This window comes from Eurosta solidaginis, chromosome 1 (genome assembly GCF_040869045.1).
Source record: "Eurosta solidaginis isolate ZX-2024a chromosome 1, ASM4086904v1, whole genome shotgun sequence".
Classification (NCBI taxonomy): Eukaryota; Metazoa; Arthropoda; class Insecta; order Diptera; family Tephritidae; genus Eurosta; species Eurosta solidaginis.
Genome location: NC_090319.1, coordinates 62,277,085 through 62,565,442, shown reverse-complemented (window position 1 = coordinate 62,565,442; position 288,358 = coordinate 62,277,085). Strand labels below are relative to the sequence as shown.

The 288,358-nt window shown below is 38.0% G+C and overlaps 2 protein-coding genes across 9 annotated transcripts; one reads left to right on the top strand and one right to left on the bottom strand.

Annotated features, from left to right (window-relative positions):
• The first annotated feature begins 63,295 nt into the window (after window positions 1-63,295).
• On the top strand, window positions 63,296-129,550 carry MICU3 (Mitochondrial calcium uptake 3). Of its 7 annotated transcripts, XM_067756564.1 has the most exons (13): window positions 63,296-63,449; window positions 63,532-63,975; window positions 64,042-64,313; window positions 82,121-82,259; window positions 82,315-82,425; window positions 86,985-87,032; window positions 87,120-87,202; window positions 87,792-87,854; window positions 88,144-88,245; window positions 90,167-90,268; window positions 97,463-97,868; window positions 97,944-98,101; window positions 128,930-129,550. In XM_067756564.1, exons 3-13 carry the CDS (start codon window positions 64,077-64,079, stop codon window positions 129,005-129,007), a joined length of 1,527 nt encoding a protein of 508 aa, XP_067612665.1. In that variant the 5' UTR covers window positions 63,296-63,449; window positions 63,532-63,975; window positions 64,042-64,076; the 3' UTR covers window positions 129,008-129,550. The 7 variants fall into 7 exon arrangements, with proteins under 7 accessions (XP_067612665.1, XP_067612686.1, XP_067612694.1 ...); XM_067756585.1 differs by lacking the exon at window positions 88,144-88,245; XM_067756576.1 differs by lacking the exon at window positions 90,167-90,268 and having other exon boundaries at window positions 63,297-63,449.
• A 10,616-nt stretch (window positions 129,551-140,166) lies between these two features.
• Ire1 (serine/threonine-protein kinase/endoribonuclease Ire1) lies at window positions 140,167-205,976 on the bottom strand. 2 transcript variants are annotated; one of them, XM_067756549.1, is made up of 10 exons: window positions 205,536-205,976; window positions 205,258-205,372; window positions 158,466-158,927; window positions 158,163-158,385; window positions 153,386-154,449; window positions 153,129-153,319; window positions 152,875-153,057; window positions 152,486-152,800; window positions 151,244-151,912; window positions 140,167-140,344 (listed from the first exon to the last, which is right to left on the bottom strand). In XM_067756549.1, the coding sequence occupies exons 1-9, from the start codon at window positions 205,803-205,805 to the stop codon at window positions 151,283-151,285; spliced, it is 3,453 nt and encodes a 1,150-aa protein (XP_067612650.1). In that variant the 5' UTR covers window positions 205,806-205,976; the 3' UTR covers window positions 140,167-140,344; window positions 151,244-151,282. The 2 variants fall into 2 exon arrangements, with proteins under 2 accessions (XP_067612650.1, XP_067612639.1); XM_067756538.1 differs by lacking the exon at window positions 140,167-140,344 and having other exon boundaries at window positions 141,537-151,912.
• Window positions 205,977-288,358: the final 82,382 nt, after the last annotated feature.

The following is a 288,358-nucleotide window of genomic DNA, read 5'->3' as shown; positions in this document are numbered from 1 at the left end:
CCGCATCGCCTCTAAAATTACTTTGAAAGTGGCATATTTCATTTTATTTTCTTAGTTTAAAAATAACATTTTTTATTGAATTGAACACCAAATTTTTACCGCTTTACAACTACACATAAAGTTACTATTGAGAATTGAACACCCTGAATACACGGAACAAACGCCCTGTGAGTTCTGCAGTAAGAAAGGACAAGAGGAAGTACATGCTGTCATCCAAAAAAGAATCGGCGCATACGCGCCTTGGCGGCTACATCATTATTGACGCTTATAGATTCGAGACTGTGAAGGATTTAACAGCAAAAACAATGTCAGCTTAGAAATCAAACGGAGAATAACTCTTAACAGCAAGTGTTACTTTGAACTGAGTAGGTAATTGAAAAGTAAAGTCCTCTCTCAACGAACAAAAATCACGCTCTACAAGTTGCTCAAGATACCTGTCCTAATATATGGCTCGGAATCATTTAGGGTGTCGAGAGAAGATAAGGCAGGTAAGTGGGAAAAGTTCTCAGTTATGGCCCTCTTCCGTGATGCCAACGGCGAGTATGATGTAATGATTAACTATATGATACGCAGATAAGACAAAAGTGCAGCGAATAAAAGCCCAATCGCTTCGCTGGCTAGGTGAAGTTATGCGAATGGACGAAGACGCTCCTGTCAAGAAAGTATTTCAGTAGACACCGCAGTTTAGAAGCAGAGGAATAATGAGACCTCCACTGAGTTGGGAGAGGCAGGTGAAGGAATACCCCCTTGCTGCTCCCAATCGGCGTCAGTTATCGTGAAACAGGGATAGCTATCGTGACTTGTTGCGAAGCTGCCAAAACTGCTTAAGTGGTTAAGCGCCAATTAATGATGATGATGAACACTCGGACATTTATTCTTTATACTCCAGGAGGTCGCAAAAAGATTTCAAAAAAGCTCTCCCCAAGCTGCAACACCGAAGACCTGGATTCATGTCCCGAAAAAATTAAAAAGTAGCGCCACGCTAATAGGAAGGAAAAATTGGCCTCAATAACCTCCGAGGTACATTATTTGTTCGGAAAAATAACATGCTTGAATACGTTTTCTTCCTACAAAAATGCAAAAAATTTCAAATAATTGAAAATGTGTGTATTGAATTTCAAGTACCAATAGAATGTACTTAAACTTGGTAATTGGTGTTTGCAATTACTTAGTATTTGTAATGGTAATGGTAATTGTACTTGGTAATTGGTGTTTTCAATTAGAGAGTATTTGTAATGGTAGTTGTACTTGGTAATTGGTATTTTTAATTCCTGAGTATTTGTAATGGTAATGGTAATTGTAACTGATTCTACCAGCTCTGCAATCAGCTATAGTTCAATAAAGTACAAGCTATAGATCGCTCAAAATATCTATTGATTTTTTGTATATTGTTTCCCGGAAGGTGTTGTAGGTCTTCCCCCATAAAAAGTGTGAGAAAATATGTAACACCATTCCGAAGAAAATTGGAAAAAAAAATCACAAAAATCATTACGAATTTCGGGAGACCTATAATTTGTACTATGTTAGACGAAAATTGATTGGGCTACAAAATTGCATACTCAAAAAACCCCAAATAAAAAGTTCGTAATTTTCGAACATTTTTTTTTTGTGCTTAATTTTAGTTACAAAACTCATACAAGTTATTTCGTAAAACATCGAAAATAAAGACGGCAGAGTTTACTAGACGAGATTTGAAAAAATTGTCGCTGCTATTTTTCTGTTCGCTACTGTTTACAGCGATTTACACATGTAAATGTGTAACTGTATACTGTAACTGTTGACAAAAGTACATACATGACAACATATTTTGTAATCCAATACCAACGAAACAATTCAATTCAACTTTTAGCTCAACTCTGCCCAACTCAGATCAACTCAATCAATGTTGTTACATATTTTGTGTTGTAGTTGTCGAAATGTTTGAACATTTAACATAAAAGTACAGATCGTTGTTGTTACACGCATAAATAATTCTTTTACGTTATAACAATTTTATTGTTGAAATAAAAACTAATCGAAACTGTCCACAAACTTGCCACTGGGCAGCTGTCAGCCACTTTGTAGAGAAACGCCATACAAGTCCAGAAAGCCAATAAGAAGTCAAATAATTGACAAAACAACGCCGACACAAAAGTTAAATTATTGCCAATGTCAATGCAAAAATGTTTTGCCACTGATGCTAATGTTGTTGATGTGGTTATTGGTGTTGCTGCTTTTATATTTAGATATATTTGCTTACCAAGTGATTCTTGACTGGCACTTTGTTATTGTTGTAATTTTTCACTTGCACTTATTTGCTTGCAAATTTACACAAATTGAACTTTGAAATATCTATTCCATTGTTGTTGTTTGTGTTGTTGTAACCGCTATGGCGATTTTTATACCCAGCGGTACTTGTCACATAACTTTGATTGGATAACGGTTGGTTGTACAGGTATAAAGGAACCGATATAGATATAGACTTCCATATATCAATATCAAATAAAGAAAAAAAATTTGATTAAGCAATGTCTGTCCGTACGTCTGTCCATCCGTTAAGACGATAACTTGAAAAAATGTTCAGATTTCTTCACCAAATTCGGTATACGGGTTTATCTGGACCCAGGCTAGATTGGTATTGAAAATTAGCGAAATCGGACCATAACCACGCCCGCGAATACCGCTAATGAAATTTGGTAGGTGGAGTGGTTTTATGACGCAAAACATAAACTCCTAAAAATGTCCACCCACATTTATAAGAGAAAATTTGTAAGTTTAACAAGCCGTAAATCATAAGCCCTTAAAGATATTACTGTAACGAAGTTTGGGAAATTCCTGATTATTTTGCAGCTTCTGTTAACGTTCGAATCTCTGAACTGTCGAACAAATAACTCAAATATCCAGTATAACAAAACGTTCTTTATTTAGATTACTTTGGGAATAGTACTAGTAGTACTAATGCAATTATCGCATACTTCACTAAAACGTGTTAAAATCAAACTGATTCCCGATTTCTCAGCTTACGCTGTTTTTATACTCTCGATTACATCGTTCGCACATTTCTCCTAAGGTCTAGATGTTTCACGAACATGCCTTCTACAACTGTTGTATCTCATGCTTGGTTATTTAGCTATATACATGTATATCTGTAGTTAATGTAAGGCCATATGCTTTATTGCCGTCTATGTATGTGAAATATTCTATGCGCTTCAAGCTGCTGATTATGTGTGTCCTTCGTTGCCTTCTATGTATGTATGTATATGGCTTACTGTTGTTGTATAGCATTTATTTACTAACCGCACAGTGACGTATCGAAATTGCTAACATTCGCCACATTACTTTGAAATTTGGCAGAGACACTATCCTTGCCAAATTATATAGACTGATTGAAGATAATCAAATTCGGCTAAAGGCCACGCCTATATCAGCGTTTCAAGTGCGCAGCTGTGTATGTAATGTTCAGTTTCACCCGAACTTAGACTTTCTTACTTGCTTCTTGCTTCTTTTAGGCGCCAGAAAAAATTCAAAACGGACAAATGGATCGAATGATATACTTACTCACATACATCTTTTACAGCACACTGTGTGGCATCTCGTGTGTAAGACAGTCCCCACTGACATGGTTTACAAATGTCCATTAACAAGCCTACATATCTATGTCAATTTACATATCTTTGTTGTAGTACCTTTGTTCATATGTGGGCAGCAAATGTAAAGGTGTTCCGCTTTGAACTGTTTTGAAAAATGAGGTGTAAAATAGGATAACAATAGTTTACAGTGCGATAAAAAAGTATTATCCATCACTTTTAATTCGAGGTTAAGGAGCTTAGAATATTACCGCAGTAGGTATGGCTGTCGTAAGAGAGAGCTTAATTCTACAGACTCGAACGTTCAAGTATTCAAAAAAGATAGTTCCCTGGCATTCGGGCGAATACCGAAACGTAACGGATGTAAACAATGGGCTGTCCATATTCTTAACTCTCACTTAATCGTCGGTAAGTATTTAACACTTACAACAACAACTTGCAAAATTTGATCAATGACCTTGTGTATTAGCCTTTGGCACAGTCTGCCAGACATAGAGGAGTCACGCCTTCCCCTTTTTCTCAAGAGCTGGGCCGTCAACTCTCCGAACGGGAACAAAAACCATGACGAATTAAACGGGGAGTAACCCAGGATGGTGGATCTTATGCCCCTGCTGTTTAATTTTTACATATCCCAACTCCCTTTTTCAGTAGAACGAGTTTCTCCGCAGGGCCCTTCGGCAAGTCACCTGCGCTCACGCTTTCACCCATCAAATCTACGGTCACATTGTCAACGATATGCAGATGACACAACAATGTGTTTCTAAAGCATAGTGTCCCAACCAAAATATTCATGCCACTTGCCATCAGCACTTCTTTATTAGTCATAGAAACACTGCTGAAGCTATTAAAAAAAAATATGTACCCAACTTCCACTGGAGAAAGTTGCAGGCCTGCCCTAACTCTACACTTTTAACTGCCGCGGGATGTTCTTATGATGCGATTGAGCCATTTATAAATCAACCGACACTATTTCAAGAATCAGGAACAAGCGCACTAATTGCTGAGAAATCAACCTGCTTATCATACTTGTTATGATTTATGGCTCGGAATCATGGGTGGTATGGAGAGAAGAGAGTTACTTCTGGCCTTTTCGATATAAAAGTTTTCAAGAAAATGTAAGGTTCTTCGCGTGATGCTAAAGTCGTGTAGCGAATAAAGTATAGTGATGTGCTTTATGCGAAAAAATCACAAAGGCGACTTTATCTAGATCATAGGATACCAGTGCATGGTAGTAAGGAATGTTGTAGACCTATACAGAGTTCGGATGGACAGATGGCAATCAATTGGCATCGTGAGGTAGGTATGACTGCAGTTACTTGCTACGCAACAATCAAATAATCATAAGCGGCTAAGAGAAAATTATTGCTAATGAGTTACACATAAAGCACTATTTGGCTATAAAAACTTCCCTGGGCAGGTCATGTTATTCTAATGCATGAAGACGCTTAGGATCAAAAGTACAGGAGAAGCAGAGTTTTTTTTATTGCTGTAGCAGCGATAAAGACAATTCAAAAAGACTTTTTGACTTGTTAACGATGTTGATAGTCCTTTCACGTATATATATCCTGTGCGCCCAAAATGGAGAACCTAAAGTCCAAGCCCGACCATCTCCCGAAAGACTTGCAGTCGCTAGAGCTTGGTCTTGATGTTGATAAAATCTATGTATAAAGCTTCAGTTACTGCTAAGAAATAAAGATTGCGATGTTTTGCCGCTAGAGCGTAAGCGCTTAAGAATTAGTTAATGATGATGATTACGACTCTTGAATTGCGATACATACCAACATAAGTATTGCCTGAAGTAAACTCTTACATCCAAGTTTTTTATCCTACTACGGTACTTGTGGTGGTTTGGTAGAATGCACTAGAGACGGTGTCTTAAACAAAATATACATACATCTGAGGGATGTTGCGACTTGCCGGATGTGTCTGAAAAGAAAGGGCCAATTGGTGGTGCACTCAGAGAAAAAATCGTTTTAAAACGAAAGAAACAAGTTCCAAATTAAGAACATTCGTTGACAAAAGTTTGTTAAGTACGTTTTTTCTTAACTCGTGACCGATGGGCTTGTTTTAAGAACAGTTTTTCCGAGCACACCGTTCGTATGTTGTGACCACTTTGGTATTGATGTGTGAACCTTTTGTGTTCATTTCAAGCACTACTTGGGCTTGATTTAAGATTTTCCGTTCTCACGCTTCGAGAACGATTTGGGGTCGATTTAACAGCTTTCGGTCACAATTCAAAAACGGTTTGTGCTTGATCTTCGTGGGAGTGGGAAGGTTCTATTTATTTATTTTTTTATTAATAAATATTGTTTGTCGTTAATAAAAAAACATTAATAACAAAAAAATTATTATTAAATTCCAAAACATTAGAAAAAACGCATAATATGCATTTTTTTATATATTTCTCTTATTGAGAAATTCTTCTTGTTTAATGATGCAATCTGTTCTCATTAATAGAACATTTGTTCATATTGTAAGACCAGCCTTTCTATTATCAAGAAAATGGTTGTCAGTTCAAGAACAAGGTTGTTGTTTTGAGGACAGGTCGTTCGTTTTTCAAGAACAAAAAAATAAGAACATGAAAAGCTTTAATTGAGTCCGGTGGTGCTGGATTTTAGAACGGCGCTTTTCTCTGAGTGTAGGGGTATTTCGAGCAATAGTTGGAGTATTATTCACTTCACTTGAGATTATATAGAACTGATTTCAAAGTATGATCATTAGTGTTCCGGGCAACTGACACGTGGATCTCTTAGTGCACATTGTTACAACTGAGGGCTGTAGAGAACTCGAAACTCTCATGGTCGCTTGTTGTTGTATGCTTGCAAGGTGGAGTTATAATTCTGTTCAAATGTTGACGACAGACGGTCTGCTGCGATTATTTTGTTTGCCAGGACTCATCTATCAAGGTATCATGCGGTATGTCTTAGCATCTATTCTGCTGAGACTGTATGAAACATGGTGAAGTGAAACCATCAGGCACTGCTTGACGCAAAGATTCACTAAGAACATAGGGCTTCTGGCATCACAAATAACCTTCATGTATATTTGTTTGTTTATTTAATCAACAAACGGGATGCTTATAGACTTTTTAATATCAATATATGTACATATTTACCTTATAAATATAAAAAGTATGGTTAAACTCGGCGGGCGGCAGCCTCCGTTGTGTGGTGGTAGCGTGCTCCGCCCACCTCACCGAAGATCCTGGGCTCACGCCACGGGGTTGCCACTCGGCAGTGATTTGGCAAGCACTCCGAATGTGTTTCTGCCATGAAAAGGTTCTCAGTGAAAACTCATTTGCCTTGCAGACGCCGTTCGGAGTTGGCATAGAACATGTAGGTCCCGCCCCGCCAATTTGTAGGAAAAATTAAAAATGAGCACGACGCAAATTGGAAGAGAAGCTCGGCCAGAAATCTCTTCGGGGGTTATTCACGCCAAGACAGAAGAATAAGCATTAAATTGGGACAATGTCCTCCTTAGGGGACCATTCATTTCGTAAAGAGTTCTAACAACACCAACAAAAAACAGCTCGTTACTGCGAAGAACACGAGAAGGTACATTAAAGCGAATTTTCAAGTGAGGGTACAAACAATTAATTAAATAAATAAAATAAATGTAAGGCGCCATAACCTCCGAAGAGATCTAAGGCTGAGCTTCTCTTCCAATTTGCGTCGTGCTCCTCCTGATTTTCCCTACAAATTGGCCGGACGGGACCTACATGTTTTATGCCGACTCTGCAAGGCAGATAAGTTTTCACTGAGAGCTTTTCATGGCAGAAATACACCCGGAGCGCTCGCCAAACACTGCCGAGGGGCGACCCCGTTTAGAAAAATTTTCTTCTAATTGAAAAACCTTATTTCTAAAATTTTGATGTTGTTTTACCCGGGATGTGAACCCAGGGCATACGGTGTGGTAGGCGGAGCACGCTACCATCACACCACGGTGACCGCCAATCAATTGGAGCCAGTAATTATATATATCAAAGACCCAGTGCACAGACTTTACCACTTTATAGATCTACCAACTTTTTTTCCCATTTTCTACCACCAAAGCCAAAAAATCTACCAACATTTCAATATATTCGCATTGATATCAAATACTGCGATTATTATTTAATAGCCGAGCACACCCAAATAAAATGAAGAGGTGACACTAATCCAACTAACCAATTTGGAAAAATTTGTGCACAAATTCAAACAAGAAATTTTGTTTATGAAATAAATATCCCAGCCAGCATTTTTTTGAAAATTTAGATCAAAAAATATTCAAACATAATACCCCAAGATGGTTGAAAACGTTCAAATTTAAAAGTATATTCTATTCGAATATTAGTGTATCGTCGGGAGAAAACTGTGCAATAAATGTGATTATTCTTGAATAATCATTAAGATTGATATTTCGTGACGCTTTTTATTCATAATTGATATCATTGTAAAATTGAATTTTAATTGTTTTAGAGTAATATTTGACTGCTTTTCACAGTCAATTTCTGATCATATTCGTGAACATATTTCAATCGTTTTGGTTGAGATTTTTGAATGATTTTCGGATACGATTATCATGCATTCATTCTTCATATCTCATACAAAATACGATGATACTACATGATAATCTTATTTCATCAGGGGAAGAAAGTATGCGGAAGGGAGCTATTTGAACCAAAGGTAATTCGCAAACAAACTTGACCGATATACACCTTCGAATACAACATCCAACATCCAACATCAGCTATGATCGTCAACATCTTAAAATACTATATGGTACGGGATGTTGAAGCCATATCCAGGTACATAAGTCAAGAGAGTTTCACTTATCTGGGGTGCAAATAGTTCACAACTTTTGTATTGTCTAATGGTTGGATTTGTATTTTCTGGAAAGCCGAAAGGGGAGAAATGGTTGGGGACATCTTCGGTTACGAACAGTATTTACATTATTTCTTGTCTTGAAGAATGTTAATATATTTTTTCTGAACTTCATTACTGAAAAAGTGTGTGTATGTGAAAAAAATATGATCTTCAATGAAAAGTAAAATTTTAACAAGTATAAAATTCATTATTTAGCTTACAAAGATAGTTAGAAAAGATTCAGAAATCTGAATGACAAATGATTAAAAATATTTGATCACCTAAAGTAAACACATTTGATTCAAATATGATTCCAAAATGTGATTAAAAACTATGTTCAGTTTTTGATCATCAAAAGTATTCATATTTGATTATTTCTTTTGTTCAATTGTATGATAACTCATTATTTAGTCAGAAAAAGTAATCAAATTGTATTGATATGTAGGGAAATTCAAAATTTAATCACCTAAATGCTGAGTGGGATGTAGTAAATGAGCATGATTTTCCTGAGCTATTTTCATCAGTTTTTTGTGAAGAATTTTGAACGAAAATAAAAAAGTTTCAAGTAAACGATAACATGCCGAAGTCGGTTATTTTGTGGCAGCATTTTTGTACATTGGAAAATTGTTGTTGTAATTAGGCGTTTCGGTAAATTTTCGTCAATATTTCAAGCTCCAAATACAGGAAAAAGCAAGTATCATATAGGCATAAACAATGTATATATGTACACTTTTACATGTATTTTCTTGTTTTGTTAACATGTTTTTTTTAAGTGTTATTTCCGTGAAATGTGCTTTATTTATTTTACATTAAATTATGAAATGTTTTGCACAAATATAAACACTAGCTATTGTTTTCTTGGAAAAAAATCGACCAACTTCTACCACTATTTTAATTTTTCATCTACCAATTTTAAAAGTCGGTGCACTGCAAAGACCCCACACACATTGAGAACAGAGTTCGCCTCGAGTCCAATGGCATGAGATGTATTAGCAAACAACGAGATCTATAAGACGGTATAGGCTCCTCAAATTTCAACGATCGCAAGGCCAACTGTACAAAGGCTCTCTGAACAGACACCAGCCACTTAACATGAACTGCATGGAAAGGCCTCCAAATAAACACCTCATACTCCAACCTAGACCAAACTAGAGACAAGTACAATAGAGTGAGAGTTTAGTGATCACCAAATGACGAACAGTTAAATAAAAGCTAACATCGCTTTGGAAACAACAAAGTTTACGTGAGTTATGAAATTTAGCTTGGTATCAAAATAAACACCCAAGTCCTTAATTAAATTTATCTAACTTTTTCAATTCAATTTTTACAAGACAAAAGCGGTGTACAGGTACGTAATTCCCATTGAGCTCAGTGTACACCACCCAAATGTCAGCATACCAACACAAATCAATTAATATTTTCCAACCCTGCCAATAAGAAAATAAAAACCCCTTAAATAAAGCAGCAAAAAATGTTGATCAGGTGTATGGGGACTCATTTATTTAAACGTTTTCAAAACACCTCAATAATGTGCACCTATTTTTTTTTTTTTTTTAATATTAACCCATTTAAGTGACCACTTAATGAGAGACTTTTGTTTTTAATTAAACAATTTCCTTAGCATTTTAATTTGCATAATTGTAACATTTATTATTGAAATGCCACAAAGTTTTTTAGATTTATAAAAAAAATTTACTCTTTCTTGTTTCTTGTTATTCATTACTTTTGCAGCTGTAAAATGAGGCAGTATTTCTGTCCTACTTTGAAATATTTAAATCTTACTAATTAAGTCATTTACTCTAAATGTCCTGCTGTTCGCTTCATTAATCATTTTGTCAGACTAAAGTCTGTAGCGCGCAAACAGCGACGTCACAAAAGGATCCATTGGCTGAGAGATCGGGGTTGCTTGATATTTTTTTTGTTTTGCCTTTTTCCCGAGAAATAAACTGCCAACGCATGACACCGTGGAGCTGCGGTATGCCAATGGAATGCGACTTTGAGGAGGTCAAGCCGGTAGGGAAACAATATAAAGTTAAAAAAAGAACGAAATTAAAATAATTGTTTAAGTGTTTATATTACCAATGCAGATGTCTGGAAATATTCCTTGACGCTTCCATGTTTCCATATAAATCGAGAACATTATTAATTGATTACCGCTCCTTGGTGCAGCATTTTTGACATGAAGAATTTGCTCATCTGTCAACATATTTGAATTGATTTTAAGAATGAAAGAATTGTACAAATATGAAGCTGCCGACACGGCGGATGACGTTGTATAGAGGGTGGTGTGCATGGCTAGCATGCCAAAGATCCAAGGTTCAAACAATGGTGGCTGTATCAACAAATCACTGATTCGTTACATCAAAACGGATTCGCCTTTCGCCTGAGGTTGCAAACCCTCCCATTTCCAGAAGCCGTTCAGAATCGGTAGGGCACGCCAGTTTAAAGTAGAAAAAACAAGGACTAAAACTTCTGGCGATTTAAAAGGCGTCAAAGCACTACTATTACTTAGTTGCGGATAAGGAAAATTTCGAACCTGGAAGATTGCTCTGGGGCCTCGATCCATCCACATCGAGGTATTTTGAAGTAATTTTCCTTCCTTACAGTATATTTATATTCCAATCATTATATAGAGTCGAACCTTAATGAACCCAAGTAGCTCGGTCGATAGTCAATGACTGAATGGCAACAGTCAAGAATTGGTTAGAAGGATTTGGATAAGAAATGGTATTAGTCCGACGGTTCCTTAGCTGATCATGGAACCAATTGCTACGGAACAGACTGCAAATGGCCAGCCAGAGTTCCCTAATGACAGCGTCGTCCCTTTTACATATGGGAAGATACCAAAAAATTCGCGTAATAGTTAATAGAACAAACCGGGTTTATATCCAGCAAACTTAAATTAAACCAACATATTGGAGTATGTTCTACAGGATAGTCAAATGCTTTGAGAAAAAAGACGCACATTTGATCTACAGACAACTTAAACGACTAAGTGAGATATCAAAAATATGTATTTCCACGGTGGCATAAAAACCTTACCGACTTAAGGTCAAATGTCAGGAAGTTTCTCAGCGACTGAAATTTGAAGAGTATTTTTCAGAAGTTTGGGATCTTCCGGACGAAACATACAAAAATGCCGTAAATATAGCGTCAGCAAAATCTAGGAAAGAACATTGCAAAACGATTGAGGTCGCGAAGAACTCAGTAGGGCTTGGCAAGATTCTTACCAAAAATAATTTTAATAAAACCTTTAAGAAGCGCCACGATGTAACATTGGAAGAATTGGAAGCAGAGATCCTGAACATCTTTGCAGATGTTCATTTTCCGCCCGACCCCGCAGTTGCAACGAAAGTAACTGAATCAACACATCAGGTGGTTTCTCACGTATTAGTGAACAAAATAGTAGCCGAAGAGAAAATAGACTCGACAATAAATAGCTTGCTACCGTATAAATCACCCGAAGTACATAGTGTAGCATAATCGCGAAAATGTAGCAGAAGATCCAGAAATCTTCCAACCACACGGAGGAAAGCAAGAGTGTCTCCAATTACAGCACCAACTTACCCTGGATATAATTTCGAGGCAGTGAAGGGCTTCGTATAACTGGGAACCAGCATTAATAACGAAAACAATGTCAGCTTAGGAATCGAGCGGAGAGTAACTCTTGCCCGCTAGTACTATTTTGAACTAAGGAAGAAATTGGACAGTAAAGTTCGCTCTTGTCTCACTCATCATACTTGTCCTGTTACATGGTTCAGAATCATGGACAGAATTTCTCGGATGGTTATGATCCTGTCCGTAATGCCTACGGCGAGTATCGAAGCAGTTTTAAAGATAAGCAGCCGAACTTTATGCAGGCAAAAGCTGCTTATGTTATGCGATTGGAAGAATACGCTCCGGCCAAAGCAGGATTTAAATCGACACCTGCTTTCGAGAGCATACAGATAGCCTAGGGGCCAATAAATGATGATGGTGATTAGTCTCCTCCCCCAAAACATGTTTCATCATACTGTGGGAAATGTTAGCAATTTCGATGCGTCACTGTGCTGCTAGTAAATAAATGATACACAACAACAGTAAGCCATATTCACACACATACATATAATGCAACTAAGAATATTTCACACACATAACCAGCAGCTAGAAGCGAGGAGAATATTCCACACACGCATTACCAGCAGCTAACAGCGAATAGAATGTAGAGAATGTAGACGGCAATAAAGTGCCCATATGGACTTCCATAAACTACAAATATACGTGTGGGTAGCCAAATCCAATAAAAGGTACATAGACGAGAGTCAAATAAGCATTTATTCGAGACGGCTGTTCTCGAAAAGTCTATACCCTGGGAGAAATAGCTGACTGAGGCGAGCAGATAGTATAAAAGCAACGCAGCCGTAGCGATGGTGAATCATTTTTTAACACGATATCAGTGAAGTACGCGAGTATTGTAATAGTGAGGTACCACTACCAAAGAGATCCGAACAACAGGTGCAGAGTAATCGAGAACTCTCAAAATTCGTAACAATACGTAAGCCATAGCTCCGTTTACTTAACAATTATTACTTTCACTCTAATGATACTTAAAATAACAGATTTCGTCAGCATTACAATAACTGTGAATCATGTTGATATGACACAAATTTTTATTACACCATGGTCATAAAAACAAAGTAGTGAGCGCCGTAAACGTAATTTTCCCTTTCAAATAGTCCCTTTTCGATTACCAATGAAATCAGTTAGTTTGATTGAGAGTCTGGCATTTTCACAGAAAGATGTTCCTTGAGGCCAACAGTTTCTCTACTGTTGAAATGACTAATCAAATTTGTTCTCTTTACACAAAACTCGGTTAAATTAACCATAATTCGATCAATTGAACCCACTGTATAGTTATTCAGGAGCAACAAACCAGATTCGTTGATTTTAGAACTGTTTTTTCTTTTGGTGTACAATATCGCTTGCTCAGTGAAGGATTACGCTATCTTGTATTCTGAGATAGGGCGATTTTCAAACAAACTCTGGGATAGAGCGTTTTCGACCTAGCACCAGTTATATTGGGATCTTACACTCAGACATTGATAGCTACATGTACATATCTTACTTTCGTTACAAAATTGGAGATACTGGTCAAAATTATGGTGATGTCATCACAATAAACCGGAGTATTTACATTAAAATTGCCTACAGTTCTACTTCATTCAAAAGGCGTATTACCCCATAATATCAACTCACTTCCATCCTAATGAAATGCTCCACAAACCCATTTACATATATGATTTTCTTAGTCAACTCAAATTTCATTGTCCAGTCATTTCCCCCCTTACACTTTTCCCCCATCTCAGCGAAGCGGCGCTTATGTAAATTAAGACAACGGTAAATTGGAATTAATACATCGAGTCCGTCAAGATTTCGACTTTTAATACAACAAATTGAATGCACCGACCTCGCAGGAGTCTGAAATGAAATTAGGGTTGTCCCAATTTGTTGGAAGGTGTTATCTTTGTAGTTGAAGAAGATGGGATTATTGGCTTTTTTGGCTGCCGCAAACCGGCAGGTTGAAACCAATCACGTACCTTAAGTTATACTTCAACCTCCCTGATTCTGGTGCCAAGAAGGCCTCAAGCAAGACTTGAGGCCATTTCTTGTCCTCTATGATTCTATTACCAAGGAGAGCTCAGTTGGTATGAGCAGCTGCTTTTCTTATTAAACTATCATCTCTCCATCCCTCTGTGGCCCGGAACTCAAACCAACAGGATGTGAATAACCAGTTCAGTGTCTCCACGCACTCAACAATCATTTAGGATTTAGGAAGACATAATTTTCAGTGAAGACTTGGGGTGGATACTTCTGCTCGAAAGATGCTCGCCAGTTATCCCAATGGCATCGAGTTATTGATTCTGGGACCAAATAATCCCCTCAGCTCGTAGTGCTTTGGAGCCGATTGTTTACCATACCAGAGTGTGGTCTCGATGAAAACTGTGCGTGATATGTGTACATTGCGAAACTGTTTTCGGGAGTTCGGAATTATTTTGGAACCATTTTGTGATCATTTCGGAAGTTTTTCCGGGACTACTTCGCTGGCGGAGCATTTCGTAAAGATGTCGGAATTGTCTTTGAGACCTTTTATAGATAGTTTTGCGTTCGGTTTGAGACTATTTCAGATTGAATTTGCGACTCTTTCAGAGTCTTAGAGGATCTTTTTCGGTAACATATCGGAAAATTAAAAATTGTCTTCGGGACTATTTCACGGGTTTTTGGTATCAGTTTGGGACCATTTCAGGGTTTTTTTCGGGATCATTTTCGGGATTTTTTTTAAACCATTTCCAGATGAGACTCCATGATATTTAGAACCCTTTCTTAATTGTTCATGGGATTGTTTGCTCAACATTTCGTGTTTTATTTGCAACGATCGTCATGCTCTTTGGGATTGTTTTGAGATGATTTCGGGGTGGCTTTCGTGATAATCTCTGGACTACTTTGGGATATGTGTATAGCTTCCATGAAAATGAAATAGTATATTCAGTTCGGTGCGATTCTTGAAAACTGTTAGTTCTTAAAGGAGAAGAGATTATAATTATAATAATTATGTGGAAATGATCAAAATTATAAACTGAGCTTATTTAGCAATGTCTGCCTGTCTGTCCGCTCGACTGTTTGAACGCAAACTAGATCCTTAGTTGTTGAGATATCTCGGTGAAATATGGTGAGCGGGTAGATTTGGGTGTGCGGTAATCATTTGTCGAAACCGATCAAATCAGACCGCTATGGCATTGATCTCCCATACAACCGCGGGGTTACCTCATTTTAACAACGAAAAGCTTAAAATTTCACCAGATGCGTACATAGATGGCTTCTTTGTTGTCTAGAAAATCGTCAAGATTGGTCTTATATATAATAGCTGTGTTTTTTTACATGTATACACATATGCACTTAAACTTTATATGTACTGCTAAGTGTGCAACTTTATCTAAACTTATGAAATTGTTGAGCAGAAAACTAGTACTGCTAAATTTCAGTGAGAATTATACTCAGTTTCAACTGTACTATGTCTCTACATTTTATCTCTACACTATTCCCCAATTCTGGCGGCCGCCGTGGTGTGGTCAGAGAGGATAGATAGAATAAGAGACGTCATTTCAATTTTTATTTGAAATGTACCTGATTGGCAGGTATTAGAAAATTGCCGTCTATACATTTTTAAGAAGTTTATATTAATACATATTGTGATTGCTGGAAAGAGGATGCATTGCTTAATTAATACGATCCTTTAAAACAATCTAAAATACCTCATGAAAATGTGTAGAAGCAATTTAAAATTGCTCAAATGGGACATTACAAATAAATTTCGCAAAAAGTATGAAATTACGTCTCTTATTCTATCTATCCTCTCTGGTGTGGTGGTAGCGTGCTCCGCCTACCACACCGAAGATCCTGGATTCAGGTCACGGAAAAAGCAACATAAAAATTTGAAAAACAAGTTTTATCAATTAGAAGAAAGTTTTTCTAAGCGTGGTCGCCCCTCGGCAGTGATTTGGCAAGCACTCCGAGTGTATTTCACCTTACATTTATTTATTTTATTTTATTCTCCAGTTCTACGACCGAAAACTGTGTGAGTCCACTATTCAGTGGAAACGATTCAGCTATAGGTTATACACTATGGCCAACAGAGGTGCATGTCTCCGCTATTCAGAACAACCCGTTTTGTAGCGAGTTATTTACCACTGCCACGTGTCTTCAGAAATTGCCGCCGGATGTGCATCCTCTTCATTGTTCAGATTTTCCGAATTTTTTAAATTGTATCGGGTTTTTGTTCAGCTCCATTCATGAACGGTATGAAGTCTTTGGCACATCCGAAGTCAGTCCTGACCTTACTTGGTCTGTATCGGATGATTCCGGCACTGGACCAGAAATGTTTCGAAGATGTGATATTATCAGTTCATGAAATTTCTTAATTTTATTTCATACAAAATAGAGCATCCCTAGGATATAGGCCGTAAATGCATACATGGCTTTGAAAATGTCATCATCGATTGTCGATGAATTCTGATGAAATCAACATGCCACATAATCGCACAGAACAGCTAAAGACCGATCTATCGAATTTGATGCACTCTTACGAATGAAAAAGAGCCAAACAAAGAAATGATGGAAAATGCATTGCGCATGCCAAATAAGACCAAATTGTTGAAGCTTAAAGCGACGAACGTGGACAAAATTCAATGTCAAATATGTAAGTAAATAAGTTCATATGTACATAGGTATATAACGAACGTTCTGTTAAACTTTATTACTTCATAAAGAGAAATATTGTGTCAAGTGCTGTTACATGCTATGTTATGTGATCCATTGTGACATAAGAATTTGACTTTCGAACTCGATTCTTCTGAAGATGTTGATGATGAGCGCATACATTTTTATCAAACAAGAATTAAAATAAGTACCTACATACATTTTCATATGTATGTATGTAGTATGTTCCATGGTACCAAAGGTATCAGCATGAGTAAGGCTCATGGCACTTGATTGGTGAAATGGCGTGCAATTTGGATTATGTGTCTGGTAGTTGGGACCACCTGTAGTTTGGGACATATAAAACATTGGATATAAAATGCATGAATATGTACTTGTTTGTATGTAAACATAATACTTGTCTCATGAGGTGGTATTGATGTGATGCGTTTCGAAAGTAAAGTGTTGCAACATGTGTAGCTCATGTAATGCAAACGTAAATTTTTGTGAACGTTCTTACATAAAAAATATTTGGGCTAATATGCCCTTAAACTTTTAATAATTTCTGATTTTTTCAATCAAAATGTAATCACGGTAAATTGCAATGACAATGAAAGATCTGAATGTCGAGTAAATGAAGAATGACTTTTGCATAACGCAAGTTTATAAAACTGTTTCGCGTTATTAAGATGTGGCACGTTCCTATTCAAGAGAACGGTAAAGTTGCATAAACAGTAGGGTGTTTTCTTTTCAGGCAATATTTTTGATGCGATGTGAATGATCGGTTCGGTAAGGAAATTTCTCTGTGAGTGCACATAAGCCAAATCACAACAACAAGAAATGATCATTAATTCTTTCATCATCTTCAGTTAGTCTAACATCTATAAGTTATCGAAACTATCGTTTTCCCCATGCTAACGGAATCATCGACTGTCAGTAAGTTGTTGCGTTCCAATGAAGCGTGATCCAGATACGGATAGGAATTTGACAAATAAATGCAACAACAATATGATCCATATGGGTAAATTTGTTGTTGCATTTGCATGTTAAATTTGTATCGGTATCTGGATAACTAACTGTTCATTGGAACGCGAGGAGTGTAATGCACAAGTGTAAACAAAAGTCAGCTGTTTTGTGGGATTCGTTTATTTACAATGGGTTTACCCGATTTGTTCAACAAAATAATCACAAATATCGATTTAACTGGAAGCTGGTCACCCTGTGTTGGTGAAAACGAAAACATAGTGTACCTATACAAGTGTGTTCACTAAGCGATAAACGTCAAAACTACAAACAGCCTCGCTCACCTGATGGAAATCTCAGGTCTAGAGTCGCATTTTTGGTCTCAACGACAACATTTTTGACTACCAATCGTATCGACTTTTTCAATTTTTCAATCATTCGGCGCATTCGGTAATGGTATCCATTTTGAATTCGCTGTCATTCCGAATCCAGCGAGTGCCTGTCAGAATGCTTGACAGATAAGTCAACACACTTGTACTTGTACACTATGAACGAAAATGTCAAATGAAGCTATCTGAAGGATTGCTGCTCTCCAGTTAGTTTTTAACATAACTAGAGGTAGCGACCACCGTGGTGTGATGGTAGCGTGCTCCGCCTACCACGCTTATGATTATGGTGAAAGGGAAGGAAAGAATAAAGAACTGAAGGGGAAAACAGGAAATAATAATATAACATTTTTCCGAAGATAACTTCCGAAAAGATTCAAGCCGAGAGAGAAGAGAATTCCCAACTTATTGAAAATTGACGCACCTACATATTTTATGTCGATTTTTCTAAGGTTGAAAACGTACACCCAAAGAGCCTTCCAAACCACACTGAAGGGCAATCCCATAAAATAAAATAAATATTCTAAATGATCGTTCTCGCCGAGATTTGCAACATAGCGAGGAATATTTCAGACCCAAGCTTGTGGGGCCAAGCGCGGGAGTGTAAAGCAGTGTTTACTATATAGTTTGGCAGCTTAAATTGAGGTTATGTTGCGACTATAGTTGAAAGCAGTAAAAGAAGGCAGTCGAATGGAGTGGAATGAAGAACAGTAGGAAGAGCAGAGTTGCATTGGATCAATATACCTTCAATCATTTGTCAATATTAATGATAAATGTAGCAAATATAATTAAGTACTTGAATATAAGCAAATATCTTCTCCCAATTACTGCTCAACTCAAAATGCTATATATTCCAAGATTATCACATTTTATGTTTGTTTAAAAATTTAACTTGCATTTTCTTAAAGATTTTCGTAATATGGACGTAAGTAATGTTTGTGTGTGTATGCTAGCGTTGAGCGATCAGCTGTTAGTTGCGCTACTTAGTAAAGTTTTCAATGCTGTAAAGTGTCGAAGATTATGTGTAGGTCTTACAACCTTAGACTAACGAAGTTACTTCTGTCATTCAAAAGAGAGGACTGTACACTCATGATGGGTATTCTGACTGGACACTGCCTTCTAGCATCACATGCCTTTAAATTAGGCTTGGTCAGTGACAACAGATGTAGGAAGTGCAGGGTGGAGAAGGAAACGATCGAGCCCGTTTTGTACTCGTGCCCTGCACTTGCCTTGCTAAGACTCCAGCAAGTTGGAGTGATACAGCTGTCAGATCTAGAAGCGGCATAAGTCCTAGAAAGCTTCTAGTATTTGCCAAGAGGACGGAATTATTTTATAACATAGGTCCTAGTTTTTGATAGGGTTTTTCAGTTTGGTCGTTAAATAAACTTCTGGTAATACTACGGACTCATTCAGTCTATGTGAGGCCTCATGGACCGGCCAGTTCAACCTAACCTAAGATTCAAACCTGCCAAGCGTTTTTCCCTCACGTCGCCAGTGCTGAAGCTAGAGAGTACACATGACTGTAAGTGTTGACTTACCATGACTGCAGCTCTCACTTTCATTCCGATGGGAGTCTTGGCTCATGACTCATGGGTCAGCGACACCTCAAACGATCTCCGCTCAAGGAAGAGTTCTCTCGACACTGCTTTACCGTTTTTAAGGCTTATTGGAGTGCCCACATCATCATTTAACTACGTGCCCCTCTAGCCTTCCTGGCCTTTCGTTTAAGAATTTTGAAATTCATTTATACTCTACCGCTTTTTGCATGTTATGATTGCGATCCGTCAGACTTTACCTGAGGCACACAGAAACTCAGCTTGTTCCCCAGGTCATGATTTTTGTACAGCCTGGCCTCCACCTGTTGTTGTTTTCAAAGGTTTTAGTGCTGCCCTCCTCCAAAGACGAACGTACGCGGAGTATTTTCTAATTCTGTGTCACATTTTCACGCAGCAGAAAGAGCAGTGCATCTTCCGATTTCACCACGCCTTCGATCCATACTTTGGTCTTTGGTATCGTCGGGATCTGCGTCCAACGTTGCGTACATACGCCCGTACCTGGTCTGTAGTGTTTAAAAACAATTACCTCCAACCACCTGAAGGTCGCGATATTTTTGCACATCATCAACTTCACCCCGTTGCAACAACCCCCCAAATAGAGGGATGACAGTGGTTTACTTATCTGAACCTTACTGCAGACTTATGTTCGATGAGATTATTACGTTGAATGAGCGGCACAGTCAGAGACTACGTTGTCACTCATCCTCTCGCGTATAGCCAGAGTCTCAGCGTTATTTCCCTTCAGCCTCTCTAAGATAGCCGAAGTATTTTTGATACCTACTCTCTCTACCTCTTTCTATTCCCCACTCTTCTTCTCTTTTGGAAGCCCGCCGACCCCTCACTGACATATCGCTTGTGCCTCTAACCTTCCCAAATGAAAAATAGCTCTGAAGATGGCACAACGCCGAAACAGGTTTGTCTTCAAACCAAGTGATGACGGAAATCCTTCCAAAATACATAACTTCAAGTACAACTTCCGCCCATCGGTGAACCTGCTAACCATTACACTGCCACAGATTAGTCCCTTTCCCAGCTACTCTCTTGAGGGAATGACTGCGATGAAGTTTGCGCAGGGCATAGTTAGTAGTGGCACACAATAATCTGGCTTGTCTGGGAAGGTGCATCTAACTTTTCAAAAATAAAAATGACACTGAAGATGGCACAACATCGAAACTGGTTTGCCCCCAAACCAACAGATGAGGGAAATCGTTCAAATGCACATCTCTTCAAGTCAAACTTCCACTCATCCTTCAACCAGCTAACCAGTTCACAGCTACACTTTTAAAGGAATTACTGCGATGACGCTTGCACTGGGCGAAGTTGTCGGCACACAATAGTCTCGGTAAAGTCAGCTTTTGCCAGAAAATATGCCCTCTAATCTTCCAGTCCAACTTCCACCCATCGGTACGTCTCTTCCTCCACTCCTCTCTCGAGGAAATGACTGAGATGAAGCTCGCACAGAGGGTTTAGCTGTCGGCAAACAATATTCTGTCTTGTCTGGGATAAAGCCGATGCTGGTAAGAATGCTGCAACGGAAAACATCCAAAGCCCATGTCACAGAGCCTCACCAGGGACCACGTCGAAGCCGCTTTACTGAGATGTTTTTTCAGCAAGACATACAATGCCAAGGTAGGTGGTCTGCCCCGCCTTCGCTAGCATCGGGGTATAAAGCTTTTGAAATAGAGGGGAGAAAACAGTATATACTTTGAGAATAGCGCAAGGTCCTGCTCGATAAAAACATATCAAACAAATTTAGGTCATTCAATTAGAACTGCGGCAACGAAGAGAACAACAACAATAAGTAATTTCTTTTAAATGCTAATTATGATGTATTTATTATCTTTATATATTTTTGTTTCATACTTTCAAGGAACCATTTCAGGTTCTATACGCCTCTTGTACTACACTTTTTTGTGTGTGCAATCAGTTGGTTTATTGTTTTGATTCTTTATTCAATGATTTCAATGAAAATTGTGTTAAATAACGTAACCACAAAACACATCACACCCTGACCCAACGCCAAGAAGATTGCTTGTGGTAGGAATTGTATGCACCCCTTCTTCACCTTCATAATAAACTCTACACACACACCCAACCATTGCGCAACTGTCGCTCAGGTACAACCACATCCACCGGATCGCACCAACTTGAACTCATTGGTGGCTGCACCGCGCTGCGTATGGAATAACCGATTTGAACGCACCAACGCTTTGAACCTCTGAGCGTACTCCCTCTTATGTGCTCGCACATACATATATGTTTATATCGGGGACCGTTTGTCCACCGTTGAATAGCAACGGCAATGTGAGTTTCCTGACTATCGAGACCGTTGGCTGGACCTCATGCGGTGTTAAGATGTCACACATAAATCTTTTCCGCATAGTTGCTGCCATTGCGATTGCATTCTGGTCATTCTTACCTGATTACCTTTTCGAATGGACTACAGACCGCACTCCACCAAAAACGCCGACGCTGCTGCCGTTGCCACACAACTGGTTGAGTGGACTACTAGTGGACTATGAGCTTCAACGCGCGTTGTGTATCAGCACCAAGTACGAAGATGTCTCTGCTTTTGTGTGATTGCTTGGTAGGCTTTGTAGGTTTTGATTGGCAATGGATGGGCTAGGGAGGCTCAGGCATATGAAAGGTTCAGTGTGTAGTCATTTGCTAAGGTTTCTGTTTTTGTTACTGTTTTGTAGTTCGAAGTTGTTGGTTATGATTGTTTTTATTATGGTTTTGGATTTTTTTTTTCATTTTCTTCAACCAACCTTCCTACAATTGCCGCAAGAGACACCGCTATCATGTTACATAATCCAAGTGCGCATCCTGCATTCAATATTAAGTGTTTAAGTGAGTGCTAGAGTATGATGTAACAATGGGAGCTGAGAAAGAGTGTAGGCGATTCAATCCATAAAGCACACACAAATATTGTTTCTAGATATTCTTTACTATTTAATAGCAATATGAACTCTTTGGCCTCAAGTCAATTGCAGTCATATGCTTTGGCTTTCGATCTCAGCTGGGCCGGTCATTCACTCGGGGCAGGCGTGTGAGCTTCCTACTGAATTGTAAAGCATTTTGTATTTGCATTTATTGTATTGCCGCTACTCAATATTGAATCTACATAGTTATGTCCCTGATTAATAGCTTATCGTCTTGATTGTGTTGGTGTAATGCCAATTTGCACCTCATTCAATCAACGAATAGCGCATGCTGCCACTGCTATTGGATTTGAAATGAACCGGATATGCTGTCATGTAGAAGTTGAGCAGAAGAACTTAAGTGCTGTACAGAAAATCGGTGAAAATACCGGTTCGCGCTCTATCGTGGTTCATGGGTCCTGCAGAATAAAAAATACTTTAAGATCCTTGTAATTTGAAGCGCAACTTCTTGTCAGTCAATGCCGAAGGGTTTGGGTAGACTTTAATCTCTCGTGACAACATGGATTGGCTTAAATATTCGGAATGTCGCTTTAAGCAATTGCGGTAGCAGCAAATGCAACATAAGAGGGAAGTATGCCTTGCCCAGAAGTCAGAAACTAATCCGCTCAGCTCTTTCAATTTCACGTTGTAGTGATTAATCTTAAGCAGGAGAGTCCTGGGTAAAGACTCACTTTCATCCCAAAAGTACATGATATCTCAATTCGGTGAAATGTAAAGTGCTTCAAATTTCGCGCGCAGCGCCACCTAAAGTACAATTCTCCCACCCCTTTGATGTACTCCAGTACCGAGGTGGAACAATGAGTACGATCTATTGGACGATCTATTCAGAGGAGCTTTTCTAAAAGAATCCGTTAAGACGCAAGAGAACGCAGATAAGGTCCAGGATGAATAAAAACAGAACAATTTATATCTAACAGTTAGATCGGCTGTCTAGCATAATACTTGGACTACACACACATGGACCGGCCAGTTCAACCTAATAATGTGACATGTGACAAATTATTTCTGAAGCAGTTGCAGGAAGATGAAAGCTATTTCTTTGCCACTTACCTGCTAGGGAGAAAACGAGAAATCGATTTTTGAAACCAATGCATCTACGATTCCCCAGCATACCTACTTGGATCTGCGAAAATGGGGTACATACTAGGGTATGGTAGTTGAAATTCATTGGCCACTGAGGAAAATTAAAAAACCACATATCTTTAGAGTGCTATCACAATTGGCCAACGGACCTAAGTGTGCATCTGTACCATCAGTGGAAGGCAGCAACCCTATCCTAAGCAACCTACTGAAACTTGAGCTCGTGCAAATACAATACAGTAGTGAAATGAATAAAATCTTAAGGTCTGGCTTGCTACTTAGGTCAAATTACACAAATGGTTTAAGACACAGCGGAGTACGGGGGAGACGTTCACGGAGTTGGGAAAGATGGGTTTGAGGAAGACGTGATCTTAATTGGTGCTCCCAATTGGCGTTTTTTGTTTCGAAGCGGAAATGAATGCAGTATTTTGATACACAACGGCCAAAATCGCGTAGATGGTTGAGTGCCAATTAAAAACTCGGATCAGCGGATCCGGTTCCTAAAAAACTACTCATCACTAATGGCTATTTAATTTTTTGCTGCATTTTAAGATATGCTATGTGAACTCCAGGATGGACTTTTGTATTTATTGCTTTTCTTGTTTGTATATGAACCTTAAAGGAATTTCTCACCTTTGGGAGATATTCTAAGTTCAAGCGCACACTCCATATTTTTCTCCTTACCGCTTATCTAATAAATGGCTCATATTTTCTTGTCAAATTTTAAGCCGTTGGATATCGTAAATTTTTGCGAATTTACTTGTAGTTTTATTGGATTTGTTGAAAAACGAAATAAGTTATTGAAAATGTGTTTATTAACCAAAATATTTATGTGGACTATCAAATTCTGGTTCCAGGAGAATGTGATTAAGATAAAGTCCTCCTATCCGCCAAAGGGAAAGAAAATTAGCTTACCTCTAAGTCCTTCACTATGGCAATTTTTCTCAATATAGAGAGGGTACGTTCTTCGTTATCAAGTCTCTCTGACTGGAACCGCCAGAAGTGAACTAAGGTTGGTTTGGTTGAGCTGGTCGGACAATAAGGACCTCACGTAGACTGAATGAACCCATAATGTTATCAGAATTTATTTGACAGTGAAACGGAATAAACCAATTAGGTACCGGGGTTATAAAATAGCTCCGTCCTCTTGAAAGTTTTCTGGGAACTAGCTTAATTGTTCCCTTAGATTTAGCAACTCTACAGCAGCTGGACCCTTGACACGAACACACAACGTGCTCAATCGTTTCTTCCTGCAACTCGCACTTCCTACATCTGTTGCTACAGACGAGGTCTAATTTTTATGCATGTGACGCTAGAAGGCAGTGTGCGCAAGGCACCCCCAACACGAGCCTTAAGTCGTCTCTCTTCAGAGCTATGAGCATCTTTGTGAGTGTTATGTCGTAAGATTTGCTTATTATATTGGAAACTTTGCTTCCCCGGTCCGGCCTGAACGAAGCCTTTCTAATGCTTGATTGCATCCCAGGGCGTTTCTTGATGAAGTTCTATATGATATTATTGCCTTAATGGCCGCCTTATTATCAATATATTTTGACGCGACTGCAGCTTAAAGACACTGCCTCCAGAATAGCAACCTTAGTGTAACAACCTTTGACGTGAGGAACTATGCTATCAAGCCAAGGAGAGGTATTCATAAGAAGTTACGCTTTCACAAGGAGCTTCCAGCTCTCTACGAGATATTCAATGAGGAATAGACCACAGGCAGCTAATGGATAATCTCCTACTGAATTTGAAGCTGGGAATTTGAATATATTCGAAAGATCACCGCTTTCCCTAAGAGTATATTTTCACTACTTAGCCGAGCTAGCAGGCATAAGCGTGGCTGCTCGATGGGTACTTTTCAAAACTCCACATATGTGTGGATTTAGACTGAAATTGAAGCATCGACGAATACCCCTAGCAACGAAAGCCACTCACAAGTCCGAGGTGAACTAATTATAAAATTCAGAAATATTTTTCCTGACTGTTTAATGAGATTTGGCGCATAGTGAAAATTCGGTTGATGGTTCATTTACCAGATCTAAAGTAGCACACCTAATTTCAAATCGTCATATCGAGGGCAAGCTTCAATCATTTCCACAAAATGCTTAACAGAAAGTTATGGCGTGCGTTTATCGTAACCTCCTCAATGTAGTTGAGTCGTTTTTGACCGATGGACAGCCATGCAGCTTTATTTGTATCTTTTAAATTTTCTAAATTGAGGAATCAGACCTCGTAGAAATGCACATTTTTCTACTTCGGCGCATGGGAGCTTTCAATTAAATAAGGGATCTTGGCTTTATACGTATCATAGCGAGGCGTTTATTCACAGGAAAAAACAACAGTAGTTAGCACACAAGTCTCTCTTCCACTAAAAGTCCGATATCAAATCTTTCCTGTCCATCACATCCTTTACATGGCGATGAAATCAAATCTTGCCTTGATCAGAATATTAACCAGGCGTGTCCTTAAATGTAGAGCTCACAATTCCTCGAATTTGTTTGAGAATAAACTTCTCATGAGTATCGGCTTCCCACAAAATCCTCGAATCTCGAAATACTCGCAGGGCTCGCGAGGTTCTCGACACTCTATTTAATCGCTGCATTGGCAGTATTACATAGAGCTTACAATTTCTTCTGAAACTCAAGCTTATATTTCTGCAAAAACAAAAGTTAAAAATAGCGAACTGCATAAATACTGCCAATACAGTGACTAAATTGAATGTCGAGAAGTTCAGAAGATTTACAAGTATTTTGAGGTATGAGAATCTCACGAGTAGCCGAGTTCTCGAGTCTCGAAATTCTCACATATGTCCGATAGGAAATCTTAAGCTCTACTTTAAACATGGGCATCAAAAAAAAGTTGTCTCATTGTCCGAGTGTGGTTTTATGTGATACGTCCCAATCTGAACTCACGAAAGTCCGATGGCCGCTTGTGCCCATGAATCACCCGTCAAGGTTTTAAACCTGGTGCATTGGCTACAGATAGGATACTTGGGCGCAAGCGTTCGAAAGTGACAAGCCGCAAATAAAAGAATTGCCAGTGTTATTTTTTGCTTAGAATATTTCCGCGGTAGGTATGCCTGTCGTAAAAGGAGACTAAAATACCAAATTTATTCAAGGGGTTGCGTAGCGCAACCCATCTCAAGGGGTTGCCAGCGCGATGTATAGCTTCTCCAACCCAATTGTCAACCTCACCTACCCGTGGCGAATCCTGTTTCATCAACAGCCGAGGCTCTGGCGACCCCAAACTCCTGATGGATTTAGAGAGTGAGAGGGCGGTATGGCCTAGAAGGTTTCATGTGGTCATACCAAATCGTTCCCGAGATGGTCGGGCCTTTTTAGTACTTTTATGGCGCTTATTACCGGTACGAACCGGATCTGCATCCGGCAAAGGCCCTCAACATCGGTAACACTCCCCAAGGCCCTCGGGGAGTGTCCTTATCACTACAACAACATCAATAACTCTACACTTCTCATGCCATTTTATAATCGATCTTAACCTAGTTTTTTATCCAAATTTAGCCACCGAATGGTAATTTTCCTTTCAGCTTCTGATATAATAAAAGTTTTCATCAGCCATTGGATATTCTAATTGATGAAATAATCACAAACCTTTCACAACAAGTTTTAATATCTGGCGCCAAACTTATTTTATTAACTTATTAAATTATTATCAAATTATTAAATTAATTATAACATCAAAGAGCAATGTGAGGCATGCTAAATGGGCTTATCTCAATCTTTATGGAAATGGACCGCCCATGTGCAAGCTTACAAAGTCTTTAAGTACGATAAGTAAATTATGTTAAATATATTATTAGAAATAGAGATAAATATAAAATTAAAAACTACCGAACATTTACTTTTACCAAAATATATATATCTGAAAAAGCTTAAAAGCATAAAATTCGAAGAAAGTAAACAATACTTGTAACTGATGCCATAAAAAGGGGCTAAAGAAAATCTAGTAACTCAGAGTGGTAATTTTTTCAGTATAAAATAATGAGAGCTGGTAAGGTAGGCTAAGATCGTGCCCACAAAGGCTGGTGATAATTTTTAATGACACTAATTTAAAATAAAGAGAAACAAAATATCAACAACACCAAAAACAACTCAGAGAATAACCAAGAAAATATCAAATATCAATTCAAATAAACTGATCCGGAGACAAAGTTGTGCATATTAGGGTGATTTAATAAAAATTTTATTTGCTGAAAGGTTAGTTTGGCTGTAAGAATACTAAAGGATTTACTTCCCCGAAAGCGGTGACGCGTTCTATAAAAAACCTATACAAATGAAAGGCGAAATCAGACCCAATTCGCCGTAAAACAGAATATAAAATTAAAAGAAAATTTGGGTTGTTTTGTTTTACGGACTCCTTTAGTACATGATTTTTCAAGAACATCGCAAGAACAAGCAATCAGCTGATGCCATGCCATCACCTTCTACTGACAGGACAGTATAAATGCGTTCGTCAAATTTTTTTTATTCTCATATTCCAAGCCAAATATTATTTTAAAACAAGTAAGGAAGGCTAAGTTCGGGTGTAACCGAATATTACATACTCAGCTGAGAGCTTTGGAGACAAAATAAGGGAAAATCACCATTTAGCAAAATGAACCTAGGGTAACCCTGGAATGTATTTGTATGACATGTGTATCAAATGCAAGGTGGACGCCTTTTCGAGATATCGCAATAAGGGTGGACCAGGGGTGACTCTAGAATGTGTTTGTACGATATGGGTACCAAATTAAAAGTATTAATGAGGGTTTTAAAAGGGCGTGGGGCTTAGTTCTATAGGTGAAGGTGTTTTCGAGATATCGACCAAAATGTGGACCAGGGTGACCCAGAACATCTTCTGTCGGGTACCGCTAATTTATTTATATATGTCATACCACGAACAGTATTCCGGCCAATATTCCAAGGGCTTTTGATTTCGCCCTGCAGAACTTTTTCATTTTCTTCTACTTAATATGGTAGGTGTCACACCCATTTCACAAAGTTTTTTCTAAAGTTATATTTTGCGTCAATAAACTAATCAAATTACCATGTTTTATCTCTTTTTTCATATTTGGTACAGAATTATGGCATTTTTTTAATTTTTCTTAATTTTCGATATCGGAAAAGTGGGCGTGGTCATAGTCGGATTTCGGCCATATTTCATACCAAGATAAAGTGACTTCAGATAAGTACGTGAACTGAGTTTAGTAAAGATATATCGATTTTTGCTCAAGTTATCGTGTTAACGGCCGAGCGGAAGGACAGACGGCCGACTGTGTATAAAAACTGTGCGTGGCTTCAACCGATTTCGCCCATTTTCACACAAAACAGTTATCGTCATAGAATCTATTTCCCTACCAAATTTCACAAGGATTGGTAAATGTTTGTTTATGGCATTAAAAGTATTCTAGTCGAATTCAATGAAAAGGGCAGAGTTACGCCCATTTTGAAATTTTCTTTTATCTTTGTATTTGGTTGCACCATATCATTACTGGAGTCGAACGTTGACATAATTTACTTTTATACTGTAAAGATATTAAATTTTTTGTTAAAATTTGACTTTTTTTAAAAAGTGGGCGTGTTCGTCATCCGATTTCGCTAATTTTTACTTAGCACACATATAGTAATAGGGGTAACGTGCCTACCAAATTTCATCATGATATCTTCAACTGCCAAATTACAGCTTGCACAACTTTTAAATTACCTTCTTTTAAAAGTGGGCGGTGCCACGCCCATTGTCCAACATTTTTCTAATTTTCTATTTTGCGTCATAAGGTCAACGCTCCTACCAAGTTTCATCGCTTTGTCCGTCTTTGGTAATGAATTATCGCACTTTTTCGGTTTTTCGAAATTTTCGATATCGAAAAAGTGGGCGTGATTGTAGTCCGATTTCGTTCATTTTAAATAGCGATCTGAGATGAGCGCCCAGGAACACAAGATACCTCAAAATTTACTCAAGTTATCGTGTTTACAGACGGACGGATATGGCTAAATGAATTTCTTTTTTCACCCAGATCATTTTGATATATAGAAGTCTATATCTATCTCGATTAGTTTATGCCGTTACGGATTACTGATATGCGAACAAAGTTAATATACTCTGTGAGCTCTGCTCAGCTGAGTATAAAAAGTCTTAAATTTTAGAAAGAGGTAATCTCGGATACTACTGGAGGCATTGAGGATCAATTTCTTTGAACAAATTCGTAAATTCAACTCTAAATGGATAGGTACCCTGCAAAATTACGTACGATTAATCCCTGGCGGCCACCGTGGTGTGATGGTAGCGTGCTCCGCCTACCACACCGTATGCCCTGGGTTTGCACCCGGGCAAAGCAACATCAAAATTTTAGAAATAAGGTTTTTCAATTAGAGCAAAATTTTTCTAAGCGGGGTCGCCCCTTGGCAGTGTTTGGCAAGCGCTCCGGGTGTATTTCTGCCATGAAAAGCTCCCAGTGAAAACTCATCTGCCTTGCAGATGCCGTTCGAAGTCGGCATAAAACATGTAGGTCCCGTCCGGCCAATTTGTAGGGAAAATCAAGAGGAGCACGACGCAAATTGGAAGAGAAGCTCGGCCTTAGATCTCTTCGGAGGTTATCTCGCCTTACATTTATTTATTTTTTTTTTTATTAATCCCTAAAAGAGTGATGTGCGATTGATCTCTTTTGTCTACATTGATCCCCACTATTGCATTTTTGGTGCAGTTGAGACTGGTCAGTTTAAAATTTATTTAGTTAATTTTAAGAAACAATAAAAAACGGCAGTGAAATGAGTAAAATAAAAAAATTTATGGAATTGAAACTAATTATTTAAAATAAAATCCTGAGCCTCATACCGAGCTTAAAATACTAGCAATCTATTTGCCATTATATTGGACCATAGATAAACAACGTAGAATTTTTTATTTTTCTGAAATGCCAACACAAAAAAATTTGAATTATTGTTTATGAGTTTAAAAAATTATAAAGTCGGTAATAATTCCCGTACGGATGGAAAGAGGCATTGTCCCACAATACCCGTAGGGGTACAAAGTGGACTTGTCCGGCACTATAAAACAATACCTCTAAGGGTTGAAATTAGAAAGACGACCTGTCGAACAATACCCGCGAGTGTATGAAGGATACTAAAAAAATTAGCTATCCGACAGTACCCGTAGGGGTATAAAGAGGAGCAGTTCTGCACTACCCGTTCAGGCATAAACAGGTACGTTTGGTATGTCCATAGCATATGCTCAAACAAAAGGTATCACTCCAACCCATACATAGAGATAAAAACTAGCCATAATATCATTTTTCTTTTCGATTAATCCCGGATTCATCCCAGACAAATCGCGTTTTTTGCATAATTATTTTATGCTGAACTGGCCGGTCATAAAGGACAGGACATAGACTGAATGTGTCCATAGTGTTACCAGAATTGGTTGGACGACCAAACGAAAGAACCCCAATCAGTTGCCAGGACTTATGTTATAGAATAACTCCGTCCTCTTGGCATATACTTGAAGTTTTCTAGGACCTAGCTTAATTTCTCGAGACATGGGAACTCTGCCGCCCCTAATAGCTGTTTTTACCTGGCGAGCCCAGTATACGAACACAGAACAAGTTCAAACGTTTCTTCCTGCAACTCGCACTTCCTACACCTGCTGTTACTGACGAGGCCTAAATTATAAGCATGTGACTCCACAATGCAGTGTCCAGTTAGTATGCCCATTGAAAGTATTCACTCTTCAGAGATATGAGCCACTTTTAGAGTCCAATATCGTAGGTTTGGCACATGATCTAAGAAATTTTGCAGCCCCGCGATAGCAGTGTATTAAATATAAAATTAGGCCATCCATTTAAGATTCAGGTTTAACAGTTTTTTACACTACGCACAGCACTGCTATCAACGAAAGCCAATTCAGTGCTGTATCGGAAAGACGTGTAATGGTGTGAGTAGGAAATCAACAGCCTTTCCTTTATTGGGCTAACGAATTGGTCTGTCGTGTGTGTATTCTCAATCAGCCATCGATTGGGACTGTTTATTTTTCGATCTTTAAATGCATCTTTGCCAAAATATAAAATTAATTGACGTATTCGGTAAAAATATACATTTTTTTTGTGAGAGAGCTTAAGCGTTTAAGTTTTTCATAAAACTATTCCTATTCTTTCACTTATACTTAAAACTCTGAGAGAGCACATTTGGAATTTCGAATGGCCTCATAACATTATTATTCGGTACAAATATATGCATTTTTTTCGTGACAGAGCTCAAGCGTTTAAGTTTTTCATAAAACTATTCCTATTCTTTCACTTATACTTAAAACTCTGAGAGAGCACATTTGGAATTTCGAATGGCCTCATAATATGCAAAAATTTTTCAAGATCTTACTATATCTGTATGAGTGTTTATACTGTGCCAAGTGTGGATCATTTGGAACTGTTGTAGCAAAAACAATTTTTGAATAAGCAAGACCCTACATATCTTCGAATTGTGCCTAGAACCGAAATTTGTTTTCGTGTAAATGTTAAGTCAACTTCTCACAAATTGTTGATTCTGAATTGATCGTTTCCATATGAAAATGAACAAAAAAATCTATCATCATATGTAAGCCACAACTCTTTTAACTTAACAATTTTGACTATCGCCCTAAAAATACAAATGAAAACTGTAAAATAACAGACTTCCATCAACATTGGAACACCAGTTAAGTCAACAGTTGTTTGCTGTTGAAATGACCAATGAAATAAGTTTCATTAGTAGAAATCAATTTAATTGGTTATAAGTCTGTCATTTTTACAGAATATTGGTAACTTGATTCCTACACTTTCTCTTCTGTTAAATAACTAATCAAATCTGTTCTCTTGGCAAAAAGCTCGATAATTTCTCGCTAATGTTTTCTACGAGGTACATGAATAAAGATGGCTTCTACATATTTTCCTGGCATATTTGTGCTTATTTCGAGGATTGTATTAGTTTGTACTTATTCAAAAAATCACAATGACACGAGGCGACAGCGCACCATAGATAGCTGAGAGGCAACTAGAAAATATACCTCAAAGAAAACATGCAGCACGCAATATGTAGTTCCTACCTAGTACTTTACTGCTCTTAACAAAATGGTGACTCTTATTTAAATCTATCCCCCCTTTCTAAGGCTTCTAGAACTTCCAGATGTCTTCAGGGCCAAACTGGGATTCTTTGGCACCACAAACAGCATAACGGAGTTATAATCCATTAAATTGTATTTCTTTTACCTACAGAATTGTCGCTTAGGACCTGAGCCCTACGTTGGGCGCCACTTTTGCTTCTTTTAACAATGTTCGAAAGTACAAAAGTTAGCCATTTTGGTAAGCCTATTAACAATCAACAAAGATAGAGGTCGCTGATGCTGTCCATACTATACTGTAAAGATCATATTACAGGGATGCACCTTAACGTTAAGCTAATCGTTTATCAAAAAATTTCCACCGTTTCCGTTGAAACACTTCGAAATATTATCGATAAAGAAATTATCAAGATAAATTGTATCTCGTTTTTAACCGAAACGAAAAGCTTTCGTTAACGTTAAAAACGTTAACAAAAACGTGATACTTTATGTTTGATTTGTGCTGGCAATGCTATAGCCATGGTGAAGCCGTAAGGTGGTAACAACGAGCGCACATACACACACAAACTCCATATAATTTGTTTGTGTAATTCGTTGGTGGTAATGTCAAAAACACTCTGAGAAATGTTCGTACTGTCAAAATTCATGAGAAAAGTTGCAATCAGCTTGGCTATTGCTTTCACCTTTAATGACTCCGCCATCAATCAGCTTTGCCAGCATAGTTTGAAATTAATAATGAACATAAACGATTTGATTCCGTTTTGATATGGCAGAAAACGAAACGAAATCATTTCGTTAATTTGACGTTTTTAACGTTAATAAACGAAACGAAATGACTTTGTTTCGTTTATTAACGTTAATTATCGTAACGAAATGATATCGGTTCGTTGGTTAAGCATGCCTGTCATATTACGTCGAAGTACCACGAGTCACTCTATGGTTTAGAATATTAAGATGTATGAAGTACCCTGTTAGTAAAAGAAACAACTCTGATGTATTGTATTAATTAGACAAGTCACCCTGTGAAAAGCAACCCTGCAGCCGGATTTGGACAGCGACTTTCTTTTCCGGTTTGATCAAGAAGAGGAGAAGACGAAAATAATTGAGCCAGAAAATAAAATCAACGTTTTACTACTCAATCCTTTTTTGCTTAAATGTGTTAAACTAGGGGAGATATTTTAGAACGTTTGGAAAAGGATGAGCAAATTTAATTTTTATAAATATTTCTCTGATCAAAAACTAATAAGTGAAAATTTGTAGTTATAAAGCAGATTTCTTTGTTGGCTAAACCTTTAATAAAATATTTTTGTCTGAAAATTAAGATTTTTAAAATAGTTCCTCTGAATGTGTTGTGATTTGCCCTTCAGTGTAAACATTTTTAAAAACATTGGTCATGAGTCGTATTTTCTTTGGCCAGTCTAATGTACAAAGATAATGCGCTTATTTTAAAATATTGTTATCTATTTGTAGAATTTATTGATATTAACAACAATAACAATTAATAATAATAAAAACAACAAATTCGTATACAAAAGCACAAAATCAATTAGTATATATAGACACACAGACACACACTTCTACATTTCCACTTGCATACTTCTAATATCATCCCAATTCTATTTTTGTTTTAACCAAAGAATGCCAAAGCCTACCAATGTTTGTCCAACAATTGGGATGCTCTAAGCTGGTTTATGTCAAGCATATGTCCATATATATTTTTATATGCCGCCCAGTTGTGCACTTCTCATATTACAACTCGAGAACATTAGTTAGACAGTTGGCTGCCAGAATACGTGCAAGATAAGCAACTTAACAACAAACAACTAAAAATGCGTTTTGTGGTCTGAGAATGGTAATCTTTTGTTGTTTGTGTTGTTTTTGTTTGAAAGCATTATAAAAGTCAAAATACATTTGAGGTGATTAAGTTGAAGACGATACAATTTTATACGAACACGATACTCGAGTCATACATTTTGAAATCAGGATATATTTCTACAACTAACAAAGAAATAAAATTAAACAGCAAAATAAATAACAACAACAATAAAAGTCATGTCTTCTTGTTTCTCACATAATTTTTGGTTGATTTCGATTTTAATTCGAAAGCGCCAGACTTAATCATTTGTATGAGGAGTAGATTGTATACGAGGGTGGGGGAAAATCCGTCCTTTCTTTCTTTATATGCGTTTATTAACTCAAATCAATCATAAGGGCTTACTCTAATATTATTGGAGCTAAGAACGAATTTCACTAGTTGCTTATAGCGCACATTCGTTATTTTGTTTCCCTATTGCGTGACTGACAGAGCAACGTCGCAATAGATACATGGCGTCCGAGCTGTCACCTGGTATCGCTGGTAATTTCACAAACACACTATGATGAAAATCTTAAGCACACGCTAATGAGATTAACATTACTCTTAATACGAATTCCGTCGCCTAGATTTGCCTAGTCAAGAAGGAGGGCTGATTGCGTGTAGGCAATGCAAAATTTACATTGATGCTAACATCATTGCTGTTATGCAATTTGATGTGTAAAGGGCCAAGGAAGAACTCAGCTATTGCGGAATGGGTAAAGGACAGCAGCTTTCCGCAACAAGACAGTGGGGAAGCACAAGAATGAAGTGGTACGTGCTTGATCAGGCTCAAAAGTCAGCTTAAGACGATTAAGTTCGGTTTTTCTGGTGTTATAACTATCGGAGATAAGCGCGACGAGACAGAATTGATGATTTTGCGAACTCATATTCCCCTTATCAGACATCAGATGGAATGGAGAGAGCTGCCAGTAAATTCTGAGTAAACTTCCAAAGTAAAACGACAGGTGATGTGAAGCAGGTGTCAATGTAGTTTCTTTGTCCTGCGCTGACGTTTAAGATATCAACTTTGTTATCATCGAGTTTGCATTAACTCTGTCGTACTATCTACTTTTTCTGTTTAGTTCTGCTTCGTACCAATGAGATAACAGATGTTAGTGCCATACATCGTGGTGTCAGGGTTAAGTGGATTATACCGCACGGTGTGGTATGCAATGAATGTGAAGCTGCCTAAATTTCCTCTCCAACGATCTTTAAGGTGGGCATTATACTCAGCGAAAATTTGCGAATTGGTTTCCTCGCTGCGTTTGTTTTTCAAGGATATCAATGATATCGATCTTCTTCCGCTAAATACAGTTATAGTTTAACGACCTTTTGTTCGAATATAACCTCAACCATTCCATTACGTAGACGGCCGTGCCAAACTTGTCGGGTTTTATCTTTACAGCCTAATAAATAGAGCTGCTAAGTACAAAACCGAAAAGATTGTGTTCAAATTTGCGTGATCCCTTGCCTAAATATGTTTGGTGGTTAATCACGTTCTATCAACAACCGAAGCCTGTAGGTGCCATGCTAACTCTTCGGGCATGTCGTTACCGTATATCTTTAGCCGCTATTTCGCCTTACCAGATTCTTGGCGCACTTCGTATAACGACGAAATACATTTAATGTTACACTTCTTCTTCGTCTTCTTGTACCGATAAGGAAACTCCCCGACCGTTCTGGGGAGTTTTAACGATGTTCATGGTACTTTGCCGGATATTTTTTTGATACGTTCCGATTTGATATGACCATGTTCAACCTCCTTGGTCGTCCAACCTACTCCTTCTGTCAGGAATTTGAACTTGCCAGAGCCTCGCCTGCTAAATGGACAGGATTTCCAACAGGTAGATGAGGTTGAATATTGGGTTGGAGCTTATAAGTTGCGCTGTTAACTCCCTGAAAGGGTAGCGCTATACAAACCCTTGACTCCGTAATGGTAAATGCTGCACCCGCTGAGTTCCGGAGGCTCCCATATTACCAGCCATTTTAGATTCGTCTGTGGTGGAAACCGATTTGTCGAATATTATAGTGAGCGTTCCATGTTTCATGGTCTTCTTTGAAGGAAAGAGCATAAAATACTTTGTATCGAAGACTATTATTGGACATATGTAGTCCGTTTTTATGTTAATATAGGAAACATTTACATTGAACAGGTTACGGACATACATACGCTCTTTCGAGAAACCCAACTATTGAGACCAAAGGGCACGCGGCAATGTCGTTTCGTTGATAAAGAGATCGATCGGCAGTTCATTGTATATCATGTTCCTATTATCTCATGGACATCATCTAAACGCCCATGTGACCGAACGACATGCAGATCGTAAAATTTTCCCTAGCATGTTATTTGTGTGGTTCCCACCGACTTCTACTGTTTGCCCAGAACTATTTTGCAAGCACAAATTGTAAACATACACTAAAATTCTAACTATAAAGGCGTAAGGACAACATATAACTTCTCAATCATTCTTTCTCCCCTGCCCCATCCACGACACATTCTAACGAGTGAGTTTTCATGGATTTGAAAGTGCATTGCTCATAAACGAAAGTAGGGTGAATTGTGTCTACAGAATGGATTTCCAACTACTTTGTGTAGCGGGGTCTCTGCGGATTCCTACTTCAGGTAAGCATTCTGCGCCTTGGAAAAAGTGCGAGACTTATTGTGCGTTCAGCGGTCCCTCGTACATCAGACGCAAGAACGTGTGGAATAACCAAATCAAAACAGCCAAATAAATCCGTTTAGTGTTAAATAAGAGTGCAAGAATCGAAACATGTCGCCAACTTGAGTCGTAATTGTATTATATACATTGGAACGTAAGCGCATTGGGCGGTCATCAAATTAACACAAAACTCATATGAACAGGCGCTTTCAAATTTGGACGCCGCTGCTGATGATCGCAGCGATAAAGCGCCCAATTTCTTTTTTGGAAATTCATTCAATTCAACCAAACACAAAAGACAAACAATGTTTTGCTGCATGTCATGTGTGTGTGCCTCGTCTGAGTTGTGGCATTATTGGGATCATTATCGCGCCTTTTCTTTTTTTTTTTTTGTTGAGTGTGGCTTAATCCTTCAAGATTATTGATGGTAGATAAAATAGGAGATGCGTTTGCGTGCACATGCGCATTCCAAATAATCAGAATGAGAATTGTGTTTGGTGTTCGTTTGGTGTTTTGTTGGTCACAGTTGCCACACCACGTTTTCAATTGGGACCAAAATTCATCGAATAAAAGGACCTATTCTCAAAGAAATGTATCAAATTTTTGTTTTCTTTAAGCTTTAATTTCAGGCTGTGGTAAATGTCACACCATGTCACACACACTTTTATTTTAACAAAAACCTTATATAAATATATGTTTTAACGAAAAACCTTGGAGGAAAACCCGTGTCACAAGCCAAACTAGTTATGAGACGGAGATAACATTTGTGCGAAAGAATATGTTGGCACAACGAAAAATAAGTTAAAAACAAGAATAGCAGGGCACCGATCTGACATCAAATGTTTACAATCAAGCAATACACATAAAACAGCACTTGCGGCCCACTGTGCGGAGAGCGGACATAAACCAGACTTTGACGCTGTGAGCATACTACGGCAAGAACAGCATTACAACAAACGCTTTACTTTGGAGATGCTCCACATAATAGACACGGACGAGAACAAAAGATTGAACTACAAGAAAGACTCTGAAATGTGTGCACACATCTACCGCCACTTACTTGACTCGCGAAAATCAGTTCAACAACAGCATCTCGAACAGACGCTGCCCACCTAACATCTGAACTCATGTATGTATGTTTGCAGTAATGCTAATATGTTTATACATACATATATATAAATTTGTCTGTGATAAATTGTGTAAAATAAAGTGTTTATTTATTTATTATTGTAGTCCCCGATGACGATCTCCGTTGGAGATCGAAATATATTGGAACAAAAACAACAACAACTTGTTTAATTTATTGACCTAGAGCCAGCTTGAAGTTATGTTTTATTTACATAAAAGTCTTATTATATCCAGCTGTACTTGTACACAGGGTATTATAACTTTTATTGGATAACGGTTTATACTTGAATCGAGATAGATATAGACTTCCATATATCAAAATCATCAGTACCGAAAAAAATTTGATTTGAACAGTCCGTCCGTCCGTTAAAACGATAACTTGAGTAAATATTGAGATATCTTCACCAAATTTGGTACACGAGCTTATCTGGACCCAGAATAGATTGGTATTGAAAATGGGCGAAATCGGATGATAACCACGCCCACTTTTTATATTGAGACTCTTGATAAAAATTTGAAAAAAAATTTTAAAATGGACGTGGCACCGCCCCTTTTTGACTAAGCTATTTTCTATGTTTCGGGAACCATAACTCGAAGAAAAATTAACGGATCATAACAAAATTTGGTAAACAAATTTTCCCTATAGCAGGAAATATTTCGAGAAGAAATGGACTAGATCGGTTAAGACCACGCCCAGTTTTATATAAAAGATTTTTAAAAGGGTCGTAGATGAAAAGAATAAGCTATATCTTAACGAAAAAGAGCTTTGTATCAATAGAATTTTACTTTCCAAATTGAATTATAACATTAAATTGTAAAACACTAAAATTTTTTAAAATGGGTGTGGCACCGCCCTTTTTTGCCTAAAGCTTCAGTTATCCACGATCGTACGAACAAAAAACGTGTCAACTGGCACGACCTATCTTATGAATGTGCAATGTAAAAGAAAAGTCAATTTTGATTTTTTCCGTAAGAAAGTGTCAGCTGATCGCTCTCTCACTAGACAGAGTTGCCTAGTAAAATTTTGTGCGCTAATTTTTGACGGTTTGCAGTTTTATGCAAAAATTGTGAAAATAATTCGAGATAATTATGTAAAAATACAGATTATAAATATGTTATCTATTTATACTTATTTAATATTAATTCCAGCCTTTTACAACATCAAAAATTAAAATAGAAAAAGTATATGTTTCCATAAGCATGCATTCAAACAGGTCATTGGCAACATTTTTTTCGTTGCCACTACGGGTATAAATTTCGCTCAAATGTGTGTACGTACAGCATACGTATACGTACGTTACACACGTCGGTGGGTAACTGCTGCTTAAGCAATTTTCAATGTTTCGGGAGCCAAAACTAGAAGAAAAATTTACATATCGTAACAAAATTGGGTACACATATTGTGAATAATATTACCATCACTAAGCTGATACTAAATAAAAAATCACGCAACAATAAAAAAAGAAGCACCCACTCGTATATACATGAACACATCAATCATCATTTACACACATACATAAAAGGCAACGAAGAGATATTTCACGCACACGCTTGTGGTCATCAGCCGGAGTAGTTGGTCACGCATATACACGCATATGACTGAGAAACGCATGAACTACAAATATACATTTGTAACAGGAACGCACGCAAACAACCGGCGTTTTTTGCCCTTACCGAAATAAGCATGCGTTGCGACAATGTAAAGCATGTGTGCAAACGTCACACCGAAATGTCACGCAGAACAAAAATTGGACATCGAGTTAGGTTTTCACGCAGCAAATTCAATTTCGGTTGCTCTCATATAAGTTGTGCATGAGACATTTTTGACAGAAAATGACTTGCGTGCGTTTATATTAGGTTGGACTGTAACTCTGGTAACCAAGCGGGAGATTAGAGAAGGTGAAACGTCTAGACCTTTGGAGAAATATGCTAACGAGGCAACAGAGAGTATAAAAGCAGCGCCAGCTGAGGAATGAAGAATTAGTTGTGATTTAAACACGCTATTAGTTGCGAAGTGCAGTATAATTGTGAAGTACTACTCCCAAAAATCATCTATATAAAGACCAGTTTGCAATACTGAATATTGGAGTGATTTATTCAACAGTTTAGCGATTCGCATGTTAGCAGAAGGTTTCAAATAATCGGTATTTCTCTAAATTCGTTACAATATTTTCGTTATAGCAGGAAATATTTCTAGTAAAACTGCATAAAATTGGGTAAGGACCACGCCCACTTTTATATAAATGACTTTAAAAAGCGTCGTAGGCAAAAATAATAAGTTAAATCTTAGCGAAAAATAGTTTTGTACCAATCGTATTTTGTGCCATTATGACAAGGATTTTAAAAATGTTCAAATCTTGAAAATGGGCACGATTTAGTTAATAACGCTGTCCTTTTTTTGTAATAACGATTTTTAGTACAATGGCACTTGTGTGTTTATGTTTATTCTTCTGTTGTATCTTTATTTTAAAATAAACAGTAGAGAAATCCCCATATCTGAAGGAAAACGTCGTTATTACCCGCTCAAGGTCGTTGGTGTTAGCCCCTTATGCACACAAAACAAGCAACAACAGCATTTCAAGTGTACAGCTGGGTATGTAATGTTCAGTTTCACCCGAACTTCGACTTCCCTACTTGTTTTTAAACAAAATTTTTGAAAAACTCGGTTGTATCCATTTTATCATAAAATCAGTCCCAAAACTTAAAAAAAAATTTTTCTAATAGCTGGATGTTCCAATTTTTTTTTTAATTTAATTTCTTACTCTTCCGTTTACCAATGCACCCTCACGCTTCAGTTTTCCCATCTATGATCTAGATTCAGTAAATGTGAGTTTTGAAATGTACACTTTTTACCATATAATTTGTGTTAAAGAAAAATAACATTTCAAAGTCACATTTCTTGAATCTAGCCACAGTCCTCTGGTTAACATTGAGAAGCCTTAAAGTGTCAAGTGTATTGGAATTTTGATCACATTTGACTAGGTACCAGAAATGAGTTAAAAATGTTATTATTAAAGTTTCTGGGGTTCTGCTCTCCAACGGGAATAATTTGGCACAAAGCGTTTATATCAGATCTACATTGGGCATTTGTAAAGTTATTTTTATTAAATTATGTACTCTGAAATTTTTTAAATATCCAATATTTGGATTTAATCATTGTAATTAAAATTACTCAAAATGTGCTTCATATTTTGAGCCACACTTAAGATTTCATTAGAGGCAATTTGATGGTGATAAAATATCGACAGAAAAACTTTTTCTGATTGAAGTTTTTAGTGCAGGACGGTAATATATATAAACTTTTTTTAAAAGGTTACTCTTTCAAAATTTATATATAGGATTTCTTTTCATGTCGATATATTGTTTCAAAAACTCTCAATACCTATCGGTATGCTTGCACTATATAACTTAAATTAGTTTCATGCTTTGATTTAGTTTTCCATTCAAGAATGGCTTCATCAGTGGAAAAGTCCGTCAAATTTCTTTTAGGTGCACGTGCGTTTTCTACACTATCAACAACATCAGCTCTGAAATCCAGCGCAGAATAACTCTTGCCAATAAATGCTACCTTGGACCAGGTAGACAATAGAAAAGTAAAGTCCTATCTCGGCAAACGAAAATAATACGCTACAAGTCACTTATCGTACCCGTCCGGGTATAGAGTGCAGAAGCATGAACCATGACAATATCAGATGAAGCGGCTCTGGGAGTGTTCGAGAGAAAAGTTCTTCGAAAGATTTATGGACCTCTACGCTTTGGCGATGGCGCGTACCGAAGATGATTTAACGATGAGCTGCGCGAGCTCTACGCAGACATCAACATAGTGCAGGGAATTAAAACGCAGCCGCTGTGCTGGCTAGGCCATGTTATGCGAATAAAAGGTGACGCTCTGCTCAAGAAAGTGTTTCTATCGTAACCCGCCTATGGAAGCCGAGGTAGAGTTCGGCCCCAAATCCGTTGGAAGGACCAAATGTAAAACGATTTAAACTACCTTGGTGTGACCAATTGACGCCGGTTGGCAGAGAGAAGAAGCGACTGGCGCGCTTTGTTAGAAGTAAGCACGTGCATTTGCTACAACTTTTTATAACTTTCATGAAAATGAAATGGTATATTAACTTTGGCACGAATCTCAAAATTGTAAGTCCTTAAAGGAAAATAGATAGACCCACCATTAAGTATACCGAAATAATCAGGATGAAGAGCTGTCCGTCTGTCCGTCTATCTGTTTGTATGCAAACTAGTCCCTCAATTTTTGAGATATCATGATAAAATTTTGTGAGCGGGTGTATTTAGGTGACATTTGTCGGAACCGGCCGGATCGGACACTATAGCGTATATCCTCCATACAACCGAATTTTCAGAAAAAGAGGATTTTTGTCATATCTTCCTCAATTTATCAGATTGAAGCTTCAAACTTCACTTTCGTATATTGCACATATTGTTGTCTGAAAAAATGGATGAGATCGATCGTATATATAGTATATATCCCTACAACCGATTGTTCAAATAAGAAACTTTTCGTAATTACTGCCCTATTTTAAGAGCTAGAGGCTTCAAATTTCAACTAATGCTTACGTATATAGCATATATTGTTTTCTGAAAAAATCATAAAGATTTTTACAATTTCAGCCCCATTTTAACAGCTAGAAGCTTAAAATTTCACCAATTGCTTACGCATATAGCATATGTTGTTGTCTGAAAAAATCATAGAGATCGGTGGTATATATATTATATATCCCATATAAACTCTCATTTTTGCCCCTTTTTTACGGCTAGAAGCTTCAAATTCAGGGGCTTTATAACATAAGTCCTTGCAAAACTATTAATTTTGTGCTTTAAATATATTTGGATCAAGATAAAATTTATTTTCGGATTTTTATTTTTTGAGTCCGATAGAACTATTTAAACTCGGACTTCTAAAAATAAAAGTCCGGAAATAAAAGTTAAATCCGGAATTTTATTTTTTAATGCCAAAATAAAAGTCCCGCTTGATAACTAAGAAACGGCTTATTCGAATTAAAAAAAAAAATTTTATTTAAAAGTCTAGATTTAACTTTTATTTCCGGACTTTTATTTTTAAAACTCTGAGTTTAACTAGTTCTATCGGTCTCAAAAAATAAAAATACAGATTTTACTTTTAATGAAGGTGTGGAAAATTTTGTGTGGAGTGCTGAACATTTTTACCTCACTGAAAAATAAAAAAAAACAAAAGTATTAAAATCGTTATTACAGCCTAAAGGGACCAAAATTGAAAAAAGGGACCAGCGGATCAAATAGGGTTGGAAAGGACCATTTTTGTCCAAATGGACCAAAGTGGCAACCGTGTCTTTGGTATGTATAAACGCTTTCCAGTGAAGATTCTAAACAAACGATTAAGAGGGAGGGAGCAACCTCATTGTGTTACGCTGGAAAAAGAAAAAGAAGCGTTTTCACCTTTTTGATGAGGTTTGTTTTTGTTTTCTGTTTGTTGTGTTTTTTTTTTTTTTTGTTGGTTGCTACTACACACTCTTGTGGTTCTTGAGCATAGGCTTGAGGATCCATTTTTTTTTTGTGAGTTTTCGTATGCATTTGATTGAGTAGGGTTTTGGGCAATTTTTGATATCATGAGCTCAATTATGTCACAAGACATTAACGTGCATACAATGGTATTGTTTCTGCTATTGTTGTTGTAGGAACTTTCAAATTTTTGAGGGTGTTAAGTGAATTTTGCCTGAAAAAATGGCACGTTCCATTTTAATGATCATTTAGTTTTATGACTTTTAATTGTCTAAAAATTTGGGTTAACGAACTTTTTTGGCTAAATTGAAATTGAGTTCATAATAAAATATTTATGGCTGGCGTGAGTAACTGCATAGAGGCCAGTTATAAATTTATTAATTATTTAACGAAAAAAGCAGTTAATATTTTGAGCGAGTAGTTGAGTAGAGGTCAAATAAGATGACTCAGAGTGTAGTTATACGAGAGACTGCTTGTGGAGGACTACGTACACAGTGTGTAGAGCGCTCTGACTTTCCTGTCAGAAGTCCCAACCAGAGAACATTTTGTGCTAGGGAGATATTATTTTGTTCGCATAACGTGACCACGATGGCATAGAACCGACACTGCCTATCATAAAATTATTATCTTCTCTGGTATCTAGGAATCATCCTAGATAGTAAGCTGTCGTGGAATCTCGACGTGGAGAAGAGGGTGAAGACGGCCTCGACGGTTATACATATAAAATAAAGCTGAGGTGTGCGTGGAGTTTATCACCCTCCCTTTTTCATAGGGTATTTATAGCGATTGTAAACCTTAATCTATACTACGGAGTTCTTGTTTGGTGGAAAGCCACACAAAAAAGAACCTATCTCAAAAAATTTGAGGGGGTTGCAGGCTATTAATGCTTAGAATTACGGGAGCCCTGAGAACAACCCCGACGGCTGCACTTGAGCGCAGACCATACGGCCACAGTAGTATAGCGTCATCAATTACAGAACGAACAAACTACCTGATTCCCTATGTGCGCTTCGAGAGGGCTCTTAAAGCCATAATAGAGGTGGATTATTAGCGAATGGGTGCTCAAATGGCGGACGAGGCAATACATGTATACACAGATGGTTAAAAGTAGTGGAAGGAGTAGGGTCTGCCGTATACTGTGATCCTACAAGCTGCCAGATGATTGTAGTGTTTTCCAAGCGGAAGTATTAGCCGTATCCAAAGCAGTAGAAACAGTGGAAGAGAATAGCTTAAACTGCAGCCGTGTTAACTTTTTTATTGACAACCAAGCAGAAATGAAAGCAATAATCACATCATCTAAAAGTGTGTAAGCAATCCCTGGAAGAATCGGGACAGGGGGAATGGTACATCTATATTGGGAACCAGGGTATATGGGAATGAAAAAGCGGTTGAACTTGCTGAAAAGGATGCATCCCTTGAAGCTTGCTCCGCAGACTTGACATTTGATTGGGCGGGACTAAGAAGTGGCAAGAGGTGCACATCATGCAACAAGCGGGAAAGGTGTGGGTCCAAACGCGGGGCTGTAAAGTGTCGAAGATTATGTGGTACAACCTTAGACTAACAAAGTTGCTTCTATCATTAAAAAGAGAGGACTTTAGACTCATGACGAGTTGTCTGACTGGACACTGCCTTCTAGCGTAACATGCCTTTAAATTAGGCTTGATCAGTGTTAGCAGATGTAGAAAGTGCAGGTTGGAGGAGGAAACAATCGAGCACGTTTTGTGCTCGTGCCCTGAGATTGCCTGATTAATATTCCAGCTAGTAGGAGTGACACAGTTGTCAGATCTAGAAGCAGTAAGTGGCATAGGTCGTAGAAAGGGTCTAGTATATGCCAATAGGACGGAGTCATTTTATAATATAGGTCCTGGTTTTTGATAGGGGTTTTCAGTTTGGTCGTTAAACAAACATCTGGTAAAACTACGGACTCATTAAGTTTATTTATGTAAGGTCCTATTGGACCGGTCAATTCAACCTAACCTAAGCTACTCCCAGAGCCTCCTCAAAATATGTTATCAACCATTTCAACATATAGCAGGATGTGTACGAGGAGCGTCTTGTAGAGCTTAATTCCTCTTTTTCGAGATAGGACTTTATTTTTCGAGAAATAAGCCGCTAGAGTCCTAAGCTGACATTGTTAAATTTGATTCCCATTGGTGTAATTAGGAGTTTCTATTCTTTCTCGCTGTGTAATCACGTTTGGTTTGTGACGGTATAGAACTTCTCGCCGTATTTGCATAGCTCTGCAGCCAATATATTGATCCCATCGGCTTCGATTTGTGGGCTTGGGTTCAGCATCTGCTTTACCCCTATATACTGTTAAGAAGGTAAAGACGTGTTCCCTCCTTAGTCACCGCAGGAGCTCTACTTCTTCCTGTACCAGTGATTCACCCTAACCATTAGGTGCGAACACTCACAAATTATCAGCGATATCTTCTAACGGAAATCCAAGGAAACTTGCAGTTTCAATAGGCTAGGACCAACGGGGCATGGGTGTTAGAGGCACATTGCAATTTAAAAGATGGCTCATATGGAGATACATTAAAAACAGAACAAACATTGCGTATGCCGGGATTGTTTCTGAATAAGTAAGAGTTTAACCTATTGCAGTGTCCGGATTAAAGTTGTGTCAGAGTGACGCGCGTATCCCTGCGAAGTATGCCTCTCTCAACTACGTTTTTCGGCTATTGCACTTTGAGGACGGTATTTATCGGCAATGCCGACGCTTTTGTGGATGACTCTGATTGCTCCCTCAGGCTCAAATAGCTGAGTTCTTATATGCCAAATTTATTCTTCGTTTCTTTCCTTTATTGAGAGTATTCCCGCCTCTGTATATACGACTTTCTGGCGACATAAGAAGACATCCCGTGGCAGTTCTGATCGCGGTGTTTTGACAGGCCTGCAGCTTCCTAAAATGTGTTTTTTAAGCTCGTCGACCATACGGAGACGGGTGGCACACAAGCGGTTGGCCAATTGCTTTATTGGTAGTTATGAGCGTATGTTTCCCTGTGCTGCCCGCAAGGACTTGAGGTTTTTGTTACGACTCTGAAGTTTAGTAATAATTGCGGCTGCATAATCGTCGAATAGTAAATAATTATCGAATGTCACACCTTAAATTTTTGGGTGTCGAATAGTCAGTGGCGTAGTGTCATCGATGTGGATGTCCAATATTTACGACACGTCGTGAATAAGGTAGCAGAAGATTTGGTCGGTGATAGTTCCAAATTTTGCTTTGTAGAAAAAACTGGAACCTGTTCCCATTATCATGCAGTCAATATAACTTTATTACCTAAATATTTTGCTTGCAGTTTGTGCAGAGATGCACAACCCCGGACCGAATCAAGAGATTTGGTATAATCAAATCAAGAAAGCCGGGTTATTTAAAGAACCGCCGGTTCAGTGTCTTACAAGAGCTATACAACAGATGTAAAGGTGGTCGTCTTGGTGTGATGGTATCGAGTTCTGCTTACAGCACCGTATATCCTGGATTCTAAGTCCAAAGCAACAGCAGGGTCGCACCCTCAGCAGTGGTTTCACAAGTACTCCGAGTGTATTTCTGCCTTGAAAATCTTCTCATTCATCTGCCTTGCAGCTCCTGTGTGGAGTCGAATGTAAATATTGTAACAAATTTAGGGAAACTCCGCTTGTTTTACACCTTCTGCAAACGTTCGAATCGCTAAATTGTCGAATAAATAACTCCAATATTCAGTAATGCAAAATGCTCTTTATTAGATTACTTTGGGAGTAGTACAATTATACTTCACAATTATACTTCACTTCGCAACTGATAGCGTGTTTAATCAAATTGCTTAGTGATGCCTCACCTTGCGCTGCTTTTATACTCTCGGTTTCCTCGTTCACCCATTTCTCCTAAGGTCTAGTAATTTCGTTAACTTCATGCTTGGTTACCAACCATATACATGTATACTTGTAGTTTGTAGCTATATGCGTGTATATATGTGAGTACTACGTCGGCTGATGGTGACATGCGTTTGTGAGTATCTCTCCGCTGCCTGGTGTGCATGTGTGTAAATGATGATTGATTTGTTTACGTACATACGAGTGGCTTCTTAGCATCGGCTTAGTGATGATAGTATCGCTTAATTATGATAATATTCGACACAATATGAAGGTTCCGTACCACCAAATTGTAAGTAAAATTAAAATGGACCACGACACAAATGGCGAGAGAAGCTCGGCCTAAATAACCTCGAAGGTAAATCGGGCCAAGCATGTTTTTTTTTTAAGGAAGCACAAAACAAGTTCAATATGACCGAAATTCGGATGCCTCTGTTCCAAAACAATCAAAAAAAAAATTTGAAGAACGTATTCCAAGGAGCAGACACACGGAAACAATAATCTGTAGAAACTAATCATCCGAGACTAGCCCAAAAAAGTTCAAAATCGAACGCAAAATGGGTCAAGAGGACCTGGAAATCAATTTAAAACCATCCGAACTATAAATCCAAAGATAAAAAGAACATCTTGAATATAACTTTATAAATTGGTCGTCACACTAGGTCGTCAGTATAGGCATCGACATATTCGCTTCCTGAAACCACATCAATAGTGCAGATGCATCGAACACATGGAATTTCAAATGTGCCAAACTCATTCTATGGCATATTTCTAATGTGCTAAGTTTGGTTTATATTTGGCCGATGGCGCTCGCCGGCACATACCTCAGGCAAGCCCGTGTGTCAGCAGAAACGCATTAAATTTAAATACATGCCTACTAGTACATAAATAGTTATCAAAGCGTCCGCCCCGTCTCAAGGCTACCATGGTGCATATGTGAAAATATAATGAAACCAGTCTATGATACACCCCGAAGAACAAAACTCAAAACAGTTGACAAGACATTTGTGGTCGTTATCTCTGCAGTGACTAAGATTGTGTTCAAGACTACGGCAGCGACGACTGCTGCTGTGATAATCGCAATCAGCTGAATATTCTCTCAATGTAGTTAGAATGTTACATTGACACTTCATAACTTTCCGATGAAATTATTATTATTATGTGTGTGAGCTGTATTATAAGTTCCCGGCAAGAGATAAACATCTACGCATATCTAATCTTGATAATAAAAATTTTCGATATTTGTGTTTTTTTTTTTTTGTATTTTTGTATTTTCTGCGTCTCAATAGAATTTTTCTTCCTGCTGTGCGTATGCGCATGCGTCCAATCTAAATTTCCCAAAAAGACATAGCTCTGGCGGACAACATATGTACAATCGTTTCTAGAATTGCTTATTATTGTTATTGGGTTTGTAACCACATACATATGTATATATGTACTAACATACAAGCACAGTTTTGAACGACTTATGAAGTGCATTTTCCTGTTCTCTGTTAGTAGTTCAAGTTCTGTAAAACTCCCCAGTCTTCCCTATTGTGGCGAATATTAGCATCACTATGCTGTTAGTACATAATCACAACAACAAAAACAGCAAGCAGCCACACTTATGTACATGTACACATTAAAGCAAACAGCCACACTTACCTAAAAGGCGACGAGGAATATTCCACGCACAAAACCAGCAGCTCAAAGCAAAGAAATTATCTCACATATACATATGTAGTCATCATCTAAGAGCAGAAGTTGTTACTCACACATTAACACGCATATAGCTAAATAACCATGTATGCGATACAACTGTGCCATGTTAGTGAAAAGTCTCGACCTTAGGAGAAATATGCGGACGAGGCAGCAGAGAGTATAAAAGCAGCACAAGCTTAGGAATAACTAATCAGTTTGATATAAACACGCCATCAGTGAAGTATAATTGTTGTTGTGAAGTACTATACCCAAAGTGGTCTAAATAACGACCAGTTTGCAATACTGACTATTGGCGTTATTTATTCGAAAGTTCAGCGAACGTTAGCAGATGGTGCAAAATAATCGGAATCCTCCAAAATGCGTTACACAATATTAGGATGACTGTCGTCAGTTGGAAACTCCAAGGGAGAAAAAAGTCCCTTCCACATTTGCTCTTATATGCGCTAATGTAGCCCTCGATAAGTGCAAGCCCTTTGTGTGTTTGCTGCTAAAACTATTTTCGTCGTCTCTTTATTTAGTTCCTTAAGCTCCGTTTAGTCTCGAAAGGCTCGGAGAATCCCCGCTAATTTTATTCTTAAAGTCATTCAGCATAGTCGTATAAGTGTCGCGCTATCGAAACCAGCCATTCTTTCTGCTGCGCGAATATGCCCAAGCTTTGAAATATTCTGTCATCCATTGTGTTTTGTGGTAAGATTTTGGAATATTGCTACTTTCAACCTCTGTTAGGAGTTTCTCCCAATTTCAAGCATAATTTTTCTTCCATTTCTTTTAACTCTGGAGTGCCTTGCGCTCGAATGCATGCTCGGTTGGCTACGTCTTTTTCCAAGGTGAAAAGACATTTCGGTTTTTTCGAGTTTGCAAGAATTCGGTCGCAGATTGCTTTCAGTCAGTGAGCAGGTCATATAGCCCAGTGTACTTTTCTCGCTGCATAGAAGCGTGAGCGTATCTTGGCAGCCATTCGGTAATGGTTCGAGTCTAAATTTCTATCTGGTAGAGTGCGTATATTCGATCAGAAGATAGCCTGGTGTATTTTCATGCTGAAATCAACTGCTCAGGCGTTTTGGAGGATGCTTTGGAATATACAAACCTTGGCATCCAATGTTGGGTTTAGCGCCAACGCGGAAAATATTGATTTAGTTTTATTAACTAAAAAGTATAATGCTCCGCATCGGACTAGGCCTAAGCTAGGAGGGCTGACCCTGCAGGAGAAGTTCAACGTGGAGAAGAGAGTGAAGAAACCCTCTCTCTTACTCGGTTATGATGCCCACCCTATACTTTGGAGTCACTGTTAATGTTAAGACCCGCAGAGCTGCACTTGATCGACCAAGCAGGAAAGGCGTGAAACCGAGCGCGGGGCTGCATAGTGTCGAAAATCATATGCAGGTCTTACAACCGATGTCAATTTTACCGAAGTAATGCTGTCTCGATGATAGTAGTTCCCTACATCCTGGCCCAATAATAGTACCTGTTGTTTTTTCCATGTGTCGGAAAATAATCACCGCAGTTCCGGTGAAGTTTTCTAGCCAACAGACGTCATGCCCACTTACTTACGACAACATTCTTTACTTTGTTAATTTGTTTCAGAAAATCGTCTGACCGTCATTATATTTATTTGTCCACAACTGTATGCAAGTCAAGTCGTAAAGAATGAGCTCATAAAAATTAGTTTATTACCAATAGCCGGCATACATTTCTCCTTAGTCGATTGCTTTGTGTGGCTTTTGTGGTTTTCTTTTTACTTGTTCTCCTGAGTTCCTTTGGCTCCTTTTAATTATTATCTTCTGAAAGTGAAAAATACAGAGTTTTTATAAACAGTTACAATAACAATGATTACAGTAACAGCAATAAACGATTTAATTTAACAAGTTTTAAGATTCGATTACTTAAATAAAGACCGAGCTACCACACATGTTAGCCATAACTGCAGTCTTAAATACAAATATGCCTACCCGTTGCAATATGTTCCCTTCCTTCCAGCAGCAGAAGTCAAGTCCGTACAGCGCATCCATGCATCCGTGCAATTTGTAAAGTCATAAAGTTGGCCTCTTTTTGGGGTAATAAAATACTTGTTCACGCCTTTCAAAATTGCAGCCATTTTACATTTGGATCGGCTCACGTTCAATTGATTTTTGGAAGGTTGAATATTGCTGCGGTCTTTCAGCATCTTCAATAGTTTGCGCAACTGACACTCAAATATCCTGCGGCAAAGTGTAAACGAAATAATTACGAATTGAGAACAGTGACTGCCAATAATTCAATATTTATGTATGACAATGCCATGTTATTATTATGGGTTTTATGTCAGTTACAATTCGTTGGTAATAAAGATGTTTCAATTAGTAGGAATCGGGAGCAGGAAATAAAAAGCAAGTACCAAAACTAACGGAATTGTGAAGAGTTACATAAGTACACTCAAAATATATGATGATCCCATTTGTGTGAAATGAGGTAGTCAACATTTGTGGAAGTACAAAAGGTTCGAGGAAAGGGCTTATTAAACTGAGCACCATGGCGATCAGCAACATTCCAACCCCACTTCCGGGGAAAGACGTAAATAGAGCTCAATCACCATCTATTTGAGAAGAAGAACGAGACCTATGGAACGACACTGCCCAGGGTGGGCGATAGCGTATCGATCAAAAGTGGTAATTTTCTGAGCAGCCCTTTGCAGCGGCAAAGCCCATTACTCTCTTACTTCGTGATTGTGTTGAACATTACCAGGGTCTAGAGACTGGTACTGCTGCGTCTGTGTGGAAACTATATATTTAAGATGATCACTCTTCGTCGCCAGATTAGATCTCCGATCACACCATACTGTTGTCCAAGAGTTTCCCAAAGCATCGACTCAACTTCGGCTCCCAGGCAGGCAGAATTCTGGAAGCCCGGCCAAACTTCCCAGGCGAAGCTACGCAATTAGCATGAAAATTGAATTTTATGCGACAACTAGACCGGAAAGATTCCCAAATAAGGAAGCTTAATCTAGGGACTAAACAGCTTGTCTACAAACAAAAAGTACGAACTGCAACCCCTCTGCTGGTGCAAGAACCAGTAATTTGCTGGTGTAAGAACCAGTAATTTTTGACCCATCCTTCCTTTGTGATCCATCTTTCTGACAAGGTCAAACGACAAGTTATAAAATGCTAGAGAACTAAACCTATAATACCTACAACCGTGAAGGCTGAAAAAATGGGCGAGCGCTTTCTGCCAGTGATTTTTCGTACAGCCCTCAGTTGACAAGTTCAGACGACGAGCCGTTAAATGCGTCCATTAAAAACAATATTGCGCCCATTACGATAACAATCACATAGGTGGATTGACATTTTTAGTAAGCCTGTATTACTGCGAGCCGCTAATGACGTCAAAGGCAGTCAGTTAGAACGATTTCTTAACAGCTGTTGCTGTGATTTACTGAAACCTTTCAGTCACTGTCGGATGAATATCGCTGCCTAGCACAGGGCTTCTACGACATGGTGTTTGGTATTAAGGTTCAAAGCTTACATAATTTTTTAATTTTCCAAAAACAATTCCAAAAACAATAAATCTATGATACACATAAGTACTTGCAGAACTTTTCTTAGTCGCCACTTATACATATAAGTAATCTCCAATATCTTGCCTAAGTATGTTCAATACAATCTGGTCAACACTCTCCTGCTGCTTATGCGCCGGCTTGCGACTCGGCGTGATATCGATATGCATTTAACTGCTACCCGGCACTTCGCAAGCGTTGCGTCTGTTGGTCTCTTCCCTAATATAAGACTGTGATATTTGTTTGTCGCGGTCCGATCGACATTTCTATTACTTTCTTCAACACTTAAACGTTTCAATTATTATTACTCAATTTTCCTATTAATTATTGAAATTTTAAGCTCGTTAATACACTTTCCACCCAAAGTCTTAGCGACTGTGTCCCCACTGAAATTTATGTTGTCATTCGTTAAAAATGTTTTATTGAGGTCAGCAGGATAGCCAAAGGATGAAATCAACAATTGATCGCTGAGTGTGGGCGGTTTCTTGGTAGTCGTTAGTATGTCTAAATATTGAATTTATTCGTTTCAATATTATTTCCACTTAAGACTAAGTGTTATTCGTTACAGCATTATTTTATGGTTCATTAAATTTTACGAACCTGTACATCTTTTAAAAATATTAGTCTGATGCAACCCAATTGGCTCCATTTCTCAAAAGAAATTTGGTTATAAATGTTTTGGTTTTAGGTAACAACTGATATTTTATTTAATAGCTCGTTAAAGAGACAAAACATATTGTCGGAATGCGCAAAGTATACGGCATGTTGTCCGCAAGAAATCTGTGTAGTTTCCCCGGCGAGGTCACTAATATGATTTGATCTGATATAATTACATTGAAGCGATGTCATGTCACAGATTTTTCTATTAGTGTTGGGAAGTATAAAGTATTTTAGAATATCGAGTACTGCGTCATATCCAAAAAAATAAAAAACATGAAATTCAATTAGAGCTTACTGCCTCATAACTCATAACTACCTCATAAGTCTTTAGCCACTTTTCTATTTTCTAATATAAGAGTTTTCCAACAAGCACCACGATTTCACGTCGAATAGGAGACGACTTACTTTCTCTCATAATATTATGGCGGTGACAATTCGCGAAGTCCGAACTCTATTAGGAAAAGGTACCGATACCCGGTGACTTCGGTTGGTTGATATCCTCGCTAAGGAAAGGCAGATATCTCTGCCATACAGGAAGTTTTATGGACGCGGCATCTACTGCGACGTCTACTATAGTGGCCATATGAATAAACTAGCAATTAGGAGCCAAGATGTGGATTTTATGGCCTGAAAGAAACTACGCCGCAAAGTACTGTCGTTCACAGCTGTGAACGAGCGACTCGCCGCTATCCGCATAAAGGCTTATGCACCTATAAGAAAATAAAAAAAGCATACGCTGACTGCCCCCGGCATGGTAGTAAAATCATGCGTAGCGAGTTTAACACCAGATTGCGCAAGGAAGGTCTATTTGGGCCTACAGTCGGAAAATTTAGCCTTCACACTGTAACATCTCCCAACTAGTTGAGGCTGATTGAATTCGCCCCGATTCGAAATATGGTCGTTTGGAAAACCAGGCTCGAGCATAAAAAGATTTACCAAGCTACTTGGCTGTCGAAGAACCCGAAACCAAATCGATCACGTCGTGGTCAACTTTAGGCATAGTTCCAGTGTCCTTTAACTACGCACTCGACGCGGTGCAATTATCGACTCGGATTATTACATTGTGGAGGCCAAGATACGCACACGTCTCTGTGCAGCAAAACAGTAGGCGTAATGACACAAGGAAAGTTCGCCGTCGAAAAGCTGCTCACGAATCAGACAGCTCCACTCAGCTCTCAAACTTGTTAACTGAGAGCAATGTTCGACCTTTCACATTTCTCTCTCATTACCAGCCGCTGCTGCTAGCATCATAGGTTTACAGCGAGCCCACACAAAAAATAGGTACAATGAGGAATGTTGCGCTGCCTCGGAAAATAGAGTGCTGCCTATAGGGCCACGCTGCGTACCGACGCGACAACACATGCTATATTGGAGATTTATCATAGGTGTCTCTACTATTTTGAAAGAAAACTCGTGAAGCAGAACGGCGTGATAGAAATAATGCGAAGAATTGTTAACAGCATGCATCAACTCCGGTGCATCAACTCTGGATCACAGAAAACCGATCCCGCAAAGCGCGTAAACTACAGCAAATATTTTAAAAAAGCTTCACTTCAAAGTTGTATCTAGCGTACTGTGCAAAAAATCAATCAGCCCTAGTAAATCTACTATCAACAGAATCTTCACGATGTGCCAGATCCTGGAGAAGACTGGCGATAAATAATCATCCACCTGCCAAATGAGATAATTATTCTTAAATTTTAGGGAAAAGGACTTCTTAAATAATTTTTTGCACTTCAATATAATATTGGGAGGAAAAATTATATTCGTAACCAAAACTTTAAAATGTCAAAGAATTGTCACATAGCCGAATAAACACGTTGAGTGGATCAAAAATACTCAACGTGCGTTCAGAAAATTACCACTCCACTATTGATCAACACTTGTGTTCGCTAAAAAAAAATGCACAGATCCGCCAAAATGCATATCACGTGATCTTAATCTATGTGACTTGCTCAAACGATTTATCTAGATATCATAAAAAAATGCACAGAAGCGCCAAAATGCATATCACGTGATCTTAATCTATGTGACTTGCTCAAACGATTTATCCAGATATCATGTGATATAATATTATTCAGTATGAAGACAAAATTTTTTGTAAGACTTATATTAATAAAAAATTTTAAAACTTGTTTAAATTTTATTTAAGATTTTACAATATTATTAGTGTGTTACTTTTTTTGCCTCAAACTCACTGGACAGTTATCAGGCACACTCCTGTGATGTGATGTTGTTTTGCTGCATACAAATGACCTTTGAATATTGTATGGCTATTTCTACATTCCTTATTATAGTACAATTAAAGTGAGTTATGAATTTTCTATTACGCATACATCTTTAATTATTTAATCAATAATTTTCTGAAATCTAAAAATATTAACAACATATGATGTCATTCAACGTGACTTCTTAAATCGACATTTATCATGTGATATAATTTTATGATGATAAGATTATTATTTTTTTTAATTTTATTGTTTTTATTGTATTAATAATTTTGTATCTTTCATCTTATACAGTTATAAGGCATACTCCACGTGATGTGATTTGATATATCACTATGAAATGATGTTCAAATGTGATTGTATTTAAATATGGCAGAGAATGAAATAATTTCTATCTTAACGCAAACTTTGCACATATTTACTATATATTCACTCATGTACATACTTTAACAATCCAATGATCATGTTAACAACATAAATACAAACTTGAGCCAGGCGCCAGTGTCCCCAATTGTAAAATCCAAATTCACTGCCATTAATTAATAAAAAAAATGCATACATTTCAATTAAAATAAGTAAATACAATTTCACTAGCTACAACAACTTGGCGTAAAGCCCAAAATTTATTGAAAGCAATTTAAGAAGTTCATCTCTACACATGTATGTCCATATATATGAAGAATGGTGTGTAGCGACATCGGCAGCGCATACTGATGATTACTTCAAAGAGTGCGAATTGATTGGATTGAGGAGCCTTACTTCCTACTTTACAAAGTAACTATCAACTCTATCCAACTATCAACTCTATCCATTGGTCATGTTCAGTGATCAGCATCTTTAAAGATCATACATATAAGCCTTTTGTATTTCCATCACCCTTTATGACTTGTATGTAAGGCCCGGTTTTTCAGTAGTTGGTTAAGCTAAGCTTACTTAAACTCTAGTCAAATTTAAACTCCAGTTAAACTACTGAGCAGTTTTTTAGTCTCAGTTTAAGGCCGCCCTTGGGTTATGCTTTTTTGTGCGGCAACATTGGATTTTGTTTACCCAACAAACATGGAAAAAAAATTCTCCAGCGAAATAATATCTAGTTCCGGATGTGATATCCAACATCATTATTTAATTATTTTTAAACCAGGTAGTTCTCGAGTTGATATCCAACTTCATTCTCCAATCACTATTCAACCTTTGAGAAATTTAGTAAAATTAAAAGTTTTCGATTTGATCTCTAACGTCATTAATATTTTTCAATTATGTATTATCCTAATTTCGAAAGATTTTGAGAAATTTACAATTCTCAAATGAATATGCAACACATTTCTCCACTTGATATCCTACATTGTATATCGAGTTGAGATGGAGTTGAAAAAATTCTCCAAAGTGGTACCACCAAAACCAACAGCTGTTTATTGTGAGAAATAAACACGACGTTGATATCAGTAATGAAGCGTAATTTATGAAAAATAAATTATATATGTAGGCACGCTCTGCCTACCACATCGAAAATCCTGGGTTCACGCAGGTTTTTCAATTAGTAGAAAATTTGTCTAAGCAAGATCGCCCCTCGGCAGTGTTTGGTAAGCACTCCGAGTGTATTTCTGCCATGAGAAGCTATCAGTGAAAACTCACCTGCCTTGCAATTCCCGTTCGGAGTCAGAATGAAACAAGCAGGTCCCGTCCCGCCAATTTATAGGAAAAATTAAAAGGAGCACGGCGCAAATTGGAAGAGAAGCTCGGCCTAAAATCTCTTCGGAGGTTATCGCGCCTCATATTTATTTATTTTTTAAATTATATAATTTCATTTTATTTTCGTGAAAATACTGTAGTATGGAATCTTCCATTTGAGTCCAGTTAGAGAACAACAAGTTGTTAATTAAATTTTTTCAACTTTAGTAATAGCACATTTTACTTTATAAAAATTCCCTCTTTTGCTGAGTACTCTATGTTTCTCTAGTTGAGCCACTGGTTAGAAACAACTCTTGAGATTTTAGAAGTATGCTTAGTTATTAACAACAGCTCTAATGTTACTCAAGCCCAAATGCTTGTTGCGTATATTGGACGCCATTTCGAACGAACGCAAATAAAAGATAGGTTAACTAGAGTTTAACCCTAATAGATTGGCCGCTTAAGCTCAGCTTAAACTTCAGTTAAAGTAGACTGAAAAACTGCAGAATAAATTTAAGCGTAGTTTAACTGACAAACTGAGTTGAACTTGTACTGAAAACCGGGCTTAACATCTACATACGTATGCTACATGTGTCCACTCACCAATAATAAATATTTTTGCAAATATTTATGCATTTCAACCCAATGCCATCTTCAGCAGCATATTTCGTTGTTTTGTTTCTTTTACTCTTTGGAAATTGAATATTTGTATAAATATTGGTATTGCAATAGTTTGGCATCGCATGCTAACAGCTAGGGATCAGACAACTTTCAGACTCGTTTGCTACCTACCACATAAATTCTATTTTATCTTCAAATATTTTCACTTTTATTTGGTTTATAGAGCTGTAGAAATTCTGATTGCATTTCGCGCCTTGGGTGCCTATATTGGGCCAATCGTGTATCTGACACGCTATGACTGTAGTAAACCAAACAAATACATACATACATTTCCATATTAAATATGCAAGGTTATAATCAAGCATTGGTGTGATTAAAGATCTATGATTTCATATAATTTTAACTAAGAACGTAGGGTATATGTAATTGTGATCGGACACAGAAATAGAAACAGAAAGACTCGATACCAATTTTGCCTGAAGAAATATTGTAAACCTACTGTAGGCTTAGGCGATAGGCGGATGCACAGTTGTATCATGCTCTAAACGGTAGCAAAGAATGAGTGATTTTAAGACAAGATGTCTTTAGCTTAATTCATAAAGGGCCTAACCAAAAGATGTTTCAAGACTGCGTTTTTCGCAGATTCTAGCATAGCATATTAAAATACACCCTCCGTAAAGATTTTAATCTATTAGAGCTAATAACAACGGAGATATATTTTAAAAAACCATATCGGCATATATGTACATACATAGCGAATGTAAAAATTAAAATTTTCTTGCTACTCCTCTAAAATTTTAAACTTGTTTCTTAGAGCTTTTGTGAATTGAGCAAACGATATGCATGTTCTTCCACAACGAGAGCTGACTAGTCAGTCATAGTATAGCAATAACCCAAATATGTCTTTTTATTTTTACATTACCCATTTATCTCGTTGACATTTATAAATTTAACTTAATTCTTAAAAATATAGGTATAAAGCAATCAAGTAAAAGATATCGGTATGAAGTGCCAAACTGTTTCGAAATTTGTGCCACTTCTCTGATTTTTGCAGTGTTCACCAGGTGGTGCGACTGCAAGTGTACGTCTGTCTGGAGGCATGCATCATCGTCATCATCATTAATTAGGGCTTAACCACCTAATTAGACCGCTCTAATAACTGTGCGATTTCTTCAGTAAGCATTCGCACCAGATTTCTTCCTCCGCACATTGTAACCGAGCAGTGCAGTCACTGCTCTCAATGTATTCAATTTTATTTTTTTGTTTAATTTTATAATACTCTGTTTAACTTTGTTTCCTTTTATTTATTTTTTATTTATTTATTTTATTTTTTTTAACAAGTGGTTGTTTGGCAACCTTTTTACTTTGTAATTATATTCTTTTATTTAATTTGATTTTATTTTATCGTGTTTTATATTATTTTGTCTTATTTTATTTAATTTCATTTTATTTTATTTCTATGTTTGTATGTTTAATGGTGTGTTCAATTGTACTTAAGAATTATTATTTACCGGTATTAAGCTCATTAATTGTTAATTAAAAATCGTCAATTATTTAATTTCATTTAATTTTATTTAAATTTATTTTATATTATTATTTTTATTTTTATTTGTTTTTTAACTTATTTCTTTTTATTTTATTTAACTTTACTTTATTTTATTTCATTTCATTTCATTTTATTTTATTTTGTTTATTTTACTTTATTTTATTTTATATTATTTTATTTTATTCTATTTAATAAAATTTAATTTTTTTAATAATTTGGGAAAAATTTAAACAACGTGACATCAGGACGGACAAGGCGACAGCTGTTTCGATTATACCTTGTAAATCTCTTCAAAGCCTTTTCTCCCGGGAGTGGGAGTCGAACCCGCACTCCTACGATGGTTGAAATGGTTACAAACGCATTCAGCTACGTCATGCCTTAGTTGTTGTAAAGTTTTTCCCAATTGCCTATATATGCCAATATATGCGAAAGAAGACAATTGGGAAAAACTTTACAACAACTAAGGCATGACGTAGCTAAATGCGTTTGTAACCATTTCAACTATCGTAGGAGTGCGGGTTCGACTCCCACTCCCGGGTGAAAAAGCTTTGAAGAGATTTACAAGGTATAATCGAAACAGCTGTCGCCTTGTCCGTCCTGATGTCACGTTGTATAAATTTTTCCAAAATTATTAAATAAATTATAAAATTAAAAATTGCTTGAAAAAAATATTTTCATACATTTAAAACGATACGGGCAATCCCCAGTTAACTCTTATTAGTAGACAACATTTGGTTAATTCGTTGTAGTTCTATAAATAGAACAAAAACAGCAACAATGCCAAGTTTCTCTGAAAAAACCGCCTTACAAACACGCATAACTTCAACACATAACTACATACGAAGTATGTGATGTGTAGAAGATAATATATGCGAAAGAAGGCAATTGGGAAAAACTTTACAACAACTAAAGCCCCCATTACTGATACTTAGCATAGACTTGACTTGACTTGGCGTAAACTTGGCAACTTAGCCACGATTATACTCCACTTGGTGCATAAAATCTGGCATCATAATCAGCGTTGAAATTTATTTTTAAATAAATGTCAATTTGTATGACAAAATGTCAAAATGAAATGGAAACAAACAAATGGCATCTCAAAATGTAAACGTCACTTAGAACTTACATAGAAAATCAAAATTCAACAGACTTTAAGTCAAGTTAAGTTTTGAGTAATCAGTAACATGCAATGTTCATTTAACAGAACTGTAAGTGACAGTTCGCAAGCCAAGTCAAGTCTATGCTAAGTACAGTAATGGAGGCTTAAGGCATGACGTAGCTGAATGCGTTTGTAACCGGGTTCGACTCCCACTCCCGGGAGAAAAGGTTTTGAAGAGATTTACAAGGTGTAATCGAAACAGCTGTCGCCTTGTCCGTCCTGATGTCACGTTGTTTAAATTTTTCCAAAATTATTAAATAAATTATAAAATTAAAAATTGCTGAAATAAATGTTTTCATACATTTAAAGCGATAGGGGCAATCCCCGGTTAACTCGTATAATTTAATTTTTGTTTGTTTAATTTAATTTTTTTATTTTAATTTTGTTTATTTAATTTTATGTTATTTTCATGAGCATAATTGCGGATAGTCATAGCCGAAATAAAATAGGTTTTATATTTAGTTGCGGCTTTTTTACAGATATTTCAAAGAATTATGTCATAAAGCTGCAACTAAATTTAAAACCTATTTTATTTCGACTATGAATATGCGCCATTTTATTTTGACTATGACTATGCGGCTATATATTTATGGCGATCCTACAATCGAAGCAAAGGAATTGTATAAAAACTATTTTTCGTGTTATTTATTAACAAATTTTCCTTAAAACCAAAGAGAATAGATATACTATAGATATATCTATTCTCTTTGTTTAAATTCAGAAAATAACAAAACAAAACAGCTCTTTCCTCATGCGGAAACACATTTAAAAATGAATCACCACTAACCACTATTATTTTCCGCGTATCAATTTTTTGAGTGCGCCCCACACATTCCGACAGCTTTTGGTATTTTTTAATATTATTTTCGATTTTTTTTCTTTTAGCATGGAGCTTTGAAATGCTCTCTTTTTAATTTTTTAAACTTATTTTTTATATGGTTTTCGTCGGTTGAAAATCGCGGAATTTAAAAAATAACAAAACAAGCGTGATAATAATTTGATTGTCATATGTCAGTCAGTAGTGACAATTTGATTAAATCGGATTAACTGTTCCCGCATACATAAAATTCCGTTGAGAATTATGTATCTGTCTCACATGCATAATGGTATCTGCTGTATGTTCTTTTGTTCTGTACCAGGTGTCCGAAGCTTTCCCAGTTTGAGTCCTTTTTCATGATTATAGGCTATCGTTGGGTACATGCGGACATGCGTGAGCGAACAAAGGAACATGCATAAATTTGAGTATCAATTTTTACGTCATCGCAGGATCAGCATTGTCAATTACAAGTGTGAGTGTATTAGTAAAACTACCACCTATCAGCGTTTCTTGTAGGGCAGTTAGTGATTAAGCACGCGATCTGGCGGCCAAAGTAGAGTTTCATTTGAGTTATGAATCAGTTTGGTTATTAAGCCAGCGAGTAGCAAAGTATAAGTGTTATTGTGAAGTACTTTAATAAAGGCCTTTTTTCCATTATTCAATATTGGAGTTATTTATTCAACAGTTTAGCGATACGAAGCTAGCAAAAGGGCAAATAAGAGGATTTGCAGCAAATTCGTTACAATATTCTTTCTTTCTCCTTCGCGTCACGATAACGTTCCTATACACTGAATGGTTTTGCGCTTGTAGGCAGTGTTCTTTTTCCTAAGCAGCTTGATATTTATCACTGTTCTAGGTTTTTTTTCCAGATCTATTCTCTGAGATATGTGCCCGCGTTGTTGGCTACATGCTACGTGACAAGTCGAAGACTGTTCTCTGTTGTTATTGTTGTTGTTGTTGTTGTAGCGATAAGGTTACTCCTCGAAGGCTTTGGGGAGTATTTTCGATGCGATGGTCCTTTGCCGGATAAAGATCCGGTACGCTCCGGTAACACAGCACCATTAAGCTGCTAGCCCGACCATCTCGGGTACGATTTATATGGCCACATTAAACATTCAGGCCATCCCTCCCTCCCCAGCCCCAGGTTCCATGAGTAGCTTGGGGTCGCCAGAGCCTCGTCTGTTAGTGAAGCGTGATTCGCTGCTCGAAGGTGAGGTTTACAATTAGGCTGGAGAAGCTATATATTGCGCTACACAACCCCTTGAATCCCACTGCTCTCTGCTCTGCGAACGCAAAAATTGTTTAAGTCCATTATAGCAGACTTGAAATGATACTTAATTTAGAACCCTGTTTAAACCAATAAAACTCTATTTTATTTGAACTATGACTAGGCACCTGTATATTTCCGCAGTTGCTTTAAATTTATATTTGGTTATTTGGTTAAGTATTCCAGTATTCGGTGCGGCTCTAGGCTTTTGGGTGACCATTGCACAGCAGCGTAACATATTTATTTACATAGGCAATAATGTTACTTCAACAGAGCTCTTGTACTTACATAGGCAATAATGTTACTGCAACAGAGCTCTTGTATTTACATAGGCAATAATGTTAAAATTTCTCGCCGTGTGGCAGCACTGCGTGGCGCGGTTCAGTGGCTGCACACATTTTCCAATCAGCTGTAGCTTTGTTTGTATCCTGGCATCGCATAATATTTTGTAATTTTGTGAAAAAACATAAATAATGCGATTAAAATAGTCTATTTAATTCAAAAACAGATAAAACAGTAAAAATGGATGTAATATTACCATACAACACAAAAAACAGAGAACATTTCTGTGATTGTGCATTGAAATGTGGATTCCATGAATTCGTTGTGGTAAGGGTGGGCAAGGCACAGCCGGCATTTACATCTCCATCTCTATAAACAATTTGATAATCCTTTTTTATATAATTACTAGCTGAAGTTATTGTACACAATGAAGGATTCCGACTTGGATGTTTTCCCAATGATGGCGCGTGAACGCTTAGATCTAATATTATACGGTTGGGAATCGTGCCAAGTGCATTGGGATGAATTGAAAACTAAGCAGACTACGTCAACAATACCACCGCACTTATGCACCGTGCTAAAACAAATAACACAATATTCGCTAGATCTTTGGTTTAGTAACGAATGGGGAGACTGTAAACCAAAATACAAAGCAATGCTTATGATTTGTTAAAACGTGCAATTGAGTTGTTGATGACATTAGCTGATGACACGGTATTCGATTGGGGTTATACATTACATTTGGGTACTAAGCCTTGGGATATACCATATTTGCAAAAATTTGTTAAATGAAATAGTAATTTAGCGAAAAAATTTAAGCAATCAAGTGAACAATTAGAAGCAACAGCTGAAGGTAAGTGGTTGTCGGTACCAGTCAGTTATAATCTATTTTTGTTTGTTATTCTCTTCCCTCACTTAGATATAGAGCATTTAAAAAAAGAGGGCTTACTTTTGATGTTATTGCGTCTTATAAAACTTTTCGATGCTGGCTACATTGAAGGTGTGCGTAGGTTATCAATGCTTGTTATTGCTGCGTGGAATCATGAATATGAGCAATGTAAGCTTCTGACAAACGTGTCTTATCCGGAGATCAATAGACAACATCAACAGTGTTTAATACTCATTTGTTATATTTATTTGATGGCCATTTATGAAATGGATGATATACGTGGTTTTGTTATTGATAATATGGTAAGTGTGATCTATTTTATGCTGGGCTAGTTTTATCTATTTGGTGGTATGGCCTACAAGGCTTATTGTGTGTTACCGGGGCCAGTTTCCGCTACACAGTTTACTGCTTAACGTAGCAGCTGGCAACACCAAACAGCTGACAAATAATTTTCATTCCTCTTTGTGTGTATTTCGCTGCTTATTTGTTAAGTTTTCCAAAAATGGCTGGCGTTGGTAGAATTGCGAGTCGTGCTTTGATTTTAACAAAAAATTTACAACCATTACAACGAAATGTTCATAAATTGTCAAGTGCAAAAAATGTGCCAAAAAGTTATACAAAATATTTAGTGCTTATGGGGGGCGGAGCGACTGCATTTATGTTAGCCAATTATCTCAAATCAGAACGTCTGCAAGCTGGAATTCGTATGCGAAAGGTAAACCAAATATACAAATGTAATAAAAACTACTTGTATTCAAGTAAACTTAACACTTTCATCGTATTGGCATTATAAATTGATAAGCTGGAAAAGTCGATTCTCAACTTGGGTGCATATTTTGAAAAGGGGAGCCCCTGCGCAAATGTAACTTATCATATCTATTAATAATTGCAAATCGTGTGTATGTACACTTTTACGAATTGATTTCTTTCTAATTTTCTTGCTGCCTTCTTCCAAAGCGCTCAGCTGTTTTTTGTTTTGGTATTTATATTTTCAAACAAAATCATACAAATGTGCAGCAACAAGCAAGGTCGTTGAACTTTATTGTATATAATGCCCACCATGGACATTCCAAAAGCTTACTTAGGTGAATACTTGAGTTTGAGGTTTCACAATGGATTCCTATAGAGGCTAGCTTGAAAACAAATAAATGTCCGATGCATTTCAAACTAAAATTATATCTTGGAGCTTGCCGGCTTTCATATTTGACAAGGGTTCACACCTCGGCAATATGCCAAAACCAGCAGGAAATAGCAACTACCATTTAGATAAGGATAACTACTTACGAATGGCAATAGGTTTACATGCGCAGAGGAGATAATGTTTAATATATTGTAAAGAATTTTGGGAAATTCCTCTTATTTCGAATCACTAAACTGTTGAATAAATATGTAACTCCACTATTCAATAATGCAAAATGGCCTTTATTAAAGTACTTCACAATAGTGGTTTACGCCAATCACTATATCGGCGGCGGCGGCGTAGGCACTCTTATATACCGGCGTGGGCGGCGCCGGTGTTCTTGCTTGAAAACGCTTTTTTCTATTTAAAAAAATAATATTTAGGAAAGGTCTTGTGTGTATGTATTTAAGCGAATCAACGTATTGGCGATTTCGGAAAGATCCGGGGTTTTGCCTCAAAGACTCGCGGATCGTTCAAAAAATTTCAAGAGCAGCTCCTTGCGGAGGCACTGATCTTCATTCACTTACTCCAGGGAGGCTTCGAACCTAGCCCCGGTCTAAGGGACTGGTAATGCTGCGTCTGCCGAAAAAAATTCAGGTACTTAAAATGGTCACACTTTTGTCTGTATATCACGTACAAAGCGTAGTTTCACCGAAGGAGATGTTCTGGTTTAACTTCTAATACTCGTTATCGACACGATTTCTTTAAATGATTTGTGACCCCTTGATGGTCGCGCACAAAGGCGACTTACGGTTGCTATTAATGATATTTTAATACTCATGGCACAGTTTTAACGATGAGCACCAATGCTGGCCTATTGTTAATCGCGACAAAAGGGGGCATCTAGTTTTTTCGGCTCTTTAAAGAGCTATAATTCCCGAAGTGCGAACAGTAGCAATCCTGTCCACCACCAGTCGCTACCACGCATCCTGGCAATCATACACCATGCCAGCACAGAAGCTATAGGACTGCGACTTCGAACTCATACCTTCGTGAATGTCACTAGAAGCTCTATGTATAGCTCCGAAGACTTTCTAACGGATTTTTCTTTTTTGTCGCGTTATACTGCCGAGCACTACCAGGGAAACACACCCCAGCGGGTTAGGGGATCAGAATATACCCGCGGTAGGTATGCCTGTCGTAAGAGGCGACTAAAATACCAGATTCAAGGGGCTGTGTAGCGCAACCTGTCAGGTTGCCAGCACAATATAAAGCTTCTCCAAACCCAATTGTCAACCTCGCCTGTCCGCGGCGAATCCTGTTTCAATAACAGACGAGGCTCTGGCGACCCCAAGCTCCTCATGGAACTTGGGGGTAGGGAGGGAGGGAATGGCCTGAAGGTTTAATGTGGCCACATAAATCGTTCACGAGATGGTCGGGTTAGCACCTTAATGGTGCAATGGTACCGGAGCGTACCGGATTTGTATCCGGCAAAGGACCATCACATCGATAACACTTCCCAAAGCCTTCGGGGAGCAACCTTATCGCTACAACAACAACAGGGAAACACCTTCAAATGTTGAGAAGTGACTATTCGGCCAAGGATGCCGCCCTTGAAATCATAAGCAGTCCAAGTGGATATTATTGCATAACTCCTGGGTGAAAATAGTATAATCCCACATAATTTAAATTTTACAAGGACCCTGGATACTTTTTTTAAATGTAGACCAAAATTTGCAGACGTTTGTGTTCGAAACATCGATTTCAATAGTCTTCGCTAAACCAAAATGATATTTTATAATGAAAGTCGACCGATTTCAAGTTGAAAGATGTTAAGGTTATACGCTCAGTTCTAACTGTTGTTTTCCCGACTTTTGATACAAGAATTCATTATGAATAACCGCGTAGCTTCAGTTTTCAAACTAGTTCGACTGTCCACTATGTTAGAGTAGTAGTACACCCGGTCATTTGTTCGACTGTATGGGGAAAACTTTTGCTTCACCACTTTGAGTGTTCTTGCGAAGGACAAAGCATCACCTTGTAAATATATGTGCCTACGTATTCACATATGTAACAGGAGCCGAAACGTGTAGGTGATATTTAAACTTGGTTGACAACCTAGAATCACTGTGATTCCCTCCAAGGGACTAGTTGGGATAGGACCGCCAACTTTAGGAAATGTCAACGGGAGACTTGGGTGTTAAATGATGAAGTGTGCAAACCAAAATTAACACGTCGGACGCTATTTTAAAGTTTCGCAAATAAACAACAGATGTTTGAATATAAGGCCAAGTGATTTTTCAAACCCTTCTATCTTCAACTTAAGTATTAGGTGAGAATCATTTCAAAGGGGAGTTTAAACCCCTGGGACCTACTAAAGGAGTTTGCATAACTGATTTCGCTTATTATTCCCAATCGGAATATAGAATTTTGGAAAAAATCAGCATTTTTTCGGGTAACTTGCTTTTTTAACAACAGAAGGACAATTTGAAAACATGTTCGACTTGGGTCATTTTATTTGAATTCATTGTTCTTTCTTAATTTTTTTTTAAGAATTATGCAGTGTGCATTTAAATTTTTTATATAATTTTTCTTTTAGTGTTTTGTTTTAATAAATTTGTGAATTGGGTAATGCAAAATCCGTGTTAAGCTGGCATTGAAAGCGCCTGTTTTTATACCTTTCATGAACATGAAATGGTATATTAACTTTGGTCCGATTTTTGTAACGTTGAGAAATATAAAAGATAGACTCACCATTAAGTATACCGAATTGATCAGGGCGACGAACTGGGTTGATATAGCCATGTCCGTCTGTCCGTCCGTCTGCCTGTTTGAACGCAAACTAGTCCCTCAAATGTTGAGATATCTCAATGAAATTTGGCACAAGGATGTATTTTTGTATTATATTAGACATTTATTTATTTTATTTAATTGATATTAGAGAAAAATTGTAAGTTTACAAACGGCGATGGTTACTAGGACATGTTTCTGAATTTCACTTCTTCATCAGCTAGCTTTTCGGGTCTCTAAGAGTTGCCTTTTTGTTTATATTCCTTTTGATCACCATGTAGGCACATACACTCTGTATGTAGTTTATTCCTAATGGTGTGGATATGATTTTTAGGCGCGCTTTTGAAAGCTTAGTAACATTTGTTCGGATTTTTACAGTATTTGTTTTTAATACTTCCGCTGTTACTATTATATCAACATGATCATGTGTATTTAATTAGCGAGCTTTGCTCATATTGCTTTATACAATGGTTTTTGTAATTGATATTAGAGAAAAATTGCAAGTTTACAAACGGCGATGGTTACTGGGACATGTTTCTGAATTTCACTTCTTCATCAGCTAGCTTTTCGGGAGCTGAGCGTTGAACTCGAATCTCCAACATTCATATCAGTGCAAGCCTTTTTTAGCTGCTATGCCATATGAATGTTCCGTTGTTCGCTGTACAATTGGTCTCTAAGAGTTGCCCTTTTGTTTATATTCCTTTTGAACAACGGAACATTCATATGGCGTAGCAGCTAAAAAGGCTTGCACTGATATGAATGTTGGAGATTCGAGTTCAACGCTCAGCTCCCGAAAAGCTAGCTGATGAAGAAGTGAAAGTCAGAAACATGTCCTAGTAACCATCGCCGTTTGTAAACTTACAATTTTTCTCTAATATCAATTACAAAAACCATTGTATAAAGCAATATGAGCAAAGCTCGCTAATTAAATACACTTTATTTTATTTATTTATTTATTTATCCGGATCCGGTAGGATCGGACCACTATAACATATATCTCCCATACAACCGATCGTTCAGATAAGACGATTTTGGTCATTCCTGCCGCAATTTAGAAAGTATAAACGTGAAACTCGGTGATATATATTCTAATATATCATAGAAGATATGCTGCAAAAATCACTTTTATCGGAGCTATATGTAGTATATATCCCATACAACCGATCATTCAGATAGAAAGATTTTTGGCAATTTCTCCCTTAATTTCCAATATAAAAACGTCAAACTTGGTGATATTTATTCTAATATATCATAGAAGATTTCCTGAAAAAATCAATTTGATCGGAGCTATATGTATATAGTATATACCTATCCCATAAAACCGATCGTTCAGATAGAAAGATTTTTGGCCATTTCTCCCTTAGTTTCCAATATAAAAACGTGAAACTTGGTGATATATATTCTAACATATCATAGAAGATTTCCTGTAAAAATCATTTCGTCCGGAGCTATATATAGTATATATCCCATACAACCAGTCGTTCAGATAAGGGGGTTTTTTGCCATTTTTTTTGTATTTATCTTAAAATCGTTTAGATATGTACATCTGTTCACTATATATTTCTTATCTTATACAGCGCATTATTTGGAGATTACGAATGGGATAAGATTATTATTCAGCCCCATTCATGAAAAGTATGAAGTCTTCGGCACAGTCCCGTCCCGAAGACAGTCCCGTCCTTACTTGTTTTAAATTACTTTTGAACGGGTAGAAAGAGTTACATAACGCAATTGGAGTCTTATAACTGGCAGGGATGCGCATCCGTTGATACCCCTTTCGGCCATATCCGTCCAATTTTCGACATTAAACAATAAATGGCCTATACAGTCTTAAATGAGTAGAAAATATAGTACCGCGCGGACGTGTAAAAAAGGACGAAATCGGCGGCGGCGGCGTATATCTCTACTTCACAACAACACTTATACTTCGCAACTGATAGCTTGCTTAAATCAAACTGATTTTCGTGCCTCAACTGTTGCTGCCTTTATACTGTTTGCTTTCCTCATTGGCGTATTTCTAGGCGCTTCCATTTCTAGAATTTACTAGTTAGTTACCAGCTATAAAATTACCAGCTATAACTACGGTTACAGCTTCTCATATGCGCGTGTATATGTGAGTGATACCTGCACAAATAATGCAAAATATGATTGCCTACTTTTTGGAACATCTCAGATAAGATATATGCATGTGTGTGTGCGTCTCTCTCCGCTGCGTGTACGTACATATGTGTAGACTTACTTACTTAGCATCAGACTAGTGAGGTGAGTATCACTTAGCGTCACTAATATTCGTCACAATATGCTAGTATTCAGAGTGAGTATCTACGGACTATTGTCAAAAATAGGGTACCTTGTAATCTTAGTGCCCTTAAAATCTTACGACATCGTTACATGGCTTCGATGCTGATCTATGAATGGATGAGACAGCTGATTGAAGGATATAAAGAATTCTTACGGCATCCAGTTGTACAGGCTATACACTTTACTGCTTTGTACACAATTTTATTTTACGACGTCAAACTTTCTAGGTCGTATCTTGTTGCTTACTATCTTTAAAAGCTTTTCCCAGATACATTCGTATATTTATTGACTATGAGCACACAAGAATAGTTGATGTCTTGCAGAGGCACATCCATGCAGGACCTGCTTCTCGTTTGCCGAGGGTGCTTATAAGTACGACTTTCACCTGATTTTGTATCCAGATCGCGGGGCTCATAAAGCGGAACTCGACAAAAGAATTAACCGACTACGGGTGGATGAGATTGGGGACCTCAAACTCTTCACTTTTTACACTGATAGGTAGAGATCATTCTTCTATACCATAAGGTGCATTGGTTGAATATGACAGATATTTTTAATAGATCGAGCATCACGATCACTGTCCACTGTTGGGTTTTTTCTTGATTTGGACTCAGAAGGCTGGAATGACATGAGTACAGAACAAATTGGCAAGTTATGCTGGGTAGTTAAATCCCTCACCGCCGAGGCTGTCGATTACCACTTGTAATATTTGTGTTTATTTGCGCATATGTTGGGTCGCCGTCTAGCCCTCTTAACTGAAGAGTGTGTTTATAACCAAATGGTATAGGCATTTTTTGTTTTGTTGTTGTTGTTGTACTTCACAGTGGCTTCATTGATGAACACAGCGAAAGAACAGTATGAACAGGGTCCTTTCTGAAGGGTCTACGTGTTACTTTGTGTCATTGCATAAGCTTAGATTTTGCTCACAGTGTACTCTTGCCGCCATTGGCCTTGAAATCAATTCATAACAAAAACGACAATGTCAAGCTTGCAACTGTCTGCGTGTATAAACACCTTTCTACTTAGCGTACATTGCCACCTAAGTCTCCGTAGCAATCGTTACCACCTGCAACCATGTTAAAAACATTGAATCAAATTTGAAAACATATTTAAGCCACCCAGTGTGTAAATAATGACGGCGCTTAATCCATGGAATTCCAATGTTCGAAAGCTTCACACCAGAAACAATGGCACTCCCGCCAAGATCAGTCATAACATAACGTTAACAAATAAGTTACAAATACTCATAGTAACACTTACAGAGGATAACACCCACACTTCATCGACAATAGAGTTTTTCGCTTAGGGTGAACCGAAATTGACAATTTACAACTTTGCATACAAGTACTTTATTTACAAAATATATATGTACATAAAAATTTATTTATTATCAGACATGCTACTCAAATTTGAATGCAATTAAATTTTTGAATGATTTACAATTGAAGACAAAAAGGTGGAGCTTAAATTGTTTAGCTGTCCTTCGCACAATGCCATTATGCGCCATAACAAATTTTATTGTGGCTAAGACACGTTGAGCCTTTATGTTGATTTTTTTATTCTTCTGCTGCTATTGGCATAGACAGACGTTGATAATTCTTTGTAAGATGATTGTCGCTGCAGCTACAGTCGATTGCCACCTACAATACAAAAACAAAAAATTATAGCATAAATTTAATTTTTTTTTAATTATGAATGGACGTAGAAAGACAAGCATGCGTCCATACAGGGTGCGGCTGATATTTAAGTTAATAAAGATAACTGTTATTCACGTATCCCTTGTTGTAATGATTTAAAAATTTACTCAAGGTATAGGGGAATCCATATTAGAAGGGAATGGAAAGTTATCGACTACCTATAGCCGAAACGAAGTGCTTTCCTTTTCTTATTGATAACAAATGTTGTCGACTTCTTATCGAAAAGATATTGTAACGAATTTAGGTAAACTCCGCTTATTTTACAACTTCTACTAACGTTCGTATCGCTAATTGTTGAATAAATAGCTCCAATATTCAATAACGCAACATGGTCTTTATTAGACTACTTTGAAAGTACTTCACAATAACACTTATACTTCGCAACCAATAGCGTGTTTAAATCAAACTGATTACTGACTACTCAGCTTGCTCTGCTTTTATACTCTCTGTTGCCTGGTCAAATGTCTAGACGTTTCCTCTTCTAGAATCCTCTACCTGGTCACCAGCCATATGCGCGTGTATTTGTAGTGTGAAACCATATGCGTGTGTATATGTGAGTACTACTTCGGCTGATGATGACATGCGTTTGGGAGTATCTCTCTGCTGCTTCTATGTATTTGTGTACATGATGATTAATGTGCTTATGTAGCTTGCTTTAAGGTTTTTGTTGTTGTGCATTTATTTAGTGATATGAATATTCGTCACAATATGGATTATATGATTTCGAAAATTTATCTGTGTGGTATAAAAAAGTTCTCAATTTGGTATCGGAGTCTAAGCAATTAGTTATCTAAAGGTTATCGATTTGTTATCGGACACTTATTGATTTGCTATCGAAAAAATATCGATTTGTTATCGTAAAGCCATCGATTTTTTATTGAAATTATTGATCGCAAAGTTATCGAAATGTTACCAAAAAGTTATCGATTTGTGTTCGCAGTGTTACTAATTTGTTATTGGCGTGTAATGGATTTTTTATGGAAAGATTGTTGAGATGTGAAATGATTGTCGACTTGTTAACGATTTCTTATTGTAGCCGTAGCAATATGATATCGGTGTGCTATCAATATGTTAACGACGACTCATCTGATAGTTATGCAGCAGATACCAATAAAACTTCAATATGAAATCTATGACACATATGTAACCCTTCCATATGTAACCCATCCAATACAAAGCCGTGACTCGGCGATAACAAATCGATAACAAATCTATAATAAAACAACTAAAGGTGTCTAAGTTCGGGTGTAACCGAACATTATATACTCAGCGTGAGATTCAATTGTACATTTCATTTCAGATAAATTTCTTTTCTACATAACACGTGGCACCGCCCGTTAAAAAAGAACTGTCTCCCCATTTCCTCTTACAATAAAACTTGATAAGTGAAATATCATTGATTCAAAACTATTTCTTGCTAAGTTATAGCTTATTATTTTCGTCTACGACCCTTTTAAAAATCTTTTATATAAAAGTGGGCGTGGTCTTTAACCGATCTCGCCCCTTTTTACTGGAAATATTTTCTACTATAGGAAAAATTTGTGTTCCCAATTTTATTACGATCCGTTAATTTTTCTTCGAGTTATGGCTCCCGAAACATAGAAAATTGCTTAGTCATAAAAGGGGCGGTGCCACGCCCATTTTTTTTAATTTGAAGTTTTCCTATTTATTGTTATAAATCCACTTGGGAAACGAAATACCATTGATATAAAGCTCTTTTTTGCAAAGATATAGCTTATTTTATTCATCCGCAACCCTTTTAAAAATCTTTTATATAAAAGTGGCCGTGGTCCTTAACCGATTTCGTAAAATTTTCTTCAAATCATTCTTCATAGTAAAGGCAACATCTCTGCCGAATTTTGTTACGATAGGCTTAACGATTTCTGATTTATGATTAATAATATTTGTAAAATTGATTTTACAACAAGTAGGCGGTGCCACGCCCATTTTAAAAAAATGTTTGTCAAGAGTCTCAATATCAGTCCACACGTCAAATTTCAACATTCTATGTGTATTATTTACTAAATAATCAGGTTTTTTGTGTTTTCCAAAATGTTATATGTATAAAAAGTGGGCGTGGTTATCATCCGATTTCGCTCATTTTCAATACCAATCTATTCTGGGTCCAGATAAGCTCGAGTTACTCAAGTTATCGTGTTAACGGACAGACGGACGGACGGACTGACATGGCTTAATACATTTTTTTTTCGATACTGATGGTTTTGATATATGTGTGCAAAGCACGCTGAGTATAAAAAAGAATCGTCGGTGTCGAAATTATTTTTTTATGGTGAAATTACCTTCGTTGCTGTTTAACTTCAACCCCTGGGCGAGCTCTAGCTAATTTAAAAACTTTAGTTTTGCAGACGTACACCTGTAAGTTTACACATCGAACATCACGCGTACTTATTACTCAAATTTTTTTTTCACAGCAAAAATCCAATTCTCCATTGTTGTTGTTGTAGGGGTAAAGACACTTCCCGAAGGTTTTGCGGAGTGTTATCGATGTAGATGGTCCTTTGCCGGATATAGATCCGGTATATTCCGGTAACAAACACCATTAGGGTACCAGACCGACCATCTCGAGAACGACAAAATATGACCAAATTGAACCTTGCCAAGAAATTCGAGATGTTTTGTTTAGTTTTATTTCCTGATTGTGCTGGATTAAAACCTTCTCGGAAAAATTGTATACTTTTTTTTTTGTTTTTGTAAATGTATTGCTACAGCTACTCATTAACCACAATGGTCAGCAGTGAAAAACTGACGATCGATTATTACACCGTTTGCTTTAAGTGTGTGTCCTGGCGAAGCAGGCGCATTTCAAAGCATTATGTAATAACTTTTGTGTTATTCTACCAAATATAGTTTGAATGATCTTGTTGGGAGCCAAATTGATTGTTGTTGCTCATAACGAAACATAAGAATTATTGCGTGTGCATACTTGTGCAATAGCGACGAGCCATTAACTTTACATTGGTAGCGGATCCATGGGCTTAGTGTGTGACAAATTCATGTTTCGACAAGCGAATAAATGGGAAAGATTAGATGGATACACTTTTTTGACGCCATAATGGAAGGAACCCTTGACGGGAAATTAGACTGTTGGAGGTTTTGAAAGAGTTCGGTGCGTTCAAATGCATCGGAAATTTGGTGTGATTATGTGTGCATCAATCGATGTGATTGTCTAGACTACTGTTATTTCGGAGAAAGCCACCTGTAGTTTTGTATTTTTTATACGAGGCCGTAGTTTCCTAAACTACGCAAGTCAGTCTTTTGGAATTTTTTATACTCCCTTATAAGCTGTGGTACTTCCTAAAAATTGGCTTCGCATCTTCTTCCTGAATGAGCACCCTTCCTTTGTTATTGAAATGATCTTCCGCCATTTCTTGTTAAATCGGTTCGAAGACTAACCGGTTTCGGCTGTGTGCCATCTTCAGCGCCACTTTTCAAAAAACTTAAAACGAATAGAGAGCTATAGAGAATCTTACTTTAGGAATGCAATAACTGCTTTTGAACTCAACAACATTCAATCAATCAATATTCATATGAAGTACAATTTTAACGATTCCCTTGTGAAATTTATTATGTAGACAATCCAGTTTCGGCGTTGTGCCATCTTCAGTGCCATTTTCAATTCATACATATAATTGTTATACAATTATGTCTTGCTGAAATATCCTCACATGCCCGCCACACCCTGTACAAAAGCATACATAATTGCCAGCTACACATCAACCAAAAGATGATGTCAGACAATTATAAAGAATTATCACCAACAACTTTAAGTAGGAGGGCTCCAGAATAATTAGAATCACAATTGAGCTTGAAAAATATTGAATTGATGAACTTCTTTGCTACGCTCATCCATTAACACAATAAAAAAATATTTATAACAATGAGCAGCTTGAATTTGAAAAGACATTCCTTTTGACTCCCACGAGATTGTTGTGGCCCAGCAGGTAAGTACATCCTCAGATGCACATATCTATAGTCTGTGTATGTTTCGATGAATGCAAGAGTGCTGTACTTAAGGCCCGGTTTTTCAGTAGTTGGTTAAGCTAAGCTTAAACTAAGTTTGCTTAAACTCTAGTCAAATTTAAACTCCAGTTAAACTACTGAGCAGTTTTTCAGTCACAGTTTAAGGCCGCCTTTGCGGTTGGCTTTTTGTGCGGCAACAGTGGTTTTTTATTATCTAGATAATTTGTAGATACGGCAACAGCTGGATTTTTTTTACCCAACAAACATGGACAAACATTTTCTAGCGAAATATATCTAGTTCCGGAGGTGATATCCAACATCGTTATTTAATTATTCTTATATCAGATAGTTCTCTAGTTGATATCCAACTTCATTCTCCAATCACTATCCAACCTTTGAGAAATTTTGTAAAATGTACAGTTCTCGAATCTCCATCGTCGAAAACTTCCTTAGGACGTCATTCTTAAATTATTTGAGAGATTTTGAGAAATATACAGTTCTCAAATAAATATTCAACACATTTCTGGATTTGATATACTACATTGGATATCGAGTTGTGGTGGAGTTAAAAATAAAATCCCCAATCAGGTACCACCAAAACCAACAGCTGTTTATTGTGAGAAATAAACACCTGGTTATAAATATATTATAAATAAATTATATATGTTACCCGACCTATGAAAAGGTGGCTTATGACTCAAAAAAGAAATTGCGAGAAACAGCTGTTAAAGATAAACAATGCATTTCTTCAGTTTATTAGTAGTTTTTCTTTTGCATTATGAACAGTCATGCCCAAAGGGCAAACAAAAAAGGCAAAACATATTTCTGTGAAAACGAAGAGAATGATGATGATTCCTTCGATGATGTTGGTATCAATTACGAGGACGAACTACAAGCATTGTTTCAAGCTGAAGGTCAAATGGAAGTGGATGAAAATGTCATCTCCAGAACACTTAGGACTTTCTAGTTTTCACCACGTGAAAGAGCGTCTCAAAAACTATTGAAACCAGAAAAAATTGGAAAAAAATTTTCTGAGTCATAAGCCACCTTTTCTTAGGCCGGGTCACATATATTTTATTTTGTTTTCGTGAAAATACTGTGGTGCGGAATCTTACATTCGAGTCCAGTTAGAGAACAAGTTGGGAATTAAATTTTTTCAACTTCAATAATAGCATTTTTTATGATTTTAATAATCGGGGATTGCCCATATTGCTTTTTTAAATGTATGAAAACATTTATTTGAAGCAATTTTTTTATTTTATAATTTATTTAATAATTTGGGAAAAATTTAAACAACGTGACATCAGGACGGACAAGGCGAAATCAATCGAAACAGCTGTCGCCTTGTCCGTCCTGATGTCACGTTGTTTAAATTTTTCCCAAATTATTAAATAAGATAGCATTTTTTGTTTTATAAAAAATTCCATCTTTTGCTGAGTACGATATGGTTCTCGAGTTGAGCCACTGTTTCGAAACAACTCTTGAGATTTTAGAAGTATGCCTAGTTATCAACATGAGATCTAATGGTACTCAAGCCGAAATGTTTGTTGGGTATATTTGACGCCATTTCGAATGAACACAAATAACTGATGGGTTAACTAGAGTTTAACCCAGCCAGATCGGCCGCTTAAGCTAAGCTTAAACTTCAGTTAAAGTAGACTAAAAACTGCAGAATAAGGTTAAGCGTAGTTTAACTGGCAAACTGAATTGAACTTGTACTGAAAACCCGGGCCTAAGACGTATGACAAGCAAGTCTTAAATGTAAGTGATCTCTCACACATTTACATGTCATGATCGCATAAGTAATTGTGTATGAGGCGCATGCGCGACGTCTTCAAAATAGGTTGTCAAATTCAGAATGAGTAGCAAAAAAATTTTGCAGTTTCTTTGCTGCTTAATCGCCTTAAAATTAATATATAATAAAACAATTTTTTATTATTTGCAAATTTACATTTTTGAATTGTTCGTCTGTCTCTTAATCCAAAACAAACGTGAAATTTGCTTTGCTTAAATTTTTGGGAGCGTTATTGCTTTTTAAAAGTAAATAAATCATAGTGTGATTTGAATGCCAGGCATTTCACTGCTATTAATGTCAAATTTATTAACACTATAAAAATTTATTAAAGTTATATTGTCTGTTTAATTATATATAATAACAATAACAATAATGATCATGGAAATATCTAAAAACGAATTTATTATATTGTTTTTTGTTTATGTATACACAGTTTCACCACTTCGTCATATCTAACAACTGAAATTTGAAAACAAATTTTTAGATGGTTCTTTCTTTCCCTTTTCCTCCCTCTAACTTACCATTTCCTACAAAATTAAGATTTGTTTATGGAGACTCAATAAAGTTAAAAAAAAATTTATTAAATAAGGCACACCCTAATGTGCATAATATATAACCATCTTAGTAATAATACCACATCTTAATTTCATGGAACTTTCCTCTCATGTTCGCGAGCCAAAGTTACATCTACTAGGGGGCGGCGGAGTTTCTAGATCTCGAGGTAGCAAAAATTTATGCCCTAGGCATAAAAAACTTCTAGGATTTTGCCAAGAGGACGACATCCGTGTACCAAATTGGGATTTTTCGTCAAATAAATTTTGTTAATGCTCCGTATACATTCAGTCTATGCGAACTCTTCATTAATTGACCAATTCAAACTAACCTTATCTTCCTTTCATGCACAAAAAATTTTAGTGGTAGCTGAATTGGCAGTTTCACCCATATTTATGTAAAGATTTCACATATTTACTATGTTAAAGCGAAGCTATAACAAACAATTCCATATGAACAAATTACAGTTACCCGGCTTCACTTATTCTCCGACATTGAGAGCGGGCCAAGATATCGAAAAAAGAGTCCCACATATTCAAACCCTCGGTGCCATCATTTCCTTTGTTTAAGGTTAGTGTAAAAGGACTGGGCCGAGAAATGCGCTCACAGCCACCAGACACTTAGGCCACAAAAGGGCGCATCGTGATGCGCTAAACGGTGTGCAACCCTTACTGTACCAGCTACCGCAGATCGAAGGACTTCGTGGAGACAGTAAATTTAACTTTTTTAGCGGTTATGGCCGTCCAACAAGGCGCGCAGTCGCTTCATCGATGTGCTAACTGGCGCCAAATCGTTTTTGACCTTCCAACGGAATGGTGCTTCCGTAGCCTTCTTAGCATTTCATAAAATTTTCATAAAATAGTCTATACAGCGTAGTCGGGTGTTTCAATTCGCTTGACTATGTTGCTGTCTGCGTAGATCTCATAAAGCTAAATCTTCTTTGGTATTCGGTATCTTTCGAAGAACTTTTCTCTCTCAGAATCGCCTCATCAGATGTTGTCAGTCAGTGTATCTGCAGCATAGATATATAAGGATGGGTACGATAGTTGATTGACTATCAAACATTTTAAAACAAGTCGCCTCTCGGCGACACTCCGAGTGCATTTCTTCCATGAAAAGCTTCTCAGTGAAAAGCCTTGCAGATGCCATTCGGAGTCGGCATAAAACATGTAGGTCCCTTCTCGCCTATTTGTAGGAAAAATTTAGCGGGGTACGACGCAAATTTGAAGGGAAGCTCGGCCTAAAATCTCTTTGAAGGTAATCGCGCTTTATATTTTTTTTACTCAGTCCAAAGTAGCATTTATTGGCAAGAGCTATTCTTCGCTGCCATTTGGCAAAGCAGATGTTGCATGCTATGCTCCTTCTCAAATGTAGGATTCGATACCAGATGTCAAACAGTGTCCAAGGGGAACCTTTACTAGGAACGATAGCTCAGACTTATTTGGGTTCAAAATAGTGATGATGCGTCCATTATCGTATTGTTAATATGCAGTTCCTATTTATATTGCTATCCCCTGAGACAGATCGAACAAAGGAAAATTTAAAGTGGTCCAACCATTCTTATGTCAGGAGCTCGTGTTTCGCAAGTTAAACTACCCGATCGCTGTTGCATTTTCCAAGCGGCAATCTACGTGATAAAATACCAGGCGAATAAGATGTTATCAAGTGCTACTGCCGTTAGAAAATTTACTCACTCTCACTGACCTCTCATGCGACTAAATCAAGCTGGTTTAAGATTAGAAATATGTGGGTCCCGGACCATAGCAGTATCCTGGCCAAATGTAACGCGGTTCGCTTAGCGCTTAGCTCGTATCGGCAAAACTGTACTGGTAGTAAAGAGCTAAAGAAAATTCGGGATTCCACTTATTACTTGTGGTATTCCATTATACAGATAGGCCTTGCTTCAGCTTAGCAAACGCTGAACTGCCACTATCTCTTGCAGGGTAGCGAAGTTTTTATACCATGACGTGGTTGGCAGGCAGTGAAATGATTAGTTCACCAAGAGTCATCCATTCGTAGTGATTGCGAGTCCCTATCCAATGGGAATCCATGTGGTGCATGTCAACATCGAGTCGATTCATGTTTCACTGTCTAGTTTTTATCAGAACTCGACGAAAGTATTTTGCACTGGGTTTATTTGCACCTCTGGATGATTTATCGAGTGTCGCGATCTGTCTTATTCTCTGAGCTAGATATAGACTCATTTTATGTGTTTTTGAGCTTTATGCAGTCTAAGCGAGCTTCCCCTATCAGGTTAGCTACTACTAAACCTAACTTAACCTTAGACTGATCCACAGCAAATGTGTTTCTTTATAATATATATTATGGATACTACCTCTCTATTGGATTTATCACAAGGATGGCGCATCCATATTTTATTCCTCCGATAACAATACTTTGGATTAGGTAGGCAATTGAAAAGTAAACTCTCTCGGCAAAAAATCATACTCTACAAGTCACTTATCGTACCCGTTGTTGCTGTTGTTGTAGTAGCGATAAGGTTGCTCCCCGAAGGCTTTGGGGAGTGTTGTCAATGTGATGGTCCTTAGCCGGATACAGACCCGGTACGCTCCGGTACCACAGCACCATTAAGGTGCTAGCCCGACCATCTCGGGAACGATTTATGTGGCCACATTAAACCTTCAGGCCATCAACTCCCTCCCGTCGCCAGAGCCTCGTCTGTTAGTGAAACAGGATTCGCCGCGGATAGGTGAGGTTGACAATTGGGTTTGGAGAAGCTATATATTGCGCTGGCAACCTGAAGGGTTGCGCTACACAGCCCCTTGAATCTGGTATTTTAGTCGCCTCTTACGACAGGCATACCTACCGCGGGTATATTCTGACCTCCTAACCCACTGGGGCCGGGTACCCGTCCTGCTATATTGTGCAGAAGCAGAGAGAAAAGTTCTTCGAAAGGTTAATGGGCCTCTACGCGTTGGCGATGGCGAGTACCGAAGAAAATTTAACGATGAGGTGTACGAGCTCTACGCAGACATCAACATAGTCCAGCGAATTAAAACGCAGCGGCTGCGCTAGCTAGGCCATGTTATGCGAATGAAAGATGACGCTCCGGTCAAGAAAGTGTTTCTATCGGAACCCGCCTATTGAAGCAGAGGTGGAGGGCAGCCCCATACTCCGCTTGAAGAACCAGGTGGAAAACGATTTAAACTCCCTTGGTGTGACCAATTGGCGCCGGTTGGCAGAGAGAAGAAGCGACTGGCGCGCCTTGTTGAGCGCCCATAACAGTTTAAACGGTTAAGCGCCAATTAAGTAAGTAAGATAACAATAATTACTGTTAAGTTACACTTCTACAACAACAACAACAACTGTTAAGTTATTGAATGAATCTTAATAAAATTGTATTTACCGACCATTTCGCGGTTGAAGTTTGCAAAACAGTAAAGAAAATGGATACGTTCCGCTATATTATTTTACTCTTTCTTTACAAGGAATGTAAATTATTTTTTAACTTTCTTAATTTTTTTCTTATGCAAATCAGTCGGACTTGGCTACATAATCAGCAACTCTGATATAAATCTCTGCCATTCGTTTCGTTTATTACAACATCTTCATGCACTTTCTTTAGAATTTACAGAATACACATTTGAGTATACAAAATTTATGGTACAGTTCCTTAAACATTAATCAATTCAACACCGTTTTGCATATGTTTTCATTATAACCGTTTACAAAATTGATTTAATACTTTAATGTGTAAATTGCAAAAGTATAGAATTACACACATTCATCAACCGAAAAACTGGTTATATGATAAACAAATTTATAACTTAAGGTTTCCTTAGTGATACCGTCACATATACATAAACATATTTATCTTTACCATGTATTATCTTCTGCTTTCTTTCTGCATAGTCTGATGAAGAAAATATGCTCAAGAAGCTTACCTCACGTGAGCGACGTTTCATCAAATTTGCATCGACTGAATATGATGGACAATTGTATATGACACCGCAAGATTTTCTAGATTCGGTAGTGGAACAGGAGCCAAGACGTAAGTTATTCTATAAATTTTTTGAAATACTTTAAATATCTGTTTCTTCTTCTAGCACGTTTAAAACGTCGCGTCTTAAGTGGTCAGGATCTGCAAGTTATCAAAGACAACACACCACCTTTAAAGAAGGGTTCGAAAATGTTATTTCGAACATTACGTGACAGAGGTAATTTCGAAGTTCCTATATTTAACAAAAACGAATAAAAATAATTTAAAGGGTTGTAAGTGGCAAGCCCTTAGGAACGGAAAAATATCTTTTTAACTCAGAGTTAACCTGCCACGAGGGGTAAACTTATAAATATTTCAAATTAACTCTGTGTTAGAAAGATAACTTGCCGTTCTGCAAGTGGGACTTAGAGAAAATAACTACCGAAACTCTACAAAACGTTTGTAGTTCCTGTGCTCGTGCCTTGCGCTCGCTATGCTAAGACTCTAGCTATTAAAAGTGGCACAGCTACCAGATCTAGATGCAGCAATGGTTATAGGTTCTAGAAAGCTTCCAGTATAAGCCAAGAGGATGGAGTTGTTTTATAACAAAGTTCCTGATTTTTAATGGGGGGTTTCAGTTTACTAGTTGAGTAAACTTCTGGTGGAACTCATTGGTAACACACATTGACTCAGTCAGTCCCCACGGACCAGCCAGTTCAACCTAACCTTTACCCATCCCAGGCAGGCAAAGAAGCTAAATATGAGCTAACTACAAACTGGTTGCCAAAAAACCAACGTTTTGTAATTGATATTAGAGAAAAATTGTAAGTTTACAAATGGCGATGGTTACTAGGACATTTTTCTGAATTTTACTTCTTCCTCAGCTAGCTTTTCGGGAGCTGAGCGTTGAACTCGAATCTCCAACATTCATATCAGTGCAAAGGCTGATGCCTTTAGCTGCTGAGCCATATGAATGTCCCGTTGTTCGCTGTACAATTGGTCTTTAAGAGTTGCCTTTTTGTTTATATTCCTTTTGATCACCATGTACGCACATACACTCTGTATGTAGTTTATTCCTAATGGTTTGGATATGATTTTTAGGCGCGCTTTTTGAAAGCTTAGTTTTGTTTATACTTAAAAAAAAACAATGGCAATGATCGAAAAATACTCAGCGATGGTTATTTCTGCACTACTTTTCAACTAATGCGAACACCGTGGTGTGGTGGTAACATGCTCCGCCTACCACACCGACGGTCCTGGGTACGACTCCCGGGCAAGGTAACATGAAAATTTAGAAACAAGTTTTCTAATCGGGGTCGCTCCTCGGTATTGATTTGGTAAACACTCCGAGTATATGTATTGCTGCCATGAAAAGCTTCTCAGTGAAAGTTCATCTGCCTTGCAGATGCTGTTCAGAGACGGCATAAAACATGTAGGTCTCGTCCCGCCAATTTATAAGGAAAATTAGAGAGAGCACGACTCAAATTGGAAAAGAAGAATCTCCTCGGAGGTTAATCGCGCCAAGTGTTTATTGGTTTTTCACTTAACTTTTGTTGAAATATAAGTTTGGCAAGTCTGAAGTGTTATACTTAAAAACATTTTCGATGCACCACTATGAACAACAGATGACTTGAATTCGGGTTGCATAAAATCATTAGAAGAAACGTTTCTTTTTTTCATATTTTAAAGAAAATTCCATAGTTCATAAAATAATATGCGAAACGGTGTGGGAAGACGTCATTTTCTTATATTTTACAATTTTCTTTGACAAATAATTTTCTGTCTTTGAAATTTTTCAAACCTTCGTGGAGTGGTGGTAGCGTGCTCCGCCTACCACACCAAAGGATCTGGGTTCAATTCCCGCGCAAAGCAACATCGAAAATTTAGAAACAAGTTCTTTCAATTAAACACAATTTTCTAAGCGCGGTCGCCTCTCGGCAGTGTGTGGCAAAAACTCCGAGCGTATTTCTGCCAAGCCAAGCTTCTCAGTGAAAATTTATCTGGCTCGCATATGACGTTCATCCAATTTGTAGGAAAAATTGAAAGAGGCACGATGCGTTTCTATTTATTAATATTTCCTTTTCTATGATTTATTTTATGTTACCAGTACTGCTTATAATTCGTACCCGCATATATTCGAATATTTCGAGGGTCAAGAATTGGCGTTGTCGATGCATTTTCTTAACAATTCTACAAACACTTTCTCGTGGCCCTATTACCATGCTCATTATCAAGCCTCTTCGGTGGATATTTCTAAGGTATTTAGCTTACAATATGGGTATGTTAAAAAAAAGTCTACACTGAAAGAAATGGGGCTAGTAAAATCAACAAATCGGTTCTGTTGTTCTTGACTTAACGGAGATTCGGTGAGTTCGAGTTCTTTGTCAACCGATAAATTAGTTTAGTCATTTCAACAGAAGAGAAATTGTCGCTCTTAAGTTAACAAAATTCTGTAAAATTGACAGATTCCTGGTCAATCTAACTGATTTTTCTGTTAACACAACTGATCTCATTGGTCATTTCAACAGCGATCAAGAGTCAATACATGAGCAAATTTTAAAGAGAATTTTACGCTCACTGCGCTCTCTACTTTGTACTTATGACGATGGCGTGCTCCCCCTATCGCACCGAAGGCCCTGGGTCCACACCCCGGGCAAAGCAACATCAAAATTTTAGAAACAAGCTTTTTCAATTAGAAGAAATTTTTTTAAGCGCTGTCGCCCCTCGGCAGTGTTCGGCAAGCTCTCCGAGTGTATTTCTGCCATGAAATGCTTTCAGTGAAAACTCATATGCCTTGTAGATGTTGTTCGGAGTCGGCATAAAACAAGTAGGTCCCGTCCCGCCAATTTGTAAGAAAAATTAAAAAGGAGCACGACGCAAATTGTAAGAGAATTTCGGCCTAAAATCTCTTCGGAGTTTATCGCGCCTTACATTTATTTACATATTTATATGGCAACATAGGTACTTTCATACAAAGCTGTCGCAACAATTTTTTTGTTCATTTGACTACTAAAACGGTCAATTACGAATCAACGATTTGTGTGCAGTTGATTCAACATCTTGTTGCGATGGATAAAAATTGACAGAAATTTTTGCTGAATTTACCCGTATTTCGGTTGATTTTACCAGTCTTTTTCCTTCAGTGTACCCTAAAGTATGCAATGTTTGACAGAAAGCCCTTGCTGTAAGGGCATGGGTGTGATATTTCTCAAGGTATTTAGTTTGCTATGTGCGTTAGAATACCACTTCCAATGCCATGCCAATTATCAAATGTGCATGGTGTGTGAATATCTACATTTATCTGCATACAGGGTTATGTCAAAATATGTATTTTTATTCAACCTAATCTTCATGCACGTTGCTCCGAAACTATCTGCCATTTATAGTACACTTAATGTACAGCAGCGAACAGAAAAGTAGCAGTGGCAATTTTTATCAAATCTCGTCAATTATTTTTTTTTTCATTTTCGAAACTTGTCTATGAGTTTTGTGACTGAAACTATGCAAATCAATCATAAAAACGTGTTGGAAAAAAATTTTAATTCGAGAAAATTTTACGAAAGTTTCGATATTTTTTTTTTCTTCAGTTCTCTGATAGGAAGAAAATATTGTCAAGAAGCAAAAACAATTTGAGAGACCTTTGACTAATACTTTGTTAGATTAATTGGGCAGCAAAACGGCATACTCTCAGAAAAATTTAAAGAACTCCGAATAAAAAGTTCAAAATTTTCGTAAAATTTTCTCATATTTTATCGAAATATTTTCGACATTAATTTGCATACTTTTAGCTATAAAATTCATAAAATTGCTTCTTAAAATATTAAAAATAAGAAAAGAATCCCATATCTCTAGTGCCGTTTTCTTTCTGAAATGAAAAATCATTAGAAGAAAGCACAACACCGTAAGCGATTTGTGTCCAAAAAAGTTTTAAAAACTTTGACGGAAAATCGTTCCTATATACATCAGTTATCCATCTTGTCGGGAAATCAATAAAACAAAATAATCTATGGATACCAATTTTCCCGAGAGTGCATTAGAAACAGATCTCTATAGTTGTATAGGGAAAGACTGGGAGCAGTAATAGAGAGGTGCAAAAGAGAGAGAGATCGAGTAACGGAGAAACTGGAGAAGGGGGAGAGCAATAGAAAGGTATAAGGATATGATGAAAGAAAACTACAGAAATGGTGGAGCCGCAGTAAAGAGGGGAGAAGAGGAGAGGAGAGAAAGAGAACGATATCAAGACAACGGTATCTGCTTAGTTTGGTTTCAGGCTGTAGAAAAATGTTGCTTTGTTTAAAATAAATTTGGGTATCAAAACGCTGCGGATTTAAGTGAATATATTCAGAACCAAGAAGCCGGATCTAATACAAGCAATTCGCACCGGAAATTTCGTTCTATAGAGTCTCGACAAATCGAAAGCCCTTGTAACCAAAAGGTCAATGGAATAATAAATAGAAGATTTCCAAATATATTGATCACCCGCTACCAAACCGTTGTAATTTTCAAATATCGTATTCATCGACTGCAAACTCGATGGCAAGATTTCCCCATATGTTGTAGGAATTTTCCTAGAAATTGCTGGATCCTTACGCCACCCAAACGAAATTGGTTCCAATGTTGCATTGTAATCGGGTTCTCCACTATATTAAAGTTTCGTTAAAAAAAGATGCTTTTGTGCTGGAACCTTATACAGCAGTTTACAAAATTTCAATTAAGACCAATCAAATTAAAACTAAAATTTAACTATAAAACTATTGGTAGAAATAAATTTTTATAAAATTTTTTTTTTAATTTCAGGTATCGTCTCTTACACAGAATATCTCTTTCTCTTATCGGTTTTGACAAGTGAGTGGAATATAAATTGTTGGTGTTTTTGTTTGATTATTTATCTTCTTTATGATTATTACTTCTTCTTACTTATACGTTTTGCAGAGCCAATTTCCGGGTTTCGTATTGCATTCAACATGTTTGATACAGATGGCAATCATCGCGTCGAAAAGGATGAATTTCTAGTGGTAAGTGAACTAAAATAGTTGGTCAAATATTTGCGTTGCCTTTGGGTGATCAACCGATCTACTTTTGGAGGAGAGCGTTCACAAAATATGTAAGCATTAGTTATCTAACTTTTTATAGCAAATTTTGCTAATTTTAACTTACAATGTGAAGAGTTCATAGGAGCTCGTAAAATATACTTACATAATTGTCAGCTATCTCTCGTGGAACACTTAAATAATAATGCCAATATTTTTGTATGTTTTCTGAGGTTATGCCGTGAATCACAATACATGAGTCTTGATCATGGATCGAAACCCATTTTCGCTCAAATGAAAAATTTTTATTTTCAAACCATTTGTAAAGGTTATCTACTTTTTTAAATATTGCGATTGAAATCATGGGTTTTAATCAGCGATCGCAAAACGCGATACGTACCTCAAAACTTCTATTTATTTAAATGTTATTTAATACAATTTAGTAACTTTCTTTACACATTTTTGTTTAGTACTTTCACTCAATAATTATTTTTTTTTACATTTTTTTATTCTTTTTACTTCATTTTTATTTAATTAATTAATTTTTTTCCTTTGCGTTACTTATTTACTTCAGATCTTAAGAATTTTGGGTGGAACATTCAAACGGTCCAAATTCGACGATGAGACAAGCAGACTTGTAAGCATTTATTTTTAATTTAAACAACTTAATTGGGTGCTAGAGAAGTTACTAATTTCTGTATCACGTGAATAGTGGTAAAATGTGTGTAATTTGCATATATACATTTTTTTTTTATTTCCTTAATTTCTACTAGCCAGCAGGAACAGTTTCGCGCAATATAATAATAGGTTGTTTAGTTAATCAAATTCGCAGTTCAGCTTTAATGTTTTCAATATTAAAACTATTCATTTGTATTTACTCATTATCTGTTGACTGTTTTCTTTAATAATTACAATATTTAATTTAGTTATTAAGTTTAATTTGGACTAGAGAAACTGCGGAAGCATATTATAAAGAAGCTATGAAAAAGAAAGAAGGAAAACAGGATAACACAGTTAAAATACCAATAGTAAGTTAATTTATGTGAAATAATTTAAAGTTGCGTTCTTTCTTGATTTAATACATATTTGTTTACTTTGCGTTTATTGTTTATAGTTACTTAATTACTTAAAGCAAAAACTCTTTTATTTTGAGTTATTTTTAACAAGTAAAACTATATCTTATGGCTACTGTGCTAGTCCCAGCGTCTAAGTGAGATCCCAGCTTACCTTAACTTCTTTGTGAGTAAATTTACTTACTGTACCATAACTTCAATTGTTTTGAGTTTTTAAATGTATGTTTGTTATTTTCTATTTTGGTTATGTTATTTTATTTAGTTCTAATTGTCGTTTGCTTTTTGTTGTTATGTGTATGTATTTATTTACTACTGCTCCTTAAGTTATTAAGGGAAGTTTACATATGTGATGATCGTGGTTTCGTGTTATCTACAGCGTTAACTTTAACACAGGTGCCAAACTGTGATTACCTACTAGAGCTCGTATGCTGAAAGTTTGAGTATTGCCATTTGTAAACAAAATCGCTGCATTTTTTGTTAGAACTATAAACTTCAATCATTGACTAAGAACAATAGATACACACAAGCTGAATGACTCTGAATTGAGACAACGCACGGTATTAGATTTATCATGCACCCCTTTCAGAGCCTCAACAATTTTGCTAGATATAAAGTTTCTCAAGGTTATTCCCTAGTAATCGAACTTGGTGTCTTCACACGCAAGAGAGTATACTGAATCGAATACCACCTAGCTTTGGAACATAACAAAAGTGCTACAATTTTGACTACCCTCACTCAACCGCACTGAAATTGCGCTTTTTGCTGTTGTCAAGTACCTGAAATCAAAGTTTATGATGTGGCTATACACAGCTGGGGTACCACCTATACTAAGGTACGAAGCAATATTATACTACCCGCCGTAGAGAAGCAATATCATTGCAAAGCACTGAACAGTGAACAGTATACAATGGGTAGCCTGCGCAGGAGTTTCGCAAGAACTGAAGTACTGTCCAGTTACCTCTGGACCTTCAAATTCGTATAACTGCTACAGAATTAGACTTAAGACTAAGGCAATTTAGGTACTGTAACGAGAAGCAATACGGCCACCATGGTATCTGGAACGGGCTTCCCTGTGAGGACACAACATCAGATTACAAACAGAAACATGACAGTGGCAATTTTTATGAAACTTCATCAATAAAATTCTTCTCTTATTATTTTCGATGTTTTAAGGAAAAACTTTGATAAATTTTGTAACTCAAACTATGCAAACAAATCTCAAACACGTTTTCAAAAAAAATTTAAAACAAATCACAAAAACGTTATCGAAAAAATTTGAATGTTGAAAAATGTTGTTTCGAACTTTTTATTTGGAATTCTCTGAATTTTTTGAGTATGTAGTTTTGTAGCTCAATCATTTTAACAAAGTACAAGTTATTGGTCTATCAAAATTTGCATTGATTTTTGGCAACCTTTTTTTTCGAACGGTGTTTTAGATTTTCTCCATACAAAGTGCGAAATTTTTTTTATATGATAGAAATGCGAATTTTGAAAGGCAAATAAATACATATAACACCCAAATACAATATTCGAAATTTTTTTAAATTCTTTTGAAAACGCTTTCACAAAAAAATGCCACGCTTTGAAAAAAAAATGCCACTGCCACTTTTCTGTTCGCTGCTGAGCCTATCATCATTAAAATCGTGAAACTTGAGCTCATGTATTCTTTTGGTATTGCATATTATTTTTCCCACGTTTTTTCGCCATAGGTCTTAAATCATGGAGTTACATTCTTCTCATTCCGATGGAAACATTGCAATGTTTTAATTGAGATACCTTGAAAGTACATTTGTAAACTTGCCTGCAAAAAATTTTTTTCTTTACTAAACTAATCGCATGATATCCATTTGTACTAAAACTAACATGCTTTTGCTAGATGGAGAGGATTTTTAGTGGTGTTTGGAAAGGTAAACGACGCCCCAAGGATGATCGTGACAAAAAGCAGTCTAAAGAAGAGGATGCAATTGAACGTGCACAGGTATAATAATTTTTATTACTGAATGAGTTAGAAGCCTGAAAGACTTAATAGGCTATTTTGATTTCAATTAGTTATCGTACTATGAAATTTACAAGCGTCCATCGATTTTAATAGATCGGTCGATTAATACGATGGTAGATAATATGCAAAGTGGTATTGTGTAAAATTTTCCAATTCCAACAAGCACACATTGGTTGTTAAAGAAATCTTTTGGAAATTTTCAGAAATGTTTTGGTTTACAAAATACGAGAATATTTATTGCATTCGTTTCGATAAAAATCGATAAAAATTTTACCAGTTTCGTTGAACAAATGAATTGAATGTATGATGTGGATTAAAATTGATTCGAAACCTCAAAACTCATGGTTCAACTATATGGTTGGCCATCTCTACAGCGACAACATACTGTGGCGAATATTTGCTCGCTATGCTATTGGTAAATAAACACAACAACAAAAACAGCAAGCAGCCACTCTTATGTACATGTACACATTAAAGCAAGCAACACTTACGTACATCGAAGGCGACGAAGAATATCTCACATACACATATCGCTCATTTACTGCGACGTCGTCATAACTCAAAAAACACAATTTTCTAGGGGAGCCATTCAAAGATTTTAACTGCCATATGTTGCTCATATAAAGGCATATTTTCATTTTTATACCACGTGCTAAATTTTTCACTGATCACGAAGATTTTTTTATACAACATAGAGCTCGAATCGAACCTTGAATCATTTATCAATAGGCCGATAAAAACAAAAACAATTGCAACATAGATCATGATATTGGGTAGGTTAATGTGTTATTAACTCAAAAGTCATGTCTTTTGAGTTATGACGACGTTGCAGCAAATGAGCGATATGTAGTCGACAGCTAAGAGCAGAAGTTGTTACTCACATATACATTTATATAGCTAAGTAACCAGGCATGAGATACAACTGTTCTAGAAGGTGAAACGTCTAGACCTTAAGACAAATATGCGAACGAGGCAACAGCGCAAGCTGAAGAATAGTCAATCAGTTTGATTTAAACACGCTATTAGTTGTGAAGTAGAATTGCTGAGTAGTACTCCCAAAGTAGTCTAAATAAAGACCATTTTACAAAACTGAATATTGGAGTTATTTATTCGACAGTTCAGCGATTCGAACGTTAGCAGAAGGCGAATAATTATCAGAATTCCTCAAAATTCGTTACAACACCTTTGCTCAGTTTGTCAAAATCTGCGTGGCGGTGTTAGGCGAATGGAATGGAGAGGAAACATAAAATGTTGCAATTATTGTGTGTTGTGGGAAAATAATGCGCTAAACTAGATGCATTTATCAAAAAAATAACTTAAAGTGATCTGAAACTATTTTTTAGAAAAAAATTTACCACCACGGCAGTAAACAATTGTCAATGTGTTGGTTAAATTTTGCATTTACCATCTCATTTTGACAATCCCTATGCCAATGATCAGCTGATGAGATGAGCCAACCATATAATTGAGCCATGCTCAAAACTCATATTGATTTTTGACGTTTTTTTTTCCTTACTTTTTTAGATTTTCTTCCATATAAAAATAAATGTTTCACACTTTGTATGGAGGGTAATCTAAAGCACCCTTCGGAGGCCTATAGGTAATACTACATACTCAAAAAACTCATAGAACTCTAAATAAAATGTTTGATGTATTCTCAAATTTTTTTTAAATTTTTTTTTTAATTCAGTATTAAATTTATTGAAAAATCTGATAGAAGTTGCGCTTGCTATTTTTTTGTTCTCTGCTGTATAATCCCCTTCCGCCATCACCTTCTGTGGATCAAAAAGTTAATAGGTCGTAAACTAATTGCGAAATTAAAAAAAAAATTCGCGCTTTTTTGGAGTGCTTCCCTCTTTGGAGAGCACCCTCGTAATGACTGACTTCCACTTCCCTGATCGAAATGCGATTTAGCTAGTATTTTGTTGCGTATTAGTCGCTTTAACAAGGGATGACGAAAAATCGTTCCAATATACATCATTTATCCCCCCTGTCGGAAAATCAACAAAACAAAATAAACCCAAACAAGTAAGGAAGGCTAAGTTCGGGTGTAACCGAACATTACATACTCAGCTGAGAGCTTTGGAGACAAAATAAGGGAAAATCACCATGTACGAAAATGTAATGTGTTCGCATGACATGGGTATCAAATGGAAGGTATTAAAGAGTATTTTAAAAGCGAGTAGGCCATAGTTTTATAGGTTGACACCTTTTCGAGAAATCGCCATAATGGTGGACCAGGGGTGACTCTAGAATGTGTTTGTACGATATGGGTATCAAATGAAAGGTGGTAATGAGTAGTTTAAAAGGGAGTGGGCCCTAGCTCTATAGGTGGACGCCTTTTCGAGATATCGCCATAAAGGTGGACCAGGGGTGACTCTAGAATGTGTTTGTACGATATGGGTATCAAATTAAAGGTATTAACCTTAGTTGTATATGTGAAGGCGTTTTCGAGATATCTACCAAAATGTGGACCAGGGTGACCCAGAACATCATCTGTCGGGTACCCCTAATTTATTTATATATGTAGTACCACCAACAGTAGTCCTGTCATGATTCCAAGGGCTTTTGATTTCGCCCTGCAGAACTTTTTCATTTTCTTCTACTTAATATGGTAGGTGCCACACCCATTTTACAAAGTTTTTTCTAAAGTTATATTTTGCGTCAAAAAACTAATCCAATCACCATGTTTCATCCCTTTTTCTTATTTGGTATAGAATTATGGCATTTTTTTCATTTTTCGAAATTTTCGATATCGAAAAGGTAGGCGTGGTCATAGTCGGATTTCGCCAATTCTTAATACCTAGATAAAGTGAGTTCGCGGGTTTGAATCGAGCTCAGGGCCTAACAATACTTATTTTATCATCATTATTGTTATGATAAATTTTTCTTAATTGAAAAAAATTATTAAATTAGAATAGAAGAAAGAAAAAATTAGACAACTGCCAAAGCCCGTTATATAGATCCATTTCGGGAACTGCTAAATTCCTTCATCGGCAACGTTTAGGCGCCACTGCCATAACCATTCAGCCATCACAGCGGTTTTTTGTTTGTCTTCATTGTTCCTACTTCTATTCTGGTTCTTGCCAATTGATTCACAGCACTGTGACATCTGTTGCAGAATGGATGTGAAAATTGGACTTGTTTGATGGCAATGATGCCATAGTGTCATATTTTATTTACACTTTTTCCCCGTGCTCTGGCATGCATTAACAATTTTTGTTTTCATATCGGCCTACTGATTTGTAAGATCGCGGGTTTTAATCGAGCTCAAGGCCTAACAATAATTATTTTATCATCATTATTGTTATGATAAATTTTTTCTTAATTGAAAGACAACAAAAATTGTTAAAGTGAGTTCAGATAAGTACGTGAACTAAGTTTAGTAAAGATATATCGATTTTTGCTCAAGTTATCGTGTTAACGGCCGAGCGGAAGGACAGACGGTCGACTGTGTATAAAAACTGGGCATGGCTTCAACCGATTTCTCCTATTTTCACAGAAAACAGTTATCGTCATAGAAGCTATGCCCTTACCAGAGTTTACAAGGATGTGTAAATTTGTGTTCGACTTATGGCATTAAAAGTATTCTAGATAAATTAAATGAAAAAGTGCGGAGCCACGCCCCATTTTAAATTTTCTTTTATTTTTGTATTTTGCTGCACCATATCACTACTGGAGTTGAATGTTGACATAATAGGGGGACTCATGATAGCATATAAACTTATAAGGTGTAAAATTATATCCATTTACACACGCTGTTATATTTATTTTTTATTTATTTATTTATTATTTAAAGTCGACGACAAACTATGGTCGACTGCATAATATAAAAGATATATAAATATACAACTCAAAAGATAAAATTTAAGATATATCGAGCTTTCAACAATGTTATATTACAAACAAAGAAATATTAATGAACATTACTATTTAATTTCAGAATATAATAATAATAAGAAATATGAGCAGAAATAAGATCTTATGCCGAAATCTTATACTGGCGGAATGCATCAGATTCCGCTCAGCATGATTTCGGAATGCGGTGGATTCCAATCTCCCTGTTGGAATGCAACAAGATTCCAATCAGCATGTCATGGGAATCCGGCAGTGCTAAGAGTAGTGTAATGAGGATACGCCATCACAAGGCATAAAAAAGTAACATGACCTGTGTTGTTGGAATGCACCGGATTCCAATCAGCTCGATGCCTGACCCATAAGATTATACTGCCGGAATGCATACGATTCCGGTCAGTGACTCTTGAAAAAGCATGTTTTTTACGTTGTTGGAATGCACCAGATTCCAATCAACACAGTACTGTCTTGTTCCTTCATAATGAGACATGTTGATAAATGTTCCTCCATCCTTAAGCGAGATAGTTCCTGTTTTTTTATCGAAGAATAAAATGCCGGTAAATTAAATTAGCTTGTATCTCTTAAATTAGATAGGCAAGTATTGCATTACGTATAGTGGCAAAAGTACATTCAAGACTGATGCAGCTATACAAGTCATTGTAGTGCGCGCACCAGATAAGAAGAGGATTATTTTTAGCAAAGTTTCGTCGACAAAGGGGTAAATAGAAAGGAACGTAGTGTCTGGATACTCTAGGGGGAACCGCAAAAAACAAGCGGCTGAGGAGGTCCGCGGAATCAATTTCTCCAATAATGAGCTGATGGATGAACAATACCCCCAGTAATATTCTCCGATTTTCCAGAGTGGGTAAGTTAATAAGAAGAAGTCTACTTCTGTATGGAGGAAGGTGGAGACTTGAGTCCCAATTAAGGCCGCGCAATGCAAATATCAAAAATTTCTTTTGAACTGACTCAAGACGCTTTATATGCTTTTGAGAAACAGGGGACCAAACGCATGAGCAATACTCGAGTAATGGACGAACCAGCGATGTGTAAAGAACCTTAGTGAGGTACGGATCATCGAACTCTTTAGCCCATCTTTTAACAAATCCAAGTAAACCCAACGCTTTGTTGGCTAAAGATGAAATATGCATGTTAAAATTCAATTTCGGATCAAAAAGAACACCTAGATCATTTGCAATAGATATACGCTCCAAAGGCGTACCATCTATTACATAAGATTTCAATGCTGGCTTCACTCGGTGAAATGTCATATGCTTACATTTAGAGCAATTTAAAGCTAATAAATTTGTTGTGCACCAACATTGGAACGAGTCCAAGTTGGCCTGAAGAAGATCCAAGGAACTCAAATCGGTGGGACAGTAAGTGTAGCAAAGTTTTACATCATCCGCATACATTATAGTATGGGAATATAATATTGTCTGTGGCAAGTCATTAATGAAAAGGGCAAAGAGCAAAGGGCCTAGATGACTTCCCTGGGGTACGCCGGAGGAAACTCCGAACGATTCCGACAGATTGCACTTGAACAGGACTTTTTGGGTCCGGTTAGAAAGATAGCTTTTCAGCCACATTAATAGGTGAAACGGAAAGCCCAGTAAATCAAGCTTATGAATAAGCAACTCGTGGTTGACGGTATCAAATGCTTTGCTGAAGTCCGTGTAGATGACATCCGTTTGCTTGTTCGCTAAAAATCCTTCCATAACTATAGAGGTGAATACAAGCAAATTTGTAGTGGTTGACCTTTGACGAATAAAACCGTGTTGGCATGGAGATAAAAGACTAGAACACTGATATTGCAGTTGATTGGTGACAATCTGTTCAAAGACTTTAGGAATGACTGAAAGTTTAGCAATACCCCTGTAGTTTTCAACTTTTGACCTACTACCTTTTTTATGCAGGGGTATAATAAAAGACTGTTTCCAAAGTGCCGGGAATGACGCAGATCCCAGAGATAGCTCAAATAATTTTAAAGTAGGCTCATACATGTTTTCGGCGCAGTACCTAAGCACGCAGCTAGGAACACCGTCCGGTCCCGGAGAAAAACGCACCTAGTAATACTCTTGATAAACTTGATTGTTTATCAGCTGTATTATTGCCGAACAATATTTTTTGATTGTTATACAAATTAAAAAATGCCAAGACTAAGTGAAAAATCAGCCTTTACTTGCTGATGTTGGAGATTTTTGATGAAAATGCCGTCTGTAATGTCTGCAAGGATTGATTCCTTTGAATTTACCGCGTTTACACAATGAAATGTGCGCGTAAATTTATACAAATTGTGTAAATGATTTTTCATACAAAATTTGACAGCTCGTGCGTAAACTAGATAAATTTATACGTTTACACACTTTATAAGGCATTTATACGGTTACATGAGTCCCCCTAATTTACTTATATACTGAAAAGATATTAATTTTTTTGTTTAAATTGGACTTTAAACAAATTTTTTTAAGTGAGCGTGTTCGTCATCCGATATTCCTAGTTTTTATTCAAAACACATATAGTAACAGGAGTAACGTTCCTGCTAAATTTCATCATGATATCTTGAACGACTACCAAATTACAGCCTGCAAAACTTTTAAATTACCTTCTTTCAAAAGTGGGCGGTGTCATGCCCATTGGCCAAAATTTTACTAATTTTCTATTCTGCGTCATAAGGTCAAGCCACCCACCAAATTTCATCGCTTTATCCGTCTTTGGTAATGAATTATCGCACTTTTTCGGTTTTTCGAAATTTTCGATATCGAAAAAGTGGGCGTGGTTATAGTCCGATTTCGTTCATTTTAAATAGCGATCTGAGATGAGTGCCCAGGAATTTACTTACTCAATTTCATTTAGATACTTCAAAATTTACTCAAGTTATCATGTTTAGGGACAGAAGGACGGACAGCTAAATGAATTTCTTTTTTCGCCTAGGTTATTAAGATATATAGAAGTCTATATCTATCTCAATTAGTTTATGCCATTACGGGGTACAGTTATTTTTTGATCCACCGAAGTTTCTTCGCTAACTACTGATTCTTTCCTTCAATTGTCATTCATGACCTTTTAAAGACTTCCAATATATCACTTCTTTATGAAACCTTTGGAAACCACAATTTTCTTAATGATGTTTATCGAATGGCATAGCTATAATATATACTAGTTTTAACCGAAATATACCAACTCCAAAAATTGTTTACTTAAATTAATTAACGCATGGAAGGGTTCTTCACAAACTCATCACTTGCTACATTAATAAGCCTTAAAACTCATCACACCATAATAAAAAAAACATAATTTCTTCATAATTGGCCACAGGACGACTACATCGACGATGAGGAGGGTCTGCAACGCAAACATCGCATAGACACAACACTTCAAATACATTTGTTTGGCAAGAAGGGTAACCAAGGTCTCAACTATGATGGCTTTCACAAATTCATGGATAATTTGCAAACTGAGGTGCTTGAATTGGAATTTAATGAATTTTCGAAAGGCAATGTTGCGATTACAGAAAATGATTTTGCCAAGATTTTGTTGCGTTACACATACCTAAATACCGAGGAGTATGATGCCTATTTGGAGCGTTTAATGGATCGCATTAAGGTGGAGCATGGCATAACATTCGAAGAGTTTCGTGACTTTTGTCGTTTTCTCAATAATCTTGAGGATTTTGCTATTGCTATGCGCATGTATACGCTTGCCGATCGTGCTATATCGCAAAGTATGTTTGATAATTTTGCAGTTTTTTTTTAGAGACTAATTTAAAAATAAATTTTCTTCGCTATTTCGCTTTTAGGTGAATTTTCACGTGCCGTAAAAATATGCACTGGCTTTAAGCTGAGCAAACATTTGATTGACACAGTGTTTGCTATTTTCGATGATAATGGCGACGGTATGCTATCGTATAGAGAATTTATTGCAATCATGAAAGATCGTGTACATCGTGGCTTTAAAGTAAGTGATGATCACATGCTTATATACAATGCGAAAAATGATGAATTTTTTGAGGTGAAAACTCCTCTATTGACTATATGGCGTCGACGTGCTTGCCGATATTTTGAAGAGAGAGGGTGGTTTGTTTAGATTGAGATTTTTGTTTTATCGTGAATTTAATGGCCTGATTTGTTGCCTTACTAGATTTAATATTATTTTATATTTTTAGTTTTTTTAGTTCATGTTTGTGAGAAAGGTACAGCAGCGAACAGAAAACCAGCAGTGGCTATTTGTGTAAAATTTCGTAAATTAAGTGTTTCTTTTTTGTTTTTAATAATTTACGCAATAGCATCAGTGAACTTTGTAACAGTAACTATACAAACCAATTTCAAAAACATTTTCGAAAAATTCAAAAATATCGAAATTTTAGCTCATTTTTTCGATAAGCAGTTTAGTAGCCAGGCAATTTTAGTTTAAAAATATGCAGGTTGTATGTCTCAAAATTCGTATTGATTTTTGGCAGTTTTATTTCCGAATGGTGTTTTATGTTTTCCTCCAAACGAAGTGTGAAACTTTTTTTATGTGAAGATAATCCGAAACTCCTTAAGGGAAAAATGTTTTCAAAAATCAATGCGAGTATTTTGAGACTATAATTGATTGGGCTGCAAAGCTGCATTCTCAAAAAGTTTCAGTTTCAAATAAAATATTTGAAATTTTCGTAAAACTTACGAACTTCTTTGAAAACGTTATTGAGATTGGTTTGCATAGTTCAGTTACAAACTTCAAAGAAGTTTTTGCTTAAATTATCGAAAATAAAAAAGTAGAATTAAATTTCCGAAATTTGAGAAAATTTGCTACTGCTATTTTTCTGTATCCTGCTGTATGTACTCAGTCATATATCGGAAAGTTAATGCATGACATTTTTTAATAAGTTTACTATGTAACTCTAATTTAATATAATTGATGAATTGAGATCCTTGTTGTGAACTGCTTGATTTCGAATTCGTATTATACGCTGTGCTCATGTAAACTTTTCTCGTTACTTTTATACGTTGTGGCTACTAAAATCTAATTTATGTTAAGATAACATTAGTTTAATTTAAATATATAAGTTTTTTTATCGCGATTTTCTTTGCTTTTCTATTCTTAGTAATATCTCATATTAAGTAAGAAAAGTTAAATATTTCAAAACTCAGCTTATAGAAATTTACTATTATGAGAGATCTAAAGGAATTAAATGAGCTACGACGTTGTTCTTCATCGAAATCGTCATAACAATCGAATTGGTCTCATAATGAAGTATTCAATGTCATATATATAAACATTTATAAGGTCAACCATTGAAACTTATTATTAAATATTTTAAAAAAGATATAACACAAAAATCATTGTTCGAAAAACGCCCATCATGCCTTTCAATATCAAATACACTCAGTTTTACGTTAAAGAATTCGAAATAGTTTTTGCCAACTGTTTTATTTCAAAAATGATTGCCTTCTGTTCCAATATGATGTGTGTAATTATTAGTTTACCCTGGAAATGGCGGAATATACGGTTACCCACTACGAACACTATCTACTTAGAAGGGTTCTGTGCGCTTTCCAAGGCCGTCGGTTCTATGTACCGGAGCGACTCGGGATTTTTCCCGACCAAGGACTGCCATTTCAGTGTAACCCCATTTAATTTGTTGCGTCCCTCCCACAAATTCTCATCCTCCCAGCAGCTCCTTGCAGCGGGACTGCTCCATATTCTCTTGCTCCGGGAAGGTATCTAACCCAATCCGGGTCCGTCTCCTGACCCCGGTCCTGAGAAATGGTTTTGCTGCATCTGCCGGAAAAGAATCGTTTTAGGACGGTCATACTCTTGTCAGTGTGTCTCGTGTAAGGGATACACCGGGTACCCCAATGCCTACCCAATGACGTCTAGTCCCAGGGCCTCAACAGCAATCGCGTTCTGACCTTCCACAACCAAGGCGTAGTCACCCGTGACTTACTCCCAGAGTGACGACGTCTCCCCCTATGCACTTCAGAATTCTGCAGTTAAACTGTAATGGATTAACTGGGAAGATCACAGAGATAGTCGACTTCATGAAGCGGCACAACATCCGCATTGCTGCGATTCAAGAGACTAAACTCACAGCAAGATCTGCATTGCAGACCTGTTCTGGGTATAATCTTCACAGAAAAGATCGCGAGAGCGGAAATGGAGGCGGACTCGCGTTTATCATACACCACACTGTGTAATATCATATATTTGATCCCGATATCAACCGCAGGGACAGTGTCTTTGAACGTCCGGTCGGGCGATGCAAATCTAGAAATCATCAACATCTACATCCCTCCTATCACCTATTGCCCCAGTGGATACCGTCCTGATATCAGCGGCGTACTCACTGGAAATAATCGCATTATCTTAGGCGATTTCAATGCCCATCACGATCTATTGCATTCAAACTTGCGGGTGGACAGTAGGGGTGAGATGTTAGCGGATCAAATAGAAGAAACGACGTTCTGCACTATAAAAGGAGACGCCCCCACACGTATGGTAGGAAGCTGTCACAGTTCGCCGGATATTTCAATCGTGAGCCCAGAACTCGTAAACTGCTTCAACTGGCAGCCGATGGTAACATTGGCATCCGACCACCTGCCTATACTTATTTCGTTCGAGCGTTCCGCCGACTTCATCGTCGCAGAAAAACGCGCTTTCGTTAACTTTAAAAAAGGAAAGTGGGACGAATACAAATCCTATACAGACAACCGCTTTGCTGCCCTCCCTATCCCAACTGATGCCCGCCAAGGGGAGCGTGCTTTCCGCAAGGTCATTGAATCCGCCTCGGCTCGTTTCATTCCCGCCGGTAGAATTCCCGAAATTTGGCCCCACTTCCCGGCAGAGGCCGCATGTTTAGCGAGAGAACGTGACCTTATAAGACAGCTCGATCCCGGCGACCCCCAAATAAGGGACATAAACCAACGCATCAGATTGCTTGTGGATGAACACAAGCGGGCGAAATGGGAGGAGCACCTTAGCGGTTGTAACCTCTCTGCCGGTGTAGGTAAACTTTGGTCCACTGTAAAGTCCCTATCGAATCCGTCTAGGCACAATGACAAAGTTTCCATCGCCTTTGGCGACAAAGTGCTGTCGGATGCGAAAAAATGCGCGAGCGCTTTCTGCCGACAATACATAATGCATTCTACGGTCGACAAAAATAGACGGAGGGCCAACAGACGCGCACGTAAACATAAGTTCAGCGCGTCACCAATTACCATCACCGCCAAAGAGGTTGAGGATGCCATCGGTCATGCTAAACCATCCAAAGCAGTGGGCCCAGACGGCATAGCCATGCCGATCCTTAAAAGCCCAGGGAAAAAGGGTTTCAAATATTTAGCACATTTTTTTTTTCAACCTGTCTCTTTCCACCTTTGTCATACCCGAAAAATGGAAAATGGCCAAAGTGGTCCCGCTACTAAAGCCTGGGAAACCAGCTAACATAGGAGAGTCATATCGCCCGATATCTCTCCTATCGCCAGTAGCCAAGACGCTTGAAGCCATTTTGCTCCCCCACTTCAAAGAAAATTTGCAGCTAGCCTGTCATCAGCATGGCTTTAGAAAACTCCATAGCACCACCACCGCGCTAAATACCATTAGCACCCAGATAAATTGTGTTCTAAATCAGAAGCCCCACCATAGAACAGTACTCGTAGCGCTAGACCTATCAAAAGCTTTTGATACGGTCAACCATGGCACGTTACTGCAAGACTTGGAAGGGTCTACCCTTTCCCCATGTCTTAAAAGGTGGACCGCAAATTATCTGGGTGGTCGGCAGGCATCGGAAATGAAATATCAAAGCCAAGAAGAATTAAACAAGGGGTGCCTCAGGGTGGTGTCCTATCCCCACTTTTGTTTAATTTTTACATATCAAAACTACCTTCTCCACCAGAAGGAGTTACTATCGTTTCTTATGCCGATGACTGCACAATAATGGCCACAGGCCCGGGCCCAAAGATCGATGAGCTTTGCAACAGAATAAACGGCTACCTCCCTGATCTCTCCAGTTTTTTCGACTCGCGAAACCTGGCATTATCACCGACTAAATCATCCGCGACCCTATTTGCAACTCGGACGTCCTAAATGTCGACCATTTTGAACATCCACGTCGATGGCACTACGCTACCGACTGTCCTACACCCCCAAAATCTTGGGTGTGACGTTTGATCAGGATCTACATTTTGGTGAGCACGCAACCGTAATTGTTCCGAAAATCCAGAGCCGTAATAAATCCTCAAATCCCTTGCTGGCAGTACTTGGGGAAAAGAAAAGAAACGATCATTACCACATACAAAGCAATTGGCCAGCCGTTTGCGTGTTACGCGTCCCCTGTATGGTCGCCAAGCCTAAAAACTACCCACTGGAAGAAGCTACAGGCCTGCCAAAATACTGCGCTCAGAACCGCCACGGGCTGTTTTCTTATGTCCCCAGAACACCATCTACATAATGAGGCGAGAATACTCCCCATCAAGGAGAGAAATGAGATGCTAACCAAAGAGTTCCTGTTGAATACCCAGAAACCTGGGCATCCCAACAGTCATCTGATTGATGAGCCAGCACCGCCTAGGGACTTAAGGAGTCATCTCCGTAAGCATTTTGAGGAAATACGGCACCTGAGAACTAGCCGTATGATGCAAAAAACACAAGCAGGTCCTTGGTGAACTCCACAAACAGGCGTCGGACCTTTATGCCGGGAATTGCCCGGTGAATCCAGTACTCGGGGAACAGTACCCAAAAAAACTCGGGGAACAGTACCCAGGGAAACGCCAGTCACTCTGGCTCAACTTCGTTCTGGATACTGTAACAGGTTAAACTCTTACATATCCAGAATCAACCCCGACATACAAAATGTATGCCCCGCTTGCAATGTGTCCCCACATGACACCAACCATCTCTTTAATTGTAATGTGGAACCAACGCCTCTAACACCCCTTTCGTTATGGTTCACCCCTGTCGAAACAGCAAGTTTCCTTGGATTCCCGTTAGAGGATATTGATGACAATTTGTGCTCGGTCGCAGCTATTAGGTGGGCCGAAACATTGCTACAACAACAGGGGTTCTGTGCTTATTTTCGGAGATTAGGTGGAAATCTGAGGGCCAAAAAGCGAGAGATATGAAAGTAGTTGTAAAGAAGAGGTTTAAATGAAGGACAAATGAGGAAAGAGGGCAGTTATGAAAAGAAAGAGAGGAGGAGGAAGGGGAATAGGGATAAGGGCAAAAGAGAAAAAAATGAGACCCCCAAACGGGTTAGGGGGTTAGAATATACCCGCGGTAGGTATGCCTGTCGTCAGAGACGACTAAAATACCAGATTCAAGGGGTTGTGTAGCGCAACCCTTCAGGTTGCCAGCGCAATATATAGCTTCTCCAAACCCAATTGTCAAACTCACCTTCGCGCGGCGAATCCCGTTACACTAACAGACGAGGCTCTGGCTCCATGATGAGCTTGGGGGTGGGGAGGGAGGGATGGCCTGAAAGTTTAATGTGGCCATATAAATCGTTCCCGAGATGGTCCAGCTAGCACCTTAATGGGGCTGTGTTACCGGAGCGTACCAGATATGTATCCGGCAAAGGACCATCACATCGATAACACACCCCAAAGCCTTCGGGGAGAACCTTATCGTAACAACAACAACAAGAAAAAATGGACTAATAATGTCGAGGAGGAAAGGTTAAGGAGAAAGTGATGGATAGGAAATCACCATGTAAAAAGGCTAGGGACGGAAAATTCAGTACTAATATTTTTGAATATTTCCTTGCTGTTTTTCTTCATTGTATATCATTCTGAACGAATAAAAAACTCGGTACGAATAGCGACTTAAAAAATAATAATAATAATAAAAATTACAAACGGTTAGTTTTGCTCTCAGTTCGAGTGATTTTATTTGATCTCTAGAATCATATCAAAAAGGAGCTTATGCGACCACGCGGTTTGAGAGAGATTTTGTACCTCCTATTCAGATGCGTAGCAGTGTCCTTAGTTTGCTGTCATAAAATACAAGCTTATTAGTACTAAGCACATACTGCACGAATACGAAAATAGTAGGCGTAATTTTGATCAAATTTCGTCAGTTAAATTTTTTTTTTTTTTTTCATTTTCCATAATTTAAGGCTCTGAACAAGAACAGAACATAGAGCAGAGCCGTATCATAAAAAAGTGATAGCATTCCTTATGCTCTGCCACGAGCTGCATCGTAATTTAGGTCGGAGCAAATAGCAAAACAAAAAGTCCAAACGAAATTCTATCAGAATTTAGATCATGTTCAGAGCGCCGGACCAATGGCAAAAAAAAAACTCCTGAGTAATATCGCACGTTTTATTGTAAACAAAAGTAATCCAAAATTAGAATTTTTTGTGAAAACGCAAACGAAGTTTTATTATATTCAGCGTGCTTTGCACACAGAGTATATTAACTTTGATTGGATAACGGTTGGTTGTACAGGTATAAAGGAATCGAGATACATATAGCAATGCCCTCCGTCCGTCTTCAACAAATTTCGTACACGAGCTTATCTGGACCCAGAATAGATTGGTATTGAAAATGAGCGAAATCGGATGATAACCACGCCCATTTTTTATATATATAACATTTTGGAAAACACAAAAAACCTGATTATTTAGTAAATAATACACCTGGTATGCTGAAATTTGACATGTGAACTGATATTGTGACTTGATAAAAATTTGAAAAAAGAAATTTTTAAATGGGCGTGGCACCGCCCACTTGTGATAAAATCAATTTTACAAATATTATTAATCATAAATCAAAAATCGTTTAACCAACCTATCGTAACAAACTTCGGCAGAGAGGTTTTGTTTACTATAAGGAATGCTTTGAAGAAAAATTAACGAAATCGGTTAAGGACCACGCCCACTTTTATATAAAAGGGTCGTGGGTGAATAAAATAAGCTATATCTTTGCAAAAAAGAGCTTTATAACATTGGTATTTCATTTCCCAAGGGGATTTCTAACAATAAATGGGAAAAACTTCAAATTTTAAAAAATGGGCGTGGTACCGCCGCTTTTGTGACTACGCAATTTTCTATGTTTCGGGAGCCATAACTCGAAGAAAAATTAATGGATCTTAATAAAATTGGGTACACAAATTTTCCCTATAGCAAGAAATATTTCTAGAGAAAATGGACGAGATCGGTTAAAGACCACGCCCACTTTTATATAAAAGATTTTTAAAAGGGTCGTAGACGAAAATAATAAACTATATCTTAGCGAAAAAGAGCTTTGTGTGAATAGAAATTTACTTTCTAAATTGAATATTAACATTAAATTGGAAAACACTTAAAGCAAAACTCTAAGCAATTTTCTATGTTTCGGGAGCCATAACTCGAAGAAAAATTTACATATCGTAACAAAATTGGGTACACATATATTTGCTTATAGCAGAAAATATGTCTAGTAAAAATGGACGGGATCGGTTAAAGACCACGGCAACATAGATATAAAACAAGTTTAAAAGGTTTAAAAGGGTCGCAGGCTAGAATAATAAGCTATAACTTAGCAAAAAATAGTTTTGAATCAATGATATTTCACTTATCAAGTTTTATTGTAAGAGGAAATGGGGGGACATTTTTTTTAAACGGTCGGTGCCACGTGTTATGTAGAAAAGTAATTTATCTGAAATGAAATGTGCAATTGAAACTCACGCTGAATATATTAAGTTCGGTTACACCCAAACTTAGACACCGTTACTTGTTTTTTCATACAGTTTCTTTTGTCCCCTTAATTATTCTAAATGTGTGATCATAATCGCAACAGCCGTCTATTTTGGGTGTCATAAAATCTTGAAATATGAAATTTTTGATATGCATCTGTTTACAATAAAACGTGCGACATAGCATTTTCAATCACTGATACAAACCAATCTTTAAAAAAGGTTTCCAATATTTTCGAGTATACATCTTTGTAGCTTAATCAATTTTAGTTGAAAAAATTTCTTTTTTTAGAGGTGTTTTATATTCGTCCATTCCGAACTACGTATAGCTTTATTTTTTAAATGGAAGAAAATCGAAAACAGCATTTGGAAAAAATAAATTCAAGAGTCAATGCGTATTTTGAGAGACCTTTAAGTTGTACTTTAACAGACTAAAATTGATTGCGCCACAAAACTGCATACTCAAAAAAAGGGAGTGCCACGAAATCCCAAAAAAAAAATACCCAAACACATAATCCACAAATTCAAAATCCCCAAAATCAAAATCCCCAAGCACAAAATCCCAGTGCTATGATAAACATCATAACCGTGTAAAAAATAGCAATATCTCTTTCCTCTTTCATTCATATTTATGTATGTATAACTATATATTCACGTTTTGACAATACATATTTTTACTTATCCATATATAGGACTGCTAGTCGGCTCTAATCCGAACAAGCTAACAGAAGCGTGTACTATTTACGCGTTACGATTTTAAACCTAATTTGAATTTATTTCACATATAAAATGGGGATCTTGATTTTAGGGAATTTGATTTTGGGGATTTTGTTTTGGGGATTTTGATTTTGGGGATAACGGGGTAGACCCCAAAAAAATTCAGTAAAGTCTAATTAAAAAGCTCGAAAATTGCGAAACATTTTCCCGAATTTTGGAATTTTTAAGATTATTTTTCATGGTTTCAGTTACAAAAATCATATACTTTTTTTTTTTAATTATCGAAAATGAAAAAGGAGAGAAATTGATTTAATTAAACTTGATAAAAAAAATTTCCACTGCTATTTCCGTGTTCGCTGCTGTATACATATTTACAGTACACCCTACCAAAATACGCTGCGATATATGTATGTAGTATTTTTGGTAGGCGAAATAAAGTTTAAAGCAGAAATAAAAATTGTATTTCAATATCTCATCAAATGTTTGAACCATTGTGAATTCATACAAGTGGCGAATGTTTGATAAAAACGTTCACAATAGTAAACAGCCTCGATCACCTGTTCAATCGCTGTTCGATTACTTAAAACATTTGCTCAATATTGTTTTTCAAACATTTTTGTAGACGACTGGTATATTACATTATTTATATATTTTTAAATGTTTGCATAACCGGCTGCTCAAATTTAATCTATTAACCTGATTTTAGAAATGAATATGATTTTTTGTATATACATTTAACAGAAAAGCTGATTTGAAACACAACTGGGCAATTCATGGCACTTCAATTTATAACCGCGAGCAAAAAACAAACCCTTCTTCCATTCTCTGACCATTCGCAACAGCCGTTCTACCTGTCAGCTATTATTTGACAGGTAGGTATGGCAATGGAGGAATAGAAAGATTTTTCACTTGTATGAATTTACAGTGGTTTGAACTAACAACTTTTTTCAGAACTTTCTTTCAAAAATACATCACATTGAGGCGAACGTAACATCGTCATCTTGCCAGAAGAATTAATATGCATTTTTTAAGATTTTTTCAAGACTGTGTTTTTCAGCCATTAAGCTCAATTACAAATTGTATTAAAATCACAACAGCTTAGGATTAACGGGAGTCAGACTTTTTTACGATCTAAACAAGGTGAATGTAAAAAAATTTATGGATTTTTCGAAAAGGGTAAAGGCTTTGCCTTGGTCTTTGCCACAATGAACGCAAGGAAATTCACAAAATTTGGGTTTTTTGTCATTAGGAAAAAAATATAAAAAATAATTATTTTAGATAGAAAACCAAAATAGTTTTTGGAAATTAAAAAAAATAAATTAAATTCAGCAAAACAAATTAAAATTTGAAGACATCATGAAGAATGGACTGACAAGGCATGCCTAAACGTAAGTTTTTGAATACCTTTTGCGTTACTTTGGCGCTCCCGTTGCGTAGTCTGTGGCTTGCGAATATAGTTATATACACGCGGGTGTTCAAAATCAGCGGTTGATGCAACGTTTAGCGCCAAAACGAAGCAAAAGCCAAATGTGTTTGGCCTTAAGATTTTTTACGTTCATGTTTCTAGCAAGGGGCGATGATATAGCCAATTGTTGATAAGGCCTAATATGCATACTGCCATGCTAAGAATTTAACTCTAATATGCTTTACACAATTAACTTAAATTTGTTTTCCATGTTCATGCTTTTTAGTTTTATACAAATAAAAGAATAACACTTGCCAAAAATACATTTGTACATTTATTGTTTTCCCACTAAACAATTTGTTGCGACTTTTTTACGAAATCGTTAAGTTGTGTCTAAAGAATTTGCCGAAATCGGAACCGATTTTCTTTGGAAGTAGTAAAGAAATTTGTATGACAGGGTTGACGCGACTTCGTAAAGAAACGTCATAACGATTTTGTTAAGAACTTTCTTTATGAAATCTTTTAGAAAAGCCTTAACGATTTCGTAAAGTAATATTTTCACGAAATCTTTAAGAAATGTCTTAACGATTTCGTAAAGTAAGATCGTTACGAAATCTTTAAGAAATGTCTCAACAAGTTCGTAAAGCTTTGTGCTTACAGAATCTTGAAGAAATTTCCTAAAGAAATCTATCTAAATATCCAATTAAAAACAATTTTAGTTTTATTTAATTAATACAATTTAATTTATTATGTTTAAATAGTTTAAATTAAATTACATATAAACATATATGTATAAGAATTCAATATTGAGAAAAAAAATCAGAGATTTCCTAACCATTCAAAAATTGCATATAAAATAAAATAAAAAAGATAAATGGCTAAAATTCTTTAGCTGCGTTAATACTTTTTTTTTAGCTTTTAGCTTCGATGGCATTCCTCATATTAAGCGATATTTTTAAACACAAGTTTAAGCCAAAATATATTGGCGCATATTCATAGTCGAAATAAAATAGGTGTTAAATTTAGTTGCAGCTTTTTTGACAGATAGCTCATAGAAAATTATGTCAAAAAGCTGCAACTAAATTTAAAACCTATTTTATTTTGTCTATGATTATGCGCCAATAAAATTAATAAAATAAAAAAGATAAATGGCTAAAATTTTTTAGCTACATTTTTTAGCTACATTTTTTGGCTTTTATCTCCCTCAAGTTGTGTACTTGTTCTTTTCGATAATTTTGCGAACCGGTCCTTGGCACTATTAAAAAAATTTTTCAAAGTCTCGTCTATTTTAGTGTAGTTTGTTTGGGGTATGTTTTCCATAGCCGACTCTATAATTAGTACATAAATGAATTAGGAATTTGCTGAATAATTTTAATAACGTACCTTTAAGAAGTTTAATACATATAAAATCCTTCACAGAAATATTGTTATTGACATTTGTCCATGAAAAATTGCGTGCCAAATAATCGTCATTAAATATATATTTCAAGTTCGCAACGATAAATTTTTTGAGGTCATCTGTCGGTTGTCTAGCGAACTTCGTTATCTGTTGAACCAAAAAAAGGGAAAAAACATTTTAATGTAGTTAGTAGTTAAAAGGGGTGTAAAGAGGTGTGATTATAGTCCTGTGATAATAACTTCAATTGCCTGAGAAAGCGTTGAAAAATACTGTCTTCTAAACCTCTAACGGCTTACATTTTCAACTAAACTACTTATCATATTTGCCAATTCCTGTCGCATTTCTTCATCGTTTTGCAAAATTTTTTCAAAATCCAATATTTCATTCACATCGTTGAAGGGAAGGTTTGGCAGCTTGGAACATAAAGTGCGTTGGCGTTTAAAGGCAGCTAAGGTTTGGTCTATTGATCGTTTTAAACCGACAAATTCTTCTGCAAAGTGTTCATAAATTTTATTGTTGACTTCGCGAAGTTTTTTATTTTCTTCTATCAGCTCCTTATTTTGATTTACAATAAATTCTAACAAATGTTCGCTATCTGCAAAAGTATAAAAAATAAAATCTTAAAATTTCTGCCACTGCACTAGTACCAAGAAAAGTTAAGTTTTTATAGGTAGATAAGTGACTCACATGGTTTGTTCTCAGTGATATTCTCCGTATATCCTTGAGTTTGCCCCATTGAAGAAGGAATGCATTGCTACTCTTGTGTTAATATTACTACTTCATTGCCGAGGTAAATAGCTGCAGAAATATAAATTCCATTCATAAATTAAATGTTTATAGGAGCACATGTGATAAAACTCACCACTTTCTTCACCTTCTACGGGGACATTTGTGTAATGGCTACTCATTTTTCAGCAGTGGTATAAAGCAGTGTTTTGAATGCCCTTCTATATAAAAATAAAGATATTTACAGTCGATGTTAGTTAGATTAAACTTCTCTTCGTTGTCAGAAATTAGCAAACAATTTGTCTCGTAAATATTCAGAACCCAACTTCTGGATTCAAAGTCATTACGTTGGAGGTTTTTAACTTCCTTTCGAAGATGCATATGTCATTATTGATCGCTGTTATTTTTGTTAAAATATAGACCCTTTTATTAACGCAGAAATAATTATCTGGAGGTCGTGCCGACAATTTGAAGTGCTCACATAAGATAGCTCGGAAAGTGTTGTCCTTTAGAGCCCCTTTTAGAATAGGAAACAATTCCCGGTGTGTCTCTTGTTTTATTATGGAACTTTTTTCAATAACTCTGTTGGATATTTGCGCCAACACATTCGATCCCTTTTTTTATTGTTTTTTTCAATTGATAAAGATAATTTTCATATTTAAACGCGCTAAAGTTATTAAGAGATCGATATTTTAAAACATCGCCATATAAATGTTTTAGACTGTAGCAATTATAGGTTACAAATTCTTGGCCATAGAGGTGCACAAAGTCGTTTACGAATTCTTCAAGGAGCTCTTTAGCCACGTTATTGAATTGACAGCGTAGCTCCGGGTGACATAAGATCCTCGTCGCAAAGTGCAATTTGCAAAAATGACGGTAACGTTTTTCATCGAGTTTGTTTTGTAGCACATACGGTCCACTGTACAACAGACAAGATCGGTACTCGGTTGCTTTCCATCTATGTAATTCATCAATTGTTCTCGGCACTCGAGGAAACTCAGAAGAAAACTGTTTTTTTAGCACAATGTTTTCGAAGGACAAGTTTTCTATTTGCGATTTTGATAACGAATAACTTTCATTTTTATTTTTTACCCAGAGTTTAACAAGCTGACGAGTAACTCCCAAGCAAACGCAATGCATGTAATCTATCGGGAATTGAGTGACGCAGCCAACATTTATAGTTTCTAGCAAATTTTAATCGAGAGTTAAGTGATGCTCTTTTTGTAATTTTTCCTTAAATGATGAATCTGTTCGCTTACTCGCTGCGTTAGAAGGGAAGGTTATTCTTCTCATGTACCTTTCACCTCTCTGTGTACACTTCGAGCAGCAATAGTAACCTGAATGGCTTTTGATATTTAAAATAAATGCTCTAGCGGGAGAATCGCAAACAAAAGCTCCAATCGAGATGGAAAATACGTTCTCATCATAATAAAAGCCTTGTTGTAGCAACACCTTCAGGTCGTCTACTAAAGGCTGTAGAAATATATTGGAAGCTTCCGGCTTTGTTTTTGGACTTCGCACTCCCTCTACATCTGAGTTCACATAACACCCAACCAAAAAAACGTCTTCATAATTAGAAACACTCATCATTATAGCCCAAGCAGTTTGCTTTGATGACTTAAATATCTGTAATCCATCGATACCGAAGTTTAGCTCTAAAGTGTCTGTATTCGAATTGCGCAATTTTATATTTTTGTATAAGAAATCAGTAAGAGAATTCTTTAATCCGTAATGGTAATATGATCCGCTACCCATGCTTGCAATTTGAGTTTCTCTGGAAGTTCCTCTCAAGGTGCGTACATCGCATGGCACATCATGCCCTTCGACTTTATGAAGTCTACTGAGAAGCTCGTTACCGGCTATTTGCGAAATACCGTGTCTGATTGTCCAAGACTTGAGGAAACTCCTTAGACTCTCAGGTTCGTTTCCTGGTTCTGGTTCTTTGACTTGCGAAGAACTCTGGCAAACAGATAGCAAGTCAAAATCACTATCAATGTCCATTTTGTTTGCATTTTCGACTTGCACGCCTTCAAAAATGTCTGTGCTATATTTCTGCGCATTTTCAGCGCGATTTTCAGTTTCATTGTTAAAAATGGAGTCCAGTATTTTTTTTGTTTCTCTTTTAATGCTTTTGTGCTGAGCTTGACGCGACATGATTTTACTCACACTTACTTTTGTATTTCACTCACTGCAGCAAATATATGTATAAATTTTATTATTTAATTTTTATGCACAACACTTTTTTTGCTACTCACAATCTGAAAAGATCTGAAATTTAAAAATGTTTCAACGCCTACTGAGTTTAAAAATCTATTTACGTTTTTCTCTTTTCGAAATAGATACGAAGTTGTTAAGTAAAATCGGAAAATATTAGATTTTCTTCAGACAAGTCTGATATCCGACAACTTCGGAGATTCTGGTTTGGCCAATCGTTGCGAATTCGTGGACTTTCGACTTTGTTTAGAAAAGACTGATTTCCGAAAAAATCGGAAGCTTTGGTTTAGTGGGTTATTATTTTGTTTTAACACATGAAAAACACTATAAAATTTCTACTCCCAAAAGAAGAGAGATCGAGTAGCTTATATACTCTTTATGCAGCTTCATTCATCATCATCAACATCGCCGAAGCATACATATTATGTTGTTGTGCTTCGCCCCACTCAATGGACATGATCACCCACAAATTGTCATCAAAATCCTCTAAAGGGGGTCCAAGGAAACTGGCTGTTTCAACAGGGGCGGACCATAGGAAGATGGGTGTTAGAAGCGTCTGTTCCACATTAAAATTGAAAAGCTGGTTGGTGTCATGTGGGAACACATCGCATGCGGGTCATATATTAAGTATACTGGGGTTGATTCTGAACAATTAAGAGTTTAACCTGTTACCGTTTCCAGAACGAAGTTGGCACAGGGTGACACGTGTTTCCCTTGGTAATGTGCTTTCTTCTACTGCAAGGGTGGGATATTGCATATTAATAACGGGGTTCATCGGGCGCGTCCTGACAAATGCGTTTACCGATTCTGTGTGGCTAATGGTCTGCTTATGCTTGCCTGGATCAAACGGCTGTGTTGGCAGGTGCCGGATCTCGTCGTAGTGCTTTAGGTGATGTTCCCTTAATCTTCGGGGAGGCGGTGCTAAATCAAGCAGTTGTTTGTTAGGATGTCCTGGTTTGTGACAATTGCTTGTTCAGCATTTCGTTGTGTTCTTTAATATTGAGCTCGTTGGCCTCACTATGTAGATGGTGTTCGGGAGTCATAAGGAGACATCAGTGGCAGTTCTGATTGCAGCATTTTGACAGGCCTGTAGCCCTTTCCAGTGTATATTTTTAAGACCGGGCGACCAGACTGGAGGCGTAGCTCATGAGCGGCCGGCCAATTGCTTTGTACGTGGTTAGCAACGTTTCTTTATCTTTTCCCCATGTGCTGCCGGCAAGCGACTTGAGGATTTTGTTGCGACTTTGTAATTTCGAAACAATCTCGGTGGCATGACCCTTGAAGGGTAGATCATTATCGAACGTTACCCCTAAGACCTTTGGGTGACTGACAGTCGGTAGTGTGACACCATCGACGCGTACGTCCAATATTTGCGACATTTGTTCCTTCCACGTCGTAAACAGGGTGGCCGTGGATTTTGTCGGTGATAATGTCAAGTTGCGCGAGGTGAAGAAACCGGAAAGATCGGGGAGATAGCTATTTATTTTAGAAACTAAGTCATCGAATGAAGGGCCAGGTCCTGTAGCTATAATCGTACAGTCGTCAGCATAGGAAATGATTGTGACTCCTTCAGGTGGGGAAGGGAGCTTTGATATGTAAAAATTAAACAGAAGCGGGGATAGGACACAACCCTGTGGAACCGCCTGTTTAATTTTGCTAGGTTTAGAAATTTCGTTCCTAAATTCAACCGACGCTTGCCAGATAATTGCCGGTCCATCTTTCTAGACAAGCGGGAAGGTGTGAGCCTTCTATGTCTTGGAGTAGCGTGCCGCGGTTGACTGTGTCAAAAGCTTTTGACAAGTCAAGTGCCACGAGCACCGTCCTATGATGTGGTTTTTGCTGATTTAATTCGTAATTAATCTGAGTGTTAATGGCATTGAGCACGGTGGTGGTGCTGTACATTTTACGAAAGCCATGTTGGTGCCTGGCTAGGCGAAGATTTGCCGTGAAATGACGGAGCAGAACGGTTTCCAATGTCTCAGCTACTAGCAAAAGGAGTGATATCGGTCGATAAGGCTCCCCTTCGTTAGCTGGTTTACCAGGCTTTAGTAGCGGGATTATCCTTGACATTTTCCATTTTTCGGGAATAACGAAGAATTCCAGTGACAGGTTGAAAACGTGTGAGGTATCACTTTTCTACTGCAGCACACTATCAGCAAAATACCATTAATTAAGTAAAAATTATCAATACTGCTGTTATTATTCTACGGCTCGAACACACTCAAAGTTTTTTTTTAAGCTGGTCGCCCATTGCTAGTGATTTGTTAAACTCAAGTATCATGAAAAGCTTCTCAGCAAAATATGTATGTCGCGCCTAGCTGATTTGTAGGAAAAATTAATAAGTGCTACTTCAAATTGTACGAGAACCTCGCCCTGAATCTCCTCGGAGGTATATCGCGCCAAGTTATTTTGTTTCATAAAACCCAGCGGGGATTTTGCAGCTGGCACAAATACCTGCCCATAACATCACAGATAATATGTATGAGGAAAATACTTCAAACTTTGGGTGTGTTCGAGTCGTCGAATAATAAAATAATAACAGCAGTAGTGATAAATTGTTACTTAATTGATGGTATTTTGCTGATAGTGTGCTGCAATAGAAAAGTGAAAATTTGTAAGTTGCGTTTGATTTGCCAATGATAATCACTAGATTGTCAACATATTGTAACGAATTTAGCGCAATTCGTCTTATTTGCAACCTTCTACTAACGTTCGAATCACTAAACTGTTGAATAAATAAATCCACTATGCAATAATGCAAAATTGCCTTTATTAAAGTACTTCACAATAACACTTCTACTACTCGACAGATAGCGTGGTTAAATCAAACTAACTCGTCGTGTCTCAGCTGCTGCTGCTTTTATACTTTTTGGTTTCCTCGTTGACACATTTCTAGGCGTTTCTATTTCTAGAATTTCCTACCAGCTATAACATAACTACAGATGCACGTTATAGCTTCTCATATGCGCGTGTATATGTGAGTGATACTTCCACAGATAATTGGATACTTTTGGGAGCATCTCAGATAAGATATATGCATGTGTTTCTGCGTCTCTCTCGCTGCGTGTACGTACATATGGGTAGACAATGATTGATTCGTTTATGTAGATACAAATAACTGCCTGCTTTATTGTTGTTGTGGCTTCATTTACTTAGCATCAGACTAGTGATGTGAGTATAACTTAGTGTCACTAGTATTCGTCACAATATCATTCAAAGAACGCGCGACGTTGCCACAGGTGCTCAAACTTTTCCGCAGAACGTGATGTTCTGTCATAAAAAGTAACACTGCCTTAATTAATCCAGCTCGAACAAAGGCAAAAGCCTTTTGATGTTGCTTTTCCCGGAACTTGAATCCAGGACCTCCGGTGTGGTAGGCGAGCACATTTCAACCACGCGGCGGCGGCTGCTGTTTATTGTGAATAGCGTGCAAAAATTAACAAAAATGGGAAATTCGCCACGTTTCACAAGCGGTAAAACTTCTGTCAGGGTGTGGGTGTTCGTCGCGTTGGGCTTTGAGCGCACCTTGTCCCGCTCGAGTATGGCAGTATGGCAGCAAAGGGCCCAAGCCGGAGCCTCCGAAGGTATGCGCTGAAAAGAAAAAAAAGAAAGAAAAAGAAAAAACTATTTTAGTGGGTCTGGGCATAAAAACGTAAATCCACACAATACACTTATATAAGTGCACAATTTTTTTGTGTTGGGTAAAACCCATCGAAATCACAACAGCCAGCCATATGAAGATTTCTTCTTATTATGTCTTCTGCAAATATCTCTTGGCAGAGATACAATTTTTGATTTCCGCTTTCGGAGTTGTGATCCTGGATCCAAAGCGCGTCTTGTCACACCTCTCCCGATATATTTTGGGACGCAGGTTTGCAGTCGAACGCTTAATTATAAGGCAATGTCGTGATAGGTGGTGATGTTTTGGTCGTCCCCGATGACCAGTCTAGAGGCGGTGCACAGCGCACAAATTGCAGAACAGTGCCTCATCCACCCATAATGATTTAAAACACTTTACCACTGAGTTTAGCACTAAATAATCACACTAAGAGTATAATTATATCCGCGAATAAATTTGACCACACGATTAAAATGTAAATAAACACCAAATGTCATACTAAAGATAATGACAAAATACCCATATGGGGAAATTATAAAAAGCTCCATTCCAAGGGTTGCCTGATGGTAGCCATATGATAGCTCCGATCGTGGTGAGTACAGGAAAGGGATTTAAATTTAAAAGTAGTTCCCTGTGCGCGGAGAGTGCTAGATCGAATTTTTCGAGTTTAAAATTGTTTTTTTTTTTTTTAAAAAAAGCTTGCTTTTATATAAGGCTTTTGGCCTTAAAACATATAGCGGGTCCGTCGGTAAACTAATTTAACCCAACTGCTGCATATGGATGTGGAATAAATTTTTATGGTGGGAATGTCATCTGGCCACCGCGGATGACGAAAGCTCCAACAGCGCCAGGGAAATTATTTATTACATTTTACCGGACATTTATATTTTCCATGTATGCATTTAAACTGGTCACCTATACCCATCACCTATATTTGAAAACAAAATATCCCCATATGTTATCTGGTTCCGGCAGTCGAGACTGCAAGCAATATATACCTTTAACAACAACAACAATTCGAGATCGACGAGGAGCGGAAGTAATAGGAGGAAGGCGTTTGGATGTATAATAATAGTATAGTTTAGGTGTTTTTATATGTATATTTTGTTCCTGTATTTAGTAAATTTCATGTAAATTTGAACCTTGCAAAATGTAAATGCACCTATAGGGCACTAAAAAGGCACTCCAAACGGAGCATTTTAAGAAAATACGTTTTTTTTTGTATCGTGCAGTGGCCAATAAACCCTGCAACAAACCCCTGAACTCCCTTGAGATCGCTCTCGTAGGTAGGCATTAGGGTGGTTGTTCGGATAATGTGGAAGTGGCTCCGATTGAGCACATAAGCGTTTGGATGAACTTTGGTGACCAAGTAGGCCTTGAACAAATTGCCAATCTGTGATTGGAAAACATGTGTAGGGATATATCCCATGATGGAAATTGTTATAACATAGATAAAACTATTCTTGTTTGAATTATATACATGCTAATGAATAATATTTTTTTTTGGGCCAAAATTCGAGAATAAACGAAAGATTGATTTTTTTTGTAATATGGTATTTTTAATAATTCCGTTACATGTACATATTTCTTATTTTTTGGTACAGTGTCGTAAATCGAACATTTTTCAGAATATATACATATTACCGTTTTAAGTTTTGAAAGCACGTATGTGAATCTATAGATATATATATGTATACATATACCGTTCAGCAACCTATTTTTTTTGGAAAACGGTTTAAATTTTTATTCAGTGTGTCTTTTTTTTGTGGTTTTTGGTGAACCTGTAAACAATTATAAATTTTTTTTATGTGGTACCTGTCAATATTCACATATATATACATATATTGGTTCAAGTGTGATATAAGTTTTTTTTTGTCCTGATCTAAATCATTATTTTTCATAAGCATTGGTATTTGGCTCAATAGCCATAAGATACATTTTTTTTTATCGATTTCTTTGTATAGTATTAAGATTTTTTCACATAAATAATATGTTAGATTGAAATTGGAAAAGAAATTGAAATGGTCGGCTAAAATCAATCGGTAGGGGTGGGGAAGGATGACGTGAGGGTAAGTGAGTGGGGTCATTTGGAGCAGAAGTAAAAGGGGACTCGCTGCCAGGCGAAACAAATCGAGCGGTCCATGGTAGGGTGGGCTTTCTGCGAGGGGTACGCATGGAAGTCAGAAGATAGAGATGATTGTAACATCCGCCCCGCATCAAGGTGGACAAGGGTTAAGGGCCGCGACCCCTCACACTGAGCTAGCTAGGGGCAATCCACCTTGATTGCGCAAAGGGGCGGATTCACGCTAGGTGTACGTTACACTTCCGCGAGTCGAACAGGACGTTAGCGATACCAACTAGCCTTTTCTGCAGGGCTCAAACAAGACGCATTTAGCTAAAATACCTATTTCCCTGCAACAAACTCTGTTGGTGATTTTGTAGACAACGGGTTGTGCTACGCAATACACAATGTTCGATAGCTTACCCGTGGGACTCGAATAATTTCGTATAAACCGAGGCTTATGTAAATTGTTTGATACTCTGTCTTTGTGGCATATTAGATCAACTCGGTATGGGGGCTCTAGAAGAGGAGTGTAAGAAAATTGTCAGTTTTTGTGTATTAGTGCAACTTGCGCAAAGTCTTGGGGCACTTTAAACAAATAGGGGTCAGCACAGTTCCTATTGCGTCGCGCAAGTTTCGCTGAAAAGGGAGAGAAGACAGGCCCAGCCTCCTTCTTTCTTCCCCACTTTATATTTGACCCCCGACGTATATTTCTTTTTCTTGACTCGTGCAGTTATGACTTATTTTGTTTTGTTGATATTCCGTCAGGGTAGATAAATGATGAATATTGAAACGATTTTCCGTGATCTAGAAAATCGACACTGATGATGGTACAACGCCGAAACCGGTTTGTCTTGAAACCAAATTTGACAAGGGATAACGGAAAATCGTTCCAATATACATCATGAACCCCTTTTTGTTTATATGGCTAAAGCTACCCTGAGATGCAGCACACAAACAATCAGCCAGAGAACAACCTCGATTTTAGAGAACCATTTCCCAAATTATTTTAAATGTGCTTTACCAGAGACTTGACCCCAGAACCTTCGTTGGAGTAGGCAAGCACGCTATCGCCAAACTGCGACGGGCGCCTAAAAGTAACCGGTGGGAAATCGTATGCGGTAGAAAAAAAAAACGTACCTGGTACTGGAAAATTTATCGGTCCGAAAAAAGTTGCCGTAACTTTTTTAGAAGAATATACTTTTTTGAATAATCAGTAACTTTAATGGAACTGGATAATTTGGTGGAACACTCAAAGTGGTAACGGGATAATCTAGAAAATATTCCTGCAAAGTTCCAAAATAACACCAAAATCATCCTGACATATTTCCCACAATACACCCAAAGAGATTCCGAACTGATCACGTAACGATGCCGCAAACGTTTCGAAAGGAGATCGAACTGTTAACGGTGCGGATTCAAAATTATTCCCAAAAAAAACAACACACACTAAAAACCAAAAATTTGGCAAGCTATTAACTATAGAACCCAAACAGAACTATAAAACGGTTTCTGAAATCATTCCCAAAAAAAATATCTTCAACAATAATTTAGAAATCGCTATCTTGCATTTTCCAAAACCTATGGCTGCCTACAATAAACGTTACACACTTAGCGACGGCTGAGAGTGAAATCACCTTATCTCCAGTGCCGTTTCGAAAACGCTCTATCTCAACTGAAAATTTATTTTAATTTAATTTAATAAATTTTAAAGAGCGTTTTCGAAATACATAAATTCTTTTATACGAAATCAATTAAAGCGTCTTATGTATTCGTGTAAATGTGGTATGAGATAAATTCTCCAAACTATTACGAGATAAGGGGTTTATCAAGAAAATCCTGCGACAGCCGTATTCGATCTGGCAGTCGAGGAAGAATAGTATACCTCTCAGCCGTCATGTTCGACGTCATCTCGACAGTTCCCCCTATTGTACATTTTATTTTATAAAAACAAAACGGTGAGTAACAAATAGGTCAGCCATTCAATCCAATTCTGATAAACCGGGTCTTTGAAACGGCAGACGAGACATGGCTAGAGATGGGATTGTACTAGGTATTTACCATTTTTATGGGTAAATACCCGGAATATTCCTTTTTTGTATCGTTTTTTTGGATATTTAAAAATCATTCCAATCGAGGCTGCTTGGAATTACAATTCAGCAATTAAATTTATACGTCATTTGAAATTAAAAAATGTTCGTTTTGATTTTAAACAAACAACCCAGCAAACACTCAGAGCCAACAATTAGTCTGAAAGGTGTCCAAACTCTGGACCGTTTGCACTCTTTATGAACTCATTTAGTAGCCTGAAGTGAAAATTTAAAGTGTAAATTTTGCAATGAGTTTTCAATAAGTGTACATTTTTCAGTTCTTCACAGTTAGGGAATTGATCCCCAGAACTGTAAGCGCTTCGAGAATGTTCAGAGGGTACACATATTTACGCTAACAAAGCTACCCCTCAAACATGCTCACGCCGCTCATAATTTAACAATCCGAAACGAGTCCAAAATAGGTGGGCAATGTAGGAATCAGAACAGCGTCGAAACGCGTAGGAGGATAAAAGAAAGTTTAATTTTTGATTTTTTTTAAAGCCCTAAAAGCGAGTTTGGAACAAATATTCATACTTTGTTACGACAATTTTTAATTTCAATACAAAATGAATTACATTTGTAAGTTATTGTTACTCTTGCTATTCCTTTTAAACGGTTTTATTTAGCTTGACGGTCGTTGCAAAGAAATTTTTTAATTGAAATTTAAGTAACTTTCCGATAACCTACAAGCTTGAAACTTGGAATATAGTTCAGAACCCGATGACAATGCAATAATAAGAAAAAAACTTCGATAGGTGGCGCATGGATCGAAATATTTCAAAAAATCGTTGCTCATATTTGGAACACATAATACATACATGAATAGAAAGCGGCCTGTGAAAAAAATCGCCGCTAGCTGGCGCAAGGATCGAGATATTCAAAAAAATCGTATTTGTGGTCCGGCTGGGCTCATATTTGGAACACATACTGTGACGAATAGTAGCATCACTAAGCTGATACTAAATAAATAATCACGCAACAATAAAAAAACATGAAGCAGCCAATCGTGTGTACGTAAACAAATCAATCATCATTTAACACATGCATACAAGGCAACGAAGAGATACACACAAACACGTAATCATCAACGAAGTAGTTACTTACGCATAGGCTATGGTAGAGGCGTGGACTACAGATATACATGTTTATAGCTGGTAACTAACCAAGCATGACATCCAACTGTTCCCGAAACAACTAGATCTTAGGAGAAGTATACGGACAAGGCAACAGAGTATAAAAGCAGCGCAAGCTGAGGAATGACAATTCAGTTTGATTTAAGCACGCTATTTGTTGTGAAGTATAAGTGTTTTTGTACCTCAAAGTAATCTAATAAAGACCATTTTGCATTATTGAATATTGGAGTTATTTATTCAACAGTTTCGCGATTATAACATCAGTAGAAGGTTGGAATAAGCGGAATTTCCCTGAATTCGTTACAATACATACAAGAATAGAAAGAGACCTATGAAAAAAATGGCCGCTAAGTGGCGCAAGAATCGAGATATTCAAAAAAATCATATTTGTGATCCAATTTGGCTCATATTTGGAACACATAATACATACATGAATAGAAAGCGGCCTGTGAAAAAAATCGCCACTAGGTGGTGCAAGGATCGAGATATTCAAAAAAATTGTATTTGTGGTCCGATTTGGTCCATATTTGAAACACATACATGAATAGGAAGCGACCTATGATGTCCGATTTGGCTCATATTTGGAACAATCCGGTAGAAGTGACATCAAAATATTTTATAGTTCGAGGAGGGACAAGCATACGTGGCGCAGAGTCGAGTAAAGTTTTTGGAAGGATTATGTATTGAGAACTAAGATTGTAACAAATTGTCAGGAAAGAGTCCTTGTAATAATGAGTCACTAAATGAACTAAATAGAATGAGAAATAATAGACAATTAAATAAAGACTAAACAATTTTATATATAAGACCAACTGAACCTTAATAAGGTTATACTATGCCTCACATTTCTAGAAATTTCACGCGTCCAACGCTTTTATTTAATTGTCTGATCAACGCCCTAGATTGATGAAGAGTGTGATGACTAGTACCTAGGACCTACCTAATTATTTTCTAGCTTTTAATATTGTTATTACTTTATGTAAGTATTGTTTTCAATAAAACCGCTTAACTAAACAATTTTTTTTTATACTCAGTTGAGCAGAGCTCACAGAGTGTTAATATACTTATTATATGTGATTGGATAACGGTTGGTTGTACAGGTATAAAGAGATAGATATAGACTTCCATATATATAAAAATCATCAGTTTCGAAAAAAAAATTGATTGAGCCATGTCCGTCCGTCCGTCCGTTAACACGATAACTTGAGTAAATTTTGAGGTATCTTGATGAAATTTGGTATGTAGCTTCCTGGGCACTTATCTCAGATCGCTATTTAAAATGGACGAAATCGGACTATAACCACGCCCACTTTTTCGATATCGAAAATTTCGAAAAACCGAAAAAATGCGATAATTCATTGCCAAATATGGATAAAGCGGTGAAACTTGGTAGGTGGGTTGACCTTATGACTCAGAATAGAAAATTAGTAAAATTTTGGACAATGGTCGTGGTACCGCCCACTTTTAAAAGAAGGTAATTTCAAAGTTTTGCAAGCTGTAATTTGGCAGTGGTGGAAGATATTATGATGAAATTTGGCAGGGACATTACTCCTATTACTATATGTATGCTTAATGAAAATTAGTAAAATCGGAGAACGACCACGCCCACTTAAAAAAAAAAATTTTTTTTAGTCAAATTTTAACAAAAAAATTAATATCTTTACAGTATATAAGTAAATTATGTTAACATTAAACTCCAGTATTGATATGGTGCAACAAAATACAAAAATAAAAGAAAATTTCAAAATGGGCGCGACTCCGCCCTTTTTCACTTAATTCGTCTAGAATACTTTTAATGCCATAAGTCGAACAAAAATTTACCAATCCTTATGAAATTTGGTAGGGGCTTAGATTCTAGGACGATAAATGTTTTCTGTGAAAAAGGGCGAAATCGGTTGAATCCACGCCCAGCTTTTATACACAGTCGACCGTCTCTCCTTCCGCTCGGCCGTTAACACGATAACTTGAGCAAAAATCGATATATCTTTACTAAACTTAGTTCACGTACTTATCTGAACTCACTTTGTATTGGTGTAAAAAATGGCCGAAATCCGACTATGACCATGCCCACTTTTTCGATTTCGAAAATTACGAAAAATGAAAAAAATGCCATAATTTTATACCAAATACGAAAAAAGGGATGAAACATGGTAATTTGATTGGTTGGTTGACGCAAAATATAACTTTAGAAAAAAACTTTGTAAAATGGGTGTGACACCTACCATATTAAGTAGAAGAAAATGAAAAAGTTCTGCAGGGCGAAATCAAAAGCCCTTGGAATCTTGGCAGGATTTCCGTTCGTGGTATTACATATATAAATAAACTAGCAGACCCGGCAGACGTTGTTCTGCCCTAAATTTGGCCCTTCTGCATACATTTTAATACGCTTTTTCCGCCTAACTCTGCCCTACCCCTCTACACTTTTTCCTAATCTTTTTATTCACTCCTCCCCCCGTCTTTTTCGCTTCATCTCCATCTTCGTCTCATTCTATCTCTTTCTCAGTCTCCTCTCTTTTCTCTTCTCTCAAGTTTTTCTCCTTCTTCTTCATCTCTTATTGCCAGTCCCAGAGGGTGGTATGTATTTTGTTCCAGTCTCACTCCGAGTCTCAGTCTCAGTCCCAGTCCTAGTCCTAATCCCAGTCCCAGTCCGTCTCTGGTATACTTTCCGGAAAAAAGCATCGTAAATACTAATATAGGCGAATTTGTATACGAAATTTCAGGCAAATCGAATAGGACGTAGGTAAATGTATGTGGGTACTATTAATTCTTGTCTTTATTTCGGCTTCGCATGTATATTTATCTGTTTTGCCAGGTTGATGCGACTAAATCGAATATCACAATGAACTTTAGAGCTCTCAGCAACAGCTTTCATTTGATATCCATAATACACACACATTCTAGGGGTATCCAGGTCGATGTTTTGGCCTATATCTCGAGACCCTAGTCACTCAGCGGTGTAAAACTTACTCTGTATTATATCACACATCAAAAGCTTCAATTTGATACCCATAATGTAAAAACACACTCTAGGTGTATCCGGGTCCACGTTTTGGGCTATATCTCGAGACCCTAGCCTCCCAGTTGTATGAAAATTATCCTGTACTATAGCACTCATCAAAAGTTTTCATTTGATATCCATATTGTATAAACACATTCTAGGGGTACCCGGGTCCACGTTTTGGGCTATATCTCGAGACCCTAGCCTCCCAGTTGCATGAAAATTATCCTGTACTATATCACTCATCAACAGCTTTCATTTGATATCCATATTGTATAAACACATTCTAGGGGTATCCGGGTCCACGTTCTGGGCTATATCTCGAGACCCTAGCCTCCCAGTTGTATGAAAATTATCCTGTACTATAGCACTCATCAAAAGTTTTCATTTGATATCCATATTGTATAAACACATTCTAGGGGTACCCGGGTCCACGTTTTGGGCTATATCTCGAGACCCTAGCCTCCCAGTTGCATGAAAATTATCCTGTACTATATCACTCATCAACAGCTTTCATTTGATATCCATATTGTATAAACACATTCTAGGGGTACCCGGGTCCACGTTTTGGGCTATATCTCGAGAACCTAGCCTCCCAGTTGCATGAAAATTATCCTGTACTATATCACTCATCAACAGCTTTCATTTGATATCCATATTGTATAAACACATTCTAGGGGTACCCGGGTCCACGTTTTCATCTCAAGACCCTAGGCACGTAGCGAAAAAAGGTAGACGTTGGCCGATTCTCAGACCTACCCAATATGCTCACAAAATTTCATTATAATCGGTTCAGCCGTTTCGGAGGAGTTAAGCATCTAACACCGTGACAGAAGAATTTTATATACTAGATTAGCGGTACCCGACAGATGATGTTCTGGGTCACCCTGGTCCACATTTTTGCCGATATCTCGAAAACGCCTTCACATATACAACTACCACCACTCCCTTTTAAAACCCTCATTAATACCTTCAATTTGATACCCATATCGTACAAACACATTATAAAGTCACCCCTGGTCCACCTTTACGGCGATATCTGGAAAATTCGTCCATCTATAGAACTGAGGCCCACTGCCTTTTAAAATACTCATTATCACCTTTCGTATGATACCCATATTGTACAAACGCATTTTAGAGTCAACCCTGGCCCACCTTGATGGCGATATCTCGAAAAGGCGTCCACCTATAGAACTAAGGCCCACGCGCTTTTTAAATACTCATTAGCACCTTTCATTGGATACCCATATCGCACAAACAAATTCTAGAATCACCCCTGGTTCACCTTTATGGCGATATCTCGAAAAGGCGTCCACCTATAGAACTAAGTCCCACTCCCTTTTAAAATACTCATTAACACCTTTCATTTGATACCCATATCGTACAAACAAATTCTAGAGTCACCCCTGGTCCACCTTTATGGCGATATCTCGAAAAGGCGTCCACCTATAGAACTAAGGTCCACTCCCTTTTAAAATACTAATTAACACCTTTCATTTGATACCCATATCGTACAAACGCATTCTAGAGTCACCCCTGGTCCACCTTGATGGCGTAATCTCGAAAAGGCGTCCACCTATAGAACTAAGGCCCACGCGCTTTTTAAATACTCATTTGCACCTTTCATTGGATACCCATATCGCACAAACACATTCTAGAATCACCCCTGGTCCACCTTTATGGCGATATCTCGAAAAGGCGTCCACCTATAGACCTAAGGCCCACGCGCTTTTTAAATACTCATTAGCACCTTTCATTGGATACCCATATCGCACAAACACATTCTCGAATCACCCCTGGTTCACCTTTATGGCGATATCTCGAAAAGGCGTCCACCTATAGAACTAAGGCCCACGCGCTTTTTAAATACTCATTAGCACCTTTCATTGGATACCCATATCGCACAAACACATTCTAGAATCACCCCTGGTCCACCTTTATGGCGATATCTCGAAAAGGCGTCCACCTATAGAACTAAGGCCCACGCGCTTTTTAAATACTCATTAGCACCTTTCATTGGATACCCATATCGCACGAACACATTCTAGAATCACCCCTGGTCCACCTTGATGGCGATATCTCGAAAAGGCGTCCACCTATAGAACTAAGGCCCACGCGCTTTTTAAATACTCATTAGCACCTTTCATTGGATACCCATATCGCACAAACCAATTCTAGATTCACCCCTGGTCCACCTTTATGGCGATATCTCGAAAAGGCGTCCACCTATAGAACTAAGTCCCACTCCCTTTTAAAATACTCATTAACACCTTTCATTTGATACCCATATCGTACAAACAAATTCTAGAGACACCCCTGGTCCGCCTTTATGGCGATATCTCGAAAAGGCGTCCACCTATAGAACTAAGCCCACTCCTCTTCAAATTCTCATTAACATCTTTCATTTGATACCCATATCGTACAAACAAATTCTAGAGTCAGCCCTGGTCCACCTTTAGGGCGATATCCATAAATGGCGTCCACCTATAGAACTGTGGCCCACTCCCTCTTAAAATACTCTTTAATACCTTCCATTTGATACACATGTCATACAAACACATTCCAGGGTTACCCTAGGTTCATTTTCCTACATGGAGATTTTCCCTTATTTTGTTTCCATAGCTCTCAGCTGAGTATGTAATGTTCGGTTACACCCGAACTTAGCCTTCCTTACTTGTTAATTATTATTTTTTTTTTTTTTTATATGCTCATTGACGCTTCTCGACATTTTTAATGTGACCGCAAAGCTGCACGCTCTGTCCTGGTGTGGTATACGCCCCCAATAAGCGCTGACGATACGTAATAAAAACACCAATTAAGTGTCATATAATCTGAGTTATTATTAGAGTTAAAAATTAAGCCGGAAAGAGCTCCAGTAGAGTATAACATAGCTGTTTAAAAGCCTTTTAAGACTTATGTCGGACTCTTATTTATGCTCAAATGATATAAGTTAATGACTCATATAGGACGACCATTGCAAGAAGGGAAATACATAGGTTTTGGCCTCCCAAATGAGCTCATAGCGAATATAAACGCTCCAATGTAGATATCTTTTCGGACTATTTTTATACCCAGCTGTACTTATCGTGTGGATAACGGTTGGTTGTACAGGTATAAAGGAATCGAGATAGATATAAACTTCCATATATCAAAATCATCAGTATCGGAAAAAAAATTTGATTGAGCCATGTCCGTCCGTCCGTCAACACGATAACTTGAGTAAATATTAAGATATCTTCACCAAATTTAGTACACGAGCTTATCAGGACCCTGAATAGATTGGTATTGAAGATGAGTGAAATCGGATGATAACCACGCCCACTTTTTATATATATAACATTTTGGAAAACACAAAAAACCTGATTATTTAGTAAATAATACACCAGGAATGTTGAAATTTGTTTGAAATTTTTTTAAATGGGCGTGGTATCGCCCACTTGTGATAAAATCAAGTTTATAAAAAAAAATAACTGTAAGGCGCGATAACCTCCGAAGAGATTTAAGGCCGAGCTTCTCTTCCAATTTGCGTCGTGCTCCTCCTGATTTTCCCTACAAATTGGCCGGACGGGACCTACATGTTTTATGTCGACTCCGAACGGCATCTCCAAGGCAGATGAGTTTTCACTGAGAGCTTTTCATGGCAGAAACACACTCGGAGCGCTTGCCAAACACTGCCGAGGGGCGATCCCGCGTAGAAAAATTTTCTTCTAATTGAAAAACCTAATTTCTCAAATTTTTATGTTGCTTTGCCCGGGATGTGAACCCAGGGCATTCGGTGTGGTAGGCGGAGCACGCTACCATCACACCACGGTGATAATCATAAATCAAAAATCGTTAAACCTATCGTAACAAAATTCGGCAGAGAGGTTGCCTTTACTATAAGGAATGCTTTGAAGAAAAATTAACGAAATCGGTTAAAGACCACGCCCACTTTTATATAAAGATTTTTAAAAGGGTCGTGAACGAATAAAATAAGCTATATCTTTGCAAAAAAGAGATTTATATCAATGGTATTTCATTTCCCAAGTGGATTTAAAACAATAAATAGGAAACACTTCAAATTTTATAAAATAGGCGTGGCACCGCCCCTTTTATGACTAATCAATTTTCTATGTTTCGGGAGCCATAACTCGAAAAAATTAGTTCAGAATAGAACCATATATATATGTATTATTTCGCAGCCTTGTAACACTATTAAGCACACAAAACAAACAACAACAGCATTTCAAGTGTACAGCTGGGTATGTGATGTTCGGTTTCATCCGAACTTAGACTTCCTTACTTGTTTCATTTAAAATTTTTGCTGGATTACAAATTAAAACTAATTTAAACGATAGCGCAAGGGATAACTACCCACCAATACATTACAAATCGGGTTCATTTTGGATTTAATTTATGCGTTTGTTTCCCATATTTTTCAAAAGATTATTTTTACTTTTCTTTTGGGTAAATATTTGGGTATTTACCCATTTTTACCATATACATATATTCAATTTACCGGGTATTTGCCATTTGCGTATTTACCCCTTTCCCATCCCGAGACATGGCGATCATCCACTCTGGACAACTGAATGGTATTTAGACGTATTGACAAAATTTAACCACAAATCTAAAGAAAAATCAGTGGCTAAATTTTTATGCCCAGGGGTGAGGTATTCACTCTCCCTGTATCACTCTCTTCATAACATATTCGTAAATATTCTTTAAGTATAGACATTTTTTTTATTTTAAGAAATTACAATTAATACCTTAACTGGCTTTACTTTTTCGCAGTCCAGCGCCAAATCGGAGGGTTGGGATGCTTTCCGCCACTGCGTAAAACATGAAATGAAACACTCTGTGGAACAATAGATGAAATATATTCACATCGGACGTGAGCAGTCTAGCAATCTCTGCTTTCTTTATATATGTTCTAGTTGACAATTCATAGCACAAGCTTATTGAAAAGCGCGAATAAAATGAAGGGATCTTGTGGAGTTCAAACCCAGTTTCAAATATTTTCAATTAAGGAACATGACTGGAATGCGCACGCTCAAACTTAAATTAAAGATAAACAAAGTTTTTCTAATGTTGTATTATCTGTAAGCGAACGAAAGGTAATTGAGACCGAGATTGGTTTTAGTTTTAATATTTTTGTTTTCGTTTTTCTGTTATTTCCTTTGTAAACTAACGTTTTCAAGTTATTACTATTCTTTTTAAAAATTTAATTATATATACTTAAATGTGTATATAGAAGATCAGCTTCGTATTTTTGTATTGTTATGGAATAATGTTCTTAAATTATTGCAATATTATGTTTGTAAGCATATATGTATATTTATTTGTTATTTTATTAAACGTTAACTAAATCTTGTTATTAATTGTGCAATATTTCAATAAACTTATTGACTGCAATGGCATTTTTTTTAAATATGAATGGAAATAGAGTAAGAGTGGAAACTTCTGGGGATATTACGAAAGTGTTTTGACCAGTACTGGAAATTAGGAGGAATTTGTCAGATTTTCAAAGACACACATCTAATTAAATGTAATACCTATTTCACACAGAGGGTTAATGAAGTAATTAGTCAATATTTTAACTTAAAGCCCTTATTAAACTTTATCATTAAACAAATATATATCCTTAATTATCTCATTATTGCTTTAATAAATGCCTCATGGGATCAAAATTCTACACGGTTTTGCCTTGTGTTTCGGATAGTCGGTTATCAAAAGCTCTGCAGATAAGCACTCAAAAGTATTGGAGCAGGTAAAATCTTACTTTTATATTGGTCCTTCGGCACGCAGCCCTTGCAGCATATGATGCAGACGTCGGTTTTGGCCGTCGAACAAGTCATTCCCGTCCTTTTTTTCTGAGTTAACTGGCGCCAATTGGTAATACCAAGAGGTGTTCCCCGATAAGAAAGCTCATCTAATTAGATTAGGCGAGTTAAAAAGGAGTTAGGAGTTGCGCATAATCAAACAAGCAAGATAAGCATGGAACTAAGCACGTGGCTCCAAAGTGTCAATGATGACGTGCATTTAGTGTAATAACGTTACTCATATTTGCAGAAAGCGCATACAGCTCACGAACAGGACTCTACATCTTCGGAAGAACTTTTTGCCAACTTTACTTCAAAAAAACTTCAATTTCAAGATTTCCATAATATATACTATACCAAAAGAATACTACTACAAAGGGCACATACCTTTAGCCCAGCGAAAGTTTAAGCCTCTCACTTTGTCCGCTTTACCTGAAATGAAGAGTAAAATTGTATGGCAAGAGCCCCACGTTGGGCGCGATTATTACTATGTCAAGGTTTGAATGCTCAAAAGTTAGGCGTCCGGAAAACGCATCAACAGCGATTAAAATTTTAGGCGAGGGAGTTGTGCGATACACCAAGGCTAATAGGGAGCTAGCTCAGAAATCTTTAATTTCCAGGCTTCCCAACTCAATACCCACCGAACGGTATACTCAATTTAATAGTACCGCCACTTATCAGCTCGAAAAGGCCGTAAAAAATAAAAAACTTAGCACGCCCGATATACGTAGGCTGCTGAATTGTATGTTTTTACAAGAATTTTATATGAGGAACAACAACAAAGCACATATGACAGGTTTAAAATCATAGCACATATATTCATACGACAGCTTATGAATTGCCGGGATATTAAATTCATTTTTTTTTTAATTGTTGGTGAAAAAATCAGTAATAATCACTATTTTTATTATTATTGTTTTTATTTTATTTATTTATTTTCTTTTTGTGAAAAATGGAGAACGAAAGTCTCAGGGCACGAATTGAGTTGAATCAAATCTCAAACCATTGTTGATCTTGGGCCGTATCGTGTTATACGATCACGCAAGGAAAACCAATTTCACTCAAGTTATAAGTATGAATCTGTCAAACTATAAACCATAAAAATTAAAATAAAATATGAATCTAATAGTGCGTATGGTCCCGAGTTAACATATATCCGATTCACGATTTCAAAGTTTGATTTAAAAAATGGGTTTCGAACACGGCCCGTATACAACGATACGGGCCCTAATTTAAAAAAATAACTCAAAATTAATTAAATAACTTTGGTTTAACAAATAAAACTCATCAAACAATGTATGAGGTGGGTTTTGTCTAAGGCTGGGGTAACGCTCAGTCAATCCAGAGTCGAGTAAAGGTCCCACAAACCCCTACTGAATAAATACACAATATTTATGTGTTACGAACACACGCACACACGGCTGGAGATATTAGGCGGACAGCAGCTCTCCGTCGCAAGATGGCGAGGGGGGCGGAGCGTCGACTAACGGAGGCTCGGTAGGGCGGCTGAACGGTCGGGTAACGGACGGACTGGTACGGCGGTACGGAAGCAGCGGCGGGATAGAAGCAACGGCTTAACTGCGGTAGGATGGCAAGCGGCCAACGGTCGTCGTCGCAGTGGCGGGACGGATGCAGCGGCTTAACGGCGGTAGGATGGCGGACGGCCAACGGACGTCGTAGCAGCGGCGTGACGGATGCAGCGGCTTAACGGCGGTAGGGTGGCGAACGGCCAACGGTCGTCGTAGCAGCGGCGTGACGGATGCAGCGGCCTAACGGCGGTAGGATGTCGGACGGCCAACGGACGTCGTAGCAGCGGCGTGACGGATGCAGCGGCCTAACGGCGGTAGGATGTCGGACGGCCAACGGACGTCGTAGCAGCGGCTTAACGGCGGTAGGATGGCGAACGGCCAACGGTCGTCGTAGCAGCGGCGGCACCAGAGGGGCGACGATGCGGCGGTGGGCTACGGAGCGCGCACCAGGGCCGTGGTGAGAGGGGAGATGGGCTGGCGACGGGGTTTACCTGGACAGCGGCAGCGTGTTCCGGGCGGGGTAGGATGGACGTACCAGCGGACTTGTATTGGTCGGTCGGCTTCGGCAGGATCGGGTTGATCGAACGTCTTCGGCAGGCTCGGTAATCGGCGGGGTCAGTCACCTGCGGGAGAAACTGCGAGGACTCGGGTTAGTGCTGGTTTCACCGCTGGACACCCCCGCCTCCCTACTTGCACACTAGTAGAAGGTGCGTAAGGGGGGTGGGGTTGTACCAGCCGAGGCGCCGTGGGTCGACCCGTGGCGGAGGGGAAGTGCACCTTAACGGCACAGCGGTAGCCCCTTGTGCGCACGCATCGGCTCACGGCCGAAACCAGAGCTGCGGAGAGGGGGTCGTGCGGTCGTTCGGGCGGCGAGTCATTCCTTACCAGACCAGGACGACGGAGGGAAGGGTAGTCCGAAGACACCACTCGCGTCATCCTGGTGCAGCAGGGGGTGACTCGCGCCACGGCCGCACCCTCTTCTCCCCAGCTAACTAGAGGGAGTGGTTCCTCCGCTCCGGCCAGCCTACTAAAATCAGAGCTGAGGGGGGAGGGGGTTATTTGGTCATTAAGGCAGCGGGCCGCTCAACACCAGGGTGGGCGACGGAGGGAAGGATAGTCCGAAGACACCACTCGCGTCGTCCAGCCCAGGTGAAGGGTGACTCGCGCCATGACAGCGCCCCTTCCGCTCAGTCCGAGCCGCGGGGAGGGGGGTTATTTGGTCATTAAGGCAGCGGGCCGCTCAACACCAGGGTGGGCGACGGAGGGAAGGATAGTCCGAAGACACCACTCGCGTCGTCCAACTCTGGTGGAGGGTGACCCGCGCCATGACAGCGCCCCCCTCCACTCGGCTAGCTAGCCGGAGTGGCAATTTTGTCTTTAAAAAGACAACCACTCCCGCTGGCTCACCTGCGAGGACTGAATTGCAAAAATGCAAATTCAATGTTTATATGGGTGGTGCCGCAAACTGGTTGAGAAGTCAACGCACCATTATTGTGCTTTTTCATTCGTTTGCTATCAGTGGTTGTTGACTATGCTATACAAGTGGTTTTTGGCTATGCTATAGAAACTGGTTGAGAAGTCAACGCACCATTATTGTGCTTTTTCATTGGTTTGCTATTAGTGGTTGTTGACTATGCTATACAAGCATAAGTACAAGTGGTTTATTGTAACGCTACGTTACAGTCCCCCTCCCACTTCGGTTGACGGAAAGCTGCGGTGGGGAAAGATGGATCTCCAGGCATGGCCTAGGTCTTGTGCCGGTGTGCATGTGGGCGAAGCACTTTATTAAAAAAAAATTTTTTTTCCAAAAATATACAGAGTCATTCCACTTATATCTAACAGAGTTAATGTTATTGTAATTTTTTTTTTTTTTTTTTTTTTTTTTTTTTTTTTTTTTTATGAAAATAATTTAAAATTCATTTCTGACTTAAATCTAACAAGTTTTTGTAAAAGGTATGAAAATATAAAAATATAAAAAAGAAATGCGGCGGCCTCTTCTCTTGCTGTCTCATTCGATTTGTACCATTCGGTTGATTCCCATCAGCGAGACTTTCGCCCGGTTCTCGCCCATCATCTTCACCTTGACGCGCTGGTTCTTCCAATAAAATTTCCAGCACTTTTTGCTCCGTTTTGTCGGGCGTTTTAGTTTTAATTCCCCGAAAAATTGTTCGGGATCGGGGTGCCCCTCTTCGTATGTCGTTTTCTTCATTTCGTTGTGTTCGGTGTCGCCCCGTCCCTGTGGCTCTGGTTGCGGGTCTTCTTTTATGGCCATTAGTTGCTCTATTGGTGGCCCATGAAAAATTTGGATTCTCTGAATCTTTGGTTTGTTTGCCGGCCACACTGTTGCCTCAAACGGCGGGCGCCACGGGCGTATCGGTTTCGGTGAGTCCGGTGGTGTGTGTTGCCGCTGTTTTCGACTCATTGTTGGACAGTTGGTTCCTGCAATGAGTAAGCAAAACGAGGGTTGTTTAGAATTTGTACGGCTTTAAATCTTGCAAGTGCGCGTGTTGTTGCTTTGTTTGCCCCGGGTGGCCTACTTTCACCGTGTTCGTGGAAACATATTCCATCACCAAGTACGGGCCGGAAAATTTTGGTGCTAACTTCTGGGCGAATTTGTCGGCCGCGGATGAGAGTGGGTGGTCCCTTTTCATCACCTGCTCGCCTATGCGTGGCTTCCATTGCCGTCTGCGTAAGTCGTAGTGTTTTTTCTGTTGCTTTGAAGCTTTGGCTAGGTGCCCTTTTATCTCGTCCCATAACTTGGTGATGGACGGTGGTACGGTTGGTGGCTCTGCTGGTACTGCACCCTCCGTGCGCACTTGCTGCGGTGCTGTAAGGTCTCTACCGAAGTTGATTTCTGCTGCTGATGCTGTTGTCGACTCGTGGCTAGCCGTGTTTATCGCGAATGCTATTTGCGGAATCTCCTGGTCCCAGGTGCGGTGGTCGTCCTTGCATCGCTGAGCTATCATGGTTTTCACGACTCGGTTGGTTCGCTCGGTGGGGTTTTCGTGCGGGGCGTAAGCTGCCGTAAACTTGTGATCGATGCGGTGGTCGTTCAAAAACGCTGCTAATGCCTTCCCGACGAATTGTTTACCATTGTCGGTGAGGAAGGTTTTCGGGCAGCCAAATCGGTATATGACTCTTTCTTGGAGTGCTTTGATTACGCTTGTCGTTGTCGCTTGGCGCACTGGGATCAACTCCACCCACTTGGAGAATTTATCCACCATGACGAGGAGACAAGTATTTCCTTGCTTGGAACGGGGCAGTGGTCCCACGAAGTCAGCGGTTACTATTTCCCACGGCCGTGATGATTGCATGGTTGCCATCAATCCTGCTGGGCGTCTTTGCTCGACTTTGTATTCTGCGCATCTGATACACTTCCGTACGTGTTTGAGAACATCGCGGAACATCCCGGGCCAGTAATAGTTCTGTTGTGCTCTCTTAAGCGTCTTCTTCACCCCGAGATGTCCGGCGGCGGCGGCGTCATGGACTTCTTGTAGTACGTCCTTTCGTCGGTCGGCTGGGATGCACAGCTTCCATTGCGGTGACCGCGAGAGTTGATTTCTCGGGGAAATGTGGCGGAAGAGTCGGTTATCGACGATTTGGTAATCTGGATGTGCTTGAGGTTTTTCCCGCACCTGTCTTGCTTTCCTCTCGTGCCAGTCGTTTGTTCCGTTGGTTATGGTGTACAAAATGTCATCATCGGCGTGTTGTAGCGGGCAGCGGGAGAGTGCGTCGGCTACCACGTTCTGTGCTCCTTTTCGGTATTCTATCTCGAAATTATATTGTTGCAATTCCAGTGCCCATCTTGCCAGACGTCCAGAGGGGTTCTGGAGCGAGTGCAGCCATTTTAGTGAGTGGTGGTCGGTGATGACGGTGAAGTGATACCCCTCCAGGTACGGTCTCATCTTACGGATACCCCATAGCACGGCTAGGCATTCCTGTTCGGTGGCCGAGTATCGCTTTTCCAGCTGGGTTAGGCTTCGGCTGGCGTAAGCTACTACGTTCTCGTGGTCGGAATGGCGTTGATAGAGCACGACGCCCAGGCCCTCTCCGCTCGCGTCGGTCTGGAGAAAAAACGGTCGAGAGAAGTCCGGACAACAAAGGATTGGCGCGCTGGAAAGCTTATCCTTGAGTGCTTTGAAAGCGTGATTTTGCTGCGCCTCCCATTTCCAGACTTGTCCCTTTTTCAGCAGTTGGTTAAGCGGCGCGGCGAGCGTAGAGAAGTCTGCCACGAAGCGGCGGTACCAAGACGCGAGTCCAAGAAAACGGCGGAGCTCTTTGAGCGTTTTCGGTGCGGGCATCTCCTGTACAGCGGATACTTTTGCTGGATCGGTGTGAATTCCTTTCGAACTGATGATGTGTCCTAGGTAATGAAGTTGTTGCTGGACGAAGCTGCACTTTTCGAAGTTTACTTGCATCCTGTGTCTTTGTAGGCGCTCGAACACTTCCCTCAAGATCGCCAAGTGTTCTTCGAAGGTATCTCCCAATACGATGATATCGTCCAGGTAGGCGAAAACTTTTGGTTGGAGTTCGGGCCCAAGTATCGAATCCAGAGCGCGTTGAAAGGTAGCCGGAGCAGAGTGTAGGCCAAATGGCATGACTTTCCACTGGAACAACCCTCTGCCAGGAACTGTAAATGCGGTGTATGGTCGGGATGCTCTGGCGAGCGGGATTTGCCAGTAGCCGTTCTTCAAGTCAATGGTCGAGATGAATTTCGCCTCTTTCAGCTGGTCGAGAATGGCTCCAATTTGCGGCAACGGGTAAGCGTCTGGTTCGCTGGCGGCGTTGAGCTGACGGTAATCTATGCACATCCTCCACGTGCCCTGTTTTTTTGCGGACTAGCACGATTGGCGAGCTGTACGCGCTTCGTGATGGTTCTATTCTTCCTCCGGCTAATAACTCGTCTACCTCTTCGTTGATTACTTGTTGCATGGCCGGGTTGCGGGGGTAGTATCGTTGCTTCAGCGGTCGGTTGTGTTTGAGACGAATCGTATGCTCGGCTGCAGTGCTCGGTCCGATGATTTCGCCAAACCGCTTTTGGTGATGCGCCAGGAAGTTTCCCAGTTCCGTGTTTTGTTCGTCGCTCAGGTGTTCTCGGCTCGTCAATGCACATAGCGTATCCAGTTCGGGTGCTCTCTTGGTCACGGTGGCCTCTAGCGGCTGACCATCCAGCGTGAGGATGATTCCCCTCTGTCTTAGGAAGTCCATTCCGAGGATTACCTGTTCGGCCAAGTTTGGGATAACGGATAGCATCGCGTCTGTGGTTCGTCCTTGATACACAATCCTTGCCGGGTAGGAATTTGAGGTAAAGACGCACGTTTGGTCTGCCAGCTGAATACTTCGCTTGTTGGGGCGTGCCTTAATGTTGTTCTTTTCTAGGTGTTTCCGTACGGTATCATCTACATAGGATAGGGTGGCGCCGGTATCCACTAGTGCGCGCACGCTCATGTCCTCGATGACCACTGGTATATAGAATCGCCCATCTACTTGTGTTTTTGCGGTTGATTTGCTGGCGGGTGGTTCCCTCGGCTTCTCTGGTCGGACGTACGGTGCTTGGCGGCTTCCTTTAATAGCGTTGGACGGCGTTCGGGATGCGTTCTCGGTAATTGGGCTAGTCGGAGGGCATGGGCAGTCCCTGGAGAGGATGTTGTCTTGGCCACACCGGGAGCAGAACTTCCTCCAGGGGCCCTTACATTGGAAGCGGTGGTGTCCGCGTTCCTTGCAGCGCCAACAGCACTCTTTGCTGTCGTATTCCATGGGTAGGTGGTATAGGCTGTGGGCCACCATTTTTCCCTGTTTCGCTTCCTCGCCTCTTAACAGCTCATACTCTTCCGTTAGCTCCAGGAGCTCCTCGATCGTCCTAACCTCGCTGCGTTTGACGAAAAGGCGGTATTCCACGCGTAGACCATCATAGATCCGTTCGAGGTGATTCTCTTCGCACATCGTCGGGTGTTGGCGGATCAGCGTTTCCAGTGCGAGGATGTAGTCCTTGGCCTTCTCTCGGCCTTGCTGTTTGCGTTGTCGGATGGCCTCTTCCAAATGTCGTATGTGTCGCTTAGGTAGAAAAAAATTTTGCACCTCCCTCCGCAGATCGCTCCAGCGGTGTATGTGTTGCTTACGGACGCGGTACCATTGCAGTGCTTTCCCACGTAGAAGCTCCGGCAGTGTTGGGAGGAGTCGGTCGACGGGGATGCGGTAGCATTCGGCAAGCTCCTCTATCCTCTCAAGAAATTCGTGCAGTGACTCCTCCCCTGAAAAGTGCAAGTCCCAGCGGCGAACGGTATTCATAAGTTCACCGTCGCTCTTTTCGTCTCGTTTCGGTAGTGCGTTCTCTCCCTTTCCTCCGTGCGGCTGTGGGCTGTTGATCTGGATTGTAGGGATCGGCTTCGTTGTTGGCTGGGGTAGCGTAGCGAACTTCCCCTCTTCCTCGTTCACTTCTCGTTCCAGCTCTTTCAACAGGTCTTCACTGGATTTCCTGGCGCGTTTCGCTCGCACGTAAGTACTCAGTGCGCGACGCAGCTCGGCTACGGTTTGGCCTTCCACGTCGATTCGGTGTTCCTTACACTCCTCGATCAGCTTCTCCTTCCTAAGTAGGTAGATCCAATTGAGCGAGTCGGTGTTCAGCAACGTGCCTTCCGGAGCCTGTGTGTGTGTTGTTTCTAGCGATGTGTTCGTTGAACCCGCCCCGGCAGTGTTGGTGGTGGTTGCAGTTGTTTTTCCACGGTCATCTGCGGAGGAGGGTCCCTGCTCGGGCGCCATTTATGAGGTGGGTTTTGTCTAAGGCTGGGGTAACGCTCAGTCAATCCAGAGTCGAGTAAAGGTCCCACAAACCCCTACTGAATAAATACACAATATTTATGTGTTACGAACACACGCACACACGGCTGGAGATATTAGGCGGACAGCAGCTCTCCGTCGCAAGATGGCGAGGGGGGCGGAGCGTCGACTAACGGAGGCTCGGTAGGGCGGCTGAACGGTCGGGTAACGGACGGACTGGTACGGCGGTACGGAAGCAGCGGCGGGATAGAAGCAACGGCTTAACTGCGGTAGGATGGCAAGCGGCCAACGGTCGTCGTCGCAGTGGCGGGACGGATGCAGCGGCTTAACGGCGGTAGGATGGCGGACGGCCAACGGACGTCGTAGCAGCGGCGTGACGGATGCAGCGGCTTAACGGCGGTAGGGGGGCGAACGGCCAACGGTCGTCGTAGCAGCGGCGTGACGGATGCAGCGGCCTAACGGCGGTAGGATGTCGGACGGCCAACGGACGTCGTAGCAGCGGCGTGACGGATGCAGCGGCCTAACGGCGGTAGGATGTCGGACGGCCAACGGACGTCGTAGCAGCGGCTTAACGGCGGTAGGATGGCGAACGGCCAACGGTCGTCGTAGCAGCGGCGGCACCAGAGGGGCGACGATGCGGCGGTGGGCTACGGAGCGCGCACCAGGGCCGTGGTGAGAGGGGAGATGGGCTGGCGACGGGGTTTACCTGGACAGCGGCAGCGTGTTCCGGGCGGGGTAGGATGGACGTACCAGCGGACTTGTATTGGTCGGTCGGCTTCGGCAGGATCGGGTTGATCGAACGTCTTCGGCAGGCTCGGTAATCGGCGGGGTCAGTCACCTGCGGGAGAAACTGCGAGGACTCGGGTTAGTGCTGGTTTCACCGCTGGACACCCCCGCCTCCCTACTTGCACACTAGTAGAAGGTGCGTAAGGGGGGTGGGGTTGTACCAGCCGAGGCGCCGTGGGTCGACCCGTGGCGGAGGGGAAGTGCACCTTAACGGCACAGCGGTAGCCCCTTGTGCGCACGCATCGGCTCACGGCCGAAACCAGAGCTGCGGAGAGGGGGTCGTGCGGTCGTTCGGGCGGCGAGTCATTCCTTACCAGACCAGGACGACGGAGGGAAGGGTAGTCCGAAGACACCACTCGCGTCATCCTGGTGCAGCAGGGGGTGACTCGCGCCACGGCCGCACCCTCTTCTCCCCAGCTAACTAGAGGGAGTGGTTCCTCCGCTCCGGCCAGCCTACTAAAATCAGAGCTGAGGGGGGAGGGGGTTATTTGGTCATTAAGGCAGCGGGCCGCTCAACACCAGGGTGGGCGACGGAGGGAAGGATAGTCCGAAGACACCACTCGCGTCGTCCAGCCCAGGTGAAGGGTGACTCGCGCCATGACAGCGCCCCTTCCGCTCAGTCCGAGCCGCGGGGAGGGGGGTTATTTGGTCATTAAGGCAGCGGGCCGCTCAACACCAGGGTGGGCGACGGAGGGAAGGATAGTCCGAAGACACCACTCGCGTCGTCCAACTCTGGTGGAGGGTGACCCGCGCCATGACAGCGCCCCCCTCCACTCGGCTAGCTAGCCGGAGTGGCAATTTTGTCTTTAAAAAGACAACCACTCCCGCTGGCTCACCTGCGAGGACTGAATTGCAAAAATGCAAATTCAATGTTTATATGGGTGGTGCCGCAAACTGGTTGAGAAGTCAACGCACCATTATTGTGCTTTTTCATTCGTTTGCTATCAGTGGTTGTTGACTATGCTATACAAGTGGTTTTTGGCTATGCTATAGAAACTGGTTGAGAAGTCAACGCACCATTATTGTGCTTTTTCATTGGTTTGCTATTAGTGGTTGTTGACTATGCTATACAAGCATAAGTACAAGTGGTTTATTGTAACGCTACGTTACAAATGATACACAAAAATATAACAATAATAGTTAAAAATTTTAGATATTTCGCTCAATTTTATCCACATCGTACTAGATTATAATAGTGCACAACGAAACATGCACATCCACATGCTCGAAACTGTTATCCTGTATTTCGAATAGCCTTTTATTTGAAAACATAAAAACAATCACTATCGGTGTCCCTGAAATAAAACAAAATAAACTTTAAGATAAAATACATATAACCATAATATCTACGGCTAAGTGGACGGATGCTCGCTCTCTCGTATGCCAGTTCGAATACGCCCTCTCCCCGAATTTGTTCAAAGATCGACGACCTATTCAGCGTTCGGTTAAAGAACGGATTATTTCTGAACTTGTTTCAAGAAAGCCCGATCGCAGCTGAAAAATTTTTACTTTATGCTGAAATAGTAAGTTTTTGAAAGAAATGTTTAGAATTGATGGAATTTTGGGATTAAGCGTTATTCAATATAATTCGGAGATAAACTCTCTATCTCCGAATTAGCAGAAAAAGTTATGATATAGAAGCTCTAAAAGCATAGTATAATATATATGTATGTGTCTTTTCATAAGTCGAAATGGCAGCCAAGATTGATCATCCCATCCACTCCGTCATGACAATAATATAAAGCAAAATTGTTTTTGTTTTTATCGGCCTATTGTTAAATGATTCAAGGTTCGATTCGAGCTCAAGGCCAGAACAAAAACTTTTTTCTAATGATAATTATTGTTATTTTTTAATTTTTTTAAATTTGAAAAATTGTATTTTGTTTTTGGAATAGTAAGTTGAAAATTTTTCAGGCAACCTGCCATAGCTGCGGAGATAGACCCATTTCGAAGGGTGCTAAGCTTTCATCATCAGTACGCTGCGCTAACCATTTAGCTATACAGCGGTGGTTTGTTTGACTGACAAATTGCTACTTCTATTCCTTCTTCCCTCCGAAATGGATCTATTTGCGCAGCTATGGCAGGTTATCTGAAAAATTTTCTACTTACTATTCCAAAAACAAAACACAATTTTTCAAATTTAGAAAAATTAAAAAATAACAATAATTATCATTAGAAAAAAATTATTGTTCTGGCCTTGAGCTCGAATCGAACCTTAAATCAGTAAAGCAAAATAATAAAATAAAAATAAAATAATATAAAAATCAGACAAACAAAACAGGATAAGTTATAGATTAGACATTATAAAATAGGTCTAACTAAAAATAAAAAATAAAGCCAAAAGAAAACTGGAAAATTATCTTAAATTTAAATCAATTATCTTAAAATAATTATAGTCTTTTGGCGACCTTTTTGTTTTTAATTTATTTAGTTAAGCCGGCTTTAGGTACTGCGGGAATAAAATATAAGTTATCAACCATTAAAATATATTTTTTTACACTAATCAAAACTTTATTATTTAATTGAAAATATGCATACAGTTTAATATTTGGTTACAATTGTCAGGAATAAATTTAAAATAATAAACTTATACTAAATTATATAAAAGGAAATTATTTTATACATATATGCACCATAATTGTGCTTTAACAAATCTATAAAAAAAATTACAACTAAGTTACATATAGCATATCTCCACCTAGAGATTCAACTGTAAATGTTTATCAAATCTCATATTTTAACCTGCAATGTAAGCCACAAAATTAATTAACATTTTCGTATTAAACACATACATTTTCAAAAAGCTAAAAAACATATCTGATTATTCTATTCTGATACAGTTTTTATGGTACTAACGTTTGGCAATAAAAATCCAAACTTCATTTTCAAAAAACTTATGTCATCTATGAATTTAAAACCTGCTCCTACCTTAAAATATTTTCCTAACAAAAATTACATGACATGTGAATTGTAGGTTTGCCATAACCGATTGAAGAAATGAGTAAAGATTTAACATAAATCTTCTGCTTTTCGAGATTTAATTTTGTATGATAAAATTGGCAAGATTTAGCGTAAACCCTTTTAGATGCCCAAATATCAAATTAAGCTCTAAGTGGAGATATGCTATTAGTGAATATGTATACATACATACATAAATATAAAAATCGCAGCAAATATTTTTAACAAATTTTATAAGTAATTTTTTTGTTGGTTTTTTGGCCTAATTTTATAAGTTAACTTTGTCTTTCATTTATTTTTGTTAATTTTATGTGATGGTTTTCTAAACAAAACTATGTACGCCAGTTTCAAATCAGATATATATATGTTAAGGAATGCAATCACACCGGAATACAAACTATGCATTCCCTTTCCTGGGCTAACACTTTTGGATTGCAGCCGTTATTCCTTTGCTTGGAATAATGATTAATTTTTTTTTTATAGTCATTATTCCTTTTTTAAGTCCGGACCAATTATTCTTTTTTGCATTCCTAGGTAGAATAATAAAATTTAAAAGCATTCCCCAATTAATCAAGATATTATAATAATAATTTCCAACACATTTAGGAGAAATCAAAAGCAGACAATAGTTACATATATCAAGTAGGAAAAGCGTAGACAGAAGCGCAGGGCTGCAAAATTTTTAAGATGATATGCAAAACCTACGATATTAGACTAACAAAGGTGCTCATATCTCTGAAAAGCTAAGACTTAAGGCTTACGATGGGCATACTTTAGCTATTAAGGGCAGCAGAGTTGCCAGAACTCGAGTCAGCAATTAAGCTAGGTCCCAGAAAACTTCCAGTATATGTCAAGAGGATGGAGTTATTATATAAGTCCCGGCACCTGATGGGGGTTCTTCCGTTTGGTCGTCAAACAAATTCTGGTAACACTATGGACACATTCAGTCAATTTGAGGTCTTTATTGACCGGCCAGTTCAACCTAACCTATATATTTTTATACAAAGTGACCAAAATTCGACCTTTACAAACAAAAAAAAAAAAAAAAACAAACAACTGAATCATAGGACCTAGTCTTTTAGTGCGGATTTAAACTACAGTTAAAAGAAAACTTAGCTTACTCTGCCAGTTGGCCGTTTAAAGGGCCAATTAAACTTCCTTAACCCTAACGCCATAGTCGTAACCATACCCATATCCATAACCATCTCCAATGTGCTCGATTATTGGTGCCTTAACCTATAAATCGTGAAAATTTCATGAAAATGAAGAAAACGCAAGTAATTACAAACATGTTCCACAAAAAATAAGTCTCTTAGTCATAACGTATCCAAAACAATAAATAAAATACACAAAAAGTTAACAAATTCACCAACTCAAATATTTTTAGGTTATGGATATGGCAAGAGACCAAAAACGAATTGGTTGGCTATGGTATGGTTATGGCGCTTTAGCGTTATGGTATGGCACCATTAATCGATTACATTGATTTCCATGAGGTTGGTTCGATCAGCTGTTTTATCTGGTTATGGAAAAGCCACCATTAATTGGCCCTTAAACTAATACGAACAGTTAAATTCTCTAAAATATTTAACTCCGAATTTTCCGGTTTGGTGAAGCGATTTTATTTTACATTTTGTTATTTCATTATTAAAAGAATCAGAGGTAAAAGAAAATCGCATTCGAATGTAGTTGTTGCTGCTATACAATTTTCGTCATTTCAGATATGCAATAGATTTACTGTAATTGCAGTAAAGTTCGAGCTTTGTGTTCAGCGTTATATGGAAAGAATTTTAACCTGCGCCAAGCTATAATTAATTAATTGAACAAGACATAATTGTAGTTTATTCCCTAATCCGGAATAAGAGAAGAGTATTGCAATGCTCTGGGGCTGCAATCAATGAAATAATTGTTCCTATATTGATCAAAGCCACATTAGTGTGCCCCACGTTGAGCGCAATTTTTTGTTGGAACGTAAAATATTGAATGCTTATAGATCAGAATCAGCGTACTATCGAAAAGTTATCGATATTATTATCAAAAATGTATCGACGATATCGATTTTTAATTGGAATGTTTCCAATTTGTTAACGTCGACTCATCGGTTTATTACGAAACACATACCTTCAAAACTCCAATATAAAAACGATAAACAAATATAGACCGCCCCTGAAGAAGATAAGGATAATTATCGAAACGTTGGGCTAAATGGTGGAATAAATCGTATTTTATTTGCACTTGACCCTAATAGATCAGTAAAGCTGAAAAACTACATATAAATTAATCAAACTGATCGGAAATTACCATTAAATGATGACACACATCGTCGGTCCAATGCCAAAGAAACGAATGTGCTTATTTGGTGTGTTGAGAAAAACGCGTAAGACATTAGGGGGACTCATGAAAGCATATAAACTTATAAGGTGTAAAATTATATCAATTTACACACGCGGTTATATGAACGCACCTAGTAATACTCTTGATAAACTTGATTGTTTATCAGCTGTATTATTGCCAAACAAAATTTTTTTGATTGTTATACGAATTAAAAAATGCCAAGATTAAGTGGAAAATCAAAACTAAAACGCCTTTACTTGCTGATGTTGGAAATTTCTGATGAAAATGCCTGCTGTAATGTCTGCAAGGTTGCATTGCTTTGAGTTTACCGCGTTTACACAATGAAATGTGCGCGTAAATTTATACAAATTGTGTAAATGATTTTTCATACAAAGTTTGACAGCTTGTGCGTAAACTAGATAAATTTATACGTTTACACACTTTATAAGGCATTTATACGGTTACATGAGTCCCCCTATTGTTAAAAAAAGAGATTTAATTAATAGAGATTTAATTTTGTATTTTTCAACCACTATTGGAAGGTTTACTTTTATAAACCACTAAGTAATTGAAAATTTATTTTAAATTTTTTTTTCTTTTTTTTTCAAAAAATGCGCATTTGTTGTTTTGCCTTTGGAAAATTTGACATATATAATATTTCGTTTAAACAAAAAAGGCACATTCGTTTCTTTGGCATTGGACCGACGACATATAATCTTTCGATAGCAAGCCGTTAAGAAACTAGAACTTGTCGGTATCTGTTGTTCCCAATAAAAAGCCGACAAAGCTCTGATCCAAAAGCGCGAAACTATTTATTTCTAGTAAATTTACCCCTGTTGTGCTTTTACTTAAACCACTGGATGAGCTCTAGTTAACTTAAAAACATAATTTTCCTAGACGCACACCTGATGTTTACACATCGAACTTAACTAGTACTTGCCACTCACGCCTTTTTTCATAAAATTTGAGAATTTTTAGAATTAATGTGATTAACGGTAGGGGTAAATTTCATCGTATGCGTAATTTCCCAATTTCCCAGGTTATAAGAATAATCGAAATAAGTCGCATTGTCAAAATGTGACTTCCCCATTCGTGCAATAATGTTAGCAGAAAAATTTATGGAATTATTTTTTTGTTTTTTTCTTGCTGATATTTTTTGGGAAATATTTGAACGTGTTATCGGGACGAACAACTGTTTCGATTATACCTTGTAAATGTCTTCAAAGTCTTTTCTCCCGGGAGTGGGGTTCCAACCAGCACTTCTATAATCGATCTTTTGTCAAACAGACTTTTCATAATTGCTTTTTCTGTATATACAATTACCTGGGTCGGTTTGTATGGACGAACGTTAACCGATATCGCGCCATCGATTTGTCGATAGAATTTGGGCTCAGGAAAAGAAGTTCCACTGCGCATACCAAAAAAATAATTTTCGAGCCTACGAAAAAAATGGTGAAAGGGTGAATTTTTCGACCAAAATACTCCCCAAACCCCAAAAAATATTTTTTTTTTCAATTAACTGTTGTAAAAACTTAAGCGATAACAGTTAAAAAAAAAAATTGTTTTTGGGTTTTGGTGAGTTTTTTGGTCGAAAAATTTACCCTTTCACCATTTTTTTTCGCAGGCTCGAAAATAATTTTTATGGGTATGCGTAGTGGAACTTTTTTTTCCTGAGACCAAATTTTATCGAAAAATCGATGGCGCGATATCGGTTAATAAATCGACCCAGTCTAATATACATATTTATACTTGCATACAGAACATATCTTTTGTATATTTGCATCCACTAAAACTATGCATTGTTGTTGGCAGGTTCTTTATAAACAGTTTTTTAATTATGCTTTCTATTGGCAAACTTACGATATATGTATGTATATATTTAGCAGTTGGTCCAACTAACCTTATGGAAATCAATTTAATCGGTCAACCATACCAACCAATTGGTTTTTGGGATTTTCACATCCATAACCTATAAATATTTTAAATGGTGAATTTGTTAACTTTTTGTTGTTGTAACGTTAAGGACCACTCCCCGAAGGCCTTGAGGAGTATTATCGATGCTGATGGTGCTTTGCAGAAGGCAGATCCGGTACATTCCGGTAACAAGCACCATTAAGGTACTTGCCCGACCATCTCGGGAACGACTTATTATGACCACATGAAATCTTCAAAGCTATACCGCCCTCCAACCCCCTAGATCCATGGGGAACTTGGGGTTGCCAGAGTCACGGCTGTTAAAGAAACAGGATTCACCACGGGTATTTGAGGCTGACAATTGGGTTGGAGAAGCTATATATTGCGCTGGCAACCCTTTAAAAGGGTCGCGCTACACAACCCCTTGAATCAATTTGATATTTTAGTCGCCTCTTACGACAGGCATACCGCGAGTAAATTCTAAGCCCCCTAACACGTTGGGGGTATGAAATTCGTTAGTAATTTTTTGCATTTTCTTCTTTTTTATGAAATTGTCACCTTTTTTAGGTTAAGGCACCAATAACAAATGCCAATGGATATGGGTAAGTAAAAATATGGTTATGACTATGGCCTTATGACTATGTGAATTTTGCCAGGCCTTTATATATATATAATATATAAATTTAAGTATATATATAAATTCAAGTATATATATAAATTTAACTTTAAATATAAATTTTGAAAATTTTATAGATTTTTAACATGTTCGGAAATTTCTTGAGGACTTTCCTTGAAATCGGTTTAGGTACATATTTTTTTGTTTTACAAATAATTAAATCTATTTAAATATACATACATATTTTTTATATCTTCACGAAATTTTTTAAAAACTTCTCGGAATTTCAAATGTTTTTCAAAAACTTGGTTGAAATTGGTTTACATATGTAGTTCTCGTTATACAAAGTTTTATTTTAACAGTTAAAGTTAATCTAACGAAAATAAAACAAATAAAATATAATTTATAAAATTTGTTGTTAATTTTTGCTGCCTTTTTTATTATGCTTTTTTTATTATAGAGCTGTACATGTATTAGAACTAAGTTAATCATCTCAGTAGTTGGACTCTCAGATGTAAACATATCGAATGTAGAATATAATACCGCTGCCAGAGAGAATTTTTACATCATAATTAAACTTTGCGAGCCAAGGGCAGCAAAGAGAAAAATTCACCTTGATGTTGGTAAGCATTACACAGGCCGACAGCATCTCAGACCCAGAAACCGGACTATATATTTTCGAAGGATTTTGATGCGAAAATTGCTCTATCAGCTCTGGTTTTCGAGATATCCGAACCTAAAAGTGCAAAAAACACCGCTTTTGCCCATATTTGAGGATATGTTTTCTTTCACCAAAATTAAAAGATGGCATCTTTAAATATGTCTTCTTCTTTCAAATGGCGTTGAGTTTGCTCAAATATCATTTCATTTTCGCTGAGATATCGCATTTTGAAATTTTCATGTTTCTAAATTTTCCTACACCAGGGATACGGGAGTTGATGGGTTAACAGTTAAGTTGGTTAGCCCACTTGTGGTGTGAGATTTTTTTTGAAATTTTCATGTTTCTAAATTTTCCTACACCAGGGGATACGGGAGTTGATGGGTTAACAGTTAAGTTGGTTAGCCCCCTTGTGGTGTGAGATATCTAGATAAATAAGACTTATTTTTTTTTTTTTAATGGTGCAAATATGCAAGTAAACGCTGTCACCAGGGTTAAGTGGGCTAGCCTGCTTGCGGTATGATAGGGGTGGTTTCTAGAGGTTAGGGCAGTGTGTGACTTGGTACCCGAGGGTTAGATAGGGTAGGGGTGTGGTGAGTGAGCACACTTATGGTGTGAGACAAAATTTTAAGAAAAATAAGACTCAATTCAAGAAAATTAGGAATCGACTATATCATGTTTATCTCAATCGAATTTGAGGAGTAGAAAATTTAAATTTCAAAATGCGATATCTCAGCGAAAAAAATGATATTTGAGCAAAATCAACGCCATTTGAAAGAAGAAGACTTATATTTAAAGATGCCATCCTTTAATTTTGGTGAAAGAAAACGTCTGCAAGGCTACATAACCTCAAATATGGGCAAAAACAGTGTTTTTTGCACTTTCTGGTTAGGATATCTCGAAAACCGGTGCTGATTGAGTAATTCTGAGGCCATAAACCTTCGGCGCATCATAAACCTTCGGAAATATATAGTCTGGTTTCTGGGTCTGCATGTTGGTTAAATTTCGTCGGCCTGTGTTATTTGTGTAGGGAAAAATGTGTTATAGTTTTCAATTTTGTTATTGCAGATATGTTTAAGGTTCCCTCAATGATTTGTATCAAAGTGAATTGGATTTCACTTAAAGTCACAGCGCCGAGAAAATTTAGTTTGCTGCTGCCCACTAGTTGTCAAAGTTGAAGTATAATGCAAAGTTTTTTCTGCCATCGCCCTAAACTTTTAGAGCATAAATTATGTAACTTCTTTAGCATTTTTATGTATATAAAATACATATTTTTATATAAACGTTGCAAAAGAAATAAAATTTCATATACAATTCTAAAGTTTAACAATAAAAGTTATCACAGATATATTACGTGCATTTGACAGACACTTTTTCAGATTTTAATGCAACAAAGTTCCTCAGTTAACAAAAACGCTGAATAATTGCTGGAGTTCATAACGAAAGCGAAATCGGCCAGAGAGATGAAAAAGCGAAATTGAATTCAATGGAGAGATTTGCACTCTTCAAAATATTTCAAATATGTTTTGCGTGGTTTCGAAGTTGGAAAGCGTTTTCGATGTTCGAAAATTTGGAATTGGTTTCAATATTATTTAAATTTAATTTAGTTGCAAAAACATGAACTGCAAGCAATTATTCAGAGCAGTGACTGAAAATATTCATTCTCTTAAGCTATTATTATATTATTATTTACTTAAATTACTTAGTATTTTGAAAACATAATTCTTTGTTTTTGTGTTTTTATTTTATTGAGCATGTAAATGCATTAGTGCGATTTAATTTTTCTTCTTTCATTGTGTACATAGTAATATACACCAAGGCGGCATAATAACGTTATTTTTATCAAAAAACATAAATGTGGTTTTGTTTTGATGTGTTTTTCAATAGTTTTAACGTTATTATTCAAACGAAAAAATTTTGTCTGATCAATAAAAATCACAAAAAAATTAATTTTCGTGCTCGCGTATTTTTATTTTTTATTTTTTTTTTCAAATAAAATTTTCCACCACAAAAACAAGTCAATCTTCGAAAAATCAAAGAGAAACGAAATTTTTTTTAATTTCGATTTTGATACAAATTTTTTTTTTTTTTTCTAATATATCAATAACATTTAAAAAATTTTGTATTTTTGAAAACTTAAGTGCACTGGAATTAAATAAAACATTTAGTTTGACAAAATTCGTGCATACTCTATTCTGTAACATGATTCGATATTGAAATACATATACAAGAAATTCGTGAATACGTTTCTTATCGTTTCAGCTTCAATCAATATCTTAGCATTGATATCTTTGAAAAATTTGACAATTTTTCGAAAGATTTTTAAAAAAATTTTAGAATGTTCTAAATCAAAAAATTATAATAAAGCCGTTTAAAAATGGTCCCGAATAACTTTCACTGATATAAGAATTAGTATCGGTTAAACATTATATAAAGAATATTTTATATTTAAAAAGATTCTAGGGGTATTTTAAGGTACATAAAACTAGTCCTTATAAAACTTAACCTAAATAAATTATAAAACAGGATCAAACTTTTGATTAGAAAGATTTGAACAATTTTCGAAAATAATTTTAAATCGAGTCTTAAAAAAAAAAGATGTCAATTTAGAACAGATTTCCATAAGAGAAATATTGAAATTGAAACAATATTAATTAGATATCCTCTAAGAGAAGTGAGGCGTGCATGATTTAATCGTGCGCTCGGCTAGTAGTACATTCGAATATCAAATGCGAAAATAGAATAACAAAAATTTCGAGTTCGAAATCGAAGTACAAAGGATTTTTTGCACTTTATATGTATAAATATTTTTTTATATAAAAAATGTTTTAAGAATCAGCTCTCGATCCTCACTTTAACATTAGCCTTATTCTAATATAAATTTTAGTTGAATAATTTCTTTAATAAGTACATTAACAAATGATAAATTTTATTCGAAAACTATATGTGATGTCAAAGGTTAGTCAAAATTTGTATTTATAGTTTTCGTTTTGTTAAAACCTGTACTAGTTTTCAACTGGACCAAAACTCAAAAAACTTTAACAATTGAACTACCAAATTTTCCAAAATAAAAATGTATCAATTCCAACTCTACTTCCAGAACTATAGTTTTAAATTCGTTTCAATATTAATTTTTAGTATAATAAACTTTCTAAGAAATTACAAATTGAGAAATTTCATTCGAAAGCAAATTTTTTATGTCAAAGTTAACCAAAAGTTTGATTCGAAAAATTTGTCTTTTTTTTCTAATTATTTAATACAAATTTGCGTATTCAAAAACTCTTTTTTAAAAGTTTAAAAGTACCAGCTTTTCAATTCTTTAACAGGCAACTTAGCAACAAAAATTACTTTAATTCACGGTATTTTAGATACAGAGCAATAGTCACAAATTGTTTTGATCAAATCATTCAACATTTTTATTCACTTGCGGCCCACCCTAATAATCATAGAAAAACGAGACTTTATACTTTAAATATCTATTCGAAAAAAAGTAGTAGTAGCTTTTATTGCACTCCGTTCATCCTACATATAACATAATAAGTCCTATCATAGAATTTAACGAAGACTCTTTTTTCGACAAAAGCGATCAAAATGTTGTTCTTCGTTTCGAACAGCTACGACGTTCAAAGAATATATGCAGAGTTTTCAAATACCTATTATAAAACAATGAAAAAAAACCTTAAAAAACTTAAAAGTAATTAACTAAATACGTACTTGCTACATATACTTTTATAATTAAGTTTTTTCTCCATATTAGTTTTCTCCGTCATCCTGATCGCCAGGCAACGTCCATTTAACGTTCTTCTCTTTATTAGCGTCATCATTCTTAGCAAAGTTGAAATTACGATTTGATGTTTTACCATAGTTTCGACGGAACTTAAAATTTGCAAACACTTTAACGTTATTGCTGCTTACATCGTCTTCTACCACCTCAGTCGTATCTGATGTCGTAGTAGTCGTTGGCAAATCCAAATTTCGTAGCAAACCAACGGCTACCATTTCACTGTCTGATGATTTTGGGAAATTATATATACTTTTATGACGTTGTTTCAATCGTTGCTGATTTTCAGGTGTACGTGGCATACATTTTGGACTATTGCTACCATCTTTAGCGCTGGCAGCAGGTTGTTTCATCAAAAGTTTTGGATCGTATAGTAGCGATGGAAAAAGATTGTCATCCGCATAAAAATACCATGGCCGACTAAATTGATAATCAGCATTGTAGTAATGTTTGAATATGGGCTCATCCGCACAAATAGTAAATGCATGATAGGTATGTGATATTAATTCAGGAAATTTATTTATCCAATAATTAGTGAAATCATTTGGTAGACAACCAAGCTTTTGTTGCACCTCCGTAGAGAGATCGTGGTAGTGGTGTTTCTGGTGGAAAGAAAAAATTGTGACATTCATGAACTTATTCTTTTTACGTACGCACGAAAGGAATTACTATAAACTACTTATTCAGAACCGGTTACATTTACATGAAGGATTTTAACATTCAGTGCTTAACAAAAATATTTTAATTATATTAATATTCAACTTTGGTTCAGTTTTTGAAATTTTCATACTATTTTAGGAATGTCATATAAACCAAAATCTTAAATGGTTTTACCGCAAATTATAGCAATACATTAGACAGGGTTGGTCCCCATACAAAATAATCTAATAGCTTAAAAGGACATTAAACGTAAATGTGAAGCTTCTCAAGGCCAAAATAATGACATATCAATTTTAAAAATATGACGTCAAATAACAAGTTTCAACGAAAAAACCTTTTCGGCTGTATTTCGAAGGATCAAAAAAAAAAAAAATAAAAAAAAATTTTCCGAAACCCTCTTTTTAAGATAATCTTTAAATTTAGGGGTGGACATTAGCAACTTTTTTTTTGACCCAGTCTACAATACATGGCATCAACGAACAATTTTGTTCAAAACTTTCAACAATTCTACTCACTTTATTGCGTAATGCGCGCAGTAAATCACGCACACTGGCGCCCATATAACCACGATATTTGCGTAAATCTTCCGTTATACCAGGATCAACATGCGCATTCCAATCGTTACGCACAATATAATGACCATTCTTCTCTAACGACTTTAAGGGCTCCACATGAAGTTTTAACTTTTCAACACGATCGCTAACATCTTGCAGAAAAGCCAGTATTTTTTGATTATTCCAAAAAACTGGATGATCGCCTATGCAGTGCGCCAAAGGACGATATTGAGCATCTTTATGAATCATATCGGCTATAAGTTGCTCAGCAAGAATCTGTGTCATATATAAAAAGAAATATGGCAAATAAATTATTTGCAAATAAAATTATTATTTCGTTTATCACTAACATATTTGCTTGCCTCCTTCGGCATATTCTCTTCATTATCTGTGTCAACTTTAAGCTTGGATAAATTGTAGTCGTGAGTTAGTATGTTATGTTGGCGTTTGAGTGCATCACCAAAAGGATGATAGCCACCAGTAAGTACATAATAATATACACAGCCAAGTGAAAAAATATCGACAGCTGTTGTCTGCAATGAAAAGTTTAATTTAATAATTTTTAAAATTTTATTTGTATGCCGTTTGAAATTCCACAACTCACCGTACGCTGTCCGCGCATCATTTCAGGCGCAATCCATCCATCTGTGCCAGTTACACCAGATCGGCGTGAAAAACTTGTCTTGCCAAAATTCAGTTTTTTGCACAAACCAAAATCGGATATCATAACGCGTACTGCACCATTAACATCCGGCAATGAAAGTAACACATTTTGTGGTTTAATGTCGCGATGTACTGCAAACAAAACGATAAGGTGTGTTAGAAGTTAAAGGAGGTATATTCCGTTTGTCAACTACTCACCAATATTCAAAGAGTGTAAATGACTTAAACCTGCAGCAGCTTGACGCAATACATCCCAAACATTAATCTGTGCGCGCAATTCCACGCACCTTTCGCCCTCTGTATAATCTTGTAATGTAGACGAGCACAATTCTACGGCTATATAACGAAATTGACGATCTTGTTCAGTGCAAAAATAACGCACCACATTCTCATGCGCATCACTTTCGCGCAATAATGCAACCTCACGATCAGCAAATGTGAAGCATTCAGGTAGTAGGCGTTTCACCGCCACAGAACGCTCTTCAAAAGTGCCTTTAAATACGAATGTACCCTCACAACCTTTGCCTAGAACTTCATTTGAATTGAACGATATTTTACCAACACGTATATTTCCATCACCCAAATCAACTAGATCTAATGCATTGGTATTATTACTGCTGCTACTACTCTTATTGGAGGAAGAGTTAGTATTCGAACCATTTTCGCTTTGAATTTTCAATTCACGCATTGCACTGCACATATACCAGAACATAGCGACCATAGTTAATACAAGTACTATTAAAATCTGATGAACTTTTCCGCTCGGATGATCCATGAACCAGTCATTGAAGAATTTTTGTATTTTATTGCTATTGACCAGTATTATTCGCTTAGTTTTATTGAAGGCATTAGACGACGATTCAATTTGTATATCAAGTACTGGTTCACTTTGTATTCCAATTTCTGCTGAATTCTTTTCGTTATTCGTTGTTATAATACTAATGCCATTCGATCCAACAGTGTTAAGATTAGGTAAATGATTAATTGTGGCTAAGCCTTTGGCGCTCTCATCTTCTGATGGCAATGGCGATATTTGTAAATTGCCATCATTTGGCATATTATAGTAACCAAGTACAATGCCTGCGTTTTTACGTATTACATCATTAAGATAAATCATTTTAGGATCTGTTTCATCACTTGCAGTATTAGGACCATCCAACAGTTGTACGGGTGGCGTAGTTGAAATACGTGGTGTATCTTTACCCACTAACGATGGGAAAGCATAGAGGCCATGACGATGCTCACCCACATATAATGATTGACTGCAAATAAAGTGGTTCAAATTTAATATTGGGACGAATATTAGCATCACTAATTGTCTCACATCCCTAAGGTTATTAAATAAAGGCACAACAACAGGAACATTAAGCAAGCTACATAAAGGAATAAATCATCATTTACCCGCATACATAAAAGGCAACGAAGAGATAACTCACACACAGTTGTAGTCATCTGTCGAAGTAGTACTCACATATACAAATATACGTCTATATAGCTGGTAAACAAGCATCAGGTTCACGAAATTACTAGACCTTAGGAGAAATGGGTGAACGAGGAAACCGAAGAGTATAAAAGCAGCACAAGCTGAGGCATGACTAAACAGTTTAATCTAAGCACGCTATTGGTTGCGTAGTATAAGTGTTATTGTGAAGTACTTTCAAAGTAGTCTAATAAAGACCATTTTGCATTAGTGAATATTGGAGTTATTTATTCAACAATTTAGAGATACGAACGTTAGTAGAAGGCGTAAATTAAGTGGAGTTTCCTTAAATTCGTTACAATATGTATCAAATTGTGCAAAACAATATTAGCGCAGTTCATCGAATTCTGCGGTCAAAATTTGTGTATAGTCAAATAAATAAGCAGCCCTATTCTGCATTTCGACTTGGATTGGAATTTTTTCGATTTGGCAATTTTGGTATTCTGTGTTCCAATCTCTTTCGATCCAACTTCGAATCATTCGATTTTTTGTAGTCTGCATTTCGATCGTAGTTCCGTTTTTCTAAGTTGCAAATTAGTTGGCGGAAAAATATTTTCTTTTTATTTTTTTATTAATTTATAACAGAATTTTAATAAAAATGTAAGTAAAACTTGTTAAGAAACGTAGAAGGCTTGATGATGATTGTTTTTTATATGTTTCCAGGTCAAAAACAACATGTCAATGTCGAAGTCCTTGGACGTATTTGCCCCGCAAAAGTATCTAACACATACTTGAAAGCATCCTTGTTAAGTCGAAAGTTTTTTTTGAACCTAAATAAGAAAATAAGTCATTAAACTTTACCACTTATAAGTACAATTTCTTACAATTCGTCACTCATCTCAAATGGATTACACAAATTTCGCAATATTTGCCTTTCCATTCTCGCCTGGCCATTTTCGTAAGCATTGCTTTCCAACTCCATAAATAATTCCGCGGCTATTGTTTCCATTATAATAGACAGCTACAATTTGTGTCTGTTCGTTGGGTCCAGTTATATGCCAAAGCAAGCTGCCGGAGTAGAGGAAGGTGAAGCGAAAACGTAAACAATCCTTACGGAAAGATTTATATCTTCATAAAGTATTTTAGGCCAGTGCAATGAAATTAGCATCCTTAAAATTCAGAAAATGTCAACTATATTCGTGCAGGAATCCGTTTTAATAAAACTTGGTGGCCACGGCAGGGAATTGGCCAAAAGAACGACAAAAACACACTTACAGTTATGAAAGCACTTCACTCAAAAAATATAACACTGCGGCAATATATTGTATTGCTTTTTTTGTACAAAATGGCGTGGATAATAAAATATAAACGTTTTTCAGTGTTTTTTACAAATTTTCTTTAATTTATTTTGTTCCAATGTTCACACATTCCGTACCAACAGCTGATTTCGAAAAATCATTTGCTCTTCCTCTTCTCTTCACGATTCCGTCGTAATGCAGAATACCAAACTTTGATTGAAGCGGAGCGTAGAACGGGAACGTAATCGAAATGCAGAATAGGGGTGAAGAATTTTAGCATTTCAATTCGTAATAAAATGTCTACTTCAAGAGTGGAAAAATATTTAAATAGGTCACGTAAACAAGTTCGTATGCACAACACTTTATGCAATAACCTTTTGAATGGTTTTCGCAATCACCATGCACTGCAAGAACATTCTAAGACCCTTAATCCGCTAGATCCAGGACTTAAGTAAGTACGACAGACACCGTGTCCGAGCTTAGGCTGTTTTGCTCCTCTTCGCATTCGATACTAGCCACCCAAATGAATATGGTTGGACATTCTTTTCTTGATTGATTTGTGCCACATGCAGGCGGCAACCATGAGCCGTAACTTTCTAATACACGATGTTAATCACCACCGTACCAGTCGGACTGCTTTGCAGATAAAAGCTTTACATCACCGGATGTATTGTAACGTGGCCATCACAACAAAGTAGTGTTGGCTTACCGCTGAGTAGGGTCCGACCGATGCCGGTTTTTTTTTCAGAGGATGATGCCAACTAATCGTTCGATCTCAATGCAAATAACAGGAAATTAAAGAGGGGTCGTCCTACACCACTACTTCTACAGCGAAACCGAAAGCACTCGACGAAGTACGTAAGCAATAACCGTGACAAAACTTCCTTTCCTTTTACTACGACAAATAACCTTGCCGGCCCTCATGGAGTAATGTTGATAGCTCAGAATTAAAGTAAGATGGAGTCACATCCGACTTGTTGTTGTTGTTGTTGTAGCGATAAGGTTATTCCCCGAAGGCTTTGGGGAGTTTTATCAATGTGATGGTAACCTGAAAGGGTTGCGCTACATAGCCCCTTGAATCTCGTATTTTAGTCGCCTCTTACGACAGGCATACCTACCGCGGGTATATTCTAACCCCCTTAACCCGCTTCGACTTCAAACGATTATATAGGCAACATGTCGAAAGCACAACATCTAAAGCAAATGAGACAATAATGTTGCGTGAGCACATTGCGACAAGTTTTGGGGATGAGTGGATACAGTCTTCAGACGCTGAAATTTACTTAGAATATTTCCTGGGTAAGGCATGCCTGTCATAAAAGACGAAGGTTCGACGGGCAGAAAAATCGTTGCCGCGGCAGTCGGGCTAGTACCAGAATTTATATCCGGACTTTCCCCACTTGTAATACTCTACAAAACCTTCTGGTAGTATTTTTGCGGTTACAACAAAAATTTTCTAATTCTGCATACGAATGTTAATACTTATGTTCTAAACAAGCCTCTGCAGAGTGAAGAGCCACATGCATTGGATGGGTATCACGCCGGGAAACCTCTTTCGTGTATGACTTCCTCGCGTTGCTGAGTAATGTAGAAAGATTTTTGTAGGAGAAATTTCCTTGTTGTATTTGTAACTTAAACCGCAATTTACCACGAAAAATTTGCTAGATTGTTTTAATCCTCCAGCTATCTCAAAATTCTATAACTCTTTTTTAGTATTTCAAACTCGCCAGGGGGTTAGGGGGCTAAGGATATACCCCAGGCAGGTATGCCTGTCGTAAGAGGCGATTAAAATACGCAAATGATTCAAAGGATTTGGAAACGCATTCCTTTCAAAGGAATTCCAGCGCAATTTGTAACTTTTCCAACCAAATTGTCAACCTCACCTACCCGTGGTGAATTCGGTTTCTTTAGCTGCCGAGGCTTTGGCTACCCAAGTCCCTAATGGAACTATGGGTGGGGGTAGGGTGTCCTAGAAAGTTCAATTTGGTCACATTAAATCGTTCGTGAAACAGTCAAGGTTATACCTTAATGGTGCTTGTGGCCGGACCGTACCAGATCTATATCCGGTAAAGGGCCATCAACATCGATTACACTCTCCAAAACCTTCGGGAGTGTCTTTATCTCTACAACAACAACAACAACCACATCAACAGAGCAAAATAACACAAAAACAGATCAGTACCAAACAAACCATAACGCAAAAATGACCGCAAATGAATAAATCTAAATTTTCCATCTTATCATTTTATAAACTTACAACAATTTAATGGTATTAACATTGCCATCTTTGGACTCTTCCAATATAGACTCGAAAGCTTCATCTGAAACCGTAGTAAAAGGTACACTTAGTAAGCCCTCAGAACCGAGCAAGAAAGCAGCAACTACTGGACTTGTTAAATCATGTTTCCATAGAAATTTGCCATTCTTGCGATCCAAAGTGACTATATTTCCATTTGATGTAGTGGTCAAGTGCAAATATTCTGTTGAGTATAAAAATTTTTTTTATCAATATTGTAATTCAGAAATACTGTACTTTTTAAACCTGCAACCAAATACTCACCATACTCTTTCGATATATCCGGCGTCATTGTGTGAGCACTATAATCATAAAAGGTAATATTCCATGGTTTAGAATTCTTTCCTTTAGCCAGACTATCGTACATCATCACAGTGTATTGCGTACGTCCTAAATATATCGAACGTGCTGTATCGTGTGCTGCTTTATTTGCATCGCTTTCAGGCTGATTTTGTGTCGCATCAGAGTTGTCTGTACCAAATCCCATTACTGTTTCACGTTTGCCTGATTTGGGATCGACCGCAAACCAAGTATCGCTCTTTTTGCCCGAATACAAAATGCCATCGGTTGAGCGACATGGTGCACTGGCTACCAATTCTGGTATGGTATAGGGTAATTTTTTCAAATTTCCCATATCATTGAGTTGATAAATGCTGCCATCGCGAGGATCTGGCAAATATTGTGGCACTTGCACATTTTGTTCCTGATCAGCACGTATCGGTGGATCTGTAGAAAAGTATAATATCAATTATCTAGAACTGTTAATTGTTCTGAGAATATAAGTCTTTCGCACCTATACGGAGCGAAATAGTACAAATCAGTGATCGTCACCCCATAAACGCTTTCACGCAATTGTTTTTGTAAAACGCTCAGGCAAACGCACCGCATAGGGAGGCGCATCACACATCCCCGTGCACACGCATTCTATCCTCTCGCCTACAACCTAATGTATTCTGCTGTACCCATTAGGAACTAAACTGCTATAATTTCGTGTAAAATTACTTTTGGAGTAATATTTTTGGGTATATTTTTGGTTCATCTGTACGAAAACAATGAAGCTTTGTTTGATTTATTTAATAAATTAAATTTTAAATTAAATTAAATTTTAATTGAACGCATGAACGCATTTAATTAAAAACAATGCGATACGTTAATTTTGAAAGCTACCAATTCCGACTGGGTTTGCGTACGTGCCAGCGCCAATTCTGCTCGCTGATTGGTTGTCGCTATTTTCTTTAGAAAACAAAATGAAAAATATACATGCACTGACGAAAATTTATTTCGTCTCACTTGAACTTAAAAATTGAATATGGAATGTACATATTAGTGAAAAGTTTGAAGTAAGAAGATAATTTAAGATGATCACTGATTTATCTAATATCACTGATTTATCTAATAGAATATAATAAATAATAATCGTGTTTTTAAAACGGGTTTATATAGCTTGACTCTGTGTAGCGAACAGAATTTTGTAATCGAAATTTAACTAACTTCCCGATAAGTTACAAGCTTTAAGCTTGAAATATAGTTCAGAACCCAATGGCAATGCAATAATAAGAAAAAAATGTCCGATAGGTGGCGCATGGATCGAAATATTTCAAAAAATTGTATTTGTGCTCCGATTAGGCTCATATTTGGAACACATATTACGTACATGAATAGAAAGCGACATAATCGAAAAATCGTCGCCAGGTGGTGCAAGGATCGAGATATTAAAAAAAAATTTATTTTATGAATTTTCGAAGTTTTTGTAGTGTACTTTTTACTAGCTTCGTCGCCATTTTTTTATTTTTGGATTTCAAAGTAGGTGTGGTCACGTTCCATAAGACGCTTTTGTCGATCCCTGATACAAATAAATAAGAAGCAAACAAACCAACAAGCGATCATTACTTTCGTCCGTTTGTGCGCTTGTGTGTGTGACAATACTTGCATACATAATAATAAATCAATACTCAAGTAACTTGCCGGCAGCACTTGGGGAAAAGATAAAGAACAACCTACAAATTAATTTTCCGGCTGCTCATGTGCTACCCAAGGCCAGTATGGTCGTCTGACCTAAAAAAAACGCACACTGCAAAAGGTTGCAGGCCTACATAAATACTGCACTCAAAACTGTCACGGGATGTCTTCTTATGACTCCTGAACATCATCTACATAACAACTTGAAAGAGCTCAACATAAAAGAGCATAATGAAATTCTGAGCAAGCAGATTTTGCTGAATTGTCAAAAGCCCGCATATTCCAACAAATCACTGCTTGACTTAGTGCCGCCTCCAAGAGGAATATGGAAACATCTCCTTAAGCACTATGATACAATTGGGCACCTATCTACTCAGGCGTTTGACCCACATAAGCAGAGCAAAGCTCTAAGCCTAGTCCACACAGAGTCGGTAAACAGCTTCGCTGGGTTGCGCTCGCTGAACTTCGTTATCTATATACACTATCCAACCAATGCTGAAGAAGAAAGCAGACTACCGTTGGATACACGAGTAACTCTGGCCCAACTTCGTTCTGGATACGGTAACAGGTTAAACTCTTAATTGTTCAGAATCAACCCCAGCATACGTAATGTATGACCTGCACGCGATGTGTTCCTACATGACACCAACCATTTTTTCAATTGTTATGCGGAGCCTAACAGCAACATCGCTATAGTCCAACCCTGTTGCAACTGTTAGTTTCCTTGGACTCACGTTTGATTATAGTTTGTGAGGCGTTGCACCTATTGACTTTGGCGAAACTCTGTTAACACAACAAGAAAGACTTGATCTCTCTTAGGTAAATGTCCCCGAACTGCTGCTAATCGGATGCAGCGTGGAACAGTTGGTAGGCACACTTGTACCAACAGCGCTTAAGTATGACTTATATGAACTTAAATTAATTACTCAAAGGCAGCGCCTATTTTAGAACCACCTATGACTGAACCAGTTAAGAGCGCGTTAAAAAGGTCTGTAACTGGGGGCTAATTAATATTTCTTAGTTAAAGTTAAAAGTATCAGTTTAAATAAATGCGAGTACAGAACTAGCACCCTCTCTTAATACAATAGTTCTGCGCTTGTTCGGAACTGGTGCGTTCCGCTGCAGGGTAAGTTGTCAAGAAGTAGCATGACTAATGCACTAATAAGTGCATATTCTGATTTTGAAAATGATAGCATCTCAAATAGAATTTGATTCTAAAAAATTAATTTTCCTGCCATGTGCCTTAAAGAAAATTACAAATTTCTTATCAAGTTTTCAAATAAGTTACATACTTACAATTCCCAAAAATGTCATATGTGCATTCAAAAAATGCATTTTAAACTAATAAGCTAATAAGCTGATAATGAATAGAATCTATCTATGACTTATGACTACGTAGCCGAGCAGATAAAATTTATTTTTAATGTCATAGGAATAACAATATGCATTTCAAATGGTCCATTCCACGTTAATCAATACCAAGTAAATGCGTTATTGTTTAAGCAAGGACTTTTGTTGTAACAGCCAAGCAGCAATTAAAGCAATTATGTCGTATAGCACACCATCTAAAAGTATGTAAGAGTGTAAGCACTCCCTGAAAAGAATCCAGATAGTGAGAAGCATAGATCTACATATATTGGGCATATGGGAATAGATTGGGCGCATCCCTCGAAACTTGCTCCGCAAATGTTCAAATTAGGTGAGCTGAGATTAAGAGCGTTGAACATGATAGACCAAGCAGAAAAGGTGTGGAACGAAGCTGTAAAGTGTCAAAGATCATGTGTAGGTCTTACAACTTTAGACTAAGAAAGTCACTCCTATCATTAAAAAGGAAGGCATTAGACTCATGGCAGGTATTCTGACTGGACACTGTCTTCTGGCTTCACAGGCTTTTAAATTAGGCTTCGTCATTGATAGCAGGTGTGGGAAGTGCCAGTTGGAAAATGAAACGATTGAGCACGTTTTGTGCTCGTGCCATGCGCTTGCAAGGCTAAGACTCCAGCTATAAGGAGACAGCTGTCAACTCTAGAAGCAGCAAGTGACTGAATGCACTGTTGTTGTGGTAAGGCCCCATTCAATGGGCACGACCACTCGCAAATTGTCAGTCCCCTAACGGGAGTTCAAGGGAACTGGCAGTTTCAACAAGGGTAGGTTCCACATTACAATTGAAAATATGGTTGATGTCATGTTGGGACACATCGCATGCAGGACATACATAAAGTATGTCGGGGTTGATTCTGGACAAGCAAGAGTTTTACCTGAAACAGTATCCAGAACGAAGTTGGGCCAGGGGTACTCGTGTCTCCCTTGGTAATGTGCTTTCTTCTTTTGCTTCTTTTGCAGGATATTGTATATTGACGACAGGAGTTGCCGGACGCGTCCTGGCAAAAGCGTTTACCGATTCTGTGGGAATTTCGACTAGGGCCTCCTTATGCTTGTCTGGATCAAACGGCTGTGTTGGCAGATGCAGGGTCTCATCATTATGGGGCAATTGGTCACAGGTTTGTGACAGTTTAGCAAATACTGACTGTTCAGCATTTCATTGTGCCCTTTAATTTTGAGCTCTTTGGCCTCACTATGTAGGTGGTGGTCATAAGGAGACATCGCGTGGCAGTTCTGATTACAGCGTTTAAACAAGCCTGCAGCGTTTTCCAGTATGTTTTTAAAGACCAAACTGGTGACGCGTACCACATGAGCGGCCGCCCAGTGGTTTTGTACATGTTTCTGTACAACGTTTCTTTATCTTTTCAACAGGAGGATTTTTTTGCGACTTTGTACTTTATATACAATTTCGGTGGCATGCGCCTTGAAGGTGAGAGTATTATCGAACGTTACCCTTAGATCTTTGGGTGACTGACAGTCGGTAGCGTAGCACCATCGACGCGAACGTCCAATACTTGCGCCATCTATTCCTTCAAAGTCGTAGAGTGGCAGTGAATTTTGTCGGTGATAATGTCAGGTTACGCGAGGTGAAGAAACTAGAATGACTGGGGAGATAGCTGTTTGTTTTAGAAACTAATTCATCTATTGAAGGGCCAGGTACCGTTGCCATACTCGTGCAGTCGTCGGCATGGATTGGAACTCCTTATGGTAGGAAAGAAAGCTTTGATATGTAGACATTAAACACCAACGGAGATAGGACACCAGCCTGTGGTACCGCCTTTGAGATTTCGTTACTAAATCGAACAGACGCTTGCCGACCATTCAGATAATTTGTGGTACATCTTTTGAATAGCAAGCAAAAGACAATACTCAGAAACAAATTACAAAGCATGAAGCAGGACATAGTGTACCATACTAATAGAGTTTTCTTTTCTGGCAAAAGTGTTGCGGTTTTTGTACGCTGCGCAAGGGTTGTAAATTGTATTTGTTCTATTCTAAAAAATAGGAAGTTCTTTTGTGAAAAAAGGTAGCTGCTCGCAACGCAAAAGCGTTACACTTTTATCATGCATCAAATGACGGTGTGGCAGTGTAATGCTGCCAAACCAGGTGATCTTTCTTACTTAATGGCGCTTAACCGTTTAAACGGTTATGGCCGTCCAACAAGGCGCGCCAGTCGCTTCTTTTCCCTTCCCACCGGCGCCAATTGGTCACACAATGGAGTTTAAATCGTTTTCCACCTGATCCTTCCAGCGGAGTGGGAGTTCCATAGGCGGGTTCCGATAGAAACACTTTCTTGGCCGGAGCGTCATCTTTCATTCGCATAACATGGCCTAGACACCGCAGCCGCTGCGTTTTAATTCGCTGGACTATGTTGATGTCTGCGTAGAGCTCGTACACCTCATCGTTAAATCTTCTTCCGTACTCGCCATTGCCAACGCGTAGTGATCCATAAATCTTTCGAAGAACTTTTCTTTCGAACACTCCAAGTACCGCTTCATCTGATGTTGTCATAGTCCATGCTTCTCTTGTTCCAGAGCGATTAAGTTCTGCAGCTAATATAATTTTCTCCAGCATCAAATTAAAGAAATCGCACGATAGGGGGTCACCCTGTCTGAAACCACGTTTAGTTTCGAACGGCTCGGAGAGGTCCTTCCCAATTCTGACTGAGCTCATGGTGTTGCTCAACGTCATTTTGCACAGCCGTATAAGTTCCTTTTCGTGTTGTCGAAGGTGGATTTAAAATCGACGAAGAGGTGATGTGTGTGATTTTTTCGCGGGTTTTTCCAAGATTTGGCGCATTGTGAAAATCTGATCCATGTTAGATTTACCAGGTCTGAAGCCACACTGATAAGGTCCAAACAGCCGATTCACGGTGGGCTTCAATCTTTCAAACAATATACTTGAAAGGACCTTTAATGAGATATTAAAAAGGCTGATTCCGCGATAGTTGGCGCAGTTTACAGTATCCCCTTTCTTGTGGACTGGGCAAAGAACACTTAGATTCCAATCGTCGGACATGCAATCGTCCGAACATATTTTGCGAAGAAGCTGATGCATGCGCCTTACCAACTCTTCGCCGCAGTATTTGAATAGCTCCGCAGACAATCCATCGGCGCCCGCGGCCTTGTTGTTTTTCAATCTGGTTATTGCTATTCTGACTTCGTCATAATCGGGTGGGGGGACATTTATTCCATCATCATCGATTGCGGGATCGGGTTCGTCATCTCTGCTCGATGAATTGCTGCCTCCATTTTGGAGAGCAGAGAAGTGTTCCCTCCATAATGTAAGTACTCTCTGGATATCAGCTGTAAGGTCACCGTTTTCGTTCTTACAAGAGTTTGCCCCGGTCTTAAAACCTTCCGTCATTCGCCGAATTTTTTGGTAAAATTTTCGGGCGTTATTCCTGGTGGCTAGCAGCTTCAGCTCCTCGCACTCACGCCTTTTTGCCTCAGCTTTTTTTTGCTGTAAAGTCGTCTCGCTTCCCTTTTCAACTCGCGATAGCGTTCACACACTCCTCTTGTTGCGCTCGCTTTTAACGTAGCTCTGTGTCTTTTCTTTCGGTTGCAACGCGGCATTCTTCATCGTACCAGTTGTTTTTCTTTGGTCGTCAAATGCATAAGGGCGAATTTACATGCTAAACGCTTTGGTCGCTTCAAAGCTAAGACAACGGCAAGGCATTGCATTGTTTTGCATCTAGCGCTGTCAAAGAGAAGGCATGCAACCAAAGCGTTTATCATTTCTTACGAATTTTACAGGAGACGAAAAAATGAATAATTTTTGAAATAACCCTTTTTTCAAAACTATGAATGAGGATACCTTAGTTGCAATACTTTTGAGTGTAAAAGCTTTGAAAAAGATAAATAATAATCATGTATGCTAACCCAGCAGCTATTTTATGACTTAGCACAATTTTGCACTCAAAACAAATTTTTTCTCCTGACTTAGCACTTTTTAATCAATATGTTTCCCCATCACTCCTCACCTTCAATGATTGACATATAACACTAAAACTATATATTTCACAAAAAAATACTTTTATTTGTGAAACTATTTCTAATGGTTCTGATCTGGACTCTTTTGCCGGATGGTGCGCAGACAATAATTTATTTTTAAATTCAAACAAATGCGGTGTTCTGTCTTATTCCATAAAGACAACTGCCACATACTTTATCTACAAACTAAATGCTAAATCTCTTAATCGTTGTCAAGAGAGTAAAGACTTGGGTGTAATTTTTGACTACAAATTTTTTTTTTTTGTAGTCACATTGACTTCATTGTTTCAAAATTTTTTGCAATGGTTGGGTTCAGTAGACGTAACACCAGTGACTTTAAGGACCCTAAGGCGTTGAAGGCACTTTATATATCCTTGGTCAGAAGTGGTCTTGAATATTGTTCAATAATATGGAATCCTTTCTATGAATCTAACTCCTATAAAATTGAGAAAGTTCAAACAAATTTTACAAAAATTGCTTTACGTATGCTTCACTGGCCAGACGGCCTCCCATCATATACCAGCAGGCACAATTTGCTTGGTCTTCAGGCTTTGCATGACAGAAGAACTTTTATCTGACTCATGCTTGCCTATAATGTAATAAACTTTAGCACGAACTGCTCTGATTTATATAATTTGTTCATTCCATATATTCCACTGCGTGATCTTCGGCATAATAGATTATTTATCGAAATATCTCATAAAACGAATTATGCTATGAATGAACCTATAACTAGGACTATACATCTATCAAATAGATTCAGTAGTGTTATTAATTTTAATAACAGCTTATATAAGTTTAAGCTTAAATTGTTTTCTATTTTTAACTAGTCTGTAAGAAAGCATGTAGTTATCGACATGTAAGAATTGAAGTAGATTATGGTCAGCGCAAAGCATTTATCAAACACCAAAGGCATATCTGAATTGGGTGAATCAAATTTCAAGCTTCTCCCACCCAACTGTCAACCTCCTGTTTCATTGACAGCCGAGGCTCTGGCGACCTCAAGTTCCTCATGTAACTATGGGGTGGGGAGGGCGGTATAGCCTAGAAGGTTTAATGTGGTCATATAAATCGTTCCCGAGATGGTCGGGCAAAAAACCTTCGGGGAGTGTCTTTATCTTTAATACAACAACAACAACAAAGCATGTACTTTTAGACTGAATGAATTAAATAAATAAATAAAATGCGCGCACAAAAAATGACTAGTAATTCAGATTGATATTATATAACAGCTGACGACTTAGCACATTTACACATCATTGCCCACAGCACGTAAAAATTAAATATTTTTTTTATGATCGATGTATTTTGAATTCAGTTTTAAAACTGCATTAAAATTAAATTTTTCAAAAAAGTGACTTAGAACATTTTCACATTAAGCCAACGATTTTTCTTTTGTTGCCATACTTCGTTAGACAGAAGATTTCAATTTATGGCCGCACTAATGTAGATCTGGCTACGCAAGTTTGTCGAATGTTAAGGGAAACAAAAAGTTGAGAAATTACCAAAAGAGATTTTATAACCCTTTTTTTGCTTCAAAGCGCAAAAAATCAGCAAAGCGCGCAGCGGTGCATTCATATGGCTGAGTGGATAAAGGCATCTGCATTTACACTAGTATAAAGTATGAATGTTGGAGATTTCGAATTCAATACTCAGCTCCCGAGAAGCTAAGTTGTCCTGGTAACAATCGCCGTTTGTAAACTTTCTAATTTTTCTCTAATATCAATAACAAAAACAATTGTATAAAACAATACGAGCATGTGTCGCTGATTAAATACAGATAATAATATTGATATAATAGTGAACAGCGGAAGTACTACTTATAAAAGCACTGCTATAAACCCAATGTGACTAAGCTCTTGGAGCGCGCCTATAGTTATTCCACACAATTAGGATTAAAAAGCATATGGAATTAGTATGTACCTAAATGGTGAATAAAGAAATATCAACAAAAAGGCTCCACAAAGCCAGCAGCGGGGCATTCATATGGCTGAGTGAATGAGGGCATCTGCCTTTACACTAGTATAAAGTATGAATGTTGGAGATTTCGAATTCAATACTCACTGAAAAACTAGCTGATGAAGAATTGAAATTCAAAAACATGGCCTAGTAATTAAAAATATTGAATTAAAAATATTGCGATCAGTTTTGCCGAATGTCTGTTCCCTGCCATCATTCTCTATCGCCCAAGTAACTTATTCGATACAATATTTTTTAGTAAATGATCGCCGGAGGTATAGCCGCTGTTACGAAACGAGATTTAGGTACGAAAGCGAAACAGCAATTAGAAACTATTTAGGTAAGAATAAAAGCAACTAAACCGATAACACGAAAAGTGTCAAGGAAGAACGTACTTTGTATCACGAAAATAACAAATTCGATAGGATATTTTGGGAAGTTGAAATTGGAAAAGAAGATTCATAATGATGTGATAAAAACTTTTGACAAAAGTGAGCAAGTTGATATTTCTAAGGCAAAAGTAAAAAACCGTTGCCATTGTCTTGCCACAGTTGGGTTAACAGGAAGCGCCATTGGAAAGGCAGCCAATTCAAAAATGTCAATGAATTCGTTGCCCATACACAAGATTGCGATGTATGTTCTAGCAAATTTATAGAGCAGAGAAAACTAATGGGATTTTCTCACCTTTTTAATATTTACAAAAATATCCTTGTTTTGGGCCATCCACCATAACAGCGTCTTCAGGAAGTGAAGAACATTTAGTTGAAAAAAGAATTCTCAACAATTATTGAAATAAAGACAAATTCAAAACGTTACAATTATTTATCCCCCTAAATATCTGCTTAGAGAAATAAATTCCGTTGAAGTATTTTTTGTTTCTGAAATATAATTGTATCTTGGTGAAAGACGATAAAATTATCAGAAAATTGGTGGCAGCGTTATATCAAGAACGACAAACCTCATTTGTCGATGTTACTAGCGTAATTTCTTTCGGTGTATAAAAAAAGCATGATTATAACTAACTAACTAACATCTTGAGGTCAAAGTTCATTCTTTAATTTGGCATACATGAAAATGAAAGTATAAAAACGAAATGAATAAACAAAATCAAGAAAACATTTTTCTGATAAAAATTTGTACAATATCGCAGGAAAATTACGTGAAATTAAAGTGTCACTTTTTCGCATAATAGAGAAAACGCGTGGTTTTATAAATGAATCTGGGCAGAATGGATATCTCCATTCTAACTTAAACTGAGATATTTCATATAGCGTGTTAGTATATTTCCAACATATGGTGTTTATTTGCTAAAAAAAATAAGTACCTAATTAAGCCAAATTTTTTCTATTTGTACAAAAAAGTTCAAATTTGAATTCCATATTTGGATAACTAATTATCAAATAATACGCAGCTTTACCAACATGCTTTATTAGGACCGCAGTATAAATACATATATACAATTGTATGTATATATACATATATTAGAGCGTATCACTAAAATAATATAATTTAAAACAAGTAAGGAAGGCTAAGTTCGGGTGTAACCGAACATTACATACCCAGCTGAGAGCTTTGGAGACAAAATAAGGGAAAATCACCATTTAGCAAAATTAACCTAGGGTAACCCTGGAATGTGTTTGTATAACATGAGTTTCAAATGGAAGGTATTAAAGAGTATTTTAAAAGGGAGTGGGCCATAGTTCTATAGGTGGACGCCATTTCAGGATATCGCCATAAAGGTGGACCAGGGGTGACTCTAGAATATTTGCTGTACGATATGGGTATCAAATGAAGGGTGTTAATGAGTATTTTAAAAAGGAGTGGGCCTCAGTTCTATAGGTGGACGCCTTTTCGAGATATCGCCATAAAGGTGGACCAGAGGTGACACTAGAATGTGTTTGTACGATATGGGTATCAAATGAAAGGTGTTAATGAGTATTTTAAAAGGGAGTGGGCCTTAGTTCTATAGGTGACGCCTTTTCGAGATATCGCCATAAAGGTGGAACTGGGGTGGCTCTAGAATGTGTTTGTACGATATGGGTATCAAATTAAAGGTGTTAATGAGTATTTTAAAAGGGAGTAGGCCTTAGTTCTATAGGTGGACGCCTTTTCGGGATATAGCATTAAAGGTGGACCAGAGGTGACACTAGAATGTGTTTGTACGATATGGGTATCAAATGAAAGGTGTTAATGAGTATTTTAAAAGGGAGTGGGCTTTAGTTCTATAGGTGGACGCCTTTTCGAGATATCGCCATAAAGGTGGACCAGAGGTGACACTAGAATGTGTTTGTACGATATGGGTATCAAATGAAAGGTGTTGATGAGTATTTTATAAGGGAGTGGGCCTTAGTTCTATACGTGGACGCCTTTTCGAGATATCGCCATAAAGGTGGACCAGGGGTGACTCTAGAATGTGTTTGTACGATATGGGTATCAAATTAAAGGTGTTAATGAGTAGTTTAAAAGGGAGTAGGCCTTAGTTCTATAGATGGACGCCTTTTCGAGATATCGCATTAAAGGTGGACCAGAGGTGACACTAGAATGTGTTTGTACGATATGGGTATCAAATGAAAGGTGTTAATGAGTATTTTAAAAGGGAGTGGGCTTTAGTTGACGCCTTTTCGAGATATCGCCATAAAGGTGGACCAGAGGTGACACTAGAATGTGTTTGTACGATATGGGTATGAAATTAAAGGTGTTAATGAGTATTTTAAAAGGGAGTGGGCTTTAGTTCTATAGGTGGACGCCTTTTCGAGATATCGCCATAAAGGCGGACCAGAGGTGACACTAGAATGTGTTTGTACGATATGGGTATCAAATGAAAGGTGTTGATGAGTATTTTATAAGGGAGTGGGCCTTAGTTCTATACGTGGACGCCTTTTCGAGATATCGCCATAAAGGTGGACCAGGGGTGACTCTAGAATGTGTTTGTACGATATGGGTATCAAATTAAAGGTGTTAATGAGTAGTTTAAAAGGGAGTAGGCCTTAGTTCTATAGATGGACGCCTTTTCGAGATATCGCATTAAAGGTGGACCAGAGGTGACACTAGAATGTGTTTGTACGATATGGGTATCAAATGAAAGGTGTTAATGAGTATTTTAAAAGGGAGTGGGCTTTAGTTCTATAGGTGGACGCCTTTTCGAGATATCGCCATAAAGGTGGACCAGAGGTGACACTAGAATGTGTTTGTACGATATGGGTATCAAATGAAAGGTGTTGATGAGTATTTTATAAGGGAGTGGGCCTTAGTTCTATACGTGGACGCCTTTTCGAGATATCGCATTAAAGGTGGACCAGAGGTGACACTAGAATGTGTTTGTACGATATGGGTATCAAATGAAAGGTGTTAATGAGTATTTTAAAAGGGAGTGGGCCTTAGTTCTATAGGTGGACGCCTTTTCAAGATATCGACCAAAATGTGGACCAGGGTGACCCAGAACATCATCTGTGGGGTACCGCTATTTTATTTATATATGTAATACCACGAGCAGTGTTACTGTCAAGATTCCAAGGGCGTTTAATTTCGCCCTGCAGAACTTTTGTCATTTCCTTTTACTTAATATGGTAGGTGTCACACCCATTTTACAAAATTTTTTCTAAAGTTATATTTTGCGTCAATAAACCAATCCAATTACCATGTTTCATCTCTTTTTTCATATTCGGTATAGAATTATGGCAATTTTTTAATTTTTCGTAATTTTCGATATCGAAAAAGTGGGCGTGGTCATAGTCGGATTTCGGTCATTTCTTATACCAAGATAAAGTGAGTTCTGATAAGTACGTGAACTATGTTTAGTAAAGATATGTCCATTTTTGCTCAAGTTATCGTGTTAACGGCCGAGCGGAAGGACAAACGGACGACTGTGTATAAAAACTGGGCGTGGCTTAAAGCGATTTCGCCCTTTTTCACAGAAAACAGTTATCGTCCTAGAATCTAAGCCCCTACCAAATTTCACAAAGATTGGTAAATTTTTGTTCGACTTATAGCATTAAAAGTATCCTAGACAAATTAAATGAAAAAGGGCGGAGCCACGCCCATTTTGAAATTTTCTTTTATTTTAGTATTTTGTTGCACCATATCAATACTGGAGTTGAATGTTGATCTAATTTACTTATATACTGTAAAGATATTAAATTTTTTGTTAAAATTAGACTTTTAAAAAATTTTTTTTTAAAAGTTGGCGTGTTCGTAATCCGATTTTGCTAATTTTTCCTTAGCACACATATAGTAATAGAAGTAACGTTCCTGCCAAATTTCATCATGATATCTTCAACGGCTGCCAAATTACAGCTTGCAAAACTTTGAAATTACCTTCTTTTAAAAGTGGGCGGTGCCACGCCTATTGTCCAAAAATTCACTAATTTTCTATTCTGTGTCATAAGGTCAACCCACCTACCAAGTTTCATCGCTTTAGCCGTCTTTGGTAATGAATTATCGCACTTTTTTGGATTTTCGAAATTTTCGATATCGAAAAAGTGGGCGTGGTTATGGTCCGGTTTCGTTCATTTTAAATAGCGATCTGAGATGGGTGCCCAGGAACCTACATACCAAATTTTATCATGATACCTCAAAATTTACTCAAGTTATCGTGTTTACGGACGGACGGACATGGTTAAATGAATTCCTTTTTCCGCCCAGATCATTTTGATATATAGAAGTCTATATCTATCTCGATTAGTTTATGCCGTTACGGATTACCGTTATGCGAACAAAGTTAATATAATCTGTGAGCTCTGCTCAGCTGAGTATAAAAAATGTTTAAGTTAAACGGTTTTATTGAAAGCAATACTTACATGAAGTCATTATAATACTAAATGCTAGAAAATAATTAGGTAGGTCCTAGGTACTAGTCATCACACTCCTCATCAATCTAGTGCGTTGTTCGGAAAATTAAATAAAAGCGTTGGACGCGTCAAATTTCTATTGACAGTCATATATAAGACCAACTGAACCTTAATTAGTTTATGCTACGCCTAACATTTTTAGAAATTTCACGCGCCCAACGCGTTTTTTTAATTGTGCGATCAACGCCCTAGATTAATGAGGAGTGTGATGACTAGTACCTAGGACCTACCTAATTATTTTCTAGCTTTTAGTATTATTATTACTTCATGTAAGTATTATTTTCAATAAAACCGTTTAACTTAACATTTTTTTTTTTAATTATTTTATTTTCAAGTGTTTAGTCATTATTTAATTGCCTATTATTTCTCATTCTATTTAGTTCATTTAGTGACTCATTATTACAAGCACTCTCCTAACAATTTGTTACAATCTAAGTCCTCGATACATAATCCTTCCAAAGGCTTTACTCGACTCTGCGCCACATATGCTTGTCCCTCCTCCACCTCCAAAATATGTTGATGTCACTTCTACTGTACTCTATGTAATATTTGTTTCAAATATGAGCCAAATCGGACATGATAGGTCGCTTTCTATTCATGTATGTATTATGTGTTCCAAATATGGACCAAATCGTACCACAAATACGATTTTTTCAATATCTTGATCTTTGAGCCACCTAGCGGCGATTTTTTTCATAGGTCGCTTTCTATTCTGGTATGTATTATGTGTTCCAAATATGAGCCAAATCGGACCACAAATATGATTTTTGTGAAATCTCGATCCTTGCGCCACCTAGCGGCGATTTTTTTCTTATTATTGCATTGTCATCGGGTTCTGAACTATATTGCAGGTTTCAGGCTTGTAGCTATCGGGAAGTTACTTAAATTTCAATTACAAAATTCGTTCACATCGTTCATCCGTGCAGCCTGTCAAGTCAACCTAAATAAAACCGTTTTAAAAAAGATTTCAAAAATTTTAAGAAATTGTTTTTTAGTACCCTATAAAACACCGAAATTAGTTATTTCTTTAGACTTTATATATTTGATCATTGATTTCAGTGAGTGATGCATTGCTGTAAGTTAGTGACTGCTGAATCGTACAAAATTAGGGCTAGTAAAAAAGTTCTGCAAATTAAAATATGCCCATAAAGTTCTAGCAGTTACTTTGTTTCTACTTTTTTTATTTGTATGGAAACGAAACGCATATTTATATCAATGACAGGTAAAGAAATTTTATCAATTTATGTGTTGCTGTCCGTAGAACCGAACTTTTCTGGAGAGATTCAACACCAAGTTTTGTGCAACGGTTTTATCCATTTTTAGCGATATTTTTGACCACTACTTTATCACTTCTGTTATGGTTTTTGTTCGTTTCCCTATTGCTTGTTGTTGTTTTGTTTTCATGAGAGCGCAATAACGCTCAATCACCTGCAACTGAGGTCTCTTGGGCGGATTGAAGTTTTTGCTAACATAATGTACATTGTTATCTTCGAAAAAATTATGGGTGGCACAAGCGTAATGTGCTGAAGCCAAGTGCGACAAAAATATAGTTGGACCATTATGAATACATAGGAATGGCGGAAGAAATTATGGAAGATACTCATTCACGTAAATTTCTGTATTACTAATTACCATCGTAAAGAATGGCGTGGCTTTATGCCCACATGCACAAATATATATATATATATATATATATTTATATTTCGGTCTAAAAAGTACAAACTTCCTTACAGACTAGTTAAAAATAGAGAAAAGTTCAAGCTTAAATTTATAAATGCTATAATTAAAGTTAAGAAGACCACTATATCGATTTGCTAGGTGTAAAGCCTTGGATATGGGTTCATTCAAATTGTAATTCGTTCGATGAGTTACTTCAACAACTAGTCTGGTGTGCCTTAGATCACGTGGTGGAATATATGAAACGAATAAATTAGATAAATCAAGGCAGTTTATATTACCGTTGATAACGTTATAGGCAAGCATGAGTGAGATACAAGTTCTACGGTCATACAAAGCCTGGAGTCCGAGCAATTTACGCCTGCTGATATATGATGGGAGGCCATCGGGCCAGTGAAGCATACGCAAAGCAATTTTGGTGAAAATTCTTTGAACTCTCTCAATTTTATGTGAGCTACCTTCATAGAATGGACTCCATATAATCGAGCAATATTCCAGACGACTTCTTACCAATGCCGTAAAAAGTGCCTTCAAAGTCATCGGATCCTTGAAGTCTCTGGAATTACGTCTAATAAACCCAACCATTGCAAAAGATTTGGAAATAATAAAGTCGATGTGACCAGAAAAAGAAAGTTGGTTGTCAAACATTACACCCAGATCTTTTATCTCTCGACAACGGTTTAAAGATCCGGCATTTAATTTGTAGTTGAAAAAGGTGGTAGTGACCCTTTTAGAATAGGAAACCACGCAGCATTTGTTAGTATTTAAAAGTAGGTTATTACTTGAACACCATTCATTAAAAGAATCGAGATCATATTGCAAGTTAATGCAGTCAGAAGTATCCCGTACGGTTAGAAAGAGTTTGACGTCGTCTGCAAACATTAAACATTTAGCAAATTTGAATTTTTGAGGTAGATCATTAATTTATTATTGTAAAAAATTTAATGAGCTGATAGGCCTTAGTTAAATAAAACACAATATTTAAAGTTGTGTTTTAGTTTTACTTCGTCGATATTTCGATTTCAGTCTGAAATCATCTTCAGGAACATATGACTATGTTTGTCGATCAAACATAGTCATATGTTCCTGAAGATGATTTCAGACTGAAATCGAAATATCGACGAAGTAAAACTAAAACACAACTTTAAATATTGTGTTTTATTTAACTAAGGCCTATCAGCTCATTAAATTTTTTACAATAATAAGTACTTACAAGGCTATCAAAAATCAGCAATATGTAGATCATTAATAAAAATTAGGAACAACAGAGGGCCACAGTGGGTTCCCTGTGGGATTCCAGGCCAAGCGTTAATAAGCGCAGTAGACTGGTTGGCTCCGATTGACACAAAAAGCTTTCTATTCGATAAGAAACTTGAGAAGAACTTCAGCAAACTTCCGGTCACTCCGTACATCCCCAGTTTTTGCAAGAGTATAGAGTGGTCGACCTTGTCAAATGCTTTCGAGAAGTCAGTATAGATGACGTCTAGTTGCGCATGGTTCTCAAAGGCATCTACAATTTGGCTAGTGACTAAAGCCAGATTGGTAGAAGTAGACCTGCCAGGAAAAAACCCATGCTGACACTCAACAATAGCCTTGACTATGTAGTGAAACAATTTGCTATGAAGGATACTATCGAATAGTTTTGCCAGAGTACTCTGCTTAACAATAGGTCTGTAGTTGCGAATATCATTGCGGTCAACAGACTTAAATACCGGATTTATGGAGCATAACTTCCAAGAGTCTAAAAATATCCCATGGTTCCAGCATCCTTGGAAAAGAATTGCCAGGGGTTCAGAAATTGTATTTGAACATAGTTTGAAGAATAACGGAGAAAATCCCTCGCTATCTGATTTCGGACTATTATTCAATTTTGAAATTGACAGAAATACATCTTCGGCTGTAATATCAAAAGAAGAAATTTGACGCAGAGAACCAGAGTAGAATGTCGGACTAGGTGAAGAGGTAGGATCTGAGTATACCTTCTGAAATAATTTGGCAATAAGTTACAAATATCTACCGTATTACTGGACGATACACCGTCATACTCCATGCACGTCGGAAATCCGTTAGTCTGCCTCTTGGAATTAATCACCGACCAGAAACTAGATGGATTCGTCTTCAGTTTTGATTCCAGATTATTCATATATTGTCTAAACAAGAACTTATTGATACAGTTAAAATTCGATTTAAGCCTGACAAAGGTAAGACGATCAGATTCACTCCTGCTCCTTTTATATTTCTTAAAGGCCTTACGTTTTTTATTTTTAATATTATTAAGTTTAGTATTGAACCAGGGTGGCCTGTTGTTCAGAATTTTCCGTTTTCGCGGAACAAAATTCGAGACTGCTAATGAAAGCCTTTGCTTTAAGAGTTCATAAGAAGCCTCAGGCCCATTAGCGGAGTCCAAGAAGGACCAATCAGTGTCGAGGATAAACTCGTTTATCGCTGGAGCATCAGCCTTGAAATAGTTATATTCTGAAATATTTACAACTGGGTTTTTATCAAAGCTATAAAACTCGAAATTTGCAACCAAAGCATTGTGATGTAAACTGTTTTCCAAGATTGGAGATAGACACTCCAGGCAAGATATTCTTAAATCATCAGATCCAAAAACGAGATCAAGGAACCTACCATTACTGTTTGGTTGAGTATTATATTGTATAACGTTCCAAATCATAATCTTTCTGCCAAACTTTTCTATCTAGTTTTCTCCGAATTAGGAATATCCTATTCAGACTGCAAGCAGGGGTGTCTGGCAACGTTTTTAAGTTCATTTTCAAATTATATTACACGAAGATGTTTTACTTTATCTTAAAACTTTAAAAGAATCTTTTAAATACGGCCCTGATAGTATGCCTACATGTATGTATACTTAAAAAATGTACTCTCCACATCTACCAGCCACTATCTAACTTGTTCAATCTGTAAAGCAAGGCGTTTTTCCATCGGCATGGAAAGAATCTTTTCTTTATACCTCTTCACAAGAGTGGGAGTAGGTACGCTATTCAAAAATTGTTCGAAGCTATCGTTACATATCAGTTTGCTGCGGCTATTTCTACAATTATTGCCGGTTGACAACGCGGATTTTGTAAGGGTAAATCAACTGTCATCAATTTACTTGAATTTACACCGCTTGTATCAAATGTATTTAGAAAAGCCATGTTTACGGACGTTATTTATACTGATTTCAGTAAAGCGTTTGACAAAGTTTGTCACTCGTTGCTTATCCATAAACTTAAACAGCTTGGCCTTCAACCGAGTCTCACTCGATGGATCTCTTCTTATCTTCTTGGCAGGACCCAAAGAGTGTTTTTTAAAAATATATTATCCGTTGTCATAAATGTGTCCTCCAGAGTTATTCAAGCCATCTTGACCTCATTGTGTTCTTGCTATTCAGTAACTATATCTGTACAATAATTAAATTCTCCAAAGTGTGGATGTATGCTAATGATTACGTAAAACTTTTTAAATCCTATTTGTCGTCTGAGAATAGGAAATTATAACAATCAAATCTAAATTTCCTAGTGACTTGGTGCCATTTAAACACTAAACAAGTAAACTTAATGATATGTAAACACAAGTGTTTTTCACGCAGAACTTCGCAGCCAGCTTCGTATAAAATTAACAATTATAACCTTGAACAAGTGTATGAGTTTGTTGAGTAAGGGCTGCGATGGATAGCAAGTCTAGTTTCAACCTTCATATTAATTACTGTAAATAAGGCTAGAGTAGAGTGTGTTAGCAGCAAATTGGTGCAGTTGGTCAAAAGAATTTAGCGATCTTAATGTTACGAAAGCTCTTTTTACAACAAAGGTTAGGGCAATAACGGAATATGGATCGATAGTAGCTGTATTTCGTTGCTAACTAGTACAATTAACACACTAGCTAGCTTACCGAATTGCATGGAAAGCAACAATAAGAAGTAATCGCGAGCTCGAAAAAAACGCTCCAACTAGCTAAACAATTTCATTATGTCAAAACCATACAGATAGTTACTTTGTTTAGCTGCTTTGACATTTCTACTTCTAGCGCAGTATGTTTTTGACACTCAACCAGAGAATTACAAAAACAAAATACAAGAAATGCGTGGGTTTGTTTGTATGTATGTCACCCTGCCGCCACGCTGTTATTTTGTTATTTTTGTTTATCTGCACATTCGTATGTTCATTTCATTCGCTCGGTCACAATATGCCCTATTTTTGAATATGCAACACTATACAACACTATCAATCAGGTCGACAATTACCTAAGCGGTTTCAGTTGAAACCGCTTAGCCAACTCAACTCGATTACTTTTTATACTCAGTCGAGCAGAGCTCACAGAGTATATTAACTTTGATTGGATAACGGTTGGTTGTACAGGCATAAAGGAATCGAGATAGATATAGACTTCCATATATCAAAATCATCAGGATCGAAAAAAAAATGTATTGAGCCATGTCCGTCCATCCGTCCGTCTGTCCGTTAACACGATAAATTGAGTAAATTTTGAGGTATCTTGATGAAATTTGGTATGTATGTTCCTGATCACTCATCTCAGATCGCTATTTAAAATGAACGATATCGGGCCATAACCACGCCCACTTTTTCGATATCGAAAATTTCGAAAAACCGAAAAAGTGCGATAATTCATTGAAATTATGACGCAGAATTGAAAATGAGTAAAATTTTGGACAATGGGCGTGGCATCGCCCACTTTTAAAAGAAGGTAATTTAAAAGTTTTGCAAGCTGTAATTTAGCATTCGTTGAAGATACCATGATGAAATTTGGCAGGAACGTTACTACTATTACTATATATGTGCTAAATAAAAATCGAATGAAGAATACGCCCACTTTTAAAAAAAATTTTTTTTAAAGTCAAATTTTCACAAAAAAATTTAATATCTTTAAATTATGTCAACATTCAACTCCAGTAATGATATGGTGCAACAAAATAAAAAAATAAAAGAAATTTTCAAAATGGGCGTGGCTCCGCCCTTTTTCGATTAATTTGTCTAGGATACTTTTAATGCCATATGTCGAACAAAACATTACCAATCCTTGTGAAATTTGGTAGAGGCTTAGATTCTAGGACGATAACTGTTTTCTATGAAAAAGGGCGAAATCGGTTGAAGCCACGCCCAGTTTTTATACACAGTCGACGGTCTGTCCTTCCGCTCGGCCGTTAACACGATAACTTGAGCGATATATCTTTACTAAACTTACACGTACATTTTATCTTGATATAAAAAATTACCGACTAAGACCACGCCCACTTTTCCGATATCGAAAATTACGAAAAATGAAAAAATGCCATAATTCTATACCAAATACGAAAAAGGGGATGAAAGATGGTAATTGGTTGATTGGTTATTGACGCAAAATATAACTTTAGAAAAAAACTTTGTACCGACAGATGATGTTCTGGGTCATCCTGGTCCACATTTTGGTCGATATCTCGAAAACGCCTTCACATATACAACTAAGGGCCACTCCCTTTTAAAACCCACATTAATACCTTTAATTTGATACCCATGTCGTACAAACACATCATAGAGCCACCCCGGGTCACCTTTATGGCGTTATCTTGAAAAGGCGTCCACCTATAGAACTAAGGCCCACTCCCTTTTAAAATACTCATTATCACCTTTCTTTTGATTCTAGAGTCACCCTGGTCCACGTTTATGGTGATATCTGGAAAAGGCGTCCACCTATAGAACTAAGGCCCACACCCTTTTAAATAATCATTGACACCTTTCATTTGATACCCATATCGTACAAACGCATTCTAGAGTCACCCCTGGTCCACCTTTATGGCAATATCTCGAAAAGGCGTCCACCTATAGAACTAAGGATCACTCCCTTTTAAAATACTCATTAACGCCTTTCATTTGATACCCATATCGTACAAACAAATTCTAGAGTCACCCCTGGTCCACCTCTATGGCGATATCTCGAAATGGCGTCCACCTATAGAACTATGGCCCACTCCCTTTTAAAATGCGCTTTAATACCTTCCATTTGAAACCCATGTCATACAAGCACATTTCAGGGTTACCCTAGGTTCATTTTCCTATATGGTGATTTTCCCTTATTTTGTCTCCAAAGCTCTCAGCTGAGTATGTGGTGTTCGGTTACACCCGAACTTAGCCTTCCTTACTTGTTTTTATACTCAGTTGAGCAGAGCTCACAGAGTATATTAACTTTGATTGGATAACGGTTGGTTGTACAGGTATAAAGGAATCGAGATAGATATAGACTTCCATATATCAAAATCATCAGTATCGAAAAAAATTCGATTGAGCCATGTCCATCCGTATGTCCGTTAACACGATAACCTGAGTATATTTTGAGGTAACTTGATGAAATTTGGTATGTAGGTTCCTGGGCACTCATCTCAGATCGCTATTTAAAATGAACGATATCGGATAATAACCACGCCCACTTTTTCGATATCGAAAATTTCGAAAAATCGAAAAAGTGCGATAATTCATTACCAAATACGGATTAAGCGATGAAACTTGGTACGCGAGTTGAACTTATGACGCAGAATAGAAAACTAGTAAAATTTTAGACAATGGGCGTGGCACCGCCCATTTTTAAAAGAAGGTAATTTAGAAGTTTTGCAAGCTGTAATTTGGCAGTCGTTGAAGATATCATGATGAAATTTGGCAGGAACGTTACTCTTATTACTATATGTCTGCTTAATCAAAATTAGCAAAATCGGAGAACGACCACGCCCACTTTTTAAAAAAATTTTTTTTTGAATGCAAATTTTAAAATAAAAGTTAATATCTTTACAGTATATAAGTAAATTATGTCAACATTCAACTCCAGTAATGATATGTTGCAACAAAATACAAAAATATAAGAAAATTTCAAAATGGGCGTGGCTCCGCCCTTTTTCATTTAATTTGTCTAGGATACTTTTAATGCCATAAGTCGAACAAAAATTTACCAATCCTTGTGAAATTTGGTAGAGGCTTAGATTCTAGGACGATAACTGTTTTCTGTGAAAAAGGGCGAAATCGGTTGAAGCCACGCCCAGTTTTTATACACAGTCGACCGTCTGTCCTTCCGCTCGGCCGTTAACACGATAACTTGAGCAAAAATCGATATATCTTTACTAAACTCAGTTCACGTACTTATCTAAACTCACTATGTATTGGTGTAAAAAATGGCCGAAATCCGACTATGACCACGCCCACTTTTTCGATATCGAAAATTACGAAAAATGAAAAAAATGCCATAATTATATACCAAATACGAAAAAAGGGATGAAACATGGTAATTGTATTGGTCTATTGACGCAAAATATAACTTTAGAAAAAAACTTGGTAAAATGGGTGTGACACCTACCATATTAAGCAGAAGAAAATGAAAAAGTTTTGCAGGGCGAAATCAAAAGCCCTTGGAATCTTGGAAGGAATACTGTTCGTGATATTACATATATAAATAAATTAGCGGGAAATTTGAGCTACGTAACGCACAAGTCGAACTATTTAGAAGATTAGGTCATACCTTCATGGCTAGCCTCCTGAGTGTTGCAGGCGTTGTAGAATTCTACCTCGTTGAAGGCCCAACTCAATGCACGTCCTTGCATACTTTTAGGCGAACACGACTTTCACCAAGATTCTTTTAGACTTTAAGGTGTATGCGAATTTCACCACGGGTTTTAACTGTGCAACAGCAAAGTAGCTGATTAAGTTATGATGTGAGGTGGAATTCTGTTGTTTTCGCCAGTGTTGTCAGTGAAAATTCCACTAATTCTCTTAAATCTTGCTATTTTGAACAAATAAATCAAGATACGAATTTTCACTTAGGAATTACTTAAATTACTAATCTAAGGTGCATTGCCTTCACTCCATTTTAAAACCCTCATTAATACCTTTAATTTGATACCCATATCGTACAAAAAAAATCTAGAGTCACCCCTGGCTCACCTTTATGGCGATATTTCGAAAAGGCATCCACCTATAGAATTAAGGCCCACTCCCTTTTAAAATACTCATTAACACCTTTCATTTGATACCCATATCGTACAAACAAATTCTAGAGTCACCGATATCATTTCGTTACGATAATTAACGTTAATAAACGAAATGACTTTGTTTCGTTTATTAACGTTAATTATCGTAACGAAATGATATCGGTTCGTTGGTTAGGCATGCCTGCCCCTGGTCCACCTTTATGGCGATATCTTGAAAAGGCGTCCACCTATAGAACTAAGGCCCACGCCCTTTTAAAATACTCATTAACACCTTTCATTTGATACCCATATCGTACAAACAAATTCTAGAGTCACCCCTGGTCCACCTTTATGGCGATATCTCGAAAAGGCGTCCACCTATAGAACTAAGGCCCACGCCCTTTTAAAATACTCATTAACACCTTTCATTTGATACCCATATTGTACAAACGCATTCTAGAGTCACCCCTGGTCCACGTTTATGGCTATATCCCGATAAGGCGTACACCCATTGAACTAAGGCCCACTCCCTTTTAAAATACTCAATAACACCTTTCATTTGATACCCATATTGTACAAATGCATTCTAGAGTCACCCCTGGTCCACGTTTATGGCGATATCCCGAAAAGGCATCCACCTATAGAACTAAGGCCCACTCCCTTTTAAAATACTCATTAACACCTTTCATTTGATACCCATATAGTACAAACAAATTCTAGAGTCACCCCTGGTCAGGCATGCTTAACGAACGAACCGATATCATTTCGTTACGATAATTAACGTTAATAAACGAAACAAAGTCATTTCGATAATTAACGTTAATAAACGAAATGACTTTGTTTCGTTTATTAACGTTAATTATCGTAACGAAATGATAGTTCTATATGTGGACGCCTTTTCGAGATATCGCCATAACGGTGGACCAGGGGCAGGCATGCCTAACCAACGAACCGATATCATTTCGTTACGATAATTAACGTTAATAAACGAAACAAAGTCATTTCATTTCATATCGGTTCGTTGGTTAGGCATGCCTGCCCCTGGTCCACCGTTATGGCGATATCTCGAAAAGGCGTCCACATATAGAACTAAGGCCCACGCCATCTTAAAATACTCATTAACACCTTTCATTTGATACTCATATCGTACAAACAAATTCTAGAGTCACCCCTGGTCCATCTTTATGGCGATATCTCGAAAAGGCGTCCATCTATATAACTTAGGCCCACGCCCTTTTAAAATTATCATTAACACATTTCATTTGATACCCATATCGTACAAATAAATTCTAGAGTCAGGCCTGGTCCACCTTTATGGCGATATCCCTAAATGGCGTCCATCTATAGAACTATGGCCCACTTCCTCTTAAAATACTCTTTAATACCTTCCATTTGATACAAATGTCATACAAACACATTCCAGGGTTACCCTAGGTTCTTTTTACAACATGGTGATTTTCCCTTACTTTGTCTCCACAGCTCTCAACTGAGTATGTAATATTCGGTTACACCCGAACTTAGCCTTCCTTACTTGTTTTTTTTTTTAATTTTTCGAAAATTATTGAACATAATTTATTAGTATCATTTATTACATTGACAATAAAACCCGAAACACCAAGCTCTGTTTTTTACTCCATTAGGCATTAAATAAAGCTATAATGGGATAATTAATAATCTGCATTTTGTATGGGAGTTTTAGTTCAATAAGGACTTAAACGCAGAAAATTTAACTTATTATTTCATTAAACCTCTGTATGAAACTAGCATAAGGCATATCTTAATCTTAATATATAAAAAACACGTGTCACAACATTTTCGGCCGCGATGGACTCCTAAACTACTGAACCGATTTTGAATTTGTTTTGCACCCCGTGTGTAGTTTGATCTAACTTGAGACATAGGATATCAGTGAAAAATGTATCCTTATATAAAGATAAGACATATTCTTGCTGAACTTTGATTTTAAAAATTTGACATAGAAATTGGAAAAATATTTTTGAGAAATAAAAATATAAAAGTGGAGTGCACTTGCCAAGCTTGAATTGCTACAAGTGAGTATGTGGATGAAGTTTCAAGATTGTAGCTCAATGGAAAGTCCCTTGAACGATTTTTCTTAATATCCCAATTCGTGCGCACCCTATCGAAACTTTTTGTATTATGTTTTATACTTTCATTGACCTCTGAATTAAGTTTTAAATTTCAAGTCTCTAGCTCATCCAGAAGTTACTTAAAAGCCGGTTTCAAATTTCTAAATTCTCATCTAATTATTTTTTGCTCCTTTTGTTGCATTGTCTCCGTGTCTTATTAACCTATATGTGAAGTTTCACGTTTGCTCAATGAGAAGTTACTTAAAAATCGATCTCAAAGTTTAAAATTTCCAAATTTGTATCTTATTATTCCGATCCGTGCGCCACCTAACGGATTTTTCCCCTTTTGTTGCATTGTCTTGGTGTCTTAACCTATATATGAAGTTTCACCTTTGTAGCTTAATAAGAAGTTACTTAAAAATCGATTTCAGAAAATGCGTACAAACATTCAACCGACCTAATATAGTTAAAGGAAATATAATGGCCTAGATGGTTCAATGTTGTCATATTAAATCGTTCCTGAGATGGTCGGGTGCTTGGTACCGGAACGTTCCGGATCTATGTATATCCGGCAAAGGACCATCAACTTTGAAAATCCTTCCCAAAACCTTCGGGAAGTGTCTTTGTCGCTACAATAATAACAATAACGCGCCCTGCACAAAGACGGCGCTTAAGTTATTTGTTTTATGTTTTTATTTTAATAGAAGCATTCTATACAAATCGACTTTTAGTTTATTTAATAATGCAAACAAATGTACTTAAAACAATAAATAATAATTATATTCTAAATATACGATTTATGGTGGTAACGTAATAAATACTGAAATGTATATATATTGCCCGCAAAATCGATAGGTTTGTTTGCATGTAATATACAGATTTTGTTTTTTTCCCGTTATTTATATGTGCCTAAGTATATTTGTATTCTATTATGACTAATAATACTTATATTTGTTTTATTATAATTTAGATAATATCGTTAGCATAGGTTGGAGAGGGAATAATTTGAATTTACAAGTATTCAAGAGAACGAAGCAACTCTATCAAAAATCCAAAAAATGTGGTTTGGTCTAGGCAAGGTTGGGATTAACTCGCCTGTAAATAAAGACTAAATGTATTTATAGTGCTACCATAGTTTGCGACCAAACGGAAAGATACCAGAACTTATGTTATAGAATAACTCCGCCCTCTTGGCAAAAAGTAGACGTTTAATAGGACCTAGTTCAATTGCTGCTTTGAGATCTGGCAACTCTGCTGCCCCTAGTAGCTTAAGCGTTGATCTCGCTAGCGCAGGACACGAAAACATAACGTGCTCAACCGTTTCCTCGTACAACCCGCACTTTCTACATCTGCTGTTACTGAAGCCTAATTAATAAGCTTGTGACGCCAGAAGGCAATGTTCAGTAGTATGCACATCATGAGCCTCAAGTCTTTCCTTTAGAGATATGTTCAACTTTTTAAGTCTAATGTAGAATTTGCACATGACTTTAAAAATTTTGCTGATCCCCGCTTCTTCCACGCATTTCTGCTTTATTGATCATATGTAACGCCAGTCTCCTTTCGATTTCTCTCAAGCGAATTCTCCATTTCCAACTAATTTCCGGCCTTCTCGTTACCTTCTATTTTTATTGCAAAAAAGCCAGCTCAATTTGTATCAACTCGCATCGAGATATGAGCAAAATACTTAAATGATCTTAATACGAAAAAGGATAATATTACGTGTAATCGGGTCAATGGCTTTGGGAATGGACTCTTGAGGTAAATTCTAAGTTTTCAAACCTTTAATTCGTTAACAATTCCGATATTGTATTATTTTAATCATTTTTGGAGTTTCCCAAAATAGCATAGTAGTTTATCTTTAAGAAATACTGGCCTTCGATTTCAAAAGGTTTCACTTTTCCTTTTTACACTCATACCGTGTTTCGTTACTTCGTCGTTTTCACAAAAACTGCTATGCAAGAGCCTGTTTCATAGAACTGACATGAACAATTTTGTCAAAAAGAGTTTCATCGCTTTGTAAGAGACAATTCAATATTTGATAAACTTCTTTCTCAGAAAAATTCAAGTTCATTTTTTTTTTTTTCTATGTTAAATTTCACTAAAATGGTGGTAAAATGTTTGCTTTGTCAAATTTGCGAAGACAATACTTAGAATTAGTGAAAAACACTTAATTAATATACAATACAACGCAATTAACGAAGTTTGTCCTCCTTATGTTTCCTAGAGAGCTATTTAATTATGCTATTATTGTCACAACAACTTTGTTAGTTCGACAATTGTCACTTCTATGAAATAGGCCCCAGATAACAGAGCTAGAGCATGTTATTCCAAAAACTTTAAATATATACCTAAATAGCAGACCCGGCAGACGTTGTTCTGCCCTAAATTTGGTCTATCTGCATACATTTTAATATGCTTTTTCCGTCTAACTCTGCCCTCGCCACTCTACACTTTTTCCTAATCTTTGTATTCACTCCTCCCTCCGTCTTTTTCGCTTCATCTATCTCCATCTTCGTCTCATTCTATCTCTTTCTCAGTCTTCTTCTCCTTCTCTCTTTTCTCTTCTCTCAAGTTTTTCTCATTCTTCTTCATATCTTATTGGCAGTCCCAGAGGGTGGTATTTATTTTGTTCCAGTCCTATTCCGAGTCTCAGTCCCAGTCCCTCTCCGAGTCGCAGTCTCAGTCCCAGTCCTAGTCCTAATCCAAGTTCCAGTTCGTCTCTGGTCTACTTTCCGGAAAAAAAGCATCGTAAATACTAATATAGGCAAATTTATATACAAAATTTCAGGCAAATCGAATAGGACGTATGTAAATAGGTATGTGGGTATTATTAATTCATGTCTTTATATCGGCTTCGCATGCATATTTATCAGTTTTGCCAGGTTGATGCGAATAAATCGATTATCACAATGAAAATTACTTTAAAGCTCTCAGCAACAGCTTTCATTTGATATCCATAATACACACACATTCTAGGTGTATCCGGGTCCATCTTTTGGCCTATATCTCGAGACCCTATTCACCCAGCGGAATGAAACTTACTCTGTACTAAAGCACACATCAACAGCTTCAATTTGATACCCATAGTGTAAAAACACTATCTAGGCGTTCACGGGCCCACGTTTTGGTCTATATCTCGAGACCCTAATCACCCAGGGGTATAAAAATTACCATCTACTAAAGCACTCATCAACAGCTTTCATTTGTTATCCATATTTTATAAACACATTCTAGGGGTACCCGGGTCCACGTGTTGGCCTATATCTCGAGACCCTAGTCACCCAGGGGTATGCAAATTATCCTATACTAAAGGAATCATCAACAGCTTTCATTTGATATCCATATCCTATAAACACGTTCTAGTGCCACCCCGGGTCCACATTTTGGCCTATATCTCGGGACCCTAGTCACCCAGGGGTATAAAAATTACCCTATACTAAAGCACTCATCAACAGCTTTCATTTGATATCCATATTCTATAAACACATTCTAGGGGTACCAGGATCCACGTTTTGGCCTATATCTCGAGACCCTGGGCGTCGACCCAGAATTTGCTTTGCTATAAACCTTACGAAGGCTGAGACCTTTCCAACGAATGCAAAACCGTTGTAATCGGTTGGTGCGTTCTGGAGTTATAGCGTTAGGAAGGAAAACCCGACTTATTCTTTTCAAATTTTGAATTTTTTCTAAAAAAAAAAATCATAACTCAAGAATGGCTAAACCGATTTGGGATTTCAAAATCAACTTACCATCATCTCTCCTTCCTGTATCTTTCCTAAAAATTTCATGGCAATCTTTCTATCCGTTCTCGAGTTATGGAGTGACAATCAAAATGTAATATATATAATATGAAGGTCACGTTCATGTTGTGAATAGGTTAGTTGTGTACCTAAATGTTTTATGATCACGAAAAAGTCTGGCATGCTTGACTATATCGAAAGCTTTATATAGTTCAAGAGCCACGAGGGCAACGTTGGTTAAATTCGTGGCTGATGGTTGCAATTCGCGGCATACTACAAGAGTTGTAAGGCCTCTTGAAATACCCAGCGTGTACTTGTACACAAGGGTATTAAAGCTTTAATTGGATAACGGTAGTACGTAATGGCAAAAAGTAATCGAGATAGATATAGGCTTCCCTATATCAAAATTATCAGGATCGAAAAAGATTTTGATTGAACTATGTCCGCCTGTCCGTTCGTTAACAGCATAACTGGAGCAAAATTGAGATATGGCCTGATTGAAAAGGATATTGTGACGAATATTAGTGACACTAAGTCATACTCACATCACTAGTCTGATGCTAAGTAAATGAAGCCACAACAACAATAAAGCAGGCAGTCACTTGTATCTACATAAACAAATCAATCATTATGTCTACACATATGTACGTACACGCAGCGGAGAGAGACGCACAAACACATGCATATATCTTATCTTAGATACTCCCAAAAGTAGGCAATCATCTGTGGAAGTATCACTCACATATACACGCGCATTTAGCTATGCGAGAAGCTATAATAATTGTGCATCTGTGTTATAGCTGATAAGTTTATAGCTGGTAGTAAGGAGGAAACCCAAGAGTATAAAAGCAGCACCAGCTGAGGCACGACGAGTCAGTTTGATTTAAGCACGCTATCTGTCGAGAAGTAGTAGTGTTATTGTGAAGTACTCTAATAAAGGCCATTTTGCATTATTGAATAGTGGAGTTATTTATTCAACAGTTTAGTGATTCGAACGTTAGTAGAAGGTTGCAAATAAACAGAATTGCACTAAATTCGTTACAATATGTTGTTTTTTGGAGTATTTTCGATGTTGATGGTCCTTTGCCGGTGCTAGCCCGACCATTTCGAGAACGATTTAATATGACCACATTGAACCACTCCATAGTGCCATGATGAAATTGGGACGCCATCTTAGTATGTATATGATATATAAGATATTCTTTGTGAACATGTATGGAATCGGTTGGCGACCTCGCCCATTTTACTATAAAAAATCTATATCGAAATTTCGAAAAACGATTCATTACCAAATATCGATAACATGATGAAACTTGATATGTAGGTGAACTTTATAACGACAAATGGAAATTTATTAAAATTTTGGAAAATTTTAGATGAAAATTTAAAAATTTTGTCAGCCGTTAATCAAAAGCCATTGAAGATTTGGCATGAAGGTTTTCATTGCTGTTAAATACATTTTATGGACAGTGTCAACTCGATTTAAGTTCATCCAGCTTTAACAAACTGGATCGGCTCCACGTTAAGCTGCAGAATGATCAATCGCAATGGGGTCTTTGCGAGGCAACAAAATCTGTAAAAAAAGGAACGCCGCAGGGTGGTGTTCTATCACTAATGCTATTAACGTTGGTTATAAACCAATTGCTTAGGCGGTTCGACAGAGGACCTGTCAAACTTATGGCATATGCAGATGACGTTTCAGTCATCATAAGCGGCAGATGCCAAACAACAATCAGCTCTCTGATGGATCAGACACTTCGGAATGTACATGTCTGGACATCTGGCGTCGGGTTAACCGCCAATGCGGAAAAACCCGATCTAGTATTATTTACTAGGAAGTATAAGATCCCTAATTGGACTAAGCCTAAGCTCGGAGGGGTAACCCTACAAGTAAAAAATAGCACAAAGTATCTAGGAGTTATACAAGATAGTAAGTTGTCGTGGAAACTCCATGTAGAAGATAGAGCAAGGAAAACCACCACAGCACTGTAAGCATGCAAGAGGATGCTGGGATGCACGTGGGGCCTATTACCCAAACTCTCTCATTGGGTATTTACGGCAATTGTAAAACCAATACTTTACTATGGAGTTCTTGTTTGGTGGACAGCCACATAAAAAAGTTCTATGGGGTATGCAGAGTGTCAATGATTGAAATAACGGGAGCCCTAAAAACTACCCCGAGAGCAGCATCGCACGTCATTGTACACATCCCACCTGCAGACCTAATGGTCAAAAACATCGCGTTAGCAACTGCAACAAGGCTTGCAACACTCGCGGACATGACAATAGACATCCCAATCCGTTTGGGAGAAATTAAAAGAAGTCAGGAACTGCATATGATCCATCAAGCAGTAAAGGCGTGGACAAAGCGCGGGGCTGCAAAATTTCTAAGATCATGTGCAAAGCCTACGATATTAGATTCCGAAAGTGGCAGATGTCTCTGAAGAGAGAAGACTTAAGGCTCACGATGGGTACACTAACTGGACTTCTGGCGTCACATGCTTATAATGCAGGTCTCGTCAATAACAGCACATGTAGGAAGTGCGAGCTGTAGGAAGAAACGGTTGAGCACGATCTGTGTTCGTGTCCTGCGCTCGCCAGGTCAAGGCTACAGTTATTGGGGGCGGCAGAGTTGCCAGATCTTGAGGCAGCAATTAAGCTAGATTCTAGAAAACTTGTAGTATTTGCCAAGAAGAGGGAGTTATTCTGCTGGTCGTCTCCTTCTAGTTAAGTTCTGCGGACTACTATCACAAGGATACCCTAAACTCGCAGTGGAGGAAAGCAGACTCTCCACAAAGTCGGCAGTTGCTTTGACCTATATTCACTTCTGTTGTTTGGTTGAAAAATGTCGATATTATGAAGTGAGTGTTGAATATTACAGCATAAATTGATATTTTTTGGGAAGATTAATATTTACAACCCTAGTGTGTTAGGGGGCTTAGAATATACCTGCGGCAGGTATGCCTGTCGTAAAAGGCGACTAAAATACCAAATTGATTCAAGGGGTTGTGTAGCGCAACCCTTCCAAGGAAGGGGTTGCCAGCGTATTATATAGCTCCTCCAACCCAATTTTCAACCTCACCTACCCGTGGCGAGTCATGTTTCTTTAACAGCCGAGGCCCTGGCGACGCCAAGTTCCTTATGGCCTATAAGGTTTCATGTGGTCATACCAAATCGTTCTCGAGATGGTCGGGCTAGTACCTAATAACTAAATGGTGCTTGCTACCGGAACGTACCGGATTTGCATACGGCAAAGGACCATCAACATCGATAACACTCCTCAAGGCCTTCGGGGAGTATCCTTATCGCTATAACAACAACAGCAACAACAACATTAACATTTACAGATGTCGAATCGCACTAATACATTTTCGAAAAAAAAGTGACTCTCGGTTAAGCCGATCGATCGGTTTCGCCCCAACTTAAGACTTCCTTACTTGTTTCTAAATATGTTTGAACATTTAATTTACATATACTTAAAAATGTTCCTATTTCTTTCCACTAAGGGCTTAGTTTAATTGTAAGACTTTCAATGCAATTTTGCAGCCCAAATTTATTTTACCCTTAATTTAAAAGAATGATATTAGAATATATATGGATTTTATAATTTTTTATTTATTTTGTTTTTTTTTTTTTTTTTGTTTTTTGATGAAGCTAGATTTACTGAACTTTGGCTCTAAAAAGTATCAAGTTTGCCACATGGTAGTATTTGGAAGGTTTTGCAATTTTTTGATGGGCGATTTTGCGAAATATCGACGTATAAATATTTCTTATAACTAAAAATAAAATTCGCAAGTGTCTTTCAATTTTGATAAAGACTGTGAATCCAGACACTTCAGAAGGTAATACCGTAAGGTTAGTACCTAAAAATAAATAAATGTAAGGCGCGATAACCTCAGAAGAGATTTAGGCCGAGTTTCTCTTCCAATTTCCATCGTGGTCCTTTAAATTTTTCTTACGGGACAGGACCTACGTGTTTTATGCCAACTTCGAACGGCATCCGCAAGGCAGATGAGCTTTAACTGAGGAGTTTTTCATGGCAGAAACACGCTCGGAGCGATTGCCAAATCACAGCCGAGAAGCACCTCCACTTACAAAAACTTTCATCTAATTGAAACATTTCTAAAATTTTGATGTTGCTTTGTCCGCGGCGTCAATCCAGGATCTTCGGTGTGGTAGGCGGAGCACGCTCCCACCACATTACGGCGGTGAGTACCTAAGTTGGTGTTTTTTGTGATAATTTCGTTAAGTAGTTTCTTAATTTCAACTATGAATACGCCCCATATTATTACGAAAAAAAGAATAGCAGTGATTTGTTATCATTCTAAAAAGTCTACAAAGTGCACGAGCTTATATGTTTATACATTTGTAGATATATACATTTGTATATGTAAATATATTTATGTATTTATTGCCATTTATTATATATATAGCATGTGGCTTCTTCTTATCAATTTTGTTTTTCTTCATTTTTAGACCGCTACACTTGGATAGATATTCTAGGTACACACATACAAACATATATTTGAACCTATAAACTTACAAAACAAACAATTGGTTCAATTAATGTTATGACGATTCATATTAATTTATATGAGTTAACCGGGGATTGCCCGTATCGCTTTAAATGTATGAAAACATTTATTTCAAGCAATTTTTTATTTTATAATTTATTTAATAATTTGGGAAAAATTTAAACAATGTGACATCAGGACGGGCAAGGCGACAGCTGTTTCGATTATACCTTGTAAATCTCTTCAAAGCCTTTTCTCCCGGTTCGACTCCCACTCCTGGGAGAAAAGGCTTATAATCGAAACAGCTGTCGCCTTGTCCGTCCTGATATCACGTTGTTTAGATTCATATTAATGTTTAACAAAATTACTTAGAATTTGGATTGCTACCTTCGTAAACTATTTTTGCAATGCTCTGCTCATAAATTTAATTTGAAAACTTCAAGCTACCTTCATCTCTAAAATACTTTATAGCTTGTCCGCTATAGTTGGGTCTTAGAGCTGGAAAGATCGTCTTAAATGACGGACCATCCTATTATCCAGTTAAAAACTGCCACCCTGGCCGCCCACTCCATGAACATGTCGGGGATTGTTTTTGGCATGATAACCACAAAAGATAGAAAGGGTCTATGTTATCAAGAGCCTGATAAACTTTAAAAGCTCTTTGTACACCACTCTTACAAAACATTACTTAAAATTCATTCCAATGTTCAGAAAACGCGAAACACCGACTGGATTCGTCAATCCAATTTTTGTTTTTTAAAAGACCTTTTCGCGCTCGTTAGTGGAGTAAGTTCTAAATTTCAGATTTTTCAGTTAGTTCCCTGTTCTTGTTGTTGTGGTAGCATTACTTCGCCCCATGCAATAGCAGCGACCACTCACAAGTTGTCATCAATATCTTCTAACGGGAGTCAAAGGAAACTTGCAATTTCAACAGGGGTGGACCAGAGTGAGAGGAGTATTAGAGGCGTTGGTTCCGCATTGCGATTAAAGAGATGTTTGGTGTCATGTAGGGACATATTGCAAGCAGGACATACATTATGAGTTCTGGATAGGTAAGAGTTCCCTCTAGAACAATTCGCTACCTGCCCAACATCCTGGAAAAAAGTACCGTATCATATGCTCAATATGCTATATAAATATGTACTGAAGTTGAAGCAAATCGGATGGTTATTTTGGGACAAAAACTTGGTACGACAAATATAATAGTTCCTTCCAGATCTTTGGCGTAATGTGGTATACAGTTACGACAGCTCTCGAGAGCTGGAGTGCCATTAAAACCTTTTTGTTTCGTCCAGCTTATTTTCATATTGCGGCAAGGATGGTCAGCCACATGTTGGAGACCTCACATAGATTGCGCCCTCCCTAGAGGAAGGCTTCAATTTTTTTATGGGCAGCATTAGTTTTTTTTACAAACCTTTTTAAATAGCTTTTGATCACGTTTGAAATTTTCAACTAAAAGTTTAGAAAAAATTTGAAATAAAAAATCTCACGACTTTAGTTGCATAAATTCTTTTTTTTATTGAAGGTCGCTCCTCGGTAGTGATTTGGCAAGCCTTTCTCCTCCAAGTATTTCTGCTTTGAAAAGCTTCTAAGCATATACATAAGTATTCGCCTGCCTTAACAAATGATTGCAGAGAAAAGAAGCGCTCCACAAAAGGAAAATAATGAAACTCTCAAAGGTACTTATTTTATTAACTTACTTATTTGGGGCCTAACCTTTTAAACGGGTTTGGTTTTCTCACAGAGCGCACCAGTCATATCTTCCTTTTGTTACCTGGCGCCAATTGAAAATTAAAAGGGACTTGAAATCATGCTCCAACTGATCGTTCCAAAAGAGTAGGTGTCTCATTAGCTGGGTTAAGATAGAATACCTATTGAGCTAGAGAATCATACATTCCTTAATAAACGGTGCTTAGTCAACGCAGCAGCTTGGTTTTCATTAGTTGAGCTTGATAGATGTCTCCATTAAGCTTAGTTCATCACTACTTTTTGAAATTGCATCTGTTATATTATTATAATAATTATACCTACTTGTGATTTAGGGGTGTATAGGCGCAATATAAAGCTTTATAGCTTCCGCAACCCGATTGCTAACCTCACCTACCACAGGAAAGGGGCGAAGCTCTGGTAACTTCTTCATGGAACTAGGGGGTAGGGCGGATTGACCTAGAAGGTTCAATGTGGTGATATTAAATCGTTCCCGAGGTGGTCGTGGTTGTGACGATAAGTGCAGTCCCCGAAGGCCTTGGGGAGTGTTATCGATGTTGATGGTCCTTTTCCGGATGCAGATACGGTACTTTCCAGTAACAAGCACCATAAAGGTACCAGCCCGACCATCTCGGGAACGATTTGGTATGACGACATGCATACTTCAAGGCCATACCGCCCTCCCACCCCCTAGATCCATCAGGAGTTATAGGTCGCCAGAGCCTCGGGAAGCAGGATTCGCCACTGGTAGGTGAGGTTTACAATTGGGTTGGAGAAGCTACATATATATTGCGCTGGCAACCCCCTGAGGGTTGCGCTACACAACCCCTTGAATCAATTTGGTATTTTGGTCGCCTCTTACGACTGGCATACCTACCGCGGGTATATTCTAAGTCCTCCAGCCCGCTGGGGTCGGGCTTGTTCTTTAGTGGTGCCTGTTGCTGGAACATACCGAATCTCTATTCGACAAGGGGTCATCAACAAAACAACAATCCCAACTTAGTAGAAAATGTTTAAACTACTAGAATAGCCGCGTGATTAGTGATATATAAATCATTCGTAAATTTTTGTTTCAATATAACTTTTATTAATTTTAACTCTCGCATGGCTTCGTACAGAATGAAATGTACAAATATATTTGGCCCCAGATCACAAAATTATGGAAGAAAAGAATAATTTCATATGCGGACAATATCTTAGATGTCCACATCATAGTACAGGTTAGAAGTAGGATATATGTGAGAAGGAAATAATTCCTTCTCTTTCTAACACACTGCCGTTTGACACTGAGCGAAGTGTGAAACTAGTGTGGAGCCTGCGTAGAACATGAGTTTCACACTGAGCGAAGTGTCAAAATTAACGAGGTTGCTGTCGTCGAAAGCGACGCAGGGAAACAAAAAAGGAGCGGAATAACAGATATGGGTAGCTGTGATGGTAACTTTTTTTGAACGATTTTGGTATGAAAATATAAAGTGCACCTATATGGGTCGTACAGAAAATTATACAAAAGTCTTCGATTGGGGTATCTGACGACGCGTGGTTATGCCAGCATTAAGAAACTAAACACGGGTGCTAAGTTTTTCTACCCGTTCAAAAGTTCTCCGCGAAAAAAAGTTTTAAACCGTGATCGAGAGATGTAATTAAGTGCTCGTTTGAAAATAAATAAGGGTATTTCTTTGTAATTTTACAATGAAATTTTTACGCAGTTTTCGTTAGCGGCTACTACACAATAGCTATCATCCGGTGGCAAAATCCTGAGCCAGATAAATAATTTTGCATGTAAATGCAACAACAACGATTTGAGCCAGATAAATCCAGATAGAAGTCTGGTTCAATTTGTGAGCCAGATAACTTGTTAATTACTTCTTTTTAGGTTGGCAACGCGGCCTTAAATTACCAACTTTTTCAAAAATAGATGTCGCTGCTTAGCCTTTCGCCGTATGAGTTAAATGAAAAACAGTGGCGACATCTGCCTATCACATTTCACGTGTGAGAAAATTTCACGACATCTGCTTCTCAAGTCTCTCAATGATCCAGAGCATTCCCGTGAGAATTGAGCGTGAGCCGGAGCTGTAAAACTCACTGAAAGACGGCAAATAGCTATCATCCGGTGGCAAAATCCTGAGCCAGATAAATAATTTTGCATGTAAATGCAACAACAACGATTTGAGTCAGATAAATCCAGATAGAAGTCCGGTTCAATTTGTTAGCCAGATAATTTGTTATACTTCTTTTTAGGTTGGCAACGCGGCCTTTAACATACCTAATTTTTAAAAAAATAGATGTCGCTGCTTAGCCTTTCGCCGTATGAGTTAAATGAAAAACAGCGGCGACATCTGCCTATCACATTTCACGTGTGCAAAAATTTCACGACATCTGCTTCTAAAGTCTCTCAATGATCCAGAGCATTCCCGTGAGAATTGAGCGTGAGCCGGAGCTGTAAAACTCACTGAAAGACGGCAAATATGAAGTACAACAGTGCCAAATGGCAACCACAAAAAAACGAACAAGAACAAGCATTTTGATCAGGTGAGTGTAGCTGTTGCTGTCATCCGGTGGCAAAATCCTGAGCCAAATAAATAATTTTGCATGTAAATGCAACAACAACGATTTGAGCCAGATAAATCCAGATAGAAGTCTGGTTCAATTTGTGAGCCAGATAATTTGTTAATTACTTCTTTTTAGGTTGGCAACGCGGCCTTTAATAAACCTAATTTTTAAAAAAATAGATGTCGCTGCTTAGCCTTTCGCCGTATGAGTTAAATGAAAAACAGCGGCGACATCTGCCTATCACATTTCACGTGTGCGAAAATTTCACGACATCTGCTATTAAGTCTCTCAATGATCCAGAGCATTCCCGTGAGAATTGAGCGTGAGCCGGAGCTGTAAAACTCGCTGGAAGACGGCATGTGTGTGCTGCTACATATTCACAAAAGTTAAAATTTCCACATAATTAATAAGCAGACAGAAAGAAAGTGCAATGCAATATTTCAAAAATTTTAAAATCCCTGTTGAGAAATTAGTATCATATGGCCGAAATTTTTCAATGCCACGCTTTATTCGTACATTGATTTTGCGCATATCTCTTAAACTATTTAGCTAAAGTAGGACTTTCTAAGCACTTTTCGAAAGGATTACATAAGCATTATACTTTTTATTGAAATTTCGATGTGCCGTTCATGGCGTTAAAGCAATGGTGGATTTTGTAGCTATCGCATCTATATAAAAGATGATTTGGGGAATTTATCCCTTACATAGCACTGCCACGCTACACACTTTTGGAAGTGTGTTAAGATGTTACTACACTTTTTCGGAAAAATCTGCGAACTAGTACAAGGGATACGATCCCCTCTCCTGTATGTCGCAGACAAGATATCAAGCCAAAGCCAGAGACCTGCTATTTTGTTATAATCCAATTTTAATACATCTTATGGCAGTATTTCTGGCCACTGCCACGCTACAAAAAATACGATTTTTATAAATATAGTATTTAGCGTAGTTTCAGCATTTGGCTAAAACTTTATGAAATCATAAAAAAAGTGAGACAGGGATAGAATTTCGATGATATCCTTTAATAAATGTTTGAGCTGTTAAACAATATTTTATTATACAAAAACGTAAAAATCATATTCTCAGCAAGGATGTTAGTTATATCCTTGTTTAGAGATAAAAAAAAAGGCACATGCTTTTTTCTCCCGCGTTTGTATTGGGTGGGCACTGGAAATATTGGGTATGAGCCGGACCCGTGCGCATCTTGCGCCACCAATATTGAAGTCTCTTATCAAATATCAACATAAATCCGCTGTTCTATCAATCAACTAAAACTTGCCGGTAATGCAGTGCAAATATTCACAATAGTGCCATAGTACAAATATATTTCTTTGTGTGCTTACAATGGTTTATTTTTAACAAATTATTTAAATGAAATATAGCTTAACAAAAACACTACGGCCAAAATTGCCCAAAGCTCGCTAATAGCCCGAATCTCCATCTTTACAACCAAAACTTTATTTATAGATTTGGATTCCAAAAAGAGCTAAAAAGGGACCCGTACATAAAACCAGGAATTAGAAGTAATATATATGACGGTAAGCTGTCATGGCAGCTCAACGTGGAGGAGAGGGTGAAGAAAGCCTCAACGGCACTTTATGCATGTAAAAGAATGCTGGGGTATACGTGGGGCCTATCGCCCTCTCTCTCTCATTGGGTTTTTACAGCGATTGTAAGCCCTATTCTATACTATGGAGTTCTTGTTTGGTGGAAAGCCACACAAAAAACTACATACCTCAAAAAATTAGAGGGGTATGCAGACTATCGATGCTTAGCATTACGGGAGCCCTGAAAACAAGCCCGACGGCTGCACTGTATGCCATTCTGCACAATCCACCTGTAGACCTGGTAGCAAAGAACATAGCGTTAACAACTGCAACCAGGCTCGGTGCCTCGAGCAGCTTGAGCGCCGACCATATGGCCATAGTAGTATAGAGTCATCAATCACAATACGAACAGACTATCTGATTCCCTATCAGCGCTTCGAGGGAGATCTTAAGGCCACAATAGAGGTGGACGATTGGCGCAAGGGTGCGCAAATGGCAGACGAGGCGATACATGTGTACACAGATGGTTTCAAAGTAGTGGAAGGAGTAGGGTCTGCGGTATACTGTGCTGATCCGGAATAAAACAGATCATACAGGCTGCCGGATTACTGTAGCGTTTTCCAAGCGGAAATATTAGCCGTAACCAAAGCAGTAGAAACCCTGGAAGAGAATAGCTTAAGCTGCAACCGTGTTAACTTTTATATTGACAGTCAAGCAGCGATTCAGTCAATAATCTCGCATAGCACAGCATCTAAATGCATGTTAGAGTGTAAGCAGTCTCTGGAGAGGATCGGGACAGGGAGAAGCATACATCTATATTGGGTCCCAGGGCATATGGGAATAGATGGGAATGAAAAAGCGGATGAACTAGCTAAAAAGGGCGCATCCCTTGAAGCTTGCTCCGTAGACGTCCCAATTAGACTGGGCGAGATTAAGCAAAGGCGAGACGTACACATGATCGACCAAGCAGAAAAAGGCGTGGGTTCAAGCGCGGGTCTGTAAAGTGTCGAAGATTATGTGTGGGTTGCTTCTATCATTAAAAAGAGAGGACTGTAGATTCATTACGGGTATTCTGAGTGGACACTGCCTTCTGGCGTCTCATGTCTTTAAATTAGGCTTGGTCAGCGATAGCAGATGTAGGAAGTGCGAGTTGGAGGAGGAAACGATCGAGCACGTTCTATGCTCGTGCCCTGCATTTGCCGGGCTAAGACTCCAGCTATTAGGAGTGATACAGCTGTCAGACCTAGAAGCAGCAAGTGGCCTAAGTCCTAGGAAGCTTCTAGTATTTGCCAAGAGGACGGAGTTATTTTATAACATAGGTCCTCGTTTTTGATAGGGGTTTTCAGTTTCGTCGTTAAAACAAACTTCTGGTAACACTACGGACTCGAATCAGTCTATGTGAGGTCCTCATGGACCGGCCAGTTCAACCTAACCTAACCTGCCTGCTATTATTAAACGTTTTTTCAACAAATACCAAAATTCCATCAACCACGTTAAGAGAATTTATCAGTTCGTCATTAAAAAACGGCTGAATTACAAAAAAAAAAAAAAAACTAAGGATTTTTTGCACTGCTACGCTACACAAAATTGCAGTCTTAATCCTTGCAGCCAAACATGCATACCGGACAAAATTCAGTTACCACTTATGTATTTGAATTTAATTAAAATAAACTATTTTCTTTGTAGTAAGCTTAAAATTGTACGAAGAAAATAATTCATTAAAATGTTATTCGCCTTTTTCTCCGATGCTGATTTTTTCTCCATTTTTCCACTTCAGTTGTTTTTTTTTTCAAATATAGAAAATTTTAAAACAAAGATATTGGCGATTCTCCGCGAGCTCTCAGTTTTACTAACCCAAAATTTTGAAAATAAAATATTCGATTTTCAAATATTTTCAATCATTTTGAGTTTTTATAGCTAAAAAACATTCCCAAGGTGGACGAGCTACAGCTATTAATTTCTGTTCTTGATACTGAAACCTGCCACGGTTGTGACGCTTTGACTATAAATTGCTCATTAAAAAAGCTAGTATGACTCGCAAGATTTTGCGTAAAATTTTAAGGTTATGTCAGCAAACTTTAAAGAAAAATGGTACAATAGACGGTACTTAACTTCAAACTAAAAAGATACAAGTGCCACGGTTGTGACACGATTTTTTGATATGTACCGTTTTTCCAGTTCTTCAGTGGATATTAGTTTATTTTAAGACTGCAATCATTAACATGGAAATATTCGGGGACACTTGCTGATCAAAATTCACCCTCACATGCCACAAACCATTGTGCAATAAAGCAGTACAAACCTAACGATTTGAATAACATTTTTTACTCAAAAACTCATGGACAGGACTTTGTTCAAGTTTAAAATATTGCGAGGATGTTAAAGTGGACAGTACAAATATGAGCTGTGAATATTTATAATAAGTACAATCGCATTAGACTTTTCGTTTTCACGCTTCCCAGGGCAGCCGGTTCTATGTACCGCAGCGACTCGGGATTTTTCCCGAACAAGGACTGCCATTTCAGTGTAACTCCATTTAATTTGTTGCGCCCCTCGCACAAATTGTCATCTTCCCAGCAGATCCTTGCAGCAGGACTGCGCCATACCCTCCTGCTCCGGGTCCTTTTCTGACCCCGGTCCTGAGAAATCGTTTTGCTGTGTTTGCCGGAAAAGAATATTTTTAGGACGGTCATGCTCTTGTCCGAGTGTTACATGCAAGGGATGGTTGCATCGGACAGGTTGCTCTGGGCTAGATCCTAAAACCCCACATCCTCCTAACTTTTATAAATCTTTTGTGGCTCTTTCCTGTTCACGCCCAAGGGCGTCCCGTAGTCTACGCCTCAGCGCCCCCCCCCCCCCCCCCCCACCGGCCACAATACCTTCCAGCAGCTCTGCTGCTCAGCAAGCCACAACAAGTACCCGCTGCTGCTCGCGCCCTGCGGTTCCACCAGCTCATACGGTCGCGCCCACTCATAACTACAATCTCCGTAGTAGAGTCCGTAGCAAGCCCGAGTATCAGCCCCGTCCCCGTCTTCTTCTCCCCTCTTTTCCGGCAGCAATCGTGTAGGTCAGGAAAAGAGACTCTTAGTCTCTACCACCTTTTTGCATCGTTTGCCAGCACAGAATAGATATGTTTGCCATCTGCCCAGATGTTCTGGTATCCGCGACGGCAGCCCCCGACGGGTTTCATTGCGCCATGTTGCCAGGCCGCAAACCCAACTACACCGGGTACCAAAATGCTTACGCAGGGACGTCCAGTCCCAGGGCCACAACAGCAATTGCGTCGTGGCCTCCCTCAACTCAGGCGTAGTCACCCGTCACTTACACCTAGTGTGACGACGTTTCCCACGCTGCACTTCATAATTATGCAGTTAAACAGTAATGGATTAACTGCGAAGATCATGGGGATAGTCGATTTCATGAAGCGGCATAACATCCGCATCGCTGCGATTCAATGGACTAAACTCACAGCAAGATCTGCTCTGCAGACCTGTTCTGGGTACAATGTCCACAGAAAAGATCGCGCGAATGGAAATGGAGGCGATCTCGCGTTTATTATACACCACTCAGTGCAATACAATATATTTAATCCCGACATTGGCCGCAGGGACTGTGTCCTATACCGTCACGGCTTATCTGTCCGTTCAGGCGATGTAAACGTAGAAATCATCAGCATCTACATCCTTCCTGCCACCTGTTTCCCCAGTAGATACCGCCCTAATGGAGCACTACTCACTGGCGTTAATCACATTATCCTAGGCGATTTCAATGCCCATCACGATCTATGGTATTCTAACCTGCAGGCGGACAGCAGAGGTGATATGTTGGCGGATCAAACTGCGTCAACTGGCAGCCGATGATAGCATTGGCATCTGACCCACTGCCTATACTTATTTCGCTCGAGCGAACCGCCGACTTCATCGTCACCGAAAACCGCACTTTCATAAACTTTAAGAATGGCAAGTGGGATGGTGACAAATCCTTTACACACAATCGCTTTGCTGCCCTCCCTATCCCGGCTGATGCTCACCAAGGGGAACGTGCTTTCCGCAAGGTTGTTGTTGCTGTTGTAGCGATAAAGACACTCCCCGAATGCCTTGGGGAGTGTTATCGAGTTGATGGTCCTTTGCCGGATGCAGATCCGGTACAGTCCGGTACCAAGCCCGACCATCTCGGGAACGATTCTTATGACCACATGCGACCTTCTAGGCCATACCGCCCTCCCACCTCCTAGATCCATGAGGAGTTCGGGGTCGCCAGAGTTTCGGCTGTTAATGAAACAGGATTCGCCACGGATATGTGAGGTTGGCAATTGGGTTTGGAGAAGCTATATATTGCGCTGGCAACCTGAAAAGGTTGCGCAACACAACCCCTTGAATCTGGTATTTTATCCACCTCTTACGACAGGCATACCTACCGCGGGTATATTCTAACCCCCAAACCCGCTGGGGGCTTTCCGCAAGGTCATCGAATCTGTCTCGGCTCGTTTTATTCCCGCCCGAAGAATTCTGGCCTCATTTTCCGGCGGAGGCCGCAAATTTAGCGAGAGAACGTAACCTTACAAGACAGCACAATCCCGGCGACCCCCAAATAAGGGATATAAACCAACGCATCAGATTGCTTGTGGATGAACACAAGCGGGCGAAATGGGAGGAGCATTTAAAGGATTGTAACCTCTCTGCCGGTGTGGGTAAGATTTGGTCCACCGTAAATTTCATATCGAATCCGTCTAAGCACAATGACAAAATTTCCATTGCCTTTGGCGATAAAATGCTTTCGGATGCGAAAAAATGCGCAAGGCTTTTTGCCCACAATATATAATATATTTTACGATAAAGCAGTGGGCCCAGACGGCATAGCCATGCCGATGCTAAAAAACCTAAGTCAAGAGGGATTTAAATATCTAGCACATGTCTTCAACATATCCCTTTCCACCTTAGTCATTCATTCATTTATTTAAAAAAAAAAATAGATACAATGAGACTTAACATAGTCAATGTCCTGCTTGTAATGTGTTCCCACATGACACCATTCACATCACAGTAAAGAGTGTGATTTATTAAGATATCACAAATACTTCCTCTGTGAATTGGAACAGTTTCAAGTTATTAAGTTCAATATATTCAGTTTTATTCTGTTGTAAAACAGAACTGTAATATGATAAGAGGTGAACATGCTTAGTCGATTTCAAAGCAGTTTATGGCAGTCTGAAAAGAAGTTGTCTATATGCTGATAACTCTGAGTTTCCTGGAAAGCCAAATAACGTTTAGTAACACCAAGGCAGCCGGTTTTATGTACCTGAACGACTCGAGATGTTTCCCTACCAAGTGCTGTCATTTGAGTGTTACCCCATTTAATTTCATTGCTACAACAACAACCAACTACTCTGACAGCGGGTTAGGGGATCATAATATACCCGCGGTAGGAATGTCTGTCGTAAGAGGCGATAAAAATACCAGATTCAAGGGGCTGTGTAGCGCAATCGTTCAGGTTAAATAAAAAAAATAAATGTAAGGCGCGATAACCTCCGAGGAGATCTAAGGCCGAGCTTCTCTTCCAATTTGCGTCGTGCCCCTATTGATTTTCCCTAAAAATTGGCCGGACGGGACCTACATGTTTTATGCCGACCCCGAACGGCATCTGCAAGGCAGATGAGTTTTCACTGAGAGCTTTTCATGGCAGAAATACACCCGGAGCGCTAGCCAAACACTGCCGAGGGGCGACCCCGCTTAGAAAAATTTTCTTCTAATTGAAAAACCTTATTTCTAAAATTTTGATGTTGCTTTGCCCGGGGTGTGAACCCAGGGCATACGGTGTGGTAGGCGGAGCACGCTACCATCACACCACGGTGACCCTTCAGGTTGCCAGCGCAATATATATCTTCTCCAAATCCAATTGTCAACCTCACCTATCCGCGGCGAATCCTGTTTCACTAACAGACGAGGCTCTGGCGACCCCAAGGTCCTCATGGAACTTGTGGGAGGGGAGGGAGCGAATGGCCTGAAGGTTTAATGTGGCCACATAAATCGTTCCCGAGATGGTCTAGCACCTTAATGGTGCTGTGGTACCAGAGCGTACCGGATCTGTATTCGGCAAATGACTATCACATCGATAACACTCCCCAAAGCCTTCGGGGAGCAACCTTATCGCTACAAAAACAACAACAACAACAACAAGAACAACAACTCTGACAGAAGCGAGAAGGACTCCCACCGTCTAGGTGGGTAATTCCCGACCATGATTTATACTCTTAATATTTATATCAAAAGTCTTAAGTAAGGCGCCGTAAGGTCCGCCTTCTCATGCCTGAATAATGAGGTGTAAAAACGGGTTATTAAGAAACGTAAGTCAAGAGCTTTCTGTTAGCAAGCTCTGTATTCGAAACGGAAAAACGAAATAAAGGCAGCTTAGAAATCAACCAGTGCTCATTTGGACTGAGTAGCCAAGAGGATTAAAATTCGCTCCAAGAATATAAATGATGGTCTATAAATATTTCATAATATCTGTGCTGGTGTGTGGCTTCGAATGTTGTTGTTGTTGTGTTAACAGTGTTCCGCCCCATCCAATGGGCACAACCACACACAGCCTTGAATCGAGAAAGCTGTCGAACAAAGATGCTCTGTTCCTACTGATATTAGGTATAAAAAATCTTCTCCCGTAAACATACTATTAAAGAAACTTTTTGATTTTGAATACGAGCGACAATCACTGACCATCAAAGATATGTGCTCATGTGTAGAGGGTATCTTCAGATATCGTGTAAGGGCATGTTTTTGCTGTTATAACCACCAAAACATTACCCGATGGTTAAGGGGATGTTACAGAAGTGGGCAGTCCTTTTCCGGATATGATTTCGGTACTTTGTATTCCTTTCATCATCTGGTACTGGCCCAGCTGCAGCGGGTATTACATTTTTGATCTCCTGAAATTTCGTAACCTTAGATTATATGTAAGTCTCCTTTTACGACATTTATGTCTTTCTCGAGGAATATTAAACGATTGTTACTAAGGTATTTAAAGTGATAGTCATTGGTTTAACTTGAACTATCATAAAAGCATTGTAGTTTTGGCCATGAGAAACCCAAAGCCACGAAGAACAGGGGCGTATAAAGATGTGAAAATATATTTGTACTAGATAATAATTACCATCTGCAATATTCCAACGTATTTCACTTGTTATCGGATCGATGGCTGTTAGTCCGCCTCCTAGTGTGGAGAAAACCATTAGCGTTTCTTCGTCGCGCGCCAAATCTGTACATGCCTGTGAAATAATATACCAAAAAACACCATTTTATTTATTATGCCACTTTATAAATCCACTGAATTGGCAGTTTCACTTCCATCTATTTTATTATTTATTGGGACTATTCTTATCAAGATAACTTCGTTCGTATGTTGTTATTTTTATTTATTCATACACCCACCTCTCGCATGCGGAATACTCGTAATTGTTCATTTGCCACACCATCATTTGTTGCACTATTATTATTTATATCTGGCTGTGTTAGATTTTGTACACTTGTAGCTGTTTTTATTTTTGTTGCACCTGGTTTAATTGTTGCTGTTGCCACAGCGGCTGATGCAATCAAAATATACAAACTGAAACAAAGTGCGATGTTCCAATGTAAAGACCACATCGTCTTCCAAGATCGCGACCTCATCTCCGCGCTCCGACCAACTAATATTTTCTTCATAATATTGCACTCCTTTTTACACAGCTTTTAATTTGTTTTTTTGTATCATCACTTTCTTTAAATCGTGTATTGTTTTACGCAACATATATACACATTATATTAAGCATACACTTTTTTAATCACGTTATTTTCACTTTGTAAGAGAAATTTATTATTTGACACCACAATTAACAAAAACCGAGAGGATAGATTAAAGTTGTCAAACGAAAAATCATCACTGTGAAGAATTAACTGAACATCGTACAAAATTTACAGAAACGTAATGGAAAGAAACACAGTGTGCAGCAGAGCTCCTCTGAGAAAGAAATTGAACCATTAGATCATGGCGCAACTATACAAGGTGGGAGCATGGGACAGCTGATGTGTACTTTTTTTATCGGATTTGATACATCAACTTCCGGCGTAGTACGATTTTGACATAAGTCCAACGAATTTACAAAAACAAAGTACATGAAACATTTATTTATGTTTGTAGGTACGTCACCACGCTGCCACCTAGTATGGTTCCGCCATGCATTAAATGAATTCAGTACAAACGATATGTCAAACAAAACAGCTGACCAAATGGGACTTTCACTTTTGGCCGCATCAGAATGAACTATGTCACATAGGTGCGTTCAACGCAATCTTATGCATTACTGTAACACCCCTACAATCACGCAAGATGTTGCGTTTGTACATAACAGAACATCAGACTTAACAATAACCTTATTTTGCCTTGTCCATTCACCTACTAAATTTCGCGGAGTACTGCTAGATACATTCTCACCTAACAATAAAAAATAGGAAAACATATAGAATAAGAGACATTCTTTTGTTAAAATGCAGTTTTTTATTGTGAAAAACGTTTGAAAAATACAAAAGAGTTAAAAAATAGTTATACTTGCATTGTGTGAAAGCACTTAAATCCAAAGCAAATGTCACATTCCTCGTCTAATGCTTTACATGTAGCGAAAGATTGTTATGGTCCCCTTGTGAGGATTCCCACCTTGAACGCACTAGTTGGCTAGTGATAGGTGAAAAGCTCAGGATTCACCCTCACTCATGTCTGCCTGGGATAGCTAAAACGATTTTTTTTAAATTTATGAAGGTGGCATCGCCAAAGATTCCAATGACTTTAACAATTTTTCAATATCACATGGTTCCATTGTACAGGTGGCTCATCTCATCAGGGGCCTTATTCAGTAACTGTGAGTTTTAAAATGAACACTTTTTCTTCATATAATTTATATAAACGAAAAATGTACATTTCAAAACTCATAGTTACTGAATAGGGCCCCAGGACTTGGGTTTCTTTCATTGTAGCAATCATCCAGTGAGTTTTACAGCTCCGGATCACGTTCGATTCTCAAGGGAATGCTCTGGATCATTGAGAGACTTGAGAAGCAGAGGTCGTGATATTTTCGCACACGTGAAATGTGATAGGCAGATGTCGCCGCCCTTTTTCGTTTAACTCATACGGCGAAAGGCTAAGCAACGACATCTATATTTGAAAAAGTAGGTTTATTTAAGGCAGCGTAGCCAAAGTAAAGAAAAGTAATTAAAAAATTATCTGGCTCACAAATTGAACCAGACTTCTATCTGGATTTACCTGGCTCAAATCGTTGTTGTTGCATTTACATGCAAAATTATTTATCTGGCTCAGGATCTTTGCCACCGGATGATAGCTTGTGCTGGCATAGAGATTGTCAAACGAAGATGGCAAGCGCAAAATGTAACCAACACCTTGACAATTAAATACGACGTGGTGGTAAATTTTCTTTTAGTAGAAAAATTTCCCCATCGCATTTAAAATTTCTTCTATTAATAAATCCATCTTACTTAGCGCATAATGCTCCCACGACACAAGAGTTGCAAATGGTATGCTTCCTCTACATTCGCCTAACATCAGCACAAAGGTTTTGACAGTCGGAACACGGCATGTGTAACGCTGTAGAGATGAGCTAACCATAACAAATGAGATTGTATGCAGCGTTGACAGATTGACGACGGTGTCGTCATTTTGACGATCATTGTTTACTATATAGTTTGGCAGCTTAAGTAGAGGTTATGTTACGAATAGAGTGGAAGGCAGTGGACTAGGCAGTCGAATGTCATATAATGAAGGAATGGTGTTCGGAGATTTTTCAAAGTTAAAAAAAAAAAATGATAAAAGCTTTAATAAAAATAAAACTATTGTTTTAATAACAACAAAAACGCCATATATATTCTGTATACATAAATTTGTAAGGATTATCTCACTTTAAAATTTGAATTAAATAATCTAAAGTTTTGTTTTGAAACTGAGTCGAGAACTGTGCGTGTGAATGTGCGAATTTTCACCGATCAGCTGTTAGTTGCGCTACTTGGTAAAATTTACAATGTTGACGATTTTCAACTGGAATGACACTTGGACGATTTTGTAAAGAAAAATGACGATTTCGTAATGAAATATGACGATTTAAGACTGCCTCTAACATTTCCGAGCAAGAAAAAGCAAGATTGTGTTATTTTTATAGTGAACTGTATGATTAAATTAAAAAGCGTTTTGATTTTAACAATGTTGTACTACAAAACTTATGTTTCATGGATCCCAAAGAAGTTGTTCTTTGCATCTGGTTTTGCAACATTCTTCACACACAATAGATCATAAAATTGTTCAGGATATGTTTTTGTTGTTGTTGTAGGTACAGATCCGGTACGCTCCGGTAACACAGCACCATTATGGTGCTAGCCCGACCATCTCTGGAACGATTTATATGGCCACATTAAACCTTCATGCCATCCCTCCCTCCCCACCCCCAACATCCATGAGGAGCTTGGGCTCGCCAGAGCCTCGTCTGTTAATGAAACAGGATTCGCTGTATATTGCACTGGCAACCTGAAGGGTTGCGCTACACAGCCCATGAACCTGGTATTTTAGTCGCCTCTTACGACAGGCATACCTACCGCGGGTATATTCTGACCCCCTCACCCGCTGGGGGATCGTTCAGAATATCGATAGCGAGTATAGGTAATTGAAGTTTTTAAAATTTAAGACATATTTTGAAGACATTTCTAAGGTTCCCCAGAAGTTTTTTGGAAAACTATTTCTATTACCAAAAGAGCTGACTCCACATACGCTGCATTCGTTGCAGATGTAATGTGCTGGTCATACTCATCAGCGAATGTAGAACGTATTTTTCTAAAACAAATTTAAACAAAATTAAAATCAGAAACCGTCTGGAAACTGATACATTAAAAGGAATATTGCTGGCTCAAGATTACAATTTTTGTTGTTATATCGGCCTACTGACTTGTAAGATCGCTTGTTCGAATCGAGCTCAAGGCCTAACAATAATTATTTTATCTTATTATTGTTATGATAAAATTTTTCTTAAATAAAAAAAATTTTAAATTAAGTTATAATAGAAAAAAGAAAAAAAATTATCATAACAATAATAAGACAGAATAATTATTGGTAGGCCTGGAGCTCAAGATTATTTAAAATTAAATAACTTTTCCTGTCATAATATTGAACCGCAAATTATCTTTATCTTTTAAGACGTTTTCGTCATTTATAAAATAAAACGAAACAAATTAAAAAGGCTTTTATATGTTATATGTGGCAACAAGAAATAACAACCAAAGACAATTTTCAGGAAAATGCTTTTAAAGATAATATTGTTGAATGAAACCGGCGATCTCATCGTACGGCACCTGTTAACCCAATTTCGTCCTAAATCGACTTTGGTTGTTGCTATAGATATGACGATTTTTGACGATTTTTTGGGCGGCGATTGACGACTTGGAAAAAATATATGGCAACGCTGATTGTATGGCGTATAGTCATATTCAAAATAAATTGGCTCGTAGTCATAGTCGTAATAAAAGAGGGTACTAGTCTATTTGAGGGGTCGACCGCTAATACGCTACCAGTATTAATAATCCGAAGGCGGAAAAGAAAAATTTTAACTCATTCAAAAGATATTTACGAAAAACCGAAAAATTACCCACGGGTTCTTCGGAAACCGGGGGTGGTATCAGTACTTTTTTGCAGAATACCTTTCTGCATTGGCGGCCTTCGGTCTGTCATAATCCAATTAAACACTATTTTATCTATAAAAAAGTACTTTAAATTTAAAATGACATTAGCGCGATTTTAATTTATTAAACTAGGTTTTAAGTTGGTGGTCTGCTGTCAAAAGTTGCGAGAAATTAAAAAATTTTCTATATAAACCCGAGGAACTTAAATGCAAGTGAAACAAGTAAGGAAGGCTAAGTTCGGGTGTAACCGAACATTACATACTCAGTTGAGAGCTGTGGAGACAAAATAAGGGAAAATCACCATGTTGTAAAAAGAACCTAGGGTAACCCTGGAATGTGTTTGTATGACATGTGTATCAAATGGAAGGTATTAAAGAGTATTTTAAGAGGAAGTGGGCCATAGTTCTATAGATGGACGCCATTTAGGGATATCGCCATAAAGGTGGACCAGGCCTGACTCTAGGATTTGTTTGTACGATATGGGTATCAAATGAAATGTGTTAATGATAATTTTAAAAGGGAGTGGGCCTAAGTTCTATAGGTGGACGCCTCTTCGAGATATCGCCATAAAGGTGGACCAGGGGTGACTCTAGAATTTATTTTGTACGATATGAGTATCAAATGAAAGTTATTAATGAGTATTTTAAAAGGGCGTGGGCCTAAGTTCTATAGATGGACGCCTTTTCGAGATATCGCCATAAAGGTGGACCAGGGGTGACTCTAGAATGCGTTTGTACAATATGGGTATCAAACGAAAGGTGCTAATAAGTGTTTTAATAGGGAGTAGGCCTTAGTTCTATGGGTGGACGCCCTTTCGGGATATCGCCATAAACGTGGACCAGTGGTGACTCTAGAATACGTTTGTACAATATGGGTATCAAATGAAATATGTTAATGAGTATTTTAAAAGGGCGTGGGTCTTAGTTCTACAGGTGGACGCCTTTTCGAGATATCGCCATAAAGGTGGACAAGGGGTGACTCTAGAATTTGTTTTTACGATATGGGTATCAAATGAAAGGTGTTAGTGAGTATTTTAAAAGGGCGTGGGCCTTAGTTCTATAGGTGGACGCATTTTCAAGATATCGCCATAAAGGTGGACCAGGGGTGACTCTAGAATTTGTTTGTACGATATGGGTATCAGATAAAAGGTGTTAATGGATATTTTAAAAAGGAGTGGGCCTTAGTTCTATATGTGGACGCCTTTTCGAGATATCGCCATAAACGTGGACCAGGGGTGACTCTAGAATGTGTTTGTTCGATATGGGTAGCAAATTAAAGGTATTAATGAGGGTTTTAAAAGGGAGTAGCCCTTAGTTGTATATGTGAAGGCGTTTTCGAGATATCTACCAAAATGTGGACCAGGGTGATCCAGAACATCATCTGTCGGTTACCGCTAATTTATTTATATATGTAATACCACGTACAGTATTCCTTCCAAGATTCCAAGGGCTTTTGATTTCGCGCTGCAAAACTTTTTCATTTTCTTCTACTTAATATGGTAGGTGTCACATGCATTTTACCAAGTTTGTTTCTAAAGTTATATTTTGCGTCAATAGACCAATACAATTACCATGTTTCATCCTTTTTTTCGTATTTGGTATATAATTATGGCATTTTTTTCATTTTTCGTAATTTTCCATATCGATAATCGGATTTCGGCCATTTTTTACACTAATACAAAGTGAGTTCAGATAAGTAAGTGAACTGAGTTTAGTAAAGATACATCGATTTTTGCTCAAGTTATCGTGTTAACGGCCAAGCGGAAGGACAGACGGTCGACTGTGTATAAAAACTGGGCGTGGTTTCAACCGATTTCGCCCTTTTTCACAGAAAACAGTTACCGTCCTAGAATCTAAGCCTCTACCAAATTTCACAAGGATTGGTAAATTTTTGTTCGACTTATGGCATTAAAAGGATCCTAGACAAATTAAATGAAAAAGGGCGGAGCCACGCCCATTTTGAAATTTTCTTTTATTTTTGTATTTTGTTGCAACATATCATTACTGGAGTTGAATGTTGACATAATTTACTTATATACTGTAAAGATATTAACTTTTCTTTTAAAATTTGAATTAAAAGAAAACATTTTTTAAAAAGTGGGCGCGGTCGTTCCCCGATTTTGCTAGTTTTTATTAAGCAGACATACAGTAATAAAAGAAACGTTCCTGCCAAATTTCATCATGATATCTTCAACGACTGCCAAATTACAGCTTGCAAAACTTCTAAATTACCTTCTTTTAAAAGTGGGCGGTGCCACGCCCATTGTCCAAAATTTTACTAGAGTTCTATTTTGCGTCATAAGTTCAACTCACCTAACAAGTTTCATCGCTTAATCCGTATTTGGTAATGAATTATCGCACTTTTTCGATTTTTCGAAATTTTCGATATCGAAAAAGTGGGCGCGGTTATTGTCCGATATCGTTCATTTTAAATAGCGATCTGAGATGTGTGCCCAGGAACCTGCGTACCAAATTTCATCAAGATACTTCAAAATTTACTCAAGTTATCGTGTTAACGGACAGACGGACGGACGGACGGACATGGCTCAATCGAATTTTTTTTCGATACTGATGATTTTGATATATGGAAGTATATATCTATCTCGATTCCTTTATACCTGTACAACCAACCGTTATCCAATCAAAGTTAATATACTCTGTGAGCTCTGCTCAACTGAGTATAAAAAGACTTCCCTGACACGCAAATATACGTCAGGAATTAATTTATTATCGCTAGAGTGTGTATTAATATGTTTGTGATGAAAATTACACAATTTCAAAATGTGCGAGGGTTACTTGGCTCCACATATGCGAAATCTTTAATTAAGATTATTCCACATTCACAGATATTTATGAGTTTTGATATTTTAGTATCTTTTGAGGAAAAAGTAGCATTCTATATTGATTTTGGCATTAAATATAGAAATAAGTATTCAGTGATCGATTTTTAATACGGCCAACCATGGCGAAACGATACAAGGTGGCAGCATGGGACAGCTGATTATAAACTTTTTTTATTTGATTTGATACTTCAACTTCCGGCGCAGTACGATTTTGACATTTGTCCATCGAATTTACAAAAACAAAGTACATGGAGGTTGGGTTAGGTTGAACTGGCCTGTCCATGAGGACCTGACATAGTCTGCATAAGTCCGTAGTGTTACCACAAGTTTGTTTTAACGACCAAACTGAAAAACCCTATCAAAAACAGGACCTATGTTATAAAATAACTCCGTCCTCTAGGCAAATACTAGAAGCTTCCTAGGATCTAAGCCGCTTGCTGCTTCTAGATCTGACAGCTGTATCACTCCTAATAGCTGGAGTCTTAGCCTGGCAAGCGCAGGGCAAGAGCACAAAACGTGCTCGATCGTTTCCTCCTCCAGCCCGCACTTCCTACATCTGCTATCACTGACCAAGCCTAATTTAAAGGCATGTGACATCAGAAGGCAGTGTCCAGTCAGAATATCAGTCATGAGTTTACAGTCCTCTCTTTTTAATCATAGAAGCAAATTTGTTAGTCTAAGGTTGTAAGACCTACACATAATCTTAGACATTTTACAGCCCGCGCTTGAACCCACGCCTTTCCTGCTTGGTCGATCATGTGCACCTCTCGCCTTCGCTTAATTTCGCCCAGTCTAATTGGGACGTCTACGGAGCAAGTTTCAAGGGATGCGACCTTTTTAGATAATTCATCCGCTTTTCATTCCGATCTATTCCCATATGCCCTGGGACCCAATTTAGATGTATGTTTCTCCTTGTCCCGATTCTCTCCAGGGACTGCTTACACTCTAACATGCATTTAGATGCTGTGGTATGCGAGATTATTGCCTTAATTGCTGCTTGAATGTCAATATAAAAGTTAACACGATTGCAACTTGGTATATTTTCTTCCAGGGTTTCTACTACTTTGGTTACGGCTACTATTTCCGCTTGGAAAACGCTACAGTAATCCGGCAGCCTGTAGGATCAGCACAGTATACCGCAGACCCTACTCCTTCCACTACTTTGGAGCCATCTGTGTACACATGTATCGCCTCGTCCGCCATTTGAGCACCCTTGCGCCAACCGTCCACCTCTATTGTGGCCTCAAGATCGCCCTCGTAGTGCAGATAGGGGATCAGGTAGTCTATTCGTCTTGCGATTGATGACGCTATACTACTATGGCCGTATGGTCGGCGCTCAACTGCCCCGAGGCACCGAGCCTGTTTGCAGTTGTTAACGCTATGTTTTTTTGCTACCAGGTCTACAGGTGGAATGTGCAGAATTGCATACAGTGCAGCTGTCAGGTTGTTTTCAGGGCTCCCGTAATGCTAAGCATTGATAGTCTGCATACCCCTTCTAAGTTTTTGAGGTAGGTTGATTTTTGTGTGGCTTTCCACCAAACAAGAACTCCATAGTACAGGATAGGGCTTACAATCGCTGTAAAAACCCAATGAGAAAGAGAGGGCGATAAGCCTCAGGTACACCCCAGCATTCTTTTACATGCATAAAGTGCCGTTGAAGCCTTCTTCACCCTCTCCTCTACGTTGAGTTTCCATGACAACTTACTATCTAGGATGATTCCTAGATACTTTGTGCAAAGTTTCTCCTGTAAGGTCACCCCTCCTAACTTGGGCCAGGTCCAATTTGGGACCTTGTACCTCTTTTTAAACAAGACCATATCCGTCTTCTCCGCATTGACTTTTAACCCGACATTAGATGTCTAGGTATGAATATCCCGAAGCGCCCGATCCATCAAAGAGCTAATCGTTGGAAGGCACTTTCCACTTATGACAATTGCAACGTCATCCGCGTAAGCCGTAAGTTTTACGGGTCCCTTATCAAATTTCCTGAACAGTTGGTTGATGACCAGCATCCACTGCAGAGGTGATAGCGCCCCTCCATGCGGCATTCCCCTGTCCACTGATTTCGCGGCCTCGTAGAATCCCCATTGTGATGTAATCTTCCTGCAATTTAACATGCAGCCGATCCATCTGGTTAAGGCTGGATGTACTTTAATGTAATTAAGACCATCCATAATAGCCCATTTAGAGACATTATTGTCTAAGAAGACTCCTAGAGCATATCCCTTATATTCCAGGGCTTTCTACGCGCTTATTATCACCCTATGCAATGCGGTGTTTACCGAATTACCTTTGGTGTACGCATGTTGTGTTGTGGAGAGCAGCTTTTCATCCACCGCCGTACTTGAGACTTGTAGCATGGCCGGGAATATACCATCTGGGCCCGGCGATTTAAACTTAGAAAACGTCTTCGCTGCCCACTCCATCTTGGTATCGGTCACCAAGCCTGGCACTACCCGCTCCGTGATCGAAGTGCGAGTGCTGTCTGCTGGCTCTTCTAAACCATCTCCCGATGGGAAATTTGTATCGAGAAGCACCTCTAGGGGCTCCTCACTATTACGCGACCATTCCCCGTTCTCTTTGTTTATTAGTCCCTGGACTATATTTCCATTTGCTAGGACTTTTCTCAACCATGCTGTTTCGCTGGAGCACTCTATGTTCATGAGATTCTCTTCGCCCTGGAAATTTCACGCTTGTAGATCCTCAGTAGATCCCTGTACTCGTCCGGACACGCATCAATTTCCGCGGTCTTTGCTAGCTTAAACATTTCTTTTACCTGTCTTCTTAGAAGACTCAGCTCATTGCTCCACCATGGCGGCTTTGCTTTTTCTCTGAATCTTCTTAGAGGGCAAGCTTTGTTATACGCAGTCATAAGCGTCCTAGTTAGGAATTCATTAGACTCCTCCAGTTCTTCCACATTGGCAGCCTCTTTGGGTTGTCCCAGTTTCGTTTCTACCTGTTTCTGGAATTTAGTCCAGTTTTTTGACCTAGGGTTTCTAAAGGTTCCTCCCTTCTCTACTTTCTTTAGGGGGATGCTGAAGCTGATATACGCATGGTCGGAGAAGGATGGTCTATCAAGAACCATCCAATCATACCTTGATATATCACATTGCTGGATGTTGGACCAATGTATGTAGGGACATTTGAAAGCCTGATATTTGTTGATCTTAAATATGTAGACCATCGGCACTTGGTAAAGTATCGGGGAAAAGTATTGAGGTAATTACGCTTCATTTTCACTTAAATTTTCACTCCAATTATCATTCCAATTTCCACAACAATTGAGGGCTGTGGTCAACCGTTTCTTCTCATAGACCTTTTTGCAACGCGCACATGCCTCAACAATATCTTCGCAAAGCAGTTCGTCCACTGCTGTCACCAACATACTCACCCGATTTCTCAATATCTTCCGTCAATTCCCACTACATTTTTGGATGTGTCCATCCATTCTTCGAAAGCATCCTTTCAGGCATTCTTTCTTAACGTAGCCTAAGGCAGCTTCAAACATCTCAAAAGACAATATGAGCACTGGCCCACTCATACATTTATCGATTATTTTTAGCTGACGATAGGCATTCGTTTCTTCATTTCAGCACCGTTTTTTCTCCGATTGTTACAATTATGGGATGTAGTCAACCTTTTCGTCTGCCACTCAGGGTCAGTTTTCAATTATTGAGGTTTACCGAGACAAGCAAGAGACCGAATTCCCCTGGTTTGAACTCCCAGGGAAAAACTGTATTGTCTACTCAGAGCAAGTCTATAAGTAAACTCTTAGGGGTGAAACCACAGCCCACGCGATTATCTCACAAGGGAGCCGAACCCAATGACAGGAGGTGAGACCTGAATACAAGCATCACGCGATGCAGTGTATGAGGTCACAAATGGCTTTTCCTGCTCCCCACGAGTACAGTTATTAACGACCGTGGTGGGGTCGCGCGGGTGATACGCCGCGTCCACTGTGCTCCCTTTCGAGAAAAAACACCTTACTCATGGATATTATGATCGCCTTTTACGATCGATATACTTACCGTAGGTATATTTTTGACCCCTAGCCCTCAGGGGGAACATAGAGCGAACAATTGGAATTTTAACAAGTAAGGAAGGCCAAATTCGGGTGTAACCGAACATTACATACTCAGCTGAGAGCTTTGGAGACAAAATAAGGGAAAATCACCATTTAGCAAATTGAACCTAGGGTAACCCAGTAATGTGTTTGTATGACATGTGTATCAAGGTGTTAATGATTATTTAAAACGTAGTGGGCCTTATTTCTATAGGTGGACGCCTTTTCGAGATATCGCAATAAGGGTGGACCAGGGGTGACTCTAGAATGTGTTTGTACGATATGGGTATCAAATATAAATGTATTAATGAGGGCTTTAAAAGGGAGTGGCCCTTAGTTGTAATGTGAAGGCGTTTTCGAGATATCGACCAAAATGTGGACCAGGGTGACCCAGAACATCTTCTGTAGGGTACCGCTAATTTATTTATATATGTCATACCACGAACAGTATTCCTGCCAAGATTCCAAGGGCTTTTGAGTTCGCCCTGCAGAACTTTTTCATTTTCTTCTACTTAATATGGTAGGTGTCACACCCATTTTACAAAGTTTTTTCTAAAGTTATATTTTGCGTTAATAAACCAATCCAATTACCATGTTTCATCTCTTTTTTCATATTTGGTATAGAATTATGGCATTTTTTTCATTTTTATATCAAGAAGAATTTCTGAGCTCTAGGCCACACATATATATTAATAATAAAAAATCAATTAATTATACCATATATGTTGTATTTATTTATTGTGTATTTTTCGTAATTTTCGATATCGGAAAAGTGGACGTGGTCATAGTCGGATTTCGGCCATATTTTACACCAAGATAAAGTGACATCAGATAAGTACGTGAACTAAGTTTAGTTAAGATATATCGTTTCTTGCGCAAGTTATCGTGTTAACGGCTGAGCGGAAGGGCAGACGGTCGACTGTGTATAAAACCTGGGCGTGGCTTCAACTGTTTTCGCCCATTTTCACAGAAAACAGTTATCGTCATAGAATCTATGTCCCAATCAAATTTCACAAGCATTGGTAAATTTTTGTTCGACTTATGGCATTAAAAGTATTCTAGGCGAATTAAATGAAAAATGGCGGAGTTACGCCCATTTTGAAATTTTCTTTTATATATGTATTTTGTTGCACCATATCATTACTGGAGTCGAATGTTGACATAATTTACTTTTATACTGTAAAGATTTTTTTGTTAAAATTTAACTTAAAAAAATTTTTTTTTTAAAGTGGGCGTGTTCGTCCTCCGATTTCGCTAATTTTTATTAAGCAGACATACAGTAATAAAAGAAACGAGCCTACCAAATTTCATCTTGATATTTTCAACGACTGCCAAATTACAGCTTGCAAAACTTTTAAATTACCTTCTTTTAAAAGTGGGCGGTGCCAAGCCCATTGTCCAAAATTTTTCTAATTTTCTATTTTGCGTCATAAGGTCAACGCACCTACCAAGTTTTATCGCTTTATCCGTCTTTGGTAATGAATTATCGCACTTTTTCGGTTTTTCGAAATTTTCGATATCGATTTCGTTCATTTTAAATAGCGATCTGAGATGAGCGCCCAGGAACCTACATACCAAATTTCATCAAGATACCTCAAAATTTACTCAAGTTATCGTGTTTACGGACGGACGGACATGGCTAAATGAATTTCTTTTTTCACCCAGATCATTTTGATATATAGAAGTCTATATCTATCTCGATTAGTTTATGCCGTTACGGATTACCGTTATGCGAACAAAGTTAATATACTCTGTGAGCTCTGCTCAGCTGAGTATAAAAATAGGTTTAGATGCATGTTGCAGGCAAGAGCCCTTCACTACACACCAGAAAAAGCAACACAAATTATGAGCGTGTGTGCGGCTTTGCACAATATTTGCATATTTTACAAAGTAGAAATTTCTGTAGAAGGTTATCTAATAAAGAGCACAAACATGATATCACATTCGCCGAAATTGAATCTACAACCAACTCGGAAGCAGAAGGAATCAGAAACCAAATATTGCGAATTTTGTAGATACTTCATTTTAATTTATTTTGTTGATTTTCCGACAGGGTGGATAAATGATGTATATTGGAACGATTTTCTGTCATCCCTTGTGAAAATTTGGTTTTGAGACAAACCGGTTTCGGCGTTGTGCCATCATCAGTGTCGAGTTTCGTTCTCTTGGAGAACGGAAAGGACAGACGCAGTGCGCAAACCTCTTGAGCCACCTTATTCTGGGCCCTACGAGGTGGTGAAGCCTTCAATTGATCATGTTTATGTAATCAAAATCGACGGAAAAGAGGTTGCAGTCTCAACGGAGCGCCTTAAGCCTGCATTTATCATCGATGATTCGTATGTCACAGGAGTGTGAAGCCGCTTAGGACATATGATCGCTCAAAAAGACTAAAGTTCGCTCCCGGCCTGGTCACTGGAAGGGGGGCAGATGTGGCGGCTCACACCGCCATTTATCCGTGAAGTCACGAAACTGACATGAAATGTTCATGTAAACAGCTGATGCAATTTGCGGATTTTATTGTATTGTATTTGATTTGTGTTTGTATGTGTATGAATTTCTAGAATCTTCGTGGAATAGTAAAATGATTGTTCATTCTTGTTTGTAAATCCAACATATTAGGAAAATTAATTTTAATTTGGGAATCTTTCAATCCATTTTTAACTAACTTCCCGGTTACCTAGAGACTTTTAACTTAGCACATAGTTCGAGACCCGGTGACAATACAATTTATAGAAAACAAAGATCCACTAGGTGGCGTCCTAATTGAGATAACTACAAATCCCTGAAAAACGAGGGGAATCTTGCGATCGATTTTTGAGTAACTTGCCGGTGAGCTAGAGACATGAAACTTGGGCCGTGGGTCAGAACCCGGTGACAATGCAGCATTTGATCAAAAAAATTCGTTAGGTGGCACGCGGATCGAGATATTAAGAAAACAAATTTTCATTTGGGAATTTTTCAATCCATTTTTAACTAACTTCCCGGCGACCTAGATACTTGCAACTTGGTACACAGTTCGAGGCTTGGTAACAATACAATTTACAGAAAACAAAATTCCGCTAGGTGGGGCGCTAAGTGAGATAACTACAAATCCTTGAATATCGAGGGGCATCTTGGAATTGATTTTTGAGTAACTTCCCCGTGAGCTGGAGATATGAAATTTTAGCCGAAAGTCAGAACCCGATGAAGATTTTATCAAAAAAAAAAAAAAAACGCTAGGTGGCCCATGGATCGAGATATTAAGAAGAACGAAAATCGACACTGATGATGCCACAACGCCGAAACCGGTTTGTCTCAAAACCAAATTTGACAAGGGATGGCGGAAAATCGTTTCAATATACATCATACTTCATTTTATTGAAATAAAAAATTCATATACATATAGTATATATATAAAAAATATTTGGTAAATTCATTGTTGATTCTTAAAAGCTAAAGATTTTGACGACTTATGGTCTAGAACAAATCAACCTAATGCTGTCACAGAAACAACCAAGCGTAAATGGTCGTGGATTGGTCACACTCTCAGAAGACCTCCAATAAATATAGCCAGACAAGCATTGCGATGGAATCTACAAGGAAGCCGACGATCTGGTGCACCTGCGAAAACTTGGCGCAGAACTGTGGATAAAGAACTCGAATACGCAGGATACACGTGGAAACACATCACAAGAACTGCACCTAACAGAATAAGATTTAAGTCGGTGGTCGAGGCCCTATGCTCCAATAGGAGTTGAGGATGATGATGAAAGATTTTCAGTTTTCATAATGTAATACTTAAAAGCTAACAGTTTTAAATTCTATTTTAAACTAGCTATAAAAAATTTCACTTCAATTTCATAATTGTTTAAAACAAAAAACAAGAAATTCAGGTATTGTTCAGGGGGTCTATTCCCTAACTGTGAAAAACTGAAAAATGTACATTTATTGAAAACTCATTTGCATACAAAATTTACACTTTAAATTTTCATGCGATTCTGTAAAGTATTGTGCACATTGTTTTGCTGAATGAGCGCTGAATGTAAAGTCATATGTCAGTGAGAAAATGTTTAACAAACACCATGAAAAGAAAAAAGTTATTCTGCAGCGCATATGAATTTTGAATGTCACAATAGTGTACACTGGCTGTCAAGAAAACTCACGAGGTTTTTTGTTTATATTTGTAACTTATAGTTTTTAGTGTTACCGAGTCTTTCAGAGGCAGTGGCTTCTTAAGCGTCCAGATCTAAAACCGCTCAGCTACAGAGAAACTCATCAGTTTGGAACTATAGGTTCACAAATACAATAGATCAAAAGTATACATATGATTTTTTGATTATTAAGAGAAGATAGAACCGTTTTTTTATGGCAAAGATCGAGTCCTAAACATGAATTATTCTCGAGTGAGGGTTATAATCTTTACACAAACATAGAAATGGTTCGTTTAGTTGGAAATTGCTTCTGTCTTGCTTAAGAATTTTAGGTTTATAATGCCTGGAAACTCGGCATGGAACATTAAAGTTTATTTCGTTCAAAAGAAATGGGCTAGAAATCGATCCATTTAATAATTAAGCTATAATTATTACACCTAGCATTTCTCTACGACTTGCGATTAGGAAGATTTATTAGTTTTAACCGATTAGTGTAAGGAGGAAGATTATACGAAGAGTCCCATTTATCAGTGAGTTTTCTTGTTCACAGTTTTGCTTTACAGAATCAGAATTTCAAAGTTTACACCAATTTTTTGTGTACACTTTAAAACTCACAGATAGGGAATAGGGCCCTAGCACTTAAAGCTTAAATTTGAGAGAGTCCTATTTTTTTCATTTAAATAGCACTTTGTTTGATCTCTTTCGTTGTTTTCAGCATCTTTTCTTCTCATTTTTTTGATTTGTTACCCGCTCTTGCAGTAATTTGAGCCTAAGTTCTCACCATTGTTGCCAGGTTAGCCTTTTCGAGGCTAGATTTAGCGTTTTTTTCCTTTAGCCTCGAAATTTTGGGTTTAGCTTCGTGACTTTTTTCTAGTCTTTTTTACTCCGAAATTATTTTTTATAATTTCTAAAATAAAATTATTTCAATAGTTCCTTAGAACACCTTGTACATAAGCAACGCCGGGGAATATTTTATATGGGAGCGTGTCATTATTCTGTATTACAAAATTCTGGGTGACAAAATTCTGTAAATTGCAAAAAAATTCTGCTTGAACAAAATTCTGCTTTTTAAAATTCTGCTTTTTCAAAATTCTGCATGTTTAATGCGACATCAGCGTGGCGGTAGCCACGGTTATACCACACACCCGAACTTGGCATGGCGTAGCCCAGGGCTATCTATATATATAAAAATAAGTGTACATTTTGATTGTCACTCCATAAATCGAGAAATGATAGAAAGATTGCCATGAAATTTTCAGGAAAGATACAGGAAGGAGAGATGATGGTTAGTTGATTTTGAAATCCCATATCAGTTTAGCCATTCTTGAGTTATGATTTTTTTTTAGAAAAAATTCAAAACTTGAAAATTTGGTATATAAATTTGCCTATATTAGTATTTACGTTCCTTTTTTCCGGGAAGTTAACCAGAGACGGACTGGGACTGGGATTAGAACTAGGACCGGGACTGAGACTCGGAGTGGGACTGGGACTGGGACTGGAACAAAATACATACCACCCTCTGGGACAGGCAATAAGGGATGAAGAAGAATGAGAAGAAGGTGAGAGAAGAGAAAAGGGAGAAGTAGAAGGATACTGAGAAAGAAATAGAATGAGACGAATATGGAGATAGATGAAGCGAAAAAGACAGGAGGAGTGAATAAAAGGATCAGGAAAAAGTGAACCCTTTTATATAAATAATTAGTTTGTAATATTTTTTGTATGTATGTATATACACATGCAATAGGGTGATTCAAAAGTAAAAAATTTTGGAATTTTCATAGAGAACGTTCGGATTCTTGAAGATAGCTGGAAAAATAGCCCCCTGTTAAAATTTGGACTTTTTTGAAGGACATTTAGAGGTCGCTCAACACCATTTTATATTTTTCAGAAAATGAGAATTTTAAAAGCAATCCTTTAGAAAAGTAATCATATTTTCATCATTTCCTTATGGATGTGGCTGAAACTTTGCAAATATATTGCATAATAATGTAGTGGAGGAATGGGATAAAAAAATCCTATAAAAAAAATCCTATAGGTTATTAATAATCACTTGTATTAACTAGTTAATTAGCATGTTTTGTCTTTGAAGCAATTGGTATTTGCAATGTTTTTTTTTTCGTTCTTAACCAGAAAACGCATACTAAATCCTTCAAAGATTACTTTAAAAATCATTTTTATAGCCGCTCGTATCATTAAGGACCAAAATCATCAATTAAAAAAAAATCACCTCATTAGCATCACTCATACGCCCCGTTGATTCCATATTTTTTCACAACTATGTATGTGACAAGTACAAAAAATTATTTATTCTGCATAAAACCACTTACCATTCCATAAAGAAAGAACAATAACAAATTAAACAAAACAAGTTGTGGCAAATTTTTTATGAGTCTGTCACGCTCGTGTGTTTATTGCATGAAACATAATAAAAAGCGAACCTTATGATTGGTGTATTATTTTGATCACGTCTTCTTTATTTGCCCTTGGTAACATCTTTTGATGGTTGCGTACAGTCAAAAATAGCGCTTGATGCGGCTCTTCGGATTTTGAAATTGTATTGTTAAGTCTTTGAACGAGTGCGACTCCACGTTCAGCGGGATCGTTCACAACTTTTAAATTTGCTACAATTTTTTTAAGTGTTTCATAGTAATTTTTTGGCCAGTATCTTGCATTTAAACTTAAGAAGCTTATATCCTCAATTCCAAGTATTTTAAAAAAGTTTTTGCTGTTAGCAGAAACGAAGTTTTCTAACTTAAGGGCTTTAATGCTATTCATATTTATTTCAGCCCGTACCTTTCTATTACTTATCACTTTGTCTTCTTGAGTGGATTCATCATTTAATATTTTAGCAATTTTGTTTTTTGTTGCAACACATACTTGTTCGTCAAATAACGAAAGGCAGATGGCTTCCAATACTTTTTTAAGCATGCAGCTTTTTCAAAAATATCAGGTCGTTTCGCGGTGCTTCGATTGTAACTGGCGCATTGTACCATCCAAACACATATACAGTTGCAACAAACATACTAATTCGCTTAACGTAATTTCTTTCATTATCAGACATGGCAAATTCGTTGCGAAAAATTTAAATCTTTAGCGCGTAAATAGCCTTTGCCATCCATCTTGCGCGGTGCATAGCTCCAGGAATCCTAAACTTTGGGTTTTTCAAACTACCTGTAAAAACAAGGACCAACTCCAAGAGTTCCTTATAATCGTTACGCGGTTAAACCAAGAGTAGCTTTTCGGAAACAAATTGGTTGACTTCGTGGCAGTTATGTGTTATGTATGTAGCCACATCTAGATCACTTGATCCACTCTCAAAATTATTTTTGTCTAAATTGCCCCACGATTCTTTGAATCGTTTGAAAATAGAGGGCTCTGGTCCAGCGGATGGACCAAAACATACGGAAAAGACATCCTCTATTACGAGCTCAAATACGTGATCCCGACAAGCAAAAAATAGTAAGTCTCTTTTTAATTTATTTTGTAGACTAACGCAGGCCCCATTCTTCAGCCCTGTATTAGAACTTGTTGTGTCAAAACACATAACACGGGTCAAATCTGCGATATTCCACTCAATTAAATGTTCAAAAAGTGCTTTGGTAATTTGATCACCTGTTCCGTAGTTCAGTGCTGGTATACCTAACAGCTGTTCATCTCCGGTTGCAGTTGATACCACAATTGGCAGTTTTTCAACTTTTTTGATACCTTAAAAATTATGAAATATGTGTAGCAGCTGCAATGTTAAATATTATAACTATTACATACCATTACGGCCACCGTGGTGTGATGGTAGCGTGCTCCGCCTACCGCACCTTATGCCATGGGTTCACACCCCGGGCAAGCAACATCAAAATTTTAGAAATAAGGTTTTTCAATTAGAAGAAAATAGTTCTAAGCGGGGTCGCCCCTCGGCAGTGTTTGGCAAGCGCTCCGAGTGTATTTCTGCCGTGAAAACTCTCAGCGAAAACTCATCTGCCTTGCAGATGCCGTTCGGAGTCGGCATAAAACATGTAGGTATCCCGTCCGGCCAATTTGTAGGGAAAATCAAGAGGGGCACGACGCAAATTGGAAGAGAAGCTCGGCCTAAAATCTCTTCGGAGGTTATCGCGCCTTACATTTATTTATTTTATTTACATACCATTGCCTGCTGGTAACAGTTTACCATCCCAGTGAAGCGTGAGTGGACCGACTGGTTTAAAATCTAATCGGATTTTATTTGCTTCCGCTAGCCGTGTTGTTTGCCTAGTTCGACGAATTGAAGAATAGCTAACCGGCTGATTCGATGCACTGTTCCCCAACGCTTCAGTTATTACTGGAAGAAGCATTGCGGCTTTTCTATTACTAACTTTAACTCTGTCTAAAGTAAGAGCAACATTTTGGGTTAGAATCTTTTTATAAGGTGCTTTGTTCTTTAGTTTGAAGTATTTTGAAAGAGCGAACTCAGCTTCGCGGTTTGTATCACTACAAATACTTAACGACGGAGACAGAGATGATTGCTTTAATTCATTGGTGCCTGCCTTGATGTCACACAGATCAACATTTACACTGTCTTCAGTAATAGCATCATATACTGACTTGTGTTCATATTGTAACGAATTTGCTTGCAAATCCTCTTATTTGCCCCTTTTGCTAGGTTCGTATCGCTAAACTGTTGAATAAATAACTCCAATATTGAATAATGGAAAAATGGCCTTTATTAAAATGCTTCACAATAACACTCAAACTGTGCAACGAATAGCTTAATAACCAAACTGATAGCTTAAATGAAACTGACTTACAAAATAATACTGCTATTGCTCGCTAGATATCGTCTTAGTCGTAACTGCTTGACAACTCAAATCAAACTGAATTACTTCTTACTCGCCTGCATCGCTTTTATAGTTTACGCTGCATACTTCTAGGCTCTTCGATTTCCAGAAGTTACTAGTTGTTTCGGCTACAAAATCGCCAGCCATAACTACGTGCACAAATTGTTGCTCTCTCTTGTGACAACTCAGATAAGGTATATGCATGTGTTTGTAGTTTACAGTCTCCCGCACACACATAAGCGTATAAGTAAATTCATCGGTGTGTGACATCTCATCTCTCGCTGCCTTGTATGTAAATGTTGCTCGTCGGAATGTGTACATATGTGTAGACGCAATTATTGATTCGTTTATGTAGATACATAATGATTGAATTATTGATGTGCATTCACGTCACTGCTTAGATCGGCTTAGAGCTGGCAGCACTCCTTAGTTTTGCTAATATTCGTAACACTGCCCTCCACCTAAGTCTGATCGTCCCGATCAGACAAATCTCTTGATCTAAACGCTGCTAGCATCGCCAAATGTACCACTCTTCTACTCCGTGGTTTCTCAATGCTTTGTATGCGGTAGATGGTATCACTGAGCTTCTTCACAATCTTGTACGGGCCTTCCCAACTGCACCGAAATTTGGATGGAACAACTTTCCGCCGGTGAGGGTTGTATAACAGTACCAAATCTCCCGCCAAGAAACTTTTCGAATTATTGTTCTCATGGTACCTGTGTTTCATCGTATCACTCACTACCCTGGTTCGTTCCTTTACACTCTGTTGTTTGGCCGATGAACTACTTCGTAGAGCTTGCGCTGGACGGATTTGCTTTGCATAATCAGTATCGTTCCCACGTTTCCCCACAGTAGTGCGCTCTGGATTGAAACTACCCTCGCATTCCTTCTCGAAAATTCGTTGCTTCATTTTTCTGCGTCTTTTAGGTTTTGTCAATGCCAGTGTTTCTCTCGCAGGTACTTTTGATTTTGATCTATTTGGCCCATTCGATCTATCAACCTTTGCCTTCGACTTCCGTGGCCTTCGTCGAGTCTTCTCCACCAGTACCCGATTACTGCTGAACCCTTTTTCCAAACTAAAGTTAAGTGGCACATCTTGGTTCTCATAACGCATCACCCTTCTCTGCATATCGATCTTGATGTCATGGTCAACCAAGAAATCTACTCCCAATATAACTTCATCAACAATCTCCGCCACAACAAATTTGTGTAGGACCATGACCTTCCCAATCAATACTTCACATATCACTTCTCCCTGAACTTGGTTATACTCGCCAGTGACCGTACGCAACTTTGCTCCAGGTAACGGTTTTACTCTCCTGTTGACCAAGTCAGATCGGATCAAGGAATGAGATGCGCCCGTATCTACAGTCAGTATTCGTTCTTTGCCATCCACATTCCCTCTGACGGTAAGACTGCTTGATTTCCTTCCAATTTGCGACACAGATATCACAGGGCATTCAATAGCTGGATCTAGCTCTCTACCTCTTACTCGCTCTTGCTCATCTCCTCCAGCTTTGCGTTTACGCCCACCCACATTGTTGGAACTATTAAGGCCAAGATCGCAATGACGTGCAATGTGACCGGACTTCCCGCATTTGAAGCATTTGATAACTTTTTCACTCCGCTTTTGCGATACTTTCAGCGCCTCCAATATTGCGTCTACCCACTCCGGCCTTTCTACTTCCACACGGCGTGCTTTGAAAACTGGCTTACACAGAAGCGACGCTGTTTCCTGAATCAGAGCTTGTGACACCGTTTCTGCGAATGTTGGCTTTGGGCTTGCGTATGTAGCCCGCTTCGTTTCCACATCTCGTATGCCATTTATGAAGCTCTGGATTTTCACCCTTTCAGTGTATTCCACGGGTGCGTCCGCATTCGCTAAATGTGCTAGCCTTTCAATATCCGACGCAAACTCTTGCAATGTTTCACCAGGCCTCTGGAAGCGGTTCAGCAACTCCATTTGGTATATCTGTCTCCTATGCTCATTTCCGTATCGTCTCTCTAGAGCGCCCATCAATGCTTCATAACAGTTCCGTTCGCCCTCTGGAATGGTTTGTAAAATCTCAGCTGCAGGCCCTTTCAACGCCATGAACAGTGCAGCAACTTTATCTTCCGAATTCCAGTTGTTCACTGCTGCGGTCTTCTCAAACTGTAGCTTAAAGACCTGGAAAGGAACAGAACCGTCAAAGGATGGTGTTTTTACCTTTGTATTGCTTGCTGAAACAGCTGGGCGGTTTAATTGCAACTCTTGTATACGACCTCTCAAAGCATCCACCTCGGCTTCGATTTTTTCCTCAAACTGCGTTATTTTCTCGTCCATACGTGCTTCGAGTTTTGATGATATACGCGCCTCTTGTGCTTCGAGTTGTACTGTTATGCGTGCCTCTTGTGCTTTCAGTTGTGTCTCCATTTTTGATGTAATCTGTGTCGACATTTCTGACATACGCGTTTCTTGTGCTTCAATCTTGGATGTTATGCGTGTCTCCTGCGATTCCAGTTGAGATGACATTTGTGACGACATTTCTGAAATGCGTGCCTCCTGTGATTCCAGTTGGGATGCCATATATGTCTTCTGTTCTTCCATCTTCGATGTTAAACGTGTCTCCTGCGATTCCAGCTGAGATGCCACTGTCGATGTTTGAGCAGTTATTGCAGCCAATATCACGTTCAAGTCCGTGCTCGTAACTGTCTGCGATGTTTCGCCTTTCTCCTCAATTTTTGTCGTTGTTTCGTCCCCATCAGGATAAAAGACAAACTCGTCCACATCAATTCCTTGCGACTCCATTACCTCTCGTAGCCGTGCTTGAAGTTCGATCTTATTGCCGGTTGTATTTAATCCACGGTTCTCCAACTCCTTTTTCAGTTGCTGGATCTTCAATTCACTGAACTTTGCCATGTCCAAGTTGTATTCCCAATCTTTGGAATTTATTCAACAATTCCTCTTCTGACACCAATTGTAACGAATTTGCTTGCAAATCCTCTTATTTGCCCCTTTTGCTAGGTTCGTATCGCTAAACTGTTGAATAAATAACTCCAATATTGAATAATGGAAAAATGGCCTTTATTAAAATGCTTCACAATAACACTCAAACTGTGCAACGAATAGCTTAATAACCAAACTGATAGCTTAAATGAAACTGACTTTCAAAATAATACTGCTATTGCTCGCTAGATATCGTCTTAGTCGTAACTGCTTGACAACTCAAATCAAACTGAATTACTTCTTACTCGCCTGCATCGCTTTTATAGTTTACGCTGCATACTTCTAGGCTCTTCGATTTCCAGAAGTTACTAGTTGTTTCGGCTACAAAATCGCCAGCCATAACTACGTGCACAAATTGTTGCTCTCTCTTGTGACAACTCAGATAAGGTATATGCATGTGTTTGTAGTTTACAGTCTCCCGCACACACATAAGCGTATAAGTAAATTCATCGGTGTGTGACATCTCATCTCTCGCTGCCTTGTATGTAAATGTTGCTCGTCGGAATGTGTACATATGTGTAGACGCAATTATTGATTCGTTTATGTAGATACATAATGATTGAATTATTGATGTGCATTCACGTCACTGCTTAGATCGGCTTAGAGCTGGCAGCACTCCTTAGTTTTGCTAATATTCGTAACAATATGAATAATTTTGCAAAACATAGATCCGAAGTGGTCGGCACGTTTTAATTTGTTTCCACAAAAAATCTTGAATTTTTTGATTTTTCACATTTTTTGTAGCACTGTTATTTACCACGCTAAATATCTTTTTTATTTTTACTTTGAAATGTTGTTCTTTGTATTTGTCTGTTTCGGACATTCTATTTTTGTTCTTTTTTAACTTTGACCAGATTAGGCACATCACCAACTACTCGGTTTTTTTTTATAATTTATTTAATAATTTGGGAAAAATTTAAACAACGTAACATCAGGACGGACAAGGCGACAGCTGTTTCGGTTATACCTTGTAAATCTCTTCAAAGCCTTTTCTCCCGGGAGTGGGAGTCGAACTCGCACTCCCACGATAGTTTTTCGCTCGTGTTGGTACTCGCAATTTAAAATATAGTTGCAGAACATCTTTCGTTGTATTGTGTGCGCTTTCTTTTAAAGTGCACTTTTTTTTAAATGATAGAAACCGAACAAGGATAGCACATGACTCTGGGCTGGTAAGGTTATATTTGGTAACTTTGATATCACTTTACCGACTAACCATTATGCAATTCAAAATTGTTCACAACGCGTCTTTAAAAAATTTACTTTTTGCACGAATAAACATATGGAGAATGAAATTTGTCTTTCAAATAAGAAAGTTATGTCAAGGCCAACAATTCTGTCGTGTTTAAAGTACAATGGAAAAGTACAACTTTAATAAGAACAAGTACTACCCGAAAGTCATCGACCAACTACAACTACCACGAGAAGATTTTGTTTTATTTGTTGTTGTTTTTTTTATGGAATGGTAGGTGAAGAAGAAGAAGAGCAGCAGCAAGCGCTATTTTTGACTGTACGTAACCATCAAAAGATGGTACCAAGGCAAATAAAGAAGACGTGATCAAAATAATACACCAATCATAAGGTTCGCTTTTTATTATGTTTCAGGCAATAAACACACGAGCGTGACAGACTCATAAAAAATTTGCCACAACTTGTTTTGTTTTATTTGTTATTGTGTTACGAGCCCCTTCAGCCTCTTACTTAAGATGGGCTTGCTTAGCATGTTAGTAGAAGTGGTGTGTGCACTGGCGTTAGTACGAGCTTCAGCCTGGGGAGGGTTCGAAACACCTTTACTGAACCAAGCCATCATCCTTCAGCTTGGGGGCATAACACGAAATTTAATTTGCACACTAACGAAAGCTACCGGAAAGCCTGAGTACCACCAATTATGCCTGGAAAACCCCATACCTAGCAGGGCGTATCTTATTTTGGCGGCTGCACTCAACCCACCCTACCATGGCTTTAAAGCTGTTAGTAAACCCCAATAAATCCACCCACACTAACTATGGAATCAGACCAACGCAATTAAGTTTAAAATTCCATAATTACAAATATTTATTAAAGCTCAATTCATTCTTCTTATATTCTAATAGAAGCTTCAAAATAGGTATAATGCTAACACTAAGATTACAATTAATCCTAAAGTACTAACATTTATTTGTTTGGGGGTATCAATCAGCTGACCAAAACCAACCTATCTCAACCATACATACATAAGGTTAGTACGAGCTTCAGCCTGGGGAGGGTTCGAAACACCTTTACTGAACCAAGCCATCATCCTTCAGCTTGGGGGCATAACACGAAATTTAATTTGCACACTAACGAAAGCTACCGGAAAGCCTGAGTACCACCAATTATGCCTGGAAAACCCCATACCTAGCAGGGCGTATCTTATTTTGGCGGCTGCACTCAACCCACCCTACCATGGCTTTAAAGCTGTTAGTAAACCCCAATAAATCCACCCACACTAACTATGGAATCAGACCAACGCAATTAAGTTTAAAATTCCATAATTACAAATATTTATTAAAGCTCAATTCATTCTTCTTATATTCTAATAGAAGCTTCAAAATAGGTATAATGCTAACACTAAGATTACAATTAATCCTAAAGTACTAACATTTATTTGTTTGGGGGTATCAATCAGCTGACCAAAACCAACCTATCTCAACCATACATACATAAGGTATTCCATAGGCTAACGACCTTGTCATTCTTGTGGGTTATTCAGAAAAAATATAATAGAGAGGGAAGAAAAGTCCAACTCTAACTCACTTAGGTTGGCAAATCAGAGCTCTCATAGATCCATTCGAAAATAGAAATTAATGATACAAAAAAAACTAAGTTGACGTGCATATATAGATATGTATGAACTTATGTGCAATTTGGCGCACGCAAAAAAAAAACAAAAATTTAATGCATCTACGTACATACATAACTAATATGTATGTAAGTACATGTGTAACTAAGCACCTTCTCTGGTTATGCTAAAATAGTTGGTGGACAAAATGACTTAAATTCACTTACATGCTTTTGTCGTTATGTACCCATTTGCTTAGTCCAACGCTGTCCCACGAAGCGAAGAAGGCCTTCCTTGCTTTGTATGAAGCGGCTGGTACGCGATCGTAAGCTTAACCCTATGGAAGAAGCCTTAGGGCTAGGGAAGATTTCATCCACCCAACAAAAAAGAATCCTGCGATATAATTAATCTTAAAAACCGACGGGGGCTATTTTTTTGTCATGCATTGTATGACTGGTGTGCGAAGGTCGCTTAAAAGGTATCAAAGATTAATCGCCGCCGGCATGAGCGCAAACAAATGAAAAACTGAGAGATTCTAAGAGAATTTCCAAACTTTTGTTAAAGTAAGAGTTTTAGTAAGTTTAATGTGCCTTTCGGTTTTCTCTGGAAAAAGTAAACTGAAAGTGGGTAAATGGAATGAAAAGTTATGACATTTTGTGGAACTAGGTCAGCTTTAGCAGCGATCATATGGTATTCTATGTAAACGTACATAGAATAATTCTGTTAATAACAGGTTGTTTAACATATTTGCATATAAAAAAAATGTTCTTAATCAAATTAAATATCCGACGGCAAAGTTGAGATCTAGGTTGAAGGTAAGTATAAAGAGTAGCTTAACTGGAAGTAGGAGAATACTTGGTATATCTTAAGGGTAAGTATTAGTCTAACGTATTAACCGTATATTTGCTTTCAAATTCATTTCAGCTTAAGTAAAATTATAATTATATTTATGAGTATATCTATCCACCTGTGTAATTAACATACAGTAACATAGTTACAAAATAATAGGTCTTTTCAGCTAGCTTTACACAAGGGAACTCAGACTTTAGGTTCAAAGGTAGGTATTACTAAATTAAATTAGGTTAGGATCATTTTAGATCAGCATGCTAACCATCTTTCTAGATGCATATGCATTTTTAAATCTATTTACTGCCCTATCTTCTTTTCTAGCGACCACGCATCGCTAGAACATTGAATTATGGGAACTAAATTTAATTTATTATTTTATGTGTGATTCGGTTGCATAATTTGCGAATATACAACTTTATGTATTTTCAAGCGCCTAATTGGATCGGGTTTTGAGGGGTTAGCCGCATGCAACTCGATGGGGGCTCCTGCACCCGTCTTCCAGCGTTCCGCTCGCTAATCTTCTCCAGTGTATGCGCAGTAGGTATTTGTCTGCAAGGGTACCAAATTTTAATTCCCATTCGTTGTTTAAAATACTAACACTACCCGTCAGCACTAAACTACACGGACACTAAGTTATAGGTTATCACTGCGTCTTACCTAATTTCTGGGCCGGATCTTGTGCAAGAATTGATGATTTTGTGTTGGTATGTTCGATCTACCGTGGGTAACGTCCTACGAACACACTCGCGAATTTAGACGCCTTACTAGGCTTAACTTAAAATTGAACACTCGACCCGGACTTAAATTTCTGCACCAGATGTTTACCGCACGGTAGTTCCTCAGGGAAAGAAAGAGCTGAGCTCCGGAAATCGCTCAAGACCCATATGGTTATCATTGACATCTTGATTATCGATATATGCATTTTGTTATCAAAAATCATATGCAAGCATTGACAGACGGACGGAAGTTGAGTTTAGACTATTGTTAGATAATACAGAGTGTTACAGAGTCATGAAACTTGTAATAAGAAAAATCAAAAGCATAAAAAGAAAAAAATTTAAATGAAAAGATGGAAAGTATGTTTGGTGCTGAAGTGTTCATGTACCCATGGTACAATTGTTCTTTCTTTATGAAATGGTAAGTGGTTTTATGCAGAATAAATAATTTTTTGTACTTCTCACATACATAGTTGTGAAAAAATATGGAATCAACGGGGCGTATGAGTGATGCTAATGAGGTGATTTTTTTTAATTGATGATTTTGGTCCTTAATGATACGAGCGGCTATAAAAATGATTTTTAAAGTAATCTTTGAAGGATTTAGTATGCGTTTGCTGGTTAAGAAAGAAAAAAAAAACATTGCAAATACCAATTGCTTCAAAGACAAAACATGCTAATTAACTAGTTAATACAAGTGATTATTAATAACCTGTAGGATTTTTTTTATCCCATTCCTCCACTACATTATTATGCAATATATTTGCAAAGTTTCAGCCTTATCCATAAGGGAATGATGAAAATATGATTACTTTTCTAAAGGATTGCTTTTAAAATTCTCATTTTCTGAAAAATATAAAATGGCGTTGAGCGACATCTAAATGTCCTTTAAAAAGGTCAAAATTTTAACAGGGGGCTATTTTTCCAGCTATCTTCAAGAATCCGAACGTTCTCTATGAAAATTCCAAAATTTTTTACTTTTGAATCACCCTAATATGCAACCGTTTAAAGTTAATCCATGTGATAGTCAAGGAAAATGTGCCTGATATGTTTTGAAACAAGAAGTTATGTTTAAGTTCTGTTTATAAGTTTTTATTTACAAATGTCTATACTAAAATATAAAAAAAAAATTTATGAATTTACCAAACAAATTTCTGGCCTTTTTTTTAGCTTCTTTTTTTTTTCTAAATTCAGCCTTTTCTAACTTTTTTTTTTGCCAATCCAGCCTCTTTTTTTCATCACCTGGCAACACTGGTTCTCACTATATATTCACTCCACAATCATATCTTCACATTCGTCATTCGCATTAGTACTTAGGCCATGCTCTTGTCCAGGTGGATATACGCTGGTCTGAAGGCTTAATAAACCCATTATAGCCTCTTCTGAATGCGTAAATATATTTAACCTGTTTGGTCCACCACCAGTTGCACGGTATTGTACTATGTTGTCCGACATTTTTATACTCAGTTGAGCAGAGCTCACAGAGTATAATAACTTTGATTGGATAACGGTTGGTTGTATAGGTATAAAGGAATCGAGATAGATATAGACTTCCATATATCAAAATCATCAGGATCGAAAACAAATTTGATTGAGCCATGTCCGTCCGTCCGTCCGTCCGTTAACACGATAACTTGATTAAATTTTGAGGCATCTTGATGAAATTTGGTATGTAGCTTCCTGGGCACTCATCTCAGATCGATGGTTAAAATGAACGAAATCGGATTATAACCACGCCCACTTTTTCGATATCGCAAATTTTGAAAAGCAGAAAAAGTGCGATAACTCATTACCAAAGACGGCTAAACCGATGAAACTTGGTAGGTGGGTTGATCTTATGACACAAAATAGAAAATTTTGGACAACGGGCCTGGCACCGCCCACTTTTAAAAGAAGGTTATTTAAAAGTTTTGAAAGCTGTAATTTGGCAGTCGTTAAAGATATCATGATGAAATTTGGCAGAAACCTTACTCCTATTACTATATGTATTCTTAATAAAAATTAGCAAAATCGGAGAACGACCACGCCCACTTTAAAAAAAAACATTTTTTTAAAGTCAAATTTTAACAAAAAATTTAATATCTTTACAGTATATAAGTAAATTATGTCAACATTCAACTCGAGTAATGATATGGTGTAACAAAATATAAAAATAAAAGAAAATTTCAAAATGGACGTGGCACCGCCCTTTTTCATTTAATTTTTCTAGGATACTTTTAATGCGATAAGTCGAACAAAAATTTAACAATCCTTGTGAAATTTGGTAGGGGCTTAGATTCTAGGACGATAACTGTTTTCTGTGAAAAAGGGCGGAATTGGTTGAAGCCACGACCAGTTTTTATACACAGTCGACCGTCTGTCCTTCCGCTCGGCCGTTAACACGATAACTTGAGCAAAAATCGCTATATCTTTACTAAACTCAGTTCACGTACTTATCTGAACTCACTTTGTATTGGTGTAAAAAATGGCCGAAATCCGACTATGACCACGCCCACTTTTTCGACTGAAAAATTATAAAAATGCTATAATTCTATACCAAATACGAAAAAAGGGATGAAACATGGTAATTGGATTGGTTTAATGACCCAAAATAAAACTTTAGAAAAAAACTTTGTAAAATGGGTGTGACACCTACCATATTAAGTAGAAGAAAATGAATAAGTTCTGCAGGGCGAAATCAAAAGCCCTTGGAATCATGGCAGGAATACTGTTCGTGGGATTACATATATAAATAAATTAGCGGTACCCGACAGATGATGCTCTGCGTCACCCTGGGTCACATTTTGGTCGATATCTCGAAAACTCCTTCACATATACAACTACCACCACTCCCTTTTAAAACCCTCATTAACACTCCAGTAGGCGCGCGTTCTACAATAGTAGAACGCTTGTGCATTTCGTTGAATATTCTCGCTTACCTTATGTCACTCACCACACAGTCTTATTCCTCTTCTATTACTAGACATTAAACTTTTTCAGTGTCATTGCGGCGACCGATGCGTACTCATATTGGAGAAATTTGACGGCAAAAGTTCATTTCTACAATTGTAGAACGCGGGCCTACTCGTGTGACATTTTTTTATACATGTAACAAATGGATTTGTCCTGATCATCAGATTCTTCTTTGTCTGGACTGCGCTAAATATGAAGAATCGGAGGTGGAATACATGACCGATAAAAAAAATTAGTATTTTATTATTATAAGTAAAAATTTTGTGTTTTTTTTAGTTATGTAGAAAAACTCTGATTTTATGATTTAATGTGTTTAAATTGGTTATATTTTATTTGTTTTAGTTTTATAATAAAATCCTTTTTATTATTACCAAAAATACTTTTCAATTTATATACATTTCTTTTCAAAACCTTCTATTAAAAATGTTCTACATAAGAAGAGCGCGCGACTACTAACGTCCCATATAGGGGCGCGCCTACTGGAGTGTTAGTACCTTTAATTTGATACCCATATCGTACAAACACATTATAGAGTCACCCCTGGTCCACCTTTATGGAAAAGGCGTCCACCTGTAGAACTAAGGCCCACTCCCTTTTAAAATACTCATTAACACTTTTCATTTGATACTCATATCGTACAAACAAATTCTAGAGTCAGCCCTGGTCCACCTTTATGGCGGTATCCCTAAATGGCGTCCTCCTATAGAACTATGGCCCACTTCCTCTTAAAATACTCTTTAATACCTTCCATTTGATGCACATGTCATACAAACACATTCCAGGGTTAATTTTCCTACATGGTGATTTTCCCTTATTTTGTCTCCATAGCTCTCAGCTGAGTATGTAATGTTCGGTTACACCCGAACTTAGCCTTCCTTACTTGTTCTTTTTATTTTTGACTTCATGTCAGCCACACCTGAAATGACAAAAATAAAGTTGTATTATACTGAATTGACTTCTATGGTTATTTAGTTCACCTTACTCCACTTTTTCGTCGTTCTTACTGGCGCTCCTAAACAGTTCAGCTCCACTGTTATATCATCCCACTTTTTTGTCGCCTGAACCTTTGTGCAAACTCCTTTTGCTGTATGGGGTTTTTTTCCTTAATTGAACCCAGTATTTGAAGCTGTTGTTTTATACTCACGACCTTGGGCCTATATAAAATGTATTCAAATTGTTTAAAATTACTACTATGTAGTAAATAGTAGAACATAAATACGAAAATTTTATGCCCCTATTTTCGTTTACAAATCAACTCTGGTTGGGTTGAAATTTCGCAACTTGGTATTACAGATTACAACTCAACCTGTCAAAAAAATGTCGGTTGAGTTGTCTAGTCTAACATGTTTTTGTGGCATTACCGTTTACAACCTTGTGTTGGTGTAGTTGTCAAAGACGTCAAAATCTTACAACTGATTACTAGCAGTTGTCTCATAGAATTTTGCAGTTGTTTTGAAAATGTAACGTTTTAGAAGACGGTTCACCACCTAATTTATAACAAAAATTTTCAAAGTTGGTATCAAAAGACACATATCGACCTCCGATTTAAGAAACCGAAAACAAAAATTTAAAATTTAATTTCTGTCATATCACTTCTCTTCAAATTTGCATGTGGTTGTATTTTGCCAGATTTTTTGTACAAACTAATGCAGAAAGGCGTTGGACCCCCCCAGGGTTGTTTTTACAAATCGCGGCCAAAGGCCGCCAACGCAGAAAGATGTTCTGTGCAAACTGTGGATCGGGCCTCATATTTCGGACCCTCTTGGGCTATTTTGTGGGTTTTTGTAAATATTTTTCGACAGAAACAAAATTTTAATTTCCGCTTGCGAATCCTAAAAACGGAGATCCAAACGCGTCTTTTGATACCACCTTTGATAAGAGTTAAATGGTACACGGGCTCATAAAGCGTTACCAAAAAAAAAGAAAAAATTTAAAGCCGGTAGCTAAACCTTTTTTAATCAAACAATAATCAACAATTTTGTACACATTTATAGAAAAAATAACGTTTAAAGGAAGGATTACATTGAATAACTTTTTGACTTTATGGAGCGACATTCCGACGTTGGACGAGGCTGGCCGCAGTTCGGACGCAGCCAAAATAGATGAAATTGTGCGAACCTGACGTTCTTATCACTATTGGGAATCCTGGTTTAGAGTAAAATACAATTTTTGCAGTTTGGGTTTTAATCCACTTCGCACAAATATGCTCCTCAATAATATCTAAAACCAGTCCAACACCAAAATCATTTCGGCAATATTTTTGATAGCTGCCATCAGCAAGGAATCTGAGTGTGGCGCATAATTTTAATTTCCCTCGAAAGCGTTTGCGGAAATGGTCCTTAATTTTGTTTAGTAATGACCAAAATGCTTCCTTTCAAATCTGCAAAATAACTTCATTTGAAGCTCATCATTTGTCACTTACATATTTTCTTATTTGGTGCTAGGTAGTTCCAAGGGATTGGAAAGATCACGCGAATGTTTTCCGTATTCGCGACATGTCAATCACCAACATTTTCGCCATTATAAAATAAATTTAATATAATATAATATCTTGTACTAACAAAATAACTTTTGAAAATGCTTAAATTTCCGCCAGAAATTGACCAGCTGTTCTTTTATCTGTTAAATCATCAGTTTCTGAGGTTGGCAACACCAATTCATCTCCAACTGAAGTAAGTTGTAATTCGTAATACCAAACAGAGTTGTCTGAAAGTTGAGTTGTTTTAATTACAGCCCAACTAAGTTGAGTTGTATACCGTAATAGGGACATTAAACAATTATTTTTCAATTCGAAACAAAATTAGATACACAACGAAAATTTCGACAGAGGTGAGGTGTCATAATACCAATTTCAAATTCGATGTTCGATAGCCAGCGAAGATCAAAGATCGAAAAATGCTCATAATATGCAGAGACGTAAAACTATAGAGAATCGCCAACGACGGACAACAATAGAAATTGTCAAACTGGCGGTAGGTAATTCACCACATTACCTACTTGCAGATTGGCAAAAAAAACGCGGTGTTTTCGTTAAAGTTTTACAAAAAAGTGATTGAAAACGTAAAAATAGTTAAATTGTGGTTATTATTTCAAAGTAATATTTTTCTACCGTCGGAATTGACGAATTTCATGCACATTTCCCTACCCGCGATTTGATGGTTTACTGTTTCCCACTATTCGTTCTGTTGGCGGTTATCTATTATATGTGTTTTTTTTTCATCTATAGACGTTTACGCTTAAACTTTATATGGACTGCTACCCTACAAAAAACGCGAGTACTCCATAAGTAGTGTAAGGAATACTCCTTTAGGAGTATAGGAGTGTTCCAAAACTAATCTGTATTCATACAAAAAATGTGCTCCAATTAACATTGCGATGTCCTAGGAGAGGAGTAGGTGATCCCACTCTCGCTTTGTTTGTGAGTATTCCATAGAGTACATACGTGAGAGTACTTCCCAAAGTACTTTCACTGTAGTACTCCATGGAGCACCCACAGAGGATCATATGCCAAAGTAATAAAGAGGAATTGTGTCGGAAAGAATTATCGGAGTAAATTTAATTTAAAACAAGTAAGGAAGGCTAAGTTCGGGTGTAACGGAACATTACATACTCAGTTGAGAGCTATGGAGACAAAGTAAGGGAAAATCACCATGTAGGAAAATTAACCTAGGGTAACCCTGGAATGTGTTTGTATGACATGTGTATCAAATGGATGGTATTAAAGAGTATTTTAATAGGGCCATGGTTCTATAGGTGGACGCCATTTAGGGATATCACCATAAAGGTGGACATTATTTGTACGATATAGGTATCAAATGAAAGGTGTTAATGAGTATTTTAAAAGGGAGTGGGCCTTAGTTCTATAGGTGGACGCCTTTTCGAGATATCGCCATAAAGGTGGACCAGGGGTGACTCTAGAATGGGTTTGCACAATACGGGTATCAAACGAAAGGTGTTAATGAGTATTTTAAAAGGGAGCGGGCCTTAGTTCTATGGGTGGACGTCTTTTCGAGATATCGCCATAAAGGTGGACCAGGGGTGACTCTAGAATGCGTTTGTACAATATGGGTATCAAATGAAAGGTGTTAATGAGTATTTTAAAAGGGAGTGGGCCTTAGTTCTATAGGTGTTCGCTTTTTCGATATATCGCCATAAAGGTGGACCAGAAGTGACTCTAGAATTAGTTTGTACGATATGGGTATCAAATGAAAGGTGTTAATGAGTATTTTAAAAGGGCGTGGGCCTCAGTTCTATAGGTAGACGCCTTATCGAGATAAAGGTGGACCAGGGGTGACTCTAGAATTTGTTTGTACGATATGGGTATCACATGAAAGGTGTTAATGAGTATTTTAAAAGAGAGTGGGCCTTAGTTCTATAGGTGGACGCCTTTTCGAGATATCTCCATAAAGGTGGACCAGGGGTGACTCTAGAATTTGTTTATACGATAAGGGTATCAAATGAAAGGTGTTAATGAGTATTTTAAAAGGGAGTGGGCCTTAGTTCTATAGGTGGACGCCTTTTCGAGATATCGCCATAAAGGTGGACCAGGGGTGACTCTAGAATGCGTTTGCACAATATGGGTATCAAACGAAAGGTGTTAATGAGTATTTTAAAAGAGAGTGGGCCTTAGTTCTATAGGTGGATGCCTTTTCGAGATATCGCCATAAAGGTGGACCAGAGGTGGCTCTAGAATTTGTTTATACGATATGGGTATCAAATGAAAGGTGTTAATGGGTATTTTAAAAGGGAGTGGGCCTTAGTTCTATAGGTGGAAGCCTTTTCGGGATATTGTTATAAAGGTGGGCCAGGGTTGACTCTAGAATGCGTTGGTACAATATGCGTATCAAGCGAAAGGTTATAATGAGTATTTTAAAAGGGAGTGGGCCTTAGTTCTATAGGTGGACGCCTTTTCTAGATATCGCCATAAAGGTGGACCAGGGGTGACTCAATAATGTGTTTGTACGATATGGGTATCAAATTAAAGGTATTAATGAGGGTTTTAAAAGGGAGTGGTGATAGTTGTATATGTGAAGGCGTTTTCGAGATATCGACCAAAATGTGGACAGGGTGACCTAGACCATCATCTGTCGCGTACTGCTAATTTATTTATATATGCAATACCACTAACAGTATTCCTGCCAAGATTCCAAGGGCTTTTGATCTCGCCCTGCAGAACTGTTTCATTTTATTTTACTTAATATGGAAGGTGCCACACCCATTTTACAAAGTTTTTTAAAAAGTTATATTTTGCGTCAATAAACCAATCCAATTACCATGTTTTTACGTATTTGGTATAGAATTATGGCATTTTTTTCATATTTCGTAATTTTCGATATCGAAAAAGTTAGCGGCCGAGCGGAAGGACAGACGGTCGACTGTGTATAAAAAACTGGTCGTGGCTTCAACCAATTCCGCCCTTTTTCACAGAAAGCAGTTATCGTCCGAGAATTTAAGCCCCTACCAAATTTCACAAGGATTGGTAAATTTTTGTTCGACTTATGGCGTTAAAAGTATCCTAGACAAATTAAATGAAAAAGGGCGGAGCCACGCCCATTTTGAAAATTTCTTTTATTTTTGTATTTTGTTGCTCCATATCATTACTGGAGTTCAATGTTGACATAATTTACTTATATACTGTAAAGGTATTAACTTTTTTTAAATTTGACTTAAAAAATTTTTTTTTAAGTGGGCGTGGTCGTTCTCCGATTTTGCTAATTTTTATTCAGCATACATAGAGAAATAGCAGCAACGTTTCTGCCAAATTTCATCTTGATATCTTCAACGACAGCCAAATTACAGCTTTCAAAACTTCTAAATTACCTTCTTTTAAAAGTGGGAGGTGCCACGCCCATTGTCCAAAATTTTACAAATTTTCTATTCTGCGTCATACGTTCAACTCACCTACCAAGTTTCATCGCTTTATCCGTCTTTGGTAATGAATTATCGCACTTTTTCGAAATTTTCGATATCGAAAAAGTGGGCGTGGTTATTGTCCGATATCGTTCATTTTAAATAGCGATCTGAGATGAGTGCCCAGGAACCTACATACCAAATTTCATCAAGATACCTCAAAATATACTCAAGTTATCGTGTTAACGGACGGACGGACGGACATGGCTCAATCAAATTTTTTCCCGATACTGATGATTTTGATATATGGAAGTCTATATCTATATCGATTCCTTTATACCTGTACAACTAACCGTTATCCAATCAAAGTTAATATACTCTGTGAGCTCTGCTCAACTGAGTATAATGAAAGTAAATGAAGAGGGGCAATACAACTTTTATATTTTATACTACGAATATTCTTATGTTATTTAGCATTTGCGTGAATAAAGAAACTAATATTTCTCTATACTATAGTATGTATACATAAAACCAGTCCGCGGTTGCATTTTATGAGAGTTGTCATAGTAAAATTTTATTATCAGTTATTTGTATGCAATATTTTACTTTTGGCAACTCTGTTCGATCGTCATCGTGTCGTAATCACGGTCGTTAAAAAACGAGCAATGATCGGCTGATGGTGGTCCGCAAACGCATTGTAGGGTACCCTGCAAAAACTGTTGGATTACGTGTTCCATTTTCTTCATGTTGGAGTACTCTAACAATACTCCTTTGCATTCCGTTTGCGGACCACCATCAGCCGATCAATGCTCGTTTTTTAACGACCGTGATCACGACACGATGACGATCGAAAAGAGTTGCCAAAAGTAAAATATTGCTTGCAAATTACTAATAATAAAATTTTACTTTGGCAACTCTGATAAAATGCAACAGCGCACTGGTTTTATGTATACCTATTATATTAGTTTCTTTATTCACGTATGCGTATGCGTATTATATTAGTTTCTTTATTCACGCAAATGCTAAATAACATAGGAATATTCATAGTATAAAATATAAAAGTTGTATTGCCCCTCTTCATTTACTTTCATTTTAAATTAAATTTACTTCGATAATTCTTTCCGACACAATTCCACTTTAGTACTTTAGCATATGATCCTCTGTGGGTGCTCCATGGAGTACTACAGTGAAATTACTTTGGAAAGTACTCTCACGTATGTACTCTATGGAATACTCACAAACAAAGCGAGAGTGGGATCACCTACTCCTCTCCTAGGACATCGCAATGTTAATTGGAGCACATTTTTGTATGAATACAGATTAGATTTGGAGCAGTCCTATACTCCCAAAGGAGTATTCCTTACATTATTTATAGAGTACTCGCGTTTTTTGAAGGGTAAGCGTCAAACTTTAAATACACCTCTGAAATTGTTGAGCATAAAATTAAGCTGGAGACATTGGTGCTTTATCGGTAACCGTATCGGTAACCTTATAACAGCTGATTCGACCAACCTTATGAGAATCAATGCAACCGGTTATTGGTGCCGCTAAGGTCGTAACCGTATCGTAGCCAACCAATTGGGTTTTGGTTTACCGTCGTAAGGATAAACAGCTGATTACGTTAGGGATACGGATACAGCGATACGACATACGTCACCAATGACTCCGGCTTTAGTACTACTAAATTTCAATACGCATTATACACAGATGTAACTGAAATATGTGTCTATGTTTCACTTCTACGCTAATTCTATGTATCACCTCTTAAAATGGTGCGTGTCCATTCATCACAACTGATTCAGCTACATAATATGTTAGTACCTGGGCGACCGAGTTTTGCTCCGCAACGTTTCGTTGTGCTGGCAACGTTTCTCGAGTATCTTCTTGCGCCGAATTATTAATTTCAAAAATTTTTTTTAGTTATACACTATGAAAGTCTCACAATTTTATTACATTCCAAGAACTTGTAAATTTTACGAATGACAACTATCAGTTAGTTTAATTAAATGTCAACTTACTTCCCTAAGCGCCATCTGTTGGTAAGTAGTTAAATGGTAAGATGTCGTTTTCAAAGTAAACATATGCCTCTAGTATTCAACGGTAGAAAATTACCATGGTGAGATATCTTTTTGCTATGGTGAGAAATCTTTCTAATTGTAATTTGTGAGAAATTGCAGTTATTAATTTCATATTTGCCAAAAATATGCATTTTAATATATTTTGCTGGAATTTCCAACGGCGCCTTGATATTGCATTTCAATTTTATTAGCGTTTGTGAAATTAAGAAAATTAAGTCGAATCATGTGTAAGATTTTTTTACGAAGATTTTTAACTTTAATGTTCTCCTTTAAAGCTTTAATAGAATCTGAGTAAGTAGAGTAGTATTTCGTCTACCTACCCCAACCCTTAATGACAACCCTACTAAAAAATGTCCCTATTGTAATGCGGAGTGAAATACCTTTCGTTTGATACCCATATCGGCATATCTCATGCAATTTTTTTTAAATTTCGAATAGGTGGCAACCCCTAAGGGCAGCCCTACTAAATAATGTCCCTATTGTAATGCGGAGTGAAATACCTTTCGTTTGATACCCATATCGGCATATTTCATGCAATTTATTTTTAATTTTGATAGGTGGCAACCCTACTCAAAAATTTCCCTATTGTAATGCGGTGTGAAATACCTTTCGCTTGATACCCATATCGGCATATCTCAAGCAATTTTTTTATAATTTCGAATAGATGGCAACCCTAAATGGCAAACCTACTCAAAAATGTTCCTATTACAATGCGGAGTGAAATACCTTTTGTTTGATACCCCTATCGGCATATCTCATGGAATTTTTTTTTTCGAATAGGTGGAACCCTAAATGGCAACCCTACTCAAAAATGTCCCTATTGTAATGCGGAGTGAAATACCTTTCGTTTGATACCCATATTGGCCTACCTCATGAATTTTTTTGTTTAATTTGGAATAGGTATCAACCTTGTGAAACATTCTGAGTGCAACACCTAGTACGCCAATTACACGGCTCAAGTATCCTTGTGCCAATTACCAATTTGCACAAGGATTTGCCCGGTGTGTGCACTGGTTGCGCCATTTGCGCAGAGAACTGCGCTAAAATCAAAACGATTTTGATATTTACGCATGTCTGCAAATATTGCACATGCTTTTTTCTTCGTGTGTGGTGAATGTTACACAGTTTACCCGTTGTTTCTGATAATATAACATCAGTAATTGTTGCTTAAAAATGTTAATATCGAAGGCATAAGGACCATCTTAGCTTGCAACAGGAATTCACACAAATTCAATAATACATAATAATTTTTTATACAATTAGAAAACGTTTCATTTGTTGCGCTAGTTGAAAAATGAATATTGCGCAGTGCTGCAATGAGTTGAGCTGGTCTTGCAACTAAAATATAAAAATTGTAAATACTATGGAAAATAAACGCTTCTGGTGCGAGTTTTTCCACTTATACTGTGAATTACCAGCACTGTGGAAAATTAATAGTGTTTTTTTATACAATTAGTGCCTGTTTTATACAATTAAAACACATGTTTCATCTGTTGCGCTACATTAAAAATGAATATTGCGCAGTGTTTTTGAGCCGTGTATGTCAAAATTTTCATTTGCACAAATTCCGTCGTTTTATATTTGCGCATGGCTTTTGTGTCATGTATGGGCCGTCTAGGTAGAAAGTCTAAAGCCGGAGTCATTGGTGCCGTATGTCGTATCGCACTATCCGTATCCCTAACGTAATCAGCTGTTTATCGTTACGACGGTAACAAAACCCCAATTGGTTGGCTACGATACGGTTACGACCTTAGCGGCACCAATAATCGATTGCATTGATTCTCATAAGGTTGGTCGAATCAGCTGTTAAAAGGTTACCGATACGGTTACCGATAAAGCACCAATGTCTCCAGCTTTAAGCGGGAGTCATTGGTGCCGTATGTCGTATCGCTGTAGTCGTATCCCTAACGTAATCAGCTGTTTATCGTTACGACGGTAACCAAAAACCAATTGGTTGGCTACGATACGGTTACGACCTTAGCGGCACCAATAATCGATTGCATTGATACCCATAAGGTTGGTCGAATCAGCTGTTATAAGGTTACCGATACGGTTACCGATAAAGCACCAATGTCTTCTGCTTTAGAAGGTGATACATTATCTCTGTGTCAAATTTCATTTAAATCGGTTGAACCGTTCCCGAGATCGTTCGGCTATACAAACAAACAAGAATTGCTCATTTAAAGTTATAAGATATGTTATACACAGCCATACAACAGAGGGTTGTATCTCCGCTTTTCGGTACACCCTGTGCTGTAGCTAGTTATTTAACCACTGCCGCTAGATGGGTCTCCTAAGCGAGGATAAGCGTTTTTTTACGCGTAAACGTATACGCGTGTAAAAAAAACACGGCAAATATTTCAATAATATTACCATGGCGCAACCACACAAGGTGGCAGTACGGTGACATACCTACAAACATAAATAAAACTTCCATGTACTTTGTTTTGTAAAAAAGTACAAATCAGCTATCACCGTGCTGCCACCTTGTATAGTTCCGTGATGATTATTATATGTTCTCTGATTGTTATATGTTCTCTAATAATATGGTCATAATAGGCTATTCTTGCTTCCATCTTGTCAGTGTTGCCAGAAAAAATTTCATTGGGTCTAGAATCTATAAAAAAAGGGCTTGGGAGAGTTAAATTTCTTCAAGAAAATCCAAAACCCGTTGAAACAACAGCTAAAAGTATATGTATATTTTTATACCTTTCATGAAAATGAAATGGTATATTAATTTCGTTACGAAACCGAAAATTGTAAGTCCTTAAAGGAAAATAGATAGACCCACCATTAAGTATACCGAAATAATCAGGTTGAAGAGCTGAGTTGATTTAGCCATGTCCGTCTGTCCGTCTGTCCCTCTGTCTGTTTGTATGCAAACTAGTCCCTCAATTTTTGAGATATCTTGATAAAATTTGGTGAGCGGGTGTATTTGGGTGTCCGATTAGACATTTGTCGGAACCGACCGGATCGGACCACTATAGCATATATCCTCCATACAACCGATTTTTCAGAAAAAGAGGATTTTTGTAATATCTTACCCAATTTAACAGATTGAAGCTTCAAACTTCACCATATACTTTCGTATATTGCACGTATTGTTGCCTGAAAAAATTGATGAGATCGGTCGTATATATAGTATATATCCCATACAACCGATTGTTCAGATAAGGAACTTTTCGTAATTACTGCCCTATTTTAAGAGCTAGAGGCTTCAAATTTCAACGAATGCTTACGTATATAGCATATATTGTTGTCTGAAAAAATCATAAAGATCGGTGGTATATATAGTTTATATATGGTGGTATATATAGTATATATATATAGTATATATATATATATATATTTTTGCAAATTTTAGCCCCATTTTAACAGCTAGAAGCTTCAAATTTCACAGAATACTTACGTATATAGCATATATTGTTGTCTGAAGAAATCATAGAGATCGGTTGTATATATAGTATATATCTCATACAACCGATTGTTCAGATAAGAAACTTTTCGCAATTTCTACCCCATTTTAACAGCTATAAGCTTCAAATTTCACCGATTGCTTACGTATATACCATACATTGTTGTCTGAGAAAATCATAGAGATCGGTTGTATATATAGTATATATCTCATACAACCGATTGTTCAGATAAGAAACTTTTCGCAATTTCTACCCCATTTTAACAGCTATAAGCTTCAAATTTCACCGATTGCTTACGTATATACCATACATTGTTGTCTAAAAAAATCATAGAGATCGGTTGTATATGTAGTATATATCTCATACAACCGATTGTTCAGATAAGAAACTTTTCGCAATTTCTACCCCATTTTAACAGCTATAAGCTTCAAATTTCACCGATTGCTTACGTATATAGCATACATTGTTGTCTGAAAAAATCATAGAGATCGGTTGTATATATAGTATATATCTCATACAACCGATTGTTCAAATAAGAACCATTTCGCAATTTCTACCCCATTTTAACAGCTATAAGCTTCAAATTTCACCAATTGCTTACGTATATAGTATGTATTGTTGTGTCAAAAAATCATAGAGATCGGTGATATATATAATATATATATGATGGTATATATAGTATATATATATATAGTATATATATTTTTTTGCGATTTCTGCCTCATTTTAACAGCTATAAGCTTCAAATTTCACCAAATGCTTACGTGTACAGCATATATTGATGTCTGAAAAAATCATTGAGATCGGTGGTATACATAGTATATATCTCATACAACCGATTGTTCAGATAAGAAACTTTGCGCAATTTCTGCCCCGTTTTAACAGCTAGAAGCTTAAAATTTCACAAAATGCTTACGTATATAGCATATATTGTTGTCTGAAAAAATCATAGAGATCGGTGGTATATATATTATATACTTCATATAAACTGTCATTTTTGCCCCTTTTTTACGGCTAGAAGCTTCAAAATTCATCAAATTTCATCAAATAGTTACGTTTACGTCATATATTTTTGAAAGACGTGATTCGTAGTCATAGTTTTTACATGCAGACCACAAAAAACGTGAAGCTTTGCATCCCCACACAGATTACCTACCTATTTTTATACTCAGTTGAGCAGAGCTCAGAGAGTATATTAAGTTTGATTGGATAACGGTTGGTTGTACATATATAAAGGAATCGAGATAGATATAGACTTCCATATATCAAAATAATCAGGATGGAAAAAAAATTTGATTGAACCATGTCCGTCCGTCCGTCCGTCCGTTAACACGATAACTTGAGTAAATTTTGAGGTATCTTGATGGAATTTGGTATGTAGGTTCCTGAGCACTCATCTCAGATCGCTATTTAAAATGAACGATATCGGACTATAACCACGCCCACTTTTTCGATATCGAAAATTTCGAAAAACCGGAAAAGTGCGATAATTCATTACAAAAGACAGCTAAAGCGACGAAACTTGGTAGATGAGTTGAACTTATGACGCAGAATAGAAAATTGGTAAAATTTTGGACAATTGGCGTGGCACCGCCCACTTTTAAAAGAAGGTAATTTAGAAGTTCTGCAAGCTGTAATTTGGCAGTCGTTGAAGATATCATGATGAAGTTTGGCAGGAACGTTACACCTATTACTATATGTGTGCTAAGGAAAAATTAGCAAAATCGGATTACGAACACGCCAACTTTTAAAAAAAATTTTTTAAAAGTCTAATTTTAACAAAAAATTTAATATCTTTACAGTATATAAGTAAATTAGATCAGCATTCAACTCCAGTATTAATATGGTGCAACAAAATACTAAAATAAAAGAAAATTTCAAAATGGGCGTGGCTCCGCCCTTTTTCATTTAATTTGTCTAGGATACTTTTAACGTCATAAGTCGAACAAAAATTAACCAATCCTTTTGAAATTTGGTAGGGGCATAGATTTAATGACGTTAACTGTTTTCTGTCAAAAAGGGCGAAATCGGTTGATGCCACGCCCAGTTTTTATACACAGTCGTCCGTCTGTCCTTCCGCATGGCCGTTAACACGATAACTTGAGCAAAAATCGACATATCTTTAATGAACTTAGTTCACGTGCTCACTTGAACTCACTTTATCTTGGTATGAAAAACGAACGAAATCCGACTATGACAACGCCCACTTTTTCGATATCGAAAATTACGAAAAATGAAAAAAATGCCATAATTCTATACCAAATACGAAAAAAGGGATGAAACATGGTAAGGTAATTGGATTGTTTTATTGACGCGAAATATAACTTTAGAAAAAACTTTATAAAATGGTTGTAACACCTACCATATTAAGTAGAAAAAAGTTCTGCAGGGCGAAATAAAAAACCCTTAAAATCTTGGCAGGAATACTGTTCGTGGTATTACATATATAAATAAATTAGCGGTATCCAACAGATGATGTTCTGGGTCACCCTGGTCCACATTTTGGTCGTTTTTTGGAAAACGCCTTCACACCACTCCCTTCTAAAACTCTCATTAATACCTTTAATTTGATACCCATATCGTACAAACTCATTCTAAAGTCACCCCTGGTCCACCTTTATGGCGATATCTCGAAAAGGCGAACACCTATAGAACGAAGGCCCACTCCCTTTTAAAAATACTCATTAGCACCTTTCATTTGATACCCATATCGTACAAACAAAGTCTAGAGTCACCCCTGGTCCACCTTTATGGCGATATTTCGAAACGGCGTCCACCTATAGAACTAAGGTCCACTCCCTTTTAAAATACTCATTAACACCTTTCGTTTGATGCCCATATTGTACAAAAAAATTCTAGGGTTACCCCTGGTCCACCTTTATGGCGATATCTCGAAACGGCGTCCACTTATGTAACTAAGGATTACTCCCTTTTAAAATACTCATTAACACCTTTCATTTGATACCCATATCGTACAAACGCATTCTAGAGTCACCCCTGGCCCACCTTTATGGCGATATCTCGAAAAGGCGACCACCTATACAACAACCACCACTCCCTTTTAAAACCCTCATTAATACCTTTAGTTTGATACCCATATCGTACAAACACATTCTAGAGTCACAACTGGTCCACCTTTATGGCGATATTTCGAAACGGCATCCACCTATAGAACTAAGGCCCACTCCCTTTTAAAATACTCATTAACACCATTCGTTTGATGCCCATATTGTACAAGCAAATTCTAGGGTCACCCCTGGTCCACCTTTGTGGCGATATCTCGAAACGGCGTCCACCTATGGAACTAAGGATTACTCCCTTTTAAAATACTCATTAACACCTTTCATTTGATACCCATAACGTACAAACGCATTCTAGAGTCAACCCTGATCTACCTTTATGGCTATATCCCTAAATGGCGTCCACCTATAGAACTATGGCCCACTCCCTCATAAAATACTCTTCAATGCCTTTTCTTTGATACACATGTCATACAAACACATTCCAGGGTTTCCCTCTGTTCATTTTCCTACATGGTTATTTTCCCTTATGCTGTCACCATAGCTCTCAACTGAGTATGTGATGTTCGGTTACACCCGAACTTAACCTTCCTTACTTGTTGTCACTACTTTTACTTCAAAGTACTTGAGATCGCGCGTTATTATCTCACTTTTTACTTCGTTGGCATTTACACCTTCTAGCCCATGAATTACGACCTTGAAAGGTCGATCTTGTTTATTTTATATTTATCTTAAAAATCGTTTAGATATGTTTAAATTTCACCAAATGCTTACGTGTATAGCATATATTGTTGTCTGAGAAAATCACAGACACCGGTAGTATATATAGTATATATCTCATACAACCGATTGTTCAGATAAGAAACTTTGCGCAATTTCTTCCCCATTTTAACAGCTAGAAGCTTCAAATTTCACCAAATGCTTACGTGTAGTCCCTCAATTTTTGAGATATCTTGATAAAATTTGGTCAGCGGGTTTATTTGGGCGTCCGATTAGATATTTGTCGGTACCGACCGGATCGGACCACTATAGCATATATCCTCCATACAACCGATTTTTCAGAAAAACAGGATTTTTGTAATATCTTACCCAATTTAACAGATTGAAGCTTCAAACTTCACCATATACTTTCGTATATTGCACATATTGTTGCCTGAAAAAATTTATGAGATCGGTCGTATATATAGTATATATCCCCCACAACAGATTGTTCAGATAAGGAACTTTTCGTAATTACTGCCCTATTTTAAGAGCTAGAGGCTTCAAATTTCAACGAATGCTTACGTATATAGCATATATTGTTGTCTGAAAAAATCATAAAGATCGGTTGTATATATAGTATATATCTCATACAACCGATTGTTCAGATAAGAAACTTTTCGCAATTTCTACCCCATTTTAACAGTTATAAGCTTCAAACCTCACCGATTGCTTACGTATATAGTATGTATTTTTGTGTCAAAAAATCATAGAGATCGGTGATATATATAATATATATATGATGGTATATATAGTATATATATATATTTTTTACGATTTCGGCCCCATTTTAACAGCTAGAAGCTTCAAATTTCACCAACTGCTTACGTGTATAGCATATATTGATGTCTGAAAAAATCATTGAGATCGGTGGTATACATAGTATATATCTCATACAACCGATTGTTCAGATAAGAAACTTTGCGCAATTTCTGCCCCGTTTTAACAGATAGAAGCTTCAAATTTCACAAAATGCTTACGTATATAGCATATATTGTTGTCTGAAAAAATCATAGATATCGGTGGTATATATATTGTCACGGATATTACCATCACTAAGTTATCCCATCACTAAGGCGATGCTAAGGCCACGATAAGCAATATTTACGTCAATAATCAAATCATGTATACACATATATAAGGCAGCCGAAATAAGTCACACACAGATGCATTTACTTATACGCCTATGTATGCGCGAGAGACTGTAAACTACAAACATTCACATCAATAATTCAATCATTATGTATCTACATAAACGAATAAATAAGTGCGTCTACATATATGTACCATGTACGTATACGAGCAGCGGAGCGGCAATGAACAAACACATGCATATATCTTATCTGAGTTGTCACAAGAGAGAGCAATAATTTGTGCACGTAGTTGTGGCTGGCGATTTTGTAGCCGAAAGTAACTAGTAAGTTCTGGAAATCGAAGAGCCTAGAAGTATGCAGCGTAAACTATAAAAGCGGGGCAGGCGAGTAAGAAGTAATTCAGTTTGATTTGAGTTGTCAAGCAGTTTGATTAAGACGATATCTCGCGAGCAATAGCAGAGTTTCATTGAGCTATCAATCAGTGTTGTTATTAAGCAAGCTATTCGTTGCACAGTTTGTTATTGTGAAGTACTTTAATAAAGGCCATTTTGCATTATTACAATTTGGAGTTATTTATTCAACAGTTTAGTGATTCGAACTTAGCAGAGGATTTCAAATAAGAGGATTTGTAAGCAAATTCGTTACAATTGGTGTCAGAAGAGGAATTGTTGAAAAAATTCCAGAGGACAACAAGGACGTGGCAAAGTTCAGTGAATTGAAGATCCAGCAACTAAAGAAGGAGTTGGAGAGCCGTGGATTGAATACAAGCGGCGTTAAACTTGAACTTCAGGCACGGCTACGAGAGGCAATGGAAGCAGAAGGAATTGATGTGGAAGAGTATGACTTTCATCTTGGTGGCGAGGAAATAACAAAAATGGAAGAAACACCGCAGACAATGGCGAACACAGACTTGAACATGATTTTGGCTGCAATATCTGCTCAAACATCGACAGTGGCTTCTCAACTGGAATCGCAGGAGACACGCATAACATCCAAGATGGAAAAACAACTAGAATCACAGGAGAACCGTATAACATCGAAGATTGAGGCACAAGAAACGCGTATGTCAGAAATGTCGACACAGATAACATCTAAGATGGAAACACATTTGGAAGAACAGAAGACATATTTGGCATCTCAACTGGAAGCACAAGAGGCACGTATATCTGAAATGTCGGCACAAATTTCGGAACAGGTATCATCGCAGCTCTTTGTGAAACTGGAAGAGCAGGATGCAAAAATTTTACAACTCGAGGACAAAATTGATGCCGAAATAGAAGCGTTAAAAGGTCGTATGGAGCAGTTACAACTAAATCGCCCAGCTGTTTCAGCAAGCAATCCAAAGGTAAAAACACCATCATTTGACGGTTCTGTTCCTTTCCAGGTCTTCAAGCTACAGTTTGAGAAGACCGCAGCAGTGAACAACTGGAATAAAGTTGCTGCACTGTTCGTGGCATTGAAAGGGCCTGCAGCGGAAATCTTACAGACGATTCCAGAGTACGAACGGAACAGTTATGAAACATTGATGGCTGCTGTAGAGCGACGTTATGGAAGCGAGCATAGGAAACAGATATTCCAAATTGAGTTGCAAAACCGCTACCAAAAAGCAAATGAGACATTGCAGGAGTTTGCTTCAGATATTGAAAGATTGGCTCATCTTGCAAATACGGACGCACCCGTGGAATACACGGAAAGAGTGAAGATTCAGAGCTTTATAAATGGCATACGGGACGTCGAAACGAAGCGAGCCACATACGCGAACCCAAAGCAAACATTTTCTGAAACGGTATCCCATGCATTGACTCAGGAAACGGCGTCATTATTGAGTAAACCAGCATACAAAGCTCATCGTGTGGAAGTAGAAAGGCCAGATTGGGTAGACACAATTTTGGAAGCACTGAAGGGATCTCAACAGAAGAATGCCGGAGTTATTAAATGTTTCAAGTGCGGCAACCCAGGTCACATTGCACGTCATTGCGATCTTGGTCCTAATAGTTCCAACAATGTGGGTGGCCGTAAACGCAAAGCTGGCGGAAATGAGCAAGAGCGTGTCGAATGTAAAGAACGAAAACTTGCCCCGGCTGTTGAATGTCCTGTGATATCTGTGTCGGAAATTGGAAGGAAATCAAGCAGTCTTACCGTCAGAGGGAATGTGGATGGTAAAGAGCGTGTACTGACTGTAGATACGGGGGCATCTCATTCCTTGATTCGATCTGATTTGGTCTACAGGAGAGTAAAGTCATTACCTGGAGCAAGGTTGCGTACGGTAACAGGCGAATATAATCAAGTCCAAGGCGAAGTGGTATGTGAGGTATTAATTGGAAAAGTCATGGTTCTACACAAATTCGTTGTGGCGGAGATCGTTGATGAAGTCATATTGGGAGTGGACTTCTTGGTTGACCATGACGTCAGGATCGATATGCGGAGAAAAATTATGCGCTATAAGAACCAGGACATACCACTTAACTTTAGTTTGGAAAAAGGGTTCAGCAGTAATCGGGTACTGGTGGAAAAGACTCGACAAAGACCACGATAGTCAAAGGCAAAGGTTGATAGATCGAATGGGCCAAATAAATCAAAATCAAAAGTACCTGCGAGAGAAACACTGGCATTGACAAAACCTAAAAGACGCAGGAAAACGAAGCAACGAATTTCCGAGAAAGAATGCGAGGGTAGTTTCAAGCCGGAGCGCACTACTCTTGTGAAATGTGGGAACGATACCGATTATGCAAAGCAAATCCGTCCAGCACAAGCTCTACGAAGTGGTTCATTGACCAAACAACAGAGTGTGAAGGAACGGCCCAGGGTAATGAGTAGTAAGATGAAACACTGGCATGACAAGAACTCTAATTCGGAAGGTTTCTTGGCGGGAGATTTGGTACTGTTAAGCAACCCACAACGTAAAAAAGGTTTGTCCCCGAAATTGCAGTGTAATTGGGAAGGCCCATACAAAATTGTAAAACAGATCAACGATGTAGTGTACCGCATACAAACCATCGATAAACCACGAACCAAAATGAAAGTGGTCCATTTGGAAAGGCTGGCAACGTTTAGATCGAGAGATTTGTCTGACCGGGACGATCAGACTTAGGTGGAGGGCAGTGTCACGGATATTACCATCACTAAGTTATCCCATCACTAAGGCGATGCTAAGGCCACGATAAGCAATATTTACGTCAATAATCAAATCATGTATACACATATATAAGGCAGCCGAAATAAGTCACACACAGATGCATTTACTTATACGCCTATGTATGCGCGAGAGACTGTAAACTACAAACATTCACATCAATAATTCAATCATTATGTATCTACATAAACGAATAAATAATTGCGTCTACATATATGTACCATGTACGTATACGAGCAGCGGAGCGGCAATGAACAAACACATGCATATATCTTATCTGAGTTGTCACAAGAGAGAGCAATAATTTGTGCACGTAGTTGTGGCTAGCGATTTTGTAGCCGAAAGTAACTAGTAAGTTCTGGAAATCGAAGAGCCTAGAAGTATGCAGCGTAAACTATAAAAGCGGGGCAGGCGAGTAAGAAGTAATTCAGTTTGATTTGAGTTGTCAAGCAGTTTGATTAAGACGATATCTCGCGAGCAATAGCAGAGTTTCATTGAGCTATCAATCAGTGTGGTTATTAAGCAAGCTATTCGTTGTACAGTTTGTTATTGTGAAGTACTTTAATAAAGGCCATTTTGCATTATTACAAATTGGAGTTATTTATTCAACAGTTTAGTGATTCGAACTTAGCAGAGGATTTCAAATAAGAGGATTTGTAAGCAAATTCGCTACAATATTATATACTTCATATAAACTGTCATTTTGACCCCTTTTTTACGGCTAGAAGCTTCAAAATTCATCAAATAGTTACGTTTACGTCATATATTTTTGAAATACGTGATTCGTAGTCATAGGTTTTACATGCAGACCACAAAAAACGTGAAGCTTTGCATCCTCACACAGATTACCTACCTATTTTTTATTTTATATTTATCTTAAAAATCGTTAAGGTATGTAGATCTGTTCACTATATATTTCTTATCTTATACATCCGATTATTCGGAGATTACGAACGGGATAAGATTATTGTTCAGCCCCATTCATGAAAGGTATGAAGTCTTCGGCACAGCCGAAGACAGTCCCGTTCTTACTTGTTCAATGTAAGTTTTACATTAATTTCAAATCAAACTTAAACAAAGTTATAGAAAAAGTACAGTAAACTAAAAAAATAATACTGTTTTTATGGTTAATTATAAATTTTTTATTAATAAAAATAGGTTTATTTATAATATTTTTCAATCCCGCACAAAAACACTTCATCTTTTTGGCATCCTTTATCATTGTGGGGCTCATATTCTACACTTACTTCATTACGCATTTGCGTAGTGGAAGAAGCTTGGTCATTAGTAGTAACGTTGCATTGAGTCATTGAGCTTTGGATCGCGATAAAATCTCATTGGAACGATCAGGATGAGTACCATGAGAGTTAAGCGGGAGTCATTGGTGCCGTATGTCGTATCCCTAACGTAATCAGCTGTTTATCATTACGACGGTAAACCAAAAACCAATTGGTTGGCTACGATACGGTTACGACCTTAGCGGCACCAATAATCGATTGCATTGATTCCCATAAGGTTGGTCGAATCAGCTGTTTTAAGGTTACCGATACGGTTAACGAAAAGGCACCAATGTCTGCAGATTTAGCAGCACTCAACGAACGAATGTGTACACATAGTAGGGTGCCTGTTATTTTTAACTTTTTTCCCCGAATCGCTCCATAAAATTTTACTTAAAAAGTTAAAAGAAATTATCAAACTAATAACTAGTATTATTCGTTATTTAAACAATGCCACAAATACTATATATTTTCCATATAAAATTGAATGGGATTTTGCACCTAAAAAAGCTGGAGTACTAATGATTAAAAAATGGGTCGGCAGTTAAAACACGTCCAAAAATTTCGGGAGAGGTACCAAAAGAAATTCTTTGAACTAAACAACTTTCGTCGCAAGGCTGATATTTAAAATTTTATTTCTTTCAGGAGCTTTGTGCAAAAAGCATTGGCACATTATTTTTTATTTATTTATTATATTAAAGTCAACACAGACACAAAGCGGTCGACTATTGAATACCAGATACAATACAAATAACAAGGGAAAAAAACAAAATTTAAAAATAAAAACTTAAATAAAAAGCAATCAAATTAATTAAGTTAAATTTTAAATAATACATAAATCAAAAATTAATATTGAAATAAAAATTTACATCATATTTAAAAGTCTTTGAAAAATATCATGCCAGACGTGAGAGTTTTTATGTTGTGGTTCTTGTATTTTTCATATAAAAAATGTATAGTTTTTCTATGATGATTTAAAATAAATGTAATGCTAATATTTTATGGCCTTAATAATTAGTTTTCAGTTTTTCATATAAAAAATGTATAGTTTTTCTATGATGATTTAAAATAAATGTAATGCTAATATTTTATGGCCTTAATAATTAGTTTTCAGTCTTAAAGTTTATGGGTTTTCGGGTGGAAAAACAATGTTAAATATCGGATGCCCTAGTGCATATGACTGTAGGTGCTACCAAAAACAACTACTTTTCACAAAAAACCAAATCAACAGACTCACCCTGTTGATCCGAAACGGATCCAGATAGATATCAGGATGACAGCATTGTTGTTGCATTTGCATGTTAAATTTCTATAGGTGTCTGGACCACGCTTCATTGGAACGCAAATAGTATCACCACTTTCTGATTTCTAATCACATTCGTCACTTTCCTCGCATTCTTGATTACCCATGCTTTGTGCTGTTGCTGGCATTTGCTTTTTTATTAAATATCTGCAAAAGAAATTCTTTAGTAGCAAACTAAAGGCATTTTACCATTCATTGAGCGCGCAAAATTCAACTCAACTCTGGTTGGGTTGAAATTTCGCAATTTGGTATTACAGATTACAACTCAACGTGTCAAGAAAATTATCGGTTGAGTTGTTTAGTCTAAGAACTTTTTGTGGCATTACCGTTTACAACATTGTGTTGGTTTCAGTGGTGGATCGTAAGCTCGGCTGTGGGGGAGGGAAATGGTATCAAAAAGTTTCATAAATTTTGTTTTATTTTTATAAAAGCGATATTCATGTATAAATTGCCATGGAACGTGAAATACCAAAATTTTGTGCCTACTGCTATTTTCATGCTCAAGAAAAATGCAAAATTTTTCCTGAATGTTTGCTTTTGATCTGCGTACAGCACTTAATGATACAAAAATGTAAGCTTTCGATTTCAAAGTATTTTCGAAAGTAGGTACATATGTATTCTGTTTTTAAATACTTTGTGTATTTTTTATTTGGTACTTTTATCACCACTGGGTGTGTATATTTCATACTTATATAATCTTAATAAAACAATGTAATAATGACAATGTAAATAAATGTTATGTTTAAAGACACAGAGTGAAAATTTCTGAAAGTGATCACCGAAAAACGTCATAATTTATTTTTGATATTATTTGATAGCTATCGATAATACAAACAAATGCTCGTCTTCGATTTTTTCAAAAAAGTGATATGAGTATCACTTAGCGTCACTAATATTCGTCACACTGCCCTCCACCTAAGTCTGATCGGGACCATCTAAACGCCGCCAGCCTTTCCAGATGAACCACTTTCATTTTCGTTCGTGGTTTATCAATGGTTTGTATGCGGTAAACTACATCCTTGATCCGTTTTACATCTTTGTATGGGCCTTCCCAGTTACACTGCAATTTCGGGGACAAACCTTTTTTCCGTTGTGGGCCGTATAACAGCACCAAACCTCCTTCCTGAAAACCTTCCGAATTAATTGCTTTATCGTATCTGGCTTTCATCTTGTCACTCATAATCTTTGTTCGTTGCCTTATCAGATCGTGTATTTCCCTCATCTCTTCTTCCAAAACACCAGTGGACTTCAAGTCAGCTGGCAGTCGAAGGCCATTGCCAAAATTACTTTTGCAGGGGTTCGGCCCGTTGTCTCATGCACTGCTGACCGGTAAGCCATCAAGAATAATGGTATGCGGGTATCCCACTCTTTATGGAACTTGCCCACTACTTTCCTTAAGTGCTCCTCCAATTTTGTATTGAATCGTTCCACCATACCATCGGAGTGAGGATGCAATGCAGTTGTCCGTGTTTTTTGAATGTCCAATGATTTACACATTTCCTGGAACACAGCTGATTCGAAATTCCTGCCTTGGTCAGGAAGTAACTCCATTAGTACACCATACCTTGCAACCCAATTGTTTATAAACACTTCTACTACTGTTTCTGCTTCTTGATTTGGGATTGGGTATACCTCTGGTCATTTGCTGAAATAATCCATAACTACCAGTACATATTAGTTTCCGCAGTTGCTAGTAGGAAATGGACCTGCGACATCCATAGCGATCCTTTCAAATTGGGCACCTGAGTTATATTGCTTCATCTGACCATGACTTCGGGTTTTGGGCCCTTTCGCTCTGCTGCAAACCTCGCAGTTCGCAATCCACTCAGTGACTGACTGACGGCAACCAACCCAATAGAATCTCTGTGTAATCTTGTCGAGCGTCTTCGTGATTCCAAGAAAACCTCCGCTTGGACCATTATGTAGCTCGCTGAGCACGTCAGGAATCCTCTTTCTGGGAACAACTATCAGTTTCTTCTTGCATTGACCATCCTCACTCTCCCATACTCGATGCAAGCAACCGGATATCAATTCTAAACTGTTCCACTGTGCCCAATATGACTTCGCAATGGGACTCTCTGCTGACGTCTCCTCTCTATTTGGTCTTTCGTTTCGTTTGAGCCCTTGCATAACATGTGACAGATGAGCATCTTCTAGCTGACACTACCTTAGTTGTTCCTTGTCCCATTCATCCGTACATGTTGTAGTCATTAGCCGGACATCTATAATGTCTTCTTTAGCCTCGGCCTTTGAACAGTGCTTGCATTCCAAACTACATGGTGTTCGTGACATTACATCAGCATTTCCATGGGTACTACCTTTTCGATGCTCAATGGAAAAGTCATAGCTTTGTAGTCGCTCGATCCACCGTGCCAATTGTCCTTCTGGTTTACGGAATTGCAGAAGCCATTTAAACGCTGCGTGATCTGTCCTGACGCGGAGTCGCTGGCCGTAGAGGTATTTGTGAAAATGTTTATTGCACTCAACCAATGCCAACAGGTCTCTCCGTGTAACGCAATAGTTCCTATCTGGTTTTCCAATAGAACGGCTGTAATTTGCAACTACCTTCTCCTGTCCATCGACCAGTTGTGATAAAACGCCTCCTAAAGCATATCCACTCGCATCTGTATCTAGAATAAATGTTGCTCCTGGAATCGGATATGCCAACATTGGTGCAGTGCACAAACGCTCCTTCAATGTTTGAAAAGCCACTTCTTGCTCCTTCATCCGTTCAAAAGCTTTATTTTTTCTTGTAAGCTCATGGAGGCTATGGGCTACGCTGGAAAATTTTGGTACAAATCGGCGGTAATATGTGCACAGCCCAAGGAAACTTCTTAAGTCATGCAAGTTCTGTGGTGTTGGCCAATCCTTTACTGCCTCTATCTTTTCATTCGCTGTACAGATGTCTTCAGTCGTTACCTTGTGACCCAAATAACTTACTTCCTTTTTAAACAGCGAACACTATTTGGGACTTAGTTTGAGACCAGCGCCAGCTATTCTCTGGAAAACTTCCTCCAAGTTCTTTAGATGTTCATCAAAGTTCTTGCCCAATACGATGATGTCGTCCAGGTACACCAAGCATGTTTTCCAATGTAGTCCTTTCAGTACCTGGTCCATGAGTCTCTCAAAAGGAGCTGGTGCTTTACAAAGTCCAAAAAGCATCACTGTAAATTGCCAAAGACCATCTCCGACACTGAAGGCTGTTTTCTCTTTATCTTCCTCCTTCACCTCAACTTGCCAGTGACCGCTTTTCAAGTCCAGTGTGGAAAACCATTTCGTACCAGATAGCGAGTCCAGAGTATCATCAATTCTTGGCAATGGGTAGCTATCCTTTTTCGTGACGTCGTTCAACTTGCGGTAGTCCACGCAAAACCTCATCTTCCCATCCTTCTTCCTCACAAGTACCACCGGTGAGCTCCATGGACTAGCTGATGGTTCGATGACGCCGCTGTCACTCATTTCTTGTACGAATTGACTCACAACTTCCCGCTTCGTCAGTGGAACACTACGAGGAGCTTGACGTATCGGCCTCGCATCTCCAGTGTCAATTTGATGTTTCACAACATTGGTGCGGCCTGGTTTGGAACCATCCTGGTCAAATATGTTTGCGTACTTTAGGAGCAGTTGGTTTGCCTTACTCTGATAATCTTGATCTAGCCCCTCCGTCCATGCCGTGATGTCATTTGAAAGATCAGTCTTGCTAGTTGAAACGTATTCCTGGAGCTGTTCACAGTTAATAACTAATTCAGCCTCTTGGCATCTTCCCAATATAGCTCCTTTCGTCAGTTTGAGAGGTGACTTGAACTCATTGAGTACTCTTACCGGAATACGTCCATCTTGTTTTGTCATAACCAGGGTTTTTCCTACAAGTATGTTCGGTGTCGATTTGTTTGCTGCTTCGACAACCCACAATTGGTTTGTCCCACAATCTCCATCAACCTTTGCCCAGATGACTGCTTCTGATTTTGGTGGTATTTGCTGACTCTCTTCCACCAGCACTCGTTTACTGCTGCAGCCCCTTTCGTAGCCGAAATTAAGTGGCATATTCATGTTCTTATATCTCATCGTCTTGCTTTGAATATCGATCTTGATGCCTTGGTCGATTAAGAAGTCCACTCCAATTATGATTTCATCAACAATCTCTGCCACTATAAAATTGTGTGCTACCTTGACGTTCCCATTTGCGACTTCACACGCTACTTCTCCTAGAACCGTGGTGCCTTCTCCAGTTGCTGTACGCAATCTTGCTCCATGCAATGGTCTTATCTTTGGTACCGGTCGTACTCTTTAGTTTAACGATTGAGTGGACTTGGAGATTTGCTCATCTCCTTCAGCTCTGCGTTTACGGCCACCCACATTGTTGGAAGTATTAGGACCGATGTTGCAATGACGTGCAATGTGACCCAGGTTCCCGCACTTGAAACATTTCATAATTCCCGCATTTTTCTGTTGTGATCCCTTCAGTGCTTCCAAAATTGTGTCTACCCACTCTACTTCCACTCTCTTTCTACTTCCACACGATGAGCTTTGTATGCTGGTTTACTCAATAGTAACGCCGTTTCCTGAGTCAATGCATGGGATACCGTTTCGGCAAATGTTTGCTTTGGGTTTGCATATGTGGCTCGCTTCATTTCGACGCCCGTATGCCGTTTATAAAGCTCTGAATCTTTACCCTTTCAGTGTATTCTGCGGGTGTGTCCGCATTTGCAAGATGAGCCAATCTTTCAATATCCGAAGCAAACTCCTGCAAAGTCTCGTTAGATTTTTGGCAGCGGTTTTGCAATTCTATTTGGTAGAATTGTTTCCTGTGTTCGCTTCCGTAACGTCGTTCTACAGCGGCCATCAATGCTTCATAATTGTTCCGCTATCCTTCGGGAATCGTCTGTAGGATTTCGGCTGCTGACCCCTTCAATGCTACGAATAGAGCTGCAACTTTATCTTTAGCATTCCAGTTGTTCACTGCTGCGGTCTTCTCAAACTGTAGCTTAAGGACCTGGAAAGGAACAGAACCGTCAAAGGATGGTGTCTTTACCTTTGGATTACTCGCTGAAACTGCTGGGCGAATTATTTGCAACTCCTGTATACGACCTCCCAAAGCGTCTATCTCGGCATCCATTTTATCCTCGAGCTGTACAATTTTTGTATTCTGTGCTTCTAACTGCGAATAAATTTGTGCCACCTGCAATTGTAAGCACTCCTCTTGTGCTTCCATCTTGGATGTAATCGCCTTTCTTGTGCTTCAATCTTCGATGTTATTTGTGATGACATTTCTGAAAAAACGTGCTTCTTGTCGTATCTCCTGTGATTCCAGTTGGGAGGCCATATATGTCTTTTGTTCTTCCAGCTGTGATGAAATTTGTGTTTCCTGTGCTTCAATCTTGGCCGTTATACGGTTCTTCTGTCATTCTAGTTGAGATACCATACTTTCAGTTATACGTGTTTCCTGGGTTTCCATCATTGTCGCTATTTGTGATAACAAAGCCAATATCGCATTATTCTCGCCGCTTGCCACTGGACTCGGACTTCCCTTCTTCTCTTCCATTTTTGTTGTTGATTCTTCCACATCAGGATAAAAGACATACTCGTCCACATCAATTCCTTGCGACTCCATTACCTCTCGTAGCCGTGCTTGAAGTTCGATCTTATTGCCGGTTGTATTCAATCCACGGTTCTACAACTTCTTTTTCAGTTGCTGGATCTTCAATTCACTAAACTTTGCCATGTCCAAGTTGTATTCAAAATCTTCGGAATTTATTCAACAATTCCTCTTCTGACACCAATTGTAACGAATATAGTGCAATTCTGCTTATTTGCAAGCTTCTGCTAACGTTGGAATCACTAAACTGTTGAATAAATAACTTCAATATTTAATCATGCAAAATGGTCTTTATTAGACTACAATAACACTTCTACTTCTCGACAGATAGCGTGCTTAAATCAAACTGATTCATCGTGCCTCAGCTGGTGCTGCTTTTATACTGTTTGGTTTCCTCGTTGGCATATTTCTAGGCGTTTCTATTTCTAGAATTTGCCAGTTAGTTACCAGCTATAACTACGTTTATAGCTTCGCATATACGCATGTATATGTGAGTGATACTTGCACAAATTATTGCCTACTTTTGTGAGCATCTCAGATAAGATATATGCATGTGTTTGTGCGTCTCTGTCCTCTGCGTGAACGTACATGTGTAGACATCATGATTGATTCGTTTATGTAGATATAAGTGACTGCCTGCTCTATTGTTGTTGTGGCTTCATTTACTTAGCGTCAGACTAGTGATGTTAGTATCACTTACTTACTTAATTGGCGCTTAACCGTCTTAACGGTTATGGCCGTCCAACAAGGCGCGTCAGTCGCTCCTTCGCTCCGCCAACCGGCGCCAATTGGTCACACCAAGGGAGTTTAAATCGTTTTCCACCTGGTCCTTCCAACGGAGTGGGGGACGCCCTCTACCTCTGCTTCCATAGGCGGGTTCCGACCGAAACACTTTCTTGGCCGGAGCATCATCTTTCGTTCGCATAACATGGCCTAGCCAGCGCAGCCGCTGCGTTTTAATTCGCTGGACTATGTTGATGTCTGCGTATAGCTCGTACAGCTCATCATTAAATCTTCTTCGGTACTCGCCATCGCCAACGCCAGAGGTCCATAAATCTTTCGAAGAACTTTTCTCTCGAACACTCCCAAAGCCGCTTCATCTGCTGTTGTCATGGTCCATGCTTCTGCCCCATATAGCAGGACGGGTACGATAAGTGACTTGTAGAGTATGATTTTCGTTCGCCGAGAGAGGACTTTACTTTTCATTTGCCTACCTAGTCCAAAGTAACATTTATTGGCAAGATTAATTCTTCGCTGGATTTCAGTGCTGATGTTGTTGATAGTGTTGATGCTGGTTCCCAAATAAACGAATTCTTTTACTATTTCGAAATTACGGCTGCCAATAGTAGCGTGGTTGCCAAGGCGCGTATGCGCTGACTCTTTGCTAGATGACAGCAGGTACTTCGTTTTCTCCTCATTCACCATCAAACCCATCTTTACCGCTTCTTTTTCAGTTTGGAGTAAGCAGAGCTAACAGCGCGGGTGTTTAGGCCGATGATATCAATGTCATCAGCATATGCCAGTAATTGCACGCTTTTATAGTATATTGTTCCAGTGCGGTTAAGTTCTGCAGCTAGTATAATTTTCTCCATCATCAAATTAAAGAAATAGCACGATAGGGGCTCACCCTGTCTGAAACCTCGTTTAGTTTCGAACGGCTCGAAGAGGTCCTTCCCAATTCTGACTGAGCTGATGGTGTTGCTCAACGTCATTTTGCACAGCCGTATAAGTTTTGCGGGGAAACCAAATTCAGACATAGCGGCATATAGGCAGCTCCTTTTCGTGCTGTCGAAGGCGGCTTTAAAGTTGACGAAGAGGTGATGTGTGTCGATTCTTTTTTCACGGGGTTTTTCCAAGATTTGGCGCATTGTGAAAATCTGGTCGATGGTAGATTTACCAGGTCTGAAGCCGCACTGGTGAGGTCGAATCAGCCGGTTCACGGTGGGCTTCAATCTTTCGCACAATACATTTGAAAGGACCTTATATGCGATATTGAGAAGGCTGATTTCACGATAGTTGGTGCATTTTGGAGTATCCCCCTTCTTGTGGACTGGGCAAAGAACACTTAGATTCCAACCGTCGGGCATGCACACTTCCGCCCATATTTTGCTAAGAAGCTGCTGCATGCGCCTTCCAACTCCTCGCCGCCGTACTTGAATAGCTCCGCAGACAATCCATCAGCGCCTACGGCCTTGTTGTTTTTTTAGTCTGGCTATTGCTATTCTAACTTCAGCATAATCGGGCGGGGGGACATATATTCCATCATCATCGATTGCGGGATCGGGTTCTTCATCTCTGCGCGCTGAATTGCTGGCTCCATTTAGGAGAACAGAGAAGTGTTCCCTCCATAATCTAAGCACTCTCTGGACATCAGTTACAAGGTCGCCGTTTTCGTTCCTACAGGAGTTTGCCCCGGTCTTAAAACCTTCCGTCTGTCGTCGTATTTTTTGGTAAAATTTTCGTGCGTTATTCCTGGTGGCTAGCACCTCAAGCTCCTCGCACTCACGCCTTTCTGCTTCTGCTTTTTTCTTCCTGAAAAGGCGTCTCGCTTCCTTTTTCAACTCATAATAGCGTTCACACACTCCTCTTGTCGCGCTCGCTTTTAACGTAGCCCTGTAGGCAGCGTCTTTCCTTTCAGTTGCAACGCGGCATTCTTCATCGTACCAGTTGTTTTATCGTGGTCGCCGGTAACCAATTTTTTCCTCGGTGGCAGTACGAAGTGCTTTGGAAATATGCTCCCACTGCTCCTGTATTCCTTCAGGATGAGTTGTGCTCTCAGAGAGCAGTTGTGAGAGTCGAGTTGCGAAATCATTGGCAGTCTGTTGTGATTAAATCTTTTCGACGTCTAGCTTCCCTTGTGTTTTTCGTTCCTTGGTTTTAGCCGCGTTGAGGCGGGTGCGTATTTTGGCTGCAACGAGATAATGGTCCGAGTCGATGTTAGGTCCTCGGATCGTGCGCACATATAAAATACTGGATGCATGCCGTCCGTCTATCACAACGTGATCGATCTGATTGCGAGTATATCGATCAGGAGACAGCCATGTAGCTTGATGTATCTTTTTATGCATGAACCTCGTGCTGGATATGACCATGTTTCGAGCACCAGCAAAGTCAATCAGCCTCAGTCCGTTAGGAGAAGTTTCATTGTGTAGGCTGAACTTTCCGACTGTAGGGCCAAAAACACCTTCTTTGCCCACCCTGGCGTTAAAGTCACCAAGCACGACTTTTATATCGTGACGGGGGCGGCGCTCGTATGTGCGTTCTAATTGTTCATAAAAAGTGTGTTTCACCTCATCGTCTTTCTCCTCTGTCGGCGCATGGGCGCAGATGAATGATATATTAAAGAAGTTTGCTTTTATTCGGATAGCGGCGAGACGTTCGTCCACAGGTGTGAACCCCAGAACTTGGCGACAAAGTCTCTCTCCCAGCACGAATCCGACGCCGAAACTGCGCTTATTCGTATGGCCACTCCAATATATGCCACAATTTTTGCTCTTCTTTCTTCCTTGCTTCGTCCAACGCATTTATTGGATGGCGGTGATGTCAGATTTTGCTTTGACGAGGACATCAACCAGCGGGGCATCTACACCAATCCCATTCAGGGAGCGGACGTTCCAGGTGAATGCCCTCAATTGATTGTCCTTCAAACGTTTGCCATGGTCGTCATCAATAGAGAGTGTATTTATCCGAGGCTTGTTGTTATATTTCATTGGAGTATGGTTTTACGTGGCGGGTCCCAAGCCCAGCGCACAACCCGCTCAGCGGGGGTGAAAATATTACTTGCACGTTTATATAGCGAGCCGCTTGCTCCAAGACAGACGCCCGCTTGCAGCCGCACCTAGAGGTTAACAGACGCTGCCGATGAGATCTCCCCCGGCTAGCCCTTAAACCTATTATCTCAGAGTGGCCTAGCCAGGTTGTCGCCTTCTCACATTAGCTCACCGCTAAACGGATGTTTAGCGGATACCCAGAGGATCACTTAGTGTCGCTAATATTCGTCACAATATCATTTCGGTTCAAATTTTCATGTGTTTGTTGTATTTTGTCAGATTTTTTGTACGCACTAATGCGGAAAGGCGTTGGACCCACCCAGGGTTATTTTTACAAATCGCGGCCGAAGGCCGCCAACGCAGAAAGATGTTCTGTGCAAAAAACTATGGATCGGGCCTCATATTTTGGACCCTATCGGGGCCATTTTGTGGGTTTTTCATTTCCGCTTTCCACCTTTGATAAGAGTTAGATTGTGCAGGGTCTCATAAAACGTTACAGAAAAAAAAAATAAAAAATTGAAAGCCGGTAGTTAAACCTTTTTTAATCAAATAATAATCTAAAATTTTTTACACATTTATAGAAAAAACAACGTTTAAACGAAGGATTACATTGAATAACTTTTTGTTTTTATGGAGCGATATTCCGAAGTTGGACGAGGCTGGCCGCAGTTCGGATGGAATTATATATTATATTATGGAATTATGCGAACGTGAGTCCCGTTGATACTAATCACTACTCTTGGGAATCCTGTTTTAGAGTAAAATACAATTTTTGCTGTTTGAGGTTTAATCCACTTCGCACAAATATGCTTCTCAATAATATCTAAAACCAGTCCAACACCAAAATCATTTCCCCAGCATTTTTAATAGCTGCCATCAGCAGGGAATCTGAGTGTGGCGCATAATTTTAAATTAGGGGTACAGCCTTCCCTCGAAAGCTTTTGCAGAAATGGTCCTCAATTTTGTTTAGTAATGAGCAAAATGCTTCCTTTCAAATCTGCAAAATAACTTCACTTGAAGCTCATCATTTGTCACTTAAACATTTTCTTACTTGGTGCTTGGTAGTAGAGATATACGCCGCCGCCACCACCGATTTTAGTCGTTTTTCGCACGCCGCCGCCGAATGTCAAAAATATCGGCGCGGCGGCGGCGGCTCCGGCGCGTTATTGTATTTTCGACTCGTTTAAGACTGACTGTTTATGCCATTTATTGTTCATGTCGAAAATTGGTCGGATATGGTCGAAAGTGGTATCAACGGATGCGCATCACTGCCAGTTATAAGAAACTAATTGCGAAAATTAACTTTTTCTAACTGTTCAAAAGTTGTTAAAAAAACACGCGCTTTCGATGGCTTAACACGGACTTTGATCACCCAATTCACCAAGTTATTAAAACCAAACACTAAAAGAAAAGTCATAAATTTATATGCTCCCTTCGCATATTTTTTTTTTCAAAAAATTAATAATTAACAATGAATTCAAATAAAATGACCCAAGGCGAACATGATTTCAAATTGACCTCAAGTTGTTAAAAAAAAGCAAATTACCCAAGAAAGTGCCGAATTAAAAAAAAATTTACATTGCATTGGCTGAAGGAACAAGCGAAATTAGTGATGCAGAATTCTTTAGTAGGTTCTTGGGGCATAAAAACTCCTTTTAAATGATTCTTACCTATTACTTAAGTTGAGGACATATTGTACGTATGGGAAGGGTTTGAAAAATCACTTGGGCTAACATTTAAACATCTGTTGTTTATTTGCGAAACTATACAATAGCGTCTGAAATGTTAATTTTGATTTTCACACTTCATCCTTCATGCAAGTCTTCCGGTTTGACATTTCCTAAAGTTGTCGGCCCTATCAAAAACTAGTCCCTTTTACAAATGTGAATACGTAGGCACATATATTTACCAGGTGAGGCTTTGTCCTTCTCAAGAACACTCAAAGTGGTGAAGCAAAAGCTTTCTGAAGGCAGTCGAACTAATGTGTGCTTATACCATAACGTAGTGTATAGTCGTACTAGTCTGGAAACTGAAGCTACGCGGTCATCCATTCTAATATATCTTTTTGATTTAACGAAGACTATTGAAATCAATGTTGTGAACACAAACGTCTGCATACTTTGGTCTACATTTTAAAAATTGTATACAGGGTCCTTTTAAAATTTCAATTATGTAAATGCGCCGAGGATTATATGATTTTCTTCCATGAGTTACGCAATGACATTCACTTAGGCTGCTTATGATTTCGAGGGCGGCATCCATGGCCAAATAGTCACTCCCTAACGTTTCAGGATGTTTCTCTGGCGTAGCTCGGCAGCATACTGTCTTCGCAGCTGTTTGCGTCGCTTTTTAAGTGTCGAGTGACAGTGACTCTAAAACTGCTAGCTACCGCTAAGCTCCCAAACTTTCAGAGTTGCTTTATATATATCCTTTCTCATTCCCATTGCTATTTCAACTGTTTTTTATTTGTAATTTACAAACACATCTCTACCATTTCTATATTCTTATACTAGTTTCTTTTCACCTTTCTATAAAAAATGACTTGCATTTTCAAAAACTGTCAGGTAAAAAGGGAATCCGAACGTTTTGTCTCTTTCTGGCTTTGCGATGGGCTCGCCCATGGAAAGTGCGCGGGACTGACGGCTAGAGTTGTTGACACTGTCAATGATGGGGAGAAGGGAGTACGTTGGTCATGCATTAAATGCAGATCAACTGAGGTTGACCTATTTAAACTGTTTAGACAAACACGAAATGCGTTTTCTGATATTGCTAAAGAGTTTTCCATAATCACGGAAAGTTCAATCAATACGATAGCTTGTTCAATGGCTTCCCCTTATCCGCAAGCTGTGGTTCCATCCACTTCTAAGGCCGCGGAAAAAACCTTAGAGCCTCAAACTGTAACTTCTGAAACTGTAACTTCTCAATCTGTGACTTCTTATTCAGTAGCACCGGCTAAGAAGCTGGTTGTAGTCCCGCTCAAAAAATCGATTTTTGTATCTCGCTTTGACAAAGACACTTCCGTTGAGGATATCAAGTCTTATGTCACTTCGAAAATTAAGGCTGACGGCATGACTTTAAGAAAATTTAAATTTAATTACGAAAGGAACATTTCTTCATTTAGAATTGATGTCTACTCAGAAGATTTTGATAAACTTTTGGACAGCGCATTTTGGCCGCCAGGGGCTTTTGTTCGCGAATTTGTGCATAAGACTATTGAGATTACTCAAAATGTAGCAAAAATTCCTCCTCAAAGTTCCGATCCAAAAAACTTAATTTAATATCTTGCTTAAGCATTTACTATCAAAACATTAGAGGCTTAAATACTAAATTAACTGACTTATATTTGAAAACCATTCACTGTAACTATAATATTATTGCTTGGCTGAAACCCAATGTTTTAAATTCCGAAATTTTTTGTGGTGAGTATCAGACCTATAGAAATGATCGCTTAAATAGGGCCGGAGGTGGTATCTTGCTAGCTGTACATTCTTCAATTCCATCTGAAGATGTTAATTTAGCCGAAGTTGATTCCATCGAGTTTAAATGCATCCGAATCTTACTAGACCGGGGTCATATTTACTTAGCCGTTTGCTATATTCCACCGTCTTCTGATCTATCAGTGTATATGCACCATATTCACTGTTACAATCAGTCAATTCGATGATAAAGTCCACGGACTCAATGATAGTTTTAGGCGACTTTAACCTGCCACATATATCTTGGAATACCGTTGATCACAATATTGTCCCCGTATCATCCAGGATGCATAACAATGACTTTTTGGATGGAATTACTGATCTTTGCCTTAATCAGATCAACTTCTTTCCAAATAAGTATGGAAAATTCTTAGACTTAGCATTTGTTGACGACATATCTAAATTCTCTATAAATCGGTGTGAACCTCTTGTTTTGCCAGAAGACGCTTACCATCCTTCTCTTGAGATAACTTACGAAATCATAAGCAACGAAGTCGGCTGCACTAACAAAACATGTGTCTCTACCAGATGCTTTAATTTTGCCAAAACTAATTTCAACAATTTAAATAAAGAGCTTTCTGAGATAACTTGGCCTCGATATAAAGAGGATGTAGAGGAAAACGTTTTACATTTTAATAAAACCATTTATACTTTATTTGAAAAACATGTGCCCAAACGCAAATGCTCGTACATTGAGCCAGTGCAAGCCTGGTTTACTAAAAATTTAAAAGCTTTAAAAAATAAGAAATCACGTTTATTCAAATTATATAAGAGAACCGGTTTACATTTTCATTATGCACAGTACGCTATTTTCCGTCATAAGTATTTTGAACTTAATAAAAAGTGTTATAAAGCTTACATATGTAAAATTAAAAGAAACATTATTTGCCACCCGAAGTCTTTTTATGATTTCGTAAATTCTAAACGCAGAACTAACGGATTTCCTTCTGCCATGAAGTTTAGAAATAGCATTTCCAGCGACGATCAAAAGATTGCAAACTTCTTCGCTCAATTCTTTCACTCTAATTACTCTGCTGTGGTTGATTCATCACCTACAAATTATCCGTATGAGCTCCATTCTAGTAACTCAATATATGCCCCACATTTGCTGCCTGAAGATGTTCTACTACATCTAAAGGCCCTAAAAGAATCCTTCAAATACGGTCCCGATTAGATCCCAACATGTTTTCTTAAAAAATGTGCGGAATACATTTACCAGCCCCTTACTGATCTGTTTAACCTCTCTTTAAAAAATGGCATTTTCCCGACGGCTTGGAAGGAATCTTTTCTTATCCCACTCCATAAAAAAGGAAGCAAGTCGTCTATTGAAAACTATCGTGGAATAGCAAAGCTCTCCGCTATTCCTAAGCTTTTTGAAGCAATCGTTACTCATCACCTTACATTTTCGATTTCTACATTGATAGATAGTTCTCAGCATGGCTTTTGTAGAGCCAAATCAACCACAACCAATTTGCTTGAATTTACAACTCACGTCTTTAATGGGTTTAGAAACAATCATCATACCGACGTTATATACAATAATTTCAGCAAAGCATTCGACAAAGTACGCCACTCATTACTTGTTTATAAACTCGAATTGCTTGGTTTTCAACCTGGCCTAACTCGCTGGATCTCCTCCTATCTTTGCGGTAGAACTCAAAGAGTCATTTTTATAAAAATTTGTTCGAATGTCATCGATGTTCCCTCCGGTGTGCCTCAGGGCAGCCATCTCGGTCCTATTCTGTTTTTGATCTTTATAAACGATGTTTCCACAACTATAAAATATTCTAAAATTTTATTGTATGCCGACGACGTAAAACTTTTTAAGTCATACGCGTCGGTTGAAGAACGTTCTGTACTCCAGGCGGATTTAAATCGTTTAGTTACTTGGTGTAATGCGAATTTTATGCCACTCAACATAGAAAAATGTAAATCCATGTGTTTTTCACGTGGGAACATACAGCCAGCTTCCTACACAATTAATGGCCAAACTCTGGAAAGCGTTGATGTTTTTGTCGACTTGGGAGTTACAATGAATTGCAAACTTAGTTTCAACCCTCATACTAATGCCACAGTCAATAAAGCGAGAGGAGTTTTAGCATTTGTGAAAAGATGGGCAAAGGAGTTTAGTATCCCTTACGTTACAAAAACCCTTTTTACATCATTGGTGAGGCCGATATTAGAATATGGATCGATAATTTGGAATCCGCGTTATCAAGTTCATGTGGATAGACTAGAATCAATTCAAAAACAGTTTTTACTTTTCGCCTTTAGAAATCTTCAATGGGACTCTCCGTATAATCTTCCTCCTTACACTAATCGATTAAAACTAATAAATCTTCCTACCCTTGCAAGTCGTAGAGAAATGCTAGGTGTACTATTTATGGCTAGACTTTTAAATGGATCGATTTCAAGCCCATTTCTATTGAACGAAGTAAACTTGAATGTTCCATGCCGAGTTTCAAGGTTTATATATAATTCTTAAACAATGCAGAAGCAATTTCCAATTACACGAACCTTTTCTATGTTTGTGTGAAGATTATAACTCTCACTGGAGAATAATTGATGTTTCGGACTCGCTCTTTGCCATAAAAAAGACGGTTCTATCTTCTCTTAATAATTAAAAAATTATATTTATACTTTTAGTCTATTGTATTTTGTGAATCTATATTTCTCAGCTGATGAGTTTCTCTGTAGCTGAGCGGTTTTAGATCTCGGCGCTTAAGAAGCCACTGCCTCTCAAAGACTCGGTAACAAAAAAATTATAAGTAACACATAAATCAGAAGACGAAGGTACATATGAGTTCGAAGTCGTAGTCCTATAGCTTCTGTGCTGGCATATGTTGTGACGGTCAGGAGGCGTCGTAGCGACTGGTGGTCGGGATTGCTACCGTTCGCACATCGTGAATTCGTAGCTCGAAAAAACCGGATGCGCCGTGGGCCACGAGAGCCATGAGTATTAATAGACCAATAATAGCAACCGTAAGTCGCCTTTGTGCGTGACCGCCAAGGAGCCACAAATGATTTAAAGAAATTGTGTTCGCGACGATTATTAGGAGTTAACCCCAGGTGAAACTACGCTTTGCACGAGATATACAGACAAAAGTGTGACTATTTTATGTATCTCTATTTCTTTTCAGCAGGCGCAGCAGTACCAATTCCAAAGACCGGGGTTAGGTTCGAAGCCTCCCTGGAGTAAGTGAATGACGGACAACCCCTCCGCAAAGAGCTACTCCTGAAAATTGTTGAACGATCTGGGAGTTTTTGAGGCAAAAACCCCGGATCTTTCCGAAATGGTCTAAAAGTTGATTTCCTTAAATACATACAAATAAAACCTATCCTGAATATTATTTTTTTTTTAAATAGAAAAATCAAGCTTCTTAAAGTAAGAACACCGGCGTACGCCGGCGCGCCGCCCACGCCGCCGCAGCCAATAAAGTGATCGGCGTAAACCTCTACTTGGTAGTTCCAAGCGATTGGAATGATCACGCGAATGTTTTTCGTATTCGCGACATATCAGTCACCAACATTTTCGCCATTATAAATTAGATTTCATATAATATCCGTTTTGCTTTTAATAACAAAATCACTTTTGCAAATGCTTAAATTTCCGCTGTTCATTTATCTGTCATGACTTTCTTAGGTTGGCAACATCAATTCAACTTAAATAAGTTGTAATTCGTAATACCAAACAATAGTTGAGTTGTCCTAAAGTTGAGTTGTTTTAATTACAACCCAACTAAGTTGAGTTGTTAACCGTAATAGGGGTAGTGATATAAATACACGAGCCGGACCCGTTTGCAAACAATATAAAAGTATCTTATCAAATAGCAACATAAATCAGTGCAAATATTCACAATAGTAACATAGTACAAATAGTTTTCATTGTGTGCTCACAATCGTTTATTTTTAACAAATTATTTTAATAAAATATAGCGAAACAAAAGCACTACGACCAAATTTGTCCAAAGCTCGCTAATGCCCGAATCGCCATTTTTACAACCAAAACTGTATTTATAGATTTGGATTCCAAATAAGAGCGAAAAAGTGACCCGTACATAAAAACAGCAATTAGAAATAATATAAATGATTTTTACTAACATGTCTCAAAAAATCAATTGCCACTATGTGACTCTTTGCTGGTACTATTTGTAAGCACCTGAGCATAACATGACCAGCGAAGATTTGGGCCCTAATGCCTTGCACAATATTGATACCTGCACCAACGAGGATAGATAAATGTATATCTATCCTCTTTGTGTGCATTTAAAAAAATCGTAAAAATTTCTAAAAGCGAAAAAAATAGGCTTGATTTTACCACATAGAAACGCTTCCCTTAATTTATGCAATCAAATACTTTTCTCAAAATATATTTCCTTACGTTAATGAAGTTTTGTACAAAAATAAGAAATTCTTACTAATTGCATTGAAATTTTCCTCAATTTAAAGAAATTTTTTATGAAATGTTTTTTTTTTTTTTTGCATTTTGCGTAAGTGTTTTGGAGGGTGGAGCCGTGTGTAGAAGTCCACGAAAGTGGGGAAAGCTTCTGGCCTCCATTCACCTGGGAATGGCCAGAGCGATTCTTTTGCATGCGGTTCAAGCAGCTCACTACTGCCGGTCGCTTGCGGCCAAGTATCCGTTTAGCGGTGAGCTAATGTGAGAGGGCGAAAACCTGGCTAGGCCACTCTGACACAATCGGTTTAAGGGCTAGCCGGGGGAGATCTCATCGGCAGCGTCTGTAAACCTCTAGGTGCGGCTGCAAGCGGGCGTCTGTCTTGGAGCAAGCGGCTCGCTATATAAACGTGCAAGTAATATTTTCACCACCGCTGAGCGGGTTGTGCGCTGGGCTTGGGACTGGCCACGTAAAACCATACTCCAATGAAATATAACAACAGGCCTCGGATAAATACACTCTCTATTGATGGCGACCATGGCAAACGTTTGAAGGACAATGAATTGAGGGCATGCACCTGGAACTTCCGCTCCCTGAATGGGATTGGTGCAGATGCCCGGCTGGTTGATGTCCTCGTCAATGCAAAATCTGACATCACCGCCATCCAACAAATGCGTTGGACGAAGCAAGGAAGAAAGTCAGATCAAAAATTGTGACATCTATTGGAGTGGCCATACGAATAAGCGCAGTTTCGGCGTCGGATTCGTGGTGGGAGAGAGACTTTGTCGCCAAGTGCTGGCGTTTACGCCTGTGGACGAGCGTCTCGCCGCTATCCGAATAAAAGCAAAATTTTTTAATATATCATTCATCTGCGGCCATGTGCCGACAGAGGAGAAAGACGATGAGGTGAAAGACACTTTTTATGAACAATTAGAACGCGCATACGAGCGCTGCCCCCGTCATGATATAAAAGTCGTGCTTGGCGACTTTAACGCCAGGGTGGGCAAAGAAAGTGTTTTTGTCCCTACAGTCGGAAAGTTCAGCCTAGACAATGAAACTTCTCCTAACGGACATGCCTCTCTCCTGATCGAAATACTCGCAATCAGATTAATTACGTTGTGATAGACGGACGGCATGCCTCCAGTGTTTTAGATGTGCGCACGTTCCGAGGACCTAACATCGACTCGGACCATTATCTCGTTGCAGCCAAAATACCCGCCTCAACGCGACTAAAACCAAGGAACAAAAAACAAAAGGAAAGCTAGACGTGGAAAAGCTTCAATCACAACAGACTGCCAATGATTTCGCAACTCGACTCTCACACCTGCCATCTGAGAGCACAACTCATCTTGAGGGAATACAGGAGCAGTCGGATCATATCTCCAAAGCACTTCGTACTGCCGCCGAGGAAAAAATTGGTTATCGGCGGCCACGAAAAAACAACTGGTACGATGAAGAATGCCGCGTTGCAACCGAAAGAAAAGACGCTGCCTACAGGGCTACGTTAAAAGCGAGCGCGACAAGAGGAGTGTGTGAACGCTATCGTGAGTTGAAAAGGGAAGCGAGACGCCTTTTCAGGAAGAAAAAAGCAGAAGCAGAAAGGCGTGAGTGCGAGGAGCTTGAGCTGCTAGCCACCAGGAATAACGCCCGAAAATTCTACCAAAAAAATACGTCGACAAACGGAAGGTTTTAAGACCGGGGCAAACTCCTGTAGGAATGAAAACGGCGACCTTGTAACTGATGTCCAGAGAGTGCTTAGATTTTGGAGGGAATACTTCTCTGGTCTCCTAAATGGAGGCAGCAATTCACCGCGCAGAGATGAAGAACCCGATCCCGCAATCGATGATGATGGAATATATATATGAGTAAAATTAGCAATGTTGGAAAAGGGCAGCGTATGCGTATACAAGTTTTAGCCCAAATTTATCAAACGCCGTGCGACCAAAGAGGATATGCGACTATGAAAGTACTGCAACGTGAACCCAACAGACGACGAACAGCCTAGTACTCAACCCATCTCTCGACGGTAGTACCAGGGGGATAGTAGCATTTCGTAGACGGTAGGAGTGAAGGTGCACGTTAAATCCCTTACTGACTTTGAGGCTTTCGATGCTTTCTCCAAAGAAAAAAAGGGTGCGCGTACTTACATAGAAGTTTTACTTCTTTGCCACATTAAAAAGTAGTTTCTAAATGCATACAAATAAATAATTACAATAATATAATGATAGGACGGGAAAAATATTGTGAATAAAGTCAATCAATTTCAATTTAAATTTGAAATATTAAATAACTAAATAAATATTTATTTGCTTACATTAAGTGTAGCATAAATTGGCTAGTTAATCGAATGTTATTATTTTTATGTCCACTGCGGTAGCATCTTCCAGTAATGACTGAATTCGAACTTCAGTTATCAGTGGTTTATGATAAAAACGGCTGGGTACCTACATATCAAATTTCAGGCAAATCAAACCATAAATAGAGTTTGTTGGAATAGAATGGTCCCTGGTACAGTTTCCGAAAAGAAAGGAAGTTTCCCTATACCAAAAAATCGCACTATAAACTGTTTCACGTTGAATAGGTCAGCACCTGGTCCACTTCCCGGAATGAAAAGTTTCTCAAATATTACCTTTGTCACCGCTCTACCGAAATTCGAGATTATGAATTTCATAACATTAATTTCAAGAGGTCGGCCTTGGCCCACTTTACGAACCAAATTGTGAATATAAAGAATTCTCTAACCCACAAAATTTTATTAAAACCGATCCAACCATTGAGGAGGAGTTCAGCGATAAACACACGCACAGAAGAAATATATATACATACTAGCTTTTACCAACGACCCCGTCCGCAAGGAGAAAATAAAATATATGGGATATTCACATTAGCCTGCTTATCAAGTTAAAAACATAACTACATAAGCTGATAACGTGATAGCCACATTTACGTGAATAGTAGAATACATATGATATGTATGAGAAGGAAATAATTCCATTCTCTTTCTAACACACTGCCGTTTGACACCATAGTACAGATTTACAAGTATGATATGTATGAGAAGGAAGCCATTCCTTTTTCTTTCTAATACTGTTTTCACACAGACGGCTTATTGAATAATAAAGACAGTTTTCTACATTAAGACGCTTATTGAGCTCAATCTTCCCTACAAAATTCGAATCTATAATTATTTCATTAGTAGCTAATCGAATGCCTAATGAAGTCAAAAGCACAATTCAACTCTAATGGGAGCGTTCAGTTTCTTAGTTTTTGGTGTGTTCAGTGCTTAAAAATGTCATGTGTCAAAGTAAATGTCATTGTCTGTCATATAGCATTGTCATTTTATTCGCTTGATATTTCATTCTTCATACTAATCGAGCAGTTACTTCTGTGTGAAAGCAAAAAATTTACGATTGCATTAGAAGGTGAAATGAGATCATTAAGTTTCTGTGTGAAAACAGTATAACACACTGCCGTTTGACACTTCGGTCAGTGACAAACTATTGTGGAACTCAGTGGAACCTGAGTGGAACATGCGTTTGACACTGAACGGAGTTTCAAAATTACCGTGGTTGCCGTCGTGGAAAGCGACGTAGGGAAACAAAAAAAGGAATGGGCCATCAGATATGGGTTGCTGTGATGGGAATTTTTTTTGAAAGAATTTAGTATGAAAATGTAGTGCACCTATATGGCTCCTACAGAAAATTATACAAAAGTCTCGAATTGGGGTATCTTAGGACGTGTAGTTATGCCAGTATTAAGAATACAAAGACGGATGCTAAGTTTTTCTATCCGTTCAAAAGTTCTCCGCGAAAAACAGTTTGAAACCGAGGTCGACCGCAATAACCCGTCCAAAAATGTGGAAAGAGAAATGAAAAGACGCGTTTTGTCCTGTTATCCATAGTCCAAAGGCGAAAAAGTATTCGAATTATTGGAAGCGAGGCAAAAACGCGTCTATTAATACTTCCCCCGACGGTTTTGGTCGTGTTTTAGCAATCGTCCCCGGTAATAAAGTATCACAATTTGTTAATTAAAATTGTCCAAAACATATGGGTCCGTAATCATAGGCAGACTAAAATACTCTTTAGTTAAAATCTTGCCTAAATTAAAAATGGGATTTGATATTTTGGTCTGTCATAGACATATTAAACACAGTTTCAACTAAAATAAGCATGAAAAAAAGTCATTGATTGGCGCTATGAAGAATTTTTTTAGAAATTTTAAAAGTTCACCCTGTTCCTTACAACCGTGTTTACTTAACTCCACGTATAAAATATAGTAAATTTTTACGTGACAAATACTCTTACAATACCACAAAAATTGTCAAAGGAGTACCTGAAAATGCGTTTTGATCATAATCTGGTGGTGGATAATTATCATTCAATTCTATTTAAAAGTTATTAGCAAACGTTTTGTAAAAATTCGCTGTTTTTTATCAAACATCAATTTAAATTGAGTACACAATCTTTTAATTGAACATGAAAATACTTATTTAAAGAAAATTTATTTAATTTCGTTCTTAAAAAATTATTTAAAACTCGCACCATAAACAAATAAGTAGTTAAAGCGGATTTGGGCTCCTTAAAGCAAAGGAAGCAACAAGGCTATCCACTCATACACTCATACTCATGTTGAATAGTTTATATAGTTTGTAAGAATGTTGTAAAGAAAAGTTGTTTTCATTAAGACAGATGTGACGGCCAAAATGATGCAAATCTTAAATGTTAGGTGTTCCTAACCGTTAAAGCCGTTTAATTTAATAGACCCGAAACCGAATAGGGATATCTCTAACCTCGATACTAATAAGTATGCAGGACATTCAATGATAATCAAGTTAAATCAAATTTAGGTTTGTCTTCGCAAAATCAGCATAAATAAAGGGAGTTTAGTATAGTATAGTATAGCCATTGCACATGGACCTGCAAAGTGTAAGTCGCTTTTATTGGAAAATAATTGAACTCAAGTCGGTCATGACATAGAAGGGGTGAAAAAGGAGGGAAGTAGTACAACAGCGCCCGTACCAAGCAGATCTTAAAAATTTTTGTTGTTAGTTCTTGTTGTATTCCGTGTTTTATTTTACGCTTTCTTTTAAGAGGAATTGGCAAATTTAAAGGGAAATATAAGACACAAAAGGAAATCCCAGCAGAATTCAAGAATTCTGTAATAATAATTCAATCATCAGAAGTCGAAAATAAGAAACCGTTCTTTTATTAGTAGATATTCACAAAAAACCGAAAAATTACCCTCGGCTGCGAAACTGGTGAAAATTGTATCCGCGCAAAACACTTTTTTAGTTAATTCCTTTCTGTGTACAACAATATCACCAAAAATCTCTTGAACGAGTAAAAGCATTACTTTGTCGCCTTCGGATTGTTGCTTCCGAAATTAAAACGCGTCATCTGAAATTTTTGGACATATATTAAAAATCGACGCCTGTGGCAAATAATTCCTTCCATTGAATACTCTATATTTAATGCCAAAATCAATATAGGATGCTACTTTTTCCTCAAAAGATACTAAAATATTAAAACTCTCAAATAGCTATGAATGCGGAATAATCTTAATTAAAGATCTCGCATATGTGGAGCCAAGTAATCATCGCACAAATCGTGTAATTTTCGTCACAAATATAATAATACGAATTCAAGCGATAACAAATTAGTTCCTGACGTATATTTGCTTGTCGGGGAAGCCTTTTTTCACTTCCCTTTAAGTTCATTGTTTAATTTCTCGCAATTTTTGACAGCAGACCGACAACTTAAAATCTATTTTAAAAAATTAAAATCGCGCTCATGTCATTTTAAATTTAAAATACTTTTTTAGATATAAAATATTGTTTAAGTGGACTATAACAGACTTAAAATGATATTTAATCTATCACCATGTTTAAACCAATAAAACTCTATTTTATTTCGACTATGATTACGGGCCATGGATTTTAAATAAAAATGCAATTAAGTGAAAGTAAATAAGGATATTTCTTTGTAGTTTTACAATAAAAATTTTACGCAGTTTTCGTTGGCAGCTATTACAATTTTCTTGGACCTAAGAAGTACAGCAGTGCCAAATAGCATCCACAAAAAAAACAAAGAAGAACAAGCATTTTATCAGGTAAGCGCATGGCGGAACGATACAAGGTGGCAGCATGGAACAGCTGATTATACACTTTTTTTATTTGATTTGATACATCAACTTCCGGCGCAGTACCATTTTCACATTTGTCCATCGAATTTACAAAAACATAGTACATGGAATTTTTATTTATGTTTGTAGGTATGTCACCATGCTGCCACCTTGTATCGTTCCGCTATGGGTAAGCGTGGGTGTGTATGTGCGTGCTGCTACATATCCTACTTGTAGACCTTTAAAGGCTCCATTACTGATACTTAGCATAGACTTGACTTGGCTTGCGAACTGTCACTTACAGTTCTGTTAAATGAACATTGCATGTTACTGATTACTCCAAACTTTACTTGACTTAGAAGTCTGTTGAATTTTGATTTTCTATGTAAGTTCTAAGTGACGTTTACATTTTGAGATGCCATTTGTTTGTTTCCATTTCATTTTGACATTTTGTCATACAAATTGACATTTATTTAAAAATAAATTTCAACGCTGATTATGATGCCAGATTTTATGCGCCAAGTGGAGTATAATCGTGGCTAAGTTGCCAAGTTTACGCCAAGTCAAGTCAAGTCTATGCTAAGTATCAGTAATGGGGGCTTTAGAATGGTAGAATACAGTTCTTTCGAATTAAAAAATACATATTGTTTTTAAGTTAAATTTATTGATTTGACAGAGGTGAAGGAATCACTATTCATAGAACAATTAACTAAAACCTAAGAGAATTTTTTTAATGAAAACAATGTTGCTTTTTCGGGTATTTAGTTGGTTAAAATATTACAAAGAGTGTAATTATAGTTATAACAAAGAGTTTTATTTGTTAAGAGCCGCCACTCGATACTTTGGCAAATTACTCAATGTTTTCCCAAGGTAGTCGCTGGTTTTTTTTGTAAGATATGTTTATAAAATTGCCCTCTATATATTTTCATGGCGTATTTGTGTTTATTTTATTGATTGCATTAAATTAATTAATTAAATATCTTTCTAAAAATCGTAATTATGTAAAATCACTACACCGCATAAATATATTGGATGGAGTTAAAGAAAAATAATCAAAACTTCCTTGAGAAAACATTCAAAGCAAAGAGGATAAATATAATAAGAGCCGTCACTCGTTATTTTTTAGGCATTTACTCGTAGTAAACTGTGAGGTAGTCGCTACTTTTTTTTATGAGGTACATTTTTGAATTTCCTCCCATTTATCCATGCGGTGTTGTCACTTTATGCAAACGTGATTTTTGGAAAGTGAATTAAATAATTAATTAAATACAGTCGGAAAAATAAACACAAATACCCCATGAAAATGTATAGAAGACATTTATAAACATCTCGCTAAAAAAAAAGTAGCGACTACCTCACAGTTTAAAACGAGTAATTGCCTAAAAAATACCGAGTGACGGCTTTGTCCTTTTTGGTCAAAGTATCGAGTGACGGCTCTTAACAAATAAAAACTCTTTGATTATAACAGTTCGTTACAGGATTCATTTAAAAAAATCAAAAATGTTACAAAAAAGCTGTGTTAGATTTTAAAGATAGAACATAACGAATTTAAATTACGAATAATTAGCAGCAAATCCATGGCCATAAAAGCTCATAATTTAAAAAGCCATGTGTGCTGAACTACCGGTTTCGCAGAGTCCCGAAAGGGTCCCAAAATGGTCCCGAAATGATCCCGACGGGATCACGCACAATTCCCGAAAACCATCCAGAAATAATCCCTGAGGGGTCCCCAAATGATCCCGAAATAGTTTCAAAAAATTTTAGGGATGAATCTTACAGAATCCGGGACGGATTCCGAAATATATCTAGAAATGATGCCGGCAGAACCCCAAGTGATCCCGAAAAAGTGCTGAAATAACCCTGACAGGATCCCGGAAGCCATCCAGAAATGATACAGGAAGGATCCCCAAATAAACCTCGAATAATCCCAAAAATGTTCCGAAATGACCCTGACGGTATCCAGGACGCATACTGAAATGATCTTAGAAGTTTCCTCAAATGATCTTGAAATATTCCAGAAAAAGTCACGAAACGAACCCGTCGGGACACCGGACAGATTACGAAAACATTTCAAAAATGATCCCAGAATCCCAGAAATGATCCCGGTAGGGTCCCCAAATAACACCGAAATAGTCCCAAAAAATTCTCGATATGAACCCGACGGTATCCAGGGCGGATCCCGAAAACCATCCCGATTTGATCTCTGCAGGTTACGCAAAAGATTCCCGAAATATTCCATAAAAATTCCCGAAATTACCCCGACGGGATATCGGACGGATCCCGAAACTCATCCAGAAATGATGCCAGAAGGCCCCAAAAGAACCCGAAATGATTCCGGAAGGATGCCCATATTATCCCGGAATAGTCCTGAAAAATTACTCTGCTGTGGTTGATTCATCACCTACAAATTATCCGTATGAGCTCCATTCTAGTAACTCAATATATGCCCCACATTTGCTGCCTGAAGATGTTCTACTACATCTAAAGGCCCTAAAAGAATCCTTCAAATGCGGTCCCGATTAGATCCCAACATGTTTTCTTAAAAAATGTGCGGAATACATTTACCAGCCCCTTACTGATCTGTTTAACCTCTCTTTAAAAAATGGCATTTTCCCGACGGCTTGGAAGGAATCTTTTCTTATCCCACTCCATAAAAAAGGAAGCAAGTCGTCTATTGAAAACTATCGTGGAATAGCAAAGCTCTCCGCTATTCCTAAGCTTTTTGAAGCAATCGTTACTCATCACCTTACATTTTCGATTTCTACATTGATAGATAGTTCTCAGCATGGCTTTTGTAGAGCCAAATCAACCACAACCAATTTGCTTGAATTTACAACTCACGTCTTTAATGGGTTTAGAAACAATCATCATACCGACGTTATATACAATAATTTCAGCAAAGCATTCGACAAAGTACGCCACTCATTACTTGTTTATAAACTCGAATTGCTTGGTTTTCAACCTGGCCTAACTCGCTGGATCTCCTCCTATCTTTGCGGTAGAACTCAAAGAGTCATTTTTATAAAAATTTGTTCGAATGTCATCGATGTTCCCTCCGGTGTGCCTCAGGGCAGCCATCTCGGTCCTATTCTGTTTTTGATCTTTATAAACGATGTTTCCACAACTATAAAATATTCTAAAATTTTATTGTATGCCGACGACGTAAAACTTTTTAAGTCATACGCGTCGGTTGAAGAACGTTCTGTACTCCAGGCGGATTTAAATCGTTTAGTTACTTGGTGTAATGCGAATTTTATGCCACTCAACATAGAAAAATGTAAATCCATGTGTTTTTCACGTGGGAACATACAGCCAGCTTCCTACACAATTAATGGCCAAACTCTGGAAAGCGTTGATGTTTTTGTCGACTTGGGAGTTACAATGAATTGCAAACTTAGTTTCAACCCTCATACTAATGCCACAGTCAATAAAGCGAGAGGAGTTTTAGCATTTGTGAAAAGATGGGCAAAGGAGTTTAGTATCCCTTACGTTACAAAAACCCTTTTTACATCATTGGTGAGGCCGATATTAGAATATGGATCGATAATTTGGAATCCGCGTTATCAAGTTCATGTGGATAGACTAGAATCAATTCAAAAACAGTTTTTACTTTTCGCCTTTAGAAATCTTCAATGGGACTCTCCGTATAATCTTCCTCCTTACACTAATCGATTAAAACTAATAAATCTTCCTACCCTTGCAAGTCGTAGAGAAATGCTAGGTGTACTATTTATGGCTAGACTTTTAAATGGATCGATTTCAAGCCCATTTCTATTGAACGAAGTAAACTTGAATGTTCCATGCCGAGTTTCAAGGTTTATATATAATTCTTAAACAATGCAGAAGCAATTTCCAATTACACGAACCTTTTCTATGTTTGTGTGAAGATTATAACTCTCACTGGAGAATAATTGATGTTTCGGACTCGCTCTTTGCCATAAAAAAGACGGTTCTATCTTCTCTTAATAATTAAAAAATTATATTTATACTTTTAGTCTATTGTATTTTGTGAATCTATATTTCTCAGCTGATGAGTTTCTCTGTAGCTGAGCGGTTTTAGATCTCGGCGCTTAAGAAGCCACTGCCTCTCAAAGACTCGGTAACAAAAAAATTATAAGTAACACATAAATCAGAAGACGAAGGTACATATGAGTTCGAAGTCGTAGTCCTATAGCTTCTGTGCTGGCATATGTTGTGACGGTCAGGAGGCGTCGTAGCGACTGGTGGTCGGGATTGCTACCGTTCGCACATCGTGAATTCGTAGCTCGAAAAAACCGGATGCGCCGTGGGCCACGAGAGCCATGAGTATTAATAGACCAATAATAGCAACCGTAAGTCGCCTTTGTGCGTGACCGCCAAGGAGCCACAAATGATTTAAAGAAATTGTGTTCGCGACGATTATTAGGAGTTAACCCCAGGTGAAACTACGCTTTGCACGAGATATACAGACAAAAGTGTGACTATTTTATGTATCTCTATTTCTTTTCAGCAGGCGCAGCAGTACCAATTCCAAAGACCGGGGTTAGGTTCGAAGCCTCCCTGGAGTAAGTGAATGAAGGACAACCCCTCCGCAAAGAGCTACTCCTGAAAATTGTTGAACGATCTGGGAGTTTTTGAGGCAAAAACCCCGGATCTTTCCGAAATGGTCTAAAAGTTGATTTCCTTAAATACATACAAATAAAACCTATCCTGAATATTATTTTTTTTTTAAATAGAAAAATCAAGCTTCTTAAAGTAAGAACACCGGCGTACGCCGGCGCGCCGCCCACGCCGCCGCAGCCAATAAAGTGATCGGCGTAAACCTCTACTTGGTAGTTCCAAGCGATTGGAATGATCACGCGAATGTTTTTCGTATTCGCGACATATCAGTCACCAACATTTTCGCCATTATAAATTAGATTTCATATAATATCCGTTTTGCTTTTAATAACAAAATCACTTTTGCAAATGCTTAAATTTCCGCTGTTCATTTATCTGTCATGACTTTCTTAGGTTGGCAACATCAATTCAACTTAAATAAGTTGTAATTCGTAATACCAAACAATAGTTGAGTTGTCCTAAAGTTGAGTTGTTTTAATTACAACCCAACGAAGTTGAGTTGTTAACCGTAATAGGGGTAGTGATATAAATACACGAGCCGGACCCGTTTGCAAACAATATAAAAGTATCTTATCAAATAGCAACATAAATCAGTGCAAATATTGACAATAGTAACATAGTACAAATAGTTTTCATTGTGTCCTCACAATCGTTTATTTTTAACAAATTATTTTAATAAAATATAGCGAAACAAAAGCACTACGACCAAATTTGTCCAAAGCTCGCTAATGCCCGAATCGCCATTTTTACAACCAAAACTGTATTTATAGATTTGGATTCCAAATAAGAGCGAAAAAGTGACCCGTACATAAAAACAGCAATTAGAAATAATATATATGATTTTTACTAACATGTCTCAAAAAATCAATTGCCACTATGTGACTCTTTGCTGGTACTATTTGTAAGCACCTGAGCATAACATGACCAGCGAAGATTTGGGCCCTAATGCCTTGCACAATATTGATACCTGCACCAACGAGGATAGATAAATGTATATCTATCCTCTTTGTGTGCATTTAAAAAAATCGTAAAAATTTCTAAAAGCGAAAAAAATAGGCTTGATTTTACCACATAGAAACGCTTCCCTTAATTTATGCAATCAAATACTTTTCTCAAAATATATTTCCTTACGTTAATGAAGTTTTGTACAAAAATAAGAAATTCTTACTAATTGCATTGAAATTTTCCTCAATTTAAAGAAATTTTTTATGAAATGTTTTTTTTTTTTTTTTGCATTTTGCGTAAGTGTTTTGGAGGGTGGAGCCGTGTGTAGAAGTCCACGAAAGTGGGGAAAGCTTCTGGCCTCCATTCACCTGGGAATGGCCAGAGCGATTCTTTTGCATGCGGTTCAAGCAGCTCACTACTGCCGGTCGCTTGAGGCCAAGTATCCGTTTAGCGGTGAGCTAATGTGAGAGGGCGAAAACCTGGCTAGGCCACTCTGACACAATCGGTTTAAGGGCTAGCCGGGGGAGATCTCATCGGCAGCGTCTGTAAACCTCTAGGTGCGGCTGCAAGCGGGCGTCTGTCTTGGAGCAAGCGGCTCGCTATATAAACGTGCAAGTAATATTTTCACCACCGCTGAGCGGGTTGTGCGCTGGGCTTGGGACTCGCCACGTAAAACCATACTCCAATGAAATATAACAACAGGCCTCGGATAAATACACTCTCTATTGATGGCGACCATGGCAAACGTTTGAAGGACAATGAATTGAGGGCATGCACCTGGAACTTCCGCTCCCTGAATGGGATTGGTGCAGATGCCCGGCTGGTTGATGTCCTCGTCAATGCAAAATCTGACATCACCGCCATCCAACAAATGCGTTGGACGAAGCAAGGAAGAAAGTCAGATCAAAAATTGTGACATCTATTGGAGTGGCCATACGAATAAGCGCAGTTTCGGCGTCGGATTCGTGGTGGGAGAGAGACTTTGTCGCCAAGTGCGGTCGTTTACGCCTGTGGATGAGCGTCTCGCCCCTAGCCGAATAAAAGCAAAATTTTTTAATATATCATTCATCTGCGGCCACGTGCCGACAGAGGAGAAAGACGATGAGGTGAAAGACACTTTTTATGAACAATTAGAACGCGCATACGAGCGCTGCCCCCGTCATGATATAAAAGTCGTGCTTGGCGACTTTAACGCCAGGGTGGGCAAAGAAAGTGTTTTTGTCCCTACAGTCGGAAAGTTCAGCCTAGACAATGAAACTTCTCCTAACGGACATGCCTCTCTCCTGATCGAAATACTCGCAATCAGATTAATCACGTTGTGATAGACGGACGGCATGCCTCCAGTGTTTTAGATGTGCGCACGTTCCGAGGACCTAACATCGACTCGGACCATTATCTCGTTGCAGCCAAAATACCCGCCTCAACGCGACTAAAACCAAGGAACAAAAAACAAAAGGAAAGCTAGACGTGGAAAAGCTTCAATCACAACAGACTGCCAATGATTTCGCAACTCGACTCTCACACCTGCCATCTGAGAGCACAACTCATCTTGAGGGAATACAGGAGCAGTCGGA

Coding starts and splice junctions, on each gene's coding strand:
- MICU3 (XM_067756564.1), top strand. CDS start 64,077: ATGTTATTGCGTCTTATAAAACTTTTCGATGCTGGCTACATTGAAGGT. Junction 87,203..87,791: donor AAAAGGATGAATTTCTAGTG/GTAAGTGAACTA, acceptor TATTTACTTCAG/ATCTTAAGAATTTTGGGTGG. Junction 98,102..128,929: donor GTGTACATCGTGGCTTTAAA/GTAAGTGATGAT, acceptor ACTTTTTCGCAG/TCCAGCGCCAAATCGGAGGG.
- Ire1 (XM_067756549.1), bottom strand. CDS start 205,805: ATGAAGAAAATATTAGTTGGTCGGAGCGCGGAGATGAGGTCGCGATCT. Junction 158,386..158,465: donor GGATATATCGAAAGAGTATG/GTGAGTATTTGG, acceptor TATACTCAACAG/AATATTTGCACTTGACCACT. Junction 152,801..152,874: donor CGAAGGAGGCAAGCAAATAT/GTTAGTGATAAA, acceptor TATATGACACAG/ATTCTTGCTGAGCAACTTAT.